General features: G+C 43.1%; 2 protein-coding genes across 4 annotated transcripts; one reads left to right on the top strand and one right to left on the bottom strand.

The window, feature by feature from the left end:
* Nucleotides 1-48734: 48734 nt before the first annotated feature.
* Nucleotides 48735-220234, top strand: RARB (retinoic acid receptor beta). 3 transcript variants are annotated; one of them, XM_030330639.1, is made up of 8 exons: nucleotides 48735-49373; nucleotides 78099-78247; nucleotides 118221-118362; nucleotides 193327-193487; nucleotides 205541-205717; nucleotides 217291-217495; nucleotides 218327-218485; nucleotides 220038-220234. In XM_030330639.1, the coding sequence occupies exons 1-8, from the start codon at nucleotides 49217-49219 to the stop codon at nucleotides 220232-220234; spliced, it is 1347 nt and encodes a 448-aa protein (XP_030186499.1). In that variant the 5' UTR covers nucleotides 48735-49216. The 3 variants fall into 3 exon arrangements, with proteins under 3 accessions (XP_030186499.1, XP_030186500.1, XP_030186501.1); XM_030330640.1 differs by having other exon boundaries at nucleotides 48905-49016; XM_030330641.1 differs by lacking the exon at nucleotides 48735-49373 and adding an exon at nucleotides 58824-58862.
* Nucleotides 220235-221371: 1137 nt separating this feature from the next.
* TOP2B (DNA topoisomerase II beta) lies at nucleotides 221372-286229 on the bottom strand. Its single transcript, XM_030330642.2, is given in 47 exon segments — nucleotides 221372-222054; nucleotides 222933-223027; nucleotides 224506-224628; nucleotides 227192-227302; nucleotides 228731-228810; nucleotides 229743-229944; nucleotides 231635-231796; nucleotides 232267-232299; nucleotides 232302-232410; nucleotides 234593-234787; nucleotides 236603-236686; nucleotides 236836-236991; nucleotides 239774-239865; nucleotides 240011-240061; nucleotides 240064-240205; nucleotides 241192-241392; nucleotides 241964-241983; nucleotides 241986-242097; nucleotides 243709-243940; nucleotides 244476-244624; nucleotides 244823-244880; nucleotides 244882-244942; nucleotides 246966-247080; nucleotides 247171-247263; nucleotides 247613-247722; nucleotides 249220-249325; nucleotides 249405-249451; nucleotides 249454-249514; nucleotides 255234-255322; nucleotides 255325-255358; nucleotides 255605-255762; nucleotides 256107-256200; nucleotides 256202-256246; nucleotides 258109-258230; nucleotides 258233-258247; nucleotides 258327-258432; nucleotides 260292-260377; nucleotides 260380-260464; nucleotides 262405-262502; nucleotides 262505-262616; nucleotides 263748-263845; nucleotides 264716-264772; nucleotides 264775-264860; nucleotides 269760-269823; nucleotides 271134-271224; nucleotides 272142-272312; nucleotides 286146-286229. Coding segments are annotated over 47 exon segments (4842 nt in total). The 5' UTR covers nucleotides 286209-286229; the 3' UTR covers nucleotides 221372-221886.
* Nucleotides 286230-288358: the final 2129 nt, after the last annotated feature.

Below are 288358 nucleotides of genomic sequence, written 5' to 3'. Positions count from 1 at the left end.
CGGGGCCTTCGTGATAGAATGCTGCTAACCTGCCTTTCCCTGGGAGGGAGCTGGGGTGCCTCAATCTCAGTTTCCTTTGACCTGCCTAGTCAATGTCCAGTCAGAAGCCGGAGTAGGTGTTCGCCTCGTGGGGCTCTAGAGGGAAAAATGGAAGACGGCCCCCACAGACTCCCTCTGGGTTGAATGAAGTCAGCCTAACAAGTATGTTCTGCTCTTGAGACCCAACAAGCCGTCTGCCTCCAGGTGTCGAGGGCTTTGGCAGAAGTTTAGCTACGCTGAGAAGTTCTAACCTTGACTTTGTCTGCGAAAGAGCTACAGGACCACATCCAGAAGAACTCCCCGAGGGAGAACGGACTCTACGATTATGTTCTGTTTCTCCTGTTTTCCCGAGTGTCTTTTCTGAAACCCGTAGCTTTTATTTAGTGCAGGAAGCACCGTTTATCTCCCAGGCTGAGAACAGCCTTTCTGAAAACTTAAAGCAGAGAGAAGCGAACCAAGTTGTCAAAAAGCAATGAAAAATCGTTAGTCTAAGGTGCCAGGAGCCAAAAACTGTTACAGCGTATCTGCCAGGGAGAAAATAAAGCCTGGAAAATTATTCTTCATCAGCGTATTCCACCTCAGAAAAACCATTAGCTTCAAACTAGGCGATACATACAAGACCCTAAGCATAGTCGGCGAGCCACTGCCCTCTCAATAATAACGATGTGTTTTGTCGGAGCCGAATGGGCTCTTAATGATGATCTGTTTTATGTGTAGGGAAGTGTAAGTGTCGTAGGCCACATCAGAGCCATCAGTCCTCAACTGTGAGGTTTCCTGTAGGAGGTGTCATGGTTGTTTTAACACCAGTGGTCACCACCTTACAGAGGAGCTCTGCAGTGATGGGGTGATTGTTGACTCAGGCAAGGTGGCTTGGTTTCTTTGGGGTCTTTTGACTCTTGTAACTAATTGTTGGAATTGAAGACGTACCATTTTAAACTTCTGATGGATAAGAGGGCTAAGGGGGGCCGGCACGTATCAGTTAAATAATGAATACATTCCTTTGAAGCAAACCTAGATCCTTGAGGGGCCTATATTTTGTTATCTAGCAGTTAATAGACGGTCCCCACCTACTGGACGAGAGAATCTGTGTAATCCCTTTTACCTCTAAACTGTCTAGGCACGAACGTGGATGTGTGCTGGGACCCCTCTACCACGATCAAAGCTGAGGTTCTGTTTGTGATCAGCTGCAGTCTTTTAGCCATACCACTTTTTTTTTGAATAAGCATGATTAAAAGCATGGACTCCAAAGGCCAACTCCGAGGAGTCAAGTTTCTACCAACCGTTTGCTCGCTCTGTGGCCTTGAGGGACATTACTGAACAGAACTCCCTGTGGTTCAATTTCCTCATCTGTGAAATGGCGATAAGGTTACACCTACCTCTTCAGGATTAATGAGGAAGAAATGAGTTAATCCATGTAAAGCCCTTAAAACCATGCCTGACCCATAGGGAGTACTCCGTAAATGTTAGCTCTTAGAGTACTATTTTATTGCAGGTCTAATATGGTGCACTGTTTATTAAGGAAACCTCAAAGATAAGCTGTTATTGTTTCTGTGTGTAGAATCAGCCACATAAAATGGTATTTTCCTCACTCCACTTTAGCTATCTTTCCATCCCTCTACTTACCACCGCAATATTGCCTTCCTACCTCCCTGTAAGCCCCTATCCACCGCCCAGAAGACTGTCTGATGTGTAATACGTAGTTAAGGACTCCGCTAATGTCTGTGAGATGCAAGCAGTCCAATAAGACATGCTTCCAGTTTGTATCAAACTGTTGTCTCTAGTGTAGAGAACACGGAGAGAAGAAGGAACTTCGGTCCGTGAGTAGTTACCCGTCCCCGTGGTCCCGGATACAATCATGTCTTCATGTCACCTTGTAATCCATGCTTTACTCTAAAACTGAAGTCCTCCCGGGAAAGCCAACGGTCCACATGCTGTTTCTGAGTAGTAGGTGTTTGTTTGTTTTATTTGGAAGCAGGCTTCTGCTGATAGATGTGTAAAAGTACGCCTACCTGTACAATTCTGCATCACCTTGACCGCTGTGAATAGCCAGGAAACTGCACTATTTCTTTTTCTTTGGCATTAATGGACACTGGAATTTTTCTTCCTGGGTCTGCCTGTCTCTGAGGATATCAGGCTGTCCAAGGACTGTTTGGCTCATTGCATCCATTTGGGTTTCTTGGGGGAAGCAATTCCAACATAAATATTAAAGACGTGCCCATCTGAACTTTGTTTCCTTCTGGAGGAAATGAGAGCTATCAAGGTGTCCTTAGGTAGGCATTGGTCCTGTTTCTAAGCCCGCACAGTCCCCAGAGCCTACCCAAGACACTGTGCTTATAAAACGTGGACTTGGTGGGACTTGGGTGGGCTCATTTCACAATAGTGAAAAATGCCTTGTTTTTCTTCTGTGTTATCTTCTCTCACTCCATTATGTTCTCCCCCCCACCCCACCCCGTGTTGTTGGAGAAATACTGAGTAAGTGATTAATAACCGTCTTGGTCTTTTGCTCTCACCGGCTTATAGAGAAATAAGGACCTACAGATGTTTGGACAAATAGTACATTGTGTTAATGCCAGATTCCGCTCAGACATGCCCCACGCAATTGAGCTTTTCAGCACTGAAAGAACAGGTGCTCCTGGACTTTGTCTAATCGTCCCTTCTTTGCTTTTCTTGTTAGACTAAATACCAGCCATCCTGAAAAGAGGACTGGACAAAAAGGTGTTCAGAGCTGTGTGATTGCTTTTGTCCTCCCCGAGGCAGACAGCGGGAGAAATGCGCAGATAAGCATACGAGGAGGTCATATAAACAGTCCTAACAGAATAGAAGCATTCTTATGTGTGAGGCATGGCGCTGTGTAGGTGAGATATTTCTTTATTTAAATTGCTTTTTATTTTTACTTAAAGTACAGTAGTGGGAAATGGGGTTTCTTCAGCAGATAAAAATTACCAGCCAGAGTTAATTAAGTCATCTTTTATACTATGTAGTTTCATTTAAAATAGGTGATTAATGATAACCTAAAATCTCTGGGCTGGTTTCTATAAAAGGTTAGCTGGGATTTTCAAGGAAAAGGAAGGAGACCCTTCCAAATTGAGTCATGTTCCCCGGATGAGAAAATTCAAACACGATTAGAGTTACCCATGAGGAAAAATCGTTAAAATTCAAAATCCAAATTTTAGAGCACCCTTAAGTCACCTAACCCAACATGCCCATTTTACAGATGGGGAGCACGAGGCCCAGTAGGTTCAGTCACATGCCAAGGTCAAATGACTCATCCGCAGCCGAACAATAGTCAGAACCCACTTGTTTATCTGAGAGCCTTATCTTTTCCCCACATTGCTGCCTAGCACCTCTTCCTAGTCAGGGTCTTTTTTTTTTTTTTTAATTCAAAAATATTTGTTAAGCACATACTAGACAGAGGCACCGAAGCGTGGCAGTTTTAGATGGGCGAGTAGAACGTGAGAGTTCATCACGTCAGCCATCAAAGTAATGTTTTTCATCTGCACCGTAGAGACAGCTGCAAAGCATTTGATCTTAACAATGACAATTAAAATGAGCCTTATTTGAAGTTGCAAAATCACCACACTGCATTAGCGCAAGGCACCAGCATGCATGCACGAGGGCACTTTGCAGATGGCATGCAGAGACTTAGTTTATGTAGGCACTTTAGGGAACAGATGGAACCCATGGCATCCCATGGTAAATGGGGATTTATAGCACTACAGTCACAAGCCAGAGTGGCTCTCTTCTACCTGAGGGAGCAGCTGAAGTGATGTGATGCCTCTGGCCTGTGAATCGCTAGCACAGGAGTCCCTGAAGAAAATGTCACCCCCAACGCTAGCACTGTCTTCATCCTGCACCCGTGCAGTGCATCATTAGTGGGGGGTTGATGTCAACGAAAGATCCATTTTGTTTAAACTGTGTAAAGGGAAAATGGACATCACCCAGAAGGCTAGAAGATGAAGAGATAAACGCACGTTAGTCTAAGTGTTCATTATTGTCATAAACGCAACCTAGTTTTTGTTTTCCCTCAACTTCTAAGTTTGGTAGGTATGGTACCTACCCCCTCATTCATCTACCCCTAAATGTTTTAAGCACTTGAGATTAGAGAATTGAAGGAAAAGTACATAAAGAGGCAAGTTTAGAATATTTTTTTAATGTTTATTTATTTTTGAGAGACGCAGAGCGTGAGCGGGGGAGGAGCAGAGAGAGAGGGAGACACAGAATCCGAAATAGGCTCCAGGCTCCAAGCTGTCAGCACAGACCCTGACACGGGGCTCAAACTCACAAACCGCGAGATCACGACCTAAGCTGATGTTGGACGCTTAACTGACTGAGCCACCCAGGCGCCTTTAAAAAAAAGCCAACTTTAAAAAAACGTAGCAAGACAAAACTGAGCTTCATGAAGACTCTGCTAATGGGTAACATCAGGGTCTTTTAGTCTGTAAAATACCGAGAAGAATGTGCATCTCAGTTCCTCGTCAAGTAGAATTTCAGCATCTCATAAAGAAGCTATCAGAGAAGATAGCCGCTTTGGAAAAAAAACAAAACCAAACAAATCCAAAACACACACACACACACACACACACACACACACACACACACGCACACAATATCAAACAAAAGGGATCAATGAGGTGAATGCCAAAACTGTTACCATGAACGTAGAATATCCTCTGTATGATGGCGTCTTCCCTAATTATTTAAGATCACTTGTGAAATTGATTTTATGTAAACACAACAACACTCAGCAACAGCCAGCTCCTTGGAGGCAACGTAAGTTGTTGGGGATTTATTGACCTGTCGTTCACATGTGTTACTTTACTACCACTTAATGGCCTGTTTAGATAGCTTTGGTGTATACAAACTCCCCACCATCAGCTCTGCGCACCATGCATTGACAGGTAGCTGCCGCAGAGATAAAATGAGGGAGCCTCTGCTGCAGCACACGGAAGCACGGGAACTTTCCTTCTTTTCTACTCAGATGCAGCGTTTTTCTCAGTAACTGGAATAAGAGGTGGACAGTGTACCTTTCTACTTTCTGCTGCGTCTCGAACGTGGAAAGCGCAGAAAAAGGCTAAACTCAGACCTAGCTTCAGGTTCTGCTTTTAACTCCTACGAGTGATGCGATTGTGAATATGCCATAGCACAGCTCCGGGCCAATCAATTATATGCTGGGAAAAATTCAGTACGTGCCCGGTGCCTGAATTTCTTAGGGAAATTTAAGGACAAAATGAGTGCAGTGTGCTATGCAAATGCATAATCAAACACAGATTCTCTCTCTCTCCTCTCCCTCTCTCTCTCTCTCTCAATTTAAAGCTGTTAGCAAGATAGCTTTGGAAATACAAAAAGGTATTCTCTGCCTTGGGGGTGACTTAAGAGACGAGAGAGTAAGGCACAGTCACTACTTGCAAAGAGCTTCCAGTCTAATAGAGGAGATTCCACACTTCATGGATCCTAACACAGCTTTTGTTTAACATTTTGTAACTTCTCCCCAGTTGAGATAAATCTGGTAACTGACGATGTCTCATGGTTGAGTAAGCAGGCTTTTTCTTTCTCAGCGACACATGAAATAATGAGGCCTCTTTCTGATACTCAACATTGTCTTAGATTCAATGAAACACAGTAATATGGCCTCACAGATCACTCTCCTCCCAGGACCGAGGGAGCCGGGGGAAGAGGGAGAGGCATCCCCAGAGGACAGCTTCTGAAAGACTTCGCAGGAAAAGTCACCCTGTACGGTACGGAGCTCGATAGGAGTTAGTTCTGAGGGAGAGATAATAAGTGTTGTGAGCATTTCATTTTCAAATTTAAGAGCTTCCTACTACCTCAAAGGAGAAATGTGTAGAAACGAACCAGACGACTGATTTCAGGAGGTAACGTAACAAGTGAATGCTGCCCTCCTCCCCACCTGCCATCCGTTGCCCCATTTAATGGAACAGCCACCTTCTAGAGAGGTTCCGGCGTGATGAGATGCTCCCGTGCAGGACGCGGGCCCTCAGACTGGAGCTGACATCATCCACACTCTTCCCCACCCTGTACCCCTTGTGTGAACCCAGCTCTTAATCTAAAACAGAACGTTCAGAGTCTCGGGCTCAGTGACTGGCCTCTGAAGCGACCCCAACTCGATCCCAGGGCAGAGCAAACAGCCTTATTGCAGGTTTCATTTTCCGCAGGCCTTTCCTCTCAGGAATGCAGCGATGTGGCCATTTCCCTGACCTGGCCCTTGTCATAATGAATCCTTCCTTCCCATTGAGTTATTTCCCCTTCTTTCCTCTCGGAGATTTATCCCACATGCCAACCTTTAGTGAAACTTCTTCTGCTCGAGAAAAAATAAACAAGCAACCAGAACTTGAGTGGCCAGAGTTGGGACAAAATCAAATGGCATTTCCTGTATTTTGAAAGATTGCAAAATATTCTAAAGATGAAGAATAATGTTGATATAGCTTAAATGCCCAATTATAATAACTGGAGTTCAAAATCCAATTAATGGCATCTTTGTTTCCCTCCCCTTCCTAATTTCCCCTCCTTGTTTCCTGTATTCTCTCGTCTTGACCGGTTTCTACTCCTTATATTTCTGTTTTCTCAGGGTGACATCTGCCCAGAGTTTAAGTTTTCTATCATGCATACTTGGTTTTGAGGATTTTTTTTTTCTCCTGTAGAGTCCTTATTTCCCACGTTTTATCTCCCTCGACCTTTCCATCTGGTTATTTTTACCCTTCTTCCTATTGCCTTATTATTTTCTCTTTCCTGTTTACTATTTCTCTTCCTTCACTCAGGTTTCCATTCTTCTATTTGTTGAGTCCTTCTCCACCCTGTGTAAAATAATTACTAAGTCAAAGCTACTCTCGAAATGTCAAGGTGTAGCCGATAAGAAACTGTGCTCTGTTACAGTTATAGGTATTCAAAATAAACTTGACCAAGGCTACTGGCCAACAGTATGGAGGGTGTCAGCATTGCATTCAGGGGAGGCTCCCAGTAGTGCTCTCTTAAAGGAACATTGTCCTCTCTCTGCCCTGGGGTGAGGACAAAGATGGGGAAAATGGGGGTGGGAGGGAGAGGCAGCGTTGTGCAGTGGTTCTAGCCTCTGGCGCCAGGACGCCCGCGTTCAAACCCCAGCCCTACTTTTCGCTTTGGCTGCGTTACCTCAGAAAAGTTACTTCTCTGGCCACATTGGCCAAATAGAGATGACAGTATAATAGTTCTCTTATACACCTTTTGTGAGAATTAAATGAGTTCATGTATTTAAGCACTCGGAACCGTGCCTGTAACACAGTAAACCTACATAAGTATTAACTGTTATCATTGTTCGCCTAAATTACTTGAGTTGCTATCGGGCATAAGAAAACACACACTTTGGGAAATACGCTTTCTCTTGAATGTGTCCACGTGGGATCAAGTTTGAAAAGTCTTAGAAGGAGTGATTCTCAAAGTGTAGTCTTGGGGCCAGCAGCAATGGCATCTAGGAACCTATTAAAAATGCAAATTCTCGGGGCGCCTGGGTGGCTCGGTCGGTTGGGCGTCCGACTTCGGCTCAGGTCATGATCTCGCGGTCCGTGAGTTCGAGCCCCGCGTCGGGCTCTGGGCTGACCGCTCAGAGCCTGGAGCCTGTTTCGGATTCTGTGTCTCCCTCTCTCTCTGCCCCTCCCCTGTTCATGCTCTGTCTCTCTCTGTCTCAAAAATAAATAAACGTTAAAAAAAAATTTTAAAAAAAATGCAAATTCTTGGGGCGCCTGGGGGGGGCGTAGTCAGTTAAGTGTCTGACTTCCGGCTCACATCATGATCTCATGGTTTGTGAGTTTGAGCCCCGCATCAGGCTCTGTGCTGACGACTTGAGCCCAGAGCCTGCTTCAGATTCTGTGTTCACCTCTCTCTCTGCCCCTCCCCCACCCACATTCTGTCTCTCTCAAAAGAAAATAAACATTAAAACAAATTTTTACACAAATTCTCTAGCCCTACCTCTGACCCACCCCAGCCACCTAAATCAGCAACTCTGAGTGGGGCCAGGCAATTCAAGCTTTAAGTGATTCTGATCATGCTAAAGTTTGAGGACCACAGCCCTCAAATGTGGTGAATATCCTCTCTATTCTAAAGGAACATTCAAAACCCAGAGTATAGCTGTATCCGCCCCGCCCCCACCCCCACCACCCCCACCAGCAACATGGCGGACCTTTCAATGGTCCATGATCATGCTTGTTGGAGCAACTCGAAGACAAGCAAGTTAAGTAGGCACAAAGTAACTATATTCGACGAAGGAATATTAGCAGCATCTCTTCCTTTCACACACAGTAGTGAACTGCTTATTTCTTTGGATCCAAAAAGTAGGATCCCAAATCATAAAGTGGATGAAGACAAAGAAGGTCTTTCATTCTCATGGAACAGGTAAGTAAGACTCGATGGTCCATTCCTAGACTTAAAGATTAGGACTTTTCACCTCTAAAAATAATCAGTTTACCTGGCAATAAATATGCAATGACCCCTGATGTTTCTAAGTTGTTCATTTTGAGGTATGTCTGGGACATTTTGAAGTTGGTAATATTTAGGACAACTCACCAGGTTCTCCTTCAGGAGCCTCTTGGTTGAAGTTGCCCTTTCCAGGTACGTGGACTACATAGCCTCATCCATAGGTGTGACATGTGGCAATGCCTGTGTCCTGATGAGCCCTGGGTGATCCACAAGGACCTGTGAAGTTTTCTGTTGAATGCGAGGGAAGGTCACATCCATCTTTCTTAATTGACTCAAGATGACAGATGACATCTGCTGACATCCTCAAAGAGACAGCAGCCCACAGGAGACGTCCCAGAAATCCTCATAGAAGAATCAGAGTGAGAGTATCTAGGCCAGAAGGCCCCGTGTCCACCCTACAGTCTTAGAGCCACAATTCCAGAAGGCATGCTACCAGTGCAGCATTGTGCAAGTATAATTTCTAGTGTTTGGTTAGGGTGTTCTACCTTTATATTTACTTAACCAGCCAGATTCGTTGGGTTATCTCCATTTTATAGATCCAGAAACTGAGGCTCAGAGAGGCTATGAGGACAAGGCACAAAACTGGTCATGGAACCAAAGTGAGAGCCCATGTCCCCGGAATCCCATTCCAGGGCATTTTGCACTTCATCATGTGACATCTCTCTTCCAGCCTACAACATAGGATGGCCTGTAGGTCATCAGCATAAAAAGAGCATGGATCCTCGATGGGCAGGCCTCTTTCTAAATCTTGGAAATGAACAGGTGGCTTCCTTACTAGATTTGGCAAGCCCCTGTGTTGACAGCTTCTGCTATCTGCCAATAATTTTCCCGGACTTTAACTTAACAGAACGAGGGGGCTTGCAGTGCTAAAGAGGATGGCCGCCATTAGTATATCACAGGGCTTTCCAATAGAATGTTTGTGGTATAGACAGCTCTGTATCTATGCTATCCAATATAGTAGCTCCTAGATGAGTAACTAAATATTTAAGTGAATTTAATATAAATTTAAGTAGCCATAATGTAGGTAGTGGCTACCATATTAGACCACACATGCCTATGAGATCATTTTTTTTAATTTTTTTTTAACGTTTATTTATTTTTGAGACAGAGAGAGACAGAGCCTGAACAGGGGAGGGGCAGAGAGAGAGAGGTAGACACAGAATCTGAAACAGGCTCCAGGCTCTGAGCTGTCAGCACGGAGCCCGACATGGGGCTCGAACTCACGGACTGTGAGATCATGACCTGAGCCGAAGTTGGACACTCAACCGACTGAGCCACCCAGGCACCCCTATGAGATCATTTTTTAGTCAGGTGCTGAATGGGTTCTTCCTGAAGGAAATAAGAAATTAAAATATTTTAACCTCTATCCCCTCAACCACTCAAAATCACTTACCCCCAAATATTCACATGTCTATTTAGACATGTGCCCCCAGCAGAGCCCCATTATAGCATGACAGTTACTAAATTGTCTGGTTGTTATCTGCAAAGTCAGTACAGTGGTTTTCTCTCTCTCTCTCTCTCTCTCTCTCTCTCTCTCTCTCTCTCTTTGAGCAAGCTTTGTTTACTGTCATTTCCTATTAACCAACAGAGTGGGGTAAGAGCCAGTGTATAGACTAACAATGAAAGAGCTGTCCTCTGCATTGGACAGAGGCCTTGTGTTAAGAATTATAAACTGGACTCTGAACTCCTGCCTTTCAAAGCGAAAGGAATAGATGTTGATGGTCCTACATAGTTGTTTGATGACAGAGCGTTAGAAATGAGGGTCGGGACCGGTGTCTCAGCTCTCGCTCTTTTCCCTTCGAAGCCTCAGAACCCGGCTGCCTAATCACACCCACACCCACACACAAGCCTGGCTCCCCTTTCTCTGCGGTGAGGCTGGCATTCCTCTTCACCTGAGACTGTTCCTTTCTCTGCGAGACTGTTCTGTTCTCTGTGCGGAGTTGCAGTGGCAGGAGGTGGGCTGATGTGTGATACATTCAGCAGCAGTGAATCGCGGTTTATCTCAGCAGTCTGCGTACTTTCCATTCCCCAGGAAGTCCAGCCTTCTTTCTGCTTGCAAGGGTAGAAGAATGGCTAGCCAGACTCTGCTCATTCGGAAAGCTTACAGGGATTAAGAAATAGTTTGTTTTCCCAATTAAGTGCACTCCTTTCCTGCGTCAACATGCTGCTGGTAAGAAATTGGGGGGGTGCACTGGCTCCAAATCGTTACATGCTACATAGCGTCTACAGTCTGGCCCTAATGCATCATCAACTGTTACCTGTGAGTCGTATGTTGGGTTGTACCCATGGCCCTAACAGGTACTTGCAGACAGAACGACACATACACCCTCCACTCCATGCTTGTCCCCAATTTATCTTGCTAGCCTGTGGCTTGCCATGTGTTCCATAAACGTGACACTCTAGTCACACACATCCATTGGTTATTTCTGAGTTGTGCCTTCTCTGTTCTTCCAGGGGACCCAGACTATTGCCTTTGTCTCAGCTCTTTTTCCTGACTTCTCCACTTGCCAAAGGTTTGAAAAAAGAGAACTGAGCTCCCGACATTCGCTCACTTGTTCAAGTCACGTTTACGGAACACCTGTCCTGTCAGTCACCGAGCAAGACACAGACAATAAGAAGACGACAGACTAGATTTCTGTGTCCAAATCAGGCTTTGTCACCTTCTAGCTAGATAGCTCTAGACATTCGACTTAAAAGAGCCCATGTGGAAAGTCATGAGAATACTCCTCCCTCTCGACGAAGGGGAATAAGATCACGGCCTCCACTTAGTTGAATGGCTGGCATGTAGTAAGTGCTGAGAGTCCCTTCCATCCCTTTAAAGTTCTGCTTAAATCCCACCCGTTCTGAGGCCACTTCCTGAGCTTACCTAGTTGGAAATCATCTCTCCCTCTCCATCATGCCCATAGCATATTGGCTGAACTAAAGGAGCATATATTTCTTTCTGTTTTGTGCCAACGGTTTATCTGAACTTTAACCCCCTCAAGGAGATTTCAGGTCCTTAGAGGAGATGATTGAGGTGCCTGTCCTCTATAACCCATTGATTGCTTACGTTAAATTCAACGTACAATTTCTCACTGCTGTGTGCCAAGCACCGTGTGAGATGGGGCCTACAGAAACAGGTATATAACCACATTTTCTGTGTGCACAAAAGTTATAGCGTAACCAGGGAGAAAGTAATGAGCATTATTGTTTTGTTTGCTTAGCACCTGTTCCTTCTTGTGGAAATTATATCATCCTTCCTTCGAAAAGTCATTCCCCTAGTAATTGGAATCATCGGTCCCTTATCTTCACCCCTTTCTGTATCCATGCCCTTTGCCCTTTGCCCTTTGCCTGCTTTGGTCCCTCCCACTAGTGGTACAGTACTCTTTGACTTTATGCTCAGCGACGTAACTTGCTTTACCCGGTAGAATAGTGTAGATTTCAATGTGCCACTTCTGAGTCTGGTCCTTAAGATGCGTCATGGCCTTCCACTTCCTCTCTTGCACCTCTGCGACTGCCATAAGGAGAGCTTCGCGTTCAGCCTGGTCACTAGAATAAGGCACATTTATAGAATATGCCTGAGTTTAACCCACCAAAGAACTTTTCAGCCAGATCTGCCACTTAAAGCGGAGCTCCCTGGTCTGTATCAGTCAACCTCTGGCCAACCTGCAAATGCATAAAAAATAAATACTTACTATATTTTACCATTGAGATTTTATAGCCGTTGGTTTCCCAGCAGTAGGTGATCCATATACTGGCTCTCACTCTTCTCTTCTGTCCTCTTCCATGTTCTCTCTACCCAAGAGCTTGAAATGCCTCAATGGGATGGCCATCTTCTTATCTTCTCCTGAACAAGAGCCATAGTCCCCACTCTAGGGCAAGCATGTGACCCACGAAGGAGCAATCAGAGTTCTTCCGTGAGACCTTTAATGTTCGAACTGAGGAAAATGTAAGCCTAGGCCTACCTGGTGGACACAATTCCACTTTTCTGGTGAGAGCTAGCACATCATTCACAGACAAAAAGGGAGAGAGCCTGAGATAGATGGAGGCAGGAAGCAGAAACAGACTGACATACCAAGGGCAGGTCCTTAAGGCAGCATCTGGGGATCTGGGAGGGTTCCCAGTTTCGGCTTTCCTCAAACTTGTTGGCCAGCATTTCCCTCAATTTTGTGAGCTAACCTAGTATCCAAGAAGTTTCCTTCTTAGCTTAAGCTGATTTGAGTCAAGTTTCTATTCTTTACAATCTTGAAAAAAAACAGAGACTTGGGGCACCTGGGTGGCTCAGTCAGCGAAGGGTCCTACTTCTGCTCAGCTCATGATCTCACGGTCCATGAGTTCAAGCCCTGCGTCAGGCTCTATGCTGACAGCTGGAGCCTGCGTCGGATTCTGTCTCTCTCTCTCTCTCTCTCTCTCTCTCTCTCTTTTTCTTTTTGCTTGCTCTCTCTCACTCAAAAATAAACATTGAAGGAAGGAAGGAAGGAAGGAAGGAAGGAAGGAAGGAAGGAAGGAAGGAAGGAAGGAAGAAACCAGAGACAAAATAAATAAAGAGGCAGTTCAATCTGAGAACACTGCCCCAGAGGCACAATGGGGGCTGTGGGAGCACAGAGGGAAGGGACCTAACCAGCTGGTAGCATCAGAAAAGCTTTCTGGGGAAAGGAGCAGTTCTGCTAATGTCTGCAGAACAAGTAAGAGAAGGTCTGAAAAGGGAACAGCCTGTGAAAGGCTTGGAGGCCAAGGGTCAAGGTGAGAAGCGAGTTTGGGAAAATAATACGGGCCAGTGTGGGAAGACCTTGTAAGTCAGCCTTCTAATGGCAAGTCGGAGCCCTAGAAATATTTTAAGCAGGGGAGTCGTAGCCTTTTAGAAGCCCCTTTTTTTCTGGCTGAGGGTGGAGACTGAAGTCAGAAAACCAATTGGGAGGCCGTTAAAAGCATCCAGGCAGGAGATGAAGGGCTCCTGAATTCTGGCAGAGGCCTCAGGCTTTCCAAGAGGGCTTTCTCGGAGTCCATGTGCGGTGTTTATCTGTCGAATTGTGAATTGGAAAATTGAAGCCATTTTCTCCTTTGAAGGGACTCGCGCCTCCCACTTAAGATTGTGAGGAGCCGTGCTGGGCCAAAGGGACAATTGTTTGGCCACTTGTTCCCTAGTTCTTCTCCCAGGAGACTCTTCTGAAGGCGGACAACCTGGGTGTCACCGCCCTCGGGCCATCAACTCCTCATTGTTCAAGATGTGCTGTGTTGCACTTACCCAGAATAAAATGATTCTCATTTACTTACCTAGCAGCTGTCAAAGCCTGAAATTTCATTCTGTGGGCGTAAGCAATTTTTCCCCTGCAAATGTGGCTTCATCTCGAGGTTGTTATCTGCCAGCAACAGAGAACGGCGGTGCTACAGTCGCTTTGCCTTTTCTCCTACAAGCAACAATTAGAGGCCAGTTCTGCCCGGGTACAAATGCATCTGTTAGCGATTGTCACTCCTGAGTCACGCGCTCAGGAGCCTCACTAGTTTTGCCGGAAGACCTTCAGATGAAAAAATGGGATGGGGAGATACAGCGAAAACCTGAAAGGAGAAAATAGTGGCTTAGCTCCTTTGGGAACTAGCAAAGGAAGAATCATTTTGTTTCCTGGCCAGACAAAGGGACACTGGCTTCGGGAGGACTCAGGATCCAACTCTTTATTGAGGAAGATGAATTCAAATGGAAGACATTGGGGAAAGTGCTTAGATGAGCAAAATTGAATTTCACCCAGGTTGGCCTCAATCCTGTAACACCTATAGATGCAAAACACATTGGCCGGATTACAATCAGGGAACTGAAGTGGGGAGAAGGGGAAGAAGTAAGAAGAAGAAAACATTTGGTTTCTGGATTCTATCGGCAGGCTTTCCAGTTTTTGTAGAATCGTCTTTGTGGTGTGGTCTGTGCGTTTCCCTACGGGCCCTTTTGTAGGCAGGGACAAGACATGGGCCACGGCACCTCCCAGCCAGTCTTCAGGACACAGGAGGGCCTTGGCTTTGACAGCAGGCCCTGTGAGTGCAGAGTGGCTCGCCATCAGGTCCCGTTCCCCATCTCTTTGGGTTTTTGACCACACACGTAATGAGGTCGCTCTTTAGCGATGCCTTTGTTGGACCCCAAATGATGTTCCCACCCTCCTGACCCAGGAGCTTTTGTGTCTTATGTCAGAATAATCACTTACCCAAAATGATGGCTACGCTCAGAAATATCCTGCTTTAACCTTAGGGAATATAAAAAAAGGAGTGTTAAATATTTAACCTGGATTGATGAGGTTTGCTGAAACTATTGGATAAAATGAAAACTTTCTTTGAGGCATAAATCACTGGGGAGATTTCCCCCCTCTCATTGATTTTTGGGCTCGGTTAATGATTCCAGCACTGAGAACGTAAGACTAGGTGGAAGTTAAAGAAATGGAAAGCCACATTAACCTCTAAATTTTACCTATATGTTGATTTTTGACAGTGAAATACTATAATTAACCCAGACTATTTTCTTAAGATTTAATTTTTTGCTGATGTTCAAAAGTATTGCAGAAAAGCTGATTCCTAATTATTACATACAGCATTGCATAAATTTCTTCCTAATTAAAAAGCCTCTAAATTCTAAATAATCAATTTATGAAGACATATGGTTTTGAAAAATTAGGCATTTAATTTCTAAAGATTTATTGGTAATTTGTACCATAGCTAATTAATTATGGTTATAATACTATTGCAGTCATAGTAGAGATTGATGTGATGATACAATTGCAAATTTATTTTGATATGTCTTCTTTAATATCAGAGCATTACATTATACTTAGTTTTCCAGCTCCTTCTTAATTATGCTTGAAAGCATTAGTTTAATGAAAGATAAGAGGGCTTGATAAGTGTACCATCAGAATTTATTTGAAAAACTATTTTCAACCTGAAACAAACAAATTGTTTTTTGCCCTGGCAGAATGAAATTTGCAGTTGGTCATAAATTAGCCGGCAGAAATGCCTTAAAATTAAATAGTATTTGGTACAGAATTTCCCATTAACCATTGTGACAATTTGCAGAGAGCTTAGCATGAGAAAGTAGTTAAACTGTACAGAGGAAGTCTGCAGACAAAAATGAATAGAGCCCAACATAAACAATGATGGCATTGTAAACTCACAAACACATGGGCTAGGTGGGGAAGGGTTTTTCCTATTTCCTTTGTCATGTGAATTTCTAGGCATTAAAAAAAGAACCTCGCAACCGTTTTGGATATTACCAGGGCTTTTCTTTGAAGTTGTAGGAAGAGAGAGATTTTTTATTTAGGGGTAGAAAATGCTACTCATCTGTTTTATTAAATAGAAACGCATGACCCTTTGGAATCACGGCACCGAACCAAATCGCCGGTTATAAGGGAAACAGAAAGCAAGAGGGCGAAAGTCGCCTCTGAGCTGTGCTCAGAGTGCAACACGCCAAATGCAGGTTCGCTAAAGAACACGTGTCCGCGTGGAGGGCCCTCCGGGGGAGGCAGCAGAAACTCTTCATTTGGACATCTTCCTGATGAAATTCCGGGTATCAGAGTGGACAGCCCTGCCTCCCTTGTTTTACATGAGAACAACTTGGGCTGTTTTCTTCTCCGGTGATATCCTTGCTTTGGATTGCTTTTGTTAAGTCCTGGGGCTCTCACCAGGCAGCGTGCGTTTGTTTCACGTTTCTTCCCCGGTGTTTCCACGGCACAGTCATTCTGCCTAGCGGTGTGACTTTGAGAGGGTCACCAGGTATCTCCTAAGTCCCAGTTTCCTCTTCAGTAAAAGGGCGCTAGCGATAGAATCAGCGGTAGTATTACAGCGAGGGCAAAACGTGGTCATGTGTGCCCACCCGCGCTCTGCAAGCACACGGGAAGCTCGCTCTCATAGTACACGGAGGGGAGGACCAGTAGGGAGAACCGCGTGTCCGGTCTGTGGGAGGGCTTGGCATTGTTCATTCATTCATCTTACAGATACTGCTTGACCATCCACTCTGTTTTCAGCAGAGCTTATTGGCTATGAATACAGAAGTAAATACAATGCAGGGGTATCTGATCTCTTGGAAACCATAATCTAATAGAAAAGAAAATTGTGTGCATAAAAATAATTAAAATAATAGTGGCTATGCCTGGGTTGCACGGGGGCACAGAGGGAAGAGCCTTAGAGAGCTTGAGAAGGCCTAGAAGAGAAGATAATGAATCTTTAAATCTTGAACAAAGGCAAAGTAGGTGGGGGAGAGTACTGAAGCAGTTAGTAAAGCAAGACGGAAGGTTCCATGACAGGTGTTAAGGAGCTTCAAGAAACTTGGTTAGGGCCAAAGAGGTAAAGTGAGGCTGGTGACAGAGGAACTTGAAGGCTTGGCAGGGCTTGGGATGACCTATTGGATACACGCAAAAATGCTAGAGGTACCTGTGTGAATAGTAGTGGGCACATTGATTTTTCCTCTCCAGAAATATAGCACAGGCTTTACTTTTATTTTTTATTTATTTAAAATTTTTTTATATGTATTAATTTTTTTTTAATTTTTTTTTTAACGTTTATTCATTTTTGAGACAGAGAGAGACAGAGCGTGAGCAGGGGAGGGGCAGAGAGAGAGGGAGACACAGAATCCGAAGCAGGCTCCAGGCTCTGAGCTGTCAGCACAGAGCCTGACGCGGGGCTCGAACTCACGGACCGCGAGATCATGACCTGAGCCGAAGTCGGCCGCCCAACCGACTGAGCCACCCAGGCGCCCCTATATGTGTTAATTTTTTAAATTTACCTCCAAGTTAGTTAGCATATAGTGCAATAATGATTTCAGGAGTAGATTCCAGTGATTCATCCCCTACATATAACACCCAGTGCTCATCCCAGCAAGTGTCCCCCTTAAAGCCCCTTGCCCATTTAGCCCATCCCCCCCCCCACCCCAACCCCTCCGGCAACTGTCAGTTTGTTCTCCTTTTAAGAGTCTCTTATGGTTTGTCCCCTTCCCTGTTTTTATATTATTTTTGCTTCCCTTCCCTTATGTTCATCTGTTTTGTATCTTATATTCCACCTATGAGTGAAATCGTATGATATTTGTCTTTCTCTGACTTATTTCGCTTAACATAACGCACTCTAGTTCCATCCATGCTGTAGCAAATGGCAAGATTTCATTCTTTTCGATCACCGAATAATTTTCCATTGTATGTATATACCACATCTTCTTTATCATTTGTCAGTCAATGGACATTTGGAATCTTTCTGTAGTTTGGCTGTTGTCAGTAGCGCTGCTGTAAACACTGGAGTAGCACAGGTTTTAAAATATGTAGTGGGACTTCTCCAAATAGAATAACCAAATGCATATCCATTATATTTATCAAGTTTGGGCTCCGCGATAATACTTGTCATCAAAGGAAAAAGGGGGTATCTTGGTGGCTCAGTTGGTTGAGCTTCCAACTCTTGATCTCAGCTCAGGCCTTGATCTCAGGGTCGTGAGGTCAAGCTGCACATTGGGCATGAACATACAGTGTATACAGTGTGCTCTTGGTTTGGGGGGTAGATTCCCACAATTCATTGCCTACATACAACACCCAATGCTGCGTTTTTAGAATGCAAAGAACAGAGATCAACTGATATAGAATTGTCAAAATTTTTCATGTTTTACTAAAAAGGACTAGAAAAAGTCAAACTCACATAGTCAAGCAGGGTTTAGCAGGATGCTTAGCACATAATAAGAGCTGAATAAATAAATATCTGTTGACTGAAGGAAATGTGTTAAAAGTTTAACATGCCTGTGAGAAAATACCTCAAAAGAGTACTTTTTTAAAAAATTGACACTCTGGGGCGCCTGGGTGGCACAGTCGGTTAAGCGTCCGACTTCAGCCAGGTCACGATCTCGCGGTCCGGGAGTTCGAGCCCCGCGTCGGGCTCTGGGCTGATGGCTCAGAGCCTGGAGCCTGTTTCCGATTCTGTGTCTCCCTCTCTCTCTGCCCCTCCCCCGTTCATGCTCTGTCTCTCTCTGTCCCAAAAATAAATAAATAAACGTTGAAAAAAAAAGAAAGTTTAAAAAAACAATTGACACTAAATTATATTTAAAAAATTAACTAAAAACCCAGTATCGAATTTCTTTAAAAAGTATTTATTGAGTCCTCACTCTGTCCCGAGTATGCATGTATATAGTTGTTTGTTGGTCAAGTTCCACATTATAATATTTTCTGTATTCATGGTCAGGGATTAGTATTAACTGTATGATGGTGGATAATTCATGTAACCTCAGTGGGCATCACTTTCCTTTTCTACAACATTAGTCCATCTCAAAAACAAGTGTGATTTTTGAAAATGGATAATCTTTTGGTGAAAAAAATATATTTCCTTGTATCAATCTCAAAGACTGATATCTGTATATAAAGTTTAATTGAAGATTATATAACTTTTCATGTACTTTTTAACTAAAATTCAGGCTAATGCCAAGGTAAATATTCTGGGTGAAAATGCCCCTGATTTTACATTTTGGAGATCATACAATTTTACATGAAATCTGTTGTCATTCCATCTCACCTAATTTATGTGTTTGTGCACTAGTTTTTGCCCACATAAAAAGGCAGAAAAGCTCCATGTTTGGGGGCTTGCTGAAAAAGCACCTTCTATTCCCCCAGAGCTTAAATAACTGAGGCTTCTGGACTCCAAGCCATGGTTCCAAGGCTGGTCAATCACCATAAACTACAAGAGCCACATAACCACCCCGTATGCTCCAACATAGCTCCCATTATTATCGATAAAAGTTACACTACTATACCGAAGGGAGAGAAAGGCCACAATAAGGCTTTTAAAAAGCTATTTAATATATCAGCTTTCACAAAGATAGACGGCATCACTAAGACAAAACAAGAAAAGATGTGCCCAACTTTACAAGGTATTGGCACTGTTAATCATATTTTGAAATATTGCTGGCATATATCTTGGAAAACACAACAGAGTTGCCATATTTCCAACAGGAGAGATGACATTTTTAATGTTGAGATACACCAATAATTCCAAGCCCTCTTTTTTCCCCCCTATATGGGAAGAACCAGAGAAGATTAGACAGTCAGGTTCCAGAAGCTTAAGTACTAAAATTGAACATCATAAATTCTGCCACATTCCATTACAAAGTTATCATAAAACTTCACTAAGCAAATAACTATATAGGTGTGTGTTTTGTGTGTGTATATGCTATAATATTATACAGTTATTTAGGTTAGTATTTCACTTATACATACAAAATGTTGAAACATACATTTATATGCATATATAATTTTAGATGGACCTGGCTAATTATTGAAATAATTAACTGGTTTCCATTTATACTTCTCCATTTCCAATTTTTAAGTATCTCATGAGAAATAAGGTGCACAGGTCAGTAGATCTCACAGCTTTTCCACATTTATTATTTTGGTCATCCATATTCTGTGAAGTGGGTAGGACACAGGCATTTATGCCCATTTTACTGACAAAGAATGTGATGTTCATATCTTACCCAAGGTCCACAGATTATAATTGGCAAAAGCAGATGTGATCCCTGATCTCCTACCTCTGAATTCTGAGCTCTTCTCACTATACCATTGTAGCTATATAGCATGAGATGATTTACAGATGGGAGATACATAGACCTGATCCAGGGGGGCATGGGGTCCTTGCTCAAGCCCCCTGTAGCATCAAGAAATATGGCCTACTGGGCATGCAGATGTTTGATGAAGTTCTCTCCTATGGTCCTCTGACTTCAGTTAGGACTTTATTCTTTTGTTTAATGTTTTTTTAATGTTTATTTTTGAGAGAGACAGAGACAGAATGCGAGTGGGTTGGGGCAGAGAGAGAGGGAGGCACAGAATCTGAAGCAGGCTTCAGGCTCTGAGCTGTCGGCACACAGCCTGACACGGGGCTCGAACTCACAGACCACGAGATCATGACCTGAGCCGGAGTCGGACGCTCAACCGACTGAGCCACCCAGGCGCCCCCAGTTAGGACTTTGTTAATCATGGCTAATATTTTGGATTGCTGTTGCCCTTTCTTCCTTCTTGAAAAAAAAAAAAATCCTTATTTTCTTCAGTGTAGCAATGTACGCATTTAAAATATCCCATCTCCCATAATCCTTTACAGGTAGAGGTAGCCATGTGACACAGTCCTGGCCAGCTAGATGTGGAGAAAGTCCCTGGATGGGGCTTCTCGGAAAGCTGTCTAAATGGGAACAGAAACATTGGCTTCATTCTATCTTATCCTCTCCTTCCTCCTGCCTGAAATATAAACATAGTGCTGAAGAGGTAGCAGCCAGCTTGCAAGCATGAGCGTAAAAGTTACATATTTAATTAACGAAGTAGAAAGGTGGGAAGAGCCCGGATCCCTCAGAGTGTTATGGAGCCATGTCAGAAACCTAACTGCCTACCTCCAGACTTCTTACTCTGGGTCGGGGGGGGGGGGGGGGGGAATATAGACCCTTAGCTTCTTAAGCCACTGTGGCTGCTGTGACTGAATTTAATTTGCCTATTGGCAAAGTAAAAGGAATTAAAAATGAGAAGAAGAAAAATGTTAGACGGAACCAGAAGCAAACCCAGTCTACCTCTCAGGCAAGGATTGTTATGTATAATTAGCCAGTCTCCCACCAACTAACCACGGCTGGAGGCCATCACCAGGAATGGCTCACGCTAGGACAAGGGTCCACCACAGGCAAGGCCTTGAATTAGAGTCTCAGCTGATATTTGCAGAGAAGTGAGCTGTGGGGTTGAGTTTTTGTTCTGTTGCTATTTTATGCTTCTCTTTATTTATCTCCAAAATAAGGATCATAATAAAACCTCTCAGGACTGTTCTAAAGATTGAATGAGAGAACGAATACATGTAATGAACTTAGAATAATGCCAAGCATACGGGAAGCACTTCGTAAACGCTGTCCTTAGATCCGGGAAAGGAGAGGCCAATCATTATTGCTTCTGCACACACGAGAACTAACTTCCAGAGACAGTCACAGCAATTTTCCCTTTTCTACAGACAGGACTCTGTAAAGAAGGGTCAATTCCTTCTCCCCACTCTTTCCCCTACAAAAGATACTGGAAGTATGGAAGTTTGCCCAGGAAATTATCATAATTGAAAATAAGATACAAAAATATACATAGGGTGATTTGCAGGCTACAGCATAAGTATCAAACCTATTTATTCTCTTTAAAAGAACACAAGTCTGATGTGGGAAAGGGAGTAGGGGGCAGTGTATTAACTCGGGCTTTGTGGTGTGTTTCTTTGCCAGGTGCTGATAATAAATAGCATGAGGTTTCAGAGAAGAAGGTCTCAATATGCCTTAGTCTTTCAGGAAAGGTTTATTGGTGATCTTGAACTTGAGCAAAACAGGGGGATCAGAATCGAATAGAATTAAATATACCTTAGAAGAGGTCTTATAGGATGCGAATGCCCCCAGGGTAAGGATATTATCTTACTCCTTTTAAAACCCGAGTACAAGTACACAGAGAATGAATTTCCCCAGTTGCATTTTTTGATAGTTGTCTGCCTCTGGGATTTTGTTTTTGCAAAAACCACAGTTATTCAACACTACTACATATGGAACTGATGAAGTAGCTTATAGCAGACCCATGGTCCCAGGGAGAATATCTAGAAATACCAGAGAAAATTAAAACAGCAATCTTTGTCAAGCCATCAGAGATCTACTAAGACATCCAAGACTTGAGGGGCCAAGCTCTCTGAGAAAGGAAGGCCCCCAAAGCTTTCCCCCTTGGTTATTTTCTCATTCTTCATTGCATAAGGCAAGGAGTTAAAAAGCCAAGCAAATGAAAACTTCTAAAAAGCAGAGTGAAGTTTTCAGAATCTCATGGTGCCTAAAAGACAAAAACGAGAATTCAGGAGAGACTCTTGTAAATATCCCAGACTTCTCTTAGAATGCCTAGAAGGCAACACCCTAGGAGAAGGTGAACCCACAGTAGACCCCCCACCACCCCCCACCCCCCAAGAAAGGTAAAACTATCTCTCTGGCCAGCTGAGCCCTTAATTAGATTGAGGGAAGCTTCCCCGACTCGAGATATCTAGGTTTACCTATTGCTTTCATACAGGGTAAATACTTTTTGAAGGAATATAATATCAGCGAGAGCCTCTAAAATTTTTCATATACAATGTCTCTCATTCTATCAAAAATTACCAGACGTATTAAGAAACAGGACCGAGACGCAATAGATAATAGAAACAGACCCATGGACGATCCTGATATTCGACTTATCTTTAAAATGAGTGTGATTAGTATATTCAAGAAATCTATGACAGGATGGAGAATTTCACCAGAAAACTTGGCTTTACTAAAAAGGAATGAAACCGGAATTCTGGAACGAAAGATACACGAACTGAAATGAGGATGCAGACCTCAGTAGGAATGTTTAATAGCGACAGAATACCACTGAAGAGTGGATAAGTGACCTGTAAGCCAGGTCAAGAAAAATTACCCAGACTAAAGCACAGAGTACATGGATGGAAAGTACAGAAGAGAGACAAAGGAGACATATTGAAAAATTGTAACGTACGCATTTGGATTCCTAGGAGGAAAGAAGAGGAATAATGGGACAGAAACAATTTCCAGGAGAAAAAGGCCGTGATTTTTTTTCCAAAACTGATGGGAAGACAGTACTACAGGTTAAAAAAAAAACAGAATTTGAACCCCAAGCTACATAAAACCTAATCACTTAAAGCTAGTTTCATTCAACACTATTGATTTGTTCATGATTTAGAAGTAAAATCTTGTGAAGCTTCATTGAGTACATGTGATTTCAGCTGGAGAATAAGATACTAGTGTTAAATTTGACCTTGACTTTGCCTTTAAACCAGAGTAAACCTGTGAAGATTGAGCTAGGGTAAAGTTACTCTGGCTTAACTTTAGAACCAGAACAAAAATACAGATTTCAGCTCTGTGATTTTATTTAATTTTTTACGAAGTAAGAAGAGACTGTGTCCCAAACTCTACTGCCATCCTAATAACTTTCTCAGCTTTTTTTTTTATCGGTTCTAATATTTTCCTGGAAAATCTTGTGTTTTTGACATTTGAGTATTGGCATTTAGCACTTTTATTTCCATATCTTTTTTTCTTTTATAAAATCAGTCATCATCTTTATTTAAAAAAAAAAAGTTGCCAGGTTTTACAAGCTGTGAATTCCTTTTTCAGGACAAAAAAAAAAAATCTAGGTTTATTTTTTCCACTAGTTCCCCCCCCCCCACCGCCTCCCACCAGAAGCTTACAGTTGAAGGGCAAAGCCTCCCTAATAACTTTGTACTGAATAGTTCAAGATTTCCTCTTTTCCTGGACGGAATCCACCTGCAGTCTTCCAGAGACTGTTGATAAGGCAAGGAAGAGCCCCATCTTGGACTCTGAAAACTCTGTTTAGAAATTACTCATGCTTTCACTGCTTGATTCTGATTTGAGGAAAGCAGGGAGGAGTGCTATTTGTCAACATGTCATTGGATTCTCAGATTGTTTTACACTTTCTTCAGTGATCTTTGTTACTTCATCTTTTCCAGTGGACTCTTCTCAGTGATGAGTAGTCCTGGCAAAGCCCTGATGGTTTCCTTCCACATTCACAAGGTATTGGCTGCACTGTGTTTAACATTCCAACAGGGTTAGCTTAGCTGGCCTGGAGTATCGCGTAGCCAACAGCAACGTGCTCCCTGGTAGAAGGCTGACTTGCTAATGCTTATCCCCCTTTAACTCCCTGGAGCCACTGTTTTCTTTCCCAAGAGTTACTGCTTTATAAGACCAAAGGAAGACTAGATGGCTGACTTAGTATTCTCCATTTTTAGAAAGGTTTTGGTTCTAGGGAATGGAGAATTGACCCAATGGACAGAAAGTAAGCTTAAGTATCCTCAACATTCTCTCCTTTTCATTCTCTAGCAGACTTTATTTAATCACTATTATTGGCAAGGTCCTTAGAGTGGGGGGTAAAGATGGAATAAAGAGAAGGGGGCCAAATGAATTGGACATGACTTCTGTATTTCAAGAGTTACCCACAAAGAGAAAGACCCTCTCTGATGGTAGATCAATGTTAGAGGTACAGTTACATAAGAGAAGTGAACTTATTTTATGTTTCTATCCTGGAAGACCACCCCTCACTCCTTCTCTGCTGTTACCCTCCAGTTGTTGATTGCTTCTCAGGGAACATAATTTGCTTACTGCATTTTGTCAAGGATCCTAACAGCTTTCATGCCCTATCAGCATTTATTCTCTGTGTGGTTTTCATTCTGAGGAAAAAGAAAATTGATTCTATCGGATCTAAGAAAAAAATACTAGCAGTATAACCTAAGGGCCCTTCAGGCAAACTGCAGGTCTGCCTAAATGGTATTTGCATTCACTTCTCTGCCTCTGCTCCCTTCGACCTGAGCCCTTAGAGGCCAAGGCCATATTTTAACCATGCCTTAATCTCCAGAGACCGCAGCATCTAGTGGAACTCATAAAAGCCATGAAACATTTGTTCTCTTGAGGCACAAGATGGATAAGTAATCTATAGCAGTGATCAAAGATAAAATGGCAGCCAAAATACGCTCACAAACGAGTTATGAGTATTACTATACGTCGCTACTGAGTTTGTTGTTGTGGGACTACGTAATTAAGAGAGAACCCCTCCCCCCCTTCCCTGGCCTGAGAGAATATGGCGGGAGAGCTGAGACATGTGCAGAAATACCCATTGCCCAAAGCTGTGTGGGACGAGGCCGGGAGCAGCACAGCGAGCACTCTAGCTCTGTGTTGCCAAACATGTCAGCCACTAGCACCGTGCAGCTCTTTAAACTTAAACTAAATCAAAAGTGATAAAATTTAAATTCTCTCCCTCAGTCCTCCTAGCTGAGTTTTGAGTTCTGAGCATCGACCTGTGGCTAATGACGACAGTGTTACAGAGCACAGGTAGGTTTCCCTCATCACGGAAAGTTCTGTCAGGTAGGGCTGCTCTAGAAGTTCAGAGAGACAAGAAAGCAGTTGTCAGGGTGCTCCGGGGAGGTTTCGTGGGAGGTGTGGCATAGGAGGCAGCTTTTGGCGGAGGGGCGGGACACCGATGAGAAAAGGGAAGACCTTCCAGAAGAATGGTGTAAGCCAAGGGAGCTGTTAAAGCATGTTTGATGGTAGAAATAGTGGCAATGATACCATAGTCACTCTCCTGACTGAGCCGAGTGACAGAGGCCACAGGCACCACCCCTGCACCAGATCGTTATGCTCAAATATTTTGCATCGCCTCGACTCGTGGTGATGACAGCGGAGTTGATCATTCCGGCCAAGGCATGGTGATGACTGCTAATCACCCATCACCCCGTTGTCTTGTTGTCTTTAGGTTATCTTCGCCTCCCTCTCTCTGCCTTGATTGTGGAACAGCTTACCAATCCTGTCAGATTTTCTGGAGTAAACACCGTCTGTCTCAACTCTCTTTTTTCCCCTTTTCTACCGCCCACACTTTTTGACAGTTACCTACCTGGCTGCCTCCACCGCCATCTCATCTTTTCAGGACATTTTTGCCAGCCACGTTATGTGCCTCTGTCTTTAACATGCCTTCGGTGGTTCCCTGTTGCCTTTGGGCCGGTATTTGAGATGTTTCTCAATAGAAGCTAGCTTCCTTTTTTTTTTTTTTTTTAATTTTTAAAAATTTTTACATTTATTTTTGAGAAAGACGGAGACAGAGTGGAAGCAGGGGAGGGGCAGAGAGAGAGGGAGACACAGAATCTGAAACAGGCTCCAGGCTCTGAGCTGTCAGCACAGAGCCCAATGTGGGGCTTGAACCCATGAACGGTGAGATCATGACCAGAGTCAAAGTCGGATGGATGTTCAACTGACTGAGCCACCCAGCGCCCCAAAGCTAACTTTCTAATATCTGCTGCAAGCCTCATTACAGATGAATCAGCCGGCTTACCGGGCAGTGTGGTAGTCAAAAGAACACAGTCTTTAGAATGAAAACAGATTTGGGTTCCAATTCAAATTGCTCACTGGCATTTGAGACTTGGTAAGGAAAACTGAGTTCCCCTCATCTGTGATACGAAAATAATAACACTTCCCTTGAATGTTACTGGGAAAGATACTTTATAATGTATAGAAGGTGCCTGCTTGGCTCTAATCATGTTCTCAGTTAAAGGTGCAAAAATTATTATCATTCCTGACTCTACTTTGGTTATCTTCTTTCTGTCCCTTTGCACATACCGCTGCACCTGCTGCTGTGACCTCTCTCCTTTTCATGCCTATCTTAAAAAGCTCCATTCTTCAAGGTCCATCTCTTTTTTTTATGTCTATGCAGACACACACATGCACGCACACACACACGCACACAGTTGCAGAACGCTCTCAGAGTCCTGTTTGTATCCCTTCAGCCTCCCTTCTGCACGCTGGAGGTTGTGTAAGGAATACCTGCTGTTCTGCGCCTGAAGGCTGCTTTCCCGGCCATGAGAGCATTCTCGGCTCTCTTGCAGTGCAAGCCCAAAGTGGCAGAAAATTAAACGGCCCTCAGCAAGAACAGAGCAAGGAGTCGGTGGAACCTTCTTGCTCTTTTGGGGGAAAAGCTCTCAAGCGCATTCTACACTCTTTCCCAGGGTCCGCAGACAGACTGAACTCCACTTACCCACAATGGCACCTTCTCGGTGACACACCCTGTGTCCGGCTGACCCTTCACCGCTTCCCTTACCACTGCTTCCTGGGATCCCCCCAGATCAACTCCATGCACTGAAAACCTTCACTCGGTGTCTGTGTCCGGGAGAACCCAGCCTGAGACCCAAACATAGCACCTGTCCTCTTACGCCACCTGCACGGAAGAGGCTCAGTCCTTCGCTCCTGGACTGCTGGCTAGCTCCTCGCGTCATGGACTGCAAACAACAGGCGCTCACTGCAAACAGCTGCCACAAGCAAGTTGGAATCCACGCATCCCCAGCGTTACCAGAGGGTCTTTTTTCCACTGATGAATTGTGTAGGTCTTTCCTCACAATTCGTTAATGGAAAAAAGACCCACGGAGCAGGCAAAGCAAGCAAGGACCCAGTAAATGCCACCGTGGCATATAAAATACAACCGCGACAAGTAGGATGCTGTTAAATGTTCAAGAGTGACAGTGCCCATGCAGCAGGCTCTTTGTGATTCTGATGACCTGGTGCCCTCTGGCCTGAGCTCACTGCCGCGAGCTCGCTCTTCCTCGTTCTTTGATACCAGAGGGAAAATGTGCCGCTCACAAGCATCTTCTACTGACCCAACAAAAAAGAATTTTTGTACCTTTATTTTCTCGTGGTTTTCCTGAGAGGCCACACAACTGACTTTGCTTTTGTCATTGAGCATCTGCTAACGAAGGTTCTGCGAACCTTCTTCCCCCTCATCAGATCACACACCATATGCCATTATCTGCTGGGGTTGCACGTTTCCCCGGTTGACAGTCGCTGTAAACTTCTGCGTGTCTGGAACACATTCATCATAAACTCAAGGCTGTATTCACAATTGTGTTAACTCTATAGTGCCGTGGGGTGTCAGGCCCTCTTCTGATCAACTCGAATATTTAGGGTTCATAGAGAATGCAGCACCCTGGAATCGTATCTTTTTTTTTAACATTGGCCATTAGAATCTCTCAACTGGGACTGCGCCGGAAGTTTCTGAACCCTCGAAAGCACTAAAAAGGTATGCAGAGTGTAGACTGTATAAAATTTTGCTTTCTTTATTAAAAAGGACTTCGTGGTGGTGTCCTCTCCAATAATATGCAGAATTTAAATTAGCCAGTAGAAGGGCGCCTGGGTGGCTCAGTCCGACTTCAGCTCGGGTCATGATCTCACAGTTCATGGGTTCGAGCCCCGCATCAGGCTCTGTGCTGACAGCTCAGAGCCTGGAGCCTGCTTTGGATTCTGTGCCTCCCTTTCTCTCTGTCCCTTCCTCAATTACACTGTCTCTCTCTCACAAAATTAAATAAACATTAAAAAAAATTTTTTTAATAAAGTAGCCAGTGGAGGGGTGCCTGGGTGGCTTAGTTGGTCAGCATCCAACTCTTGATTCTGGCTCAAGTCATGATCTTGCTGTCGTGCAATCAAGCACCACGCTGGGCTCTGTGCTGAGTATGAAGCCTGCTTAAGTTTCTCTCTCTCCTTCATCCCCTCTCCCCTCATTGCTCACATTCTCTAGGAAGGAAGGAAGGAAGGAAGGAAGGAAGGAAGGAAGGGGAAGGGGAAGGGGAAGGGGAAGGGGAAGGGGAAGGGGAAGGGGAAGGGGAAGGGGAGGAAAAAAGAAAAGAGCCAGTAGAACCTGGGGTCCATATGCAAGCCAGTTGAGCAACTCCCCATGTCTGTTCTGTAAAAATTTCACTTTTCATGTCCCCTTGCATACAGAAAATACTTTAATGCCATTTATACAATGAGGTTTTACTTTCACATCCCAGGAATTCTTCAGTGATCTTTGTCAGGAGTTACAGAAACAATGCGAATATTGCTAATTTTGGTCATAGACAAATTGTAGATCAGACATGCATATGTGTTTACACTGGAAGTTTCCCATTGCTACAGATCTTGATCATTTTTTCACGTTGGAGCACATTTACACCAATTCGGTTCTTGTTTTCACCCATTCTATTAGCCGATCATCCATCCATCATTCTCTCTTGGTGAGATTTTGTACTCTGGCCAGAACTGTGTAGATACTCCAGTCCTGAAATTGACAGGACAACTGAACGTGGGTTATCCCACCGCTCACAATAGGCCGCCCTTCCCTTGATTTAACACCCATTTACAAGCTAAGTCACAACCAAGTCGGCCTAGTCTGCAGCCCATGAATTTCCATTGCCCGGCTAATTAAATGATGCTTTCCCAGGTGCTTCGCTTAAACTGTTTCACCAATGTGTCTCCAGTGTTTTCTTTCAAATCAGCAGCAGAAAAAATGCTAAGAACATCTTGCCATGTCCCCTAGTTCTCGTCTGAACAAGGTACTTCTTTTTATCCTGGAATCTCAACTGATTGCAGCTGATTTCATAAGAATTTTTCAACCCTTGCCTGTCTTTGTTTCTTTTGATTCTTGTAGCAGTGAACTATCTGAGCCTCATGGTATCTGTTGTCACCCATATCAGGTTGTGACTTGTTTGTTTGTTCTACTTATTTATTCTTTGCTTACCTGGCTTCATGGTCTCCTGAGCCCTGTTAGAGAAAACCTAGAAAAAATTAGGATGGCATCTAAGCATAAATTTGGTAACTAATGGGTGATGGGGTCTTCTTACCTGCAAAAGTTCACAGGATCTAATTTTTGGTATCTCTACCCAACTCTATGTCCAGCGATGAAATGTTACATGATTCTTGAAATTGGCTATGATCAGAGTATTTACACCATGGAAATCAGCAAACACTGCAAATCAGGGCTTCTCCTACCTCCCACCCAGAGAGCCAGTTGTTAAATATTTACTAGCAACACCACTGAGCAAAGGTCAGCCTATATTTGGCATCGTCAGGATTTTATAGAAGCGTTTGAAAACGTTTCAGAGGAAACTGCCGCTGTTTCTCTAAATCCGTGGATCCCAACCCTTCAGACCCAGTATCTCCTTTATATACTATTTTATTACACATTCTTTGCCATTCTGAAATGAAATTCATAGATGATGTACTCTATCTGCACAAAACTTTTTTAAAGCAATCAATATAATATCCAATGATAATATAAATAAAAAATAAAAGTTATTTATAATAGATTAATTTGTACTTTAATCAGTAAATGTTTGGGCAGGACTACCCTGAAAGGCAAGATGAGGTTAGCCAAATGCTCATACCCTTATGTAGAACCAGTACGAAAGCATCAGCTACGATGCAGACTGTGGACGGAAGTGAAGTTTTGGTGAATCAAGGTAATTTTCTGAAATGATGAACACTTGGTAAAATTCTCTGCAATACAAAATGTAATCTCCCCTCAGTGCACAAGGTTAGTGCATCTTGGAATTTCCCGTAACTATTAAAACCATACAAAGAAACAGTCTGTGTGTCTGTGTAAGAAAGAATTTGTTTCTAGGTTCAGGTTATTTACTTTTGTAAATTACCTACGTTCTGAAGTTGTGTGCAGTGTAGGTAGCTCTTCGTTGCACAGAACAGCTGACCTTCTAGCAGCAGCCAGCAAATGCCATCCGTACCCCTGGTCATAAAGTCAAAAATATCTCCCAAAGACTCACAAAGCAGCCTAGGAATAGTACTGCCTTGGTTGAGAACCAGTACTCTTAGTCAAGGCCAAAGAATTGCTCTTGAGGGCCCGGTCGGTACCCCTCTGTTTTGATGGGTTGATATCAAAAAGGAGAATTGACCGGCTGAAAGGACGGTGAACGCTAGGCATCCAGAGAGGACGTCCCAAGTTACCCACACTCTCAGCAAGTTGAACAGGTGCAGAGATAACTGGGAGAAATAACGGGGGGCTCTGAAGAGGAGGGACACTACAGAAAAGACTCCTGTCTGGGAGGGGCGGTGCAGCAGGAGCCCAGGAACTAGGAGGCTGGATGAGGAAGAGGGTGGCGGCAGCTGACTTTGGGAAAATGGGAAACTCCAAATGGAAGATCCAGTCCAGCTTTAAAAATTGTGTGTTATCCAGGAATTGTGGTGGCATAAGACATAGTCATTATGGGGCATTACAGAGCTGGGGACTCCTTGGAAATGACTCTGTAAATTATCTGATGGCTCTTGTCTTCTATTAATACCTGTGCTCAAGGTACATCTTAGTGGAGAATGGATAGCAGACAGTTACCTAAAGGAAAATTAGTATTTGCTTTTTCTTTTGTCCTTTATGCCTCATTCCCTTTTTTCTCCTGCATTTAATTTCTTAGATATTCAATTAAAAGATAAAAATTATGTGCTGATATATTGAGGCTTGGTATTTCTTCAGTACGTGTTGCTAATTAACCAAGGGACCTAGTTATATAGATGCTGACGTAAGGTTTCATCAAAATGCTCTTTGCACTCTAGAGTTAAATATCCAAAGCTAGTTCTGTAGTGACTCCTAGCCTTCCCATCTCCTCTTGTCCCAGTGTTTGATCTGCTTATGGTACAAACTCTTTACCTTCTCAAGATTGTTGACTAGAGTAATTGTTCTTAAACTTCTTCAATACAAGGACCAGTTAATTAATTGAATTTACTGAATTAATTGAATTATTTAAAAATTCTGTGAGTCATGTGTCCCATCCACTATTTTTTAAGTAAACCCTTTCATTGCAATATATGTAGACATGCATAAATCATAAGTTCACAGCATGGTAGATTTTTTTTTATGACTGAACATACACATTTTTTAATTTTTTTTTTAATGTTTATTTCTGAGACAGAGACAGAGCATGAGTGGGGGAGGGGCAGAGAGAGAGGAAGACACAGAATAGAATCTGAAGCAGGCTCCAGGCTCTGAGCTGTTAGCACAGAGCCTGACGCGGGGCTCGAACTCACAAACCATGAGATCATGACCTGAGCCGAAGTCGGTCGCTCAACCACCTGAGCCACCCAGGCGCCCTGAACGTACACGTTTAACCAGCACCCAGATCAAGAAACAGAATATGACCAGCACACCAAAAGCCACTTTGTACCTTCCTTTATTCACCAATCCTGACACGAGAGTAACAGGTGTCTTAACTTCTAATAGCATAGATTGGTAAGGCCTATTTTTGATCTTTATATAAATAGAATCACTGAGTTGTACTTTTTCTGTTTGGACTTTTTTCACTAAATATTATGTTGTAGCATTTATCTACACTTAAATATAGTGAAGTTCATTCATTCTCATGGCTGGAGAGACTTCTATTGCCTGAATACCTCATATTTTATTTATTCATTCTACCATTGATGTATACTTCTACTACCATTGGTGTAGTTTTCTGTTTGGGGCTATGATAATTAGTGCTGCTTTGACCATTTTTTTGGTACATGTCTTTTTACGTGAACATACATAATACGTTTCTGCTGGGTATATACACAGGAATGGAATAACCACATCCTAGAGTTCAAAGAATGTCAGATTTCAGTAGATACCAACAAATGGCTTTCCAAAAGGGTTATGCAAATGTCCATTCCCATTGGTGGTGTATGAAAATCCAGATTTCTGCATATCTTTGCATACCCTGGGTATCATTGCTTATTTGTTTTGATTTTAGCCATGATGATGTAGTGCTATTTCATTGTGGTCTTAAATTTTGTTTCCCAGAAGACCAATGAATACCTTTGCAGCCATGGCTGGTTGGTATTCAGCTGTACCTCACTCGGATGGATGGGCCAACATTATCATAATACAGATTAATGTCTGTACTGTGGTGGTTGTTAAATATTTTGTTAAATATTGTTTTCTATGACAGCTTTATTGAGGTATGAATGACATTAAACTGCATATCTTTAAAGTGTAAAATTTGGTAAGTTTTGAGATAGATACATACCTGTGAAACCATCACCATAATCAAAATAATGAACATATACAACAAAGGAACCCATAAACAAAATAAAAAGACAATGTACAATATGGGAGAAAATATTTGCAAATCATGTATCCAATAAGTGGTTAATATTCAAAACAAATAAAGAACTCCTACACCTCAATAGCAAAAAATAAATAAACAATTCAATTTAGAAATGGAGAGAAGAGATGAATAGAGCTTTTTCCAAAGAAGAAATACAGATGCCCAATGGATTCATGAAAAGGTGCTCAACATCAATAATCATCAAGGAAATGAAAATCAAAACCACAATGAGGTATCCCCTCATGCCTGTCAGAATGGCTATTATAATCTTTTTTCTTTTTTAATGTCCATTTATTATTTTGAGAGAGAGCATGAGCAGGGGAGGGGCAGAGACAGGAAAAAAGAGAATCCCAAGCAGGCTTCACGCTCACCACGAAGCCTTATGTAGGGCTCGATCTCATGATCTTGAGATCATGGCTTATGCCCATAAATCAAAAATCGGACCCTTAACCAACTGAGCCACCCAGTCGCCCCATGAATGGCTATTATAAAACAGACAAGAGATAACTGTTGGAAAAAATGTGGATAAAAGGAACCCTTGTGCACCATTGGTGGGAATATAAATTAGTGCAGCCATCATGGAAAAAAATATGAAGTTTCCTCAAAACATTACAAACATAACTACCATACGATCCAGCAATTCTACTTGTGGGTATTTATCCAAAGGGAAATAAAAACACCTACTTGAGAAAAAAAATAACTTGAAAAGATACCTGCACCCCCATGTTCATTGCAGCATTATTTCAGTAGCCAAGACATGGAAGAAATGAAGTGTCCATCCATGGAAGAATGTATAAAGAAGTTGTGGTATGCATACGCAATGGAGTATTGCTCAGTCATTAAAAAATAAAGAAGGATTTCTTGCCATTTGGGACAATATGGGTAGACCTTGAGGGCATTCTGCTAAGTGACAAATGCCATATGGTCACATTTATGCGTGAAGTCTAAAAACAAACACTGAGCTCATAGATACAGAGAACAGATTGGTAGTTGCTAGAGGCAGGGAGGGGGTGGTGGGTAGGAGAAATAGGAGAAGGTCATCAAAAGTAGACACTTCCAGTTGTAAAGTCCTGGATATGTAACCTACATCCTGGTGACTATAGTTAATAATATTTTATTTTATGTTTGAAAGTTGCTTGGAGAATAGATCGTAAAAGTTCTCATCACAAGAAAAAAATTGTAACTATGTGTGATGATGAATCTTAACTAGACTTACTGTAGTGTTCATTTCCCAATGTATACACAAACTGTGTCATTACATCATATACCTGAAACCGATGTCATATGTTAATTATATTTCAGTTTTTAAACATAATGAACATATCACCACCACCCCTAGAAGTTTCCCCATATGCTTTTATAATCTTGTCCTTCTGCCCCTCTCTGTTTTCCCAAACCCTGTCTCTAGGTGACCAATGATCTGCTTTCTGCCACCATATATTAGTTTGGATTTTCTAGAATTTCCTTATATAAATGGAACCATATGCTAACTATATTTTGTTTCTGTCTTTTTTCACTCAGCATAATTATTATGAAATTCATTCTGGGTTGTAGCATGTATCAGTAGTTCATTCGTTTTTATTGCCAAGAGTTTTCCATTATATGGATACACCACAGTTGGTTAATTCACCTGATCGACAGTTGGGTTTCCAGTTTGGGGCAAGAAAAAATGGTTGTATGATTTTACATTTCTAATACTGGATGAGAGTTTTCAGTTTCCCTACATCACAGCAACATTTGATGTGGTGACTTTTTCATTTTAGTGATTACAGTGGATGTGTTGTGGTAGCTCATTGCGATTTTAATTTGAATTTCACTAATAACTAATAATATTGATGTTTTTTCACGTGTTCATTTGCCATCCATATATTTCATGAAATTTATTTTTTTAATTTTATTTAAATTTTAGTTAATATAACATGTAATATTGGTTTCAAGAGTAGAATGCAGTGATTCATCACTTACATACAGCACCCAGTGCTCATAACAAGTGCCCTCCTTAATACCGATCACCCATCTTGTAAATCTCCCACTCACCTCCCTCCGTCAACCCATAGCGTGTTCTCTATCGTTAAGAGTCTCTCGTGGTTAGTTGCCATCTCTTCAGTTCCCCTCCATCTTCCCATATGTTCATCTGTTTTGTTTCTTAAATTCCACATGAGTGAAATCGTATGGTATTTGTCTTTCTCTGATTGACTTATTTCACTTAGCATAATACATTCTAACTCTGTCCACATCATTGCAAATGGCACGATTTCATTCTTTTTGTTGGTTCAGTAATATTCCTGTGTGTGTGTGTGTGTGTGTGTGTGTGTGTGTGTATGTGTGTACATCCTACATCTTCTTTATCCAGTCATCAGTCTATGGACATTTGTGCTCTCTCCATAGTTTGGCTATTGTTGATATTGCTGCTAGAAACATTGGGGTGCATGTACCCCTTCGAGTCCATATTTTTGTATCTTTTGGCTAAGTACCTAAGTGCAGTTGCTGGATGAGAAGGTAGTCCCATTTTTAGTTTTTTGAGGAACCTCCATTCTGTTCTCCAGAGTGGCAGCACCAGTTTGTATTCCCACCAATGGTGCAAGAGGGTGCCCCTTTCTCCACATCTTCAGAGACACCTATTATTTCTTATGTTGTTAATTTTGGCCATTCTGACAGGTGTGATGTGGTATCTTTGATGACATTTCTATTCGACTTGCTCACTCGCTTGGGGTTGAGGGTAAGGGGTTTACTTTTCCGGTTTTGAATTTGAGTTTCTTTATTCTGGATATAAATTCATTATCTCATATATGTATTGCATAGTTTCCTTCTAATTTTTGGCTTATCTTCTCGTAACTCAGAGTCTTTCAAAGAATAGAAGTTTTTGTTTTGGTTTGATTTTTTAAGTAGGCTGCATGCCCAGCATGGGGCTGGGACACATGACCCCAGGATCAAGAGTCACATGTTCCACCGACTGAGCCAGCCAGGTGCTCCTCAAAAAAATAGAAGTTCTTAATTGTGGTGAGATCCACATGGTTAAGCTGGTTTATTATCTCATACTTTGGTTGCCATTTCTAAGAAATCTACGCCCACCCCAAGGTCATAAGACTTTCTCCTATTTTTTTCTTCTCAAAGTTTATACCTTCATGTTTTACATTTAGGCCCATGATCTTTGTTGAGCTAATTTTTGTATATAGTGTGAGCTATGGATCAAACCATACTGTTTTCTTGGTTTTGTGGGGGTTTTTGTTGTTGTTGTTTTTGTGGTTTTTTTGTGGGGTTTTTTTGTGGCTTTTTTTTGCAATGTATATCTAAGGTGCTTGCTCTGTTTTTTGACAAGACTATTTTTTTTTCCCTTCTGATCTTTATATAGGTTGAACTTCTTCATCAGTGAATTAAAGCACAAGGCTTATGCCATGGATTTTATTTTGCTATTGTTCATTTATTTATTTTGGCAAAGAGAGAGAGAGAGAAAGTGAGCAGAGGAGGTGCAGAGAGAGAGAGGGAAAGAGAATCCCAAGCAGGCTCTGCGCTGTGGTCTCCGTCTCATGAACCGTGAGATCGTGACCTGAGCCGAAATCGAGAGTAGGACACTTAACAGACTGAGCCACCCAAGTGCCCCATAGATTGCAGTTTTTAAATGACATCATTTAATAATTAGTCCCAATTTTGTTTTGCATATAGCGGGGCCATTTTAATTGCATTGAAACAATAGATCATAGTTGGCACCAATTTTAAATTTTTACCAAGTTGTACACGACACTTAACAGTGTGTGCCAAGAAGGGCGATGTGTTCAGTCATTCATTTATTCATTCGACAAACATTTGTTGGATTACTATGTGTCAGGAAATGTTCTTCTTGTGAAGAACAGTGAAGTGGATAGAGTTCCTGCCATCAAGGAGATTACTTTCGATTATGGGAGATACACAAAGAATAAGTGTTTGCCAGATAGTTCTAAAGGCTATACATTGTAAAATGTAGGGTCAAGGGACAGAAAGTGATGGGCATGACCTAGGAGTCTTGTTTTTTAGGATCATCAGTGTCTCAATTAAGGCAACATATTCAAAAAGACCTAAAGAAAGGGATGGAATAAGTCATATTTATATCTAAACAAAATATTCCAGGCAGAGCAAAGACAAACTCAAAGACACCGAAGAGGTATATTTGGTATGTTTTCCAAATAGGCACAGAGCGTTCTAAGGTATTTGAATTAAGAATTTTATCTTATTTCATTCTTTTAATTTTTTTTTAACATTTATTTATTTTTGAGACACAGAGACAGAGTGTGAGCAGGAGAGAGGCAGAGAGAGAGGGAGACACAGAATCTGAAGCAGGCTCCAGGCTCCGAGCTGTCAGTCCGGAGCCTGATGCGGGGCTTGAACCAGCGAACTGTGAGATCCTGACCTGAGCCGAAGTCAGTCGCTCAACCGACTGAGCCACCAGGCGCTCCTGAATTAAAATTTTTAGACCTTAGGGAAAGCACCAATACTCTCCAGTTCTAGGATTGCCGGTAGATTTCATCTTCAAAGCCCCTTCAAATGATTGGTAGTAAATGCCGGTAGCTGTACTCAGCCAGTTTTTTCTGTAAAGATCCATACCATAAATATCTTCAGCATTGTGGCACATAATGTTTCACTCGACTCTGTTGTTTTCTAAAAGCAGCCATAGACAATACATAAGCAAATACATGTGAGAGTGTGCTGTGCTCTAATAAAACTTTATTTCACAGCAGGAGGTAGGCTGGGCTGGGCGCTTGGAGACTGCCATCCTCTGGGCTGGCATGGTGTTGAGCGGCCTTGCCGGGATCTTTCCAAGGGAGGCACCTTAGCGAGTCTGTCATGGGCTCAAATGGAGCACCTGAGCCGTGTCCTGGCCGCCGTGAGTTACAACAGGCTCCTCATGTTACTGATTAGACACGACAAGTTCTCCCAAGCTGTTAGTGGAAAGTTAGATCTCTGGGCTGTCTGCTCAGTTTTATTATACTAGCCTGCCCTTACCCCCTTCAGATTCGCCACAAATTACTTTACGTCTAGGACACCAGCAGAGTTCCGAAGGTTACCTCCCTCCCCAAGTGCAGCCCAGATCGCCAGAACCAGCCCAGGCCTGGATGGCAGTGTTTCCTGGGAAGCTGCTGGTAATGTCCAGGGTTAGAGAGGAGGGCTTCTACAGAGCTTTCTCACGTTGTGTCTGTGCCACAGAAATGCAAATGAAAACCTGCCGTTTCTCTCTGGATCTGGAGCATGGAGGCCAGTGGAAACCAGCTATGTACCCCTGCTGCTGGCCAGTCCTCACAGTGGGAAAAGAGAGAGGAGCCTGGTCTAACTCAGGAAGAAAAACAGGTCTTTAACACAAGGCAAGGGGATGGGCAATTGTATAAGGGAATACCAAGATGATCCTTTTTCTTATTTTTTTTTTTAAGTTTATTTATTTTGAGAAAGAGAGTGAGGGAGAAGCAGAGAGAGGGAGAGACAGAATCCCAGGCAGGCTCCACACGCTGAGAGTAGAGCCTGAGGCGGGGCTCGAACACAGGACTGCTGAAATCAAGAGTCGGATGCTTAACTGACTGAGCCACCTAGGGGCCCTCCTTTTTCTTACTGAACATTTTAAACACATCAAAAGGGGTTTGATTAATTAGAATATAAACTAAACTTGATTTTAAAAGTCACCCAAAACCATGATAGCATAAATACGATGGAGGTTTCATTTTCTCTCATGTAATGGTCCCGAGATAAATAAGCTGGTAGGGTGGCTGTGCTCCACATGGACATTCACATCCCAGGTTTCTTCCATCTTATGGCCTTGTCTCCTCCTGGGCGGGTATCCTCGTCTCTTTGGTCTCTACAGGCTCCCATGGCATTCCAGTTGGCAGAGAAGGGGTGAAATTGCAAATGGGAGGTGGGAAATTACTTCTTAAGGAAGTGATGTGAAACTAGGGCAAAGCACTTCTGATCATATTTTGTTGCTGACAGTGTGGTCACGTAGTAGCCATACCTAGCTGCAAAGGACGCTGGGAAATGTGGCCCCAATCTGGGTAGCCCTGTGCTCAGCTAATTAATAACCTTTTGTGGATTTTTAAAGAGGATTATCCATTAGATGAAAGGTTGGAGTTAGCTGTTTTCCACAGAGTTTATAAGGGAGTTGAAAATATTTTTTGGTCTGTTTTCACCTCGTGTGTGAATAGTCATGCCTGATGTCACACAATACTTCAGAGACTGGTAATTATTTTTCTCAGACATTATTTCACTTAATCCTTTAACATTTGCTTCCTTTGAACTACACATTATCATTGGAAGCAGACAGTATCTTCATATACAAGAAGAATAAGGCTCGGGAAAATGATGAGATTACCCAAAGGCATACATCCGTCGAGGACCGAGCCAAGACTTGAGTCCGGGCTCAGAGCTCTGCCATTTGCAGCCCTCGCAATCTTTCTTAACACCTAATCCTCTGAAGGTTTCCTGTTCTTTGGCGTTCGCCAAATGGAACATCCCAGTCTGACACTTTAGTGTGCAGAGTAAGCACCTGAGGCCCTTGATTAGAATACAGATTACTTTCCCAGAACCTGAGAAATTTTCCTGAGGTAGCCCTAGGTATGGAGCCCTAGCACTGAAATGCTTTGGGAATCATTGCAGTGATCTTACATTTTATCATTGCATGTGCTTGAACACACAGAGGAGATACTTCATATTTTCTGTCTGTCTGTCCCCTCGCTTGTCCTCCCGTGCTTATACGCGTTACCTTAAATTTTGGAACTATTGCTTCTGAAAAATCTTTGCTAATCTCTTTTGAAGCACCTCTAACTCAAAACGAAAAGGCAAACAATGACAAAATGTCAAAACCCAATTATGGAAGCCACCATGGTATCCTTTCAAACAGAAGTTTTCCAAGTCCTTGGTTAAGGTAGATGTCCAGAAGGTGGCTTTATGCCCTGCAGTTTGAAAGGACAGACGACATTATTTTTTCATCAAAAATATCGATATTGAGTTCATAGTGAGTGAGTGAGTGAGTGTGTGTGTGTGTGTGTGTGTGTGTATGTAAGGTACATATATACATATCATTGTTTCCCCAACAGAAATTTCACGTAGATTTCTACTTGGCTCCATGTTACCCTCAATTCCCATTAAATCACACTGGGCTTTTTTATTTGCCTTTTTCTCTGTCAGACACCAGGATGAATTTAAACTCCAGTCCCTCTCCAATGGCCTCTCTGATGTATTTGCTACTTTTTACATTCCCTTTCCCTGTAGAATCTGATGGAAATTCCTTTTGAGCCTTTAGCTTTCCCTCAGAGTCAAAAACTTTTGTGTTGCTAATAGAACTCAGCTTCATTAGCATTTCAAATCCTGAGATGCTCTTAGAGATCAGTGTGTTAGATCTGAGGGGCTCCCCAGCCACAACCTGATTTATCAAACTTGTTTAACTAAAATCTCCAGTGGCCTGTGCCTTTGACCTTATTTCTGCCAGCACATCTCATCAGGAAATCCTTTTCAAGGAGTCTAGAGAAAGACACATGCATAGTCTTAGAAGCTTTACTTTTGTCCCTCTCTCTGCTCTATATATTGCCTGTTGAAAAGCCATACTTCATTACTTTTGGTTGTTCGATGGTGAGTAGATAGATAGGTGGACAAGTAGATGGTGGATAACTAGAAAGGCAGATGGATTATTAGATGGGTAAATGGAGGGATGGGTGGGTAGGTGAAGTATATGAATGAATAAGAGGATGGGATGGATGGATGGATGCATGGAAGGAAGGAAGGGAGGGAGGGAGGAAAGAAGGATGGAAGGAGGGAGGGAGGAATGAAGGATGGAAGGAAGGAGGGAGGGAGGAATGAAGGAAGGAAGGAAGGGAGGGAGGAAAGAAGGATGGAAGGAAGGAGGAAGGAAGGGAAAGGATAGAAGGAAGGAGGGAGGGAGGAAGGAAGGGTAGTTAATATTCAAGTCTTCCATCTTGTACAATTCTTGCCATTTAATTAACTATAATTGGCCGTGGTGTTCTTGAGACTGAATACCATTTCTGCAGAAAACAGCAAGTCATATATGTGTCCTGCATCCCACAGGAGAGAGAGGGGTGGGGCTTGTAGAATAATCCATTGCCATTCTGACTCAGTGTCTTATTTGTAAAATAAAAGAAACCATTCTCTTAAACAAATATACAAAAATGCTTCAATGCAGTGCTGTTTAACCAGACATACACAGCAAAATCTCTTGGGGAACTTTCCCTAACTGCATATGCCTGCACCCCAGACCCTGAAATGTGCATCCTGATTGAAAATTAACTGCCCTGGCAGAATAGTCTCTGTGCCTGGTAGCAGTAGCAATTGAGCTATGGGGTCCTGACTTGATTTTCTTCTTGCAGACATTCCACTAACACTTTTTAAGAGCTTACTATATCTCAGGCAATGTTGCAAGTGCTTTTTACTTGTATTACCTCATTTAATCTTTACCACAACCTTTTAATATGTTTACCATTAATATCTCCGTTTCATAGGTGAGGGAATTAAGGCGCGTAGAAGTTAGGTAACTTGCCAAGGGTCACACAGCTAGGAAGAGGCAAAGCTTGGGTTCTAATACAGTCGCTGTCCAGACTCTATGGCCCCACTCACCACGCACCCCTGTGAACACTAAACTGACCTTTCAGTCCAGTAGAATGTTCTGTGATGGTGACAGCGTTCTATAGCTGTGCTGTCCCAGGAACACGGGAGCCACTAGCCACAGGAAGCTTTTGAGCCCTTGAAATGTGGCTAGTGTGACCGAGAAACGAAGTTTTTAGTTGTCCTGTATTTTAATTAATTTAAACAGCACAGTTTAAGAGCCAACTAATAGCCTCTCTTCATATATACAATTTCAAAAAACTGAAGTGCTGAAGTAGGTATTAAGGTAGGCATTTCAGTTATAGACAGTCTCCTTTATTAATAATATTAACGTGAAATAATTACAAAGCAGCCTTAGAAATCTTTGTGCTTCTTTCCGTCATCGAAAAGAGTCTCGCTGCTCTATTAAGCCCTCTGCCAAGTAGGTGGCACATCTCCTCTTAGCTCATTGGAAGATATAATGAGATAAGACAGAAAAAAATAATTCAGGCAGAATAATACAGGGTCATCACGGGCAAGTGGTAGCATGGTGGTGCCATTGGCATTTGTTCTTAGAAGTCATTGTTATATTTTCCATCTCCTCAGTACTGCCCTCATATGTTAGGGGGACGAGGGCTTCATGGAAATAATGGACTTTAAAGCAGGGTTTGGTGGTGGAGGAAAGATACTACAGGGGCATCTGGGCTCATGTGAAGGGGAGACGCCATCCTGCACCCCCTTCTTAAGGAAGTGAAGCGAGTGAAGTGGGAAGTTTTGAGCCAAGAGAGAAGAAGAGGGGATTCTGGATGAAACAATGTAATGAAGCAAAAGGGCCATATCGTTCTTCATGTGATACACAAGTTGAAACTGGGTAAAGCTTTAAAGGAGAGGAGAAATTGAAGTATTAACAAAACAAAAGTATAGAGCTGCGAGGCTTTTTTATGTTTATTCTTTTTTGAGAGAGAGAGAAATGAAGCATGAGTAGGGGAGGGGCACAGAGCGAGAGAGAGAGAGACAGAGACAGAGACAGAGACAAAATCTGAAACAGGCTCTAGGCTCCAGCTGACAGCACAGAGCCCGACGTGGGGCTTGAACCCACTAACTGTGAGCTCATGACCTGAGCCAAAGTCCGATGCTCAACCGACTGAGCCACCCAGGCTCCCAGAGCTGAGTTTTAAACAGATAGAGACAAGGCAATATATAATTTGGTGAAATTGTTAAAAAAACAAAAATAGTTACAACCGAGGTAGACAGACTATAGACCATGAGACAATCCCAGTCCACTACTGGTTTTTGTAAATAAAGTTTTATTGAACACACCCATGCCCATTTACATTTATATATGGCTCCTTCATACTATAAAAGCAGAATTGAGCAGTTGCAACACAAACTATATAGCCTACAAAGCCTAAAATATTTCCTATGACCCTAAACAGAAAAAGTTTTACTGACTCCTATTTTATAACAAAAGGGGAATATGTATTAGCACAACCTTTTGGAGTGCAATTTTGTGTAGTCATCACATTTTAACACGCACATCATCTTTGACTTGGCAATATTACTGCTAGAATTTTCTCCAGCTCGTGTTTTGAGACACACACCCACAAGGCTTCTTAAACACTGAAGAACTGGAAACAAGGTAAATAGCCAGGGCACTGGCTAAATGAATTACAGTGCATTAATGTAAAGAGATCCTATTTAGGTTTTTGGGTTTGGTTTTTTAGTGGGAGTTCTACCTACACTGTTTATTTGAAGGGATCCCGAGAAATATTGCCACGTAGAAAAATGTTACAAATAGTATGTATTATTTGTATAAAAGCAACATACGACCCTCACAAAAGATACACAGTTGGATGCCCAGCAACTTTTCATTTTGTATCTTCTAGACTAGACTGTGAGTTTTTATGATTTTTAAAATTTTTTATTTTAATTCCAGTGTAGTTAACATACAGCATTGTATTAGTTTCATGTGTACAATATAGTGATTCAACTAGTCTATATATTACTCAGTGCTCATCGTGGTAAGTGTACTCTTAATCCCCAGACCCTATTTCAGCCATCCCCCCCCCCCACCTCTCCTCTGATAACCATCTGTTTGTTCTCTATAGTTAAGAGTCTGTTTTTTGGGCTTGTCTCTTGTTGTCTTTATTCCCTTTGTTCATTTGGTTTGTTTCTTAAATTCCACATATGAGTGGAATCATATGGTATTTGTCTTTCTCTGAGTGCCTTACTCCATATAGCATCTCTATCAAATCTATATTCTCTAGATTCGTTCATATTGTTGCAGAGTGTGTATTACTTAAAAAAAAAAAAAATCCGAATTAGGAAAGTGGAAAAGTAGGGGCACCTGGGTGACTCTGTTAAGCGTCTGACTTCTGCTCAGGTCATGATCTCACGGTTCGTGAGTTCAAGCCCCACATCGGGCTCTGTGCTGTAGCTCAGAGCCTGCTTTGGATTCTGTGATTCCCTGTTTCTCTGCCCCTCCCCTGCTCACATACCCTCCCTCTCCTTCTTTCCAAAATAAACGTTAAAAAAAAAAAAAAAAGAGGAAAAATCCTGAAAAAAAAAAGTAGAAGAATGAACAAGAGGGGAAAACCAAAGATAGGTCTTCCCCAAACGGAGGGATTCGATATTGAGGCATTCAGGAAGGCAAGTATTTAAGTTTCAAGTTGGGACCGAGGGAAACTGTTGGACTTGAAGAGATGTCTTTATGAGTCATGCACGGCAAAAGGAGAGACGTGCTAAAGAAACAAATCAAGAGTGGAAAGAGAGAAGCGTGCACCATTGTCCTGGGTAATGGCGTTCGTAAGTACCCAGGTGGAAAGGCTTCATTGAGGAAACTGGAAAAAACAAGAAGCTGCAGAGAAAGGAACCAAATGAAAGAAGGACGCGGTGGCCAACACTCAAGATGGAGAAACATTTTTGAGGAAGAACAGATGTTCCTCGGGGTTCTGAGAAGACCCAGTCTCTACACAGATGCGGAGAGCCGCTCTGCAAGTTCACGTTTGCAAAGTGCCTTAATGTCTTCTGGTAGAAGATCCATGGCCATCGACAGCCCTGGAACATTAGCAGGTGTTCAGATGGGAGGGCCAGAAGCAGTTTCCATGTGTCGATTAGTGTCAGGACTTCTCCCAGCCACCAACACAGCAGGCAGCTCTGCCCGGTGGCGCAGAAGTCCTGGGAACAGCCTGAGCGCTTGCCTTGTGCTGGCGGCACATCCCTGCCTTGGCTTCCCGGCTGAAACACACACATGGCCCGGGACCAGCTATCTATTTTTCCGGCAAAATTGTGGCAAGAGGCGTTGATGGGAGATTAATGGTTTAAAAAAACCCCACAAATATATAAAAATAAAGCAAGCAAACAGAAAAACATGGAAGAGGCAGGCGTGTGTGTCTTCTAAAATGATCCACGTCTACCTCCCCCCACCCCACCCCCGTGCCTGCCTGCACTTTGCATGACTTGTGCCTCGGGTGGAGATGTCTGTGCCTGTGAGAATCTTTTTATTTAGACATCACAAGGCATTTGACCAGTTTTGAACACGGCCGGCTTCAATCCTGGTACACAGACATGCCGGCTCTGTCTTCACGAAACTCTCCCGTCCAAACACGTTTGCAGAGCATGATTCATGGTGTTTCCTTCGGGATTGTCCAGTGGGTAATTGCTATACGAAAACCAGAGAAACAGATGTAGACCCTGAACCTCGGCTATAAATTTTTGTTTTATGATTATGGGTTTCAAATGTGCTGTGTCACACTGACAAATATACAGTTACTCTGAAACAAAATGGATTTTGGTCCCAAAACTTTGGCTTTTTTTGTTTGTGGTTGGACATACTTTTATTAGAGTTTTCTTTTATCGTGGATGAAACACAAAATGGAGGAGATGACGCATATCAGAATGTTACTTTATGCCGTACCAAGAGAATATTTGGGAAAGGTTTCTTCTGTTTGATTAATGTTTAAAATAGGCGTCAATTATTTAAACCTCATTACCAACAAATTAACTAGGCCATTTTTTACCTTCTACCTAGTCATTAGTCTTTATGGTACGTGAATACGTATTTAAAGACGTGTGGCTTATTTGTAAATCTTTCCTAAATTTTACTTAAGATAAAGAATTTAGAGGAAGCCAGGTTTTCAAGAAATGTGAGAATTAGACTCCCTGATGAAGAAATGATAAGAAACATGTAGCTAAATTTGGGGTCTGCTTTATAAATTAATACTTGGATTAAATAATAGCTCTAATAGTTGCTATCAGCATAATTAATTCATGATGAGAAATGATGAATAGACGAGTAAGTGCTGTTGCTCTATAAGAAACCCGTAATATTCTATTCACACAGATTGAAATAAAAGATCAGTATTCAAAAGCCCCAGTTTCTTCCTCTACTAGTGAAGAGAACCCCAAGGTGATGAGAAGTTTAAAATTTTCTGGTGCCATCCCTCCCCACCCCACCCCCACCCCCTGCCCGCTTTGTTATTGTTTCTTGGGCCATGACATAGTATTGAGGGTAGAGATTTGGGAACAGTCATTTCCCTTCCTAGATGAGGCTGAAACTGGAGCTGAAGGAATGAGACTAAGCGGAATTGGGGAGACGCCCTCCCCATCTTCAGCTTGCGATCGGAGCGCCCTACCCTCTGGAACGATGATTGAACAAGGGGGTGCGGTGGCGTCCCCTGGGTAAAAGAAACCTGAATACACGCAGCTGGCAGTGGGGCCACGCTTCTCCTCTCTTAGTCCTTCCTGATGTACTTTAAATGTAGCTGCTTCTTTCTCTCTGCTCATATACCTTTTCACCCACCTCCGTTATCGCCTGGGAGTCCACATAGGAGTTTCCAAGGAACGCCGGAGGGCCGGAAGTAAGCACGGGGAGCTGTAAGTCCATGCACGCAGAGATTGGCACATAATGTGGTACTTTGTGTATCTTTACAACCATCTTAACGACAGCGTGTTAAATGTTTTGTTCATTCCTCTGTATTCCTTGCTTAAGGTGTGTGTTTTCTTTGTAGTTAAAGGGTTTCTTACAAACCTCCGTTATAAAATGACGGTCCTTTGAAAAAGAGAGAATTAACAAACACAGTTCAGCAAAAGCTCGCCCCACTGTCGTCCTGGACTTTTCAATGGCAAGAGCTGAGCTTGCTGGGCTGAAAATTGTTTTAATGTACCTTCATAAAAGGATCTTTGACTTGGTAAGTGTGTGTGACGCATACTTTTCATGTTACACCACGAGTGCCACTTAGCAACTCCTGGAGACAGAGCAGCCTTTCAGCATGGGGCGAGGTGCCCCCTGACAGGCTTCTAAAAGGCCTGGATGCCAATGTACATTCCAGCACTATCCACAGAAAGGAGCCCAGGGCGGCTCTCTTCCCTGCAGGGGGCAGGAAACCTTCCCTCTTGCCTACCCACTTACCTGCCCTGTTCTGTAGGAGAATTACAAGTAAATATCAGAGTGGTAGTGGAGGAGGTAGGGTGTGTTTTCATTACTCCCCGGAGTTTCCTTTCTCAGATGTGCACTGCATCCTTTTAAACAAGTTGTGCAAAGCGTCTACAATGTGGATTGGCTCTCCCTTTGAAAGCTAGCTGCCTGGGTTTATTTGTAAATACTGCATCTGTCCTGCGTTTTTTTTTTTTTTTTTTTTTTTTTTTTTTAGCGTTTATTTATTTTTTTGAGAGGCAGAGAGAGACAGAATGAGCAGGGAAAGGACAGAGAGAGAGGGAGACACAGAATCCGAAGCAGGCTTCAGGCTCTGAGCTGTCAGCACAGAGCCCGATGCGGGGCTCGAACTCAGGAACAGTGAGATCATAACCTGATCCGAAGTCAGGCACTTAACCGACTGAGCCACCCAGGTGCCCCTGTCCTTCTGCGTCTTTTAGGACTGGCTGAAAAGCTTCTCCTCCCTCGCGGTTGGGTCAATATGGCCACTATAAAAAAGAATCTCTTTCTCTTCAAATTATTCTAATAAATAACTAAGATTGAGCAGGGGACTAGTGTTGGGGAAATTTGGCCCATGGAAATATAAAACCTTCACGCTTAACCAGTTTTCAAAATATGTGTTTAATTATGTGGTGGTTGGGTATGCGTGTGTGTGTGTGTGTGTATGTGCATGACATGACAGAGGTCACCAACATGCTATTCGGGGTCCAAGGCTGTGGGAACAGCAAAGTAATTTCCACATTGGACTAGGATTGCAGGGAGTAAGGTTCTAGTCATGGCTCTGAGTTTTGTGGCCTCAGATAGGTCTCAGCCTCCCCTCCTGGGCTTCTGTTTCCCCAGGTGAAAAGTGAAAGGATGAAATCACAGTGAGTACTTGTTTCAGGATACAGTGTCCTACAGTACTTTTTGGGGGGGAGGGTGGGGGGTGGAGCTCACAACAGCCCTATATCCCCAGTTTACAGATGAGAAAACTGAGGCTCAGATCAAATACTTGTCTCAGATCACACAGCTGGTTTAAAGGTCGAACTGGAAGTGGCACCGATTTCAGTTGGAGCCCCACATCCACTCTAGACCACTGTGTCTTCTCAGATCCTGAAATCCTGTATATACATGTGATTCCATGTGTGAGTGTTTGGAGCAGGAGTAACCAATTCTTGACTGCTGCATATAGACTGGAGAGAATTTTTTTTTTTTTTAAGTAAATGAATCCAGAAAGCTAGATTATTACTCCAGAGCAAATGCAATCCCTCCTCCCAGGGCTTTGCAAGAGGGATAAAGAGGGGGTATTTAAAAAAAAAAAAAAAAAAAAAAAAAGAATCAAATGGAAAGTTTCTCAACCCAAGGCTTCCCCGAGGAGTAGCTCTCCTCGCTGCTCTACAGTTGAGGGCTTGCATGTGCTTTTTCGGGAGTGGAAAAACACATAAGTTACGAGGAATGTAACAGCCAGGCGGGCGCACGGAGGAATTTAAAGGGTGGAGGGTGGGCTGGGGGCGCGGGGGTGGGCAGGAGGCGAGCGGGCGAGGGGGACATGCGCTTCCAAGCTAAGCCCGCGGCGGATAAAAAGGCGGAAAGGGAGAGAAGTTGGCGCTCAACGTGAGCCCGGAGCGGTGTCCCGGCTCCTCCCCTGCCCGTTTTAAAAGCACTTCTTGCATTGTTGTTCAGGTGAGAAATGGGAAAGAAAGAGGCGGCTTGCGCGCTCGCCCGCTGCCTCTCTGGCTGTCTGCTTTTGCAGGGCTGCTGGGAGTTTTTAAGCTCTGTGAGAATCCTGGGAGTTGGTGATGTCAGACTCGTTGGGTCATTTGAAGGTTAGCAGCCCGGGAAGGGTTCACCGAAAGTTCACTCGCATATATTAGGCAATTCAATCTTTCATTCTGTGTGACAGAAGTAGTAGGAAGTGAGCTGTTCAGAGGCAGGAGGGTCTATTCTTTGCCAAAGGGGGGACCAGAATTCCCCCATGCGAGCTGTTTGAGGACTGGGATGCCGAGGACGCGAGCGAGCCGGGCAGGGTTTGTCTGGGCACCGTCGGGGTAGGATCCGGACCGCATTCGGAAGGCTTTTTGCAGGCATTTGCTTGGAAGGAGAACTTGGGATCTTTCTGGGAACCCCCGCCCCGGCTGGATTGGCCGAGCAAGCCTGGAAAATGGTAAATGATCATTTGGATCAATTACAGGCTTTTAGCTGGCTTGTCTGTCATAATTCATGATTCGGGGCTGGGAAAAAGACCAACAGCCTACGTGCCAAAAAAGGGGCAGAGTTTGATGGAGTTGGGTGGACTTTTCTATGCCATTTGCCTCCACACCTAGAGGATAAGCACTTTTGCAGACATTCGGTGCAGGGGAGATCATGTTTGACTGTATGGATGTTCTGTCAGTGAGTCCTGGGCAAATCCTGGATTTCTACACTGCGAGTCCGTCTTCCTGCATGCTCCAGGAGAAAGCTCTCAAAGCATGCTTCAGTGGATTGACCCAAACCGAATGGCAGCATCGGCACACTGCTCAATGTAGGTTTATTTTTTCCCTTCTTCTACCAAGAAAAAAAAAAATGAATTGTCTCTCTTGCATGCAATAAAGACATTGGAAACAAACTGCATTGGTAGCAAGACAAAGGATTTAATGATTTAATGCTGAAAGGGTGTGATATGCTGGCGTGCATATTGATTCCCTCTTGCTGAAAATTTCCTGTTAGATGTTTTCTTCCCAAACAGCCCCTCCCGACCCCCCGCTCCTCTCCTTACCAACCTTACAGTCTCTTGAAAACAGTTTTAAAAAGATGCATGGAGTGGGGGGGGTGGGAGGGGGGGAAGTAGAGTGTGACCACAGGACTTTGAAACATTCTTCAAGTAAGGCAATTTGACACATTGTGCAGTTTTTACTAAGATGTATGCAGAGGGGAATTTAACTTTGCTGTTCTTTGGATTAGCTGCTAGTTGTATATATCCCCCCCTTGTGTGTTTCAGCAGTCCAAAGTAATTAAAATATGACATCGTCCTTGCAAGGAATTTAGCCTAATTAGGGTGGCTCCTGCTCTTGCAGTTCATAAACCACCCGTTAAAGCTGCTGCTTCCAATGTTTTCCTTGCTAAGGAAAGGCAATATTTCTTAGCATTGACCCTGCTGCCACCTTTCCGAGTCACTTTGTTGCTCTAAGAAGTTGCTGTTTTGCTAGAAAACTACTGGCAATGAACACCCCTTGGGCTGAGCCATCCATTATTTCCATATCTTGCAATTCAGCCCAGAACCTGGACATCATTTAAAGGGAAGGAAATCTAAGTGGAGTAGCCCAGTTTTTTAAAAAAATATTGACTATTTGGTTATCTGATCCTGACACGATGCCGAGGCACGCATCTGGTCAACAGTAGTGTGGCTGCAGGCTTGAGAAATGACCAGAAGTCCCAGAAAATCCCACGTTCGGGTGGCTGTGGTGGGAGCCTGCAGGATGCATCGCCCCCCTGACAGTGATTTAGATAAATGGCTCAGCTATCTATCAAAATGTTTTTAGTACTTTATTTGACAATTCATTGGCGCATTAGCCTGAAAATGACATTTTAAATCTTTGTTTTCAAAGAGGTCAAAGTTTAACTGGAAGAAATTGAGTTTTCCTAATAACATGGTGGCTTATGTAAAGAGGGAGAAGAAAAGGGAGAGAGCGGGGACAGTGACCAGATTTAAATTGCTCTCTGTGAAACTTTTTCTTAGCAATAAAGACTTGCTTCTTGGGCCAGGAAATCAACAGGTTTGTAGCCGAAAAATCAATAACCATTTGATGCCAACCGATTGGCTGTCTGACTTAATATTTGTTAGAGCCATAACCAGGGCAAAAAGAAAATAATTTTCAGAAGGCGTCTTCATCTCAAATGCCTTCTCTTTCCTGCTGCCTGTGTTCTTTCTGAAGAAGTCAAAGAAACTGAGTTACAAAATAATTGTACAACCCACCAACAGATCTTTGAGACCTGTCCTCTGTAGCAGTTAAAACAATGTGAACAATTTCACTTGGAATCTCAGGGAACCGGAGCTCTTGAGAAAACTTTTTGGTACAAGAAAAAGTTCTGTAAGACATATTTTTTAACGAAGGGGAAAAAAATGTTCAGGACCCTTGGCGGAAAGCTATTAGACTTAATAGAGCCTTTACAAGTAGACAGTCTCCCTTTGTAATTAACCCTCCAAACATGCCTATTAAGTTGTAGGAGTAGGGGGAAAAGCTTTGTTTGTTCTTGAACAAGTTAAACAAGGGATTTGCCTTATCTGAGGAGAGCGAGTGGTGAATGTGTCATTTGCCTAGGGCCAGCCGATAAGCAAGAAGTGTCGATAACAGCAAAGTTCAGCTAATCAAAGAAACTTGCATTAGAAAAAGTAAATAAAGGCATTTGACAAAGGGATTTCAGAAATTCCAGTGTCTTATTTTTGTAAGCAAAGCAATTAGTGTTTATTGTGGTCAATTTCGCAAGGGCTGGAAAAGCACACCCCAGCTATAGGCTAAATGAATAAATTGTAAAAATTGCTTTTGCCCCTGCAGAGAGTTGCTTTATCCTCCATAAACCACTTTATGACCCTGCGTTTAGTTGTTCAGGAGATTAAGTTTTTAAGCATAAATAAAAATTCTAACAAATGTCTGCCACATGGTGTTTGGTTCAGGGTGGCATAGCTACTTAGGACTTGTGAAATAAAAGCATATTAGGGCTTCGTTTGGATAAAAAAGAGCATAAAAACCACAAGCTTTTCCATTGTACTTAATGACTGTTTTGACGAGAAGCAGATCTGTTTACGCTCTTAACACAGAGGAAACAGTGGGCAAGGAGAAAAAAAAATCGTACTAAATCCAACCAAAAGTATTTTCTGCCTTGAGATTCTGTTTTTTCGTGTGTGTGTGTGTGTGTGTGTGTGTGTGTGTGTGTGTAGTAATCAGAGTAAACCCTTTGCATGTAAAACGCACCAGAAGCCGTCTTTGAAAGGTGTTAGAATATTCTTTTTAGTTTCTTTTGTAATTTTAATGACAGAAAATGGCATGCGAACCAGCTACCGGTTTGAGTAGGGCCTGTGAATTGCTTGTTATAAAAATTTGAAGTCAGGATTAGCGGGCTACTAAGGGAATGTGGTATAAATAATACGATTTAAGACTGCCCCTGGAAGGTATCATAGTCACAAAGTTTGTATTCAGATGCCTCGTGGATTATCTTGGTTTTAGGGCCTGCTCCAGATGTTTTCAGCATTAATTGCTCAGTGGGCATAGGATAAATCCTAATATTTGTGGTCTAAATATAGTTGCTTTCGGTGAAATCATGAGTGTGACAACTTCTTGGCCTTCTTCCCTGTCCTCTACATACTCAGCACATCAAAAGAAAAAAGAGAAAAGAAATATTTTCTTTTTGAAATAGTATTTTGCCCATTAATGAGGAGAAATCTGTTTTAAAAACAAACAGTGATGTGTGATTAAGGAAGGAAGAAAAGTTCCCTTCTCAAAGCCCTGGGACCTGAATTTTAAGTATTAAACAGTATCCAAATCCTCTCCTAGTGAGATATAAATTGGGGTCAAAGTGGCAAAATCAAAGATACCCACTGAAAGAGAGACTAAGTAAAGACTGACAGCCACCGTATGAATTGAATGGGGTTTTGAATAAATATTTCGATGAAAAGGCTCAATTGTTTTTCTAAAGTAGGACATAATTTTCTGCTTCTCAGCCACATGACAGTGGTAACTAATACCATCAGAAAGGAGAAAGAAAAGGGACTTTTGCTTACATCTCAGAGTGCAGGATAGGGTCGTCTGAAAATAAGCGGAAATTTCACTAAGTTTTCCTTCCCTGTAGGAAAAAAAAAAAAGAAATACTAAAATTTTGTACACATGCTGATAACTTGGTACTTTGGGTAGGGAGGTATTGATGTGTAAACTAGAAGGAAAAAAAAAAACACATGAGTTTAAATTTTATCGCCAGAAAATTGTAGATTCCAGAAAATAAAACAGGAGAGGTACACGTCTGTCCGCTTAAACTTCGGCTATGGAATTGGTCTGGAAGCGCCAGTTAGAATTTGATTTGCCAGTCCAAATGCAAAGCCGTTGTTTTGAAAGAGGCCTTTTTTTTTTTTTTTTTTTTTGTCCTAATTAGATAAATGACCAGAATGGCCATTTCTGATAGGCTAACCGATCTGAATCAAAAGTTTTCTTCTCATTTCTGGAAGCCTGGCTCTGACCATATATAACCAGTCAGTATTGTCATGAACTTTTCTTTAAAACAAAAAAGTAAAAGAAAGTTCTTCTGGATATCAGATGCTTGTAATTTGCCTTCAACATATTAAGCCCCTGGGATGATTGAAAAGGGAAGAAAATCTTACCGTTTTCCCTTTTGTACATTCCACAAGCATCAGTAAACTATCTCGGAAGAGAAATACACGATGAATGATAAAGATTGTAACTTCTGCTCTCAAGGCATTTATAATCTTTGAAATCAGATTTTTTTTTTTTTTTTTTATAAAAGGCTAGGAATTTTTTAAATCAGAGAGTTACTCTCAAGGAGAAAGATGGAGATGTGAAACCAAGGTGCAAAATATAAAACGCTCTTCAAATCACATAGGGCTTATTAAACAATAAATGCAGTATTCATTTTAGAACATCTTAAAAAGAATCCTATAGAGTTTGAGTTACATGTAAGTGCCAATAAATTTATCTTTAAATGACATTTTTCTACTTTAAATGTTCTACTAGAGATTCAGTTAACTATCAATTAAATACATTCTTTCAGAAATGGGAGCTTTTGAGGAAGGTTAATCAGAAAAATCTTGGCTGAAAACCTTTCCAAAAGATATTAATGTAGGATCTTGCCTTTCAGATTATAGTGTAGTTAGGGCAATCGTACGTCTCTGATTTTCTAGAGTAACCCACTTTCAGATATACTGCCACAATTCCCACATAAATCATTGAAATATGCCAGATATTTCAATATTACGAGATTTCCAAGGCTGCCCCTTGAACCCAGGAGTGGCACAGAATGTCTTTGTTTGGATTCTCTGGTCAATATAGCTAGAGCGCTCACAGCTTAATTTTTCCATTATGACTGAAGATCGCCTTGTGCTTCTGGGTCATCCTTCTGAACATGAATTCCTTTTGTGGCACACTGTAGTTCTGTAAGTAGAAGGCATCCCCTGCAAAACCTGATTTAAGTACAATGACTGTGGTTCTCATTCCAGCGTGTTGTATGTATTGGGAGTGGGGGGAGGGAGAGAATTATTAAATTGAATTACTATGAACAAAGCTGTATCAGTTCTTGGCTAGCTTCTCCTTAAAAAGTTGAAACGGGCGGTGATGGAGAGAGGAGAGTGGAGTGAACTCAGGTTCCAGATTTATCAGTATCCTGTCTGTAAGTGGCTTGGCCTAAGTACCTCTTGTTAAATAGGACATGAGATAACCTTCCCCATCTGTAAGATCTAATGACACAACCTCATCAGTCAATATGTTGCCCCGAATTCTCCTCTTTTCCTTTCTGGCTTCCTTACTTCGTCGTTAAGAACCATAATCCCCGCCTCACCCCACACCCCCGAACCCCTTTAAATGAATCAAAAATAAAGTTGTGCAAGTTCTCCCGACCTAGGAAGCAGTAAGGGTGACTCTGCAGGTATTATATTATTTATCTTGAGCTTTCAGAGCTTCTTAGAGGAGAATTCAAACAGGCAATGGAACTGCTGACTTGCTTTTTTTCTCTGGACTTGCAGGGTGGGGAGCTGAAAGGGGGGCCATTCAGTAAGATAAGACTCTTGGTCCCCTGCACGATAAGGCGAGGATAACAGGAACTGACGTCAGCCAGGCAAGCCAGCCTGGCCAAGCATTTCCTCTAGTCAGGGCACATGGATTCCAGGAGTCTCCAGGCCTCCCCCATTGCTGACACACTGAACCAGCGGTGGGGGGGGGGGGGGGGGTGGAGGCACGAGGAAAGCTAATTTTAACAGGAGTGACAGTGGGTGACCACGTACGTCCCTCACGCCCCAAAGGAAATTTCTCTAAACAGAACAAAGAGTCACTTGGGTGGGAGTGATTTTAATAAAAGCAGATTCTGAGAGTATAATTGCAATTTTATGTTGTCCTAGAATAGATCCTTGTTTCCCAGCTGTCCACAGTTTCCCTCTGATGTGTCTGGAGAAGGTCTCTGCAGCAGTCCCCAAATCCTATCCCCCATGAACCCCGCCAACTGCCTCTGTATAACAAAATGGGAAGGAATTCACATTGTCAGAGTTAATCCCTGGTATTCCTATTTACTTTCCTAAGTACCAAGTTCCCACCCCCATCCGCATCATATGACAGACAGCTTTGCTAAAGCCATTTCATTTGCCACCAGCCCTGACAGCCCCCAGCAGTGTTTGCTCTCCTCTTTCGGTCTTCCTTTTTTCTTAAACTCACATTATTCTTGCCTTTGCAAGTACCTGTGATTTGAGGTCTGGGGGAGAAACTTGAATGAAAGAGCCGGTTTTTATTTTTTCAAGTTTATAGGTTCTCGTGAGTCTACTCTTTTCTTAAAGATAATTGTTGTTGTTGTTGTTTTAAGTATTGAATAAGGGGTTACTCTCCTAATTTGACTCAGATGTAGTGAAATGTTTGGTTTTGTTATTATTGATCAATTACCGTTCACCACAGATCACAGTTTACCAAATCAGAAAAATCCAAATAGCTGAATCCAAAATACTCGGGTAGAAATAATGCAGGCAAGACCAGATAAGACGGGGACATCCGTTAACTGGGAGGAGAAGATTTGGATCACGTTTATCTCAGTTTTTCTCTGATTTCCAGAGCAAATGAAGACCTCGTCTAACCCACGCCTCCTCTCAAAAATTGTAAAGCTTTTGGGGCTACGGTACCTATGTCTTGTTATCAAGGTCCATAATTATAAAAAGGCTGGTGATCTGAAGCCTGTTTCAGCTTCAAAAGATTTTTTAGGGTCTGGTCTATTGAAAAGCTTGGGGGTATAATTAACTAAAATGGAAATGGAGGCAAGTGAAATTTAGTTCCTGATGTTTTAATTTAGCTCAGTACTGCCATGTGTTATTGAAGAGAATTCTTAAAGGCAAACATAATTATTTCATTATGGTCCTCAGAATGCTTTCATTGGCTTTAATGACAAGAAGCTGTATAAAAAGGCATACATTTTAATTAGTCCTTCTTATATTTACATCAGATAAATAACAAATAATTGATGAAAAACAAGTCTTTGGAATGGATGATTTCACATAGTGCGCTGGTTACAGTTTAATGATGAAACGTTTCTCTGTTGCTTTGCATTTTAATTATCCAGACATTAACAGCACTGGTGCCATGGTGCTAAAATAGCGTTGCTGCCACTTTATTACGAAAAAATCACAATTAATGCCTATGAATCAGAAGCCGAAAAAGGTAGCTAGAAGCGCATCTCAGAGGAAGCAAATTGCCAGTCCCATTAATTTCACTATGCTTGTTAGCACTCCTTTTGGTCACTTTTATCTTTTATACTTCATCTCTTTGGATGAGGACTGTCAGGGGTTTCACGTGGGCTTTTATAGCCACCTCTGCTCCTAAATACCTTTCTTTCTCTCCTGCTGCCTGTTTGGAACACTTGCCCGAAAGTACCTTGCCAAATGTGTACCGGAAATTCAGAGAGCCTTTTTCCAGGGTGCATGCAGTCTGCCTTACCTTTGATTTTATATGAAAACCCATTTCACATGATTCATCCGTTTTGGTGTACAGAACACTAATTGTTATTATTGATTTTAAATTCCGTGACCATTACAAGTAACCCAGATGACTGGCAGATAAAGGGTAATAATCCATGGAGTTCTGGAACTGTTTCATGTTTGTCTGGAGTACTTTATGTGATCAATATTAACTGCCCCATTGAAACTAACTGCTGTATCAAATAACAGTCAATCAAATGAATGTGCTTAGAGATTATTTATTGAAAGCTTTAATTGTTCACTGGGGCCCTGCTTATCAGAGGGAACAATAGGAATTAGAGATAGGATGAACAGGTTTGGATTTGCAGAGAAAGTTGGAGGATGTAGATGAACAGGGCATCTCTCTGCTACTTGGGCAAGAGTTTCCAGAAACCCATGCTGGGCTTCTGGTGGCCGCAAGTTGCACGTACTCTTGCAAAGGTTCTCCTATCACCTGTCCATCCAGAGCTCTATACCTATACCACAAGAAGGTATAATGATTTTCTTGCTCTCAGACCAGAGGCTGTGAAGACCTGTCACTCTCTGAAAGTTTTACTGCTTCTGCTCTGCGTGCCCACTCACATCTCGTACCCTCCCATGTACCTCTCCACCTGTATTCCCTGCCACTGCCCGATGGTCTGAGATAATGAAAGTAGCCCGCCTTGACCCAGGATCGATTTCCACAGCTATGAAATGGGAATGATGATGTCTATGGTGCAGGATTTGTAGAAAGATCAGAGCTCATGTAAATGAGGAGTCTATTCTCGCCCAGAAAACAAAACAGAAGCCACGGAGTAGACTCGTGCTCTGACTCCAGCATGACACCTGTGGCTCACGTGTCTCTGCTCATAGCGAACCTGCTTTTTTAGTTGGTACCTCTTTTCCTCGACGAAAAGGTTCCTCTGTCTGTGGCTCATAACCTGGGTCACAGTCCGTCCCGTTTCTGTCACCATTTGGGTAACGCGGGCCCTGATTCGGTGGCATCCATTTACCAAGCCCCCAGATTTACTACAGGGGACCGACTTTTACAGGGGAGCCTTGTCACCTATGAAAGTGTCACAGTGCGACTTCACCCAGAGATGCTGTCAGGGGTACAGTCCGTTTTCATTGCTCACCGGTGGATTCGATCTTGTGGGGTCACTCACCAAACAGCTCTTGGGTGTCTGCCTTGTCCCAGGCTCCCTGATATGTTCTCTGGGTGACACCAACATGATTCCTACCCTGTCCCTGCTCTCTCTGGACTCCTAATGTCTGGAGAAATTGCATACACAAGTCCCTGTGACACAACCCTCTTATATAACACCAACACAAGTATCTCCTCGGGACTTTGAACGTGAGTCTGATCACGGAAAGAACTGAAACACCCCCGAGAACCACCAGCTGCTGCAGGTGAGGGATCGGGCGGGTGGAACATCTTTGCCACAGGAGCAGGCAAGAGGTTTTCCCGAGTGGAGGCCTCACGGGTAATTTCCAAACGTGGTGTAGGGAGCGCTGGAATGAGCGCGTACCTTCCAAAGTTGCTTCTGGAAGACCCTTATGTGGATATTTCCGGAGTGTTTGTTAAATGATGTTCTTTTGGGGTGGGTCTGATTAGACTGGCTTTTAAGAAAACGGTCGCTTATCTCTCGATCATTGTTCCCGTGACTTCCTGCTCCGTGCCAAGCCGCCCCCCGAAACTTAGTGGCCTAACAATTTATTATCTCATTAGTCTGTAGATGGACCGGGCTCAGCTGGGCAGGTCTTCTGCTCCACACGCTGTCAGCTGAGGCCTGCGTCTCTCCAAGTCCCGGCAGGCTCACTCCCCTGGCTGGCGGTCCGCGTCGCTCTCCTTGGCAGGGAGCTCAGCTGGGCCTGTCGACTCGAGCCGCTGCACGTGGCTCGTGCTTGTCCCAGCAGGGCAGCAATGATCGGAGAGGCAGGGAGGAAGCGGAAGCCCCCAGCCCTCTGAAGGGCCAGATCCAGAGCCGGCACGGAGCCACTCGCGCCTCTGTGGGCGAAGCAGGCACCGGGGCCAGCCCGCATCCCCAAACTCTGCCTCTCGACGGGGCAGTGACCGAGGAAGTGCGGCCGTCCTCCGTTCCCCGTAACGATCGTCACACGCGTGCCTTCCGATAAGAAAGAAACGATTGTCTTCTGACGATAGAGACTGCACTGAAGCACCACGGAGGGGTTTTCGTTCGTCGGTTTTTGGCTGGTTACACGGTTTCCACGGTTCTCCTCTGCCGCCTGTCGATGCCTTCTCGCCAGTCGGCCCTCACCGCTGATCCGGCGTGGAAGGTACGATGCTCCTCGTTTTACAGGAGAGGCAGTTGTGTCTCGGAGAAGGTGAGGAGTGGGTCTGAAGGCACACAGTAAGTTGTAGGGCTGAGGCTGAAACCACGGGAAGGGCTTTTCCCCATCGTCTGTGTGGACTGACTCACTCCCAGTTTAGGTCTGTCATCTGCATCAGCTGCGTGAAGAATTCCTGGAACGTGTTCTCTGCCCTAACAAACCCGAGTAGGGGCCCCGGACTGTTTTGGCGTGGGGGAGATGTAGAAAAGAGAGAAGTAAGGAACCGTAGCTCGCATGAGTTCCTCTGACTGCGTTATTTCTCTGATAGCAGCCACGGCCTCTTTTGTCCCCTGTCCCATCCTGTTTGTGGCTGAATTCTGCATTGGCCCCTTCCCTCCCTCCGTCCCTCACAGGAGTCAGGGTCTGCTTGAGTCTTGTGTTTACCAGGGAATCGCAGGACGGTGAGAGATGAGAAATGAGGCTTTGCGTCTTCTCCAAGTTCACCTGTAACCCTCCTCTAGAGACCACTGCTAATGATTCCTGCTGGGGGTGCCTCATAGTTAAGGATCACTATTATATCATCCGTTACTTAAAAAAAAAAAAAAGCGGGGTGCGGGGTGGGGGGAAGCTTCCTAAGAGAGGATGAAGTTAAATTGCCCTTTTGGAATTCGCTGCCTGTTTTAAAGTATCTGTTTTCTTTAGAGGGTCCCAAACCTAAGAAAACTATTACTGCTTGATGAAGTTTACATAAATAATTATGACGGTTGTTAGCCTCTCCCATAATGCTCTTATTTCACTGATTTCAGTGATATCTGAAATGTGATGTATTGCTCTCTGTTTTGGATTTTTATAAGCCATGTTCTACCTGTTTTTGTTTGTTTGAAATCTAATTGTTACTGAATTACGTATTTTGAGGAAATGGAGACAGATGGACGCATTGAAGTGACTTACTAGAAGTCACGCAGTAGGTTCTGAATGGAACCTGTAAGATGCCGTCACGTGTTCGGGGGGCACGGCATGGTCCTATGCAGTGTGTCACATGGTGGAGTTGGGCATTCCCCATGCGCTGCCTCGGCTGTGGAAGCTAGAGCTCCATTCCCCTCAGTTGTTCCATCTATAAAACGGATCCACAATGCTTACCTTGCAAGCTTACCATAGACTTAGATAAGAGTGTATATAAAGTACCTGATAGGTAATATTCAGTAAATAGATACCTTCCCCCTTATTTTCTTATGCAAAACTTTTTTTAACACAGAAAAGCTCAAAGATTTTATGGGAAGCCCTTGGATACTCACTACCATATGTACCATTAAAGTTACCAGTTTGTTTTCTGTGTTTCTACCCATTTCTCCTATGTGTGTGTGTGTGTGTGTGTGTGTGTGTGTGTTTCTGTTTTGTTTTATTGACTGGGCTCCCTTACTAACCTGGGACGTTTTGGGGATGAGATATTGTGTCCTTCTGTTTTCCAGTCTTAGTATCTTACTTAGTACCTGGTCAATTAACTGTGTACTTAGTACCTCAATTAACTGTGGTTAAGTCGGTGGATATGGTCAAGCACACCGCCGTTTGAGTGTACTAGATATCAGCACTGTCCAGAACTTCCTAGAGTGATGGAAACGATCTGTAGTTCTGTGTTGTCCAGTATCGTAGCCACCAGCCTTGTGTGGCACTGGATATGGGCCTCATATATCTGAGGAACTGAATTTTTTATTTTATTTAATTTTAATCTGTTAAGGTTTCAATACCTACACGTGGCTAGTGGCTACTGTATTGAACAACGCAGCTCTGTATACTCCAGCCGTTAATATTTTTTCAATATTTGTTCTCTTTCTTTCCCTTTCGCCATTATTCTTCTTTCCTATTGCTATTAAGGAGCTTTAATTATCTCTTTATGTAGAGGGTAAATAGACTGCAGGAGAACGTAAACAGAATACCAGAGGGTGGGGATTTCAGTCATTGTTTAACGTGTTTTCCTTCTGGGTGGAACTATTTTTCCTGGGGCCTGGCAAATGCATAGCACTTACTTTACTAACATTTTACAGAGCTAAACCAGGATTTTCACAGAATCCCAGTGGGCTGGACTTCAATTATATTTCTTGCAGTCATCACATCACTGTGGCATCACATTCTATTCCTGTGCTCCTGTGTCCTTGTTGACTTTCAAATGGACAGAGTATCTTCCAACATTTCCAAGCTACTTTCAACTCAGTTGAAACGTCTTAAACTTAAGGGAGGCAGAGAGGAACCGGCCACACTCTGTGGAAGGCTCACCATGTGTTCTAGAAAATGCCGTCCTGTCTCTCCCAGGAAGACCTTCTTCTGCTCACGTATGTGTGCTCTGCTTTGCAACCTGGTGCCTGGCACACAGTAGGTGCTCAGGAACTAAGCTGAGAATAGTTTAGTAGTAGCAGACTGACAATTCAGAACATCCCAAATGGTTTCCGCCTTGATACATTTGTATGTTTTAGAGTCACTCAGAACACCTGAAGGTAAACTTCCAGGGAGCTGTCAAAACTTGGTAAATTCAGGTTGGCAGTTATGGCGAGCATTTATGAATGCGTTAGCCAGAAAACTGGCCTGAATGGGCACAGGATGTTTCCTTGGGCTTCTGGCATTCGTTCTGATATCCGAGAAGCAGATTTTCTGATGGTCCCTCCTGTTAACCAGGACATGGTCCCTCCTCCCCCCCTTTTATTGTCGATCCCTAGAAATGATGAAGGTAAATAGACATAAGACCAGATTAACAATCAAGAGAAACTTTTGAACGAGGTTTGTTCCCTGGACCTGGGCACAAAGTTGTGATGGATTTTCATTAGAATGCAAAACCACCATCATCATAATTATTATTGATGAAGCTCTTACTGCCTGCCAAGTACACAGAATGAACGATGTCATCTGGGAAGCCCTGTTATCGCACCATTTTACGGATGAGAGTTCCCAGGCACAGACTAGATCAGGTACCCAACTCCGGTCTCCCAAGTAGAAGCGAGCCAGTTGCAAGTTCCCATCCCGGCTTTGCATTATGTGGGTTGCCTTCCCTCTGCCAACTATGCAAAGTAAACTCCTATGTGCTTTGCAGGAAGGGGCAATAAGAAGGTTGGAAGCCTCAGAACCCACAGAATAATAAAAGGGTTTCCAAGTGAAAGCTGGAAACAATACATTTTTAACAAAATGGGCAGTTACTCTAATTGCTGTGCCCCTACTGTTCAATTCCTTTTTATGTCCTAATTCATTAAATTATGTGCACACACAGGCTTATTATTTACAGATGTATGCACTTTTAACTGGCTCATATGAAACAGATGTTTCGCGAAAGGTAACAGAGAGCAAGTGATCTAAACCCTCCTTTAGTGAGTATCAAGTGAGTATTATAGCCCATTACCTGCAAGTCTTTTGCTATTATTTTGAACGGCAATGTCCAGTGTGGGGAGGAGAATTCAATCTGTCCCCTGGAGGAACAAATAAAAATACAACGACCCTATAAGCAGACATCTGCATCTCAAAATAAAAGAGGGTGTGTGCAGGTGACAGGCAGGTGGTGTTCACATGTGGGCTCAGGTGGATATGAATGAGCTTTATAAGCAGTTTGGGGGGGGGGGGGAGACATTGCATTACAGCCAACTTTTAAAAACAAACTTATTTATTTTTTTAATTTTTTTTAAATGTTTATTTTATTTTTGAGACAGAGAGAGACAGAGCATGAACAGGGGAGGAGCAGAGAGAGAGGGAGACACAGAATCTGAAACAGGCTCCAGGCTCTGAGCTGTCAGCACAGAGCCCGACGCGGGGCTCGAACTCACAGACCGTGAGATCATGACCTGAGCCGAAGTCGGACGCTTAACCGACCGAGCCACCCAGGCGCCCCTAAAAACAATTTTAAAGGGCCTTGTTCTATGATATTTTAATCATTACTGTCTTGGAATATGTAGCTGAGCAATTAGCATACTCCTTTTATGCAGAACTTCTTCATTATTTTTTAGATGGAATTAGTCCATTGCTCTTGTATCTGGCAGGAATGCATTCAAAGTATACAGTCCATGTCAAATTATTGTCTCCCAGATTCTAAAAGAGTTGAAATGAGCCTTTCTGCAGGTTCTTTGTGGCTCCACCAAAATAATCTTTAAAAAAATTTTTTTAATGTTTATTTTTGAGAGAAAGAGAGAGAGAGACAGACCGAGCATGAGCAGGGGAGGGGCAGAGAGAGGGAGACACAGAATGTGAAGCAGGTTCCAGGTTCTGAGCTGTCAGCACAGAGTCCGACGCGGGGCTCGAACTCACGAACCACGAGATCATGACCTGAGCCAGAGTCAGTCACTTAACTAACTGAGCCACCCAGGCGCGCCCCCCCAAAATAATCTTTAATTAATAATTATAGAATTAACGTATTGCTATGTAACAGACCAACTCAATACTGTGTAGCTTAAGACACAATTTATTATTAACTTTCAAGGTTCTGTCTCTCTTGGGGTCCTACATGTGGCTGCAGTCAGAAGCGACTGAGGCTGGGGCACCTAGGTGGTGCAGTCGGTTGAGCGTCCGACTCTTGGTTTCGGCTCAGTCACGATCTCACAGTTCATGAGTTCGAGCCCTACATCGGGCTCCACGCTGATGGCGCGGAGCCTGCATGGGATTCTGTCTCTCCTTCTCTCCCTCTCCTGCTTGAGCTCTCTCTCTCTCTCAAAAATAAATAAATAAACTTAAAAAAAAAATAAGAAGAAGTGACTGAGGTTAGACTTGTCTATGGGTTTGACCCCGGTGGATATTTCAGAAGCCTTCTCCATTCACATGTCCGCTTCCGCAGCTGACATCGCAGCAACGGCTGGAGGCTGCCATGGCATCTCTCTCTCCACATGGCCTCCACTTATGACATGGGCTCCCTTACAGCACGGTGGTCACGGGGCTCCGTACCTGGCTTCCTCTAGAATAAACATTCCAGGAAACCCATATAGAAGCTGTCAGGCTTCTTAGGGTCTAGCCCTATGTGTAACACAGCATCACTCTTGCCACTTTCTGTTGATCAGAATGAAATCAGAGTAACAGCTCAGATTCAAGAGGAAGGGCCTTACGCGTTGGTGTGGATTCCTGGAGGTGTGGCTCATTGACCAGGCCATCTTTGGAGACCACTTACCATACGACGAGCCATAAAAATAAATGTACACCTCCTTGTCAATGCAGTGTAGCATGGCCTAATAAAAATAAACGTGACCAGTTCACATTGCAAGGAACTGGGTGGCCTACGTCAGCGAACCGTCATTTCAGTGCCCCTTCAGAATATTAGGGAGCAGTAATAGTCACCCCTCAGAGTCCATTAAGATTTGTTGTTTGTGATTTTCTAAAGAAACACACAAAATCAGAGCAAAAAGATGGCTGAAAATATGTCATGGTGCATGTTGAAAGCTGGAGACCGTCACAACTGAAATATAAAATGGGGCATGAAATATTAAGTGGCATATCAGGTTTATTGCATATATGACCATGAGAGTGCATTTTATTTTGTCTTATGGAGCTCTAAAAAAAAAAAAAATCCATGTAATGGATTAAAGGTATTAAAACTCCCATATTCTGCCTGGCTCGGGGCCAGGGAACAAGCCACGATAAATAATCCCAGTGGAGAGAATATGTAGGAAGGAATTTTAAAATGTATTTATGATAGACATATTGACCTCCCTAACTAATAAAAATGTGTACATGAGGTTAGTTTTGAAGGAAATGTGCAGACCTTACACATTTATAGTGCATATAAATACTGTATGCTCTATAGCGTTAGCATCCTTAAAATATTTCCCACATCTCTGTGACATATGGCTGTCATACTCTATCTTTACCCTGGAAGCAAAGGAAAGCATGGATTTTATAGTAACATGTACAGTTACCATAAGAAGGGATCGTTTTAATTTCCTTTATCTTAAAGCAGGGGTCAGGAAACTAAGCCAAATCTGGCTCGGAATATGCTTTTCTAAATAATGTTTTATTGGTACATACCACGCCTGTTCATTTACGTCTTGTCTAGTGCTCCCTTCTCCCCACAGTGGCAGAGTTGAATCGCTGTGACGGAGACCATATGGTCCACAAGACCGAAAATATTTACTACCTGGCCCTTTTCAGAAAAAGCTTGCTGACCTTGTCCTAAAACATCAACACATTAATAAAACGGCTTAGAATAGAAACAAGTAGCTTTGTGTCTCGTTTAGAGGAAGCCTGTATGTGGATTCAGGAGGCCCATTCTGGATCAAGCCATGGCCCAGCCGTGTGACCTTGGCTAAGTCATTTAACTTCTCTGTGCTTCAGTTTCCTCCTGTGACTAATGGAGGGGAAAAAACGGATAATGATGAAAATCCCTGCTCTCCTTCACACTCTTGTCACAAGCAAGCACGCGGGGTGGCAGGAGTGCAAACACATCTCAAGTCCCACCGCCAGGTAATACGCGCTTGTTGGCGGATAACCGCCGAACCGGCCACAACAATCATCATTTGTTATCTTGGTGCCGCGTGGAAGAATTTCTGTGCAGAGTTCATTCTTTCACTCGTTTTTTTTCCAACTGATGCTCATTGAGTCCCTCCTGTGTACCGGGCGCTCTTTCAGGCACTGAGGAGCCCTGAGCGGGGCGTGAAGAAGCGGTTTCCGGGGGTCCTCTGCGCGGGGACTGCGGATGGGCTGGGAAACCCACGAAGAGAGGACTGTAGGGGCACTTTGGCTTAATGCCCGAGAGGCTGGGAAGGAAGGGACTGTTCAGAGAGAGCATAAGGCAACAACGCTGACACATACTGCTTCACTTGTCCTGGCTTTCAAGAATCTCTTTTGGAAGGAGGGATGGCCATTTGGGAAAGGAAAGTGGAAGCGAGGGTCGGCGAATCAAGACGTGAGTCCACCGTGTGCAAGAACGATGAGGAGGTGAACAACGCTGAGATTCGCCAGCCCAAGTGTGATCCTTGATGGTGGTACTTCTACTTGTGTAACACTGACGTGTGACTGACCTGGCGCTTGTGCGTGTCATCGCGTCCCTTCACAGTGGTTTATCATCTGACGCCCACAGTGATCCGATGAGGGGCACACTCACATTTTCTACAAGGAGAAATGGAAGCTCAGAGAGGTCAAGCTGCTCACTCACAGTCACACAGTAAGTAGCAGAATCAGGATTTGAACCCAGACAGGCTGGCTTCAGAATTCACACTTCCCATCACATGCCTTGACTTATCTGTAAAGATGGAAAGTTCCCTTGAAGGAAGGAATGTCCAAAAAAGACCTGAGCTTGGGGACCGCTCAGAGTTGGAAGATTGGGGAAAATTTCATTGTTCTTTCAGGTTTTCTTCAGCAATTTCTTTTTTAGGAACCACAAGTCAAACACTCTGCACCTCTCATTCTTCTCAAGAAATTTTGAAAAATCACTTACAAAAGAAAAAACACAACAGTTACAGCATCTCCATAAGCTTAATTCCATGTGGAAACTCCAGAATCTCTTAAAATGCCACCCAAATGCACCCCTTTGACCTGATGATGTGCTATGCTTATCCCCGGCACTAACAATATCTTCCTATTAGTGAACTAGGAGGTGCAGGGAGGGAGTTCACTGTCGTCCTGCTTCTAGAAGTCAGTAGACAATGACTGAGGGGGCTGTAGCACAGCTTTAGAATTTTGGATGTTGGTTTCATTCTTGTGCCAGTTAAGCTTTGGTTAAAGGAGTATATATGGTCCGCTGGCAAGAGAGAAAACCAACTTAGGGGCGGGGCGTCCAGAGCTGTCCCCTCCATCCCCCACCACCAGCCCCAAAATCTGGCAGTTGAGCAGGCCACATTTGGCCTGAGTTACTGCTCCTGACAGTGTGTAGAAACACGCCCTTGGAGCACTGCCAAAGGCCTCTGGAACCTCGGTTTTAGCTGCTGCCATTCTGCCTGCTGGGGGTTGGTTTCTCAGCAGGGAAGATGTGGGAGGGGTGTGTGTGTGTGTGTGTGTGTGTGTGTGTGTGTGTGTGTACCTTCTAATTCCTGTGTTTGCTTCTGGGGGACTTTCCTACTTTATTGCTCTGACTGGAAAGAAAAGAGGGCATTATTTCTGTACCCTTAGCTGCTTTCTCTTTTAGATTTCCAGTTTTACTTTGGGTCCTTATGCTGGGACAACTGTGTGTCCGTCTTAGACGTAGTCTGTATATTCTGAAACTCGCTGGCAGGGATGTGCCAGCCTCTTGCCGAAGGAGTTCTGTGTGGTCATAAGGATGTCCCTGTCTTCCGCCAACCCCTGGGTTGAACACTCCTCCTGAACCCCAGACCATTTGCCTTCTAATCCCTGCTCCTGGGTTCTCATCTGTGTGGTCTTGAACAGTGACATAACCACAGTGCCCCCGGTTTCCTGCCTGTAAAGATGAAATACTCAGTCTGCCTATCTCCTAGGGTCAAATGAGTTAAAATATGGAATATGCCTAGAACCTAATGGGGGCAGTGGCTGGCTCATAGTACATGCTGCACAAAGGTTAGCTATTAATATTGTCGCAATGTTAATATTTGACTAGACTCTAGAGACGTTTCTTGTCATTTTCTCAGGTAACCATATGAGTCACATTCTTTTTTTTTTTTAAGTATTTATTTTGAGAGCATGAGTGAGTGGGTGTGAGTGGGTGAGGGGTCGAGAGAGAGAGGAAGAGAGAGAATCCCAAGCAGCTCCATGCTGTCAGTGCAGAGCCCAACGTGGGCCTCGAACTCACAAACTGTGAGATCATGACTTGAGCCTAAATCGGGAGTCAGACGCTCAACCAGCCGAGCCACCCAGGGGCTCTGTTAGTCGCGTTCTTAAGATCGGACTTAACCCATCTTTTCCCAAATACTCTGAGAAGTAAGTGTTAGCTATTATTTTTGTGTTTGTATTTTGTGTAGAGTTCACAAATTGGAAACCCTGCTGTGTAGTAAGTATGTTTGCTGTGTCCACTTTCCAGATCAGGGAAGCTGAGGTTCCGGAAGCTAAAGGGACTGCTAGTATGTGGCAGAGTTAGGCACTTGGGTTATGCCTTCTGTCCGCTGGGATGCCAGGCCCGATTCTCCGGCGCTGTGGGAGATCATCTTATCTGCTGCTTCGTCCTAAAGCCTCCGCACAGGGAGCATCCTTACCCTAGATCAGGGCTCTTGAAACTCAGCACTATTTATAAATTGGGCCAGAGAATTTATTGGGGGTAGGGGAGCGGAGCAGGGCAGGCTTGTGCATTGTCGCATGTTTAGAAGCATCCCTGGCCTCTACCCACTAAATGCCAGTCGCGGCCCCCAGTTATGACAGCCACACTGTCTGGAGACAAAATGTCTCTTGTGGGGCAAAACCGATGCTGGTTGAGAACCGCTGCCCTCGATTAAGGAAGATGGAAAGAAATGTTGTGTGGGGGGGAGGGTGGTGGAGATGTAGGGGTTGGCTCTTACTTGCTGAGCGCTTACTGGGTGCCAGGCAAGTTGCAAACATTACCTCCCTTTCGCCCACAGGAATTTGAGGATGGTCTGCGTTTTCATGAAAGAGATACGAGGGCTCAGAGAAGTAAGGAAAACTGCATGACCGTTAAATTACTGGCAGAAGAGGGATCCAAATCCAGGGTCATCTGGCAGCAAAGCCCACACGCTTCCCAACACTTCCTACATACGGTTTTCTGCGGGCTTATGGTGTTTTAGTTCTTTTTAGGAATCAAGAAAACCCACACAGTGAGGATTAAATTGGTTTCAAAGTTATTTTCAGGCCACTCAAATGAGCGCACACCTGGAAAAACAAAACCAAACCAAAAAACTTCTTTGCAGCCTAAGTGGGGCATCATTTTGTTGAGAACGGTGGCTTTGGCTAAACGTTGGCGTAATCGCACTTAGCGTTCTCAGACCTGAGAAGATAGCAAGGATCCCCAGGTGACAAAGCATAATTTCATCTCCCTCTTCCTTGAACACAGTATTCCAAAAAGTATCCCCTCATAACTTTTCTGTTAGGCTGGTATTGACGTGGTTTTTAGCATATATTAACAGCACATACGCAAAGAATTTTGTATCTGAGATGGTACGTATTTTAATGCCCCAGTTTTAATCAACTTTATGTGCAGGAAATTTGAACAGATAATAGGATGTCATTTATTAGTGCAATAATTGCTTTTTTAGAAGTTATGGGGATCCTGATTAGAAGTGGAATATTGAACTGAATCATTTGGTGTTGAGATAAACTCTTCAGGGGGACCTTAATATTGCGATGCAATTAGCTTCATCTATACATGACTCCCGAGACCGGTTCCCGCATTTGTTCAGTTAATGCAGATCCATTTCTGATGCCTCTCAGTTCAGATCATTAATAAGTAGTTAGATGTGTCGGCCTGTTAAGTGGTTTTAAGGGAGAATTTATTTGAACCCTGTCATAAGCTATCTTAGTATGTCCTAGAAAATAGTGATAGAAAGCATCATCTGTTAAAAACGTCACCCAAAACAACCTATGAGATAATTTTCGGCTATGTTCTTTGAAGCAAGAAAGCGTATTATAAAAATGAAATGTAGGTGTTGAACGTGTCATGGTCCCTTATGAAAATATGACAGCACTTCCCATGGTAAAAGTCAGTCCCAGGAATAATTTCTGCTGGCCGTGAGCCCAGGCAGGTGTAGCTGTAATGCGGAGTGATTAGTGGATTCTGAGCCTCTCTCTCTCTCTTTTTAAAGCCCAAACTATCTCGTCACATTTAACCATGTCTGGAATCAAATCAGTGTTTGGAAAATTATAACCATGAATTAAAAGAAAGGGAGGTACATAATCCTGCAGTTCTCAAATTTGAGTAAATAGCCCTGAGCAGACCATACCCAGTGATGTTTCTAGCAAAGAAAATAAATGAGGGAGATGGAAAATGAGAAGGTAGAAAGGCTGTGGGTTTTAGTGAAATAATAGTGATGTGTATTAAGCCATTTCAGTCTCTTTCGCAAAGGCTGAGAGCGGTGTTGTGCTTTTAAATTCCTAATTCTAAAGTGCAGAGTTCCTGGTCCCTCCCCTCCCCGTGCTTTTGGGGAGGAGTTAGACGAGTTAAGACACGTTAAACAACTAGCACAGCCCCTGGCACCTAGTAAGTGCTCAGTAAATAGCAGATACTATTAGTTCAGGCTCTTCCTGTGCAACTTTGAACCCGCTGCCAACTAAAAGCCACGGCCAGAATTCCGTGGGAGAGAGCGAAGGCTTCTGGCTTCTGGTGAGCATAAACACACACGCAGCCTGAAGTTCTCAGTGCATTAAGTACTTCACAAGGTGGAGTATTTAGTAAGGACCTGGGCAAAGGGGAAGCTGACAGAGTTCCCATGCCAAATGGACTCAGCAAAATGTTTGGGATTCTCGTGAGGTTAGGGCGGTAACAAGACATTTTTATGCCGTGGTGTCTCGAATGTTACTAACGTGCTTAGGTTAGGAATTATCTGGAGTGGGACGGGGGTGGTTACGATGCCTGTTTCCATGCAGCAGGCGTATCTGGGGTGGCGCTGAGAGTCTACATTTTAACGAATTCCCAGGTGATGGTGATACTGCTGGTCCGGGGATCAAACTTTGAAAAGCATGGCTTTCTTTTAAGGACTCCGAAATCAAAGTCTTCCTCCCAGGCCCCAGCCCCTGTTGTTGTCCCCTGCTTGTGTTCGGCACCTGTTGCATGTGTGGTCAGAATAGCAGGGATTCTCATAACCCAGCTCCAGCCCTCGGCCAGGATCCCGGGTGACCCGGGCAAACACACACTCCTTCAGGGTCACGGGCAGGTTACTGAGTCAAGACTGCCAAAGCCCCGCGTTGATGTTTTCCTTCTCTCCCCACCCCCTCCCTCCTTTGCCTGCCCCAAACCCTGGACTAATCTTGGAGCTGCTTAGTAACAACAAAGCCAGCAGCCGAGTGAGGCGAGACCATTTCAAAGCAAAGTTTTTCTTGTTTGGCAATTACCTAATTTCACAATGTGATTCACAGATTTGCAAATGCCGTGCGTGTGGAAACAAACCGCTTCTCCTGAAAGGTGATTAAAAGAGCTGATCCTCCCAATTCCTCCCCCACCTCCCGCCCCAACGAAGAGGCGACAGGAAAATTAAATGAGCGACAGTTTGTACGGGTTTTTTTTTTTTCCTCTTGCACGCTAACGTTTCGAGCCATGTAAATTTCATTTTAATAAAACGTCTACACCCGCGCTCGCACGCGCATGCGCACACACAGGCAAAAGGAGAATCTGGTTCTAATTACTTGTACTTTAGTTGAACTTTGGCGTTTCCTTTGACTTTCTCCCTAATGTATGTGAGCTGTGGGCCTTGCAGTCCTGCAGTGTGTCCACAGAAAAAGGGGGAAAAAATCCAGACCGGCTCTCTTTGGTGCCAACAAAAATGAAGCCCCACTGAATGTTTTGACCAAATGCAACACTTTGCTATTCTCCCTTAATTAGCTGAAATTATTCCCTCCCACCGGGTCCCGGAGCGCTGGGCTCAAAATTCCCCTGGGGCCATGCAGGAAATGCCTTTTACTTTACAACTCCTTTTTCTTTTAAGGCTCAGCTGCCCAGAGAGTGCATTAAAATACTGTCTTAATCACCGAAGGTTCTAGTAAAAAGGCAGGGCTTTCATAATGTTTGATGCCTGCCTGCCGCTAATCAGGCCCAACATAAAATCCTGAAATCTGTCAACATGGTTTAGGCAGCACTAAATTAGTTCTTACAAAGAAAAAAAAATAGTATACAGTGCTCTCTCTTAAAAATGTTATCTGCTACTTAATCTAACCTTTAGAAAAATGCCAAGCATGTTAGGAATCGTGAAGGGAGCTATTGTTGGAGACTTTGTGTGTGTTTAAATGACACTCAGGTGTGTTGTAACAACAAGGGCATTTATACTGTGTTTTCTCAGGTGAGTTAAGTACGCAAGTGCCAAGGCCTCTTAAACAGGCAACAGCATTAATTCTTTCTTCGGTGTTCTTTTATTTGGGGAACGACTTAACCCCCCAGAGTTGTGCGGCGTTGAAAAAAGCTGTGTCGCTTGGGAGCACTGGCGTTCTGCTTTCACACCATCTCGGTCTGTGGAGATTCCCTCTAGTTTGTTTTTGTTTTGTCTGCAGACCTCTGGATTTGAAGCCCTTCACAGAGTAGGGCTTCTCGAAGCGCTGTCTGCGGACCGGTGCCAGTTCCTAAACTGCCCGCTGCCAGTCCGTGGTGAGACAAGGGCGGGAACTGAGAGCAAGTGCTTAGAAACTCTCACAGCAATTTGACAGAGTTAATTTTATGTCTAGTACATCTTTCTTTTTCCCTTAAGTCGTAGCTTGTGTTTCAGGCATCTCCTTTCCGATGCCTTTTTTTTTTTTTTTTTTTCTGAAAATTAATGTTTTGTTTGTACGTTCTTTTCCTAGGGATTTGTTTTCAGTGAAGTTTATCACGCTGTGAGGGACTGGGGTGGGGAGTTAGAATGGGTCCTCCTCTACCTCAGATAGTCGGAAAGTCACTGATTTCAAGCCAGTGCCTTCTCTTCCCCCCACCCCCCCCTTGCCCTCCCTCTTACCCTCAGGAATTCTGTGGCTGGTTGCTGATCTGGACCACCCTTTGAGGAGCATTAATTTAAAGGCAAACAAGACCTGTAATGAATTTTTCTAGAAGGAAAGGCGATTCTAGCTTCGTTTCCCTAGTGACAGCCATCTCTGTGTTGCAGGGATGGAAAGGTTTCAAACGCGGGCTAGAAGCTTCTGCCAGTGCAGGTTCGGTTGGCCTCACTGTCTCCTTTGGCACGTGTGCAGCCCAGGGCACCCCTGGTGCTGACTCTGCTCTGGGCAGGGACCCGCGGAACCAAGCATCCATCTCGCCCGAGCGGCAGAAGTTCTTCTGTCTTGGCCATTCCCTGACGAAGCAAGGCAGCCCATCTGGTCAGCGGTTCGGATGCCACGTTGGAGGCTGCTGCTTACTGGGGATGCAGTCACCAGACAGAACTGAATAAGTCAATAAGTAAGCAAGGAAATAAATAAAAGCAGGAGGCAAAAAGCAGATCCAAATTATTCCTCAAAGACTGCTTCCCCAAACTGAAATCACATCAGGATGGCTGGAGTGCAGTTGTTTTATTGAATGACACAGGCCTCTTGTCCCCCTGGGAAGTCTAAAAACTGCTTTTTTGGCCTGCCCGAGATCGCTGAATGAGCTAATACAGGACACATTGTCTGCTGAGCCTGCAGAGTTTTCGAGCAAAAATTTTATCATTCCATAGACTGATTGTGCTTGCCTGGAATAAGGAACAAAATGTTTGAGACCTCTCAAGGGCATTTGATGAATCTAACTCTAATTCAAAGGGACTAATAGATTATTGATTTAAGCAGGATGACAGTGAACAGATCAATGGCCAAGCACTGTGTAGCTCTCTTAAATACCAACAATGGCTAGCGAGAGGGGAGCCCCGGGCTGTCCCCCTCCCTTGTCTCCCACTGTCTTTACTGGTGGTGGTCGGAGGGGAGGACAAAAGGGGAGGAGGAGCACTAATAAACTTTGCCAAAGTATATTTTTACTGAAAAGTCTAGAGGTTGCATTGAAGCACAAATCTGCTTTTATATTGATGCCATATCCTGGTTGTAATTCTAGAACTTGTCTTGACGTGTTTGCTTAAGGCTAGCTTTGGCATTCAACCATACCACCGAGATTTGCTTTTCTGTTTTGCTTTGCATTGTTCTCTGTGGTATAGGCCACACAAAGGAAATACAGGACCATAGATTATCAACTTGGAGGGGGTATTTGAATATCTATAGCACCGACATTGAATTCTTTGCCACTGGTGGGACCGTTTTTTTTCTGAAGATGATTATTTCTTGGCATGTATGAGTCTTTCCTATTTATGTTTGTGTGGGATTCATTTTCGGCATTTTTAAATTACAAATTACAAACCACAACAGAAAGAATTAATTCGTGCTTCAAAACACAGCCTGGTCACCTCCTCTGGGAGGCCTTCTTTGATTTCACTGGGCTCAGTAGGGCTGTTAGCTCTCTTTGTCATTGTACTAGAACCGCCACAATTTGGACTCACCTGGGATTTTTTTTTTTTTAAGTTTATTTATTTTGTGAGAGAGAGAGAGAGAGAGAAAACGAGTGGAGGAGGGGCGGGGGGGGGGGGGCAGAAGATCCCAAGTGGGTTCTGCTTAAAATAGCCCAATGGGAGACTTGAACTCGCAAGCCTGGTCAGATCATGACCTGAGCCACGGTCAGAAGCTTAACTGAGCTATCCCTGTGCCCCAGGATTTCTTTGTTAAACACTGGTACCTAGCTCCCGTTCCCAGATGTTCTGGCATATTAGTTTTGGGATGCAATCTGGACATTAGAATGTTTAAAAGCACCCTAGGTAGTTCTGATGTACAGCTAGCTTTGAGAACCGCTGTATTGTATTCTCATTGTTGGTTTACTTTCCATTAGGCCGAACCATCAAGGCTAAGGGACATTACTGGTGAAATCACCATAGCCTTAATAAAAGTGTAGAGCCATCACTATTGATTGCTTACAATGGAACATTTCCTTTCACGGCAACTGTTCAGGAAAAACGTGCTGAATTCATTCATTTATTATAAGTGATTCTGATCTGTAGAAGAAGACTTTTACCAAACTTTGTGAAATGTTTTGGGGTTGGTGAGGTCTCTCCCCTTTTCAAAAGTGTGCTTTGCCCTGAGTTTTTTGGGTATTAAATTGCCCAACTTCTCTTTCCTCTCTTTGGGAGGGTGAAATGCTGGATTCCCTTTAGGACATGTATTTAAAGTGACATATTTATGGAAATTACCACCCACTTTTGAAATTCAGGGCATAACTCTGACAGCTGAATCCAGCCCTAACAGAATTCTATTTACAACTTTCCTAGACAAGCCAGATTAGCTGTTCTACACGAGCGAGTAGAACGTGGAAACACACACAAATACACACACCACACATTGCTTCTGGGGAGAGCACAGTGCAGGCTTGATCACGGTGGTGACGACACAGCTCTGTCAGCGTTGTTGAAGCAGTCGGGTGGAGGTGAAGCCATACAAATAAAATCTGGGAGTTTGGGGAGGCATTTAGGGAAGGACTCGCTCACGTTGATGTATTAGGAGTGACACAGCCTTTCTTGAAGTCAGTTTGTCAACGTGAATTAAAAACTAACAAAATATTGTGAAACAACCATACCTTTTGAGCTGGTAATTCCACTTCTGAGAATTGATCTGCCACAGGCATGTGCTGAGATTAGCTACAAAGAGGTTCATCATAATGGAATGTTTTGCAGGAAAAATATTTATGGACGAGGAAATAAACCCATGACACAGTAAGTTAGAGTCCCAAACAGAATCTACAGTAGAAGTCCACTTTAGTAAACAAGCAAACGAACCAAAATCATTTATATGCATAGAAAAGTGGTCTGGAAGGATATATGCTAAGATGATGACAGCACCTTTCTCTAAGGAGATGGTTTGGGGGAGATGCTCTGCATGTTTGTTTTCTTAGATTGTTAACACAGAGCAGTATATTATTCTGTACTTTGAACAAGTACTGTTTTCTTGTTGATGTCATTATTTCTCATTTGCTTTCAGTGAAGCTGATTAGCTTAGTGTGAGGCCTGCTTTTGCATTTACAGCTTGAGAGCTGATCTGATAAGCTTTAGTGACATCTCAGATGCCAGCCTTTCTGCAGAACACTTGTCACAATAATGCCAAGCTGCCCAGAGTAAGAGCCGTCTTTGTCCCAGATACCTTGCTTCTAACCGGTAGAGACTGTGATATAGATTTATCTACTAGACCTGCGTTACTCTAATGAATTCATTCCAAGAAACTTCTGAATTATGAAAATACTATAATTATAGTTGATTCTACTCCAAAAGGATAATTAATTTTTTTTGAGGAAGCAAATGAGTATATAAAAGCTATTTGATTTGTAATCGGGTTACCTAACAACCTAGAGGGGCTCTTAGTGCTTAGAATAAAGAAAAAAAGAAAAGGGGACAAGTTCATGTATTAATTCAACAAACATTTATCGATTGCCTACCTACTGTGTGCCAGGACCGCTAGGCCTGGAACACAGCTGTAAATGCTGCACGTAGGTAGGTTGGCGTCATGAAACCCATAGTTGGAAGGAAGCAGAGATAGAATATAAAGTTGTACACAAACTTTCTAAATTTGAGTACTAGTTAGAGTTTTACAGAAAATAAAATAATGGGATGTAGCGATCAGGAGTGGGAAGGGGCTTTCTGTAGAAAAGCCATCTCTGAGGAGGTGACATTTGCTCGAAGAGCTCTCCGATTAGGGGAAATGGTTTAAGGGCAGTAGCCTTAAGTTGGTCGGAGAGCTTGGCCTCTTCAAGAGATGGAATAGAAGGCAGGTGTTTAGAAGTCGATAAATGAGAACGATTGAGTTCAGTGATGTTGTTGCTAAGGGGCTGTATCGTGAAGAGCCTTGTGGAACACAGTAATGAGATTGGCTTTGATCTAACTGGTGACTCTTGGAGGGTTCTCGACAAGTAAGGGAAAGGGATTGATTTTAACTTTTTGAACAGTTATCCGACTGCGCATTTGAGGAAGGGATCCTCGGGTAGAAGCGTAGGGGACAGCGAGACCCTTGAGTAGCTAAGGTGAGAGATGATGGTGGTGTGGTAGCAGGATTATAAGATACGAGGGTGGATTCACAGTGTGTGAAGGGGTAGAGTTGCCCCAACTTCCTGAAGGCTTAGCTGTAAGACAATAACGTTGGTAGAATATCTCGTCTGGAAGATTGTGGGTAGTGGAGCAACTGGAAATCTTACTCTCTGGGGAATCTACTGTATATTCTCAAGTAATTTGGAGATTGGAAGATTCTGGAACATTATTCGATGACTTTGGGTGAGTCACTCCCTTCCTCATTCCCACCATACTTCATGAGCACTTTTGCCTGTGATAGGAAATGAGCCAGGTCTTGCTTTGGCTTTGAACATGCATCTGGAGACAAGGGATGGGAGAACCCTCGGATCTTAAATTCGGTGAATTCCTATTAACCATGGAATTTGGGTGGTTAGAAAATGAGATGGGGAATTGTGGTTTTTTGTTTGTTTTTGTTTTTGAGAGAGAGCACAAGTGAATGAGGGGCAGAGAGAGGAAGAGAGAGAGAGAAGTGGGGTTCACCCGGGGCTCGTGTTTGACCCAAAGTGGGGCTTGTGTTCTTACCCAAAGCAGGGCTCACGCTCACCTGAAGCGGGACTCGTGCTCACCCGATACGGGGCTTGAAATCACAGACTGTGAGATCATGACCTGAGCTGAAGTCAGATGCTTAAGGACTGAGCCAGCCAAGCACCCCGTGTATTTTAAAATCTATGACTCTCCTGTCATTAGGATAACCCACTGCTTCTCAAACATAAATTGCATGTTCCGCAATCTGAGGGTTTTGTTAAAATGCGGATTCTGCTTCCATAGGCTTGAGCTGGGGCCTGATGGTATGTTTTCTAATAAGATGCTGATGATCTTAGTAGATGGTGATGCTGACTAGAAGGTGATGCTGATGCTGCTGGTCCAAGGACTAGTCTTGGAGTAACAAAGGTCTTACCAATGGTTTTTTTTTTTTTTTAATCTTTATTTATTTTTAAGAGACAGAGCGTGGGCAGGGGAGGGGCAGAGAGAGAGGGAGACACAAAATCAGAAGCAGGCTCCAGACTCTGAGCTGTCAGCCCAGAGCCCCATGTGGGGCCCGAACTCACAGACGGTGAGATCATGACCTGAGCCCGAGTGGGACCCTCAACCCGACTAAGCCACCGGGGCACCCCACCCATATTGTGATTAATGAAGATTCCTTAAGGCTGCACCCTGCAGGCCCTCCCCATATGCTTGCCCAGTAGCTGCTTCTGGCATTTTCTTCGTTTGTCTTAGGAAATTTACTTTTGATTAATTAAGTGAGCAACAGGGTCAAACAAGTCATTGCAGAGACTCTCCGTAAATCGGAAGCGAGGGGCAGCAGAAGAGCTGAAAGAAAGAGCTTCGGGTCTGCAGTGTGAAAATCTGACTTTGGGTCTTGGCTCTAGCGCCGCGCCGTTGATCCGGGACAAATGACTGCGCCGCTCTGAGTTCCTGGTCCTCTGGAGGGTGGCCTGGTGATAAAATCCTCTCCCGCACAGTGCTGTGCTGCGCTGCAAATGAGAGAGGCCTGTGGGCTCTCCCTGTGAACCGCCCAGCTCCGTGTCCCTGTCCCACTGCTGTGCCCACGGTGACAGGTGTTCTTGTGGGCCTATCCTTGCTCGGGTTGTTGCTGAACTTGGGGCCGCGGCCGGGGAGTTCACTGGTGAGAAAGGAATGAACTGACAGATTATCTTTTTTTCTCCCCACCCCCCACCCTCCCACCCCCTCTGCACCACAGCGATTGAAACGCAAAGCACGAGCTCCGAGGAACTGGTCCCCAGCCCTCCGTCTCCGCTTCCTCCCCCTCGTGTGTACAAACCCTGCTTCGTCTGCCAGGACAAATCATCCGGGTACCACTATGGGGTCAGCGCCTGCGAGGGCTGCAAGGTGAGTACCCACAGGCCTCTGCGCCCAGTGTGCGCTCACTCTCCACGTGCTCGGGGTGGGGGCGTGACCTGCTCGGCTCCAGAAACAGGCTGCTTTGCCCTGGGCAATGTCACCCCCACTGTGGCGCGCTGTGTTTATTTGATGGTTTCATTCCTTCCTTCTGTCTCATGAGTTGAAAATTCAGAAACTCCTGCAAATGACTGACTGGGGCCAAATGTTCTAGGGCCCTTAAAATAACATAACAGGTCTTTTCAGGTAACAAGAGCTTTTTGAAGGAGTCCAGAAAAGCATCACCCCGTTTCTCTTTAGAACATGCCGTCTGCTGTCTTTGTAGTTTTATTTTATTTTTAAATATGACTGACAGTCCACTAAATCAACTTGCTGAGAATCCAAGGTTAGAAATTGGGATTTATCTTCTGGCTGTTTCCTCAGCCCTGTGGCCTTTGAATTACAGTTTGATTTTCAGCCTGTAGGGACTTGCTACTGTGTGTGTGTCATAAATTCAGGAGAGCTGGATTTAAAATTCCAGCCTACCGAGTAGGGGAGGCTGAACATGTGTCAGAGAGGATATGGCTGCTTTGAATCAAGTTAGACAATCGCTATGGAGTCTAACAGTCTTAATTGAATGAAAGAGCTTATTTTTTTTTGAGAGAGAGAGAGAGAAAAGAAACAAAGAATGACTTCATAGGCAAATCCAACTCATCCACAGGCCATTTTTCAAAGGAGCTATGGCTGTCTCGAGCTGGCCCTTCCCCCGATATACAGCTTCTTTATGTTCTCTAGGATGGTTGGTCAGATCCGTTCTTTATATGTCTACGTTGGATGATACGTTGTAATTATAAACACGTTGGAATAATATTACAGGTGCTCCCATCGGGTGCTCGGTGGCATTTTGTATTTGGCTTGTCAGAGTTAGTTATTATTTCTGTTTGTACTGGGTAGGCCCTGTCGTGTAACAAACCATCCTATAGCTGAATGAATGGCTTAAAACAACAAGCTTTTGTTTGGCTTATGGTTCTGTAGGTCAGCCCTGCAGTCCAGGTTCCTCTGGGTGGTTCATCTGCTCCCAGCTACGCTCCACTGTGCGTTCCTGGTCAGCTGCAGGTTCGCCAGTTGGCCGTTCTTCTGGGGGTTGCCGAAGGCTCCTGTTGGCTGGGAACTTTGGTCTTTCCCCCATGTGGTCTCTCATGCCTGTAGGGCTAGTACTGGCTTATTTGCACAGGCAGGATTCTGGAAGGACACTCAAGGTCTCCAGAGGCCTAGGCTCAGATGTGACATGCTGTCACTTGTGACACATTCTGTTGGTCAAAGTAAGTCATAAGGCCAGTGATGCTCAGCTGGTAGGAACATAAACTCAGCTTTCTTTCTTTTTTAGCATTTACTCATTTTTGAGAGACAGAGAGCATGAGCGGGGGAGGGGCAGAGAGAGAGAGAGAGAGAGAGAGAGAGAGAGAGAGAGACAGAATCGAAAGCAGGCTTCAGGCTCCGAGCCGTCAGCACAGAGCCCAACTTGGGGCTCCAACTCGTGGACTGGGAGATCATGACCTGAGCTGAAGTCAGACACTTAACCGACTGAGCCACCCAGGTGCCCAATGTAAACTCAACTTTCTAAGGCAAGGAGCTGGAAAGTCTCATTATTAGAGGCAGGAATACAGGGTAAGGAGAAATGGAGTCAGGTTTGCATGCAGTCTAGCGCCCCGAATGCCTATTGTCTGTGACACAAAGTGGATTGGGGCCCTAGCTTGCCTGCACAGTAGCTCACACACAGTGTGGCATATAGTGGGTGCTTAAAGATCTCGGTTGAACAAACACATAAATGTCACTCAGCCCCTGAAAGAAATTATGTGAGGTTTCCCTTCTTTTCAAGTCCTTTGAAAAAACATGTATCATTTTACTGAGTGAGGCTAGTTGGGGGGAATCCACGGAAAACCTAGGAACATCTCTCTACCTCTGGCATTGTGTTGGTTGCTTTAAAGGCATGTCCTTTCCTCCAGTAGCTTCGGATAAGGTGGTCAGGCAAGTTCACACAGCAGCCAGTTGGCAGCTGGGTGAAAAGCGAAACGTTTGCGCGTCCAGTGGTCACTTTTATTGTTGGTTGCTAGCTGACCCCGCTTCGCCTTGTCCTGAGATTTGGGACATCTGTGGCAGAACACCAGTTCACTCTGTCCGCTGGTTTGGCAATACGTAAATAAACCCTTTCCTAACGACCGTTTGAAAGTTAGAAGGCACTCCTTTATTTAAAAAAAAAAATGTTAAGTCATGTCCTGTCCAGAAATCTGAATGCGGTATGTTGTAACCCAGCTTACCTGCTCCCATTATGTCCTGGGAAAAGAAATGATCCAGCGTCTGTCTTCCCCAGCAGATTTCAGGCCCTACACATTAAACTCTTTCACAATCCGCACGGTACACCCTGTTTTCATCAGCTCTTAGTCAGCTAATTCCCCAACCTCTTGTCGTAATTTTGGATTCTGACTCTTTTTAGGAAAAACCCCAACAAAAACTAAACCCCGGACCAGCGCAGGCAACTTTTGATAAGTTTGGTTCCGCTGTTGAGAGGGCTGTTATGGCACAGCTTTTTCACAGAGTGAAAGCCCAAGAAGGCTGGGCAGCCACTCGTTGAATTTGAGGGGATTTGCCTGGTGGGTTTTGTCGAGCTCTGAAAACGCGGGCTGCCTTTCCCCTAGGTTGTCGAGAAAGACTGTGTTTTGGGGCGCCTGGGTGGCTCAGTCGGTTAAGTGCCTGACTTCGGATCAGCTCATGATCTCACGGTCTGTGAGTTCGAGCCCCGCATCGGGCTCTGTGCTGATGGCTCAGAGCCTGGAGCCTGTTTCAGATTCTGTGTCTCCCTCTCTCTGACCCTCCCCCGTTCATGCTCTGTCTCAAAAGTAAATAAACGTGAAAAAAAAATTAAAAAAAAAAAAAAAAGAAAGAAAGAAAGATTGTGTTTTGGCTCCCTGGGACAACGAATGTCGTGCTAAAATTCACCGAACTGAAAAGCGTAAGTCGAAAGTATAGTGTACAGCCAAAGGAGAAGAAATAACGATTAAGACAAAATTAAAGATAACAGTCATCATTTTTAAAAGCCACTAAACTAAAGTTCATTGTATACAAAAAATGGAAAATTTAAAGCACCATAGGTCTACCCTGGGAGAAAACCTGTGTTAAGTCTATGTTTTTATGAGTATGTGTGTGTTGTTTTGTTTTTTATAAAAATAGAATTTTATGTTGTATGCTGGCTTTAATCTGCTTTTTAAATTTAATAGTCTTTCATGGCCAAAATTTAAACAACTGCCTAGTGTTTACGGTTATAACATTAATGTGGTAATTTATGGCTGTATCGTAATGTCTTTAATGAATTCCCTGTTGTTCAATTAAGGTGTTTGCAGTTTTCTATTATAAATAATAACGTATAGCCTTGAGGTATATCTGTGATCATTTTTTTTTTAGGATAAATTAGTAGGCTTGGAATTTGTAGGTCATTGGCTGCGTACATTTTTAAGGCTTTTGATACAAATTGCCAAAATGCCCTCTAAAAGAGGCCTATCAACTTAATATCTGTGAGTCTGTTAAAAGTTAATCGTATTAGAGACTATCTATTAGGAATCTCTCCCATGTGATGATAAGGTAATGAATCAAGAAACAACTTCTGTCCTGGAATTCTGCCTATGTTTAATTAGGTTGTTTATAAGGGGCCCCATGCATGTTATCATTCGGAGCTAGGAGCAGATACTCCAGGGTCCCTGATCGACCGATAAGGGCTGGCCCATTTTTTGGCTAGAGATCAAAGATCACTGTTCCGGGTTGGGAGCCTCTGCTCTAAAATAGGACTCCCTAACAGAACCGAATTTATGTCTGGAAGAAGTAATGCCCACGGTGGCTTCAGCCTGTCATGACCAGGACGACCTTATTGACTCTTGTTTGGGGAAGAGAACCTTCTTTCTTCTTAGGGAATAGGTGGCAGTCTCAGACTCAGAATTTAATGAATGGGTTGCAGTCGACCTCTGGGAATGGCCAGTGACCACTGTGTTGACACAGCATCACTATGGCAACATAACCGCTAGATGCACCATAGGGATGTCCCGTTCAGGGAATTTCCAGCTGAGCAATGACAGGTTTTTTGCAAGGGACAAAGAGGACATAAAGTGAACGTGTGGTGTGGCCAAAAAGGGTAAGCAATGTAAAGTGATAAAGTTGATTTTCATGTGCCTTTAAGAAACCGTCTGATTGCTCATAGCTAGAATTTATGCATAATTTTGGCCTTCATCATATTTTATATTGATTATGGAGTTGAGAGTGAGAATACCAGCTGGGCTGATATAAATACTATAAATGTAAATACTAACTAGGTATTTGAATCCTAGTTAGTCTACTTGATAGCTTTGTGACCTTGGGCAAGCATCTTTAATTGTCTGCGTCTCTCTCTTCTCATAGGGAAAAATGGAGATAATAATACTGTCTAGTTCATGATATTGTTGGGAGTATAAAATGAGTGACCATAAAGCAAACAGTATCTGGCCCATGGGAAGTGGCCGGTACACTCAATTATGGTTTGTGTTGTCATTAACTTAATAACTTTCACACAGTGATGTAGCATCAGTTATACTCTTAGTATTCTTTCTTGTAATGTTCTTTCAGCCTTTCTCCATTTCTTTATACCAAAAATAAACACCGCCTTTCTCTTTCAAGACTCAGGTTAGGACCCAACCACTCCTTAGAACCTACCCTGATTATTCCAGTAGAGGGGTTGGCAAGTCGTTTCCGTAAGGAGTCAGATAGTAAATATTTTAGGCTTTGAAGGCCGTCTGGTCTCTGTCACAGCCACTCAGCTCTGTCGCGGTAGTATGAAAGGAGCCATAGACAATACGTCAGAGGATGGCCATTGATATGTTTCAATCAAACTTTATTTATAAAAATAAGCAATGGACCACATTTGGCCCTTGGACCTAGTTTCTAGACCTTTGCTAAATACGTGGTGATATGTTCTTTCTTGCAATTTGTAAAAGTCAAAGGCTGGTGGTCCAAAGGACTCATGCCAAAGGTGCCAGGCCAGTTGTTTCTGGTGGACTGTAGGCCCGGGAATGTGGTGCTTCCTTCCCACTTCCTTCAGGAATATTGTTTAACAGAAGTTCATGTCAATTGCCCAGGGCTCCATGATGGGAGCTTCAAGACCTCCGCCTCTCTCTCTCTTTCTCCCTTTCTCTCTCTCTCTGTTTTTACTCTAACCCCTCATTCCCACTCAGCTCCCACTTCTTAGCAGTTTCCTTATAAGTGAGCTGCTTCCAGAAACACCTAGCATCTTACTTTGGAGAGGTTTATGGGATGTATTTTATGAGCTGCTGTATTAGTAAGCTTTTCTTATAACCCACGTGCTTGTTGGCTGAACAGTAGACATGTATTATTTGTCACAATTCTGTGCGGGTTTTCTTGTCTTGGTTCAGGTGGTCTAGGTGGCCTCACATGACAGAATCCTTGGCAGAACGACTGGATCCTCTTCCTGTGTTACCACTCCTCATCCATTAGCCTAGTCTGGATTTGTTCACATGGTGGTGGATGGGTTCCCCATCATAAGAGAGGACAAGCACCAGTGAGCAAACTTCTGGTTGCATCACACTTGCTAACGTCCTATTGGCCAAACAAGTTCCATGGTCAAACCTCAGCCTGAGGGATAGAGAAATAGACTGCACCTTTGAAGAGGAAAAGTGGCCAAGTCACCTTGCAAAAGGGGGGAGTATATTAGAGCTGGAATTTCACTGTATATGGTCTTTTTTTTTTTTTCCCTGAGAGAGCATGACCATGAGCAAGGGAGCGTGCCAGAGAGAGAGAGAGAGAGACAGAGGGAGAGAATCTTATGCAGGCTCCATGCTCAGCATGGAGAGTTCAATCCCACGACCCTGAGATCGTGACCTGAGCCAAAATCAAGAGTTGGACGCTCAACCGATTGAGCCACCCAGGCACCTACCGTCTTCCATTAACTCCTGATTTCATGTGTTAAGTCTCTTCTCACAACTGTATTCACCATTCCATCATCTTTTAGCAGATAATTATTGAACTAAGTTTCAGGGCGTAGGCCAGACCCTGGAGATACAACAGTAAACGCAAGAGAGACGGTCCTCCTGGAACTTCTTGTCTCACACAAATGATGAACAGATGATAAACAATCCAAAGTTGGAAGAAAAGGAACAGAATGGTCTGGTAAACAATAGTGGAGGGATACCTGATTTATTCAGGAGTGAGGGGAGATCTTACGATTGGAAGGAACCAACTGTGTAACAGGGGAAAGCAGTTTAGATCCAAACTGAATCTAGGGCAATTTCTTCTTTCTTTGCTGTATCTGTTACCTTCTCTCGGCCTTAATAAATTTGTGAAATTCTAATTCACAAGTATGAACCCAACCCTACACCAAATATTAAGGTAAAACAGAGTTATTGTACTCATTTCTTATTAGGATGGCTTATGCGGTGTGGGTATTTGTAAGTCGAGGGGTGGGTAGGGGGAGGAGAAAACTGGCGTGTTGAATACCTTCTCTATACCAGGCATTGGGGCGTTTGATACTCTTGGTTCGTTTAATTCTCACAAGAGCACTGTAGGGAGTAGGCTTAAAGATGCCCATTTTACAGATGAGAAAACTGAGGTTCAGAGAGGTAAAGGAACTTGGTTAAGGTCACACAGCTTGTCTTTTTGAAGGCTAGGATTGAAATCTTAGGCCTGTTGGAAAGCACCCCGCTGCTTTAGCTGCAGGGAAACAGCAGGTAGGAAGCGGTGGTAGGTTATGTTCTAGAGTGGGGGTTTCATGGGGTAACAAATTAAAAGCAGGTGGGAGAATACTTAAAAAGAAAAACAACCCTACTGGATCAATCATTTCATAAAAGAAATGGCATTTTTACAACAAAAAGCAAAAAAAGGAAGAGCTTACAAGGCCGGCTTTCCCAAGAAGGGCCGGTCAACAGACAGGACCCACCCTCGGGCACGCTCCCAGATGGTGTTGTGTCCTTGTTCTCTGCTTTGCCCTTGATGAGTGGAAACTTCCCATCCACAAGCTAGCGTTTGGGAGCCACTGTCCAGCCCCCATGGGGAGCCCCTGGGTGCCGCCATGATGGTGAGCCTTCCCCACAAGGGCACAGAGGAAATGCTTGCTTAAGGTCACGCTGGTAGCCTTCTATTTAAAGCAGCCTTTAAGAGTTTAAACTGCACTAGCCCCCTCAGTCCCTCAGGGCTAATTTTGTCCATTTTCTCATCTGCCTTTGTTTTCCTTGCCTCTGAAGAAGGGAGGCCCTCATCTCCACGACAGTGTTCGGCCGCTGGGCTGTTTTTTTCCTGGCAGACAGCAAGTAATATGTTCTGTCACAAAAAGTTTTGCAATCAGGAAGATGGATGTCTGCACTTAATTTTAGAACTTCTATTAAATACTATAAATGTGCTTAGTGATTTTATTTGACTGAGGCCACTTAAAACGACATTGTTTTTTTGTTTTTAATTGGCATGGATAAACACGAGCGGTATGCTCTGTTTGGAGAACATTTCTGGCTTTGCCACACTGATCTTTGCTTCTGTTCAGAGGCCTCCCACAGCATTGGGCCCCAAGAACAACGTAACATGCTAAAGGCAATAGCTAAAACTGAATTATGAAGCTTGCCATCGATTTCATTAAGTTTTCGAACCCTACAAAGTCGGTCCCCTCATAGACCCAAAGAGCCATTCGTATTCAAATCGGCCAATAATGGAGAATTGACTTATTCTGCCATTAATCAGACATCTATTAAACACTTTCTGCGACAAGGCTTAGGTACAGAAAGGAAAGGTTTTATGTATTTTGTTCCCAAAGTTGTATCCCAGTGTGTATAAAGTACGTAGAAAGGTGCTTGTTGAATAATAAGCGCATGGTAAATATTTATGGCCTGAGTGGATAGACAAACAGCGCGTGTACCATGTTCTTTGACCCTTAGGGGGCTTGATGAGCACAGAGGTTGGGCCTCACATCCCTCTGACACATTCAGGGAAGGCTGTAGACAAGAGACGATTTTACAGATGTGTTAGCATTTTCCAGGTGGGGAAGAGGAGAGGAGTGTCTACGGCAAAAGTTGAAGGCAAAGGGACTTGGAATAGCCTGTGAAGAATTAGGTGGAAAAATGGAAACATATTCATTCCGTCGACACTGGTTTTGCTTTGTCCTGTGCAAGCATCTGGGGATCAGCCAGGCATTAAAGACGCTCCAGAAGACTCATTACGTATCATGTCTTCTCCAGAATCCCCCAGTTAGGTCCCCCTCTTTTACATTTGTTATTGTTCTCCTCTGTAGCCGTTACTGGGACTGTAATGAAGTTATTATTTATGGAGCCGTTGGTTTGATACCCTCTTCTTCTTTCAGACTATAAGCTCCAGGAGGGCTGGGACTGGTCTCGGCGCCCAGCACAGTGCTCGTCACATAGTAGGGCTTCGGTGCATGAGTGATTTTTTTTTTTATCACAAATTACTTGTAATTATACAGTAATTGATACAGTAATAAATAACATAATCAAGCAGGTATAATTCTGTGGTAACGCACGTATGATTTTATACGTCCTATCTAATATCATAATTGCATCTCATTATATAGGGTTTGTAACGATGCCTTAATGAAAACGCTTATAAATTTTATAAACAGGAAAAGGCCTTTTATGGCCAAAGTGCAGCTCATTTTCTTAGTAATTTCTGCTTTCCACCTCAGAGTTAACCGTTCTCTTCCATACTGTCTTCAAGCAGACTCTTAAGGGCTAGTACCTGTAATGATATACTCAGGAACACTGTGGGCTCTTAGTGCTTTAATGTAAATAAAAATCTCAACATCTAGAAATCTATTTCCGTGTCTAGAAACATTAAGAGAGCTGAAATGGCAATCTGGCTTTTCCTAGTAACAGATCCTACTGAAGGAGAAAACACATTTTTTTCTTCTGGATAAATGTTATTCTAAATTGAGAAATCATTTTGGGTTGAAAAGGCAGAAAAGTCTTTTTTTTTTTTTTCCTGGTGTATGAATAAACAGGAAGTGGAGGGCGAATTTTGAATTAGCTTGCAGCCCTGTATTTTTTTTTCTCATGTTGGCTTGGTGAAAACAGTCGATTTAATTTGGTGGTTTTAAATGGTTTATGCATTTTCTAATCATTAGAAGTTCAGAAATGCTTGTTGAAATGGTTACTTTGCTTGCTGTTTAAAAATATCTGGAACACTTTCGTTTGCTGTTTTTATTAAACAAACTAATGGTCTGCCATTTTTGGTAGAGGTTTTACCACTGTCATATACTAGAGAAGCAATTCCCAATGTTGATAGTTAGCCTGTTGATTTGAAAATGGCTCACCTCCCAGTGATGTCTCAAGTGCCCGTTTCATGTTTTGGTCAATTAAAAAAAATTAATCAAAAATCAACACTCTTTTTTCTGATTTTAAGCCAATGAGGGATGAGAAGCAAAAGAAGTTGCTTTGACAAAATTTCTAGAGACCGTCTTCTAAAAATGAATGGTGACGATGTATTACCATTACACCAAACAAAAACAAAAGTGTATTTTTGTCAGAGAAATAAAAGAATATTTTCAGGGTTTCCTGAGAGTGATATAAACTATGACTGAAAATCATTTCCATATAAATCAAATTTGTACCATCATCGGTGGTGATTTAGTTACTTTCGGGAGATGAGTGTTACGGCCTTTTTTCTTTCTAAACCTTTTACCAGAGAGGTTAAATAGAGAGCTTTCAATTCTATATTTCCTTCTCCTGGGTGAACTCTTGGAAAAAAGTAATAAGAAGGAAATTGGCAAGGGCATCCTGTTTTCGCAGCCCCTTTATTTCTCTTCATGAGGGCAAGGCTGTGAGCCCCTAGTCTTTCCCCCTCTGTGTGGTTGCCTCTCTTCCCACCTGCAGACCTGTGTGAGAGCACAGAAACGGTGAAAATATGTTACACTGTTACTGCCTCTTAGTTTCTAAAGCCCGCTCACATATGGAATTAAATTAGGCTGAGCTTAGCTGCGGTACAAAACAAAACCAGAAACACTCCAAAATGTGCAAAATCTTGTCCAGAATTTTTTCTTTTGCACATGTCAGTTCAAGGCATGTATTCCTGGTTGGTATCGTCTCTCTTCTGTACAGGGATTAGGAAGTCTGGCTCCTCCCAGCATTATAGCTTGGCATCCATTAGCTCTTTAGTTATCATCTGGAATGAGAGCGAGAGCATGGGGGGAGGTCGCCTGCCTGCTCCTTAAAAGCCAGGGCCTGAAGTGGCATGCATCATTCGGCAAGAACTGCTCCCATGACCAAAACCGATTGCAAGACGTGTAGTCTAGCCCTGTGCCCAGGTGCAGACCTGCCGTCGTGGAAGGAAGTAATGAATTTGGTGGAGCGCTAACAGTTTCTGCTGAGGCTTTTTATTTGACCTTCATACCTTTTGGAGAAGTAGGTGGCATAGGTTTCCCCCCCGCATTTCACAGATGTGAAAACTTCAGAGTTAATGGGACCAAGTTCCGCCGTCCATGCTCTTGACTTATCATCTACTTCTGTTACCGAAGTGGTTATCGTGGGAACCAACTTGGATACGTTTCTGCATTTAATTTTCCTGAATCTTATCAAACTGTGTTTTCAAAGTTTATGATTCTAAACATCTCTATATTCTTGATCTGTCCTCTTTTGGCATTTTGAGAGACTGGCAAGGCTTACCCAGGAGAGCAAGACCTTTCGCAGGGCTTAGATTCCACAAGGCACAAATCACACGTAGCCAGAATGACCCCAGAAAATCCCTGTGGCAAGCAGAGTGTTGGAGACTGACATATGTCTCTCATTAAGACCTACAAAGCCAATTCTTCCTCCAGCTTTGGAAACATGTTGCTGTCCCTTCTGCGGAGCACCAGATGAAGCCGTTGCTTTGTTTTCCTGTTGTACCAAACCTGTGTGTCCTTAAGCCCAAGAATCGCACTCCCGTCATGAAAATCACACATCTTCCTAGATGTTTCTTTGTTACGGAGTTGCTCTTCCCGTGATAGTTTCCTTGGGGTTGGAATCTCTCTTGTGCTGTATACGAACTGGGTCCTTTTGTTTTGTTTTTGTCTGTCTTCGGTATTTTTCCACTTCGGAGCGGCGACTAGATGTGTCGTATGGAGAAACAGTGCCAGAATGGAGAAGATTTTGTTGTGTGGCCCCTAGAGCTCATCCCTGAAAAAACTCTACAGAGGGGGGAATAAAACTCCATGTGCCTCTCCGCCTGTACAATGCTGGCATTGTCTGGGGTGGAGGGAAAAAGCGGGGTTCTGGCAGGCGTGCCCCATTAGAGCCTTGTTCCTTGTTCCATATTGAAAAGATGACATTCCTTTGCTAGCAACGTCCTGCCCGGATTTCTGGCACCAGTTCTGTGGCCAGCCCTGTCGCCTGGGGCATTTTTGTTTGGGTGGATTTTGTTTTATTTCAAGAGCAGCGAAGTGCAGGCTACAGAAGCGTACAAGGTAGAACTGTTTTTATAGAGCTTGTTGGCGAACTTGTGAGTACAGTCAAGGTGGCCCGTCTGCCAGGGCGTCTGCTCCCGAGTCACCGGTGTCAAAATGCAAAAAGTTGCATAGAGTGAACTGAACTGCTTAACTTTTTCTCAAGTGTCCTCGAGGCAGTCTTTGGGTTTTAACATGGGCTCCCTCCTCCCTCTCAGGATATCATGTAATGCTTCATTTATAACAGAGATTGGTGGATTTGCAAAGTAAATATTCCAATCAGGGAAAGCAAAATCTTCAGTGACCCTCTCAGTTCTTCTATGGAGAATTTTTCTGTGTCTGGGAAGAGACATCCTTTATACTGGCTGCAGCTTTGAACCGGAGCATGTAAAATGTACTTCCCAGGTTCCGTGAGCCTTAACATAATGAGCAGTAGAAAACTCTGAGGTAGGCCAGTGAGGGGGAGAATGCTTTGGTTTCATAAAGCATTTTCATGGCTACACAAATTTGGAGAAACTAGAGTGAGCAAGCAAGTCTGTGCCTTTGAATCGGAAATCAGCAGCCTCCTAAATATACAACACCACTATTCATACGGGCCTGGAAAGTCCCCCAAATCGTGAAAATTATCCTTATCAGTCAGACCCAGCAGGGATCATCTGACTGCTCCTCAAGGGAATGAGAATTTGAGTTTGGATCTCACGTCCATATGTCAAACTCAAACAGTAAATGAGCTACGCTCTATCTGGGGACTTTGGGAGCGTGAGCATACTTTTAACCAACAAGTACTTTTGAGAGCGACTGCCCTAATTTATATTACTCCTCATTAACATAAATAATTAGTTTCGGAGTAATAGGGTTTGTGGGGAGGCGTGTTTCTGATATTTGTTTGTTTCCGGAGGCATGCTCTGCTGTGTTAGATGCTCCTTCGAGTGGTTGGTACCCTAAGTTAGCAAATTTACAGACAACATGCTCCATAAGATATTTTTGATGGTCTCCATTCCATGTGAATATATGATATATTATGTTTATTATTGCATCAGAAACATTATGCTCAAATGCTTGAATAGTTCTCAGTGTATTTGTTGTGTTGAATTGGGACAGAAAAAGTATGAAACTTACCAGTCCCGTGCCAGACATTGTGGGAAGAACATATTAGAAATAGAGCCCACGAATTCTGGTTATTTTCCCAAAGTGGAATTAAATGTAAAGTTTCTCATTCAGTTGTGTTTTGGTCTTAAGTGATTATTTCCCGCTTTGAGAGTTAGGTGGGAAATCTGTTTCAGTGCGAACTTGGTGCAAATTCTTAGCTGTTGACCGGCAGTTTCAATGTCATGTACACATCACACATACAGATGTGGTATTTATTTCCGTAAATATTTGTGGCAGGTAGCATCTGCATAAAATTGTGAATTGCATAGCAAGCCTAAATGAGTCCACCACCAAATATACTTGTTTTTAAACATAAACTCCTAATGAGGCCATTTGTTTTGGTATACCCATGTGTGGAATGTTTGCTGTGAGAGGGCGCACAGGATTGCTATCATGGATCTGGTGGTTTAAGAAACATGAAAGACTGGGGCGCCTGGATGGCCCAGTCGCTTAAGCGTCCAACTTCGGCTCAGGTCATGATCTCGGAGTCTGTGAGTTCGAGCCCCACACCGGGCTCTGTGCTGACAGCTCAGAGCCTGGAGCCTGCTTTGGATTCTGTGTCTCTGTCTCTCTCTGCTCCTCCCCCACTTGTGCTCTGTCTCTCTCTGTCTGTCAAAAAGAAATAAAATGTAAAATAAATACATAAAAAAAATAAACCATAAAAGAGTATTTTTGAATTAGTGAGTCTGGATCAGGTCTTCCTTTATTATTTGATTCTGTTTCATCCATCGCATGAGCTCTAGGCCTCAGAAATAGTATATTCCTTTTCTCTACTATCACAGGAGAAATAAGAGTATTGGATGAGAGATAATAGTGACCTCCAAGGAATTAGTCTTTTCTGTATTATGTCAAGACATTGTCAGTTACTCTAGGCATGCCCACAGAACAACAGTGGAAATGGAAGAGAAGTTACGTTTAAGTATTATAGTATTCAGTATTTGAATAACTTATTTATTTATTTTGGTGTTTAGCTTTGAGAAAGTGTGCGGTCAGGGGAGGGGCACAGAGAGAGGGGGACAGAGGATCCGAAGCAGGCTCCGTGCTGACAGCAGAGAGCCCGACGTGGGGCTCGAACTCGCAAACCAGGAGATCATAACACGAACGCAAGTCAGAGGCTCAACCAACTGAGCCACCCAGGTGCCCCTTATTAATAACTTATTTTAAAATAATAAAGCTGGAATTCCTACAAGGACACACAAAACAATTTAAACTGGAGAGAAAAAGTGACTTAGGTATTTGAAACTTGGTATCTTCTGAACACTTGCTTTTTGTTCAAGCCATCTGGGAGCACCAAGTGGTGTGGACTAATGTTTGATTCTGGAGCCCGCTGGGACGCCAGCCTCCTCTCTTCGCCCCATCACGAAGGCCCCTTCTTTGTTGGAGGCTCTGTCACTTCTGTGTATCATGTACCGAGTAAAATAACTTTCATGGCCCTACCTCATACCAATGGAACAGAAAAATGCAATCATCCTGTGTGTCTAAAAGGACGGGCGATATTGGTATATATCACCAGTCTTTACCTCCCACTCTCTGCTTCAAGAATCACCACTGGTTATTTTTTTTTTCCCCTATATCCATGTGACTATCAATGCACTTGTCTCATACATATGGTTACATTCACATGCCCTGGAAGAAGAATTGTCTCCCCATCAGTATCAAACTCTGTCCCGCCCTTAGGAAGGGGTTTATGTAAAACCCCTTGTGTAAAACCACTCTTATTTGTCTGTGTCTCTTGTTTTTTAGACCATTAGTCTCTGCCAAAGAAAAAATTTTTTTCTGCCAAAAAGGTTTACAAGTTCCTTAAGCATTGTTCACAGATTAGAGTTAGGGGAAAAAAAATTACGTCCTACCCCAGGGGCACCTGGGTGACTCATTCGGTTAAGCATCCAAGTTCTGCTCGGGTCATGATCTCACAGTTTGTCAGTCTGAGCCCCGTGTCGGGCTCTGTGCTGACAGCTCGGAGCCTGGAGCCTGTTTCACATTCTGTGTCTCCCTCTCTCTCTGCCTCTCCCCCTCTCATGCTCTGTCTCTGTCTCTCTCTCTCTCTCTCTCAAATAAATAAACATTAAAAAAAATACAAAAATAAAATTATGTCCTACCCCAAGCTGCCTCTCTCTGAGCTGATCTTTATCATAATGTATCTCTCATTTTATTTTGTAATAAATTTTAAGTAAAAAAATGTTTTAATGTTTATTTTGAGAGAGTGCTTGCAAGCAGAGGAGGGGCAAAGAGAGGGAGACAGAGAATCCCAAGCAGGGCTCGATCTCACAAACTGTGAGATCACGACCCGAGCTGAAATCAAAAGTCGGACGCTCAACTGAGCATTTATTTATTTATTTATAAATAAATAAATTTTAAATAAATCTGTGCCCCTCTGGGAAACTCCCCTAGAAGTTAAAGGACAGCTGCGATCTCTATCTTTATGTGACAGACCCAGTCTGGGCCTACAACTTAATCCTTTTCTGTGTAATTAACATTTCTCCATTGTGGCCTGTTGAATCTTCATTGAAATAGAAGGTGCTGGCAGCCGTCCTGATGTGCCAGGATTCCTGCAGTGGAGTGGAACTTCCTTTGTAGCACTTACGACTGTTTGCAATTATTTCCTTGTCAACTGGTTTTCTCTCCCACTAGTATGTAAGTTCCACAAGAAGAGGGACTTTGTGTGTTTTATTCACCTCCTTATTTCCAGTGCCTGTGACAGACTTGGCATGATAGAGGCACTCAAAATATCTGTTGCGGCAATTTATAATACATACAATTGGGAGCAACAGGAAAAAAACCAAATGGGATTAGAACTCTTTCATACCCCGAGATAGTGTGAGGTCCAAGTTATGACCACAGGGCAGAGGCTAAGGGGCGGATGGAAGAGAAGGTGTTGAGGATGACGTTGGCTGAAAATGTCCTCGCGGACAAGAAAGGAAGAATGACGGTTTCAGCCAGCATCCTTATCCACGCCACTTTTATTTTTAGGAGACTTCTCCTCCAAGCACTCCACATTATACAGGGGCGTCCACCCCGTCTGTCCTGCAGGTAGGACAGCCTCTTTCTTGCTTCCCGTTGCCGCACTGCTCTCTGGCAGGGGGTCGATGATGCGGGTACAACGTTTGGGTTCGCTTTGCCACCCGATGGGGTGGCTCGTTAGTGCCTGCCAAGGGTGACTGTTTTCTTATCAATTATTAAAGTCACTTCTTGGCCTCAGGTTGAACCGGTTTTGAATTTCAAATATTGGTCTTTCCCCATTTGTCACATACACCAGCGAAATAACAGATACCTTCTTTTCATGATGAAATGATAAATCCTAGAACGATAAGTACAGGGCATCCCGTAGTTCACTGACGATTTCCAAATACAGTATCTCCTTGCTTCGCACAGTCTTATTGTGTAGGTAAGAGGGCAGGACGAAATCCCTTTTTCTTTAGGGTTTAATTTCTAAATTCAGTGTACGAGGGGAAAATTGCATGGGGCTAAAATGACCCTGAAGCATCCAAACAATTGTGTTCCATGTACCCTCGCGTAACAAGCCATCACAAATCTTAGAGACGTAGAACAACGTTTCCTTTTTGCTCACAGATTGTATGGGTCAGAAATTCAGATGGGGCCCAGCGGGCATGGCTTGTCTGTGCTCCATGGGCTCTGGTGCCTCAGCTGAACAGATTCAGCATGTGGCAAGGTCTCCACGCCTAGGGGGGTGGAATCATTTGGAGGTGTCTTCAGTTATGCACCTGGTAGTTGATGCTGCGTGTTGACAAGGACCTGAGCTGGGGCTGTGGAGCAGAACATCGACGTGTAGCTTTTTGCTATGGCCTGTGCTTCCTCACAGAACGGCGACCTCAGAATTATCGGACTTACTGCATGGTGGCTCAGTGGTCCAAAAGCTAGGGTCGCAGAAGACAGAATGGAAGACATGTGGCTTTGTATTTCCTAGTCTTGGAAGCCCCATAAAGTCTCTTTTGCCAAATTCTGTTGGTTAAAGCAGTCACAGACCCACCCGGCTTCAAGGGGAGGGAGCATAACCCCTCCTCTCATTGGGGACAGCCACGGGGTCACTTGAGAAGAGCTTCTGGGAAGGGAGATCTCACTGTGGCCATTTTTGCAAAACCCAGTCTGTGGCAAACTGGGGTTTTGTTTTGAACCGCAGGCTCTTTCTGTGGTTAGATGCCAGATAAAGTAAGTGGCCTGTTCTTAGGATCCCATTGTAGGGAAAACATGCATCTTTGTAGACTAGCAAGGCTCATGGCTCACCTTGGAAAACAGGTGGGAACCAGGAGAGACCAAGGGAACTGTGGCGTCCCAGCACCAAGCTTCACTGTAGGACACACACTCACTGAGCTAACGGGCAGGTCACCATCTGCAAACCACCCACCTTTAAGCGGCCGTGAGTGGTTCCTTGCTTCACAAGTAACTAGGAAAAATGAACTACAGTCGGGGTGTAGTGTCTGTGACAACAGAGAGGGAAAGAATTTACTAGAAGGCCCAAGTGAGACCCCAGTTCTGCCAGCTCTCTTGAAACAGCGGCCAGCTCATCTCCCCGGGAATGGCCTCCGGTTCAGGCCCCCTGCCTTCCCCTGGCTCGCAGCAGATCATACAATTATTATCGTATTGATTCTAGGCCACTGAATGAATTTTTATTTTTACTAAATGTGGGTTCTATTGTTTGATGCTCCCATCCTTGTGTTTCCCTGTGCTCCCTGCCAGGATAGTTATTTATTCCTTTTTGGGCGAGCTATTCTTGTGCAGGGTCAGGGTGCTGAACTCCCGCTGACTTTGACTGCAGTTCTCTTTGGCCTCAGTTTTGAAGTTGTCTGTGGGCCTTTAATTACACCCTCTGGCAAAGGAGAAAGAGCGCTTGAAACATGCATAAATTCTGTACATATTTCCAAGGCTGGCCTGTTTAAAAAATGCTGTCTGTCTTTCTTCTTCTTCCCCCCCCCCCCCTTTGAACTTGGACATGGATTTTTTTTTTTGTAAAGTACAGTATGTCAAGGGAAGGGCAGTGAGAAAATATGCAGAGGTATTTACTTAAAAATTACTTAGTGAATCCATCACAGTGTGATGGTTTTAGTATGATATACCGTACTCTGAAATGAGAGGTGTTTTACTATGTTTATGTAGTATATTCTATATGTTTATATGCCTTGCTGTGCACAGGATAGTGTTAGGCAACCCATGCTCCTCTCTGACCATTTGATTTTCCTTTTTTACGAATGGCATGACCCCTCCCATTTGATTCATTTGTTCCTGTTTAAAATTTAAACATCAAATTGTGAAATGTGCTGAATTTTATTCAAGTCCTTATCCATAAATACTTGCGATGACCTTGGAAAGTAGCAAATTCCATGGATTTTAAGGAGATCTGTAGAACGATGTAAGTGTTTTTCATTGTTGGTTGCTTGGGCAGAGTTGTGAGATCTTGGAAGCCTGCAGATCTCTTACTTGGCTAAAACATTTCATCTGGTTACCACCTACCAAGCCCTGCTGTCCCTTGTAGAGGAAGTCTGGACTATCACTGATCGCAGAATCCCAAGGTCCTGTGAATCCCTCTATATTTCAGCCCCTCCTCTACTAGATCTTTTGAATAATAGCCGCATGGAAGTGAAGTAGGCTGGTTCAGCTTCCTCTCCGTCTCCTCTCGTGCATTCCCAGCAGTGCGGGGACCAGGAAGCTGGAAAAGAACTTGAATGATCCACAAACTGACCGTTATCCCTGAACGACAGAAGGTGGGTTGCATTCCTTAGGAGAAGAGAAATTTGTATCCTTCGCAACAGACTCGATTTTGGCGAGACGGAATATTGCAGTGATGCGATTCCTGCTTTTACTATTAATGGTTTGCCCCCCCTCGGCCTGAGTCAGTGATTGCCATCGGACTGGGAGTCACGTGGCCTGGGTTCGTATCCTGGCTGCTTCACCTTCTTGGACAAGCCACTGAAGCCCGGTTTCATCTTCTGTGGAATACCGACAATAACATCAGAGCGTCATTTTGAGGAATAAACACTGTAGTGTATACCCAGTATTTCTTTAGTAGAAGAGCGCTCATCTGGCACTTCCAATGTGCTGGCTATATACTTTAACTCTGTTAATCTTCACCACAGGTCTGTGGAGAACGCCCTGTTACCGCTCACGTTTTCCAGCTCATTTCCCTTTCTCCTGTCCTTTGTGGACCTGATTCTCCACCTGTGATGTGAGCCAGGTTAGGTTCAAATGATAATTGAGGCTGCTGGCTTTCGTCTTTGAAGTACTGATTCATTACTCTTGCGGGCTAATTTGGGACAATAGAGAGCGGTGGGGAGTGTGACAAAGAAACAGCGGTCTTCTCATGGACTGCTGCCCTGTGTTAGCGGAGTTCAAGCGTTCGCGTGGATCAGACTCACCGGGATGGCCTGTTAAACCCCATAGATTGCTGGGGCCTACCCACCCCGCCCAGAGTTGCAGGTTCAGGAGGTCTGGGGTAGAGCCTGAGACTTTGCACGTACCAGCTCTTAGATGATGCAGGGTACTGGTCCAGGGGCCACATTTTGCCCTATGAGAATGCGGGACTAGCATTTCTAGGTTTCCCAGTATTTCACGTGAGTCTATTACTTGAGGACTGTGGCTTTTTCCGGGTCTTTTCTGGTTCTCCAGATATTTCACTACCGAAAAACACTCCGACCATACAATGATGAGTCGAGAAAACACTAGGTAGAAGCGTGAAGCCAGTCTCTTCTGTAATTGAAATCTCCTACTTTTTAAACGTTGGCCACGCATTTAAAAGTCTTCCAAAGTCTGTGCCGGCCACCGCTGTCTCAGCCAAACATAAACATGCCTTTTGGCTCCATTCAGCTTGCAGATCAGCAGCTTGCGACTTCTGCTTTAGATGCTAAGAAGACACAATGAATGAGAATAAAAGAACTACATTTCGAAAAAATTTCTGTGATTAAAAATCTTGTGAAAAATTTTTGCAGAATGAAAGAAAAACTAGTCCAGAAACCCACAGCATGTACTATTGCTTCGATAACCTGAGACGGAAATCCACAAACTATTAAAATGCACAACAGATCACTCCCTCGGTCAGGCGGGTGCGGCCTAGCGCCAGGCAGGGCTCGCGCGAAAGATCCTCGAGGGGCAGCGTCGTTTTCATCCTCACCTTGCCCTACCTGCGGTACCTCCTAGACTCTTCTCTGGGCTCCACCTGCACCCAGGTTGCCTGCTTTCCTGATCTCGATTCGGTTTTGCTTTCAGCTTTTCCCTTTGCACCTCTTACCCCTTGCGTTTGCATTGTGAAAGCTTCTGTCTCCCCTTACAGCTAGGCTAGTAAGAGTTAAAACGGCACCAGCTAATATTTGTGAGCAGTGGTACTGTTTTAGGCTCTCCACATGTTTGCTTATTTAATCTTAACTAACAGCCCCATGAGATAAAAAGCATCACCATCCCCATTTTATTTTATTATTTATTTTTTTTTTTAATTTTTTTTTAACGTTTATTTATTTTTGAGACAGAGAGAGACAGAGCATGAACGGGGGAGGGTCAGAGAGAGGGAGACACAGAATCTGAAACAGGCTCCAGGCTCTGAGCCATCAGCACAGAGCCCGATGCGGGGCTCGAACTCACAGGCCTCGAGATCGTGACCTGAGCTGAAGTCGGACGCCCAACCAACTGAGCCACCCAGGCGCCCCACCATCCCCATTTTAAAGATAAGGAAACAGTGGGGCACCAAGGTGGTTCAGTTAAATGTCCCAACTCCTAAGCGTGGAGCCTGCTTGGTATTCTCCCTCTCCCTTTCTCTCTGCCCCTCCCCTCTGACTCTCTCAAAATAAATAATAAACATTTTTTTTTAATCTTGAAAAAAAATAAAGATAAGGAAACAAGACACAGAGAAGTTATGTGACTTGTCAAAGATCACTCAGTTAATAATAGGAAGAGATGGGACTATAATGCAGGCCGACCAGCAGCAGGTCGGAAGCCCGCAGCCACTAGCCCACCCCTGCGATGAGGCTTCCAGCCCCTCTTTTGTCCTGTGGGACCTGGACCAATGGGGAGGCCGAGCTCACCACAGCCCATTACAATCATCCTTCCTTTCTCTGTATCTCCAAGTGAACGTCTGGCTCATCAAACTTTTATCTCAATAAAAATACGATTATGCACCGTGTGAGACCAGGCTTACTGCTCTTTGAAATGTCTGGAGTTGCCTGATGGGACTCATGCAGGATTTATCTGATCAAAGGCTTTACTTGGTTTGGCCTTTTAATAATAATCATTTTGGTCAGTAGCATAGCCAGTACTCCACAAAAATTTTCAGGCATCGTTGCATTTAGGACCCAGTAGACCAGCCCTACCGAATAAAAATAGAATACTAGCCACAAATACAATTGTGATATATAACGAAACATTTCCTAGGGGTTCCTGGGTGGCTCAGTTGGCTAGGCATCCGAATCTTGATCTCAGTTCAGATCTTGATCCTTTGGGTTGTGAGCTCAAGGCCCACACTGGACTCCGCCTTGGGCATGAAGCCTACTTAAAAATAAACAAACAAATAAATAGATAAACATTTTCTAGTAGCCACATTTTTAAAAAAGTGAAAAGAAATGGGATTAGTTTCAATACATTGTTTATATTATCAGTATATTATATTATCTAACAGTCCAAAACCATCGATTTCAGCAATTAATATAAAACTACTGGGAGATTTTACATTATTTTTCATACTTAGTCTTCAAGATTCGAGGTTACTTTTACCTTTACAGCATCTCCCAGTTTGGATCAGCCACTTTCTGTCCTCACTAGCCATATGTGGCTAGTGGCTATCTTATTAGCCAGAACAGCACTGTCCCAAAGAGATGTGGGAGTTACACACAGTGAGAAAGCCCTGAAATGTCAAGTTCAAACGGGAGAGGAGCCACAAAGGAGAGAAGAGTCAAGAAAGCATCTGGATATACTTATCATAAAGGAGTGATTTTAGAGAAAGATAATGAGAAACTTTGGGGAAATGTTGCTAATTGGTGGAAAATCTAGTTGGAAAAAAAAATATATATATATATATTTGCTCTTTGCCGATTTATTTGGTCAAGTTGATTTTTATTTGTAGCTAGGGGAAAAAAATTGCACATACCATAATTGAGGATGTCGGATCCTAATGAGAGAGAACTTCAGAAAGAATTATTTGAGGACCAGAGTTATTCCGTTTGAGTGACTTAAGCTTCTTGACCTCTAGACAGACCCTTTCAGTTTTCTGGATCAGATGCACATAATAAGTGTTTAAATCATAGTTCTTTTTTTTTTTTTTTTTTCCTGCTGGCAAGAGCCTGCACCTTCCACTCTCATGGCACTTTGGGTTCGGATGGGACAAATAAAGCATTGGCTTTCTAGGCCTTGTTTTGGTAGCATGGAAAAAAAATAACGGAGATAAGAACCAGGGAGACTGGAGGACGTGATTATGAGTAAAACTTCTTTGGATACGTAATGTCAGCAGCACAAACTGTTTTCATTCTCCACGTTAGTTAATGGCTAATCTAGAGATTGTACTGCCGTTTGCTGATAGAGCACAGTTTAAAATATTTTATCATTAATGTGACAGGGAGTTGGATAAAGAAAATGAAGCGTGATTATAAAATGCTAATTATCGTTCTCAAGTGCATATTGGGCACTCTCGAATATTTGCAGCGTAATTTGCTTTATTTATTATTTCAGTTTGGTTATAAATGTTAATTCAATTGCAGATGGTATGTTGGCAATTTACAGAGCTATAAAGTTATTTGGAAATCCTAATATTTTCTACCAAAATGTTCTGTTGGTGATGGATGAGCTAAATTAAAAAGCCCCTGCTCTTTAGAGTTAAATACATTAATTGGCAAGTAGGCTGCAGGGATTTCCAGATCCGTGCTGGCTATGTTAACGCCTTAAAGGAGTAGAGGACATGATTTGTATTTTAGAGTGGGAATTTTCTTCATGAGAGAGGTCTCTTTTTGCCTACCACCCTGGTAATGTTTCTTCAAGGCTAAGATTTTCTTCATGTTCTGGTCCACAGATCCAGATACATGCTTGAAGTGCCATTTTTGCTATGCTACATCAGTGGTTTCGGAGACCATGATGTTGATAACAAAACTGTATTTGTGTGTGATTGTGTGTGTGTGTGTGTGAGAGAGAGAGAAAGAGAAACAGATTGTGTTTTCTGAAACCTTACTGATTACTTTAAAAATGTACACATGTGTTAGATCACTGGTTGCCAAACTACTGCCCACAGGCTAAATCTGGTTTGCCACCTGTTTTTGTATGGCCAGAAGCTAAGAATAATTTTTACATTTTAAAACTTGAAAAAAATTTAAAAAGTAGACTGTTTTATGACTCATGAAAATTATGTAAAACTCAAATTCAGTGTCTATGAATATAGTTTTCTCAAAACACAGCCAGGCCCATTCATTTATGTATGGTCTCTGGCTTCTTTCATCCGCCTCCCCTCCCCCCCCCCCCCCCCCCCCCCCCCCCCCCCCCCGCCCCATGGTGGAGTTGAATACATGTGGCAGAAACCATATGGCCCACAGCCTAAAAAGTTTACATCTGGCCCCTCACAGAAGGAGTCTTCCAGCCTCTGGGTCAGACTACTAGAGGTGTAGTTTATAAAATGAATCCTAGGGGCGCCTGGGTGGCTCAGTCGGTTGAGCCTCCGACTTCGGCTCAGGTCATGATCTCACGGTCCGTGAGTTCGAGCCCCGCGTCGGGCTCTGTGCTGACAGCTCAAAGCCTGGAGCCTGTTTCACATTCTGTGTACTCCCTCTCTCTCTCTGATCCTCCCCTGTTCATGCTCTGTCTCTGTCTCAAAAATAAATAAATGTTAAGAAAAAAAAAAAATGAATCCTAAACCTGTGTGTGTGTGTGTGTGTGTGTGTGTGTGTGTGTGAACTCACTACCAAATTTATGGGAACATAAGTAATTTAGGGAGCAAACAGCTTCAAAACACAACCCTTCATTTTTGAAAGGTGAGCAGGAAATTATAAATAGGAACGCTGGTTTCCTTCTTTGGTGGTGATGTTGACAATTCAAAGAAGTAATACCATATTACTAATGTAAATAATTTTGTGCTTCGCATACACGCGGTATGCTCAGAACATTCTCTTTGCCCCCAAAATAAGGATAAAAGTAAAGATTGTTTTCTTTTACTGTCAAATTAAAAACATAAACCAAGCCGTGTTCCCGGATCATTCTGTTTGTATTAACAATTAAGGATCGTACACGGAAGCACAGTAATACCAGAAAATACGGCCACCTTATAGAACTCGTTTGGAAAAATGTCATTCTTTCCTAAGAAATACTGTGCTTAATTAATTCTTGCTCCTAGGAAGTCAACTTGGGGCACTCATTATGGCCTTAATTGGTGGTATAAATTCTGAGACCCCGGAGGGAAACACATTGCATGGTTACTGGTCTCTGGCCCTTTGGGTGAGCATGCGCTGGGTCCAGACCCGTCTCGGAGAGTGACAGCTTCTGGTTTTGATGGCTTCGGGTCTGGCCACACTGATAATAGGTTGAAAGGCCAATGTGCAATAAGAAAAGAAATGCAATGACTTGTCCCGGTGTTTTGCATTAAACAGTGTGAGACAACCTTCTGACTTGGAAAAATGTGTTTCTTTGAACTCCGGTTTTTCGTATTAAATTATATTCATTATACGGCCCATCTGGAATCTCCTGCCAGGCCAGAAATCATCTTACAGACATTAGCAAAAGGAAGTTAAATGTAATTTTTTTTAATTGTATACTTTTCATTTCCATTTATTTTTTTCCCTTTTATTGGAGAAACCAGATGGAAAGGAAGGCAGGAACCTCTCCCTCGCTCTGTTTCCCTTCGGGAACAGAGACAGAACATTCCTGGCCGTGCTCCTCTCACACAGTGACTTGAGGTGACGACGGGGCTGTCTAGATTCCGGGGATAATTGCTGGAAAGGTCAGGAGTTCAAGTCGAAGCACACAGCCGATCGGGGTGGTGGGGTTTGGAGAGTAAGCACGGTGTGGCGGCTAACTTTGGGCTTTCACCGACGTGGGTTGTCACCAATTATATTTGACAGTGAGGAAGCGAAACTCACAAACATCACGTGTGATGCCGTCCATTTTTGGGGACTGGTATTGACTTGGTTGTTTTGCTCGGAGGTGTTTGCTGGATTTTGACTCCGTGTGAAAGGGACCCATATTTGGGAGTCTTCTGGCTCTCGCAAGCCCTTTGCTTCTTACCGAACCAGACACGTCCCACAAAACGGACAGACCCGAGGCTCATACGGGGGGCGTCGGAATGTGTGTTTCCTTGTTCAGATAGGTGGAAATCTCAAGTGTCAGCGCTAGAAGGTAGAGAGATAATTTCAAACATGTGAAATGGAGCCTCAGGGATGGGTCAGTAGTTTGCACCCAACATCCCAGAGCCAGATAAAGGCAGAGCATAAACTGGCCCACAACTCTTTGGACTTGCACTTCTGGCTTTTCTCTTTGGCCGTCCCCCGTGCTGGCAGAGGATCTTTGGCAAATGGAGTCATTTCCCCCATGCAACCCTCCACCCATCTATAGGAGCGAATATTTTCGGAAAGCTGGGTTAAGTACCGGATTTGGTGCTAAGGAGACACAAGCTTAAGAGTTAGGACACGCCTCCAGCTTAATAAGCTACATCAGAACAATTCTAGTCTTTATCTGTGTATTCCCGACCACTCATCTGGAGATTCACCCAAGTCAATTCCGAGTTGCCATCTTTTGAAGGAATATTTTATTTTATTTTATTTTATTTTATTTTATTTTATTTTTTTAATGTCCATTTATTTTTGTGGGGGGGGGGGCACACGAGCAGGGGAGGGACAGAGAGACAGGGAAACACAGAATCTGAAGCAGGCTCCAGGCTCTGAGCTGTCAGCACAGAGCCAGACATGGGGCTCAAACTCACAAACCACGAGATCATGACCTGAGCCGAAGTCAGATGCTTCACTGACTGAGCCACCCAGGCGCCCCTTGGAGGAATATTTTAAATTCAGATAAGGGCGAGGTACTTTTTGGCAACATGCTGACATATCTATAGAACCTGTGGTCATTTCTTGATGATGGTCTTTGGAGGTCCAAAGGGAGGAGAAGGACTCGGGCTCACTTTGAGTTTCTAGTATTGAATCCCTTGTATCCTGTGTATGATTTCATTGTAGTCAGGCTCCCATCACAGATTAGCAGTTTTATTATCTAAATATATTTTCATCGCTCTGGATATTTTCTGTAGGACGACGTCCTCAAGCCTACATAGAGATGACCTCATCTAATTGATGTTGCTTTTTACCACACACTTGAGATGTGGAGGGCAGAGGGGGGGAGGAATGCTGGGTGATCCCCCTTGTCACTCACACACAATGGGTGTCTTTGTGCCTGGATGCTGGTGTGAAATCTGCTGTCACTGATTGTCTCATGTAAGAGCTCCTTTAAGGAAGCTGGCTCTGTCCTACCCTCGTTCACGTTTGACACGGTAACAGACACACGTTACAAACCTGGAGTTTGTAGGTTTTCTCTTCCTTAGCAGTGTGTTAAAAGGTACTTCCACTAAATGGGTTACTTTGGCTTTAAATAATAGACCCCATCGCTTCTCTGTTCCTCAGCGTGTGAGGCTGTCTCACATACCACTCTCCACTTTCAACAAAGCAGATAAGGTATCAACACAATTAAAAGTGAAAAATAATCTGTCTGCTTTGCCGGTAGTGAATGCTTACAGAACACACACTGATACAATAGATTTTAAATAATTTATGTCCGGCACTTTTTTTTTTTTTTCTCTTCAATCTGTAAATGAGGACACCTAATGCGGAATGGCCGGCATGATACTCTATCCTTCCCCCATTAAGATAACAAGATGAGGGGGCAATGATTCAGATCGGCGTATTTGGGGAGCACAGCGCGGATAAAAATTAAAAATTCAAAGAGATGATGCTCTGAAATGCTTTGGGTGAGCAAGCTCATAAAAGCCATTAGGAAACCCAAAATTATAAATTAATCCAGACTCTCCTTCTGAGGGGCTCCTGAAAGCACTTTCCGTTTTCTTGGCAGGATCAAAACATTACTTTTGTGTCGCTGCCTGGTGTTTTTACAAGGTCTGTTCTAATGCCCGCTAAGGTGTAGTGTTCAGTCCTAATGTGTCTCTTGCAGCTGTCGTTGGTCTGAACCAAGCAAACGTCGGGTGATGTTAAAAACAAATAGGAATTAATATATGATACATTAGGTCCCCCTCCCCCATAGATACATGAACTCTCAAATTACCAGGATCATGCGATTCAGGACCGCTTTTCCATCCCCGAAGGGGTGTTTCGTCCAATTCTGAAGGATTTATCCAGCTGCTATCACTCCCGTTGGCAGTAAAGGGAATTGCCCCCACAAATCCCCGAAGTCTAGGGACAGTGCTGTCCCACAGAAACAAAATTGCTAAACTGTTTACAAAAAGTCATTCAGTCCTTTGGTGGTTAAATATAGCTTGATCATGATTTATGGGGGCCCAGCTCTTTTTCCTACACCTGCCTGTGGACATCTCCTAATTATTCATTTGAGAAAACTCTGGATAAAAATATCAATCTTGAAAACACGTGTGTTCCAAGGAAGAAGGCCAACCATGTCCAAGGAAATTCTTAGTCCTGTTTGATCTAAGGAAAACCATTCCCAAATTCCACAGACAGGCCGGTGCTTAAGAGAGGCAAGTTCTTTTAGATGGGTTCAGAATAAGCACACCCTCCCAAGGTATCTTTCACGTCCTTTTGAAGAAAATGAGGAGGGTAAATGAAATTCCAGGGAATGAGCATCTGAAGAGAAGAGAAATAGGGTGAGGCACCCCCAAAACTCCCACATGAGCCTTCCAGGCCTGGGGGGAGCAGATCTGATGGCCCGTCTTCTAGAGTAGGGTGTAGTGTAATGTCAGGGACTCCTGTCCGTTAGCAAACCCATCCTGAAGACAAATGGGAAGTAGCCCCTGAGGAGAGAAATACAATTTTGATACAGGAAATAGAAGAAGAACATAGAGCTTTTTGTTCAAGATGTATGTTTCTTCTGTCTAAAGCCAGCAATTTTGGAAAATGAAGCTAAGAGTTTAAAAATAAGGGCTCTGTTAGGGAAAATAAAACCGGTCCCCCTACATCCATTAGGCTGCCTTTAATTGAAAACTGGAGAACAATCTGACTAATTGGCAGGTACCTCTTTTATTACTGGGCCTATTTTCCCCCTTCTCTCCAGTGTAATCAAAAGACTGCTCCTCTCTTTATCAACCAAAGTCAGGTGTGAAAGGGAAAAGCAGACAAGTAACACTTAAAAATTGATTGTGTGTGTTCTTCCAAATTTTCTCGTATAAAATAGGTACAGAAGTTAAGGTCCTCAAAACAGCAGAAGCTCCAGGAGTGTATTTTTATATAGCAGAATGCTGAGGTAGAAGCTGTAATGTGCTTAATTGCAGGCAAGTTCATGTTGTTTAAAAGAACTTTACCTTTTACATTGGGGACCTATTTCATTTCAAATCCGGGCACTGTGCTGACATTATATAGCAACTTTAATTTTAAAGATCAAGAAAGAGGAGCTGTGGGTGAAATTTGAGCCTGTTTCTTGCTAATTTGGCGTAAGAAAGAAAGGAGGTTGGCATAAATCATGAAGTTAGTATTGCTGTCTGAATTACGATGTTGGAGTTTCGGTATTGCAAGTACAGCTTCCTTTTGCCTTTTCCTTGAATCTGTTTTGGTGGTGGTTGTATTTACTGAAGGTAGCTTTCTCCACTGATCTTTTTTGTCCCCTTCTACGTGGAACTGAACTGCCGTGTGATCTCTAAAAAGCAAAATAACTTGCAACATGTTACTTTTTAATTGTCAAAGTCAGACATGCTCCATCACAAAGGTGATTAAGATGCTACCCTCCCGGTTCTCCTACTTTGAGGGAAGAAAGAGACACAAAGATGGATGGTTACAGTGTTTTAACAGTGAACGTTACAACAGAGGCTACTGATACGGTGGTATGGGATTCACAGGTACCTGGCCCTGTCTTGGAGCAGGAGCAGGCCTAAACTCAAGGACAAGGCAGGGAAAGGACTTTCCAGGCATAAGGAACAGCATGTGTAAAGGCCTGGAGGCAAAGGAGAACACTGTAGTCTAGAGAGCCTGGCTAAGTACGAATGCACAGCAGACCCATGGGACTTTGAGGGACCAGCAGGCTCTAAACCATTCCGCTGATGATCTAAACCATAGTTTAGACACGGCAGGTTTGGGACGATACGCCATATCAGGTCTTATCCTCGAGTCGCCACGACTTTTCCATACAAGGACAGAATCCGTTTTGAGAGCTGGAACTTAAGCAGTATTTTCTCAATAAACTGTTAGTAAGCTTTTTGCACTGTCTGAGCAGGGTCTGTGGTGAGGAGGAGCAGAAGGGTTACATCCGATAAATGCCCACTATTTTACAGTCGTCAGGCTCTTGAAGACTTCAATGTAAATGCCTGACCGGCTTCCCTCTGCTCCCACATCCTCTGCGATTCCGTCCTTTTCACTTTGGATTCGGGACGTCACCACCTATAAAATAAGCAAGAAAGGGGCGCCTGGGTGGCGCAGTCGGTTAAGCGTCCGACTTCAGCCAGGTCACGATCTCACGGTCCGTGAGTTCGAGCCCCGCGTCGGGCTCTGGGCTGATGGCTCAGAGCCTGGAGCCTGTTCCCGATTCTGTGTCTCCCTCTCTCTCTGCCCCTCCCCCGTTCATGCTCTGTCTCTCTCTGTCCCCCCAAAAAAATAAATAAACGTTGAAAAAAAAAAATTTAAAAAAAAATAAATAAATAAAATAAGCAAGAAAGATTCCAGTGAGAAGATCCCAGAATGACCCTGGAAATTAAATTTACTTGGCAGAAGTGCCAACAAATTGTGGACAAGTATTTTTTTCTTTTCTATTTTAGGTCCTCCTTAGCATCATGAAATAATATAAGTGGTTCATGATTATTGGTTTCTGTGAAAGGCTTTTGAATTATGTGATAGAGTTGCCATGGTGATGTCCGGTGTCGTCAACCCACGTGTTAGGACAGAGCTAAGACCCAGCTTTGTTGATGGTAAAATGTTGCATGCCAAACTTTTTTTTTTTTTTTTAATTTTTTTTTTTCAACGTTTATTTATTTTTGGGACAGAGAGAGACAGAACATGAACGGATGAACGGGGGAGGGGCAGAGAGAGAGGGAGACACAGAATCGGAAACAGGCTCCAGGCTCTGAGCCATCAGCCCAGAGCCCGATGCAGGGCTCGAACTCCCAGACCGCGAGATCGTGACCTGGCTGAAGTCGGACGCTTAACCGACTGCGCCACCCAGGCGCCCCTAGCATGCCAGACTTTTAAAAGACATTTAAAATTTTATGCTCCTCTACAAAGAGTTTAAGCGTATTTGAGCATGCTTTGGCTCTGTCTCCTTCTGCTTGCTTCCCCCCACCCTCACCCCTGCCTTTCAGTACGGATGAGGATCTTGAATTTGGGTCCAGATAAGATTTAGTAATTAATGTGCAAAGCACCTGGGGTCTGCTAACTCCTGGGCTATAGCTGAGGAGCTATTTTGGGGCATTTTCTCAGTTAAATATTTGAGAATTAGAAAACTTAAAATGTGTTGGCTTCTTGCCCAGTTATATTTAGAGTAATCCTGATAATAAATCGGTAACTATGGGTTTCACCATGGAAGGGCACAAAATAACTGACCCGAGTAATCTAGAAAACAGATGTCTTTAGTTGGTTTAAAGTGAATTCTCAGGACCAGATTTAAAGAAAGCTATGTGGAGCTCGGTGAAATCATCCATTGCAGACGTTTTTTTTTTTTTTTTCCTGTCTGAGGGTTTTTCTCCCTACCGTATCTCAACTCAAATTCTTGAGAAGAGCGGAAGTGGTCCCCAGGATACAGTCTTGATAAAAGTACCCAAGGAGATCCTGGGAGAAGCGTGACTGTGGTAGACTTGTAGAATTCGGTCTCATCCACAGTCTTGAAACCAACCTTAAGGTCAGCCACAGGAGAAGAGAGATTACCCAAGGCTTCCATGGGTAATCTCGGGTGGTAATCTTCCACGTCCTCATGAAGGAAAAACACGGGGAGCCTTTGATACAGAGGGGATTCAAGAGCCAGGACCGGCTACGTAATTTGCAGGACCCAACACAAAATGAACATGCTGGCCTCTCGTTCAAAAGTTATCGAGAATTTTCAAGACCGTGACAGCAGAGCAGCAAACGGAGCGAGAGGCCCTTCCAAGTACCAGGCTCTGTGTGCGCCCAGGTCACGTGCCTGCGAAGCTGGCCCTGCCACATCAGATCCCTCCACTTTTTGAAAACGGCCAGTTTAACTAGTAGTGCGTACCTGCCTTATGAAGTTCTCTCCCCCCAAATTTTGTTTTGAGATCATTGGTGCCAAAACCTGGTGGATTAGAATGGCGTTAGAATAATCAGACCCGTGGGATAGCTGGTCACTTAAAAAAGTTATTTTATCCAAGGTCATGTTTTAGAGATCTAAAAACACACATTTTCACCTAAATTAAAAGACGTTTTATCCATCTGATTAATCTCTCCTTACTGTTGGTTTCCAGTTTATATTACCTGGTAGCATTTCTTCCCTGGATCATGTTCCTCTAAAATAAAGGACACTGTGAACTGAATGCATTGGCTCGGTGCCCTTCCTGGGACATTGAAAACTTGGGAAATTTAGACCTTGATTGCGATGTCGTGAGTTCAGGTTCTTAGTTAAGAACACGGGCTGCCTATTCATTGGTATTCCTTCCCAGGGAGTTTTAATTAATTGGGGATTAAAAGGATTGAGAGCATTGGCCTGTGGGTCTCACAGGGGTTGAGCTCTCAGGGGCGCACCTGACAGTCCAGGAAAATGCCATCATCACACTCTTCCGGGATGACTGGTTCCCACAGAGATGTTGTTTTTGCTAAATCTGTAGTCCTTGCCTCTTTAGTACCAACCTTCTAGACCTGTCCCAAAATAAAGGCTTGCCTTGCTAACCCAGGGAAGAGTAAATGTGCCAAGGAAGCTTCTGGTCCAAGGGACTTGAAAGGAGACAGGCCTAAGCTATATGGTCACATTCTGAGCACAAGGACAGGAGTCACTGTGCCAGTGAGCTGGCACGAGGCACTCTAATGATGGGCCTTCTAGAAGCCATGGCTGTTAAACATCAGAGCACTCAGCCTTCACTATTGTCATTCATTCATCTTTACTGAATTCCCAACAGTAGAACCTTATCCTGTTGGAAATTTTTTTTTTTTTTTTTAAACAAACAAACAAAAAATAACTAAGCCTCTACCCCTTGGGACAACTCAGCTTTCTTGTTTGGAGTCTGAATCTTAACGTTGTTTTCCTCTTTGCGGTGCCGAGTGCGGCCCCCTCCCTAACTCACTGTGTTCTCTGAGTTACATTCATGCCCACCCTTCCCTGCTCAGGAGGAAACTCTGTTTGTCATCAAAATAGTAGGCTGTTTTTCTACTTTCTCCCTCCCTCTCACCCATTGTCTTTCAGTGGGGTGAAAAGGTCTTCACTTTTCTCTTTCTCCCCCACAAATCTTGCTATTAATAACTCTTCAGACGTTGTCACGCATGGACTTCCACTCGCTCCGGAGGGTGTTTTTTGTTTGTTTAAGGCAACGTGTTTCCTGGTCTGAAAACCGTGTTTCCCAAAGTAGCTGTGATGGGATTATTCCATACTCACCTCCCACTGGCCGAATCTGCTTCTGGCTGGAAATGGGAATCTCAGCTCTGTGCTGGCCCCAGGCTACACCTCCTCGGGTCCCTGCCTTGCTGGCCGGGGAGGATGACAGCCTGGGGCAGCCACCTGGTTGCTTTTTGATTGAAATGGGGTTGAAATATTTTCCCTTCAGTGACCAACCGGAGAGGACTAAGTAACACTCCTCATGGTCTCTCACTTCTTTCTCTCTGGAAGGAGAAATTACCCTGTTGAACTTTGCATGGGATAGAAATTAACTCTGCGAAAGCCCAGTGCAAACAGATGTGCTTCCCATATTACTTTTGGGGTGGATTTCTCCTGATCCACTGCTTCTCATGACTAATGTAGTGCCAAGTTGCCCAGTTTTTTTAAATAAACAAGTTTTTACTCTGCACCCTGCTTCAATCACGACGCGTTCCGCGCACGTTAAACCTGATGTAAATGGCTCTGAGGCTAAAAAGCTACTTCCCTTCACAACACCGCGGTATGAATTCTCACAAGTAGCTTTATGTTAAACGTGGGCCAGATTGCCCTGTTGTTCAGAAGTCAAGGATTCTTTGGGCTACATCCTTGACCGGACCTGAGGGCAGGTTTAGGGTTTTATGTATATGTATTCATGCCCAGAACTCACTATCTACTTTAGTATGGTTAAATTAATAGTGTAGTTAGATTAGTATGGTTAAAATAGCTCGGTTAAATTAAATTAATTCATTGAGTCGCAGCTTCCTGAACAATCTTGGCAGAATAGGGTTCTGACCCTAGCCTCCTCCTGCACAGAAGAACGAGTGCCTCCTCGGTAAATGCCTGGCATGGCTGTCAAGATCCTGCCCAGTCCAAACCAACCTCTTTCAGCTGTGCCTTATACACACACACACACACACACACACACACACACACACACACACCCATCATTTACGTCTCTGCCAGCCTGGCCCACTGGCCCTTCCCTGTATTTCCTCACCTGTGATCGCTCTAGCTGACCCAGAATGTTCCTTGGGGGAAAGCTCACCGTTTGAATCCTAGAGGGAGAATCCAGGGCTGACCCCCTTCTAACTCCTTTGCATTCCTATGGCTTCACCTCAGTAAATATGTTAAGTGTGCCTGCTCTCTGCCAGGCACTGTCCCGGGCACTTTTTCACTTTCTGCTTCTGTTAGACATTCTTATCACGCTGTGTGGTGGCGTGTGCCTTGGAGTGTTCACTTGATTTCATGTTCTTGATGAGTCGAGAAAGGGCAACAGCCCTGCCTTCCATATCCTTGTATGCACCAGGAGAGCCTACCACATCCACTCCAGTTAACTGGCATTGGATGAATGAATCCGCAGAGGAATGAGTATATATAGAGGTGGCCTTTGGAAGCATGAGGATATCCACCCACAATAGCCTGTGTTGTTCAGAGGTTCAGAACCGTGTTCTGTCCTATTTGGGAATCTTTATTTTCAATACCAAATGTATATTGGAAACTGTCCAGAAGAGAGCTTTGGAAAGAAGAGGTCTCATCACTAACAAAAGCTACCATTCACTGGGCACTTGCTATGTGCTGGGCATTGGGTTAACACTTTGTATGTGTTCCCTAATTGGGTATACTCCGTAATGCCATGAAGCATAGGTGTTTTCATTATCCCCACCTTACAAATGAGGAAACAGGCCTTAGCACAACTCACTTAATGTCACAAGGATGGTAAGCAGCAGAGTCAGAGTTAAAATCCACAGGTACTCAAGCTAAAGCCCAATTAATTTTTTTTTAATTTAAAGCAAATTTTTTTTTTAAATTTTAGAATGTGTGTGCGAGCAGGAGAAAGGGCAGAGGAAGCGAGAGAATCTCAAGTGGACTCCAAGCTCAGCATGGAGTCTGACATGGGACTCAATCCCATAAACATGGGATCATGACGGGAGCCAAACTCAAGAGTCAGATGCTCAACCAGCTGAGCCACCCAAACGTCCCTGGAGCCCAATTCGTAATCACTAGGCTAGCATCTAAACCAAGAAAAATCACTCTTTCTGGGAGATGGTTGAGGGATCTCACGGTTTGTGGGTTCGAGCCCCGCGTCGGGTTCTGTGCTGACAGCTCAGAGCCTGGAGCCTGCTTTGGATTCTGTGTCTCCCTCTCTCTGCCCCTCCCCCTCTTGTGCTCTGTCTCTCTCTCAAAAATAAATGTTAAAAAAAAAAAAAAAGGTTTTGAAAGCCAGAAGTTGAAACATGGTCCACGAAAGGAAAAAAAAAATCACAAGAATTAGAGCAATGATTTGAGAGTATTAGAGGAGAGAAGATGGTCCAACTTAATCTCCTATCAAAACATGAAGAAGGGAGTAAAATGAGCCACTTTTATCCATGGCCTTTATAGATTTGGGACCTATGACCAGTTTATCAAGGTAATTAGGAATTTTAGTATTTGGGTGTGGGAGAATGTTCTGGCTTAAAAGAGATGGTTTCCCTTTTGATTTAGGACTGTGTCTGTACTGTAGGTAACAGAGGATTAGGTAGAACACTGGTGCCTCATATCCCCAAGGGGAGACAGAAGTAATCTGAGTGGGCATTCTGTGATTATTCCTAAGACACTCTAATGCAACTGTGGCCTTCTCTACCATAGGAGTGTTTTTTTTTTTCTTTTGGTTGGGTCCCAGTTCCTTGAGAGCAAGAATAGATGAGCGTGAGATAAGAAAGGTTGAAAACACTATGGTTAGAAAACACTTGACTCAGTTCGTGAGGCAGACCTGTCTTCTTGACTGAAGTAGCTAGAGTGTTAGGGATGCGTGGGTGGCTCAGTCACGTGGGCATTGGACTCTTGATTTCTGCTCAGGCCATGATCCACGGTTATGAGATGGAGCCCTGCATCGGGCTCTGTGCTGAGCGTGCAGCCTGCTTAAGATTCTCTCTCCCCCTGCCCCTTTGCCACTCGTGTGGGTGCACACACACTCTCTGTCTCAAAAAAAAAAAAAAAATAGCTGTAGTGTTGTGTTACAAACAGTAGAAGTCATGATTAACCAACAGAAGTCATAATTAAGAGAGATCGAGGTTAACCAGCAGAAGTTAGGATTAACAACAGAAATCATTACTAACCAACACGAATCATGGTTAACCAAGGGAAGCCTTGATGGCCTCACCTGATTACATCTCCAATTGGCGGATCTTCCGCTAACTTCTGAGCGATCTGGCTGTTCAACTACAGACAATATCATCCTCAAGGAATATACTAATATTGAAGAATATTTTATGGAAGTAAGGTATAATACATCCACGACTCTCACTCTATTTTTGCTTATAGCTGAGGACATCGTCATTCATTCGTTTGTTCATTTAACAGCCATTTATTAAGCTATCAATCATGTGCCAGGTCCTGTCCTAGTCCTGGGGACATTTGGCTAATAAGGCACCAATACGGTTTTATTCGGTATCGAAATACTGAAATACTTTCCTACCATTTGTAGAATAGCCATTGCCTTGAGTCTTTCCCTCACCCCACCCAAGTCCCCTGTCTTAGTTCTGGGGAAGAGACATTAAGTACTGACTTGAGGCCACGTTGGGGCCTACCAACCTGCCCACTCTAGTTCCAGGAAGCTGGCCCCCATGTTCCTGCCCTTCCTCTGTCAGGACATCCTAGATCTCAGCAAGGAAGATGTCACACTTGCTGGTGGTACTGGGACACCCAGTTGTAGAAATCTAGTATGCCCATTGGCTCCCTGAGGCTGTGACTGCTGGCCGTAGGCTGGCATTCCCCCGTGGCACCCATGTATCCTCTGAAGTCAACTGTACTATTGTCTGTTATTTTAAATACTGTAATTGAACAGGAATAACATAGAAGGGTAAGCAAGATACCAAGGTTACCTGGAAGAGGAAGCATTCCTATGTGCTTGGATCACTCGGGGAAGGCTTCCTGGATGAGGTGACCTAGCTCTTGAAGACTTGACAGCATTTCTTGGGGTTTACTGGGAAAAGGATGTTTCGGGAAAGTGAGAAAATTGTGATGCCAGTAACTCTAGACTAGTCCCCGCTAGATTACGGTTTTTGCCCACGCAGGTGGATGGCCTCTTCTTCCTTAGTCTTCCTTTTCCTTGGCCATTTTCTTTGCTCGCAGAAATTCCTTCATCTTCACTTTCAAGGCATCCCAATTTGTCACTCTCTGGTGCGATGGCACACTTGGGATCCCAGAAATGTACACCCTGAAAGGATCTGGGAAATAAGCCGCCCAGCCCCTCACTTAGAAGATGAGAGAGCTTCGCCTCCTAGGGCTGTGACTGGGTCAAGGCCACACAGTGATAATGAGGAGGCTGCAGTCCAGCACCTAGACCTCCTGTCCCGTGCCCTTCCTCTACTGCCGCCTACCTATTCCTACCCGCCCCAACCCCGGGCTGCTCCTCCAAATGGAACCAAATCCTTCCTTCCTTTCCTTTTTTTTTTTTTTTTCCCCTTCTAAATTTATCTATTTATTTTGAGAGAGAGCTTGCACGCAGGGTGGGTAGGGGTGGGAAGGGCAGAGACAGAGGGAGAGCGAGAGAATCCCAAGCAGTCTCCACGCTGGCAGCCCAGAGCCCGACGTGGGGCTCTGGGGCTCGATCCCCAGAGACCATGAAATCATGAGCTGAACTGAAAACAGGCATGGGACGCTTAACTGACTGGACCACCCAGGTGCCCCTGAAATCCTTCCTTTTATATGCTCAACTTTTCAGTATTTTCTCCTCTAGGTATGTTTCTGCCCATCTACTGGCTTCAAGGACTATCACACTTTGAATTCAGTACTTCTAAACCCATTTTTACATGTGACAAGATTTGGGTTGCAGTTTTGTTTCTCCAAGTATGAGGCTTCCGATTTTAGGTTGGCACAGATTTGTGGCTTTAAGTCTCGCTGAATCACCGAATGAGAAACATTTTCTCTGAATTCCTCAGTGATAGTTTCAAGTCAGTGCTGATCTGTCTCAGGAAGTGATAAGGCCTGGAGCTTTAAGCCCCTAGCAGATCTCGTATCCAGGGAGAGCGAAATAACATCTGATTATTGTTTTGTTTGACTTTTGTGTTTTATTTGCCTTTTAATATTGACAAGCCAGTGCTGGCTTTCAAAGGAAGCCAGAGATTAAAGGTCTCCGTTTTAAGTAATGTTAGAATTTAGAGTCAGCCTAAGAAAAAACATTAAGCAGCTAAAATTTGGGTGGCACGGGGCACAGTGTCACACACATGCACATGCTAGGTCCTCAAAGCAGTCAACAAAACGAGGTTTAAATAATAATTCCCCACAACTACTGGGAGGAAAATTTGTAGAATGCAGGTATCACTCCGGCCTCAGGGGGGTTTTCTGTTTACCCAGTCCATGTATCAAAATACCTCCCAGCATCTATTTTAGTCAGCAAGTATTCCACCGTGGTGGAAATGATTTACTGAAAACTTAGACCTTCTCCTGATATCTAGCCAAAAATCTGATTTGGAAAACCGAGTCCTGTTTAGTTTCTGCCATCACTGTTACTGAACCACAATGGCTGGGCAAGTAGCGACAACATAAAGTTCTTCAGTTCTCTCTTCTTCTTTCATTTGAGCATCACGAGATTGTTTTGGTCCCCCTCTTGGTCACTCACTAAGCATCTGCTGAACTAAATACTTAGTTTTTAATAAATGGAGGAGGTCACCTTTGGCCATTTGCTTCACACATGCAGGAAAGACCAGATCTTCCATCGGGTCAGTGTTTCTTGGCAGGAGAGCAAGGAAGTTTCTGTAAATTGAGTTTGTACATCTGGCAGCCAAAAGTGTCCTGTAGGTATATTTTTTGCATAAAAAGATATGTTTGAGGTGACCGCTCTGCACAGATGCTATTAAAGGTTCAGAGTATTTGTAACCTGTTATTTTAGATTTGGGGCATATTTGTAGCTCCAGAGGTACAAAAATAAACTGCGTTTTCTTGGAAGATGTGTGTGTCTGGGATGTGACTGGAGTTGCAACCTTAAGCAAGATTTCCAGGCGTTTACAGTTGAACCATGCCAGTAAAAATATGTTTATTGAGACATTAAAATCCTAGGGTACCCACGTAAATATCCTAAACAACATGTGTTACACGAGCTTTCGTTGTTAATGTGCTTCAGCTTTAAATGTTTTTAGTTCTGGTTCCTGGAGTGTGAATGTGTTACAGGGAAAGTTGAACTCAGTGAGTCTTCTGTGCCATTCGGCACATTTGGTGACGTGTCTCTTAGATCCAAGAGAATTGTTTCTGATGTGGGTAAAAGTCACATCACAGTTGTGAAGGCAAACCTCCCTGCTCGCAATACTCTTAGCAACATAGAGGTTTTTGTTGGGCGATCAGGAGAGAGAAAAGACAGCAGGTGTGTGCCCTTCACTCCCCGTTCATTCGTCTGCGTAGCAAGCATCCCTCGACTATCCATCGTCTACAAAACTGTGCGGTAAAAATGGTGAGGACAAAGAGGAAAAGGCGGTCACCATGGGCTCATGAGCCTACCGTCTGCTTTATTTCATCAGTATTTCACAGAAATCAGGATAAATTGCTTCTTTTGCCAAAATAGAATTTTCAGAAAGTTGAAAAGTAATAACTCTGTCAAATATTCAGTAAGCACGCATTTGAAGATTTATCGAACCCAGTCATGAGAGAAATGGTAGGATAACAAAACTGGTTCAAAGGGGGATTTGAGCAAAATGTCTAGGTAGGCAGGTTGATTGCTTGATAGAGTGAAAAGAAAAGAGAATGCTGGAGTAAGACTTCAAAGTTAGGTACAATACTGGTTAATGTCCTCCAAGGCGATAAAACAGTACTCTTTGGTTCTATTTCAGCCAGACAGAAATCTTTACACCTATCCTTAACAAACATATTTGTAATTTATCTGTCTTCTACAGTCGTTGCAGAGTCTGTGACCAATCGATAGTAAATAGTAAGTCAAACAAAGTTACATTTCCCAAGAGTGTTAGATGACTCTTAGGTAAGCTTGTCAAAAAGTCCACGTTGCAGGACAGTGCTGCCCGAGAGAACTTTCTGCCAGGATGAAAATCTTCCATATAAGTGCTGTCCACTAGCTATATGTAGCTATTGAGCATTTGAAATGTGGCTCCTGCAACTGAGGAATCGAATTTTAAATTTTATTTCATTTTTATTAATTTTGATTTAAATAGCTCCCTGTGATTAGAGGCTACCATATTGGACAGCACAGCTCTCCTGTGCCATTAAATGGGCAGTCATTTTTACACCTTGCTTCCAGTCTTGGATCATATTTGTCTAAACACTGTGTAAATTACATCATATTTGAAATATTGTAATGAGCTAAATATGTGGGGAAAAAATTGGAAGAGACTTTTTTTTTGAAAAGACCAAATTCTTCCATGAATCTTATTTCTTTTGCAAATGTGATGCCTCGTATATTGTGTTTCTTGATGGTAGGCTCACCTGAAATCATTCTGGCCAGCAAGGGGGCCGCTTATGAATTAAGCCTGTTTGGAGGGAACCCAGGTCTTGCGTTTTGTTTTTCAAGCGACTCAAGTTGGTACTAATTTCCCTTTAGCAAGACGCTAACCGTCATGTCTAGTTTTGATTAAAAAGGGGCTTTCGGATTGGAAACAAAGGGAGAGCTATTAATATGTCACAAGGATTTGAAGGCTTAAATAAGTTAACTTTTCTGCTGCCCTCCCTTCGTTACTCAGACCAAGCAATCAATGCATGGATAAGGCTGGCTTTGATCTCTCCCGAAACTTACCAGTTCTTTTTCTTACTCATCTTCTCCCTCGCTTGCAGGGGTTTTTCCGCAGAAGTATTCAGAAGAACATGATTTACACTTGTCACCGAGATAAAAACTGTGTTATTAATAAAGTCACCAGGAATCGATGCCAGTACTGCCGACTCCAGAAGTGCTTTGAAGTGGGAATGTCCAAAGAATGTAAGTGGAGTCTCAAAAACTTTTCTTTTTCCTTCTTTGGCTTACCTATATACAGGACTTGCTCAGCTTCCAGAATCAAGTTGTGGAGGGCATGGCATGCGGAATTCCCATATGACACCAAGGATAGATTGCCAAGGCTAGGTGTAAACAGAGGTGAGCTGAAAACAGAATAACCGTGGGGATTTTCAGATCAAGCCTGAGTGGCAGCTGGGGACAGGGCTGGAGCTGTGTGCTGCGGATGGCAGGTGTGTGTTTCAGAGCGGTCCCAACTCACTGTGTGTTGTCGTAGAGCCACCAGTGACTAGCACATCGCATCGCCACTTAGAGACGCCATTTCCCCGTCCTGACCGTGGGAACAGAGTTGTGCCCGTGTCCCTGAGAACAAAAGGAGACAAGAGGCATGAATATTAACAGTAGTAATAATTAGCCCTTTCTCAGAGGGAAGGGAGTGTAAACCTTTTGTTGTGGAAGAAATATTTAGAAACTTGGTGCGTTGGCATGTTTCCAAATTCGATTTAGCTTTTTTTTTGTCCCAGCCACCCTCCTCCGCCAAAGAATTCTGCGGGGTTTTTTTTTTTTTAATGCGAAAGAGAACATTTTAATGAATTAAAAATGAGTGGTCCAAAAACATCTGATAATGGGGACTTGAAATGTACATCACTTAATACAGACAGCGTATATGTACACCTCCAACATTTTCATCCTTACGTTTCTCTCTTTGGTGCTGTCACGTGAAGGGAACAAGGAAGCGACAACGGGCAAATGGCTTGGCTCAGGCAGGCCTAAGGACGGCACAGGGTTGTGTAGAAGGTGAAGCACTGAATGTGATGGCTGTTACTTTATTCATCCTGTTACTCGGGGATTTGGTGAAGGCGAAGTGTGAGTGAAGCACTGGGACAAAAAGCCAGGAACCTCAGCCATGATCTTGCAGCCTGGTTCGAAGGCTTATGTTCTAGGTCCAGGGCTCTCGGACTTTGGAACTGGGAAATGTGGCCATTGGGTGGTGGGGAGACTGAGGACGGAAAGCCCCCAGGGCCAAGCAGCGCTGCTCAGCTGGCCGACTGGCTTTTTGCCTGGAACTGCTTCTAGGGAATGTTGCTTGGCTGCCCAGTAGCCATTCTGTCCCTTCACCTCTCTTAAGTGTGCCTAGGGCTTAGCATGCTTTTCCGTTTCTTGGGTTTCCGTACTTGAGGAAAAACAGCAGGACGGGGAACAATTCCGTTGACTCAAGCCAAGCATCCTATTCTGTGTCCCAGCCACCCGTCATATTCCATGTCACTGGTTCATGGTGGGAATCGGTGATGTAGGCCAGTCCAACGAGAATGAATTCAAAACTCATGCTCAGCCTCCACAAAAAATAAAAAGATAAATTAGACTTTATCAAAATAAAAAAGATGTCAGCTCTCCAACAGATACTATGGAATCAATGGAAAGACAAGTCACGTACTAGAAGAAATTACTTACAAATTGCACACCTGATTGAGGACTTGTATCTAAAATATACAAACCTCTTGGGGTGTCTGGGTAGCTCAGTCAGTTAAGCGGCTGACTTCAGCTCGGGTCATGATCTCGAGGTTCGCATGTTCGAGCCCCACGTCGGGCTCTGTGCTGACAGCTCGGAGCCTGGAGCCTGCTTCGGATTCTGTGTCTCCCCCTCTCTCTGCCCCTCCCCCGCTCACGCTCTTGTCTCTGTCTCAAAAATAACTATTTTTTAAAATATTAAAAAAATAAAACAAAATATACAAACCTCTGAAAACTCAGTAATAAGAAAGCAACACAATTAAACAAAAACAAACTAGTGCCTTCAAAAATGCCAACATTATGAAAGGCAAAGACAGACTGAAAAACTGTTCCAGATTAAAAGAGACATGCCAGCTACATGCAATGCATAATCCAGATCGGATTCTTGGTCAGAGGGAAATAGTTCTAAAGGACGTTATTGGGACAGTGAGTGAAATTTGAATACGGATTATAGATTATAGCGCTGTAATATACTGTTCTATATTATTACTTATGAAGAATTGTGAATCTAGATGAAGGGCGTACAGGAGGTCTTTGTACTATTCTTGCAACTTTGGAGCAAACTTGAAATTTTACCAAAATAAAATTACCCAAATAGGACAAAAGACTCCAGCTTAAAATATTAGGACAGAAGTGCCCTCCTTTCCGACGTATGTGGACAAGAAAGCAGGTAGCCACAAGTGCCCCTCGTAGCTGTCCTCCAACTCGAGGACAAAGAAGGCACTGTAGATAGAAGAGTGGAAAGACAGACAGAAACTGGGCCCTGAAGAGCTGGACTGAATCGCTAAACCAACTGCCTCCAGCAAGTTTTGTTATATTTGCCAAGAGGTGCCGTTAAGGCAGTTGAGGTTGGCGTCTTTGTCATATTTTAGGGTCCTGATGAGCAAGAATGGACTGGGTCATCAGATAGGGTAGTGTCCTCCCATACCTCCTGGGAAGGTCTTTTTCCCCTGGAAACTTCTATCTGTGGTTGATGGGTCAGTTGACCACATTTCAGCCAGTTCTCTTTGCTCCCTCCAAACTTTAGAGCTATTGAATTACTTAAAATCAATGAATATGGAGATATAGAGCTAATACTAACTTAGCTCGGGCCCCAGACCCTACCGCTGAAAAGCACAACGTTGCCCTGTAATAGCCAGATTTTTTTATATGTGTAAGTGAGACTCGCAGAATGATCCCCTGACACTCCATTTTTGGTCTCACATTCTGTAGACATGGATGTCAGTCACGCTGCAGTTCTGTGGGAGAATTTTAGTCTAGGCTGAAATTATAAATGAGTAAGCCAGATGTGGACTCAGGGTAAATCAGTACTTTTGCATTTATTTTGTGTGGGCTGGAGACCCATTTCCTGCTTACATTACTTAAAACCCATATCCTGCTGCTCTGTAAAAACTGGCAGCTCGGTTGCCAATTAAAAAAAAAAATAATGTTTACACCCACAGGAAAACTCTAGTTTCAACCCTCAAGGAACTTATCACCTTAATTAGATTTAAAAATATATAAATGAGAAGAAAATGGGATCATTATGCCCAAGTATACAAAAATAAATATATTTTCCTTCGAAGGAAATTGAAGGGGAAGGAATAAACGCTTGGAATAGAGAGACTTAGGGTCTAATAGAATATTTTTTAAGCTGAAACAGAAAGAAGCAGGAAAATATGAGAATCGGTAACCGGTTATACCAAGATATTCGCAACCGAAATGAACCCAAGAATAATAGAGACTCCTAGAATGTTAGAACTGAAAAGGGATCTTAGAGATTGATTTTCACTCACCTCTCTCATTTGACATACAAGCACACTGGGACCCAGAAAGGTGAAACGGTTTTCCCAGCAATCCCCAACTGGCTCAAGACAGAACGAAGACTACAGTTCAAGCCTTTCCTCTTCTGGCCGTGCTTTCTCTGTGGTACCAAGCTGCCTAAGATTTGCATTCAATTCTTGCCATAGGTCATGACGATTCATTAGTATGTGTCAGAACTCTTCGGGTGCAAGCGACAGAAAACTCAGCTCAAACTTGGCATAAGCTCAAAAAATCGGCACATGCAATTGGACAGTCCGGAGTAACATGACCGCATGCAAGGGCTCGAGGTCGTTTTGGGGGCGTGGCTCCTCGTTGTCTCCCATAGATGGTTTTGTTTGTTTGTTTGTTTTTGTTTTTTTACCCTGTTGGTTTGGTTTTCTGGAAGATTTTACATATGGCTACTCAAGATGGCCACCAACCTGACAGAGAGGTGCGGGTCCCCATCATTTCGTGAGTGCCCAGGAACTGGTTCTCATTGGCCTAACTCGGATCACGTGCCCTTGTATAACTGTCTCACCTTGGGGGTGATGGAGGGGTAGACCGCCGTAATTGGCTAGGTCTCCGTCATGTGCCAATCTCAGGAGCCGGGCCTCGAGGTCTACCCCACCCAAACCACATGGGGCAGGAGTGTGGGAGGAAAGAATCCCTATGTAGCTAATCAGAAAGACCTGAGGCAAAAATTTACAATGTCCCCACCAAGGCCTATCCCGTCCCACGGTGCTGTTCCTGGTATGTTCTTATTCTTTGTGCTGTTGAAGGAAAGAAAGAAACCTGAAAATCCTATTACAGTAATAGCTAACATAGGCAAGGTGTTTTCTGTTCGCCGGGGACTTCTTAACCATTTTTAATACTTTGTCCCATTCAAGCCTAACAATAGCCGTATGAGAAAGATGAGTTACAATCCCATTCTTCCCCTTTTTTTTAGGCAGATGTGGAAACTTAGGTGCAGAGAGGTTAATTAATTTCGAGTAACGCATTTAGTAAGGGCCAGTGCTGGGATTTGGATCCCGATAGTAATATATACTACATTCCATAAAAAGCACCTCTGACTTCTCTTTTTGACTCGACTCTATTCCAAGTGGTTAATTAAACAATAATCACACTCCTTGTTGTGTATTAGAGACGTACCCCCTAGAAAGCCGTGTGCAAATTTAATTTTTATAGCCCAAATTTGGTTTTAAATGTATAAGGGGATTTACTAGTAAAAGAAATCCTTGGGTGTGGGGGATCAGGAAAGCAGGATTATTTCTTCACTCTTCTGTTCTGTAAGTGCTGGTGGGTATACCTTATATTTGCCGAGGGCTTTGTAAAGCTAAGGGAGCCTTTCTGCAGAGAAATAGCTATTTGTCAAAGCATGAGATTCGAAAGCGGTAGCAGCAAGTGAAAAAAATCGATTTTCAGCAGCATTCTGGAAGTGGTACAAAAATTTATGAAGAACTTGGGGAGGAGGCAAAGGAAGCAAAATGTCTCAAAGTTGAGTGATGAGCTTCTGCTGGTGGGGTGGGAGGCTTGAAATGATGTCCACAAAGGAAAGTATGTGGCCCTAAAATAAGAAATAAAAAAGAATGAATGAAGACATAAAATGTGGGACCGTGAAAGAGATGTCCCGACAAGCTTATGATACAGATAAACCACTAATTGTCCATGATGGGGAAGGGGGAGATTTAAGACGATGCCACTGAGAGACCGTAGGAGTAGAGAAAGCCTGGCCATATGCATTTGGCCAGCTACAGGCATCCAGATGCATCGCTGAAATCCTTAAGCCAGCGGTCAGCAAACTCTCTGGCAAGGGTCAAATAGAAAATATTTTTGGCTTTGTGGGCCATGTGATCTCTGTAGGAGCCCCAGAAAGTACATAAACAAAGATTGGTTGTGTTCCAATAAAACTTTATTTACAGGAACAGTAGACAACTGGGTTTGGCCCAAAGGCCATACTTTGCCTACTTCCGCTTTAGGTGGCTCACCCGGTGGTCCCATATGCCACTGTGGCTGCTCCATGAGCTCACGCTCAGCTCATCTCCCAGGGACAGTTTTTCCTCTCCTACCAACAGACACCCACGGCCATGCGGCCGCCATCCTGGGCCATGCGGACCCGCGAGCCTCACGGCTCCATGTTTCTGTAGAGGCCGTGCCCTGGACTGGAGTTTTAGGAGCCAGCAGAAATGTCTTTTCTTCTGAGAAGGCTCCCTGAGCCCTACCCCACATTCTACACAATTCATTCTGCCCCATATTTCTATAGAGCTTTGAACATGCCTCCGTGAACTGCCAACCTATTATAGTGTGATTCTTCGCACAGCATGGGCTCCCTAGCTTGATTATAACCTCCTAAAAGGCAAGGCAAGCATCATGTCTTCCTCACTTAGTAGCCCTGGAAGTTAGCATGATCGTTTGGTCAATGAAGTTAGATTAATGAAGTGATTAAGTGTGGTTTGCTTATCTATCTATCTATGTATTTATTTATTTAGATCGTAAGTAAGCTCTATGCCAAATGTGGGGCTTGAACTCATGACTCTGAGATCATGAGTCACATGCTCCACCAACTGAGCCATCCAGGTGTCCCGAAATGTGGCTATTTTAATTTTTTTAAGTTTATTTATTTATTTTTGAGAGAGCACAAGCAGGGAAGGGACAAAAAGAGAGTGGAGACACAGAACCCAAAGCAGGCCCCATTCTCTGAGCTGTCAGCACAGAGCCCGACTCAGGGCCAGAACCCACGAACCGTGAGATCATGACCTGAGCTGAAATCAGACGTTCGACTGACTGAGCCACCCAGGTGTCCCCTAAATGTGGCTATTTTAAAAGACAACCAAATCTGACATCTCCCTAGCTTCACTTCCTGAAAAGTTGCCAGGCACAAAACAGTTCTGGGCATGCCTCTGTTGAACTCTAAGGCACTCATTTCTCTGCTGCGGGCCCAGAACGAGTTATTCAGCTTCTCTCGGCTTGTGTTTTCTACCTGAGTAAGAGAGCCTTTAGTGTTGACTGACAGCCTGGGCATGATGTGAGAACCGATGCTTTTAATCCTGTTTAGACAACAGTGTTTCTACAATGAGCTTCCTCTTGTCAGTTCTCTCCCTGGAGGACATTAGATCTTCTCGTGGATTTGCTATGGAAAATGGTGGGCATCTTGTGTCACTGTGCATGGCAAAAGTCCAAAAGGGTGCAGAGGCTAACATGGGTAAGTGGTGGGATTTGGGGCTCACCTGGCCAGTCCTTGGCTGTCAGGTTGCTCACTGACAAAAAAGGGGGATCCAAGGATTAGCTAGACATTGGGGTCAGGAGGCCAATAGGAAAATGAAAGATAAAAAGCAGATCAGAAGCAAGACTCATGTGCCATGATAAAGGGGAAGTTGTGGGCTTTGGATGCCTCTGACGTTTGCCCAGGTTTCCCTGGGTCTCTGGCCTTAGAGATGGGATGCCTTTGCCCCATGTGTGTAACAGAAAAACCATGGAGGTTACTGTGGCTGTCACCCCCATTCTGTTTCTTTTCTTTCTGAAAATCACTGGCCATTAATTTATAAAGGAACCTCTTCAAATTGCCTTTGAACTTATGTTTATGTGGGCCGTGCTTTTGAGTGGTGGGCAAAACATGCCTTTGATTTTGTTTGAGAATGTGGTTTAGTGTTAATTTCACGGCATTTTTTTCCTCTGACAGTTGCCTAAGTATATTTGTAGAATAAAGCGATTGAATAATCTCTGAATTTAGGAGTCCCTAAGTGCTCATTGACACCTTCTCATTTGGGGCATATTGAGCTTAAAAACAGCTTTTTATGAAGTCTCTAAATTCTGATTTATACTTTGGACATGAATGTCCCCATGGGTCGATTGGATAGAATGAATATGCTTTGCACGGACACTTTGATACTTCCACGAGAGGTTTTTGTTGTTCTGTGTTTCATTTCCCCTTTACTGTTAAACTTACGTTAAAACAAACCTTTTGGATTAAAGGCACTTAACCTCAGTTAAAATCACTTTTGTTGATGCACAGATTATATCGATGTGCTCATTGGTTCTACGGCTGGATTTTACTGGCTTTATAACGAGGAAATTCGTATTGTAGGTTGCCTTGTGTACTTGGGAAATTACATAAAAATCATCATCAGAGCACTTAGCGTCTTTCTAATTTTAGTTTATTTCTTCATTTGTTCCCATGTTACGTCCTAGCCTGTTACTGCGTTCCCAAGGTTCGGCATGATCTTTTTGTTCTTCTCAACAGAGAGGTGGCATTAACCCCCACCTTTCCTTTCACCCCGCCACACACAAATCCCCAAACAGCTCCCCAAAAGTAAATGAAAGGCTGGAAACTTTATATTTTTGTATCTAAAAATGTCACGGAAGCTGGAAAGTAAAAATGTGCTGTCCCTTTCCACTTGCCAAATGTTAAGGTTTTCCTGCATCTGTTTGGGAGTTTAAAAAAAAAAAAACAAAAACAAATTCCGTTTGGGCACTGGCAGCCCAGTGATGTCAGTGCCACTGTGGGACTTCAAGCCCATTAACACTCTGACTGCAAAGGAAGTATTAAAATTCCTTCAGCTTTACTAACACATTTCTCCCTGCAGCCTGTCTCCTGGTAAAGGGGCGCTCAGCACATTCTCACCTTAGAAAAAGGAGAACTTTCCATGACACCGTAGGACAGAGCAGAGCAAAGGAACAGAGGGCTTTGAAGGTAGCCTGAGCTGGGTTCAAATCTGACCCCACCCTCGAGCTGCCTCATCTTTGGCAAGAGGTATAATTTTGTCCTACGTGCAACTGACTGACTGCTGGCTGACGACAACGTGGGGCAACCTTGCTGGATTGTTTCGTGCATTGGACCTTATGAGGGTGGTGCATTTAGCACCCTGCTTGGCCCACGGCAGACCCTGAATAATGATAGCTGTTCTCTCGGGGTTCTTCTGCTGGCGGCACCCAGGCTCTGCTCTGGGCCCTGGTTGCTGCTGCCACTGTAATAACTTTTTACTGCTTTTTACTGTAATAACTACACAGCCCTGCTCCTCCTTCAGGAGAAAAGTGAAGGGCACAGGCTCTACTCGTTTTGAATTGTTTATGACGCCACAGTGTAGATATACAGCCCCAAATATTATGTCACAGCATTAAAAATCAAGCTTGTAAGCATAGTTTCTAAAATAAATACCCGCCTTCCTCAGCTACTGTAAACTGGGAGGCAGATGGCTCATTTGCCCGGAGATGCTGGGACGTGTGTAATCAGAGAACGGGATGGGATCCTGGTATCGTGGAACCCAACTCCATGGGGAAAACCGAACTGGGGTGTTAGAAAGGGCGCCTGGGCCCCTCCTTGCGTCCATCAGCTCAAGGTGAGGCCATCGGGGTCTCCCGGGCAGTGTCCGGTTCGCCCCAGATCACCAGAGAAGCAAAGTCTCTTTCACTCCCTGCTTCCTCCTTTGTTTGCCCCTGTGGCACCTGCCATCTCTCCCCGACGTTTATTTGGGACCCTGTGGCCCACCCTTCCTGAGTCCATCTCGCTTCACGCAACCAAATCTTACCCGCTGGCCTGTTCCTCAGCACTGCTTTTGCTGTTAGCCATATGGCAGGAGGACTGCAGAGAACATGGGTGATAATATGACAGTTGATGGTCACAAAGCCCTTTACCAACGGCAAAGTCTCCCAGGACTTTGAGTCATCTCCTGTGGCAGGCAGGAAGGGACTAATGCTCGGGTCCTCCGTGTCCTGACGTTCAGAGACACGAAGAAACCTGCCTGCAGTCTCACTGGCGGCTTCAACCCGTGGGTCCTAAACCCAGCTCCTAGTATCTTTTCAACCACGCTTTGCTTCTCTAACGATGCAGTTCTTGTGCGCATTTAACGCTACACCATTTCAGTACCTTCACCCCCTTGTGCTCCCAAATCACATTTTCGGGCATTTACGTATGATTTAATTTAATGCATGTACTGGTTTAATACAGTATTTTCCCTAGAGTAAATGCCGCAGGCAGCGTCCGAAACCTAATTTCGGGAAGTACTAAACTTAGTACGCAGTAATACCAAATCGTACAGTGATAAAGTCATTCCCTTTTCAGTAGTCACCCCATCTATTTATTACTAATGGGAAAACCTCAGTTTGATGCCGGTCCATCCTTAATTAGTACCTCTTGAACGTTTGCTACTCCCTCTTTTTAATGGAGACAAGACAGGCAACCAGCCATCCTAACCTAGTTAGGACGAAGTGCTGTTTATTTCAGAGGAATGCAAGCTTTCTGAATGACCAGACGCTACATATCTTAAGCTCTGCAGACGATTCAGTGATTGTTGCAACTCTTTGACTCTCCCATTGCCGCATGAAAGCCTCATGAACGAGCATGGCTGTGTTCCGATTTATGTCAAACGATACTGCTGTCGTCTTTATAGTCGTAATATAAAAATCTCTAAATTTTATTTAGGCAAAAAAAAAATCAATTTAGAAAGAGTATAGTGGCCTCTAATGTGAGATATCATCAAGGTAGGGCAGGAAGGGCAGAAGTTAGAGAAACTCTGGTTTTATCTGTTAGTTGGTCAGGTGTTCTTGCATCTTGACAGGAATAGAACAGATTCTGGGGGAGCCTCAGCCCCTTCCAGAGCCCCCTGTATTGCTACGGTTGTTGGTGAGTAGACCATTGACCTGCCTTTGTCTTGCTGAGGTCCCCTCTGCCCTTCCCCCATCCTGAGCTGTGCACAACTCAAGGATGGGCCGCTGGGTCTTGCTTTTCTTGGATCCTTAGGGTTTAGTCCTGTCCTGATACAACAAAGGCCCAACGAGCGGGTGGATCTGTGCTGGAGGGATTTCAAGGGTCAGGTGAACTTCGGAGGGGGAATACGAGGAACAGGGGAGACCTCAGACCGCACCGTTTACTCCCCCTTCTGAAGAGCAGCAGGGTATTGTTGTGGCTTAAAACACAGACTTGATGGACAGCCTGGATTCTGATCCCAGCCCACTACGCGCGTAGCTCTGTGATCTTGGGCAGGTTATTTAGCATCTCTGTGCCTCCGGTTCCTTGTCTGTAGCACCGAGATGATAATAGCACCTACCTCACGTGGGTATTGTAAGGAGTAAATGAATTAATATATAGTAGGAACTAAAGGCATTTCTTAGCCAAGTGTTAGCTCTTGTCCCTCTTCGTCCTGCTATGATAACGACCCATTCTGGCCTCCAAACGTTGGATCATCAGTACCGTCTTAGTGACTATGCAGAACAGCTGATGTTCCTTCTGGCCCGGTGGTCCGTTCACTCAAGACAAAAGGTACTCCTAAAGTTGATGTTTGTCCTTGGGGCTCAGGCCTGACACCCACAAACCAAAGTGTCACTTCAGCCAGAGGTGACCCTGGGATTCGTGGCCTTTCATCACTTACAGAATCCATTCCAAGTGTATCTGTGGGCAGGGCCCTGCACAGCTGGCTCAGCCTGCCCCAGCCTGCCCAGGACACTGACCTCCTGTTATGCTTCTCCAAACTCCCCCGGCCCCACAGTAGTCACCACTGACTACTCGGCATGCCTTTCGTGTGATGGAGCCTCAGGGTGTGCCTGCTGCCCTCTCTGCCTGTGATGGCCGTCCCCGGCTTTCTCTGTTGCTCATCTTTCAAGCCACCGTACTCCCAAATACGCGTGCATGTTTCTCTAACAACAGGAAGCAGGTGTGGGTCAGTCTTACCTCTCTACAGTGTGACATGTTAGTGACCCCTCTGTTGGGTGACTTCAAAAGTCAGACTCGTTTTTGAGTCCAGGAAGTAGGTAGGGGTGTGTGCGTGTGCGTGTGCGTGTGTGTGTGTGTGTGTGTGTGTGTGAGAGAGAGAGAGAGAGAGAGAGAGAGAGAGGGAGAGAGAGATTGAGAGAGAACATACACAAGTGTTCTCTGCACTGGCTATAAGCATCTTGAGGGCAGGCACAGAGTGTCTTTCCTATCTGAGTCTGCAACCAAGAGCCCAGTGCCTTGTACTTAGTAGATACTTCTGGATTGAACTGGAGGTAAAGAGAAATTGAAGAGTAGAGATTCTGACTCAGGAACTTTCATCTGATCTTTCTAAGAATTACGGATTTGAATTCAGCCCCACTGACATAATGAGCCCATTTTTACATTTTCCCTTTTGTGTCCTTCCTAACTTGCACCATATAAATTCTAGCATATTATCCCTTGCATAAAAGGAAGCCTCACCCTTGTCTAGTTCCGTGGTGGACGTAGCCAGATGGAGGTTGTCACTACGTCCTAACAGGGAGGATCTGCTGTCTCTCAAAGCTGTACACACACACCATATTTCAACAAATCTATAATTTGTTAAAGCGCACTGTTATTTTATGTGCCACTAAAAACAAAACAGCAGGAATTAAACGAGGACATGCCAAAGATTGTGAGACAGGTGGCAGTTGCAGAGAGGGAGCGAGGGAGAAACCAGATACCAGCGCGGTAAGAAAAGGAAGCATCTCACATTCTAGGCTGGAAATATTCTATGTTTCCATCTTGAGCTGTGTTTCATTCTGCTTTAAATAGACATTGATAAAACCTCAGTGCCCAAAGACAATCCCCAGCACAGAGTTGACTGAATAAATATGCAAGTGCTTCTAAAATAGCTGGCAGAGAGCCCTTTGTTTGGAAACAAATGTCTCCGTTGAAAATAGCAACCCGAAATTTCCCCGCAGTCCCTGTGTTCCGGGGCGATGAACATGGCCCTTTAAGTACCTTCTCCCAGTGACAGCAATTCTCTGGAGGGTGGCTACCTAAATTGCTCAATAAATCCGTGCATAGAGTACAGTCTGAATTTGCTCTTCCTCGAGTGGGATTGAGCACTTAAACCGGTTTCTTCTCCCTCTGCCATCGAAAAATATTAACTCTCACCGTTAGGTTATTTCTCTCATCCGTCTCCCTTTAAAGCTGGAAAACAAAGAGTTGAGCAATTATCCGATGAACTAGATTAATGGAGACAGGCATCTTTTTAGTACTGGGACCAAGGAGAGTCAACACCCTATTTCGTCATGAGAAAGAATGTTTGTGTCCCGAATTCACACTTGACTGTTCCAGGACTTCATTTCACCAACATAAAAATACCTACGTGGCCTTTAAAAATTTCTGTTTGATTTGCAAAATACTTTTAGGACAGAAATGTTCTGTTTTGATGCTGGAGAATACAAGTTCTCCATTTTTCTTTGCTTGTTTTGGGGGTTGGGGTGTTTTATGACATTACTTGGTCAGGCTTATGAAACAGTGTTTTGGTTCAGCAGCGTTGTTTAAATCTGTTTTAAAATAGCACTAAGGATTTCCACTGGCCTTTCAAAATGGACCCACTTAGGAGCCAGTCATATGATACAGCTCTTCCAAAGGGAAAGATAAAAGTTGCTTCTAGTAAACTCCGTCGACTCAGGGGATTTAATGAGGACAGGAAGAGAATCCAGTGCAAAATGTAATGAGTGAAGGAATCCCAGTTTGTGTCCTGCAAGTGACAGAACAAAGCGCTTGAGCAGTTTTAAACCGAATGGAAACTTGGCTGAGGCGCCCTTGGACTTTGAGCTCTCAGAAATCCGAAAATATGCAGGCCCAGAATGTACTCCCCGCCGCCACCCCCCACCCCCCACCCCCTCCCACCCCCCGCAGTGGATGTGGCCCAGTGAGTTGTTTCTGGAAGAGGGACATCAGGACTTCCTCCTGCCTCCTGGGGCTGAGCAAACTCTTGGACATGGCTTTCCCCACATTCCCCAGGATGATGACGGGATCCAGGTCTAACAGAATGCAGACCCATTTTGTTTTTGCAAATAGTGCCTTTTTCACGGCTCTGTGTTCCCGAAACGGTAGAGGTACATCCAGGAAATCGAAAAGTGGTGCTTTACTCCACCAGAAGGTCTGACATGAAAAGGACTGACAGGGGCGCCTGGGTGGCGCAGTCGGTTAAGCGTCCGACTTCAGCCAGGTCACGATCTCGCGGTCCGTGAGTTCGAGCCCCGCGTCAGGCTCTGGGCTGACGGCTCGGAGCCTGGAGCCTGTTTCCGATTCTGTGTCTCCCTCTCTCTCTGCCCCTCCCCCGTTCATGCTCTGTCTCTCTCTGTCCCAAAAATAAATAAACGTTGAAAAAAAAATTAAAAAAAAAAAAAAAAAAAAAAAGAAAAGGACTGACAACACCAAGTGTTGGCGAGATGTGAAGCAAGTGGAACTCTCAGATGTGGCTGGTGAAAGTATAAATCCAGCCAGAGTTTGGCAGTGTCTCCTAAAGCGAAACATATCTGGGTGACTCAGTGATGCTAGTCCTGGGAACATCTTCAAAAGAAATGAGCGCACAGACCCACCGAAAGATCTATACGAGAATGTTCACAGCAGCTTACCCATAATAGCCCAAAGCTGGAAACAACCCATATATCCATCAGCAGTAGAATGTGGAAATAAATTGCGACATATTCAAATAATGCATATGCCTAGCTGTTAATAAAAAAAGGAACTACTGGTAAATGTGGACAGCGTAGATGAATCTCATAAACATAATGTTGACTTAAAAAGACTCAGAATAAAAGAGAACATTCTTTACAATTTCGTTTGTATAAATATTAAAAAGGGGGCACCTTGGTGGTTCAGTCGGTTAAGCCTCGGCTCAGGTAATGATCTCACGGGTTCGTGAGTTCAAGCCCCACACGGGGTTCTGTGCTGTCAGCTCAGAGCCAGCTTCGGATCCTCGGTGCCCGTATTTCCGCACCTCCCCCCCCCACTCTGAAAATACACAAACGTTAAAAAAATTCTTTTTAAAAAGGTTAAAAATGAGCAAAACTAGTGTCCGTGATAGAGGTGAGTGCAGTGGTTACTCTTGGGTCTTGAAAGGCATACCAGGGAGGCTTGTGGAGTGCTGGACACTCTAATCCTTAACTGGTATATACTTCACTACACGTGTAACGTTTTACCTCAGTCAAAAAGAAAAAAAAGATGGAAACGCGGAAGGAATGTTGGAGAGGGCCACGCCATCCTGTGCATAAAGAAATTGTGTTATCCCCGATGAGAAGCATAACATCCTCTCATTAAAAGAATCCTCCTCCCTTTCAACACATTAAAATATCTTCTGAAAGTGTGTTGACCTTTCTGCCTCCGCCTTTTCATTTCATTTGGGACCTTTTTCACTTGCAGCTTTGAATGTGTAAGGAGCGCCAGAGATGGGATATTATCCCTGATTTACTCTGAGTTCTCCAAGGATGGTTATGTAATACCTGTAATCCCATCGACTCACCTAAAGAGCTTTTTCCCTTTGGTGCCCTGAACTGCATGCACAGTAATAGCCCAGGGATCCTTTTACAGCTTGTTGTGTTTGGGAAAGCTATTTCAGCCATCGACTAATAAAGGGCTTTTAAAAAAGATGAGTATTGTTATTTTTAAATGTTAAATTATCAGAAGTGTCAGTAAATCCCACTCAGGTATGTAGGATAAGCAAAGTTGATTTATGAGCCTGGGCAGCGACTAGTTCAATAATTAGCTGACTGTCCTTTTTTCCCATAATTTGAAAAAATCAAAATAAGGTGTCTTTTCATGTGGATTCATTTTAAAGGCAAATGGGAACTTGAGTAGGTGATCAAATTGAGACTCCTTTAGAAAAGTTAACACGAAGGTTTGACTGATAGCATAGGCAACATGCTTTTTTTTTTTGTTTAACAGCCATCAGAGTAATTTCTCTGTGAGATCGTTCACGTGCAAAGAAACAGGTTTAGATTTACAGAAAGCCTATCTTAATTTCCTTGTCCTTTTATTACTTTTTAAAAAGTGTTTAATATATACCGACAGCAGAAAAGAAAGCTGTAAAAACGGCACATCCTTTCCTAATACCCATTGGCAGTTGAACAATTAATTCCGCTTCTGAAGTGTAGACATAAAGACATAGGTTTGGTGGGGTGGTGTGTTAGAGCTAAGTTAGGATAAAGAATATGACTTTAAACCTATCAAAACGAATGGAAGTGGCTTTTCTGTAAGTAGATAAGTATAAACAAACTCCACCCCTTTTTATGGAGATTTCTCTCTCAGTGCCATCTCTGAAGAATGCAGGGGAGTGTTAAAAAAGATTACGACTGAGGCACCTGGGTGGCTCAGTCGGTGAAGCGTCCTAAGCATCCGACTCGGTTTCTGCTCAGGTCATGATCTCACACTTGCTGAGATCCAGCTCCCCATTGGGCTCTGCACTGACAGCACTGAGCTTCCTTGGGATCCTCTCTCTCTCTCCCTCTCTCTGCCCTTCCCCCACTCACGTTTGCTCTCTCTAAATAAATAAACTGGAAAAAAAAAAAAAAAGATCACAACTCTACAATAAGACGACCCAATTAAAAAGTGGACAATGGATTTGAAAAGACATTTTACCAAAAAAGATACAGACATGGTCAGTAAGCACGTGAAATGACGCTCAGCATCTTTAGTCGTGGGGAAAATACAAATCACAACCACGATGGCCTATCACTTCACACCCACATCAGAAGGACGATAACAGATGTTGGCACAGATAAACAGAAATTTGAACCCTTCCATGCTGCTGGTGGGAGTATAAAATGATGGCAAAATGGTGACGCTACTTGGGAAAAGAGTTTGGCACTTCCTCAAGAAATTAAGCATAGAGCTTACTATATATAGCCCATCAGTTCTACTCATATGTGTACCCAGGAGAAAGGAAAACATGTGTCCACACAAAAACTTGACAGGAATGCTCATAGCAGCGTTATTCATAACAGCCAAAAAGGAGAAACAATCAAAATGTCCATTCATTAATGAAGAGACCAATGGAGGGTAGTATAACCCATGCAGTGGAATACTCAACCATAAGATGGAATGAGGTACTGATACATGGTACAATATAGATGACCCTGGAAGATGTCATGCTGAGTGAGAGAAGCCAGGCACATGAGGCTACATACTGTATGAATTCACCTATATCCAATGTTCAGAATAGGCAAATTTACAGACACGAGAAGTATATTAATAGTTGCCAGAGGCTGGAGATCGTGGGGAATGGGAGGTGACTGCTAATGAGTTTCTTTTGAGGGAGATAGTCTTTCAACTTCAAGAATATATTAAAAACCACTGAATTTCACACTTTTAAAAGTGTGAGCTCTATGGCATGTGAATTATATCTTAATTAAAAAAACAACAACCATAGCACTAAAAACAAAATGGTTAGGCTAATTGACTTAAGGGAAAAGAGGAGAATGACCTTTGGAGTCAGATGAGGTTAGACGAGGGTCGCATATGGTTCTGGTGTTCTTGGTGGAGCAAAACAGGGATGAAGTCCTTGGCAGGATTCTCGGTGTCTACAAGATGAGAATGTCCTCATTATTCAGAAGAATCACATATTTTCCAGACACTGATGTTGGAGATGAATGTCTCCTGTGAGTCCTTATAAAGAGAGTACTGGGAGATGTCATTTAGGATGTCCTTGACATTTTTCGTTGCTCTTCCTTGGGACATCCTTCCATGTAGTGAAGTCTCATCTGTTTTGCAAATTGGAATAAAAAGAGTTTAGAAAAGCAAGACAATCTTTATGACCATAGACTCCAAAAGAGATAATTATGGACGTGAAATTGAAGAGTCAGTAAAGATTGCCACCTCAAAACAAGGGTTGGCTCTCCTCTTTGTTCCATTTCAAATTTTATCATTTAAAAGCTCTCTCCTTGGGGTGCCTGGGTAGCTCAGTTGGTTGAGCCTCTGACTTTGGCTCAGGTCATGATCTCATGGCTCGTGGGTTTGAGCCCCACGTTGGGCTCTGTGCTGACAGCTCAGAGCCTGGAGCCTGCTTCAGATTCTCTCTCTCCCTCTCCCTCTCCCCCCCTCCCACATGTGCGTGCACACTCGCTCACTCTCTCAAAAATAAATTTAAAAAATTTATAAAAGCTCTCTCCATCAGATATTGCCATTCTGGGTATCTTCCCAGTTTTCTGTTTGATCTTCCCTTTTAAGGCAAAAAAATAACATTTTAGAATATTTTTCTCTTTATTAAGGTATAATCTACACATCTTAATGGTATGGACTTTAAACAAACTGTTTAATAAGTTTTGATAAAGGTATATACATCCTTCTAACCACCTTTCAAGTCAAGATACTAGAAAGAGACTAAAGATTGGGTTGGGGGATAGCTCAGGGTTAGAGCATTTGACTGCAGAAAGAGACTAAGGGAATTTTCTGGGTTTGGAACATTCCGTATCTTGATTTTGGTGGTGGTTACGCTTTAAGGTAAACTGTTCTGATGTCTTTCACCAGAGATTAGTTTTACCTGTTGAACTTTATATGCATTGAATCATACAGTTTGCACTCTCGTGTCCCATGTCTTTCCTTCAACATGTGTTTGTAGGCATTTTTGATACTGGTGCTAGTTTCAGTTGTTTGCTCCTTATTTTGTGTAGTAGTATTCCTTTCGATAGATGTGAGTTCTCAGTCCGTCTCAAACAATAGAAGTTTGGGTTGTTTCCATTTTGGACCTATTGTAATTGAAACTGTCCTGAAGATCCTTGTATATGCTTTGTGGGGGACACAGACCCTTACCTCTCGTAAGTACGTACAGAGGAATCGAGTTACTGGGTCATTGGGGCACGTGTGCTTAATTTTATAAAAAATGGCCAGTTTTCCAAAGTGGTTCTACCCACCATTTATACTCCATCAGCAGTGTTTGTGAATTCCTGGTGTTCCGTGTCCTTGCCAAACCTTGGTATTTCAGTCTTTTCAATTCTGATACCATACTGGATATGAAACAATATCTCATTGTGGTTCTAGTTTGAATTTTCCTAATGACTGATGATATTGCATTGCTTTTTAATTTAGCAAAAGCTCAATCTCTTGTTAAATTAGAAAATATAAAACAAAACTATGCATGTTTTGATGCATGTTTGATCTCATTTGTAGAAACAAAGCTTGGAAGATATAGCTCAGTGTGTTACAAAGCTATTGTTATTATTATTTTTTTTTTTTGCTTATCTGTGTTTTTATTATTTAACCTCTGTGCACATTTGTTGGTTGTGTGATAAAGTAGAAAAGCTATTTTTTTTTTTAAAGAGGTGAACCTTTAGAGCGGTCGAGGTGGAACTTCTGTTTTCCTAACTGTCTAGCACTTTAGGCTAAGTAACATTGGGTATTAACAATGCTTTAGATAGAAAATGGTTGAGAAAATAGATGCCAATACTGTTTTGCATTTGTCTGTCTTTTGCCCGGGGAGGAACAAATCCATTCCTATACATTTAGACGGCTTGATTTCTGAGGATAACATCCATTTTTACCTCAACTTAATAGACATAAATCAGGGGTCAGCAAACTTAAGCCTGTAAGCCAAGTCTGGCCCGCCGCCTGTTTTTATCAATAAAATTTTATTGGAATACAGCTACGTACATTCATTTACATATTATCTACAGCTGTTTCCCTGTTATAACGGCAGAATTGAGTAGTTGGGATAGAGATCATACAGACTGCAAAGTCTAAGATATTTACTGTCTGGCCCTTGTCAGAAGGAGCTTGCCAACCCCTGCCATGATCCATTCACCGTCTTTAAATTTTCTATTTTTTAAAAATTTTTTATCCATTTATTTATTTTTGATAGAGAGAGACAGAGATCAAGTGGGGGAGGGGCAGAGAGAGAAGGAGACCCAGAATCCAAGACAGGCTCTAGGCTCTGAGCTGTCAGCACAGAGCCCGACGCGGGGCTTGAACTCACAAACCGTGAGATCATGACCTGAGCCGAAGTTGATGCTTAACCAACTGAGCCACCCAGGCGCTCCAAAATTTTCTATTTTAATTCAAGCACTGGTTATGAGGGTTCATGGCAAACATATGTGCAGGTTATAACTGCACCTTCATTTCTGTCCAGTTGATATAAGCTACAAGTGGTTATGTGCCTTACAACCTTATCTCGATAATTCAGTAGAGACCGCATCTCATTTCAACTTTGGGCCGAAAATTCATAAATAAATCCTTTCCCAGCACCACCCCCAAATCCTTTCATGTTAGATGCAGGAAAATTAAAAGGATTTGGTTCCCTGTAGGAATGCGTCTAACTATATAAAGCCATCTTTCTTTCTTAAACACACACGAGAGCTTAAACATCTAACCGATAACTCTTTTTAAGGTCAAGTAAGTAGTGACTGAATAAATGAGCTTGGCTTTCGTGCCTAGAAATTGTCTCTGAAAGCAGATCTAGAAGGAGAGAGAGAAATGTGAGCGGTGGCATCAGAGTGGAGACAGGTAACATCCCAGGATGACTTCTCTTTGTCTAAATGGTTACATGTTACATTAAACCTCATACATTATATATAGCGAAATGCTTTAACGTTTACATCCACTCATGACAAACCTATTACTCTCCGCCAGCACCTTTTATAAACTACCAAAGAGGAACTTAAATACACTCAATAAACTAGCATTATGTCCTGGTCCATTGTAAAGATGGACCCCAGGCAGAAGGACAGCCAGCTGCCTTTGTTTTATAACTTGTAATCTATAGCTATGCATTCCTATCCTTTCCACTAGATATCTAAGGACTTTGTGAGAATGAAATATCAAGAGTATGGAAAAGCTCTGAAAGTACTTTGAGTCAAAATGCTTGAGAAACAGCAGACATAATTGTGGCTAATTTTATTGGCCCACGGCTACAGAGGAATTCCCTCGTCAGAGGGCAGAACCGTACTTCTCTCTTGAAATCCCATCACCCAGGACTTCCCATGTGCTCAGTGCAGAGCCCATCCCCCGTGGGAAAATGGACTCTGTGCAGATTTTTGTCCCAGTAGAACTCCCTCCACCTACTTAGCATTCCAGCTTGGCTCATCTAAAACAGACAACCATCTTTCCTAGAGTTTCTTCCTAGAATCTAATTATATGAAACGGGGGGTGTGCTGAACATGGCCTCACATCTGAAATCATCACAGAGGTTTCTACTTCAAGGGTGAATCAACACGTGCACTCTGCTGCTGCAGGGAGCTGACAGCTTCTAAGTTATTCCTGGTGCCTCTAACAGTTTCTAGCACGTTAAAACAAGCAAGCGAGCAAGCAAGCAAACAAACGAAAAAAGGGTTTTAGTTCTGCTGGGCTAACTTGTTAATAAATGGAGAAGAGATCTGCACACTGGGCATAAACCTACCCTCCGCAACCTGCTTCAATCATGGTCTGTTAAAAAGCAGTACACTTAGAAATCCAAAGGTGAGACCTGGGGCGTAGGCATGCCCCTAACTAGCTGGGTGGCCGCATGCAAGTTACTCACCTATCTGAGCATCCTTACATCTGTAACTGATGTCTCTGTACATCTGTACCTCTGTAGCTGAACATCTGTAACTTGGGTAGTGGTTGGTAGGATCCTTTCCAGACATCGCCCCATCTGAGACAAAAGACTGTAACATCCCTTTCATTAGAATCGGTAAGACCTCTTCACTGAAAACCATATTTACTTCCAGGACACAATTACAGTGAAACCTAATTCATGCTGTGCCTTGCTCCCAATAAAATAGACAATTGTCAAGTGGTTTTGGAACATACAACGTACCAAGATTGACTTGGCTTGCTGCCTTTTCTTCATGTGTCACCTCTTTCTGTGGGGATTTCTATGTATGTATGTATGTATGTATGTATTTAAGTTTATTTATTTTGAGAGAGAAGGCGAGCAGGGGAGGGGCAGAGAGAGACAGGGAGGGAGAATCCCAAGCAGGCTCCTCACTGTCAGCACGGAGCCCGATGCGGGGCTCGAACCCACGAACCGTGAGATCAGGTTCTGAGCCGAAATCTGGAGTCGGACTCTTAACCGACTGAGTGACTCAGGCGCCCCTGTGAGGGTTTCTGTCGTGAAACATTCCTGTCGTGAGCTGCTATGCAAGAGTAACACCATGTTAGAGATGAAATACCTGAGACCAGAAAGGTTAATTGCCTTGCGCAAGATAACATATAATACAAAATAAGTAGAAGTGGTCAAGAGGCAGAGTTACAGGCTTGACATGGGAGCCCAGAGAAGTGAAGTCGTAATTCTGCACTCTGCAGTTTCTAGGGATTGAGCATGAATACGTAGATTTAAAAATCCCTGAGAAGATTTGTGTTTGCTCTGTCCTGAGACTCTCTAGACAGTTGGGAAGGCACAAACTAAGAGAATGGGTGTAGACAACCTCTGAGGAGGCATGGGGGTCCAGACATATCTGTGGGTGGGAGGCAGTGTGCCCCCACCCCCAGTCCCAGGCAAAGCCCACTGCGTCGCTGGCTTCCCATCCTTGATTTTGAAGGGTTCTACACTTAGCGGTGAGATTTTCTTTGTAATTCCACAAAAGTAAGGTTTCTCAGGGAAAGGTGGCAGATTCAGTCACTATTTTTTTTTAAATGTTTTATTTATTTTTGAGACAGAGACAGAGCATGAATGGGGGAGGGTCAGAGAGAGAGAGGGAGACGCAGAATCCGAAGCAGGCTCCAGGCTCTGAGCTGTCAGCACAGAGCCCGACACGGGGCTCGAACTCATGGACCGTGAGATCATGACCTGAACCAACTGAGCCACCCAGGCGCCCCTCAATCACTTTTTTACTATTTTAGAGGAAGTAAGTGCTGACTCCTGTTTTGTGAGCACATTTGGAAGAGGGAGTAAAGAAGAAAGAAGGTTTGGGGCACCTTGGACGAGGAGCAAAGATGGAAAACACTGGGGAGGTCTGGCCCAGGATCAACCATGGCAGGAAATTTGGTGTGGAAGCCCGGCTCTGGGGAAGTGAGAGGTCTCCAGAGCCTCACAGAGCCCCCCAGCATCCCCATTCCTGAGGTGCCTCTGTCCTGCCCTCCACGCCCATGTCTGTAGTAAACCTAGGGCGGTTTGGGTATTATGAGTTATGGCGCCACATTCTTGGCTCATGGTTCTGTCCGTTGAGCAGGAGACCCAGGTTGGCTGGTCTCCAAGAGTCCATCCAGTCATGGCCTCCATGGGCACTGGATAAGGAACCGACATATATGTGATCAGAATCCAGTTTAAATGGTCCACATCTTGGGGTGCCTGGGTGGCTCACTTGGTTAAGTGTCCGACTCTTGGTTTTGGCTCAGGTCACGATCTTGTGGTTTCATGGGTTTGAGCACCTCATCAGGCTCTGCACTGGCAAAACAGACCCTGCTTAGTTAGGATTCTCTCTGTCTCCCCTCTTTCTGCCACTTGCACTGTCTCTGTCTCTCTCAAATAAACTTAAAAAAAAAAAATCAACATCTTTATGGCACTATCTAGAAAGTTCTGTTGGTCACCATACCGCAGCTTTAACACATGGAAGTAGTTCATTGAGTGACAACTTTGCTCAAAAACCCAGCGCCCAGCATATTGTGGTGTCGCAATGAACATGTGCCTGAACGTTTTGAAAATATCTCTGGTTTCCAATAAGTTCTGCTGACTCAATCAGAAGCATTTTCTCTTTCCATGTGAATAGTTGAGGGATGTCTGCCCAGGAGAATGGTTTCCCACCCTTGTTTCTACTTGACTTCTAACCTTTGATTTCCTGTTGGAGGACAAATCAAATCCTTCTAAAGAGGAAGACTTTTTTTCAGACACACGGTTGAGGTAGGACAGTCACTGTTTAAGGGAGGAGTGGGGTGAGGTTTTACAAAGTGAATGGTCCTTAACATGATCAATCCCCACCTTCAAGTAGTGGGATCTTGGCAGGTATCGTGTGAAGCAAGCAAGGGAACTATTGAAAAATCCTGTAAGACTCAGGAAAAAGCTTACCTGTCACTTTCTTTGAATAAAAAAATCCGTCCTTGCTCACACTTTCTGAATTAAAAGGGGAAAAAGAATAACCATAAAACTTCCCGCCATGATTTTTACACTCTCCTTCTTTCACAGGACCCATCGGTAACGTTGCATATTTTTAAAAAGGGGCCATTTTTAGCAAGAGAAATAGGAGGAAAAAAAAAGTCTCTCGTTCCCATTCCCGTGTAAAGTACAATTTGAAAACTGTCTCTTTAAAAGTTGTAGCCTCGCATCCTATGGGCAATGCCTAAGGCTGATGCACATTTAATTTTCTGCGGGGTTTCACTGCTGTGCCCTCAATACAGAATAGGTTGCTCATTGCAGCTGGAAGGGAATTTGTTTAAAAAGTAAAGGGAATTCTTGAGATCTCTAAGAAGCATTTTGAAGTCAGAGCTAAATGGAACGCTGCCTTTCCCCTGTACAATGTGTGGCTGACGCAAACACTTGCTTTCTGAGGAGTTTGAGCTTGGATAGTCACCTGACAGCTCTAATGGAGTCAGAAAGACACGCAACCAAATCATGGTGACCTACTTTTGTTACCACGGCACCCAGCATAAACGTTCATTTTAAACGAACTCCTTGAAAATTCAGATTGAACAAACGGTAAAATGCATTAGTAGTTTTCAGGCCCCTTTCGTCAAGGTGCTGGCCAGAAAAGGAAGATCAAAGGATAATTTAACCAGAGCCTTTTCCCAGGAAGAATCAGGGTCAGATCTGAAAAGTGCCAGTAGCCCCATTGTTCCTGCCATTTTCTGCATCTTGGCTGGAATAAAGATGAGCCTCCTGAGTAATTTAGTACAGATCTTTTTCATCTCCTACCAGCGAGCATCAAAACCGTAGTCTAACAAACACCTTCAAAAGAAGTTCTCTCTCTCATTCTCCCCCTCCCTCTCTCTCCATTTTGAAAGGTTTGCTTTTATAGCTCGGGCATACAACAAGGAATGAGGCTTCATGTGGAAGTTTTTCAACTTTCAATTTATTTCACAACCTCATAAAGCGTTCTGACAAAGCTCTTCAAAAATCCCCAAACTTGGGTGCTAAATGGATCCCCCACAACAAAACACTCACAGATCTTTCGTGAAAATATAATTCTCAGGATGCTGGTTTCTCCTGTCCATCTTGGAGCGAAACACCCAACAGTCGCTTGATGGCAAAAACAAGATAAACAGAATTAAAGCCTGGCGTCATTTTGTCATTTTGAAGGGAGAGGCAGGGGACAGAAGGGGCAGAGAGCTGGTGTGGAAGGATGTAGGTAGGAGGGCGAAGGGTAAATATTTATGTGACACCAGGTTGCCCCTGTCTCCTGTCCTCGATAGTAAGGTTCTCGAGGTCAGGAATTTTAGCTTCATTGTCTTCATAGACCTTCCCCCATGCCTCTTGCAAATACAGTTTCTAGCTCATGACTCCATGAATTCACTCATTTATTCACATATTTCCTGTGTATTTACCATTTGGTCTTTCAACAAAAAATGTTTATCGCGTGCCCACTCAATGTCAGATGTCCTAGGTGGTGAGAATCAACAATGAAGAAAGTCCCTGATGTCATGGAGCTTTCGTTTGGGGGTGGGGGAGCGGGTAGACGGACGTTACTCGCAAGCAATGTTACATAACACATCAGATGGTTCTCCCTGCTTAGAATTGGGCTGTACAACATGGTCGCCAATACATATGGCGCCTGAGCACTTCAAATATAAAGAAAAACGTAAAGCAGGGTGTTTGGAGTTGATGGGGGCTATTTTATAAAGGATGGACAGGGACAGTCTGTCTGGCAAAATACTGTTCAGGCAGGAAATGAGGGAGTGAGCCAGGTAGACATTCAGGAGCGTGTTCCAGGCAGAGGAACAGCGGGTACAAAGCTCCGTGCTGTATGCTGAAGGTTGGGTGGTAAACGAAACAGACCCAGTCATGGTCTGTGCTCTTTCACTCTGCAGGTCAAGTAGACATTAAAAGGCGAAGAAACATATACAATTGATCCTTGAACAACGCGGAGATTAGGGCCACTGACCCCCCCCCCCCCGCACGGTCAAAAATCCATGTATAAATTTTGTCTCCCCCAAAACTGACCTAGTAATAGCCTACTGGTGACCAACAGCCTTACCGGTAACATAAGCCATCAATTAACGTATTTTCTATGCTGTATGTATTATATACTCTAATCTCACAGTAAAGTAAGCTAGAGAAAATAAAATGTTAAGAAAATACTGTACCGTGTTTACCGAAAAAAAAAAAAATCTGTGTGTAAGTAGACCCACACAGTTCAAACCCATATTGTTCCAAGTCATCCATCTAGTTAAAAGTCAAACTGTAGAGGGAGGGGAGGGTGGGTGATGGGTATTGAGGAGGGCACCTGTTGGGATGAGCCCTGGGTGTTTTATGGACACCAATTTGACAATAAATTTCGTAGTAAAAAAAAAAAGTCAAACTGTAGTAGAAAATAAGTGGGAGAAGGGATTTAGAATTGGCTGATGAGAGAAGACCTCAATGAGGCAAGTGCGAAAGGGAGCTGACCATGTATTTGGAGGGGAGATGCTATTATAGGCAGTGGGAAGCCCTGGAGAGAAGGTCTGAGGCTGGAATAAATCTGAGGTCCTCTGGGAGCCCACAAGAAAGATCACTGGGGCTGGATTAATGAGCAGGGGGAGGTGTGGTCTAGCTTGCCATTGGAAGGGAAGACAGAGGCCGGATTAGCGGGCTTTTGTAGCCCACCTGAAGGAATTTGATTTTGTCCTTACTGTCACGTGGCATCACTGATAAGTGATAAACATTGAGGGGCATCACATTTGTGGTTTTAAAATATTAACTGCTTAGCCTACTGTGTGGGGGAATGAGTTGGGGAAAGCACTGGGAGTGAAAGTGAGAGATCACCACCAGTTAAGAAGTCCAGGCAAGGCTTGGTGATGGCTTGGACTGAGACGGTGGCAGTGAAGATAAAGGAAAATGAAAAATTAAATTTGAAAATGAAGAGGAGTCAGTGGATTTGGGTAAATAAGAGGTAGAACCAACATGATAATAACACGTAAAAGGGACACAGAGAATGCTGGGTAGATGGATGGATGGGTGGATAGATGGGTGGGTGAACGGATAGATGGGTGGGTGGCTACTAGTTCTTCAGTATAAATCTGACGGGCCAATCTCAACCTTTGCGAGAGGACAGAGTAATATTTAAGCTAGTTTCTAGAAGTGTTCCCCTTCCTCATGTGGGTCCCTAGTATCCCATGATTCCTCACTCATGATTTTAGTGATGGAGTTCTGCTGGTGAAGGTATTACATTACTTAACAGCGATCTTGCCAGAAAACCTTACGTGTGGTTAGGCATGCAACTGGGTGAAGGGTCAGGTGTGTGTAACAGCCTGGGAGCAAAGTGTATAAAGAGCCAGCTTTTTTGCACGCTTGCATTGGGCGAGGTGGTGTCCTGGCTGTTTTTTGTGGGCTTACTTCAGTTAATCCTCAGGACTGTCCTATGAGGTTGACACCAGCCCCTTGTACAAATAAGGAACCTAAAGCTTAAAGAAGGCAGGTCACTTGCTTGAGGTCACAGGGGGTCCGTGGCAGGAATGATTCGCTCCCTAACTCAGCTATGTAGTTAAGAACCTCCTATGTCTATTCTAACTTGCTAGCCCTCCAAATTCTGATTTTCCATAGTAATTTAATGACCGAAGCTTTGAACCATAGCCCTGAACATTCACTGTTCTAGCTCATTCTTCAGTGAGACAAAGGCTCTAGAGATCCTCGTGAGCCGCTGCCGATGTAAGTCAGTGATGGGCACTTTGACTCAGTTTCTTCCCTGGGGAGACTTAGCTGGGAATCCCTCAGTTGAGAAGCACTAACGATGGTAGTGAAAGAGCGTTGTATGTTTCCAGTGAACCAGTTCCCTAAAGGGTAGAGGTCAAGAAAGCTGGGCTTTGAAGGCGGTCAGCTCTAAGTTCAATTCCAGCTCCAAGCTGTCTGTGAACTGGAGTTTCCTTAAGTACAAAATGGGGCTCAGTCAACCTCACTAGTGTGTAACAGGATTAGCTTCTACATGAAGCATTTAGTCCAGATCCTTCCAAGCACGGGGTAAGTAGAACAAAGGACAACTATTACTACCCTTATGTCTTAAGGTAAGGAGGGTTGTTTTTTTCTTTTTGGGGTAACTAGATGTTGTTGGCATTCCTCTAACAAATCTAAATGCGATTATTTGTCCTTGAGTGAGTAAAAATTAACTGTAGGTAATTACCTTTGCCTCCACAGAATTTAAGAGAAAAAAACAGATCACTATAAACCTCAGAAAAAAAGGCCTTTTTCGCCAGATTTCTTGCTGTTTGTTTCTTTACCTCAGTCTCTCCTATTCAGAGCATAATGAGCAACAAGAAGCCAGGCGGGAGGCCTGTGGACGAGGTGCTCCACAGGCCGAGCCAAAAGCCTGAGGAAAATGCTTGCCAAACGCTGATGTTTGACTAATTGGTAATGTCTGGGGAATTGGCACCAGGAGAAAAGAAAGTAACTAGGCCGGTGGATGTTGAGGAAGGAAGACAGACAGACGAGAAGCCAAGCATCGAGATTCTGGAGAAAGAGCTTGGCCAACATGGAGTTCAAGGAAGTTTGTCAAACAGTTTTGAAATGGTCAATTAAACTGCTGATGGGCAGCTGGCCTAAGTTTCCAGCATTAGCTCTAGTGGAGTTGGACCACAGGAGGGGTGAGGCAGGAGAAGAAGTGGAGTTTCAGGTGCTCCCTCTTGAGGCCAGACAACTCCGTGCAACATCGGCCTGAGACCCCCGTTACAACGTTTTAGTGGCACCGAACTAGCGTGGTGCGTCAGGAGCCTAGGACCAGCCCTCTTCCGGGTTGAGCTGCTGAGGTGACTCAGACATCACATTCCCTATGCTAGTGAAGCTGGCAATGAGCAGCCTTACAGAGGAGAAAGGTTACCAGTGTGCTGTTTGCTCATCTCCAGCAGGCCACTCTAGCATCCGCTAACAGGTCCATTTCCAGAAGTGGGCCAGCAACTTTTAACAGGTTGCACTCTTCTTAAGACAGAAGCGTAAAGACCCGCTTCGCTCGGAGCCCTTCTATGAATCTGATCTACTCAAGTCAGAATAGTCTGTCCTTCACATTCTTCAGGCATGTTCACTCTCTCATATTTTCTCTTGGTCATCGTGGTCTTTCTGAGGCAAAAAAAAAAAAAAGACCAACTATGGCTCTCTCCTGCTCCAAATTGTGCAAAAGGCAGTGGGATGAGGAGTAACGAATATTATTCACAGCTATTTGGAGGGTGAACGCGACAGCTTTGAAAAAATAGTTTAGCATTATTTGGTGAAGCGGAGGGTATGTTTATGTAGTGACCTAACCATATTCTCTCTTGCTCTCTCTTAGATGTAAATGTCCTAGGTATATGTGTGTGTTTTTCTTCTAGAAAAATGTATACAGGAATGTTCTTAGCCAGTAGTATTCAAAGGAGCCAACTGCTGGAAATGATTCCATTTTCCACAGCAGTAGAATACATAAATAAAGTCAAAGCATGAAATACTATACAGCAGTGAAATTGTACAGAACTTGAGTGAATCCTAGATTGCATCCTAACAGGATTAGGTCACAGAAAAATATGTAAGTTTCCATACACACACACACACACACACACACACACACACACACTTCAAACCATGTAAAACAAAAACTGCCTTTTCTTTATGGGTGGAAATGTGGTAAAACTAAAAAACCACAGAAATGATAAACATAAAATTTAGAACAGAGTTACTTCTGAAGAATGAGAAAATAGGAAGAGAATGGGGAGTGGGACGCCCAGGTGACTTCCAAGGAAGACCAGGTGTGCTTTGTCTTAAAAGTACCCAATGGAATTTGTGCGGGGGCAGGGGGTGATGGAACTCTTCTATATCTTGATCTTGGTGGTGTTTACATGACTGTATGTATTTGTTAAAACTCAGAGAACTATACACCGAAAAGGGTGAATTTTTTTAGTATGTAAATAATAGTTCCGTTGAAACAACACTTGTTTTTTTTGTGTGTGTTTATTTATTTATCTTGAGAGAGGTGGGGGACAGAGAGAGAGGGAGAGAGAGAATCCCAAGCAGGCTCTGCCCTGTCAGCATGGAGCCTGACACAGGACTCGATCCACGAACCGTGAGATCAAGACCTGAGCCAAGGTCAAGAGTTGAACACTTAACTGACTGAACCCCCCACGTACCCCAAAAACACCACTTGTTAAGAAAAGTGTATGGTAGGCACATGGTGTGTTTATTATATTGTGATTTTTTTTATACTTCATATGGAATTTCTATTGTTTTATAATCTACCCAAAAGTAATTTTTAAATGTTTATTTATTTTTTAGAGAGAATGTGAGCAGGGGAGGGGCAGAGGGGGGGAGAGAGAGAGAAGCAAGCAGGCTCTGCACCATCGGCACACAGCCGGATGCGGGGCTCAAACCCACAAACTGTGAGATCATGACCTGAGCCTAGATCAAGAGTCTGATGCTCAATCGACTGAGCCAACCAGGCGCCGCCCCCCGCAAAGCAATTTTTGAAACTCCTCAGGCGTTTACCATTTTCCTCAGGTTAGCCTCACGCTGTTACAGTGGGTGATCAGTAGTCCCTTCGTGTCTCCCCCCACCCTGCTTGCCTGTGCTGCCCTCGTTCCCTCCGCGCTGGGCAAACCCATGTGCCCACACAGTCCTCCTTGTCCTCGCACAGTGCTGACCTTGCTGGCTTGTAATCATCTGTGGATTGCTCTGTCTCTCACTAAACTAGGAGCTGCCTCTGTAATATCTACCCCATCAACCCCCCAGTTCTAGCACATGGTCTCATCCGTAACAGGAATTCAAAGATTTGTGCAGTTTTGTCAAGATACAGGCCTCCCCTTCGATTCTGTACAGGGCAATGGGAAGAAATGTGTGGGGGATGAAAACGATACGTGGCGATATTTCCTTCAGAGTTGCCAGCTCTATAGGGCATGTGGTATTTTGGTTTCCTCTGGCCCTCACATGACCACAAGTGTAGTCACTTAAAACAGACGTATTATCTTTTATTTCTGGAAGTCTGACGTCTGAAACGAGTTTCAGCTCAAATCAAGGCGTCAGCAGGGTTGAGTTCCTCTCTGGAGGCTCCAGGGGACAATCCATTTCCTTGTCTTTCCTGCTCTTAGAGGCCGCCTGCCTTTCTTGACTTGCGGTCCTTTTCCATCTTTAAAGCCAGCAAAGGCTGGTGGTGCCTCTCTCACGCTGTGTCCATCACTCTGGGGCTAAACTCTTCTGGCCCCTCCTCCATATTTAAAGACTCTTGTGATTGGTCCACCTGGATTATCCAGGCTAATCTCCTTATTGGAAGGTCAGCTGATTAGCGTCCTTAATCCCATCTGCAACCTTAATTCCTGCCCTCCCCCCCCTTCATGTAATTTAGTACATTCACACATTCTGCAGATTAGGACGTAGACATTCTAGGGAGCTTAGTGGGGAGCAGTATTGTCCCCAGCACGTGTAGTAAAGAACTGGTGAAATTGTCCGCTGAAATTTAAGAGAGCGACAGCATCTAGCAAAGCATCTGCTTCCTGGTTTCAGGGTGTCACCGGACTTACGTTTTAGTTTGTGCACCCTAGAATCACACCCAGAGGATGTGAGTGCGTAAGGTTGGTTTTTTGGTTTTGTTTTTCGATAATCCCCGGAGACACTGATGGGAAGTGAAGGGAGCTAGGGAGGAGAAGACAGCAGTAAAGAGTGTGTTATCAAGGTACTTGCCATGCGTGCAGTGGGATGTAATCTGGGAACTGGGAGGCAGTGGGGAGCGTGAGCTTCAGAGTTACCCCTCAAAAAGCATTCGTTTTTGGCACGAGGCTGCTCTTGCGGGAATTTAACTCCCAGGACCTACGGACCATGTACACTCCAGGCCAAAGACAGCCCTCAGGCAAAGTGCTGGCAGTTGGAAGTTGGGTGCGGATACACTGAAAAAGTCAAGGCCAAGGGAATATTCATATGTGTGTGTGTGTATATATATATGTGTATGTATATATGTATATATGTATATATATGTGTATATATATATACACACACACATATACATAATATATATATAATATCATATATACAATATCATATACATATATATGAATGTCTTATATATATATATGAATATCATATATATATTAGGGGGTACTGGCAATGTCTGTTACAACTTGCATTGGCATTTGGAAATCTGAATGTAGTAAAATCAAGATGCTGAGTAACTAAATGGGTTCCTTGAGTGATAGTTCATCAACTTTCCAACTTGTTTTCTGAAAGATGATACAGAGAATCCCCAAGGCTCCTTGCTGGAAAGTCCCCAGCCTACCCCTGCTTCAACCAGAGGCGCTCCTGTTTTCTGTTTTCTATGTTGATAGATTTTGTTTGAGAGAAAGAAAAGATACAGACACTTAGAGAGAGAGAGAGAAAGAGAGAAAGAGGAACAAAGAACCAAAAACAAAGAAAGAAAAAAGAAAAGAGAAAAGAAAAGGAGAGAAAACCACATTCTTGACCTATAAATTATAAAAATTGTGTGTCAGGAATCTTTTCTGCCAGGTAGGAATTTGGGGAGCAAAGAAGAGCTCGATTTAATTTCCCTCAGGGTCTTTGCTGAAGGGACAAGAACAGAAATCTGGATTCAGTTTTGTTGGTAAAAATAATCTTTCCACCAAAAAAAAAAAAAATGTGAAAAGCGACATTGTTCACCATCTTTGGACTTAATTCATTTTAACAGAGGCTGGGAGGTAGGAGTGAGGAGGGGAGATTTTGAGCTGTTTAATTTTAATGAAATGTTTAAGGCTGAAATAATGGTTCTGTATAGCTTTTGACATAATTTATTCTATTTTGTGTCAATTTGCCTGAAGAGTGTAATGTTGCAGGGTGGGGGGTGGGGAGCAGCAAAGGGGCTCTCGCCGAGCCGTGGATTATAATTTACATCTAGAAAGTCTACATATTCCATAATTATGGTGTGCTATGAATTAGTAGAGTAATATTGAATATCTCCAAACCCCTTATTATGGCTTCTCACTTGAAATATGTTTTCAATATACATTTATTCAGCAGTGCTTAAACATGGCAAGTCGTAAACACACGCTTTTTAAATCATGTGGCTACATTTTCTTCCTGCTTAAATGTAAGATCAGATGTTATTAACAGCAGAGGGGGGGCAGAACCAGGAGAGAGGAGCTGTTAAAAAACAAATAGCATTTTTTATTTTAAAAGAAATGTCTCCTGTTTATGATACTCTTTCCCCACGGCGAAAGAGGAAAGAGTGCTTAGAGGCTTTTGGTAGTTTCTCTGGTGATGATTTATTTTATTTTTGTGGCACTTTACCTTCTAAGAGCAATATATGTTTGAAATCTGCCATATATTTTACACGAATATGCTTGACCAACCGATTTGGTTAGTAGTGCTCTCTGGCTAAGGTCCAGGAAGAAGCACTAATGATCCAGCTCTCAGATGATTAAGAACATGGTCCAAATGGCTGAAGCCCTGAAGAGGCTTCCTATAACTGTCTCTGAAGTGAGAATTTAGCTTCATTCTTGTGGCAAGTGGCCCAGGCACTGAGCCACAAGATGAGGGAATTCCACCCAGGGAACACAATTAAGTATTTTTGGAAAGAGCCATTGCTCTCCAGGACATTTAAAATTCGCTTTAGAGGCTAACCTCTCCATGTTTGGCCCTCCTGAATGTGCTTGAGTCCTATGCTTGCAATTTCAGCATGCTGACACCAGGGGGCAGGCAGTCCTGAGGTCATGCCACATTTCCTATCCAACACAGCTAGGCTCCCTTGAGTGTAGCTATGAGTTGAAAGGTATTGAGGAATCAAAAGAGAGTTCTTTATGAAAAAATTAACACTGGGGCACCTGGGTGGCTCAGTCGGTTAAGCGTCCGACCGGCTCAGGTCATGATCTCGCGGTCCGTGAGTTTGAGCCCCGTGTCGGGCTCTGTGCTGACAGCTCAGAGCCTGGAGCCTGTTTCAGATTCTGTGTCTCCCTCTCTCTGACCCTCCCCTGTTCATGCTCTGTCTCTCCCTGTCTCAAAAATAAATAAAACGTTAAAAAAAAAATTAACACTTGCTAAAAACACTACAGAGGTCACCCCACTTTTAAATCTAACACATTCATTGTAAAGGCCATGTGAATGTGCACTAATGAAAAGCTTTCCCTATTTTTAGAAATATACTGAACTTAATTATAACGTGGTCTTACAGGGGAAATATTACTGTGTTTATGTAAACACAATATTTTCTCTACCACAGTTCAACAAGCTGTATCAAGTTTTGGATAGATGGTTATATTTTAATAACCTTGAATAAGAGATTTCGTAGATAAAATAAATATATTGGTGTCAGGAAATAATAGAATATAGAAAGATTATAATAGTACTAAAGGAAATCTAAAACATTATAAAAATAAATGGCCAAACTTAACGTCTAATGAATTGCCTGGCTTGTTATTTCACAAGAGGATCAAAATATTATTTTACATTTTGTGCTTTTGGTTTTCCATGGGTGGTACAAGCATATAGAATGTGGGTTAATGTTTGAATATATTTTATCAATGAGGAGGAGAGGAGAGATTGCATTCATATGCCAGCAAATAAAATAAGTACTTGCTGGGGTGCCTGGGTGGCTCAGTTGTTTGAACATCTGACTCTTGATTTCAGCTCAGGTCATGATCTCACGGTTTCGAGTTTGATCTCTGCATCGTGCTCTGCACTGACAGCATGGAGCCTGTTTGGGATTACCTCTCTCCTTCTCTCTCTCTCCTTCTCTCCCACTCAGTGTGCTCTCTCTCTCTCTCTCTGTCTCTCTATCAAAAGAGGTAAATAAACTTAAAAATGAATAGGTGCACCCAGGTTGCTCAGTTGGTAGAGCGTCCAACTTCAGCTCAGGTCATGATCTCACTGTTTGTAAGTTTGGGCCCCGCGTCGGGCTCTGTGCTGACAGCTCAGAACCTGGAGCCTCCTTCGGATTCTGTGTCTCCCTCTCTCTTTGCCCCTCCCTGGCTTGCACACTCTCTCTCTCTCTCTCTCTCTCTCTCTCTCTCTCTCTCTCTCCCAAGAATAAATAAAAGCATTAAAAAAAACTTAGATAAATAAAATAAGTACTTACTTTACAAATGCTATATCCAGGTTTCTACTTGGTCAGTTCGATATTGCTCAGTCATTGGCAGAAATCATAAAATGATCTGGTAGAAGGAGCAAAAAATAACCCATAGGACTTGATGAGTACTAAATGAATAAAGAAAACCAATGACCAAGTTTAGGTTAAAAGGAGGGACTGTCTTCTTTAACAGTTATTAAGTTATATAATCAAGTGCATGATTTAAAGAAATATAAGCTCATGGGCAAAAGTTAATATGATCCTTCCTAACACTTTAACTCTTCGGAAGTAATCTTAAATTGAACATTGGTTTTGTCTCTCTTTATTTTTACTTTTTAAATGTCTGCTTATTTATTTTGAGAGCGAGCAAGTAGGGGAGGGGCAGAGAGAGCGGGAGGGAGAGAATCCCTGAGCCGAAGTCAAGGGTTGGATTCTTAACTGACTGAGTCACCCAGGCACCCAGCTTTTCTCTCTTGTGGTAGGGACGCTGATTCCCGCTAAGCCTCCCAGTGCCCTTCGAGGGCTTCTCACAGATCCACTGTGGAAGTCCTTCCTCACGTCTTCCATGTATCTTAATTTAAGAAATACTTTTTGGGCGCCTGGGTGGCTCAGTCGGTTAAGCGTCTGACTTCAGCTCAGGTCATGATCTCACAGTTCACGGGTTCAAGCCCCACATCAACTCTGTGCTGACAGCTTGGAGTCTGGAGTTTGCTTTGGATTCTGTATCTCCCTCTCTCTCTGTGCCCTACCCCGCTTGCACGCTGTGTCTTTCTGTCTCTCAAAAAGGAATATGTCCAAAAATTTAAAAAACAAACAAACAGGGGCGCCTGGGTGGCGCAGTCGGTTAAGCGTCCGACTTCAGCCAGGTCACGATCTCGCGGTCTGTGAGTTCGAGCCCCGCGTCAGGCTCTGGGCTGATGGCTCGGAGCCTGGAGCCTGTTTCCGATTCTGTGTCTCCCTCTCTCTCTGCCCCTCCCCCGTTCATGCTCTGTCTCTCTCTGTCCCAAAAATAAATAAAAAACGTTGAAAAAACAAACAAACAAACAAACAAACAAAAAGAAATCATCTTACCATGTGCTACTTGAAGGCCCCAGATGATGTTTAACGCAGCTCTAGCTTCTTGTAGTGTTAAGCGTTCAGTTTATCCTTTTATAACCAATGGTCAGAAAGGAAGAACATTGTAGGTGTGGACTTCGAAATGAGTCAGAAACCAAGCGTTACCACGAGCCGGCCATAAAACTTGGAGCAAATAACCAAAGCATTTGTAACATTAGAGTAATAATAGTACCTACTCCCAGGGTGGAGAAGGTTGGGTGGGAACCTGTGAAGAGTGGGTAGGTTCTCTGTATTTGATTTAGAGTAAGTACTCAACTCAATAAGTGTTACTTATTGTTACTGTTACTATTATTATTTGTAATAATGGGTCTTTACTTCAGTTTCCGAATCTGAGTATTCTGGGTTCTTAAACCTGTTTTTATACTGTAAGTAAACGCAGAGAACAGTCCCTGCTTCACAGATCCTGTGGCAATAGAACATGGGCTTTCCCGCATCTCCCCCCTTTCCGTTAAGTGTCTGAGTATAAGCACACATGCAGTGTCCTTAGCAGTGATTTTCCTGGGTCCCTCTGGCATCATCTTCACTAAACACAGCCGTCTGGATACCGACTTTTTCTTGTCAGAGAATATGCTGCTTTTCAGAGAAAATGTTACAAATAAACGCATCTAGCCATGTTTCAAGTTTGCATTTTGTTTTAGGTAATGAGTGGATCATTTGTTTTTTAATTGGAGTATAATTGACATTCAATGTGATGTTAGTTTCAGGTAAACAACACAGTGATTTGACAATTCTGTACATTACTCACTGCTCACCATGATAAATATAGTCACCGTACGTTATTGCAATATTATTAACTATATTCCCTATGCTGTACTTTTCATCTCTCTGACTTCTTTATTTTATAACTAGAGGTTTGTACCTCTTAATTTCCATGATCTATTTTGCCCCTGCCCCCCCCCCCCATCCATTTCCCCTCTGGCAACGACCAATCTGTTCTTTGTATTTAACAGTCTATTTTTTGTTTGTTCATTTGTTTTCTAGATTCCACATATAAGTGAAATCATACGGTATTTGTCTTTCCCTGTCTGACTTATTTCACTTAGCATAATACCTTTTAGGTCCATCTATGCTATTACAAATGATAAGATTTCAATCTTTTTTATGGCCGAATAATATTCCATTGTATATATACCACATCTTCTTTATCCATTCATCTGTGGCTGGACACTTGGCTTGCTTCCATATGTTGGCTGTTGTAAATAACGTTGCAGTAAACGTAGGGGTGCATTTATCTTTTTGGAGTCGTGTTTTAATTTTCTTTGGGTAAATACTCAGCATTGGAATTACTGGAACATATGGCATTTCTATTTTTAATTTTTTGAGGAACCTCCATACTGTTTTCCACAATGGCTGTACCAGTTTTCATCCCCACCCACAGTGCTCAAGGGTGTTTTTCTCTCCACTTCCTTGCCAACACTTGTTATCTCTTGTCTTTTTGATAATAGCCATTCTGACAGGTGTAAAGTGGTGCGCTATTGTGGTTATGATTCACGCTTCCCTGATTGTTAATGACGATAAGCATCTTTTTTATGTATTCGTTACCCGTCTGCATGCCTTCTTTGGAAAAATGTCTATTCAGCTCCTCCACCCATTTTTTTAATTGGACTTTTTTTGCTGTTGATTCATAGGAGTTCTTTTTTTTTTTAATTTGTTTTTAATGTTTATTTATTTTTGAGAGAGAGAGAGACAGAATGGGAGTCGGTTAGGGGCAGAGAGAGAGGGAGACACAGAATCCAAAGCAGGCTCCAGGCTCTGAGCTGTCAGCACAGAGCCCGACGTGGGGTTCAAACTCACAAACTGAGATCATGACCTGAGCTGAAGTCGGACGCTCAATCGACTGAGCCACCCAGCCGCCCCATAGGAGTTCTTTATGTATTTTGGATGTTAATCCCTTTCCGATAATATCATTTGCAAATATCCTCTCCTACTCAGTAGGTTGCCTTTCTGTTTTGTTGATTGTTTCCTTTGCTGTGCAGAAGCTTTTTATTTTGATGCAGTCCCAGTAGTTTATTTTTGCTTTTGTTTTCATTGTCTGAAGACACATATCCATAAATACGTTGCTAAGGCTAATATCCAAGAGACTACCGCCAGTGTCTTATTTTAGGAGTTTTATGATTTCGTGTCCCACATTTAGGCCTTTCATCCATTTTGAGTTTATTTTTGTATATGGTGTAATAAAATGCTCTAGTTTCAGGGCACCTGGATGGCTCAGTCAGTTGACTGTCCGACTTCAGCTCAGCTCATGATCTCACTGCTAGTGGGTTCAAGCCCCGCATCAGGCTCTGTGCTTACAACTCAGAGCTTGGGGCCTGCTTCAGATTCTGTGTCTCCCTGTCTCTCTGCCCTCTCCTGCTCATACTCTGTCTGTCTCTCTCTCAAAAAAAAAAAAAAAAAAAAAAGAATAAACATTAAAAAAATAAAAAAAAAACAAAGTTCTAGTTTCTAGTTTTTTCAGCACCATTTATTGAAGATTGTCTTTTTCCCCAGTGTATATTCTTGCCTCTTTGTTGTAGATTAATTGACCAAATAGTTGTGTGTGTATTTCTTGGTTCTCTATTCAGTTCTCTTGATCTATGTGTCTGTTTTTGTGCCAGTACCATACTGTTTTGATTACTGTAGCTTTGTAGTATATCTTGAAATCTGGGTTTGTGATGCCTCCAGCTTTGTTCTACTTTCTCAAGATTGCTTTTGCTGAGTGGATCATCTTTAACTAAAAGGACTGGCGGGTATAGGACCGCCAGTGCACTGAAGACTTGAAGAAGTTCCTTCTCCTGCTGAGGTGGGGTGAGTGGGGACCTGCTTAGCCCCTCCAAAGACTCCTCCATGAGGGCCCAGCTGTATTACTCTGAAGCATAAACCATCCTCTCTATGCTTGCCAATAATGTGAATGAAATGATCAAAATATAGATGTGATGGTGGGAGAAAGAAAATCCGAGCAGGTTAGATTTATTGTATTAACCATACGGAGTAGGGGGAGGAGAAAATAATCAGATTTCTTTCCCAATGGAAGAGAAAAAGTAAGGATGCAGGCTGGATTTTAATTTAGCTACTAGTTGGGCCAGCTGAATGTTCTGTTGGTTACTAAATTTCTCAGGGCTTTGGGTCAGTAACTTTAGCTCTCGGTCCTCCTTTTTGTTTCTCTGTCAATAAGTATTGATGGGTTCTGAATTAGAGATCTCTTGGTTGAGGTCCATGGTCACTTGCTTGGGGTGATGTCAGAGAGGAGAGTATTATTTGGTGATTAACTAGCTTTAGCTCCTGTCTCTACCACCTACCGGCCATGTGATCTTGGGCAAAAAACCTCTCCAGGCCTCAGTGTCCTTATCTCTATAACAGGAGGGGATAGGGATTCCTATGGCATTAGGTCGCTCTACAAATTATAGGAATTTCTATGTAGGGTGCCGGGCCCTGAGGAAGCCTCTGTAAATGTTCAGCTGAAGTGAAGAGACAGTCAGAGATCATGATGGTGATGCCAGGGGTCCCCAATCCACCCTTACTCCCACTACACAAATTTTTTTTTTCCGATCTGCTATTTCACTCATGTTAAGGCCGATGGGATCACAAAAGAGCATATGCTCTCATTTGAAGGGCATGAGGCTAGAAAGAGTGGTCAAGTGTCTTTTCTAAAGTCACACAGCTGGTTAGGAACACAGCCAGGCCTAAAACCGTGGTCTACAAAATACCACTCTTGTGCGAATCACATCTGCCATGCCAGATTCCCACCGGAAGAAGGCATTTTAAAGTGTAAATGCCCAAGAAGACTTAACAGGTCCAGTTTCTTCAAGACCGACGCGGAAATTAGATTATACCCATTCATAGCCACCGCATTGATGGCTTATAGAAAAGCCCATGGGGGGAGAGAGAGAAAGACGGAATGGAATTGAGACGTTTCGAGGAGTAACGATGTTCCAAGCCAAACCATTCCTCACAAAGTGGAGTGCAAAACTAGGTAACATGTGCGGTTTCAAGAAAAACACTGAGTTTTTTTTTTTTTTTTTTTTTAATCTTTAGGCCCTGGCGAATATGGGGAATTTAGTTTGGTACAGCTAAAAAAAGGTGAAGTGCAGTGAAAAATAAAATGCAGATGTCCTGCTGTTCTGAGCCAACGCGGCTGGGTATTTCTGGAAGAAACAGTATCTCAGAAATTTATTGGTGGCTGGAGGCAGGAGGGGTGAGGTTGCTGAGATAAATGGGGGCGGGGGGGGTGCAGAGGGACCTGTCCGCGGGCTGCTGGGGGGGGGGTGCATCACCATGAGGCAAGAACTTTTGTAACCCTAGAAAAAGAAAGTTGGGGAGTTTTCCGGTGACATTTTGGATTGAGAAAGAAAAGAAACCCACATTTTGCTGAGCAAGATGGCCAGTCCAGTTCAGAGAATTGAGTAAGAGATGAAATTCCCAGAATCACAGGAAAAACTAGTCTAGGACTTCCCTGGGGAGCACCCAGATCAAACACTGACCGGAGGGATCTCCTGCAGTTCGCTGACGGGGGCGCCTACTGCAGTTGGAGGCTTGGGACTGAGTCCAGAAAAGACCCCAAACCCGCAGGGACCCAGGGAGTTGAAAGTGTGGTTTGGCCCTAGTGGAAAAGAAAGGAGGTTGGTCAAGAGAGGTCTGCTAATAGAAAGGCGGCTGAAAACAAGAAGCATCTGGAAAGGGCCATCGAATGCTTTAAACTCATGCCAAGCTAATTGAGTAATGTGAGTGCATGTTCTTGTAAATTATTTCAACTGTATATAGTTCTTCCCCTGAGATTGCCTTACCCTGCAGTTCGAGATTGGTTGTGTGTTTGAATAGACTCTGCACGGGCTGTTGCTGCCTATGTGCACACATGGTTTATAGATTACAGTCTGCGTTCCCAGTACTGTGCACTGATGGGCAGGGTTCTCACAACGCATTGTTTAAGGTGACAGATAGTATAATTCCCATATTGCAGATGTCAAAACTGAGGCTCTCGCAGGGCTGTTTGGCTGTGGTGCTCTTAGTTCCTTACCCCATGCTGCCATGTGTCCTGAAAATGCTGTGGGGGGAGGGGAACCCACAGACAAGGGTGCATTTCTGAACTCTTTCGATAGGAGGCTCTCCTCCTTTGGCCAGCCTTGGATGACAGTGTCTTTTCACTTAGGAATCCCTGGATTCCTTCTTCGGGAAAGCCTGGTAGAGACCCCTTCCGTTCTTAAACCTGGGGATGAGAGTTCTAACTATAATCACCATGAAGAATCTTACTGTTCTTTACACAGGACCTTCTCCCATCCCTGCTGCCTGGTGTCCTACCCCTTCTGCTCTCCTCACGGACAGCTCCCCAGATGTCCGCCAGCCTACTGTGCTTCCGCATGGAAGTCAGAGAATCTAGGTCAGTTTATCCAAGTAGAAAGTGTTATTTTATTGAGTTAACTCTGTGCAAACTGCTGCCTCAGTGCTTTATAGAAACAAAGTCCCTTGTGTCCAGGGCATTTTCTCTGGAAGTTTTCAGAGGCCTCCAAGTAATCACTTAGACTTAAAATCAAACAATGAAAACCCTTCTTTTTTTAGAAACGGTGTTTCCCAGTAACACATGTCTCTCTCTCTAACTGTTTTGTCAGACACTAAATCAGTTCAGCCTTTTGGGTGGTGGCAAGGCTGTAAGTGAAATTGCTAGGAGTACTGCATCAATGTCCAGAAAGATCGGAATGCACCTTACAGAATGGGAGACTGAGACCCATTTCTCGATGACGCAATGTCCTTATTATTCCCGTAACTTGACCCGGTAGATATCATTAAGCCCAAACCGGTCATCAAATGAGAAAGGGAGCCTTTTGGTTGCTAAACATTGTTTTGAATTCTATCTTCTCATCGGGAATGGATGTCTTTATAATTATGGGTTTTTAATATCTTTTTAAGAGTTTATTCATTTATTTATTTTGAAAGAGAGAAAGAGAGAGCCGGGGAAAGGCAGAAAGAGAGGGGGAGAGAGGGAATCCCAAGAAGCCTCCACACTGTCAGCACAGAGCCCGACACGGGGCTTGATCTCACAAACCTTGAGATCATGACCTGAGCCGACATCAAGAGTCGGGCACTTAACGGACTGAGCCACCCAGACACCCCCTGGTTTTTTTAATGTCTTAACACTGTAGTCATGCTCTTTTATAATAATACTTTCCAACATTTTAGAGTAGTGTCACTCAAAGTGTGGCCTGTAGACCAGAGCCAGTCCACAAATACTGTTACCAGACCCGGTAAGACAGGCACAGAAATTCAGAACAGGCATGTAGAAACTTTTAGCAGCACGCTCACACCGTATCATCCAAGCAGCATTTCGTTTTTCTAGCAATTTCTCTGTTGTTTTATTTTATTAAAGTATTTATCGTAGATTAGAAATGGGCCCCCTCCCCCCACCCACCCACACACACAGAATTCTGGTCCTTCCCCCAAAGATAGTTTGAGAAGAACCATTGTTAAGACATCCAGCATCTCATTTGAATGCTGCCTACAGTTTTATGAGGGAGATCAGCGTTGCACGTTAAGGTCCATCTTACGGATAAATAAAGCCAGGCTCAGAGAGGTCAAAACACGTGGCCTCGCGCATGTGTGGTATTGTGATCCGGTTCTTCGTACCCGGAGCCAGCAGTTGACGAAGGTATCACTCTGCTGATCACAGACAAGTTAGAGCAGGGTCATCTGCGAACACTTGCCTAAGCCCTTTTTTTCGAGGAGGTATCTCTGTGTACCACTGACCTTGAATGATCTGTGAACAGATAACCTTTGATAACATTGGAGTTCGCCTAATTCAGAAAACAGTTATGCACCTACAGGCTGGCTAATTTCCTGTGCTTTGCAAAGTGGTCAGAAGATAGTAACCGCTAAGAAGCTCGAGGTTTGGAGGAGCACCTAGGGGACCCTGCAGCCCCTTGGCATTGACCTCTTGACGGCACCTGGGACAGCCCTGCGCCGCGGGAGGAATGTGCCAGGCTAGAAAGCATGCGGTTGGGAGAATCAGGGACAGCTACAAAGTCCTTCCTCATGTCCTGGCCACCCCTTCTCTGTTTTGCCTGTTGGCCCGAGATCTACCTCCTCAAGATACTAAGAATGAGGCCCAATATTTACTTGTAGGCGTGGTGCCACTCCTGAACCATCTTCTTCCACCCAAGGCAAAACTCCCTAGTTTATTGAAGGATTCCTTGGTTGGCAGGACTTCAAAAATACCCCACCCCAGCCTCCTCATCCTAGCCACGCCCTGCATTCTCTTTAGTCAATGTCCATCCTTAAGTGGGGAGTCCCCCCACCCCAAAGCTGAACCTGGCATGCCAAAGGGGGTCTGTTGAGATTATGGGAAAGGATCATTTTCTTTGATCCACACACGATTTCATAGAACGTAGTCTGCATGACCTGTTTTGCAGTCACATCCTACTGCTGTGTTGTAACAAGATAAAGATCCTATGTCTTTTTGACGTGAACACCCGCATTTGGCTAGTAGTTATTCTCTTTGTGGGATTTACTAATTTATTGATGAATGTATTAATCGATGGATTCCTTTCTTCACCCATCATCCAGGCCAGCCAACCAGTGGAATTCTATAATACTTGCTTTCGGATTTTAATCCTATCATTTATTTTGGGACAACCTACTGCTCAGTGGGAGGAGAGCAGTTTTAGGTCTTCTAATCCTCCTGGTTATTTTGGTCCGGAATCCCAGTGTCTGGGTAGGCATCAGCCTCTGGTCCACACCTCAGGGTATGGTTAGCCAAGTAACAAAATTCCAGCTAGCTGCTGAGCTGTCTGAGTTTATCAGTGAGCTCCCCAGGTGGACTCTCCATTGGTTTTAGCTGCCTCCCTCATCCTCCTTCCCTTTTAGAATCACTGATCAGGGAGGTCTCTTTGCTGTGACCTTTGTGACATCTGTTTCTGTAACATCCAGGTGTTGCCTCTGATCGTACCCAGCGTCCCAGCCTCTGATGGCCTGGTCACTGCATCTGAGGACCACGCCAGAAACTATGTGGTTTGCCTCAGGGGGTCCAGAGATGGAAGAGGAGTAGGAGGGAGATTATTTCACATGTTATAATAAGCTTATATGACTTCTGAAATTAAGAAGAGTAATAGAAAAGATGAAAGAAAAAAGAAATCAGCCCTCCTTGCTTGTTGGCTAGAGTTCAGTCCATAGTAGAACCCTCCTCTCTCAGTGGCCACCTGACTTGCTCATGACCCCCTCTTCTCCTGACTCCTCACATTCTGGCCTATACCCTCTACAGAGGCAATAAATTGCTTCTTCCAAGTTTACTCAGCAAACTTCGGCCCATGGGCCAAAGTGGGTGGATCACCTGTTTTTGTAAATAAAGTTTTATTGGAACACAGCCATGCGCATTTGTTGATACTGATTGCCTATGGCTGCCATCCCAGTACAACCACAGAACTGAGGAGTGGTGACAGAGACAGTTCACAAAGCCTGAAATATTACTCTCTGGTCCTTTCCAAACTCAGTGTGCTGACCCCTGTTCTATGTTAATAAATGCATCCATCTAGGGGCGCCTGGGTGGCTGAGTCGGATAAGCGTTAGAGTTTGGCTCAGGTCATGATCTCACAGTTCATGAATTTGAGTCCCGCGTCAGACTCTGTGCTAACAGCTCAGAGCCTGGAGCCTGCCTGCTTTGGATTCTGTGTCTCCCTCTCCCTCTGCCCCTCCCCCATGCGCGCTCGCTCATGCGCTCGCGCTCTCTCTCTCTCTCTCTCTCTCTCTCTCTCTCTCTCAAAAATAAATAAACACTAAAAATAAACAAATAAATGCATCGATCTAGCTACTCTGATGGTCCTGATTCCCTGCCCACTCTCCTCAGACTTTCCACTACCTTGGCTCTCAGGACCCACGTTTCTGATGTTTCTTCCCCCAGCCCCTGTGACAATGAATCCTCATTATCCTTTGCTGCTCACTCTGGCCACTTTTTGTATCTTCCACACTGATCTTTACACTTCAACCATAAGCATACACGAGGGCATGGTTTTTTTGTCTTCTTGTTCACTTCTGTCTCCCTGGTGCCTAGAACAGTGCCTGGTACATGTGTAGTGACCAGATGAGTGACTCTAACTCTTTCTGGAGGAAGGTTGATCGTCACAGCACCTTGCAGAACACTCTTGTTTGGACTTCACAGGTAAACAGGTGTATCCCAGTAAGAGTCTGAAGAGAAGAGTTTAGCTTGGAGTCATGAACATTTCCGCTTACAGAGCCAAGACCTGGGGCCTTAGGGCACTGCTTTCCATTTAATTGGTGCCAACATTCAAGCCCTTATTCTGACATAGCATGAGTATGATGCGTGAAGGTAGTGGTGAATTTGTAAATCTTCCTCAATTCACGTCCACATTTGGTCCAGTCTGGAGATGACACAAAGGAGAGTAGCTTAGAACCAGTAAAGTTCACAAGGAGAGAAAGTAAGACGCATGAAGTTGCCGTCAAATGGTTCTCTGGCCCCTTTCTTCACAGACTCCTGGGTCCCTTTGTAGCCACCACCCTAATGACAGCTGAGGACCCTGTTCCTCCTTTTGTGGCAGGTGGTTTATTTTTCCCTTCTCTCTTTGTATAGTTGATCTAGATTATGTTTTCAAACAAATTACCATCTGAAAAAGGAAGGAAGAAAGAGAAGGTGGGAAGAAGAAAGGGAAGCTAACTTAAGTCTTTCATTATTAAGGTCAAGGTTGGCAAAGAGGTTTCATTTTCTGTGTTAATGCTGATCAGTTAGTAGTGCTTGCTGGGATCTACTTGGGTCCCTGCTGAGAAGGATTCTGGGGCTATCTTCAGGTTCAGTGACAAAAAGCTATAATCAATTAGTATCGAGTGCATGGATGTCTGCATGGGTGTGAAAGAAAGGAAGTTGTGGCTTCCAGAAAAATTAAAGAGGCAAAGGAGAAAGTGAGCATAGTGCAGGCACTGGAGGGGGAGTATTATTAGTTGAGAGAAGGTAGCCCAGGTAGGCCTCCCTGGGAAGGTGATAGTTGAGAACAGATCTGCAGGTGAGGAATTGAGCCCAGTGGGTGTCTAAGGGAAGAGCTTTCCAGGCATGAGGAAGTACAAGTCCAAAGGTGCTGGTGCAGTCAGGGAACAGCCAGGAGGCCATTGTAGCTGGAACAGAGCAAGTCAGAGGGGGGCTGAAATCGTTATACTTCTGTTACTGATCTTAGGAGAATATATATACACATATATATACATGTATACATGTATACATGTATATATATGTATATACATATATATGTATATATATACATACATATATATGTATGTATATGTGTATATATGCATATGTATACATATATATATATATGTATATACATATATATACATATATATATATGTATTCTGAGTGGCCCAGTTGGTTAAGCCTCAATTGGTTAACTCTAGATTTTGGTCAGGTCATGATCTCGCAGTTCATGAGTTTGAGCTCTGCATCAGGCTCTGTGCTGATGGTACAGAGCCTGCTTGGGATTCTCTCTCTCTCTCTCTCTCTCTCTCTCTCTCTCTCTCTCTCTACCCCTCCTCCACTCAAGCTGTCTCTGTCTTAAAAAAAAAAACATTTAAAAAAATTTTTAAAAAGAAAAATGTGTATATAATCTTGGAAATTGTGACCATCTGCCCTCTTGTTGAAAACTTAATCTTTAGCGACACAACAGACATTACTGATTGAGGGAACAGTGATGGCTCTGTTCTAGATGGGCCAAATGTCTGTCTCCACAGATGTGGAGTTTAAGACTGATGATAGTAGCAAAAGCAAGAGTTTTCTTCCTAGTACTATTCCTCTCCCATATTATTTTGCATTTAAATCAGCTAACAGTGGATTCTCCTGTTTCTGCAGGAAGTGTTTCTGTATCTCTATCACCTCGACCATTTCTCTAAGTTTTCTTTTTTTCCCCTTAGAATTCTCCGTGAGTGTTCATTCGGGGTTGTTTGGTCATAAGCATCAGAAACCAACTTGGCCAACTTAATTAAGCAAGGAGGAATTCATTGGAAAGCAACTAGGGGCTCCCAGAATAGCCTAGAGGCTAGAGAACCAGATTTGGAAAAGAGCTGGAACCAAGTGGCTCTGGAGGCTGGGAAGGTAGCCTCCTGTAGACAGTTTGGCCAGAATGCCACCATTAAAAACACTGAACCCGAGGGGCGCCTGGGTGGCGCAGTCGGTTAAGCGTCCGACATCAGCCAGGTCACGATCTCGCGGTCCGTGAGTTCGAGCCCCGCGTCGGGCTCTGGGCTGATGGCTCGGAGCCTGGAGCCTGTTTCCGATTCTGTGTCTCCCTCTCTCTCTGCCCCTCCCCCGTTCATGCTCTGTCTCTCTCTGTCCCAAAAATAAATAAAAAACGTTGAAAAAAAATTAAAAAAAAAAAAAAAAAACACTGAACCCGGGTCACCTGTTTCATCTTCCAGATTCTCAGCGCCGGGAAAGACAGCCCCAATGGCAAACTGGGACCACTCCCCTCTGACCCTACAGAGGAAAGGGGGGATGACTGGGTCTTCCTGTCCTCTATAATAAACAAATGGAGCAGGTACTATCAGAATCGTAGAGGTAATTGGGGTAGAGGTAATTTTCCCAAGGGGAATTAAGGTAATGATAAGGAGGAGAAATTGATACTAAGAACTGCCCCCATCCCTCCAGCTCTCTAATGTCTACTTCAGGGTGCAATCAAGAGTCTCCTATTTCTATTGCAGGATTAGAAAAAAAAAACTGTTCTGTTCAGTTAGGTCTTGATTCATCTAAGAATGGCTCAAGACAGGTGAAATTTGGTCAAATTACAGAATTTGATGTAATGAAGCTTTGCAGCCATCATCTGTCATCATTTCCCAGTGTCTGCAAATAAGCCCTCGATATTAGTACCTGCCGTCTCTGCAGTGCTTTTCAAGGACCTTGCAAGTACTTTCCAACCATGTTCTTGCATCATCCTTATGGCTCTGTGACATGTGTATTATTGTCCCTGTTTGCAGATGAGGATCAGAGGCAAGGAAGGCTAAGTGCTGGCTCACATAGTGCTGGTGACAGGTCTGCTTCCTAAGCGTGTGCTCTAATCACTCAGTAATTCAAGATGATGACATTTATGTATACCGGTGGGTCTCAACCCAGGCCATTTTTGCCCTTCAGGAACATTGGCAATATCTGGAAACCTTTTTGGCTGTTACATACAGCTGGGGGAGGTGCTGCTGTCTTCTGGTGGGAAGAGGCCAGGGGTGCTGCTAAAATGTCATACCATGCACAATACAGGCCCCACAACAAAGAACCGTCTAGTCCCAGATGTCAGTAATGCTGAGGCTGAGAAAACCTGCAATATACACACATGGACACATGGTCTGTGATTGCACAAAGCGCCTATGGTGCTGTGGGGTCTGAACATGCCCATGAATTGGCTCTTAAAAGATAAAACCTACTGTGAGTAGGAATCAGCTGCTAATACTGTCTTAATTAACTATGCATTGCCATAACTAAATCTCACCCGAAGACCCCCAGCTTCTACTCTCCCTTGACACACATCCTCCGAAGAAGGCAAGGGTCGGTGGGCCTGCCCAGACGGTGAAACTGAAGAAGCCCCGTGCTTCAGGATGGGCCGGGCCCTCTGTGAGTGTCTCAGTAACTCTGCATGGCCGGGCAGCCTGGCAAATCTACTCCCTCTGGGCAGTGGCTGTTTGCAAAGCAAGGCTGAGGTTGGCCAAAGAGGTCACAGTTGTCCTGTAATCAGATTATGTTGCTATATCCGACCATTGGCCATCTGTGGCCCAATAGGGAACTATTAAACCAACAGCACTGACCTAAGTGAGATGGACGATAGCAATGTTCCTTGGAGCGATGGAATGACCAGAGACTCTGTGTAATAGCCCTGCTAACGGGGGTTAGCAGATGGGCCTTTTTGACAGGAATAGAGCTTATCTGCTCCCACAAAGGTGAATGAGATTGGAAATGCAGAATTAACCTCGTTCTATAGAATGTATCCCATGATCTGCAAAGAAGGGCAAGAACCAAGCCTATGGCAGATTGACCCAAGGTTAGTACTAGAAACTGCCTGTGATTTGGCCATGTATTTCAAAAGCCTTTATAGTCCCCTTCTGGAAAGCTGTTGTTTTTTTTTTTTAATATAATTTATTGTCAAGTTGGCTAACATACAGTGTATATATACAGTGTGCTCTTGGTTTTGGGGGTAGATTCATCACTTAACATACAACACCCAGTGCTAATAAATAATTTAAAAATATGTGCGATGACGACGTACAGAGATGTTCATTGCAGCATTATATATATAAAAGAGGTGGGAACATAAAGGACTAACAAGAAAAGAATGGCAATATAAATTAATTCACACCCATAGAAAGGAACATTATGCTGCCATTGAAAAAGCAATTTTTTCATGATCTGGGGAAATATCCACAATGCTGAGTTGAAATGAGAAGCAAGATTTAAAAATTTGGATATTCTGTGACCTATAATTCAAAAAATATATATATGAATGCATAAAACTGCAGAATAAAATAAATCAAAATATCAACAGGGGCTTCTTTCTAGAACACAGATTAATTATAATTTGTATTTTCTTTTTTGCAAATTTCATTATTTTCCAAAGAATCTACAGTGAGCCTCTGTTGCATTTTATTTCATTTTATTTTATTATTTTTGTTGTTGTTGTTGCTATTTTTAAAAAGGTGCTCCCTTTTCCTTTCAAAGGAAAGAATCAGGTCCTCATATTGTGTGGAGACTCTAGGAAACTAGTTGCCCAAAATCTACTTTAACAGCTGTCTTCCCCAAAAAGCAGTTTCTACCTAAAAAATTAAGTTTGTCTTGCGCCTTCTGCCCGTTGTGCTCACACTAGTATTTATTTGGATGCCCTCCTCCTCCTGCTGGTGAATTGCATCCCTGCCTGTCCAGGACTTGGAAAACAGATGAAGGTTGCCGTTGGACTTGTGGGATCATCCCGGAAGTGCTTCGCCAGCACGTGTACGTTGTGGGCAGCATTTTCAGGGAGCTGCCACCTTCCTGAGCATATCCAGCTGCCGTTCTTCTTGGCCTCTCTCTGCAATATTTAGATCTTTTTTCTAAATAGAAGGCAGTTTTGTAAGCAGCAGCCTACGGCCCATCTGTGGTCATCAGAGTTGCATTAAGTTCACCTGAGTTGTTGGTTTCAGGAAAGAAGGTGGAAGAGTTTCAAGAATTTTGTTCCATTCTCTCCGCATTTCCACCTGGCATAGCTTTGCCCTCTCCTCTTAGGAAAGGTGGCAACGGTGGGCTCTCTTAAACCACAAGGATGCTTTCTTTCGTCTGTTCCATACGCGTAGCCTAGTAAAGGTGCCCGGGGTGGCCCGGCATCTGTCTGCAGAGGTTCACTCTTGTGTCCCTGTCTCCCAAGGCAGAAGCCGCATGAGAACTTGGGTTGGGATTATTCAGCACTGTCTGACTTGCACAGGCCGTTCTCCACAGGCCCAGCCCGCGATCAGATGTTCACATGCTCTTTGCCCTCATTGCCACTAAACACAGCTGGCACCGTTCTGAGGCGCTGGTGAAGACGGAAAGCAGGGCCGCCTCAGGACCTGGGCTCTCAAGAGAGACAGAAGGTCTCCCTGCCGCCCGCACCTTTGCCGCAGCTCCTACGTGCAGGACTGAGCCATGCCTCCCCTCCTTGCCTGGTGCTAGGCTCCCGTTCCAGAGCCTTGGCAACAACCAAGATGGGTCAAGGGCTCCGAGGCACTGGGCACTGTTGTGGACGTGTTGTGGTGATGTGAACAATTCCTAAAATTCCCGCCCTCCTGGAGCTTCCGTTCTAGTGGAGGAGAAAGATAAGAAAGAAGACAAGTGCAGTAAGGAGATAAATAAAACCAGGAAGGGTGATAGGATTGTTGGAGGTAGGGGTCGTGATTTTTGATGGAGTAGCCTGATGGCACCTGACTATGGGTACACTATTCCCTAGTTTTTGAGAAAAATGTTCTCATGTCTGTCTATTTTTGAGCGAGATGGAGCACGAGTAGGGGAGGGGCAGAGAGAGAGAGGGAGACACAGAATCAGAAACAAGCTCCAGGCTCTGAGCTGTCAGCACAAAGCCCCACGTGGGGCTTGAACTCAGGAAGGGTGAGATCGTGACCTGAGCTGAAGTTCAGATGCTCAACAGACTGAGCCGCCCAGATGCCCCTCCCTGTTTTCCTTTTTTTTTTTTTAATTTGTATTTATCTTTTTAATTTACATCCAAGTTAGTTAGCATATAGTACAACAACGATTTCAGGAGTAGATTTCTTAATGCCCCTTACCCAAGTTTATGTCTTTTTTTAAATTTTTTAAACGTGTATATATTTATTTTTCTTTTTTTTAATATAATTTATTGTGAAATTGGCTAACATACAGTGTATACAGTGTGCTCTTGGTTTTCCCTCCTTAGTTTTTTAATACGGCCTCTGAGGAAGGCCTCTTGAGAAGATGACCTCTGAGTAAAGACTCGAAGGAGGCGAGGGAGAGAGGTGTGGGGATATGTGGGGGGAGGGGAAGTGCTCCAGGCCGAGGAAACAGCCAGTGCAAAGACCCTGAGGTGGGAGCCTTCCCCTGTATGTTTGAGGACCAACATGGCAGCCCATGTGTCAAGAGGAGAATAAACAAATGGGCATAACACAGGAGGGGGAATCCGAGAGGCCCCAGGGGGCTTTGCATAGACCAGCTCCCACCCCAAGTTTGATGGGAGGCTGTTGGGGCAGAAGGGTGACATACTTTGGTTTTAGTAGGCTTGAGATGGCCATGAGGCTGAAACTCGACCACGGGGAAGGTAAGGGCAGAAGCAGAGAGAGTGGTTGGCAGGCTCTGACCAGGTGGGCAGTGAGGTGGGGGCAGAGTTTCCAGGAATCACATGCTCTCTTTTCTCTTTCTCTCATGGATTCATTCCTAGTTGAGAAGCTGCATAAATCAGAAGGAGATCAAAATATCTGCAGCTTGTTTCTAAGAGTCTCCTTAGAGTCTGAGAACCTTACCAGTGATGGAGAAAAGCTACTTTCTTTTAAAAGGAAAAAAAAAAATCTACATTTTAAAAAATAATTGAAATAGCATAGGCTTGCTATAGACAATTTGGAAAGTGCTGAAATTTATAAAGAAGAAAATCGAAATCACAATCTCCTATCCCAGATATAGGCCCTATTAATATCTTGATTTATTTTATTCTCCCCTTTTTTCTATTCACATATGTGTATATATTTATTATTGTAGTTAAACTTAACAAGTGGCTATTTCCCCATGTTATTAAACAGCAACATAATGTTCCTTCCTTTGATTTTCTTTTTCTTTTTTTCTTTTTTTTTTAAATTTACATGTAACTTAGTTAGCATATAGTGCAACAACGATTTCAGGAGTAGATTCCTTAGTGCCCCTTACCCATTTAGCCCATCCCTCCTCCCACAACCCCTCTAGTAACTCTCAGTTTGTTCTCCATATTTATAAGTCTCTTATGTTTTGTCCCCCTCCCTGTTTTTATATTATTTTTGTCTCCCTTCCCTTATGTTCATCTGTTTTGTCTCTTAAAGTCCTCATATGAGTGAAGTCATGTGATTTTTGTCTTTCTCTGACTAATTTCGCTTAACATAGAACACTCTAGTTCTATCCACGTAGTTGCAAATGGCAATATTTCATTCTTTTTGACTGCTGAGTAATACTCCATTGTATATGTATATACCACACCTTCTTTGTCCATTCATCCATCGATGGGCATTTGGGCTCTTTCCATACTTTGGCTATTGTTGAAAGTGCCGCTGCAAACATGGGGGTGCATGTGTCCCTTTGAAACAGCACCCCTGTATCCCTTGGATAAATGCCTAGTAGTGTAATTGCTGGGTCGTAGGGTAGTTCTATTTTTAGTTTTTTGAGGAATCCTTCCTATGATTTTAAATTAATTAAAAAAAAAATTTTTTTTTCAACATTTATTTATTTTTGGGACAGAGAGAGCGTGAACGGGGGAGGGGCAGAGAGAGAGGGAGACACAGAATCGGAAACAGGCTCCAGGCTCCGAGCCATCAGCCCAGAGCCGAACGCGGGGCTCGAACTCCCGGACCACCGCGAGATCGTGACCTGGCTGAAGTCGGACGCTTAACCGACTGCGCCACCCAGGCGCCCCTAAATTAATTTATATAGTCACTTGCTTATTGGAGGCTGTGGCTTCCCTGTGTGGCCCCAATAGACTTGCTAAACTACACCCTCAAGTCAGATAAACATAAGCACACTGTCATGGGCAGGGTTGACACCTGAAGGCCTCCTCACAGGGCAGGGCCTGCCCATGGGAACTTCCACATCATGGAACCCAGGCCTGCCTGCCCTTTCCAACAGGCAGGTGGATGTTGAGAAGGCCCAGAGGGGCTTGAGCCCAAAACACTAAGTGCCTTCCTTCAGACTCACGAGACAAATCCCTGCTCCTCCCTGCAGAAAGCAGAAGGAGAGACAGGGAGAAAAGTCAAGAATGTCACCCTCCTGAAAGACCCGCATATGGAACCCCAAGGCCAGAGAAGCAGAAGTACCCTCCTACCACTGAGGATTTAATACGTAATGAATGTCAAGTTCTCAGTCTTGGCAACTGTTTGATAAGTGTCATCTTCTCCCTTCCCCTATAATTGTCAGGAAAATACCAAAATTCCATAAAGTAAATATTCATATGTGCCGGTGTAAACACACAAGCTGAATGAGTGGATAGTCATTCCTAATTGTGCCAGTCTGGTGACCCCTCTACAGACTAGGATCAGTTCAGTAATTCTCCCCTGGATGTAATTTCATTAGCTGTCCTTCTCACCTTGGCCATATTTGAATATACTCAAGACAAAAAAAGAACCCCAAGTTGGCCAGTCTCTCAGTGACCTCAGATGGGGTTGAATAATTGTTTATTGGTGAATGAATGGATGAGGAGGTGTGAAGGGTGGATGGATGGATGGATGGATGGAAGGAAGGGAGGGAGGGAGGGAGGGAGGGAGGGAGAGAGGGTGGATGATTGAAGGAAGAGTAAATCAACACAGTCATTTATAATATTCTTTTCTTTGTCTGAAAAAATGAAAGTGGAATAATATTTTTACACAAGCCAGTGTCTTTTCCATTTCACAGGTGAAATAAAAACCCAATATGAAAATCCCTCATTTCTGATGGAAAAAAGTAAAGAGCCACATTATGATCTAAGTAGCATATTTTATCTGTTTGAGCTGGGGGGAAGAAGATTGGGGTTGATTTTGTAGCTTGAGTGACATAAATCTGTGCCCCCCCCCATCAAATATATTGTTATTGCTGTGATTCATCTGGCTTTTTTTTGAAGTGGACTATGGTTTGTGTGCAGTGGATGAAGTAATTGGAGTGAGTGCTTCTCCCTAGAGACAGAATCAATCACCGTTGCAGAAGATGATGACATTTTAGAAAGAAACTCTGAGGAAAATGTCATGCTTAAAAAATTAGATTTAAACACACTGGCTCCAGATTGATTTTTATTACACTCAAATGGATACCCTGATTGATTATCAGTCTTACAAATGTTTAGCACATTTCTCACTTCTCTAATAATCAGAATAATCTAATTTTCAATGTCATTTAATGTACTGTATTCAAGGTTATAATAGATCATATTTCTAATAAAACACAGCAATTATGTAATGAATAATACAGGAGGACCAGCATTCAAACTCATTGGGTTTTGAGGCAGTGCCAATGGAAGGTCTCAGATAAGCCCATTCCTTTAAATGTGATGTACATCTGTGTCTTTGACTGCATCATAAAGGTGTTGGTTTTTTTTTCCTGCTGGTGCTCTGAATGGGACCTTGCCAGATTTGCCCCCCCCCCCCCCCCAAAAAAAAAAACCGGGAGGAAACCACAAGGTTTGAATCTTTTTAATATATGTGATTGGTGCACCTGGAGAAAAGTGACAGGTTGCCAAGTTATTTATTGAATTTCTCTGGTAATTGCTGCTTCCCCCCTCCCCCATTCTTTATATACATCCCCTGGAGAAATACCATATTTTAGTTCTAAATATTTTTCCAATATCCATTATAGCAGGCAGCTGACATTACAGATGTTTCACAGTAAGTCGCAGGATATCTAAATTTAAGGGGGTTTGACTCTTTATTTGGAGCCTAATATTTACCTGATGATGTTTACTTGGTGGTGGTGTTTTCCTTTTCAAGAGGCCTGACTCACTTTAGGAAGTAAGTTGTGGCTTCTCATCAATTCCAGCCATGTCCGAATCTGGGTCAGCAATTACCAATTTCTCTGTTACGTCTTGTGGCTCAGTTTGATGATCCAGCATGTATGAAATGGCATCGAAACCTGAGAGGCTAACAAGAAATAGCACTTCAGGACGTTCCCCTTTTGTGCTGTGCTCTTTGGCGAGGGCATCCAGGGGCCGCGGGAGGAGCAAAGGAGGCCAAGAAGCTGTCAGGACTCAAGACATTTGGAAACTAAAGGACGGGCTTCAGGCTGAGGGCTCACTCCTAAAACAGGCCCAGGTATGAACCTGGTAGAGTGAGAACCTCAAAAGATCCAAAGGTTCCAGAAGATCTTGACAGAAGCAGCTGATGAGCCAGTACAAACAGGAAACCATTTAACAGAGATGAGTATTTAATCCTGATTCAGATTCCACCAGGTTAGCGGTGGCGGGACAGGCTGGGGAAGCCAGCAGTGAGGACGAGATGGCCAGGGCTTGCTGTGATCTAACTCAGGTAGTAACGTGTCTTTCTTCTTAAGAGACTTGGCTAATCAGATCATGAAAGACCACCAAAACCCTCTGTATTTGTGGCTGGTCTGAGCACATCTTGGGACATTACCATTTTTTGTTCTGAGCACCTTATTTTAAGAGTTAATTTATCTCATGGAGCACCCGGGTGGCTCAGTCGGTTAAGCGTCCAACTTTGGCTCAGGTCATGATCTCACGGTTCGTGAGTTTGAGCCCCACATTGGACTCTGCTGACAACTCGGAGCCTGGAGCCTGCTTCTGATTCTGCGTCTCCCTCTCTCTTTGCCCCTCCCCCATGTGCACATGTACACATGCTCGCTCGCTCTCTCTCAAGGATACATAAATATTAAAAAAATCAAAAAAAGCTACTTTATCTCGAACTGAATATTCTCCAAACCAGGATGTAGTAGTATGGCATGAGATCATCAAGCTGTCTGCTGTGAGATGTAATTGGAAAGTCAGAGGGTGGAGAAAAACCAGATGTTGGGAGAAGATAATTACTCTAACCTGTTGGAGAGGTCATGAGCAAAAAAGAAAAATCTGCTACCATTTCTTGGGTGCTAGATCTTTTCAACACCTCTCTCAGATTATGGCCATTTTTTAATGGTCATGGCAACTAACCTGCCCAAATGTACACAACTACTGTGCTAGAGAGTTGAGATTAAAACCCAGCTCTCATGATCGCCATGACTGAGCGATCACAGTTGTGGTCACTTGTGATATGCCGTAACTGGGACTCTTCGTAGACTGATTCTGGAGGATTGCTAAGGTCCCTTCCAACTGTAAATTTGGTAGGTCTCCATTCAGAATACATGTTCGAAATCATTTCCTGATATTTGGAAACATTTCAGGCGTAAGGAGGAAGTACTCTCTCATAGTACCCAAAATACGGTGAGGTTCATCTGGGAGTACTTGCTGCTTAAATAAATGTAGGTTGAGAGAGTGAAGACACCTTTTCAATTAAGCTGTCTACACTGGCAGTAAAATTCTCTACACTGTTGAAAATGGCAGTTCCTGAGGCTGGTTTACCACTGTGAAATTTCCTGGAGCCTCAAGGGTGTGTGTGTGTGTGTGTGTGTGTGTGTGTGTGTGTGTGTGTCGGTCTGTCTGTATGAAGGGGTTGAGAAGGAGATGGCTTATAAAATTAATGAGAAAAAACATTTTTTTTTAATTTTTTTTAATGTTTATTTATTTTTGAGACAGAGAGAGACAGAGCATGAACGGGGGAGGGTCAGAGAGAGGGAGACACAGAATCTGAAACAGGCTCCAGGCTCTGAGCTGTCAGCACAGAACCCGACGCGGGACTCGAACTCACGGACCTCGAGATCACGACCTGAGCCGAAGTCGGACGCTTAACCGACTGAGCCACCCAGGCGCCCCAAGAAAAAACATTTTTAAAAGGCTTTAGTGACAGAGTCTGAGCAGGGTGCTTATAATGGGAAGGAGAGGCTTTAAATGATGTCCTTGTGGTAAGGACCAAAGGTTACCTGAGTTCACAGGACGTTAGTGGGGCTCAGCAAGAGAGAGTAAGGATGCTCATCTGTAGACACAGCCTGTTTTAGCTCTAACAGTAAGATTTTACTTTTACTTCTTATCGCGTTGTATTTTCCTACCGCGTACAGATGAGCTGATGTCTGCAAAGCATCTGGACCTGGGCAATAGCAAGTAGACTAAGTGGCCCTTGGCAGACACGTAGGATGAAGAAGAGAGAAGGATGGGTCTGCCCTCTCTCCCTGAGATTGGGCCCCTGGATGGGCTGTGGTTTCCAGTCACGGAGATGGTGGCATCAGTGGAGGAGGAGTCATGTAGCGCAGCTCAAGAGTCCCTTTTAGGAGACAGTCAATGTGAGGGGCAGGAGACGTCTAGGGGAAGACAGATACACATGTCTGATGCTTAGGAGAAGGCTGGGGCTGGAGCTGGGGATCCGAGCCTTCTGGATGTATGTGCCTGATAGAGGAGGGCCTGGGCGTGGACTTGTAGGGTCCTGGACATGAAGAGTGAGAAAGGACTAGGCATCCCCGAGGTAGGAGTCCTTTCAGCGGGCTGCCAGATAGGCCTTGCAGGGCTCCCCAGATGAAAGTGTCTCCGTGGGGTGTTTCTTAGCTTTCTTGATCAAGCCCTCAGTCTCCCTTTTGTCCACCTGGGAGGCCATCGCAGTTCTCAGGAGACACGGTCCATATCCACCAGCATTCTTCTTTTTGAAGTTAGTTAGCTCAAAGTACTTTTAATAACCATGTTTCATAATTCTTGCTATTTTGTAAAGTCCGGACACGTTCCTAAGAAAGTCCAGAGCCCACCGACCTTTCCCTGTTTTGAAATAAACGTGGGCATCAGCGAGAGCCCTGGGACGAGAAGGTGAGGCTGATAGTCAGAGCTGACAACGGGCCCCTCTACCGTTAAGGTACATGGTAGCAAAAACATTATCCGTGATTGAAAATGGCAGTTCTGGAGCTGACCAACCGTTGTGCAATTTCCTGAATTCAGTCAAAAGATTACGAGGTGAGTGGGGAACAGGCTGGGCAGGGGATTCAGTGGCATTAATGAGAAAAATATTATTGTAGGAGCGCAGCATTCCTTTCCAGCTTAAGGTCTGGCCAGCCTTAAACGCGGGCAAAGTTATGCCATATGTTTCTCAAGATAATGAAAATGGGAAGGGGAAGGGGGCTGGCTGGGGGCAGGGGCGGCCAGGTCTTGCTGAAAGCAGCTTGGTTGTTAAGTGGACGGGACTTGGTAAAGAGGAGGAGGACATCCTCATGTCAGTGCTGGTTAGGACAGCTTGTGCACTCTGCTTATGTTCTGGATGTTTCCAGGACGGCTGCCTCTGCGCTGAGTACATCAAGGTCAGGTGGGCACCTCGACCTTGGTTTCCCCTCGCGTGTTTTTAGCCAATCATTTCTCACCTTTGACCTCTCTCCCTACTAAAATCTACTTGAAGGAGATAACATCACCCCCTCCCCCACAAAGTGAAGCAAGGGCATGGTAAAAAGTGATGAAAGAAAGGAGTTTGGAATATTTACAGATGAAAACGTCAAGGGTTTGCTTCAAAATAATCTGGAGGAAGGGATGGAAGTGGAGAGGAAAGACCATGGGCCACAAACTGATGGTTGACACTGGGCATTGAGTGGATGAGGGCTCATTTCATGTACGATTTTCTCTACTTTTGGTATGTTTGAAATTTTCCGTAAAAATTGTGTTTAAATATAAACACATATGTCATCGTCAGAATAGGAAAAGTTAATGATGGACCTTTTTTAAGGTATAGTTCTGTGTTTGAAGCTTTGACATATAAAAACGGAAACCTTACGAAGGAGGCTGTGCAAAGTGTGTTTCACTTGATGAATTTTATGAAACACATGAAAGGCAACAGTGCTTAAATATTTAAAAATTTTACTCGTAGGGAGATAATACTTTTCTGCCATCTTTCGTGGTTTTTTCTAGGACAGAGTTAGATAAATAAAACAGAACTCTGTTGGTTGCAATCTATAGACTTTGCTGGCTGTCCGAACTCTTACTGACGTTGCGTTGGGTGGGAGCGTTCAGGGCCGAGGGTGGCCTTTGCCTCCGGTGCCCAAGTGCACCCTTCAACATCCCAGGGGGATGACAGGCATGGTGGCAGATAGCTTTCCTTTAGAGAATTCCCAGAATCTTTACATCTTCCCCCCAGGTCTGCGTGCATTCGATTTAGCTCTTTGTGAGGTTCCTTTTTTTTGACTCAGCTGCCTTCTAGAACAGCAGCATGTAATACAAGGACTTTGGAAAATCTTGAGTACTTATTGAAGAAGAATTAGAATTTGGGAAGGAGAATATCACTGGATGTGACTGTAACCTGGCAGGTTTGGAGGCCAAACTTTTTATGAGGCTTGGCGAGAATTGAAACGTTCTCGTGTCTCCAGAACACCTCGCACTACCACAGCCTCAGGTCCTTGGGTCTCTGTATGTTCCCAAGATCTTGCTCCTGCTTTCCCTCAGCCTGGAATGTTCTTCATCTGCCCCTCAGCTCAGATCTTCCTTCTCATGGGAGGATTTTTCTCTGGCTACCCTCCCCTCTCCATCCCCCGTTGGGTGGAAGCCAGTGTTACTCATCTCGGTTTCACTATTGCCCTTACTGCTCTCGAGCATAATAACCCATCATTCTGTGTGTGGTTGAGTCAGGAGCATCTGAATGTCCCCAGAACCAGGGGTCTGGAAACACTTCAGGCCATTATCAGGGCAAAGGAGAGGGGCGTTTCTAGAAGAAAATGTCTATGGGGCACGGGTATGTTGCTGGGCAGAAAGAATAATGGACACTTGCTATGTTGCCTGATAACTGAAATCAAATAAGAAAGCAAACATGGGAGAAAGTGGGTATTAAAATGTTTTTTTTTAAGCATACTTTCCTCCCTAATTGGGATTTATTGCACAAACAACTTCTTAACAATCAAGGACATTTTCTAAAGTATGGGACTGCAAAGTATATTCAGCGTTCTATATCCAAATCTGGCCTCCAGCTGGTTTTGGGAATAGAAAGTTCCTTTGGAACACAGCCATGCTCCTCACTGACATACAGCCCCGCCTCCTCGTGCCCTACAGTGGCACAGTGGTTGCAGCAGAGGCTCTAAGGCCTGCGGAACCTCCTACCCATTGACTACCTGGCATCTTAGAGAAAAAGCTTGCCATCCCTGGTCTAGACTGGGACTTCATCAGGGAACCACATGGCCTCCTTCGCCATCAACATCTCCAGCAGCTGTCACGGTGCCAGGCATAGGGTGGCATAGGTTCCCTGTATAGATCTGAGTGAAATTATTGAATGAATGAACAAGCAGATTGACCAATATCTATTCTAGCTCGCGTCCCGAGTGTGTGCGAGAAGCTCTCGGCCCCAGAACGTGCGATCCTTTCTGCTCCTAGCCACCCACATTACTGCATTACTACATCTTTCTCCCTGCTCATCAAAGTGGCCTCTCCTGCCCACGCTTCCTTACACAACTTCCCCTGTCCCTTCTCCCCCACCCCCCTTCATGATTTTCCTTCCCGATACTTGTCATTATCGGACATTATATCGTATATTCCATTGACGGCCTTCTCCAAGAAGCCAAGAACATTGCTTTGTCCACTGTTCCATCCCCGGCACCTGGAACAGTGCCTGGAACATAATGGGCACCCGGTAAATATTTTTAAATTAACGACCACATTTAGAATTGACGGCAGGTACCCCAGGGCTCCCTAGTGTTGCTCCCCTGGCTTCTTGGATGGGATCCTGATAGATCCCCAACGCTGCCTTGTACTGATGGCCACACCCCAACATATGGATTAGTAACAAATAGGTGGCCACGGGTGGGAGGTGGGAATCTTCCACCACTTCCTCGCTTTCTGTTTTAGGCACTGCTTTCCTCTCCCTGCTGAGCCCTGAAGGCCGTGTCTACCTTAGAAGGCATGGGCAGATGTCTTTTTGATTAAAAGGAGAGAAAAGCATGTTCTGGGTGTGGGTGTTAAGGGAAGGGCAGAGGGAAGTGAATTGTGCAGGTCTGGCGGGAATGTCGTGTGTTATTTCTTGGACTTCTTGCATTTTTTTTTTTTTTTTTTTTGACCCCTCGGCTGAAGCGTTCCCAGGACGAAGACTTGGTTCTCTGTTCATGTCAGGCATCCAAGTACGCAGAAGATGGGAAGATGGCTTTATTTCTTTTCCAGACGACTCTCTGGAGAAATAAATACCTGCGAATTAACGTGGTGTAGGCCAGAAAGAGGATTTTGTGAACTAAATAGCATTTTAGCGATCCTTCACAGATGAGGACAATTTGGGATGATTTATTTATATGAGAAACTGATAAGTTCACTCAAGGGAAAGCTAAGTTGGCTCCAATCTGGCCGACGCTTCACGTGCTGAGATGGACTTGGGGGGGGGGGGCGTGGCGTATTTCTGCTGTTTCATTTTTAACGTTTTCCTTGAGAGTGGCCTGAGAGTGACCTCTCACTAGGGTTCATGGCAGCCAAGGCCAAGTAGGAAAATTCCTTAATTATAGTCCTCGTTACATTCTTGGTAACACGAATCTTTTAGAAAGCCAACCAGTTCAGGAATTATTCTGTGAGCAGTGTATGGTTTGGGGTTGGAATGGTGTTGAATTCTAGCCCTGTCGGTGACTGGCCATGTGACAGTTAAGGCACACAGGCACCGAGAATTCCACACATCACGTTCCTCTTTCTTTGTCCCCTCGTCATTCTCCAAACCGGAAACCAGCTGGCCACCCCTTTCCCCTTCCCACCGCTTGTCACCCCCACATCCCTTACCCTGACCCTTCCCCGTAGTCCCTCCCTGGCTCAGACAGCCCTCTTCTTGCGCTTGGAACATCTAGCAGCCACCTCAGAGCTCTCTCCATCCCCGGTCATTTCTCCACCGAGAACAGAGCGACCTTCCTAAAAAGGCAAGTCCGATCATATCACTGCCATTGTCACCCCAAACGAACCTAAAACCCAAGTCTCCTTGGCAACGTCACGGGATCACGTGAGCTATGGCCCGGCCTGAGCCTGAACTTGAGCCCCGGCCCTGTGTGCGGAGCTTCAGAGCCTCCCCGATGCTTCTGTCCAGCTCTGAAGACTTGCCCTGTCCTCCGCCTGCAGAGCCCTCCCGTCTTCCAGCCTTGGCTTACCTAAAGCTTCCTCTTCCTTCCGTTCTCTGCGTAGACAGACCTGAGGGAATGCATCTTCCAAGATCTTCCTGCTCCGTGCTGCCCTTCCAGTGGGCCTCTACAAATGAACAATTTCACATTCCCCCGGAAATTCGTACAGCTTTTCATGTTGTAAACGTGGATGCTTCTACTGACCTCCCTTACAGGTTCGATTATAGAAAAACAAGTTTTCAAGTGCCTGGACTCAAGGTATTTCCCAGGTTGAGTTTTGAAGGGCTTTCTCTGGCCTCCTCCTAACCCCCCCCCCCCCCGCCCCCAGTCTGCCTTCCGCCCTCGTGGCCCTGCTATAAATGTTCTCTGAAAGTCGTCGCTTTCTCCATTGCCAAAACCAGTGAACTTTGCTTCCTCTTCTTTCTTTCTGACTGTCAGCCACAGTGGACACTTGGCCAGGCTGCTGCCGCTTTGGATCCTTTTCTCCGTGGAAATCCATTTCCATGATTTTTTAGCATCCAGTTTCCTGCCCGCTGTTCATCTGCCTCCACCGTTGTGTCCTGTTCCCTTCCCACCAACCGCTGGCCCTTCCCAAGGCCCAGTTCCTGAGCCTCATTTTTTTCCTTCCTCTCTCTCCCGTTGCTTATCTCCCTCATGACCTCGATTGGTCCTCCTAAGATTTCGGCTCCTAAATGATCTAACTTCACACCTGTCCTCTGGCCTGATCCATAGAGCCATCGCTTCCCGGATTTGCCATCTCACTTTCTGGTTCCCTCCCGGTAAGCCAGACTCATTGCCTTCCTGCCCCACACTGGATTCCTTATTCCCCGTCGGCTTCCCCAGTTTCCTTTTATTTGGGATACCATCCATATTCCCAGTTCCAGCGTTAAGAGGCTTTTTCTCACCCCCCACATTGAACCCATTACCTAGCCCAACGTATGTTTCATTGCGGGGTTTCCTAAATATCCCTTTCCCCCGCCTCTCCTCATTGTCCCTATATAGATTAGATATATATCTAATTTTCCTCTCCCCACCGATCCTCATTCTGCACTTCCTCTACGCACACCAGCCGCCCTGCTCTCCTCCAAACCTGATGCGGACATTCCAGGACGCATTTCCTCATATCCCCCACGTCCAGAATGTTCTTCCCACCTCTTTCTGCTCCCCACTGAGACCCATCCTTTGAAGGCCATCAGAAATCAACTTCTGTCATATAACTGTGTTCTGTCCCATGCTCAGGGCCTTTCCCAGAGTGTTCTCTTCATCAAGAGTGGCTCCTGCCCCTTCAAGCCTTATTCCTTCATTGAATATTTGTTGAGTGTCCTTGGAAAAGAACCCGCACTAGGGACACGAGAATGAATAAGACCTAGGATACTCCTATAGGGCACTCAGCTCAGTATCCCTCTACCCTGTGAGATTTTTCGTGACTCCCACAGACTGAACTGTCAGCTCCCTCATCTGTAGATCTGAGTACCGTCTTACAACGTACACCGTAGGTTTCGTATTCCTGTTGCTTCAGTCAGTGAATTAATATTCTGGCATGTAACTCACTGCATGATAGTTATTTGTTTAGGTGACTATCTTTTACTAGAATGTGAATCTCTTAAAAATAGTAGCTATTTGAACAGATGAAAAGCTAAATAAACAGATGAACACATGGGTGGCTGGGTGGATAAATAGATGAAAGGTTAGACCAATGGATGAATAAATGGATAGACCAATGGAGGAAAAAATGGGGAGGGAGGGCTAAATGAATGAACACATAGATGAATAGCTGAATGGATGACAGATGCATAGATGATGAAAAGATGAACTGGATAAATGGATGGATGGATGGATGGACGGATGGATGTGTGAAAACAACCTATAGTTAAGAGAGACTTCAGTGGTAACCCTCTCATCCATTGTAAGAATACCTTTAAAATAACTTTGAGAGCTAAGGTAACCTCCAAGAACATTAACAGTAAATTTAAATAAATTCAAAAGTTTTCATGTAATGATCTTTTTATTTTAAACTGAATTGACGAGCTATATTTTTTCTTCTTTTTCACTTTAAAAAAAAATTATTTAAATCCAAGTTAGTTAACATCTAGTGTAATAATGGTTTTAGGAGTAGAATTTAGTGATTCTCACTTACATATAACACCCAGTGTCATAGGAAAGGAAGTTCTGGTTAATTGACTAATCGTATCCAACAGTAGGCTAGCATGTATCTCATATGTGGATGGCCAATTCTCTAAAAATTAAAATTCATAGAATGCCTTTAGAACAACAGCTGTACTGAACAATACTCATTTGGTGATTCTGAAAACGCTTAGAATCCTTAGAATTTCAAGGATACCAGTGAGAATCACTTAGGGATATATAAGCTGGCATAAGTCATTTAAATGCCTTAAGGTGAGAGTTTTTCATTTAACTAGGTATGTAACATCCACCCATTCATATGTAGACCCTTGCTCTGGTGATTTGGGTTTCCGAAATTGATTTGACAACATGGAGGCCCTTCTCTGCAGCAATATCCTAAATAGGGTATTGGGCACACATCAGCAAACATGCAGACATTTGTCTCTCTCTCGGATACCTCATTGACTCACGGATGGTGCAGGCAGAGATTCATCAGGTGTACCAGGCAGTATCTGGAAAAGTTGGAGCCCAAGGAGATGAACGTGGCCGCATCGGTTTACTAAGTCAAGTTCACATGGAAGTTCCTGCCATGGAGATGAACCTGCTGAAAGTTTAAAAATTGCTCAGCTTACCTATCCTCCACCCTCCCCTTAGTCTCCAGTTACGTGGGCCCCAGGCTGAAGCACTGGTCTTACCTTGGATGAAAATTCTTTCCTCCCTCCCTCCTTTATTTCTTCCTTCCTAATTTTCATTATCGCTTTCTCTTTCCTTTCTCTACTGCTGTCTTACATTTCACATTTGAAAGTAGTCCACGTATATTAAACCCTCATCGTCTGTATTATGTGTCTTCTACATTTCATTTGAGAAATAAAGCATACTTTATTTGACTTTGAATTTTCAGTAGCTCCAGGACTCAATAAACGTTTGGTGAATAAGAAATCAGTGTAGGGCTCCCACTACTTTAGTACATATTACAGTGTGTTGCAATTATTTGCATATCTAAATATATATAAGAATTCTGTGTGTGATGGAAAAGAAAGAATGTCCCCATTTTTCAGATGAGGAAACTGAGGCTTCGGAACACTGAGGGACGACCCTGAGTTTGCACGGGCAATAAATGTTGGACTAAAATGCAAAACTTTGGAATTTGACCCTCGTCCTTCCCACCTGGCAGTTGTACCTTTCCTGTTTATTTAAAACCCATAGAGAACAATTTCATAATTTCTGTATGTTGTAACAGATATGGGCAGGATCTTGAACCTTGTGTTGGAGGAATAACAAATTGTCTTCTTCCTCGCCTTAACCACTGAATAAAAGCAACCGTTGATTCAGACATACCAGGGGGCAAAAGCATACGTGGGTATGTGCTACAGTTGCCATAAACACACTCTTTACCGACGCTGTATCAGTTAGCTATTGCTGTATAACATACTACCCCAAAGCTCAGTGGCTTGAAACAATAAGCGTTTATTATCGCTTATAAAACTATTGATCGGCTGGGTGGTCCTTCTGGGTCCACCGGGCTCTCTGGTGAGACTCTGGTCGGCTTCAGATAGGGTAGGCAATTCTGCTCATCTTCTCTGAATGCTCTCCCAGATTTATGGGCAGGTTGGCTCTAGACTGATCTCAGATGGTCTCAGCTGGACTAATTGGGCTCTCCTCCGCACGGTCTCTCATTTTCCAGCAGGTTAGCCCAGGCTTGTTCATACGCAGTGATGACGTTCTGAGAGGGGCAGGCAGAAGTGTGCGAGATCTCTTGGAAATGGTATAATATTACTTCCACTGCATCCTGTTGGTTAAAGTGATTCACAAGCCACCCCAGAGAGGTGGGCTGTGGAGTTGTGTCCACCTCTTGATGGGAAAGGCTGCAAAGTCCATGCAAACGGGGTGAAATAGGAAGACACAGAGGATTAGGGCCACGTTTGCAGTCAAACCACCGTGCAAACGTGGCTCCCCTTTCCAGGCACCCCCCATCTGATGCTCCCGTTCTGCAGGGCATGTCAAAGGGTCATGCTCCCCAAGAGAAATTCCTGAGCCTCCTCAGAGGTTTCTCCAGGCTAAATGCCTCATTTCTGTTTTTAAAAAAATGTTTTGGGGCACCCGGGTGGCTCAGTCGGTTGAGCGTCCGACTTCGGCTCAGGTCATGATCTCACAGTCTGTGAGTTTGGGTTCGCGCGTCGGGCTCTGTGCTGACAGCTCGGACCTGGAACCTGCTTCAGATTCTGTGTCTCCCTGTCTCTCTGCCCCTCCCCCGCTCATGCTCTTGCTCTCCTCTCTCTCTATCAAAAATAAATAAACATTAAAAAAAAAATTAAAAAAAATGTTTTAAGAGGGAAAATATAACAGTTTCAAGGAGGGGTGCCTGAGTGTCTCAGTCGGTTAAGCATCCAACTTCGTCTCAGGTCATGATGTCACAGTTCATGGGTTCAAGCCCCACCTCGGGCTCTTTGCTGACAGCTCAGAGCCTGGCACCTGCTTTGGATTCTGTGTATCCCTCTTCTCTTCCCTTCCCCCACTCATGCTCATTCTCTCTCTCACAAAAATGAATAAATGTTAAAAAAATGAAAAAAAAGAATGTCAAGGAGACTACAATTCGTTTTCTGAAAATTGGGTTTAGACAACAGTAGGAATAAAAATTTTGACCATTAGAATTTATCATGATGGACATTGTTGTTTAATATTTGGAAGCACGTAATTTGCCATGATACAGGTTTATCTGGAAAGCCTTCTGCTGAGAAATTTCTTTTGTCATCCCCCTCCTTCCAGTCACATACTGCTTTGAAAGGCAGTCCATGGGCCTGGATCTCTGTTCATCATTTACCCTAGATGTATGGATCCTTACTCTAAGACAGTTGATTCCTGAATCTGACACTGCCCATTTTTACAAAGAAGTTACAGTTAAAAAAAAAAATGCACCAGTCTTTCAGATACAAGAGGGCAGGTTGAACTCAACAGAGTGAACTTCAGCTTGATATAACAAAGAACTTCCTGCCCACGAGTATGGCTTATGGGAACAGATACTGAACTCTCCTTTTTGTAAACTGGAGATAATTTAAAAAGAACATGAGTTGATCATGCCATAGGTGTGAGGGTTTACTTACTCCTGAGTAAGACACAGAGGGCGACAACCTCAGTGTCTTAATTTCCATTTAAAAAAATTTTTTTTAATGTTTATTTTTGAAGAGAGAGAGACCGAGTGTGAGTGGGGAGGGGAAGAGAGAGAGGGAGACACAGAATCGGAAGCAGGCTCCAGACTCTGAGCCATCACCACAGAGCCCGATGTGGGGCTCAAACCCACGAACTGTGAGATCATGACCTGAGCCGAAGTTGGACGCTTAACCGACTGAGCCACCCAGGCGCCCCTTAAATTTCCATTAAAAAAAATTTTTTTTAGTGTTTATTTATTTTTGAGAGCGAGAGAGAGCACTCTCTCTGAGAGAGAGAGACAGGGGAGGGGCAGAGAGAGAGAGAGGGAGACACAGAGTCCAAAGCAGGCCCTAGGCTCTGAGCTGTCAGCACAGAGCCCAACGCTGGGCTGGAACTCACAAACCCCCAGATCATGACCTGAGCCGAAGTCAGACCCTTAACCGACTAAGCCATGCAGGCGCCCCTTAAATTTCCATTTCTTAATGTTCAGTTTTATGCCATCAGTTAAGACCTTCCTCTCAGCCCTCGTCGTGTGGGATGGCTCTGTCACAAGCCCAAAGCCAAGGGCACATCTGCCTCCCGCGGACAGGATTTGGTCACTGAGAGTAGCCCATTGCCGTCCAGGGAAACGTGCAGAGAAGCTCCACTAATTATGAAGGAAGTGTCTCAGAGGCACTTCGCACCTTCTCACCTGCTCATTGTCAAAGCTCCCGCTTTTATACCTCATGCAGGAATTTTTATTGTCCCTGGAGTTGAACTTAGGATGTTTCCTATGGTTCGTACAAGACTCTTGTCCAAAGGAAAGGATCTGTCACTTGTAACAGAGCTTTAAACTCTTGCCTTGCAAGGATGCCCACCACATGGGGCCTGCCTGGAAAGGAATATGGCCAGGGCAGGGCTGGGCAGGGCTGGCCACGCAGGCCAGACGGAGGAGGAAGAAAGGATTTGGAAATGAAAGACAAAGGGGAGGCTCTCCACTCGAGAGGAGGTAAAATCTCCATATCTACAAGCGACCAGGGAGAGGAAACGGTGTTTCAAATGGTTTTAAAAATTTTATTATAATATTCCACTTTAACCGGAAAGAGGTATTTGGCATTTGGTACATTATGATATTTCAGAGATTTTCTGTAAGTGCTTTGAATAACTTTAAGAAGCTGAGCTAGGCTGGTAGATCCTTGTTAAACTCCGAGAATGCTATGTCCAGACTGCTTCTCTTATGACTTGCATAGTTAATATTCTGTAAAAATTCTAAGTATGCTCCCCTGCTCCGTCACTGGCACTGTGAACAGCCAGGCCATCCCTTAACACGTTGCACTTGTGGGGGGCCGGGGGGGGGCACATCGCCTTTCCAAGTCCCCACCCACGTGCTGCTGCCTCCCAGGTTGGAGCCCTGCAATCACAGTATTCACTTAACAGATACTCTGGTGCCCCGCCCTCAGTCTGGTCCCAAAGGCCTGTGTCCCTGGGTGTGGGGGGGGGGGGGGACTTCCTTGTAGCCTCATTCACTAACCTCCTTCCTCTGTATTTGCGCAAGCTTCGACTAGTGCTTACGTGGTTAAGTGCTGTGTTAGGTGCAGGACACGGTCTCCACCTTTAAGGAGATTCTGATCTTGAGGAATATTCACTCGCCCAACTCCGCCCACCTTTACCTTGGGACCTACTGCGCCTCCACGTTTGAGCACCAACCCCCACACCCCGAAATAATGGGAAAAGTCTGTCTTTGTTAGTCCTACATCCATCTGCCTTCAGATCCATTGGTTTACGGTTTCGTCTACATAATTAATTCAGAAAAATTATTTTTAAACTCAACTCTATTTTTGTGGTTTTCTTTTAAGTGTGTGGGTGTGTTAGTTACAGGCTCTCCCCCACGCACAGCCACCAGATAGCTCACATCACCAACTGTGACCCATTGTTTCTGTAGTTAGCAAGGTGAAGACTCCCAGATGAACGAATCCCAGACTTTAATATTCGAACAAGAATAAACAGACCGCTATGCTTCCTTTGCTACACTGAACATAGAGAACGGTATGGGCAAAAACGCCGTCGACTGTCTTTTCCTTTTTCTCTTTCTTTCTTTTTTTTGACGTCATGGAATCTTTAGCGAAGCGTTGTTTTCATCTCTTCCTGAATCCAAGTGAATCCACAGCTTTTGCATGTTTCCCACATTACATTTTTATTGTGTGCGTGGAAATCAATATTCTAGATACATGCACAAGTGCACACATTAAAATGAACATGACTTCATTTATTTCCATGATTAGACATTCAAATAAAAGTGCTTGGGTGTCTGTTTTCATATTCATAGGTCGAGATCCGTACATCAGAGGTATTTGTATAAGTGACACTTTTATTACGTTCATTTCATTTGCAATATGATAGTGGATCATAAATATGTTACTTTTACGCCACCAAGTCTGATTTGTGGCGCTTGGCCCTCACAAGGAAATACTTGATATTTTATGGAGCACCTTGCGTTCCAAGAAGCGCTTTGCAGACATCAGGCCCGGCTCGCCCAGGTGTGTAAATCATACTCGTGACCCTTCGGGCGCCCCACCTGCTTTGTCAGCCTGCTGGCTCTGGCCGCGGTGGCTCGAGTGGTTCTTGAACGCCCCGCGGGCCCCGACATGGAGATGAGACCTCTGATTTCTGGAAGGAAGAGGCTCGGGTGAGCTCTTTGCACACAGAGCAGACTCCACATTTAGTCACATGCTCACCTTGTCCCTCACAGAACAGTTTCTGAGCCCCCACTGTGGGCCAGACACTGTTTTCGGCCCTCGGGAGACAGAGACAAAATGTGACCTTGGCCATCCAGATATTCAGACCGGGAGGGGATGGCCCTGTGAGACGGTAATCGGCCCCCACCTTGAGATTGGGGCTCCGACACAGAGGGTGACAGTATGTGCCCCCACCATCCCTCTGCCCGTTGCCTGTGGGATGCACTGTGCCTGAAAGCCGTCGGTCAACCCTCGGATCCATCACAGGTAATTGGTGCCCGTGGCAGCCAGCAGCCTTCCGTGGGAGTGGAGGGAGAGGCCGGCCACCAAACGTCACAGGCGGCCTTTGGGGCTGAGCATCAGTTGTACAGCCCGGGACTCCCTAGGCTCCCACCTCCCTTCCCATCCCTCCCCTCAAATCGCTCTCACCCCTTTCCCCAGCATCAGCCTCCCCATCCTGGATCAGAGCCCCTTGTCCCTACACACACACACACACACACACACACAACATGCCAGTGATACACATGCACCATCCTTCATGGCACCATGTGGCAGAACTGTGAATGTGTATGACATGACCAAATACAGTGGTTAAGAATGAGGACTCTGGGGGCGCCTGGGGGGCTCAGTCAGTGGAGCGTCCGACTTCAGCTCAGGTCGTGATCTCGCGGTCTGTGAGTTCAAGCCCCGCGTCGGGCTCTACGCTGACAGCTCAGAGCCTGGAGCCTGTTTCGGATTCTGTGTCTTCCTCTCTCTCTCTGCCCCTCTCCCGCTCATGCTCTGTCTCTCTCTCTGTCAAAAATAAATAACATTAAAAAAAAAAAAAAAGAATGAGGACTCTGATGCCAGGTTGTCTGAGTTCAGATCCCCACTACATCATTTCTAAAACGCATGGCCTTGGGCAGGCTGCTTAGCTTTCTGTGCCTCAGTTGTCTCATCTGCAAAAAAGGCATGATAATGATAGTGATCGGGTTGTTTGTATGGCCTAATTATGAGTAGAAGGCTTGGGGAGTGCCCCATAGCTGCTAGGGTAGCTGTAATTAACACTTTCAAACATTGTAAGAATTCTCCAGGATGAATCACGGTAGGTATCCTAATGGCGATGCCCTGTTCTCGTTATTATTGTTACTGTTGCTGTCGGATGATGAATGTCTGGCTCTCACCGTAAGTGAAGCTCCATGGTAGCAGGAACCATCTGTGTGGCTCCACTGTTATTTCCTCCCTGCAGCAGATGTCCCTACTAGAGGCTCAGACAACATTTGAATGAATGAATGGCCAGAAAACGAAGAAATGAGCCCATCTGTTCATTTGGGGCCGCTCCCATGTGGCTTCTGGAGAAGCATCACTGCCACTTGCAGCCGTGGACCTTGTGATAAAGCCCACAGATCCTCAGTGTTCGGGCCCACCATTTCCACGTGGAAGGGCCTTAAGTTCTTCTTCCTGTATGGCCAGGCCGTGTGAGCCTTGATGGTAGACTGGCCGTCCCACCTAGCAGACGTCCGTGCACCTCTGGGAGGGCGCCGCTGCCTTCAGGAAGCTCTGAGAGGGGCTGAATCCCCCGGACGATGATGAAGCCAGTGTCCGTACCGGGTCCCTGGCCCCCTGCAGCACCTGTATCACCCCCCTGCCCCATACTGCCCCAGATGCTGCTGACCACGAGTGCCCCGAAACTGGACAAAGCCACCGTCCCCAAGCCCCATGGCGTCCCATTTACTGCATCGCCTCCTTGATTCTGGTGGCTCTTGGGCAGGCCATCCCCATGCGTGGCCCAGATCCCACATCTGCAATCCACCGCAGTTTAAACCATTGAGCAAAGTCAGTTGTTGAGAGCCATGGGTTTACGAGACACCTCCATCAACTTATGAACCTTTCCGTGATCAGAGCATCGTTACCAGGTGGTCATTGCGTCTTTGCGGTTGGGAGAGGAGTACCCGGAGTCCCAGTAGCCCTTCGGTCATGGAGATTGGGGCGTCATTACCAGGGGGTCATTGCGTCTTGCTGTTGGAGAGGAGTACCCAATAGTCCCAGTTAGCCCTTCGTCATGGAGACAGTAGAAGGGCACTCCGCCTTGGGAGGCAGGAGCCTATGTGTTACACACTGGTCCCCTGGCAGTCAGTCAGCTGGTGAGAGTGCTCTGAGTTCGGGCCTCAAAGCGCAGAAAATGGAGCTCTGGGCTTTACAGCTTGTTATTTTGCAAATGGCGGGTGCTGTCTGCACAACCCAACTGAGTACCCCCCGCTCGGTGCACTGCTACAGCTCACCGGGGTCCCCTTCCCACCTGACCTCACCTCTCACTTTCGGGCTTGGTACAGATGATCCGTGGGGGCAGCTCACGGAGTGCCCCCCCCACCACCTCCCGGGTGACCTCCAGGGCTGTCTTTCCTCGCATGCGTTTTCCAGGTGATGGTCCAGGGGGCTGTGGGTGGATGGGGGACGGTGAAGCAGAATGCTGAGAAGCGCAGATCCTTCTCAAGGTCCTACAGACTCGCCTGGGGATGCGATCATGGGTATTATGTGTGTGTGGTTCCTCTGCTTTTGTGTATATTCCACTGAAGATCTTGGCTTGACTACTTTCAAAGAGGGTGATCTTGGGCCTCAAGCTTCTGAGAGTGTAGAAATGGAATTTAATGCCTACCTCACCCGGCTCACTGTGGAATTCAGTGAACTAGAATTCTTGAATTGCTTAAGGCGGTGGCTCGCCCTTGCTAAGCAATCAAAAAGTGCATTACCGTCACTGCCGTGTTAGGTGGTCACAGGTCGCCATCTTGGCTTCTTGATTCCAGTCACAGCAGTTCGTAGTGTTCAGTGACTTGTGGCCTCCCTCAGGGGCTGGGGTTTTTTTTTTTTCCTTATTTTAAGGTATAATTCACAGAGCGTAGCATTCATCATTTTGAAGTATGCGGTTCAGTGGTTGTAGTATATTCACAAGGTTGTACGCCATTCCCACTACCTAATTCCAGAACGTCACGTATCCCTAAAAAGAAAATCCCGTTAGCAGTCAGTGCTGATCTTCCGTGAGCCCCAGCCCTCGGCAACCACTGATCTGCCTCCTGCCTACCGGTTTGCTTTCTCTGTACGTCTCGTATAAATAGAACCACACAACACGCGGCCTTCTGTGACTGGCTTCTTTCGTGGAGCATAAACGTTGTCAGGGTTCATCCACGTTGTAACGTGGGTCTGTACTTCACTCCTTCGTGGCCAAAGATATTCCACCGTGTGGATGCGCCACGGCCGTTTATATCCGTTCGTCAGGTGATGGACATGTGGGTTGTTTCCACCGTGGGGCTGTTTACGGGAAGGGCTGCTGTGAACATTGGTGTACAGGTTTTGCATGAACGCTTATTTTCTGTTCCCTTGGGTGGACCCAGGAATGGGATTGCTGTAGCGTGTGGCAACTCTTTAAGCTTCTCGAGGGACTGCCAGACTGCTTCCTTAGAGCTCTGTTTGTGGAAGGACCCTCACTGCTCACGTAGGGCTCTTGTGTTAGCAGATGACGGGGTCACGGGCAGGGGTCAGGAAAGCCTGCTCACCTGCATGGGAGAGCCCGTGGTGCTCCACACACAAGGCGTCAGGCCCCAGCCTCCCCTCGCAGACCCAGACTCCGTCCTTGAGGGAGCGTCGTGGGGGCGTCTCGGCTGCCGTGCGCTACCCCCTTCCTCACGTCCCATCCTTTGCTGACCGTATCCTTTGCTTTCTAACTGCTTTAAAACCATATGCTGTCCTCCTCCCCCCGGCATCCCACACCTGCTAGGAAGGGTCTGGGCACTTGGCCAGTCTACACGGAAAAGTAATACATTTGAGGCTGAGTTACTTCACACTGTCGTTACCACTCACCTTAATCTGGAAATGTTCTGAGCCAAAGAACAGTGTCATTTCAGAGTCCTGGGGGAGGAAAATCCTCTGGAGAGGTATTGTTTTCTTCTCAAACGTGTCCGCTCCCTTAAGAGCGAGTGAGTCCAAGCGAAGAGAGAACTTGTCCAACTGTGTAAACATTCTTCAGTCTCTCTGACACTCAGTTTCTTCATCTGTAAGATGAGTTTTAAAATCACCTCCCTGATCAGGGGATTAAGTGAGATGCTGCGGACACGGTTCCCAGTACAATGCTTAAGATGCTCGAGAATGTGAATATTCGCCCCGGCTGCCCTCCCTCCAGGTCAGGAGTAAGTGACTTATACAGACACTGGGATCCTTCAGTACCGTTCACAGCGCTCCCGTCCCCATCCCCGTCTGTTTCCTCTCCGCCTTGCTGCGCTCCCCAGCTCCCCAGGCCTTCATTTCAGTCTGCCCCATATGGGGCCTCGGGATCCTCACCGTGTAGACCCAGGGAGCTGCCAGTTCTCAGATCACCCCGGGTGCTCTCAGGGAGGCAACACAAGCCAAATCCTCTTAGGGGCAGATCGGATTATGACCTGGGTCATTTTGCAGCACAGATTCGCAGGTCATGGGCGGTGGCATACACGCCAGGTGGCGTCCAGGCTGGCCACCCCCCAGGTCCCCCGGGGAATGGGGACGCCCCGGAGGGCTTGCGCGGTCTGGTTTCACCTGTTGGCCTCCCTGGGTTGCGGTTCCCTTCCCCGGGAGATCCTAGCCCGAGGCCAGAGCTTTGCGTGACACTCGGGTTTGAAGTCATCCGAGAGCTCTGTGCTGCGAGGGGAAGCGTGGGTTTCCACAGCCCCGGGTCCTGGGACTCGACTCATCCTGGCGTCACGCTCAGCTGCGAAAGTGCTGAGGCAAAGACCACACCTGCCGAGGGGTCAGTGGGCCAGACAAGATGTAGAGTGGAGCGGCTATAGATGAATAAGCAAATGAGTGGACCGATCGTTTTTCAGGCCAGGGCCCACAACGCATAGATTATTGTTTTAAAATAACTTTTTTTAACAATAAGTGATTATAAACATTTTATTTAAATATTATATACGATGTATACAATATGTAATACATTTATACGGTATTTGCAAATAATAATAAAAGATTATGTGATGAATACCAAAGTCTAGGAAGCAGAAAAGCACAAAGGGACAAAAATCACCATCCCATCACCTTTGAGATGAATCTCTTCAAAAGGGTCCGTTCATTCAGGAAACTAAAAGACAATGACAACAACAAAAAACAAACCAGAAGGCTTAGCTAGGAATCACGAATCATGATGCAACAAGGCTTTTTGTTCAGCAACGTGTCTCCCGGGCCTGAGTGGTTCCCTCGGAGCCTCTGGAACTGGGTGGGAGGGAATGGGGAGGCATTTGGGAAAATCCATCTTTTGAGGACTGGTCCACATAGAAAGTTCTGTCCAAACAAACTGAGGCTCTCAGCCTTTTGGGCGACCCTTAAAGTAACTCTTTAAGAATTACTTGGCAGGTGCACACGCAGACAAACCTTCCTCTCCGCCTGGCCCTTCTGGCCGCCAGGCCTCTCTTCTTGGGAGATGTGTTCATGGCACCTTTTCCCACTGTTCCTGTTCCAAGTGTCAAGTGAGTCCAGGCGGCGTCGGGAGATGGAAGCTTGCAGCACAGGCCCGGCCGTTAATGACCCCTGGTTTGCCTTCTCTCTCATTCCCAGCTGTCAGGAATGATAGGAACAAGAAAAAGAAGGAGCCTTCGAAGCAGGAATGCACGGAAAGCTATGAGATGACGGCTGAGCTGGACGATCTCACAGAGAAGATCCGAAAAGCTCACCAGGAAACCTTCCCGTCGCTCTGCCAGCTGGGTAAATACACCACGGTAAGAGACGCTTCGCCCGAGGCTGCCGGGAGGGTAGGTGCAGGCCCTTGCATGCATGTTGGCTCCCTCCTTCCCTCTCCCCTTGCCCTGGAGGGCACGTCCACCCAGATTCAGCCCAGACCATGTAGGTGGACGGCGTGGGGCTACGCAGTGGCCGCCTCCCTTCGTGTGGTGGCCTCGGCACGGTCACTGAGAAGGCTGGGTGTTTCCTCCCATCCAGTCCCACCAGCATGCGTGTGCCCAGGAAACACAGACTGAGCACTTACCGTGTGCAGGCCGTGTGCAAGGCACTGGCGACATGAGTGACCAAGATAAGGTCGCTCCTCGAGGGGACACACAGCCTGGTGAAGGAGACAAGGGAAACCGGTGAGGTGTTGCAGCCATCATGACAGACGCCTGTACAGAGCCCGGGGGGGGGGGGCCCGTAGAGGGGGCCCGGGGCCGTCTTTTAAAAACCTACCTCCAGCTGTGAAGTCCAACCAACGTTACGGGGGCCCTCCCCTGGGCCGCGGTCTGGCTTGAGAGAGGGTGTCAGCCCCCTAAGCCAGGGCTGGGGAAAGCACAGGCGTGACTCCTCCCCGGGGAGGAGCTGCGCTCCCAGAGCTGTGCCAGAAATGGCTCTCACTGCGCGTAGACATGAAGACAAGGCAGGAGGGGCAGGATGTGGGATCAAGGGTGGGTGACGTATATTGACGGGTCTGGGATATGTCACTGAAGACCCATGAGCTACTTCCATTTTTTTAAGCTGGTTTTTGCATGTATTATGTTCACTGAGACCAATTCCCAGTGCATGGCACATAATAGGCACTCAATAAGTTATTTGTTGAGTGAATGAGCGAACGAATGAATGAATATAACTAGAATGCTGTTCTGGCCTCCTTAAGTAGCTTACATTGCTTGCCTAAGATGCTGGTAAATGTATTTTTTAGAAATCCAATTATCTGCGGCGCCTGGGTGGCCCAGTCGGGGAAGAGGCCGACTTTGGATTCCGGTTCAGGTCATGATCTCACGGTTGTGAGTTCGAGCCCCACATCGGGCTCGGTGCTGACAGTGTGGAGTCTGCTTGGGATTCTCTCTTCTCCTCTCTCTCTGCCCCTCCGCCCACCTGAAAAATCAAGAAACATTCAAAGAAATTTTTTTAAACCCAGTTATAGCCTTTGCTGGTTGGGTGACTGGCGCGCCGGGAAGAGAAGAGCGTGAAAGGTCCCGACGTAAAGAGGAAACGGTGATGCAGAAAGACCAGGAACAGTGAGCGCAGGGGCTGCGAAGCCGCTCTGGGGAGCTTGCGGGCCGTGCCTTTGAGGGTGCCGTCACCCGCTTTTTCTGTAAAACGGAATGGTAACCGGAAGCAGGCGCAGAGGGTTGCCATGAGATCAGTCCGAGAACGCGTCGGGCGGCTTCTCGGGCGCGGCTGCCCGTCGGGTGGCCGCAGTTAGGCCGGGCCACACCGAAGTCTCTGGCTCAGGGGGCGCCGGATGGACCCAGAGCGGTGCTCCCCAGTGAGGCACCTGGCTGTCTTGCTGACGGGCAGGTTCCGATCCAACACGTTCAGCGTCGCGATGGGGGCCGTGGGGGCGTTTCAGGCGCGGCTGCAGACCACACTCTGGCTGGCAGAGGCCGTGAGCCAGACTCTGAGTAGCAAGACCCAGGAGGACTCGGGGGCCCACCCAGGCCCTTGGTGTCAAGGAGGAGAGACGTTTGGCGTGCTTCACCCACCGATGCGTAAAGCCGTTGACCTACCCTCCCGGGCCCAGGGAAGGGCCTGATTCAGCCGACAGGCCCCCACCGAGCTTGGGGAATGGCATCCTAGCCCAGAGCAGACCCAGCGCAGGACAAGGCTGGACGCCGTAAAGGAGCTTCTCTTTTAAACCGAGAGGCAAAGTAGGCCCGTGGACCAAGAGGTGGCACAGGGTGAGTCATCAAGAGCAAGGACGCTCGAACCAGATGAACGTGGCTTCACTCCTGCTCAGCCACCGATCGGCCACATGACTACGTGCAAGTTATTAACTTCTCTCGGCCTCATTTTTCCCATCTGTGGAATGGGGATGATATAAAAGGGTTAGAAAAATTCAGTACTTCCTAAAAAGCTTCAGCAATGGGACCCGTAAAAAAACAGTGATGTGGCAGAAGCCACAGCCACCACGTATCCATTCGCTGTGTGTGAACTGATGCTCCGGGCACCTGGTCCCATGCCAGGTGTTTCTGGCACTACGGAGAAGCAAGGTGATTCATTACCGGTGCCAAGGAGAGTATCACCTATTCCTTTTAGAAATAATTCCCGGCACTGTCTGGGGCTTAGTATCAAGGTGCACCTGACCTCAGCAGCCAGGAAATCAACTGAGGATGGGCCCAGGGAAAGGACAGAAGGAGGTGAGGGGAGGGGCAAGACTAAATTGGGAGTGACCGGGAAGTGAGAAAGAAATAGCCTTGCAGAACCTCGAACGCTCAGGAATTTGTATTTTAGTTGTAAATAATGGAAAAGAATAGACAGTTTGTCATCAGGAGCCTTTATTGTTATCACCATTATTACTATGGCTAATATTTATTGAGCATTTACTATGTACCAGGGACCGTGCTAAATAAATATTAAATCTTTGACTCCTTATGGGGACATTGTGAAGTGGGTATGGTTGCTTCCATATTGCAGATGAGTAAACTGAGATGAGGAAGCTAAATTACTTTCCCTGGGTCTCATAGCCAATAAGTGGGACTTGACTGTGAACAGCCTGAGTCCAGGGACAGCCCTTTTAACCATGCCATACACAGGATATATGAAGAGGGCGGATGGCAAGGTAGAATGGAAGGAGGAACCACTGGGCATCTAGGTGAGAGGGGGTACCTGTTCTCAACGAATAAATACACCGTGAGCTCCGGAAAAGACAGAGTAAAAGAGAACAGTCAAAGTAGGGAGGGCTTTCTGGAAGTGGAGACTTTGGAGCCAGGTCATGAGGTGAGAGACATTTTCTGACAATATCCGGGATCATTTGCTACAATATTAGGGGTCTCTCCCTTCTGGCCCAGGCGGGATCCCTTAGTGTGGTCTAGGCCGTCCCCCAGGCCCTGACTCACCTGGTAACCCGATGAAATGGCGTCCACTCTACTCTGGGGGAAGGCTGGGCAAACACAAGGTGTAGTATTGCCTCTGCCTAGAACACATGCCCTGGTGTGGCCTGGCTTCCTAAAGGGCCTGGGACCAAAATGCTCCTTCGGGACAGACCTCCCTCTGATAGTCGGCATAGCTCCTTCCCACCCCAAAAGCCAGCGCAGGATTCTGGTCGGCCTCGGCCTCTATGACCTTCCCTTCCCCCGGGCCTCCCTCCAAACCCGGTAGCCTCTCCTCTTGGATTCTCTTTACACCACAGGTCTGGTTCTCCCTGTGTCCAGGCTAGTGAGGCTGCCTGCCCAGCCTTCCCAGAGAGCGCAGCAGGGCCTGACAGGGCCCCAGCCCTGTCCCAGGGCTCACACTGCAAGCGGGACCCTCCCTGAAGGTTTGCTCTGGCTGCCGGAGCTGCTTGGCTCACGTGGGGCACTAACGCCCCACCCAAGAACAAGTAGAAGCTGGTGGGTGAAGCCGTAGCTTCCTTGCCCCTGGGGAGGAGACCCCTTAGGTATTCTCTAAACCATTTCCCAGGGGTTCCCAGCAAGAGGAGCCCACGTGCCCACAGGGATGGTCTTCCTGGACCTCTTTCCCTTCCCCCCTCCTCCAGTGCTTCCTGAGACCTTTTCCCAGTAAGCTGCTTGCGCTCAGATCCTAGTCTCAGGGTCCGCTTTTGAAAGGCCCAAGGCAGGGAGCTTCCCTGACGGCCTCCAGGACCCCTCCCCATCCGTCTGTCTTTGGTGAGACACCGTCCGTTCCCATCATCCTAAGCACTTTGTGGGGACTTTCTACACCTCTTTTGGATCCAACAGGGAAAGTGGAAATACACCTGTTTTCCCTCTCCGAGGGAACTTAACCACACGTAGGGCAGCCGACCTCCTTCCAGAAGCACGCTGCCCATTTGTGGAATCAAGTCTGCTCGGATACAGCCTCTCATCTGGCTTTTCTCTTTATTTCTACTCTGTACACAGATCTAGCTCAGTTTTTATTGTAAGCAGCTTCAGATCCTTTCTGGAAGTAGGTGGGGATATAAATAAATAACAGCAGCCATAACACATTCTCGGCAAGCTCTTAGTTCCGAGTTGAGCTTTTTTTTTTTTTTTTTTATAAAGAGCTTTTTTAGCCAGGCAGTTGCTTCCACTGCGAGGAAACTTCCTGCCATCTTCACTAGCCTGGCATCCCTGTCAGATGCCTTTGGAATAAGTGGGCAGAGAGGAATTAAAAAGGCAGCTAGCCACCCACCGACAGACCTTTGAAAGAGTAGTTCCTTTTTCTTCTCGAATTAGGGTAGATTTGGGACAAATGGTCAGGCCCGAGGAGGCAGCAGAAATGGGTGGGGAGGCAGAAACATATGTCCCCCCACCCCCGCCCTCCACACCCGGCCCGGGCAGGGCTCTGACCTCCAAGCTTCAGAACTAGTCTCCTTGGGAAGATTCCTAAACCAGTGACCACCCCTCCAAAAACCAGGAGGAGCGGGAGGGGGATCCCAAGGGAAAGGTGGAAAACAGGGCAGGGGCTATTTATAGAGGAGTCTCCAAAACAGAATGAAGAAGCAAACCAGAGGAAGCATCCTGGCTCTGAGGAGATTCCCTCTGTTTCCATAGGTCCAACTCCAGCAACTGTGTCATTTGGGTTTTCGGGCTTCGTAGACCCACGGTCTTGCCCGTGCATGATCCGCCAGAGGAGCCTCGGCCCCCTCCTCTGCAGAATCGGATTTGCACGGTGCCCGCCTCACGGGATTGCTGGGAAGGCTAGTGAAACAGCTGCTCCAGAGCACCCAGTGCAGGTTCTGGCAGAGAGAGGTGCGAAATGGGCATGTCTCCTCTGGATCGGGTGATGAACGCCGTGTGGAAATAAGCTGCCCTCCGCGGGGCTCGTGAGGTTGAGCTGTGGAGATCTAAGGAGCCCTTAATCGACTCAGAAAAGTGGCCACTAACCGAAACATTAAACAAAGCTCCAAAAGACTCCCCAGGAAACGAGTGCTTTAGAAAAGGAAGGGTATTGTAAGCGGTTCCGGCCATTTGCAGACTTGGCCTTCGTTCTAGAAAACTAACCCTGGGATCAGCCCAAGAAGCAGGACCTGACGCTCAGGAGATCAGCCCCCCCCCCCCCCACCAGGAGAGACGCGTGGTGGGGGCAGTGGGGGCAGATGGGGGCATCTCGAGGCCCGAGTTCTAATCCCCACTCTGCCACCTCCCAGTTGTCTGACCTTGAACGAGCTCTTATCTTTTGTGAGCCTGTTTTCTGCCAGTAAACATACCTGCCCTGTCTGTATCACGTACACCGTGCTTTCATTTTCTGACACACATTGACTGTATCCCTCCTGTATTCGTCTCCTAGGGCCTCCATAACAAAGTACCACAAACTGGGTGGCTTAAGCCAACAGAAATTTATTGTCTCACAGCTCTGGAAGCTGGAAGTCCAATATTAAGATGTCAGAAGGGCCATGCTCTCTCTGGCGGCTCTAGGGAAGAATCCTTCCTTGCCTCTTACAGCTTCTGCTGTTGAGGGCAATCCTTGGCACTCCTCGGCTTGTAGAAGCATTACTCCAATCCTCTGTCTTCACGTCCGTGCACATCTATCTCTGTCCGCATTTCCCATTATCACTGGTCAGACTAGATTGAGTCTGACCCAGTGACCTCATTTTTAAGTTGATAACCTGCGTGGAGACCCCATTTCCAAATAAGGTCACATTCTGAAGTTACTGGTGTTAGGACCTCGACATATCTTTGCGGGGAGGGGGACACAATTCAACCCAAAACACCTGCTGAGTGCGGAATTGGAGCGCCTGGACATTCACCCTTCCGTGCGTTCTGCTCTTCTGTGAAGTCTGGCTGAAAATCAAATGTTGTCACATGTTTTGTGAGCTTTTAGAAACCTCTGGCAGTACACGTCACGAGTCTTTGGCTTTTAATGAAAAATGCCCTCTAGGCACTGTGCTACATTTCCCTGGATCTTACCGCGCGGTGGGGAAAGGAAAAGACATTTCCGGTCAAGGGAATAGCATGAGCAGGGCCAGTCGTTTGGCAAAGAGAGGACTGGATGCAGAGCCGAAGGAGATCGGTCAGGGCTAGCTGGCGGGGCCTTTGTGAGCTGCAATAAGGTATGTGAGCATTGGCAACAGAGAGCCCAGTGGGGTTTCTAGACAGGAGAAGCAAGCCAAGAGGGTGAGCCCTGGCTGTTCTGTGCCTGGCCGGAACGCTTTGGCAGGTAAGCAGGGCAGAGCTTTGGTTCATTCTCAGATGTGTGCCCGGAGTTCCAGAAGCCATGAGTGGCCTTTCAGAGTAGCTGACGCCACCCCAAAATCTAGCATCTCCTGGACGTCCTCTGGAACACTGATTCATACTCTGGTATATTCCAAAGGCTATATACCCCGACACTCCGCCACGGTCCCCCCCGAATCTCTAAGATCACCAGCCGTGAAGGGGCTGCAGCCGTCCAGGGGCACCTCATGTGTTGGTCCCAGAATCTTAGGCAGGGAGGGTGCAGGAACACCCCTAAAACATTACCTTCGGGGATATCATGCTTGCTTCTAGGCAGACTTCCAAGAAACTCTTGGGGAGGTCCTGGGTTCGAGACCCTTGTTACTGCCCACGGCCCGTTACTCAGAGCCCTGGCTACCCAGGGGCTGGTCCCTGCCCTGGTTGTTGGATGGCTGCCAAGCTGCCTCTCCCCACCTGTTGGAAGCGTCCGGGTCTAGAGAATGCGAAATGTGTGCTGAGGGCCTCTGTGCCTCCCTCCTCCCACTGACGGACACCCCCCAGCTGGTACGTTCCTAAGGCCGTGTCGTCCTAGCGCCTAGATGCGTGTTTGCTGACCACAGAGAGATGCTGGCCTGGCACAGAATGCTGTCCTAATAACGATGCCACGGATCTTTCGGCCACCCGCTGGGAGCATCCGGCACGTCTGGCCAGGAGGGAGATAGCAAGTGCAGTAGCAGCCTCTAGAAGACAGCAGGGTCAGGCCAGGAGCAGGATACGAGGTGACCCCGGAGCGAGGGGGTGGGCGAAGTGGCGTGACGGCAGGGACTGCCAATACTGCCCCGTGAGGCCCCTGTGCCCTCCGCCTGATGGCTGGGCGCCTTGCACAAGTGACTTGACTTCTCTGGGCCTCCACCCCGGCCACATGGGACAAGAACAGCTCCCACCGGATGAGGGTGCGGGGAGGAGGAGAGGGAGCTGGTTGTGAAGCTCTGGGAACCGCACCTGCCTCTGGGGGCTGTTGGGTGCGACACTGGGCCATGTGCCTTGGAGTGCGGAAGACAGGAGCGTCCTGCAAATACAGCTTGGGCATCAGCCTGTCCCGTGGTCGACGGGCAGATTCAGGCCTAGGGAAAGGGGGGGGGGGGGGCACCCTAGCAGACGTGCCCAGCGTTCCCTGGGAGACTTACCTGTCTATTATTTGGAAGAGTTTGCATCTCCTCCTTGGCTAAAAAAGGAGCAACACGAGCCTGTCTGAGCCGCCTCAGTATCCGGGAGCTGCCACAAACAGGACTTTAAGTCACTGGTGATTCCGTCCCCGTTCATGGGTCTCGTTCTGCAAGCAGCCGCAGTCGGGACAGGGATCCCTCTGCGTGACAAAAAAGGCCGTATAATTGGATGTCATGGCGGGGTTGGGCTTTGCTGCTGCTAAAGATGGCCCTAGGATGGCCCCTCCGTAGGGTCCCCGCTGCACAGCCTTCTGGGAAGGCAGGCTGGGGCTCCCACCTGGAGACGGGCTTCGCCCCACTGAGGAGGAGTGGGGGAGGGAGAGGGGGGACATGGGGGTCCGGGGACGAGAGTTGGAGGAAGGCCTGCCTTCCCCCCTTGGTCTTGGCCGAGCTTCTCCTTAGCTGTTAGCAAGGGCCTCCCCCACCACCCCAGCTTCTCACTCTCTCCTTCTCCTCCCCCCGCCCCCCCCCCATTTCGGAAGTGCCGCGGAAAACCCACACTTCCCTCCGTGCTCCCCGTAACCGCCTTCCTTCCCGACTCAAACAAGCAGGGCTCTCCATTTGCTGCAGCTGGCAGATAATATATAAGCCATTTTAAACCTCATGCCTATGAATCGAGCAACCAGTATAATAAAACACCAGGTTATTTTGTGTTTTATTAACTGCCTCTTCCCTTCAGTTTGCATAATAGTGAGTTAGATTTACATGCCATTAAGACGGCGGTGCATTATTTTTAATAGAAGGTACGACAGGCTTCTCTCCCTCAGCCCAGAGTGTGGTGAAGTAAGCTCATATGATGCTGATGAAGGCTGCGTTCACACTCGCTGGGTCGGGGCAATGGCTTTTTTTCCAGATGGATACTCTGTTGTCAAATGATCGCCCGCTGCAAGCTCGCCTCTCTGTCCCTCTCTTCCGTGTCATCTTCCTACAAACGGGATAAACTGCCTATTAAATTTAATTACAGCCCGAATGGCCTCATGTCTTGCTCTTGTGTTCCCCTGAGTGTACTGTGCTCCACCAAGGTCCTTGAGGAAGGAATGAAATCAATCTGGAGGATGCGCGCCCACTTTCTGCCGGGGGGTGTTGCGGAAGGTAACGTTGGCGGCCACCTTTTGGAGGCCTTCTGAGGCGTCCCCACCCCCACCCCCAGCATTAAAAACGAAAGCTCGCTTTGTTGACGCTCTGGGCTGATTTTCACAGAGGTGAGGAACCCAAGATTGGGGTGCACGGCACCCTTCTCTGAACTGTTGACATTTGTCCGAGGCCTGAACGCCAGGCCCAGGGGGCCTCCCCGTCCATCAGGGTGGTTCAGTTCTGCGTCCGGAGGCAGCGGCGGCCTCGTGACCAGGCCTAGACCCCCGCCCGGAGAGCCCCATCCTCAGAATTCTGGTCTTCCCGAGACCTGAAACTAGCAAGGATTTGGGGGAACTTCATTCCTCGCTGGTTCATTTAACGCATACTTACTGAGCCTCTGTCTGCCGTGCACCGGGCAGTGCTGTAGACACTGAGGACAAAGCAGCGTGAAATGGGACAGGGAGACCCCACGTACGTAAGTGAAGGCCAGTGTGTCAGGAGACAAGCACAGTAAACTTCGAGCAGGGTGGGGGGCACGGAGTGCCAGGTGGGGGGGTCCTGTAGTTTTCAGTAGAGGAGGCCAGAGTGGGGCTCAAGAGAGAGTGACATATTTGATCAAATACTTGGAGGAAGGAGGGAGTGCATCATGTGGGTAGCTGAGGGAACAGCAGTCCAGGGGGATGGAACACCCAGTGCAAAGACCCAGAGGCAGGCATATGCCCACCTGTTCAGGGTAAGCAAGAGACCCGTGAGGCTGGGTGGAGTGAGCTGAAGAATAGTGGGAGGACGGGAGGTCGGAGAGCAGGGCCCGGATCTGGGGAGGCCTTGCAGGCCAGTGACATGACTTTGGCTCTTGGGATGAAACGATAAAGCAGTGGAGGTTCGGAGTAGTACATTGACTTGCTTTGACTTTTGTTTTCAAGGGATCCCTTGCATTCCTTTGATCAGAATAGACTATAAGGCAGCCAGAGTGGAATGAGGGAAGCCAGGGAGGAGGCTGTTGCAGTGATCCAGGCAGGAGATTCTGCTCTGGAGATTAGAGAAGGAAAAGTAGAAGAAAACCAACCAACCGCTTTCTTGGGTGTGTGTTAGCGCGGTCCTAAGCAGAAGCTGAGACCTTCAGTAATTTCCGGCAAATCCTTAGTGGCGTTCTGTTTCCTGTGTGTCCTCCGAGCATCCTCCTTACTGGCTAAACGAGGAAAGCCAGGTTGAGGCTCGTAACGGGCCATGGAGTGGGAACCAGTATGGGGACTTGGCTGGCCATGCTACCTCTGCTCCAGAGGACAGAGGAGAAGACGGTCATTGCCGTTGTCTGAACCCTCCGGCAGTGCCGTTGGCAGTTGGCACTGCTGAGGAAAGGGGTCCAACGCTGACCAAACCCCCCGGGACACACCAGGCACCGCCTGCACCTCCGGGACCCTGCGCATCTCCCTGCAGCCTTGGAGGGTGGCTGTCCCTCCTCACCCCCGGGAAGACTGAGGCGTCGCTTCCGGAGGGCTCGCCTGTCAGGGATCAGGTAGACCTGGGAGCCACTTCCGGCCCCTCGTGGACAAGTTAGCTCTCCTCTCTGAAAGGGCTTTCCCTGTCTCAGGATGACGCGGAGAACAGCCAGCCCCTCCTTGGACGGTGACCGTGGGGTTGGGCGAGGTTCGGAGCCCGGGGCCTGCCTGGATGGCTCCTGCCGTGTGGCACGTCCCCAGAGCGCCAGGTGCTTTCCCTGCCCCGCTGTCAGCTCACCAGGGCAGGGTGCACGTCGGGTGTGCTCAGCAGTTACACCCCGGCCCCTGGCGGCCTGAAGGTGGATCAAGAAGCATTGGTGGAACAGAGGGTGGGAGCAAGAGAGGAAGTCGAATGCGTGAGTGAAGGAAGGAGTATTCGAATAGATGGAGGAATCCGGCCAGCAGGTGCCGGAGTCGGACTGAAATCTAATCTTCCCGTAGGGGGATGAGAGGAGGGCTTCCCCCTGATTTCTTCTGCGGCTCCCCCAGGAACCTGGGCCTCGGGGTCCAGAATGAAAGCTGCTGGGGGGGGTGAGAAGGCCGGTCCCTCCCAGAAGGAGCAGCTGTGCCCTCCTGGGGCTCCCCTCAGGGAGCTGTGTCCTAGCACCGAGCGAGCGTGTCCCGAGAGCCCAGCCTGGCGGTGGGACCCGGGGCGCCCGGGGAAGCGTGCATGTGACCGTCACAGCACTGACGTCCGCTAGAGAGTCTGTGCTCTGCTGTTGTCAGTGTAGCATTTTGTTTTAATTCACACCGTCCCTTTCTTACCTCTTTATTACGAAAACCTGCGGACGCAATGCGGAAGTTGGAGAGACTCGAGTAACGAACGCTGTGATCACTCCCCAGCCTGTCTTACTTCAACTCCCAGCCCTCATCACGCTGTCTCCCCGTTCTATGTTATCCAGAAGTCAGTTACGAATATGTTCTTTGGCCTGTGAATATGTTAATGTTCTCGGGGGGGGGGGGGGGGGAGAACTGCCACCAACAAAAGCGTAGCAGCCATGTTTTCATTACATGAAAGTAGCATCTCACACATCGCAAGTAGCATCTCATAGTGAGATCTCACATTCCCATTCTTGCGATGGGTGTCCGTGTTTTTAGCTTATTTGAATCAGAATTCAGCTAAGGTCTATACATTACAATTGATAAGCCTCCTTGTTTGTTTTTTGTCTTTTGGTTTTTTTTTTAGTCTGTTCTCAGAATGTCCTGCAAGTGCACTCCTTCTGCATGCAGGTTTTTGTATCTGCCTTCTTCACCTGGCCTGTTGCTTCTGAGGCTCATCTGTGCTTGCGGGCCTTGTGGGTGCTCCCTTTGTTGTTCCCGCAGGCTAGAGCGGGTGTGCCGTGATTTGCCCATTTGCCGGTCCATCGGCGCCTCAGTCGCGTTGCTTCTAGTCTGCAGCTTTCTCTTTCCGTTTCTTTTGATCCCCTTGCAATGTATTTGTTGAAGAAACCAATTCGTTGCTTTGACAGAGTCTCTAGCATTCTGGGTGGTGACGGTCGCATCCCACATAGCGGAACTTTGCACATTCCTCTGCCTCCTGGGTTTCCTGCAGTTCCGTGGAGAGGTCCACTCGGGTGCTGGCGTGACTGTTTCATAGATGGCGGGTGTGTGATTCCATGACGGATTGCCTCTTTGGTCAATGCCTCAAGCCCGTAATTCATCAGGGTTCTGAAACGGTGAATCTTTATTCCATCATTCCTTCACTTCTTAGCTCATTTCTAATTCACTTCACTTATTTTTTTGATTTCTGTATCTGTCATTTGATGAGCCATTGGGGCAGGGATACGGTATTGAGCATTTGAAAAAGAATCCTAGCCAAACGCAGCCACCCCAACAGGAAGCTCCCTGGTCAAGACTGAAACATCAGTGCACTAATCGGAAATATGCCGCGTTCCTTGCCTTCTGTTGAGCTTTCCAGAAACTCCCCTGACAGTGTTTTTTCCTTCCCTCTTAGAACTCCAGTGCTGACCATCGAGTCCGACTGGACCTGGGCCTCTGGGACAAATTCAGTGAATTGGCCACCAAGTGCATTATTAAGATTGTGGAGTTTGCTAAACGTCTGCCCGGCTTCACCGGCTTGACCATTGCAGACCAAATCACCCTGCTGAAGGCCGCCTGCCTGGACATTCTGGTATGTGCCCTTCTGAACTCTTAGTGGGGGTTGGGTGGGGGGAGGAGGGGACAGCGATGCTTTGAAGACCTGCAGAGGCTTTGGTTCTCCAGCCTCTCCTCCTGCCACTCCCATTGCACACTGAGCCCCGTCCTTCCTACCTGAATCTCAGTTCCACTCCTGAAAGCTCAGAGACCCCCTCCCCTCCCCAGAGTTGGGCAGAACCTCCTACCTTCTCGACCCTGGTGTGGGAACCCCCACTGCACGATCTTGGGGAAGGACCCAGCCTGGCTCGGTCACAGGCTTGCTTGCTCCCCCAAAGCCCCTTCCGTGGGCCAGTCCTATAGATCTTTCAAAGGCCGTCACACTTCTCGAAGCCAGAGCGACAGGAGGTGGCACATAGCACCCTAGTTCTACCTTCTGATCTTAAACCACCTGTCAGTGGCCTTGGGAAAATCCCTTCCTTCCATAGGCCTCAGTGTCCCCATCTGTGCAAAGGGAATGGATTCCTGGTGCCTCTCTCCCTCTGCCATTCTCACACCATAGCTTCTAGGGCCCTAGAGAGGGTAATGACGACTGTCATACCTTTTCCCTTGTGGGTCTCCTGGCTGGATACCTACCCTCTCTCTTCCTGATAGGGGCATCAAGGATGATATGATTCATTCTGGCTGGGTTGGTTTTCTTGGGCAGGGAAGCAGCTCTCATTGGAGGGGACGGGGGTCTGTCCCGCCTGCGGGGGGTAGTATAGGCTGATGGGCCTCTGGAGGAAGTGGGAGGGGAAGCTGGCCTGCGGGGATGCTTCAGAAAATAGAGAAAGTAAAATTAGCTTTCGAAGTGCTTTAAAAGCATAGATTTTTCTTTTTATTACATCTTTCATAGCTTTGGGTATAAACAGTTCTGCAAAGCAAATATAGTTACTCACTGTAATTAAACACAGTCTTGCTCAGGAGGAGAGAAGACCTCCGTGTGAGGCAGTCGTGCAGGAAGCACGAATGTTTATGTGTCTTTCCACTTACTGGTTGGATCTTAGGAGGAGTGGTAATGGTTACTCGATAAGCTACAAGTTCCAGGGATCCTGAGAGTATATGTGGTATCTTTTCATCTTATAGCGTCAGAGGGTCTGGGACGAACGTAGGGACGTTCAGGAAAAAATGAAACATCAGAGCAGCGTTCACCTGTCACCTACCCACACCCCACAGAGTCTGCAAACCTCAGCTCCTTGGAGCCTCACACACCTCAGTGAGCCTGGCTGGGGATGGCAATTCATCCCATTTTACAGATAAGGAGCTGGAGACTAGGTGAGTCACCAGGGTCAGGTGATTGCTGGAACCACACCCAAGACCCACATCTTTGGACTCCAAAGCCATGAGAGGATTAGAAGCATAGACAGGGAGTGGTGTTAGGCGGGCCCTGGGCAGAGAACCAGCCAGACCACCAGGGAATAGCAGAAGCCACTTGAGCAAATCAGTAACGAGGTTAGTAAGGAGCTACTGGAATAGTTAACAACAAAGCCTGGGCTTTCTTATCCTTTCCTCACGAGTGCTTAAAGTGTAGCTCTCAGGAGAATGTCACCTAAGCCTCAGGACACCCCCGTGATATTAGTAGAGACTGGAGTCACCAGCGCATGGGGAGAGGTGCCCCAGGGGCCTCGAGTCGCCGAGGGACCTGTGAGGTGGCATGCAGCAGGTCGGTGTCTGCACCAGGGCATGTGGTGCAATTCTGACTCCCTGCATCACACGGGCACCCAGCAGGGCCCGGAGCCTTCCTGATGCTTGGGCTCTGACTTTGGTTCTTTGCTTGTTTCTCAGTCCTCCTCTTGTCTGGCTGCCAGGTGGTGACGGTCTGTGGTTCCTTCAACTCTAGCCCTTTGGGAAAGAAGGAATGAGAAGGATACTTTGAGATCCTCCAGTGGAGCATTTGTTTCTACAACACCCTATGCCTAATGGTTCACGGTGCTTAGATCCCTCGTTAAAATCCCTATCCAACCTCCCGTGGCCATCTTCCCACATCCCACCTTTACAATGAAAACTAAGCACTCCTCTGGTTTGCCTGTAGATCCAAGAATCAGCCCTTAGCCCCTTGGTGGAAACAGGTAGAACAGGAACCAGTTCCTTTTTTTTTTTTTAAGTTTATTTATTTTGAGAGATAGAGAGAGCAAGCACGAGCGTGAGTGGGGGAGGGGCAGAGGGGGGAGAGAGAGAGAGAGAGAGAGAGAGAGAGAGAGAGAATCCCAAGCAGGCTCCACACTGTCAACAGAGCCTGATGTGGGGCTCGAACCCATGAACTATGAGATCATGACCTGAGCCGAAATCAAGAGTTGGATGTTCAACCAACTGAGCCACCCAGGCTCCCCCAGGAACTAATTTCGATGACCTTCGTCAAGTTATTTAACCTCTCCCAGCCTCCATTTACCTAGCAGTACAAATCAATAAGGTGTTAACTAAAATAAAAGTAATTCTTTACATGGGCTTAAGTACAGGCATGAATAGAAACGTGGAACATGTAGTAGATCCTCGGTTGGTGGCGTTGAAATCAGGGACAAAGCTGTCATAAGCACATGGGGGCAATTTCAGCCCCTGTGGCCACGAGTCCAGGAAACTGTCAACCACTCCTTCCTGGCTCCACAGGCTTGAGGGGGGTTGGGGTTGGCACAGAGCAGCCACGGGAAGAGAAAACTCTACCCGGGGAAGGGGCAGAGACCTCCAGTCATATGAGGTGAAGCAGAAGGGGTACTTATTTGGCCCCGGACAAGAGCTCATTTCCAAGAATTTGTAGCAAAGGCAATTAATCACGAGAGCCTGAAAAATGCACAACTTCAAAGAGCATCTTTCGGATGAGAATCTTCTCAACTAGCAGAGCCATTTAGAAGAATCTTCTTATCTAAGCCATTGATGTCTGGAGAGAGTGAGACAGAAAGACCAGGAGGACACACAGACAGAGACAGGCTGAAGCTGTTGTCAGCCCCTAGAAAGGAAAGTCACGGTTGTCCCGACGCTGTCACGGCCACCAGCGCATCGTGTTGTGTTTGGTCCGAGACGGGCCTCTGTGTCTGAGCGCGGGGCCGCCTGCCGGGGCCGGCGCTGTGCTGGGAAATCACAGGCCGCGCGGGACGTGGTTTGCTTTACAGTCACGAGGTGGGAGCCCCTCAGGAAGGAGGTCCAAGGACAAAGAGTGCCCGAAGCCTGTCCGGCCTGCGCCCCCTGCCACACTGCCCTCTAGAGGGATTTCCTGTCCCAGCGTCTGCCTGCTGGGGGGACCCTTTGCTGTGGGGACCACAGCCAGGCTTCCCTCAGGGCTGGAGCCCTGCTCTGAGCCTCCTGATTTCCCACAGGGGTCAAGAAGCCGAAAGGTCTCTCCTAAGATGGGCCAAACTTCGAAACCCTTGTGGATAGAAGTTTACCTTCCTTTTCTCGCCCCAGAGTTGTGGCATTCTAAGTTTGTGTTCAGGACAAGAAAGGGAGGCCCCAGAGGAGTCCCCTCGCCTGAGTTCTTGCTCACGTTTTCCTTCTTGCTCACTCTCCTTTATCTTTCCTGTCCTGTTTCTTCTCCTCCTCCCTCTAAACTGCAGGTAATTGGGGTCAAGTCTCTGTCAACCTAAAAATCATAAGAAACAACCTTTGAGGCCATCTGGCCTTCAGGTTGCTCGCCCCTGCTCCTCCCGGCTGACCTCCTTCCCTCTCTCCCTTTTACAGATACTCACTGAGGCCCTGCTGTGTGCCAGGCAGTGTTCTAGGCTCGATGCCACAGCAGTGAACAGGACAGACAAAAATCCCTCCCCTCATGGAGCTGACCTTCTGTTGGGAGTAGACGGACAGTAAATGAATAGGCAGGGTCTTACGGGGCCACAGAGAAAAACAGAAGCAGGATCGAGGCCAGGAACGTGTCTGCGGTGGACCGGGCTTGATTTCTGTGGTGTGGTTAGGGAAGAAGATGACCCTTAACGAAGGGATAGAAAGAGCCGGAACAGTAAAAGACACCAGTCAGAGACATGTGCAAGTGAGGGGTCCTGGGGAGTGTAGTTGAAAGGCCCTGGGGCGGGGAGGCCCTGGCAAGCTGAGGAGCGGTGAGGAGGTGAATGTGCCGGGAGGTGAGCGACAGGGCCGGGCCTGAGAGGAAGCGAGCACAAGATGGCCGGTACGTTTTCATCCTCGCTGTTAGGAGTCACCACCAGCTTTGGCTGAGGTGTGCCACCGTCCAGCTCTTGTTTCCACCCTTCACTGGTCTCTTCGTGCAGCGCGAGGGAAGAAGTCACACACACAGTTGTCGGGCACTTCCTGTGTGATGGACCTACCTGGGGGATTTGATGGCGGGGAGGAGAGGCGAGCCCTTGCCCTTCCAGAGTTCGTGGTCTGGCCCTGCCACCCTCCCTGGGGAGCTCCCGCCTTTACTACAGACTCGTCTCCCAGGCGCCAACATGGCCCCACAGCCACCCAGCTCCCCCTCGGCCTGCCCCAGCTGCTGACGGTAGTAGTTACAAGTGTGGGCTCTGAAGCCAGTCTGCCCGGGTTCCGAATCTGGGGCTGCTGCTTATCTGCTGTGTGACCTTGGGAAAACCACTCCCCGTCTCTGAGCCTCGGGCGATAGAATAGAAGCTGCCTTTTAGGGACTGGAGAGAATGAAATAAGGGACTTGGACAGTGTCTGGAACACCGTAGGCTTCAGTCGCCTCACACTGTATTGAGCCTCACTACACCCTCCGGGGGATTTTTGGTCTCATCTCCAGTTTGCAGATGAGGCAGCCATAGCTCAAGTGGAAGCCGGAGGCCCGTAGGGCCCCGGCAGGCGTTCCTTCTCTCTAGATACTGTCCCGCCACTTTCTTCTTGGCCAGCCCCTCCGCTCAGCCCAGATGCCCCCTCCTCAGAAAAGGTTTTCCTGACCAGCCGCCCAGTTCCTACCCGCTCCCCACAGGTCTCTCTCGTAATTAGAGGCGTGTTCCGCAGCGTCTTGTACGCCTGCTTGTCGGCTCGGGGAGGGCGGGGACCGCGTTGGGGTTGGTCCCTGGAGCAGGCTTCCAGGCACACTGGACGCATTCGTTGAGGACTCGGGAATGAACGGGTGTGCAGATGAATTAGAGATCACAGTGGGAATCCCGGAATCCGTGGGTCAGCTCCAGTGTGCGGTCTTCCCCTGACAGTCACGCGGGGCCTTCCTGGCTCCTGCCGCCCACGGCTCTCTCCGCCCTGAGGGAACACTCCCACGCCAGCGGCAGGAGCGCCTTGCTCTGGTGCTCAAAACATGATCTGTGGCTCCTGGGGTCCTGGGGACCATGTGGCTACACAGCCACGGGGGGCCATTCCCACGTGAAACTGTCCTTCTCCCTTCCAGGGGCTCAGTAGAGACAGGACCCAGCCCGAAGAGCGGCAGGCTCTGGCCTCGGAGCCCACAGCCTGGGTTCAGGCTTCAGCACTGCCTCGGGCCACCGGTGCCATCGGGTGCCATCGGGACGAGGCCCCGCGTCTCTCTGACACCCAGCTTTGTCACCCGTGGGTCCAGAGCCCTGGCCCCGACCGTCACCAGAAGTCCCCGCGAGGCAGTCAGCGTGGTGGTTAAGGGGGCCGGCTATGGAGCCAGTCCCCCTGGGTTCAAATCCCAGCTCTGCCCTATAGAAGCTTCGTGAAGTGGAGCAGTCATGTGACCTCTCTAAGCCTCCGTTATCTGCTCGGTGAAAGGGGTAGAATGGCGGCTCCTCCCTCGTAAAGCTGTTCAGATAATTAATTAGGTTAATGCATGTGAAACACTTAGTATCTGGCACACAGTAAGGGCTCCTTTAAATTAGCATCCTTTAAATTAGATGGTAGCGAACTTGTATTGTGAGCTGTTGACACATCAGGACATATGTGTATACACACACACCCAACCAAGCTCGAGCTGTGCCGCCTGGTTCGGCAGCCACAAGCCACCTGTGGCTGCTGAGTGCCTGAAATGTGGCTGAAGAGCTGTCATTACGAAATAGACACTCAATTTCAAGCACTCAGTATTTAAAAATGTAAACCACCTCCTTAATGATGTTTTATATTGACTACACGTTCATACAAATATTTTGAATATATCCGGCGACACAGAATATCGTATCAAATTTAATCCCTCGTGTCTCTCTTGACGCGTTAACGCAACGGCTCCTCGCGTGCTGGTCTCAGAAAGGCAGGCTGGTGGCAGGTCTCGCCGGGGAAAACATTTTGTCCCGATGAGCTCATCATAATAGGTGCTATGTAGTGCCAGGGAAGACGGCCTCACAAAGCTGTGTGTGTGTTACTGTTGTTGTTATTGTCACTACTTCAACACTCCCACAAGCGCTGGAGGAGAGTCAGATCCGATCAGGATCTGCCCACCAGTTGCCAAATACAATTAGTGCACAGACCGAGATGTGTGAGCAATTTGAGCTTTTCTCCTTTGCCTGGAAACTCAGAAGTCGCTGGCTGCCCCCCTCGGGGGGTTACAAGGTGGGAGAGATTCCGAGGAGGGAGTCCACTTTGTTAATAATTGAACAGATATTCATTAGCCACCTGCTGTGTGGACAACACTGCCCTAGATGCTAAAGATACAGCAGGGAGCAGGTCAGATAAAGAGCCAGCCTCCTTCTAGGAGCTCATCTTCTACAGGGCCAGTGGTCAGCAAGCTCAGAGAGTGACGGTGCTGCGGGGAAAAGAAAGCAGGGCGATGGGGCAGACTGGAATACTACCCGGCAAGGAAAAAGAACCGGGGCTTTATGCGCTACGGCGGGGAACGTCAGAGATGCTATGGACTAATAAGTAAAGGCCAACACAAGAGAGACTATAGTGTAGGATCCCCTTTATGTAAAGTTCAAGAACAGGCAAACGTGATCTGCGGGAATCGGGGTCCAAATAATGGTTACTTGGGGGAGGGGATTGGATCGGGAGGGGCCAAGGGAGCCTGTAGGAGCTGGAACTCTTTGTGTCTTGATCTGGGTGGGTGCACCCTTAGGGGAAAATACATGCAGCTCTACCTGTGAGCTGTGTGCACACTCAAGGCCAGCACGTTATGCTCATTATCTACGGCTGTACGTCAAGTTGCCACAAAACTTAGCAGCAATAAACAATGAGCGTTATTATCTCACGGGGTCCCTGTGAGTTAGGAACAGACTCAGCTGGGTGCCTCTGGATCAGGGTCTTTCATAAAGTTGCAGAAGGGCTGCCGGGGGGGGGGGGGGGCGGCTCCTCACAGCTACCTGGCAAGATAGTGCTGGTTATTGCCAGGAGAGCTCGGTTCCCTCCCGCATGGACCTTTCCATGGGGCTGCCATAGTGTCTTCATGACGTGTCAACCAGCTTTCCCCAAAATGAGATTGAAGAGAGCAGTCAGGGAGGAGTCCACGGTGCCTCGCCTCCTAGGACTTACTCTCCAGAGTCCTACCCGTTGCTTCTAGTGGATTCTATGTTAGCACCAAGTCACTGGGTCCTGCCCACACTCAAGGGGCAGAGGAATGAAGCTTTACTCCTTAAAAGGAGTAGTAGCAAAGAATTTGTGGGCATATATTAAAACCACTGCACATGCTATACCCCAGTTTTAAAACAATTTTATATTTCAAATAAAAGGGGTGATATGATAGAAAGTAATAGGTTTTAGGAAGTGTGTTCCCTGTGCATCCTGAGGAGGTGACGGTTGAACTGAGCTCTGAGTAGGGAGAATCATGAAGACCAAGGGAAAGGCATCAAAGGCAGAGGGAACAGCAAACGCATATGCTTTGCTGCGACACTGAGTTGCTAGAGATTCAGAAAGACCAATATGGCCAATATGGCGAGGGGAAAAATGGGCGGGGGCGGGATAGACAGAGGTCACGGACGCTGCTGCGGGAAGAAGTGTGAACGTCCTGGGTCTAAAACGGCTCAAAGCCATTGGAGGGAACTCAGCAAGGGCGAGGCCCCTCTAGTGAACGTTTTGGACCCTGTGCTGTGGCTGTAGGAATGGGAGTGGAGGCCATCCCCGGAGGAGAGGCGATGGCAGTTTGGATTAGAGCAGTCACAGGGACGAGGGGAGAAGGGTGTCGACTGGTGCCTCCTCTGTCCCTGGGATCCCACGTGCTCAGATCTTGCCACAGCTCCAATCTCTGGCAGTCTGCTCCCCGGGGGCACCCAAAAGGCAGTGGAGCGATACTCCGTTGTCCTTGCTGAAAGCAGGAAGGCTGCAGTCTCAGGTTTGGCCCTCAGCAGAGCTCTGTGCTGCCCGACAGGGCTCTCCTTAGGGGAGTCAGCCTCGCCCGGGCTAATTTTACCCACCTCGTGGGACTTGCGTGCTCCTCTTTCAGATGAAATACCCTCATTTCAAACAAAGGGCGTTTTTTAATACCGGTGAAGCACTTGGTAGTTGCCACTGGCATTTGACTTGAACAAAGTGAAAGTCCTTGGTTTGTGCCCAGAGGCGGGCCTGGCCGGAAGCCGTGAGGAAGATGCCCGCTGCCCACTGGGCCCAGCCGGGGCAGGGTGGGCGTGGCGTTCCTCCTGATAAAAGAAGACGTTGACCGTTCTCCCATCTCAGGCCATGTGCCTTCGTCTCCGGACAGCCCGTTGATACTTGCTTCTGGTTTTGAACTTTTCTAGAGAGAGAAAGGCAACAGAACATAAACGCTTCATGAGAATCCAAACACTTTCCAACTCCTGAGGAGGGACCCCCTTCAGAATAGGAGAGTCTGTGCACTGCAGTTTGGATTTGGATTTCCAAGTGAGCTGTTGACAGCTTGCAAACGCCTAAATCTTGGTCTTCTGTTCCTTTCCAGCAAACCCTGGTTTCTTTCATTATTGCAGGGACAGATCTAGAGCATTCACTTCTTGGCAGCGTGCTACGGCTGCAAAGACTTCTTTAGTACCTCCTTGATTCCAAACTGGAAAAGCGCCTGGAGATTTTGAGCCCATACGTACTGAGCCTACTCGACTCTGCCCATCGCACGATACCTCCCTACGCAGGCACATTTCCTCGTGATCCTCCAGGTGGTTGAAGGGAACATGGGCTGGGGGCTAGGAGTCCTGTGGTCTGCCCTGGCACCGTTGCTTGCGTGACCTTGGGCACTGTACTTCCCCCCCCCCACCCTGCCCCCCGCCAAAGGCTTTCAGGGGAACTCAGGTGGACAAGTAACTCTTGGTTCCTTTGCTGCTCTGACTCTGGCAATGGCTTCATAGCCCATCAGCTACCAAGATGAAGTGCAACAGGTCAGCCGATCAGGGACCCAGAGGAAATGGCTCAGAGAGGCCCCTGGGCAAATACCTGAGAGGCAGAAACAGCCACCCATCCAGAGAAGAGGAATCTTTGTAATGGTTTAGTGACCACTCACATTCAGATGCTTTCCAGTTCACGGTGCCGCTTGGTCACAGAATAGGAATATTAAGTTTGAGGTTGTGCCCCTCTCGCCTCAAGTTTGTAAAATTTTCCGTTTCCAGACCACAGGCCGTGCGCTCCCGTATGCCGGTAGGTCACCATGGATAACTGTTCAGGTTGTACACGGTGCAAAGGCACCCAGCTAAGAAGGCAAATGAGGCTCATATCCAGATTAACTCCAGGCCAGAGGTCATCTCACCTTAGGCGGCTGGAGCGGATAGCGGCCTGCGGAGGAACGAGGCAGCTGTGAAGCAGAGGCTAAGAGCATAGCGGAGTGCTTAAGTGCTGGAGACAGGTCGCCTGAAGCGAGTCATGCCATCTTGTAGTTAGGCACCCAAGGACAAGCTGTTAATTCGCATTGGTTTCCCCGTCTGTAAAATGGGATAACAATAGTCCTAACTCCTGGGTTGATACAAGAATTAAACAATACGTTAAAAGTTAGCATGGTACCTGGCACGTAGTTGCTGATCAATAAAAACATTAGCTACTGTAAGTTGGAGGCGGGAGTGCTAATCATTCACCGTTCTCCTCTCAGGAGATGTCCTGACCAAGAGTCGGACGTGTTTTTAATCCACGAGCGTCCCATGCCCTCACTTTACGGGGCAGGACATCCTCATGCTCCTGCCCAAGTCCGAGTCCTGCATGTAAGAGGAGGGCTGGCTCCTGGCCCAGTCTTCTTGGAGGTTCAGGGAACACCAGAGCAAGGACCCAAGAACATGCGACCTTTCCAGTGTGACCGCCCTGCCCCCTGGCTAACTGTGCTCCAGTGGCTATGAGGCCTTTGCGGTCACTTAGCCAGTCAGGATGGTCCTCTGCACGGGAGCTGTCCTTACCCCCCAACCCCCCAGCACTTGCCTTCAAGATAAAAGATTTGACCTAGTTCCTGCTTTAGGAGTCTTGGTGAGAATATGGAGAGTGGGGAGGGCTGTACGTCTGGGACTTCCCTGCCAGCTGGGAGTCCTGTGGCTTCGTCCGAGAGCCACCCCCTCTGCACGTGGCCGCATCACAGGAAGATGGCAGACCCTTCTGGTCACATCTGTCCTCTCGGTTGACACTGAAGTTCATGGTGACCACACCCAAACTGAGCACCAACATCTGGGAAAAAACACTCAGCTCCATCCACCTACTGGGTTCTTCACTCCTGTCCAGGTGGAATAAATTTGTCTCTGTGCTTCGTGAAGCTCTGAGACTTTTTTAGATGAAAAAGTCAAATGTGGAAACCTGGTTTGCAGAAAGGTCCCTCACAGTTGTTGGTGCAGAAATATGCTTCTGGGTGGCTGAGTGTTCCAGAATGCACGGAGCGTCTTGCCCACAATGAGGACTGACAGGGCAGCAGGAACACCAGAAAGGTGTTTTGGAGTTCACCATGCTGAGCGAGGCCCGAAGGCCCTGAGCCCGGAGCAGGCAACTTCCCAGTAGCAGGTCTGCTGGGGTGGCGGCAGAGTTTCCTATCAAGGCCGTGCGAGGTGGCATTGCGAGACTGTGGCATCGTGACCAAGGTTGCTTACCTAGGATCCCAGCCATATTTCTGAGCTTAGTTGAAATGTTGCCTCTTCTGGGTGTGTGCGCCCTGGACTCGCTCCCACCGGTGTCAGAGGACGTCCGAACGCCCAACTGCCTTCCCGGTTCCACCCCTGCTCGTACTCTCCTTGTCTGTGGAGCTGCGTGACCAGAGGCATCACGGAAGAGGGGGCCTCACCTGGGTTTGAATCCAGTGCAGCCACATGTTAATTGTGTGACACTGGCCATACGGCTTCACCTTTCTGAGCTTTAGCCCCTTATCTGTAAAATAGGAATAATACTCACTCTAGGGCGTTGTTTGAAAGATTGAACGTAGGGCATGAGAACATTTGACATGTACTAGGCATTTAATGGTACATATTGCCTTTTTTTTTTTTTTTTTTTTGTAGACTGTAAGCTCTTTAAAAAAAAATCTTGTTCTTCTTATCCCCAGCACCTGGCACAGTGCCTGGGACATAAGTAGGTACTCAGTAAATGTTTATTCAAGTCAAATGAATTACTTTTAGCACAAGTGGTTCTCAAAATTTCTTTTGTCCTTTTATTGTTCCCTAAATAACGTTAACCCATGTTTTGACTTCTGTTCTTTTAATGAAAGAGCTGCAGAAGACATCACACATCCCAAAGCGGGACCGTGTGCGTGTGATGCAAGAGGTCTTTGGAAATCTACATGCCTAGATCTGGTTGATGCTGTAAGAACAAGCTGGCTTTGATGACCCATCAAATATGCTTTTTTTTTTTTCCTTCCAGATTCTTAGAATTTGCACCAGGTATACCCCAGAACAAGACACCATGACTTTTTCAGATGGCCTTACCCTAAATCGAACTCAGATGCACAATGCTGGATTTGGTCCTCTGACTGACCTTGTGTTCACCTTTGCCAACCAGCTCCTGCCTTTGGAAATGGATGACACAGAAACAGGCCTTCTTAGTGCCATCTGCTTAATCTGTGGAGGTACCAACTACCTAGAAAACCCTCATGAGATTCCATGAAGAACAACTTGCACTTGTCATTTATGGGAAATTCCCATCTCCATTCCAGAGTTATTTTGCATGGAAAAAGACACGTGAATAAATAGCCAGGCATGCATGCTTGGGGTCCGTTGCATTTTTCCATATGGTTATAAATTAAATAAAGGTACTTGGGATCCTGTTGCTCTGAAATACCACAGTGCTATTTCTCCAGTTGCCACAGGTTATTATTTCAAAGGTAGGATCAGACTGTTGTAAAATAAATTGCCCAGGGACATTTTAATGATAATGCTAGGGACTTGATTGTGCTGTTTGCTACTTTAGTGGCTGGGACTACAATTCATTGGTTTGTCTCCCCCAACCCACCCCCACCCCAACGCCCAAACCTTGAAGGACCAGGATAAAATATGGCTTTCTGCTCTGTACTGACCCCTACTGGCTCACAGGAGGTTGAATCATAAGTGGTTAAAAAGTAATGGCTTTGATTACGGGGCCTGTTTACCTTGCTGTTAGAACCATCCTGCTCAAGGCTTGTTTGAATTCAGTTCAGTAGTGACACCTCCTGGTCACAAGGAGTAATTCTCTTCCTGGAACAAAAGCAACCAGGCATCAGAATGTGCTTTTGACCAGCAAGAGGGACACGTTCAAGTATCACTGCCTAAAGCAGTTCCCTGTATCTTCAAAGTTGTGTATGTGATGGAATCATCACATTAATAAAATGATAACGTGCTGGGAGGAACAAGGACGCACACTCACCTGGCAGGTGCGTGACTCTTGTTGCCCTAATTGTTTATCCTTTATTCCTGCTGTCTAGACCGCCAGGACCTTGAGGAACCAACAAAAGTAGATAAGCTACAAGAACCACTGCTGGAAGCACTAAAAATTTATATCCGAAAGAGACGACCCAGCAAGCCTCACATGTTTCCAAAGATCTTAATGAAAATCACAGATCTCCGCAGCATCAGTGCGAAAGGTAGGTCTCGAAGTCTATGTTGTATTCACCAAGTGGTCCTGACTTGTTTTTAAACTGATGTTTTCATTCAGGATGTTTGATAATAGTTGTCTTTTTGTTGTTGTTGTTCCGGAATTCATTTCTCACGGAAATCAGAAGGAATATAGTATTCACCCTTTAAAAAAAAACAAAACACCTTAAATCTTACCCTGCTCAATGATCTTAATAGATTGAGTTTATAATTCAGATTACTAAGTAAATAGAAAAACTGTTTTCAGGAGAATGTACTCTATGACAGCCTTTTTCATCTCATGCCTTGGCACACATGTTCTGGTTGCTATAAACTTGACTCCAGTTTTTCCTGACCATCCAAACCTGGGGAAAATGAATAGTACTTAGGGCAGTTGTTACTGGGTGAAGTGTCTCTCTCCATCGGTGTTGCCGTTGCTATCTCGCGTGTTGGCAGATTTACTTCTGCACACTTCTCAGCAAAGGAACTCTTGCTCTCCTGAGAGGTATAAATATTCTTGGCCTAGTGATTTTCAGTTTGTGTGGCAACGCGAGCAATTACAGAAGTGCCTAGAGCTATATCACAGTTGAGTGTTAGCGTCGGGCTTTGCTGTGTGGAGAGAAAACTCAGCAGCTATCCCTGGTACCCAGCCTGCTGCGGTCCTTCTCCTTCCCCATTAGCGTGCTCTGGCCCTGAAGACCTGGTCGAGCCAAGGAACCAACTCTGCATTTCACAAAGTGCTTAAAAAACACGGTGAATTTGTTGGACGAGGAGTCTCGATTCTTGAGCTACTTTGAAGAGGTTTCCTCGATGAGCCGTTCCTGAGTTCATCCTTAGCATGGGGTTCAGAGTCTCTGCAAACAGCAGATACCAGTGCTTGGCCATTAGAATTACGAGGTCTTTGATTTTAAAAACAGTGAGGCTGTTTAACTTAATACTGTCATTGTCTAGATCTAGCTAGACCGGTGCTAATAGAATTTGCTGTGATTATGGACATACTCTCTAATCTGCCTTGTCCAATACAAGGAGCCACTAGCTACACGTGGCTCTCGAGCACTAAAAAAGTGTCTAATTCAATAGAGGCACTGTTTGTCCTGATTGTAATGTAGCAAATTTAAATCGTCGCACGTGGCTAGTGCCTGTTGCCCTGGACAGGGAAGTGCTGCGTCCAAGTTGACAAGCCGCCCATTTGTTAGTTGTTACCTGTCGCTTCCTTCCTTTGCGGGTAACTGGTATCCTTGAAAACTGTCTTGTTGGAAGACACGCTCTTTCTGGTCTTTTATCAAGAACGTCTCTTTGTAAATTAAGTGAATATATGTTGACACTGTTTCCTACAACTGACTCGGGCATGGGAGCAGCACATTTAAGGAAGTCACCGCGTCTGTGCTGCTTTTCTATAGATGGAGTAGAAATATTTAAATGTCGTAAAATTAGGGTAGCCTCTGGAAGGCACTGGCAGCACGGTTTTCACCAAAACCCTCGTTCAAGTCAGTGAAGGTGGAGACTTAGTTCTTCAGCTTGACTCCTTATCTCTACCAGATTTCTATTATCTCTCTTTAAAAGGTGCAGAACGTGTAATTACCTTGAAAATGGAAATTCCTGGATCAATGCCACCTCTCATTCAGGAAATGCTGGAGAATTCTGAAGGACATGAACCCTTGACCCCCAGTTCGAGCGGGAACCCAGCGGAGCACAGTCCCAGCATCTCACCCAGCTCGGTGGAAAACAGCGGGGTCAGTCAGTCACCACTGGTGCAATAAGACACTTTCCAGCCACTTCAAACATTCCCCAGTACCTTCAGTTCCAGGATTTAAACCGCAAGAAAGAAACATTTTTACTGCTGCTTAGTTTTCGGACTGAAAATATATTAAAACTCAAGAAGGACCAAGAAGTTTTCATATGTATCAATATTTACTCCTCACTGTCTAACTTACCTAGAAATACAAACTTTTTAAATTCTAAAACTCAGCCATTTCGTGCAACCAGAAACTAGTTAAAAGCTTCTATTTTCCTCTTTGAACACTCAAGATTGCATGGCAAAGACCCAGTCGAAATGATTTACCCCGGTTAAGTTTCTGAAGACTTTGTACATACAGAAGTATGGCTCTGTTCTTTCTATACTGTATGTTTGGTGCTTTCCTTTTGCCTTGCATACTCAACCAAGACACCGAGGTTGCGGAACAGACTACTGCACGCGTCCAGCTAAGAGAGGCTCAAAAAAATAACTTGCTTTCACAGAGTAATCAGGACACCAAGGTAAGGAAAGGGGACTGTTGTACAGTATGACAAAGCTAGAGAGAAGTCTAATTTAGTTAGTACGGAAGCTTGTCCTTGCTCTTTCTGACGCTCTCAAACTGCGTCTTCTATTTCATGTTGCCCAGTAAAAAGATACAAATTCACTGCACTAGCAGAAGAGAATTCTGTATCGGTGTAACTGCCAGTTCAGTTAATCAGATGTCATTTGTTCAACTGTTAATGTCACTTTAAGAGTGGTTTATCTTAATGACATCACTACACAATTTTTTTTTTAAAGATACATTTTTACAGTAATGGTAGCCTCCAAGGCAGAAACACTTTTCAGTGTTAATAAGTTTTTGTTTACCTGTTCACAAGCCATTAGGGAAATTTCATGGGATAATTACAGACTGGTCTACCACCTACACCGTGTAACTCCAGTGTCCTTCCTCATTCATGCCTGGTATTGAGGGTTTTTTTTCTTTCCTAGCCTCCTTGATGCCCGGGGGCTAGTATGAACCCCTAAAGGCATGGACAGAGAATCTGCATCCTTTGACCTTGTTCAATCACTATGAAGCAGAGTGAAAGCTGTGGTAGAGTGGTTAACAGATACAAGTGTCAGTTTCTTAGTTCTCATTTAAGCACTAGTGGATTTTTTTTGTTATATTAGCAAGTCTGTGATGTACTTTCACTGGCTCTGTTTGTACATTGAGATTGTTTAACAATGCTTTCTATGTTCATATACTGTTTACCTTTTTCCATGGAGTCTCCTGGCAAAGAATAAAATATATTTATTTTAAGAGTGTATGGGAGCTTTTACTACACTTCCATCTTTAGTAAAGACACAGAGTACACAGTTCCATTTTTAATGTTTAAATTTCATTTCAAAAAGCAGGTCTGTAGTCTGCAACCATGACAATTAAAATCTGTGCTAATGCACGGCAGTCTATAACAATTCTACAAGCCAATCAGACAGTACATGACATTTCAATGAGTAAAAAAGAGCATAAAACCGTATGTGTAAGAACAAAATGTTAAAAGGCCTACCACAATAATAAAAAACCATCAATTACATCATCACATTAAAATAAGCCAGATGTACAAAAGTCTGAGACAGAAAAGACAAAAGGACAACACAATTTATCTGTTGAAAAATGTTTCTGTGCTCTTTGGGCACTTAATTAAACATTGCAAAATCAACATCTTCTTCATCATCGGACTCTGCAAAATATTTTACTTCTTTCCTAGCCCGACCGCTCCGTGGCAGAGAAGGTGCTTCAGAAGTGAAATCTGATGGGAAGATGTCCACATCTGAATCCTGATCAAAAGAGGTTTTCTTCATTTTCTAGACATGGTTTAAAGAAAAAAAAGAAAAAAGGAAAAGACTAATGTTAAAAAGAATTATTCCTTATACTTCACTTACATTTGAGAAATAATACAAATAACGAGGCTTCTAAAATCATAATTGTAATGCTAACTTAAGTTACCTTTATAAAAATGATGAAGTATAATAATCTGCCACCGTGGTGATATTTTTTTCTGAATTTCTCTATTACCAAGCAACTATGCACAGTACCCAGATTAGTACAAATTATTTACTTGTAAGTACCTCTCAATTCATGAAAGGAAAACAAAACTTATGCACAATATTTATTATGAAAATGCAGAGAGGAGTCACCAAGATGGACCAGACACATGGAAGACTGGATGGAAAAGGCCAAGGTGGAGAATGGCGTGAAGCTAAAATCATGTTTGTATTTTTACATTTTAATAGGGAGAGAAGAAAAAGGACACTGGATGTTTTTCTTTTACCTATAAAAAAGATTGTGTGCTCCTGGAGAAAGGTCAGACTGTGAAAATTAGCCACAAATGAATTCAAGTTAAAAGAAAAAAATCAGAGCCTGGGCAAATAAATCCAAGCTAAAAAGAAACAGCCTTTATTTGGTCTGAAAAGTATTTCAGACACATAGCCAATAACTTCAATCGTTCATTGGATGAAATAGAATACTCTTAATTAAGTAGGCTCATTTATGCCAGACTTTTACCCAAGAAATAGTCCTGATTGTATGCATCTTATACTTGGATAATTCTTTTAACTATACATAAGTGCCGTATGCATAAGAGAGGCTAGGTTTAAAGTGTTAGAAGACCTTATAGTAATAAGCCAACTAAGCCAGTTATAGATCATCGTAAAACAATGCATAAAAAGATGTTCCTGATTACCTTGCTTGGTGTTTTGGATGTTTTCCTGCCAGGGTTATAATCACCTTCATTTTCAGAGCCAGATGCTTTCCTTTTCTTTGCTCCTCGGCCTTTACCTTAAAATGATACAAAGGGGTTTTTTCCTCCCAAGGTTAAAGTACAGTATAAAAAGATAAATGTCACAACATTATATAGTTCACTTCTTTGGCATGCCCCAATCAGTACTGCAATCCTGGTCTCTAAATATAAATGATGTAGAAACTATTTGGTGGCATCATTTCAGTTTTGGGATCGATGGGACGAAAGAGTATTTCACAAATACATTTAAAACTAGTTGGAAGGTCCTGGTGACAAATTTTAATGACCAAACTCCTGATACACAAGAGAAAACATTTACATTTTGAACATGTGGTCTTTGTGCCTAAAAAGAAAATGTCTTGTTGCTTTTTAACTTGTATGTGATGAACACAAGTTTTAGTTTCTAATTTGTCATAGACTAGTACCTTTAAAAACACAATATGAATTACTAGAAAATACATATTTTCTTATTAGCACAAATTATGTTTAAATGTGTAGTCCAAATTTTACTTATGCACTAGTAACAACCAACTGCAGATCCCATTTTAGGTAGCACAGTCTTAGAATAAACCCCGAGTATTAATCATAGTCTGTCAAATCCATGTTCCTTCTCAGACTTAAAAGCACCACATGCAGCTATTTTTTTTTTCTACCTAACTAACCTCTTATTCTCACTGGAGGAGAAAGGGGGGAAAAGTAATATGCAAATGGTGACAAAATATTCTACATCCTACAATGATGCCAGTGAAAGAGAAAATGGAACTAAACTGCCATTCTAAATTTTAAAAATTCTTTAAGAGCTATGACGAACCAGATTGTACTAGTATGGATAGCCTAAACAATCTTGGGATGTCCTATTTTATCAAATGAATCAATGAAATGGCACTTCTGAATCTTTAACAGTTTCAAGCCAGGCATAACAGAAGTACTGATCTCCTCAATCACTGTTTCTTTTTTGCCCCTATTCTCCCTTGTTTCTATGTAGCTATCTCCTTATCCCAATCACCACTCTAAATACACTGATGGTAAATCTGTCAGTTGGGAGAAAAGGCTGAGCGGCTACCCTCAGAAAAAACTATCTTACACATATTTTTTAAAAAGCACCTTTGAGGACTTTTCTAGATTCTGGAAGGAAATGAGGGTTCCAGGATGAAGAACTGGTTCCTAGATGAGCAAACAACAGCTCCAGAGTACAAGTCCCAGCTCCTGGGAATGGTCACTCTCCACTTGGCAAGGAGCCCTCATCTGCCTTCTCAATAACTGCTCCCAGTGAGTCTGTGCAGGGGGTCTCTGAACCATTCTTAGGTATGTAAGTTGTTTATTTAACTTCCGAGTCGTAATTCCTTGATTCCTAAAACAAAGCACTAGACTTCCTCTGGACTCTAATTCAGCACTAATTCTTAAACATATTCCTTGTTGAGGAGTAAAGCAATTTAAAACAAAACAGTACAGTCTTTCTAAATTCAATGAGAAGAGACGAAATGACATCCATTAGAGGGTTAAACATAATCCTCACCTTTTGGGGGTGTACTCTTCTTTGGAATGCCGAATTCTGAATCTGAGTCAGAGTTTATAGTCTCTACTTTCTTCTGTTTAGGGGTTCTCTTGGGCTTAGCAGTTGTATCTGAAGATGGTTTTCCTATTAAGCAAATTTCCATTTCATAAATCAATGTAATACACTTACCAGCAAACCATGCTCAAGCGAATCCTGTAACAATGGAATTTCTTACTGCTGATAGGAAATTGAGCAGCCTTACATAACAAAATGGTTTCTCTTCCCTTGGTGCCAGTATAAAGCCAAACAATTTCTCACAGATGACACCATGCTTTTTATTTAATTATGAATATGCCTTTTGCTATTTCGTGGGAGATTATTTTAAACAAAGGCCATTAATGTGAATTAAGCAGGAACTTTTAAAAAGCAGTAGTAAAAATATAGTCATGATAGAAAAGTAACATATTTGACATTAATTACAACTCAAGTATAACCACATGTTACGTTCTAACTTCTAAAATGTTTTAGAGGAAGGAAAAAACATTTTTACAGGACCCCTAAATACCATGAATAGAAGCTGATTCACTTCAATTCAAAGTTGAAAAGTTGAAATCCAAACATGGCACTTTTATGTAGAAAGAAATGTGAAAATTCCAGGTAAGACAATAGGCCCAAAAGCCTTTGTTTTATGAATTTTGCTTTTAAAATAGAATGTTTTTCTGCTTCATTTACATTCTATGTGAAAACTGATAAATCAGACTTCACTTGTGTGATTAGTAAAAATTAAAAAACAAAAACCAGAACAGGCTAATTACATGGAAAATGTATTCCTGGGCCCAATCTGAGATGCTAGGGTAAAGGCCCCTCATTAGGACGGCAAGAGAGTCCACACTCATGGCCGCGGCAACCACAGGTTTTGTGGCTTTTCCCTGAATCCTTATGACTAAGTCCACCACAAGAGCCACGTGGCAGGCAGCTCCTAGCACCAGTACAGGCTTGACACAGCACTGTGTTCTAGGAACCAGCTTTCTCCTTCGTTAGAGTTTCCAGGCTTGAGTGTGAGGTGGCAGTTAAAGTTCCACCAAGCAAATGTAAGTCGATACCGGAGTACCATGAGCTGCTTCTGCTGTCAACGACTGGAGTTACAGAGGTTAACTTGTATAATAATACATATAATTTGGAGCTAACAGAGATAATCTCACAGAGGATGGAGGAGGGGATGCATCCTCTCCTTGAAATGGGATTTTGTGGGAACTGTATTTTTGGAAGGCGGCTAGAGGAAGACTGAGGGCTTCAACTGTTTCACGCAAGCATCACCCATTCAACTGACACAGGCTAGTTCAACTGGTGAAGCAACCAGACGGGACAGGGGTTGTGGTATGCTAGCCTGTTAGTTAACACTCAACACTAACTCATTAGCTTAAATAGGAGTGAACAGCTCGATGAAGGAAACAGGTCGATACGTTCCAAGAAGTGACAGGGCTCCCAAGTTCTCGGGGTGGTTATAAAGTGCTCACATGAAGACAATTTTAAAAAAGATGCAGAAAGAAAAACTATAGGGCCTGTCTCAGTTTGAACTCCCCAGAAGCAGACCCCACCTGGCCCCAAAACAAAGACTCCAGTACAAGTACTTATTTGGGAGGTGAAAAAAAACGGAGAACAGAACTGAGGCAGCGAAGCAACAGCAGCCAGTAATGGGTACGGTACCAAGCCTGTCATCACCCTGAGGGCTCACCACGAGCAATCTCTGAGCCATGGGAAGTCACACATCTCAGAGCCGGCTAACCAGAGAGGCAAGAGCACTAACGTATTTGCAAACCAGCTCTCTTCAATTACTGAGAAAGAGCGGCTGGAGTGGGGAAATACTAATATTCCAACATAGTAACAAGTCCTGAGGCAAAGCAATACAGGCACTGGCTGATGTGTACGGAAGAGGTGTGGGTGAAGGGATGCAGACAGGGCACCTGGTGTGTTGGCCAGAGAAGCTGCGGCAGTCAACCAACTTCTTACCGTGGTGCTAGCGCACTCAAAATAAGTAGGGACTTCTGTTGTTGTTCCCCTTCATCTAATATGTGCGTGTCTACAATGGAATCTGTTTTACATTTTTGAGGTACTGAAAAGATGGTCCATACTGTATGTTTATTTACTTGCTGTGTAAGGAGCACTTATCTTTTAAACACAAAGCACTAATACTGGCCTTCTTCAAAAACACCAAGAGTATGTCCCTTGGGACTAATAACAGATTCCTATGTCAAATCAACTTAGATTTATGGAGAATCTAAGGCTATGGAAAAGAAAGAAGCTACATGACTCAGAAAGAAAAAAAGAAGACCCCAGCAGAACTGAGCCATCATTCCAAATGGGGTGTGAAGACATGACCTACCTAGATAACACAATCAGGCTACTAGCCAGACAAAATTTTCATCTATTTTACAAGCTAACACCTATAGGAGAGCTTACCTAAAAAGCTATCTTTAAATATAAATAGACAGGATTATTTTATAATTACAATAGTTTTACAATAAGGTCTTACATTTTAATTATTACTTCATACGGTTAGAAAACAAGAGGGATTCTCTTTATACACATTTATACTATTTTCTACTGAAATCCACGTGCAAATAGTTTCAAATTATATTAAATTTCCTTTAATATCAACTACATATAGTCTGTAAGATGCTTAACAACATCAAATCTAAGTACATACCCTTTTTAGCAGCTACTGTTTTACTTGGAACTTTATCTGTTTGTTTCAGACCAAACGATGGTGAAAAAACAGAGGCAGAATCTTCTTCATTACTGTCAAATTTAGCTGAATCTAAAAATTATAAAGCTTTCTTTCAGTAAAGAGACTCTATAAGGACCACTTAACAGTTAAACTTTGATTCTTTTTACTGATGACTTCTCTTTAGCTAATTGATCTTATAAATTTCTATTTTGTGATCATATAATCCACAACATACAAACAGCTGAAAACAAAAAATATAACAATGTTATATTTCAAAAATGTTAACTATTGTTAACAATTGTAAAACAATATAGAAATGTATAGAGTAATAAAATTCTTAATAGCCCCAAACGCTAATCATTTAAAACATAACTGATCAGCTCAAAAATACTGATTTATTTTAAACTGCAAGATCTCACTGTGATTATTTTACTATCTACACATCTAATGCTGTTAACCATTTCAGGAATATCAGTAATAATGTTCAATCTAAGAAAGCGGTAACTTCATCTTTTACAAGCCAAGTTTAAGTCACTGAAGATCAATTTAAAAGGCAGTAGGCATGCTCTGGTTTCTCTTCAGATCACATAAATCTTTCGCCTTTTAAAAGGCAGTAGGCTTCAGTTTACTCTTATACTCCATTTTGATTCAACAATTCTGCTCTCCATCCCTTCCCCCTTCCCTTTGTCAAACCAAAACAGGGATTCGATAGGTCTACTTAGATGTGGCAGTTTTACATAACAGTTTTGACATGCTCTCAAATATGCATATCTATCTATACACTTAGAACATGTATCAGATCTATGTCTGTCTGCCTGTATGTGTGTGTGTTTTAAAAATGCAAGACAGTTAAGTGTAACTAGAATGTTTTGACCTTAAAAATTCCCCACATAAAAATATAGGAAATAGGGGCGCCTGGGTGGCTCAGTCAGTTGAGTGTCTGACTTCAGCTCAGGTCATGATCCCGCAGTTTGTGAGTTTGAGCCCCGTGTCGGGCTCTGTGCTGACAGCTCAGAGCCTGGAGCCTGCTTCACATTCTGTGTCTCCCTCTCTCTCTTTGCCCCTCCCCAACTCACACTCTGTCTCTCTCTCTCTCTCTCAAAAATAAACATTAAAAAAAATTTGTTTTAACAGGAAATAATATACACCCTGATTAAGTTTGCTTCTTTCAGCTACTACAGTTTAGTACAAATCCGAATATCAGTCCCCTTGTAGCTTAAAACAAAAAACTGTCACATATACATTCACATTGCCATGAAAATCAAAGTTCATCTTCCAAGATTTCTTTATCTTTTTCTCTCATTAGAACACTACACGCACATCTATACACACATCTATCAACCTAACGAGTTCCATAATGCCTATTTTGACCAATTAGTTGGCACTCATCTTAGAAAAAGTAAATAAACCTTATTACATTGAGGGAAATGTAAAAAGAAGGTAAGTTTTCCGCTCATAAAAAAAAAATCCATAGCAATAATACAGTAATTAATCAATGAAAAGATTAAAGGAGCATACCATCTTCTGACTTCTGAGAGTATGAAGGAAATGAGAAGAGATTCCCAAAATCTTGACCTTTTTTGTCATGTGAAGATTTTCTATTAGAAAGAAAAATTAATCACAACTTAAGTATAGTTTCAACCTTGGTAAATTATATAATGTGCTGCAGGATTATAATTACAGTTCTCTCATTGGTTTCTCTTTGTCAAAGACAGGGGAACCAAACTTTTTTATTCTGTCTCACATGCACAGGTGTGCATAGAAATACATTCAGAGACACCAGAAAAACCAATGATTTAACATAAAAGAATGGAAACTGAGCAAAGGTTAAAGTTATCCAAATTATCACTACATTAAATTTTATGATTAACAGAACTGTTCCAGAATTCAACATCAGTAAATTATGGCCAGAAACCTAAGGAGAAAGTCAGAATCTCTGTCAGAGTCCTCAATAATCCTATTTTTAACCCTAGACTGCCTATGATAAAACACTTCCTTTAAAAATCTAAAACAGCTTACAAACTTCACATCTTACACATTAAGGTTCAATACTCTCCAGAGGAAAAAAAAAAAAAAAAAAATCAAAGCCAAAGCTAGGGAAGAAAATTAAATCCTCCCAGTTCTAAAGAATTAGTAACTTCTCTGAACCATGTTGTCAATGTCCCATAGGCCTGCAGCCTATTTTTCTAAAGTTTTACTGGAACACGGCTACACTTAGTCATTTACATACTGTTTATGGCTGCTTTCTTGCTACAATGGCAACAACTGAGTAGTTGCAAAAGAGACCATATGGCTTGCAAAGCCTAAAATATTTGCTATAGAGCCCTTTATGGGGGGGGGGGGGGGGCTGCCAATCCATGCTCTATAGACAACAGTTCTGTAAACAGCTGCAACATTACCCAGATTTTTTCCTTTGTGAGGAGGACCTTACCTCGAATAATAAATTCTTAGACACAGTTTACTAGGAAATCTTTGATAGATGCCTAAATAATGAATTGTACCATATAACGAATAGTACTTTATTACTTACTCTGGAGTAGCTTTTGATTTGCCAGGTGAAAATGTATATTCATCTTTATCTAGGCCATCTGAAGGAACAAATTCATCTTCCCCATCATTTGTTATGGGAGATGCTTTCACTTTCAATTCCTCTAAATCATTATTGTCCTCATCATCATCAGCATCATCATCCTCCTCTTCTGAGAAGTCAAACGTGTACTTAGGCCTTTCAGCTAAGAGGAGAAAAAAAACCAGGAATGTTAAATCCAGCTTTATCTACATGAAATATTACAAATAATGCATTTGAAGATATTCCAGCTATCTCTAAAAAGAACAAAAGGGGGGAAAAAAAAGACAAGCATTCACAGCAAAAACCAACAGCTTTGGCCTCAGTTATTTTGGTAGCGTCAAGGGTTAATCTTGTACTTCCCAGGAGGCTAATGCTGCATATGGTACAGGGGAGCACAAACTGATTAATAAGATTGTTAGGGTGCAATTTGTCATACTTAAATATTACTCAAAAATAGGAATATAAGCCATTGTAAAAGGGACTACTAAGATTTCCCATTTCTGCAATTACAAAAGACAAATTTTACTCGTCTTAGAAAGTGCCGAACGTTCTCTCAACCTCTTACATAAAAACTTCTATCTTCTATTCACAATAGTTTTACTACAAAATAACAGACCATAATTCTTCAGATGAATGAGAAATACAGAGATAATACCTCAACATATTACTAAACAATAATAAAAAAAGCATAAAAAGGTACCAAGTATGGGGAAAGGCACATTGGTATAATGCAAGTCTTATAATTTCTAGCATATACTATGGAATAAAATTTTTAAATAATTTGGATGCTGTGTCATTTTATACTTCATTTTAGGTGTACGAAAAAGACTAAATACAATTTTGAAGTATCTAATTTAATAGATTAATTTTCACATAAGTTAAGTTACTCTATTAAAAATTCACCTACATTGTACTACCTGTGTGTGTTAGGAAAAGAAATTCAATCACTGGCGATTAGAGCACCAAAGAATTTAGGTCTGACATATATATTTTTTTTTAATTTTTTTTTTCAACGTTTATTTATTTTTGGGACAGAGAGAGACAGAGCATGAACGGGGGAGGGGCAGAGAGAGAGGGAGACACGGAATCGGAAACAGGCTCCAGGCTCTGAGCCATCAGCCCAGAGCCCGACGCGGGGCTCGAACTCACGGACCGCGAGATCGTGACCTGGCTGAAGTCGGACACCCAACCGACTGCGCCACCTGGTCTGACATATATTTTAAAAAGTATCTCGCAGAAATAAAACAACCATAATAAGGTATCACTCATTTTAACTAAATTAGGACTTAATAAAATTTGAGAATCTTACAATAGGACACTCAAGTTTTAAATATTTGAAGACTTCAAATTAATGAATATTCAGAAAGGATAAATTGCATGCTTAACAGCCATACAAAATAACAAGATGATATCTTCATCCTAACTCTAGCACTGCAATTATATAAATTATGCTATGTGCATGGAATCAGACTTCTAATCATGAAACTTTTCGTGATATATGGGGTAGAAAACAAAACAAAAACTACAAAGCACTTCTACTTATCACTGTTGATATTCTACCAAGAAACAGTTTTTACCAAACATCTTCAAACTATGGATGGATTAAAACCCAAACTTTCTAACAAAAACCAACAGACCACATGATTCACTTTAGAGCAATCTGTGTCCAACTTTGCTAAAAACAACATTCTCTAAAGCAACATTTTTGTCTTCATGAACTGTAACTTCTGAAATACTAACAATTTAGTACTTTAATGACATTGACAGTACTAAATATACCAACTTATAGGAGTAATACTAACTTGGGCAAACTAGAATATACAAGAAAATAAAAACAAAATATATCAAAGTACCAGCTGCTCTCCTAAGCAAAGAATCTCTGGGAATAACCACAGGCTCTGTTTCTTCCAAGTCACTTTCTGACTTGGATTCATCATCTGACCAAGGATTCCGTTTCTTCACTTTCTTTGCAGTGGATTTACCAGATGATGTAGGTGTTTTTCTCACCCTGGTACCTAAAAATGAAAGAATAAGATATATATCAATATTTATACAAATGTCATTACTAAAAATAAAACTCATAATGAAAGGTTAATTATAAAATAACAAATGTTCATGAAAATTTAAGACATTAACATCAACTACTAGAGGAAAAAAAAAAAAAGCACAATAAAAAAAAAATCTAGCTATACCCTGTACATATATATTTTTTCCCCCCTCACAAAAATACTTTGTAGGTAGGGGCACCTGAGTGGCTCAATCAGTTTAAGCGGCAGACTCTTGATTTCAGCCCAGGTCATGATCTTGCAGTTCATGAGATTGAGCCCCACGTCAGGCTCTGCACTGACAGTTCACGGAGCCTGCTTCTGATTCTCTCTGTCCCTCTCTCTCTGCCCCTCCCCACTCACACTTGCTCTCTCTCAAAATAAACAAAAAAATTTTTTCTTAAGAAAAAAAAAAAAAAATCTTTGTAACAGTTCCTCACCAGGCTCCTTTTTCTCCCTTTTGGGTTTGGGACCTTATTTACAGGAGCTGACGGGATCAATGCCTCTTCTCCTGTACCCTCTACTGGTGTTCCACTGAATTCTTCATCAAATTCTACTTTTACTGCTGTGGTATCGAGATCACCCTATACATTAAACAACAAACAAATAACTAGGAGTAAAAATAAAAATTAAGACCATACATTTCCAGTCAATAGATCACTTCTTCATATCAGATAAGTAATGCAGAGGACTTTGATCAGACCATCTTCTACTTTATTTACCTGCAGCAAATGATATTGGTTACACTCTACTATTCTGATACACTCTCTGAGACAATAGCTACTTAAAAGTAACCATAAAAAAAATAAGATGGCAGCTTTTGATTATCAAAGGGGCTTTCAGACCAATAGCAAAATACACCAAAGAGTACCTGCAAAATAAGTTCCTATATTTCAGGTCTCTCATACTAGAAAAAAATCACAGATTATTGAAGGAAGATAAGCAACACATGTCATGCACTGCTAGGTATTAGTCAAAGTCTCCCTACCCTAAGATTATTAAAAGAGAGAGAAGGACACCAGGACAAGTCATTAGAATACAAATAACAAATATGGAGGGAGGTATAAAAGTAACCCAGGGGGAGAAGTGAGCAACTCTGCCCAAGGCAGGGTCAGAGATGACTTCATGGAGAAGGAGCCTTTCTGACTGGGTTTTGAAAGAATCATGTATGTTTGCCAAGTGAAGAGAAGGAAAGAGGGAAGAGCATCCCAGGCAAAAGACACAGAGGCACGATACCATATTATGTTTAGCAAATTTCAAACAGTCGGGTAGGATTCAAGGAAAGGGAAAAGGAAAGAGTAGGCACATGGAAACACAGGGAGGTATGCAGTTGCTATATGACTGGATACTAGAATCTGTGTGCAGTCAGTGGGGAGTCATTGAAAACTTCTGAGCATCTGTGCAACAGTCACACTTATTTTTGGAAATATCACATAGGTAATAAGAGACAAAACAGAGAAGAATGAAGTACAAAAATGTAGAAGTCATGATAACTAGAGACAGGAAGACTAATTAAGAGGAACACTTTACGTCAAAGAAAACTTCTGAAATTCTAAGACAGTATCAATGGAGACCAAGAAAAGCGGGGTAGTGGGGGGAGGATTGTGGAACTGCTACATAGGCAGTCAGTAGGATTCAGTTACTGATTAGATGAGAAAGTCCCAGGTTTTTGGCTTGTTTGTGATGGGTGATAAGGCACAGAGGTGGAAGAGGTTTTGAAATCAGGATAATGGGCTCAGCTTCAGTTATGTGGAGTCTGAGGGGGCTTGGGGCAGTCAGGTAGCTGTATTAACCTGGCACTCCTGAAAACATTGTAAGTTAGGGACAAAGATTCAAGAGTCATCAGTGTGAGTGAAAAAAAAGGTCTGGGCATAGATGAGGTTACTTGAGACTATGTAAGGTGAAGGGAAGAGTGCTAAGAACAAAACACCAACGAAAAAGGAGAGAGGCCATTTCCTAAAGAGGAACCTGCGTGTGCTAGGAAGCTAGGTAAGAGGCAAATAGTACACACATCAGTTTATCAGAACAGTAGAAGAGAGTGATCTCTCTGGTATCACAAAGTTCCTATGCTTTCAAATATTAGCTCGGTACACTCCAGCTCTGAGGCTCATTTCTCAAGCTCTAACTAGACTAATGGACGTATCTATATATTCCCTAGGCTCTAAAATCAACCTGCCCAGAAAAATCTGCTTCTTTCAGACCATCATGCCTCCTGTTTCCTCAACTCTGAACAGCCTTCTCAGTTTGACTAACTCCTGCCCAACAACCTTCTGGAGGGTAGCTTAAGTCCATACTTTTAATCCTCAATAGAACCAATCAATGCCAATGACATGGGAGGTGCTTGGTAATTTTTTAACTAAGGGTAATAACAAATAAATAGTAAAAGCTTACTTTGAAAACCAAATATTTTTCTGCTTAAGAGACTTCCTTAATTGGTCATGATGTAGAACTAAAGTTCATATTTTAAAGCTGATATGTTTTTGGTTGTTGTTCCAGGATTTTAATGTAGAATGCTGCTAAATAGACTATTTCTAGCTCTCATTTTAAAACTCCATCAACCAAGTAGTTCTTTACATATATGGGATCCTTGACTAATGTTTTCATTTTGTGGACCAACTGCTCTCATAGAACAAATGATTTCCTATCACAGTGAAATATATTAGAAACAAAGCATGATTTAATAAGCGCACAGTAAAACTGAATATATATATGTATCATTAGGAAGATGGAGTCTACCAATGAGTTAAAACAAAAGAAATATCATACCTTTTTCCTCTTCAGCAACTTTTTGCTGGCATCTGCCTTCATAGCAGTAATTTCAGGAACTATTCTTCTCCCATAAGGGGAAGGCATTGTCTCTTCCAACTGAAGTTTCTTCACCTTAGGTTTGCCAACTTTACCTTTTATTGCTTTCCCAGCCATTCCAGCCAGAATATCTTCTCGTTCTTGCGCCTCCACTTTCTGAAGTATAATTATAAAAAGGGTGGGTGCGAAACAACTCATTAGAAAAGACAATCAGTACTGCATAAGAAATTAAAACTACAGTAAAACCTTGGTTTGCAAGCATAATTCATTCTGAAACGTGTTTGTAATCCAAAGCACTTGTGTATCAAAGCAAACTTCAAGAATCATGGGCTCAGTTGGGATCATGTGGTGTTCGGGGTCACGCGCTACTCGTATCACTTGTCTTGCAGATAAACAGGAAATCTTTGTAGCATAATAGCTTAATGGAAATAACATAAGCTTTGAAATCAGACAGACCTGGATTTCAATCTTAACACTTCCATTTACTAGTTTAAACTAATACAAGAAATAAGTTATAATTTATAGAGCACCTATTAAGTTCCAGGCATTAAAACTCATGTAATCCCCATTTTATGAATGACGAAGATTGGGACTCTACAAACATAACTGCTCTTAACCATAATGATATAATGCCTCCCTAAACAAGTTATTTAACCTCTCTAAACTTCAGGATCTTCATCTAAATAACTGTTAATAAGCTCTTTCATTGGGGTTGTGACAGGAGTCAATCTGAGGATTACACAGAACACAGTGCCAATACACAAGATATTCAATTCATGACGTAAGATTTTAAATGATACAGAGAGACATGAAATTTAAGTCTAAATCTTTTAGATGTAAAAAGTTACCATATCCAGAAAAAAATAAGTTGTCTGGACCTATTTTGCTAATTATCAAGTAATAAAATAAGGTGATGAATTAAAAGAGTAATAAAAAAAGCGGGGGGGGAGAGGAGGGAAGAGTAGTGTTATTCACTGGGACTATTCTGAGTGATGATATTTCAAAAATCAGGAAATTTATAGGCATAGCCACAAAAAGCTTTCTATGTCTCAAGAATCAGTGATCAAACTTAAGCAGTATTAGACTATCATTAATATTAATCAGAACAATGTCTTTTTAACATATGCCTGTTTCATGTATCAACAGAAAAAGGGTCTAATTTAAAAAATCTAATTCATTAATCTAAGTCATATTATGACACGTGAAAGATGATTAAGGAAACCCAGAACAACAGCACTAAAAATTCCAGAAATTCTAGAAGGCTACCACCCTCATTTGTAAGAGTCCTAATTCTGATTTAGGTCATGAAAATAAAACTAAAACATGTGGACAAAAATCAATGAAACAACTAAGAGTAAGAAATGTACTATCATACAAGTAATGACAATAATAATGACCTTGTGCTACTCAAAATCAGATGATCATATTGCTAACCTTAATTTAACTCTAATATTTTAAGTGAGTTAGTTGCTTCACAACAATTGGGCAATTTTAGAAAAAGTTTACATTTTCTATCTTTCTCTACATTTTTTTTAAAAATTAGAATTCTACCTGGAGAAAACTAAGTTATAAAAACTATGTTAAAATTTCTCTGTTATAAACCTAAGTCACTATCATTCTACTTTGTAAAAGTTAACATACTTATATTCAATCGTATATATTTTGTTCTTACCTCTTTGGGGAAAAACAAACTGAATCAATAAGCTATTTTGAAGTTAAGAAAATTTAACAGAAAATATTAGTATTCAATTTATTCTAAATTTAACTTCATGTAGGTTTTTACACTCATCTATACCAAATATGACTTTTCTTTATAACTTCATAGAGCTGGAAGCTTAATCCTAATGCACCTTATAAACACATTAACCTTTACAGACTTAAAAGAAACTGAAATAATTTAATTAAAGAACTTTCATCCTTATTTCATAAACATTACTTTTCCAAATATAGTTTAATGGAGACTTAACCTACATCCAGTTCCTCAACAAATGCTGCTAAATCTTCTTTCCAAAGATCTGAAGGAGATTTTCTTTTAAGATCATTGACCTCTCGCCCCTATAATAAAAAAATAGTAAAATTTAAACATTCAGTAATTTAATAAGGTATAAAGGGTAAATCAAAATACTTCTTTTTGTAAAAAGAAAAACAAATAAATGGATAATACTGAAATAGTTTCAAATTATTTAACCCACAAAAGTTCATACTTTTGCATCTCTCTGTTTAATCAGTTCTTCAACTTTTTCTTTAGTAAGAGACCACAGAGACATATTTAAAATATAATTAAAATCGGGGCCTGAAGGAGTTCCTGAATCAGAGGAACTATCATCATGCTGGTTTTGTGTTTCTTCCTCTTCTGCTGCCTGTAAAAAATAATAAACTTTATATTAAAGTCCTGTATAGTATTCAAATCAACGCTGAATTTTATTGAATATGGAGTTAAAAATTCCACAAATGCTATACTCTTAATGCTATATTCTCAGGGTGGTTGGGGTTATTTTAGATTTCTATCTTCAGGATTACAATATAAAATATGTATTTGCTATAAAAAGTTTTCTAAAAATACACAATAATAATCTCAAAAGGAATGTATAGTCAATCCTATTTATCTAGGAATCTGATGAAAAATTAACTGCTTTGCCCAGGCACTAAGTCATAAAATGAGAAGATACCACATCTTGAAATTAATAGAGTGGAACTAATGTTTTATCACTGCATCTTGTCAGATTTTATATTGGTGAGTGAATTAACAATTGAACCCGAAATAAGTATCACTTATAAAGAATGTTTTACAGTTGTAATATAAATATGCTAAGGTGCAGTCACTCACTAAGTATGATTTCTTAATAAAAATTCCTCTAAAGCAACAATACTCATGTCAGAATGAACAGAAAGTTCAATTAAGAATTTAATAGCTGGTGAGTTAGAGTAAGAATTGTGAGGGCTATTCTAAATTTTTTATTTGCAAGGTCTTTTTCATAGAAACGGTTGCAATAAAAATCCTCTTATGCTAATATTAAATTTCAAAATCCAATGAATTTAATAGAAGTTATTACAGGTGACATCACCTTTAAGATTTTTAACATAACAACAGCCATTAAATAAAATTGCATTTAAATTTTTTAAGGCACTCAGATAATTAAAAATGACTGAGTTAACCATGACATCCCAAGAAACAAAACGTTTGCTTTTGGTAACCAAAAAAAGAAAAAAAATCGCTTTCAATTTAGTTTAAAATTTTCAGTAAAATGATGTATATATACACAAGTAAAGTTAGTGTACTTTAGAAGGGATAAAAATTAAAATTGCAAAGCAACATGCTTCATTACATAAACAAACTATGAATTCAATTAAGCAACATTAGCCAATAAGAAATGCTGTTGCTGAGCCAATAAATGATCAAAAAGTACCCAGACAAATAGTACTTACGACAAATTCGTAAATTCTACTGTTTTCAAAAATTCTTCATGAAACAGTGTGTTTCTATGGAATATTTAGGTTGTTACACTACTATTAAAATATTATCAGGCTGTCATGAATCCTGTTTAGATCCACACTCTAGAAGTCTATTGCTCTAGGTTTTGATGACACCCAGAATATTGGTAACATTCTATGGATATATGTGTATCTACCACTGTTAGCATGAAGATAACTAAGGATACTTTCAGAAATCAAGAATAAAAACTTTCATCTCATAATTATCTGCTTTGTAATTTCCTCTTCTCCAACTCTACACAATAGGACACTCTTGTAAGAGCAGCTCCTTTTGTTACCTTCACCCCCCAAAGTGAGCACATGGCCAAGATGCTGAAAAAACTTTGATGGTGACAATGAAATTATTGAAACCAACCACTAGGTTTTACCATGAAGTCTACTTCCACTGGAAGGGCACTCTCAAACCCTAAACATCTTTATCTTTTTAAAACTAAGCATTAAATTTACTAGCTTACTAGTTAATTTTTTTTAAGATATAGTTTAAACCAACAATGATACAGAAGGGCAAGCAGTGTATAAACCATAATTTGGGGTTAAAAATGCAGTAAAACACACTGAAAGAGCAAAGTGCTTGGATCATCTTAATTCTGAACACTCCCCATCTTGTCCTCCCCCATCTTCCTCCGAACGATAAATAAGCCTATTATCTTAATATATAATTGCTAAGCATATAATTTATTCTAAATTTACTCGCTCTAATATCTGGCATTCTATAGACTGTTCAAACTTTTAAAAAGCTTAAATAATAAAACAAAAGCAACACTTCAATGTAGTTGATAAAAAATCTGAAAACATTGTGGGTTGAGAATTCATAATGTAGGGAAGTGTCAAGTTTCACTTTAAGTTATGTCATATAATCATAACTGTTATCACGTATACACAACATTCTAATTAAGAAATCAGTCATTTCCATAACGTTCTTCCTTCCGTACATTTGTGTTCTCAATCACAATGTTGTATTGCCTTTTAAAATTTTTCTTTTAATTATATACAACAGAAAGAGACTAATTCTTGAGAAGAATCTCAAAGTTTCAATGTTCCATTCACTGAATACTAGTACTTTATGATCTGAAATGGACAATTTAATAAAAGATCAGATTTCATCTGAAGTTCCAGGGTTTAAACTTCTAGTCAAAGATCTAAGCGTAGGACAGAGCACATACTTGGTGCTCAATAAACCCTCTACTACTGAAGATTTTGTCTCTAGTCTTCCCAGCATAAACCAAAACCATACCAGTGAATGGTGACTGGATACCATACTATGGCAATCGTCAGACCAGTGTGAAATCATTTATGTGCTACCAGTACTTCCAGGGTTGTACACATGCACCCTCACAAAGACCACCACCACGAGTAACACCCTTTAATGGCAGGCTCAGAAAAAGGCCAAGGAGACTGAGATACTTCTCACACCTGGAGTCATTTCTCCAGGCCCTGGTTGGGTCACACTGGCAAAGGGCTCTGTGGTGGGTGTGCACTGCAAAGTCCTGCACTGTATCTGTTCTGCGGATGAACAGAAGACTTCAGTCTCCAAACAGAGAACTCGGCACCTTTACAGCAGCATTAAATTTAAAATTTAGGGGTTGGGTTGTTTGTTTTGGAATTTGCTTTTAAAAGCTTCTCTGAATGTCTTGTTCTGCAAATGATTACCTTTTCTTGTGCTTCTTTACAGGCTTTCACTGGGTCAGATTCATAACCTCTCTGGACTAACATTTGAATCAAATCTTTCTTTGACCTATTCTCTATGTGAGGGAAAAAATAAAGTTAGGATCAAGAAAAGAGATTCAATTTGTATTTGTTTATATTCTACTGATAAAAATGTCTTCTATTAATAAAGTTTTTTTTCCATTTTAACTAATGTTTAAATTTTTAAAGGTTGCATCTTACCTATGGTAATTTTTCCCTGTATCTTCTCTAAAATGAAACGGGCTTGATTGTAAGCTTTGTAGATTCTGCTCCCAACATTCCTACAAGCCACTCCTTACGTAAACCGTAATAACTTAATCGTAAATCAAAGAATTCTTTCAAAATGTCTTGCACAGTTTCATATTTCTTGAGACATCCCATATGATCAAAGAGTACCTAAGGAAAACACAGTTTTGAAGATGACATAAATCCGTACTGGTATTTTTAACTTGTAGGACATCTACGGTATTTAAAATAACTACAACATACTTAAATGAACAGACACCACCGCTAAATGCTTGTTAAATAGAACCAAAATTATTAAGTAAATATTCCTCTGGTGACTCCAAGAAACATTCAATTCTCAAAACTATGACAATATTTAAAATAATTCTGAAAGATAAATAGGTCCTTTAAAAAAAGGTTCCTACTCAAATGGCTATAAAACCATCTAAGAAATTTTTTTCAAACTAAAAATAATGTTAAAAGTTTGTTTACAAATGTTGAGTTCACAAATGTTCAAGTTCTCTCTCCCCCATATACCTAATAGAGGTATATTTGTCTCTTTTTTGTTTTTTATAATCATGCTATAATCCATTCAAACTTCCTCAATCTGGAGGAAAATTTACTTCTTCTCTATCCTTATTCTCCTTTTTCCATATGCCTTTCTTAGCAGATTATGGCAGTTTGTCTCAGCCACTGTGCTATTGGACTTTTACTCTATTTTATGTCTAAAAGCTAATTTGGAATGGAATGAGGGTTACTCATACATGCTCACTTTCTACCTTTCTCTCCAATTACATATAAACACAAATATACAAGTTTAGTAAAGCAGATTAGAGCTGTGGGGAGAGAAGTACTCCACAATTAAATGCTAACAGAGACAGGAATAAGGAACATGAAAATCCTGCACCAATCATTCTCATAACTTCTGGTCAGTGTACATATCCTCTGTGTTCAAGCCCAGATGCACAAATGCAGAGTTGGGATTAAGAGTAGTGGGCAATAGGAGAGGAAAAGGAATGTACCTCTAGATTCTTCAGCAAATACATAGGGGGAAAACCATTCAGACTATTATAGCCACAACCATCATGAAGCCAATCGCAAAATCCAACTCATGGCATGGAAGAAACATTAAATTAACAGTAAATCTAATCAATTACCATGGAATTACAAGTAAGAGTAGTTTGAAGTTTAAAAACTTTATGTAATCCAGCAGCTTCTGCTTGTGCTAGCTTCTCTTCAGTCATTTTCACCACAAATTTCACAGTTGTATCAGTATGATATTCTTTATAATCAGAAATTAATGCTGGTGTTTTATCTGTTCCATTTAGCATAGGTTCCAAAACCTGTTCTTTGTATACCTACAAAAGATATAAAAGTAAGTAATTCTTTTCCTGACACACACTTGCATTCTCATACTGTAAGTCACGCAATTCTTAAAATATCCCAATTCTGGTGGGAAAAAAAAGAAAAATGCTGTCTCTATCATCTCCTGCCCAGCATCTATAAAGGACAATATATGGGGGTCTCAGTGGTGAAAGAAGATACACAGTAACGGTTCTGATCTGCTCATACACCAAAGCGCAAGGAAAGGGCTAAGAGTATGAAGAGGATGACATCAACCACAGCTGACAAGAGATGACAACGCATATACTTTTAGATCTTAACAGCTGATACTGACACGGATTTATTGACCATATTTGTAAGGGTTCAAAGCTAGCTTAAGTCATTTTACCTTTTAAGGAAATTAAACTTTTAAATTACTACTTCAAATTCAAAGCACAAATTCAATTTGGAGGGGTCAAAAATGTATACAGGAAATTTTAAACACTGTACAAACTGAGGACAAACAACGACGGAATCATATTCTTACCAGAAAGCATTACATAACACACTGCCCCCCTGACAGGCAGCTCACACACGTATACTGACCTGTGTCCAAGTTCTAACTGAAGCTCTGTAATCTCTACTGTGTTTCTATCCACCACAAATATTTCACCACTGACTGCATATTGGTTTTGACCAAGCTCTTGGATCGTTCCTTTAAAGTTTTTGTAGTTTGGAAGCTGCAGAGAAAAATAAAATAACTCAAGGCACTGACTTGACTTCTCTCTTAAATGCCTATACCACACTTGAATGCCCCTTAGTCTACGGTCTACTGCTACTGACAGATTAACATGACTTAAACTAAATTCCTCACCCTCAATAGTCTGTCTCCAAATAATCACTCAATCCTGAATTCACAACTTCTGTTAATATAACCTCAACATCTCCAAATCTCAAAACCTTAGCTTCATCTTTCCTAGTCTTCTTAGGAAATTTTTTTTTCAGCCTATTGCCTCTATCCCTCCTTCTCCCCTAGATTAATAATCCTTTCAAATCAAACTCTTTGGATGTTATATTGAAAGCCTTCCACAACCCGCACCCAATCGGACTTTCTACCTTTTCTCCAATGATGTGCCTTCCAGGCCACTACTCTTCTTCCACACTCTGTTTAAACATTTTGAATACTCTTACAATATATACATATATCTATATACACGTATAGAGAGAGAGAACGCGCATGCGCGCACATGAAAAGCAAATATTGACCAATAGACTGACTTAATATTCTAAAATGCATCTGAAAAAATTAAGACACCATAATCATACATAACATTTTTTGCTTCTATTAGAAATATTTTAGAGTACTTTAAAGTATTTAAGGGGAAAAAGATTTTAAATCATACTTTTTAGCCTATGTTTCGTTTGATTTTAAAGAATGAAATAAAACTTGGAGGAGAAATACATAAAAATATTTTTGTTTCCATTGCGGTTTTATGAAGTGTTTTTTTCCTCTGCTTATTTACATTTTCTATAATGACCACTATAATTTTTAATTTTATATTAGAAATACATTTTAGGGTCCTGGGTGTCTCAGTCAGTTTAAGCATCTGACTTTGACTCAGGTCATGATCTCACAGTTAGTGAGTTCGAGCCTTGCGTTGGGCTCTGTGCGGACAGCTCAAAACCTGGAGCCTGCTTTGGATTCTGTGTCTCCCTCTCTCTCTGCTCCTTATGGGTTCATGCTCTCTTTCTCTCTCCTTCAAAAATAAACAAACATTAAATAAATGTAAAAAAAAAAATACACTTTTATTTAAGTGTATCTTTATAAAGGGAAACTTCCAAATGATTTTAAATCAAGTCAAAAAAGGGAAGACACCTTTTTAAGAAGTTTTTCTTGGAGAGAGTTTGGGGCAAAATAAGCACAGTGGATATAATCTCAACATTAAGGACAAAAATAAAAATTATGAGGATACATTAAATATATACAATGTGTTAAATGTCCTTACAACTCTGATAGGATTATTAGTTTGAGAACAAAAACAAAGTTGCATATAATTTTGTCATGAAACTATTATTCTCTACATAATTTAGATATTTAAAAGCCTGAAATGAGTTATTTTTAATTTTCAATAAAGTTTCTCCCCATAATCCTTATTCTCCAGGCTTTTTCCAAAGCTTATACTTTTTACCATAAGCACATATCAAGTTACACACTAATAAGGTCTTTATTGTCTACAATATGTTCCAAAATGAAAATGGTCCCAATACTTTTCTAAAATGACTGGACTTTGTAGTTTACACATTATCATTTGTCAAATAAACAATATAAGCAGGAAGTTCTAAACAATTACCATAGGATGAGGATCCAAGCCATCTAGCATTCGTCTGACGTTGTTCACAATTTCCCTAGCATCATAGTTGGGTAGTTTACAAGCCCATCCAGTGCCAATGCCCTCAGCACCATTTATTAAAACCATGGGAATTATAGGAATATACCACTCAGGCTCTACACGTTGATTATCATCATAAAGGAATTTAAGCAGGTTGTCATCCACAGCAGGAAAAAGCAGTCTTGATAAAGAGCTAACGAAAGGGGGAAAATATGGAAAAATGGCTTGGTTTAGGAAATAAAACTTTATACATAATTAAAGACTATATTTCAAAAAGAGAATGCATTTTTTAAAATATTTGATTACATGTACCTAACCAATTTACTAAACTTATTACCAAACAGATTTTTTCAGGCAGAAAGCCAGAATAAATAGCCCTATTTTACTTATGTGCTTACTTACTAGCCTACTTAATTTCTTAGTATTAGTAAATAATGTTTTATGGATTTCCTCTTACTCTGACTAAACCCCAAAACCCCTCCTCAGCCTATAAAGTAAAGTTGGATCAGAAAACATCCTTACATTAATTAGGACTGGTTTCACCAATAACTCCCAAACACTGAGATCAAAAAAACTTCATTCTGTTTGCAATCAAATAATTTGGAACATTCGCCCCCACTACAGTACCCAATCATTTCCATATTACAATTCTGTTAAACATTTAGTTACTTCCAATAGAAACTTCAAATAGAACTTACACCACCGTATCAGCAAAAGCAAACTGTTACCTTAACATTGTGAAAATATAACGAGGGCTTGCAGCATCTTTGCCACCATGAAGCCGAGTTCCAAACTGACCAATTGGCTGAAGCAAGTTAATGTTGTTACTTCCCACAAAGTTCTGAGCCAAATTCACAATAGTCATCATCAATGCTTGCTACAACACAGAAACAGAATATGATGTTAATATCCTAAACTTTGCATACATATTCCCTAATGTTATTAAAGTCCAAATTCTTGATTCTCTTACACATTTCCAAAGAATTTATAAAAGAAAAAATACTTTATTATGCTTAATTATCATTCTTCATGCCAGTAAGTATAGTTCTCAGTTGATTCCAATCTTAATGCTTACCTCTCCATGATGATAAGCAGACATCTCAGCAACAGATCCAGCCAACTGGGCAACTTTACTTCACGTTATCGTTCCTCTTGAAACAGGTAAATAAAACTTTACGTTGGCCTGGTTTAAAGCCTATTTTTAAAAAGAACAATGCCTCTTTTAAAAATATTACTTGAGATATAGTTGCAATGTTTCTTTTAATGACAACAATGCTCCACATATTCTAGAGAAAAAAGCAAAGATAACAGTCTCCTTTTGAAAAATAACTAAAATTGTTACCTGAGATTTCCTAACAAAATAAGTACATAGTAACATGATTTTACACCGTCTCAGTCTATTCCAAAGTGAAGTACCATGTAAAAGCCCACCTGCTGGTGGTCTTAAAGAACTGCTCAGTGGTACCAATTCCTTTCACAGGAGTTGCCAAACATCCATACACCCAAATGTCAGTTGTAACTAAAGTAGCAACAAACCATCAATGATCTTGAAAAGTGTATTATTAGAGTATCCCAAATCAGAAACCCTTATAAAGAAGAGATGTGTTATGGCAGTTAAGAATGCAGGCTTTAGAATCCCACTAATCTGTATACTCTTCTCAACTTGTCCGTTTACCATTTGACTTTTTGCAAATTACTAAACCAGTAAGCCTCAGTGTTCTCATCAGTGTAACAAAAGTAATTACCTTCCTAACAGAGTGATCATAAGGATTACATGAGATAATGCAAGCAAAGTATTCTGCTTCCTTATCATTCTTCTTGCTCTAGATCAGTGAGCATAGTAATAAGCTTTTCAGTATAGGCTAGCTATCATCATCATTGTGGACCCAGAGCAGGTAGAAACAAGAGGATGACAAAATATGGCCACTTTCCTTGAGAATTTTATAATCTAACTGAGGAGGCAAAATTGACACAAGTAAAATAACAGGCACACAATAATGGAATAAAAGTTTAGGCATCTGAAACCAATTTGGACTGCAGTTGTTTAGAGAAGACTTCACAGAAGGGATGTAACTTAAAAACTGAATTACATGGATGGGTAAACCATCTGCTATTAGCTGAAAACCCAAGGAACACAAAGATCAACTTGCTAAAAGTTATAAAATGAAAATAAATGTTTCTAGATAGAAGACAAAAATCTGCTCTAACTACTGGGTGCCAGTTTCTAAAGATTTTTTGGCATAAGTTTTTGGGTACTGAGGTATAAAGGTGTTTTTAAAATTTAGTCTCAGGGGGTGCCTGGGTGGCTCAGTAGGTTAAGTGTCTAACTCTTGACTTTAGCTCAGGTCATGATCTCATGGTCGTGACATTGAGCCCCGCATCAGGCTCTACGCTGACAGCACAGAGCCTGCTTGGGATTCTCCCCTCCTCTCTCTCAAAATAAATAAAGAAGCATTTTTTTTTAACGTTTATTCATTTTTGAGACAGAGCATGAATGGGGGAGGGTCAGAGAGAAGGAGACACAGAATCTGAAACAGGCTCCAGGCTCTGAGCTGTCAGCATGGAGCCTGATGCAGGGCTCGAACTAACGGACTGAGAGATCATGACCTGAGCCGAAGTCGGACCCCCAACCGACAGAGCCACCCAGGCGCCCAAGAAGCGTTTTTTAAATTAGTCTAGTTAAATATTTTAGAATTTATCAAAATCTGATTTTACTTTTTATTTTTAAAAGTCTGCAATCTGGGGCGCCTGGGTGGCTCAGTCGGTTAGGGCGTCCGATTTCGGCTGAGGTCATGATCTCACAGTCCGTGAGTTTGAGCCCCGAGTCAGGCTCCGTGCTGACAGCTCAGAGCCTGGAGCCTGTTTTCAGATTCTGTGTCTCCCTCTATCTCTGACCCTCCCCCGTTCATGCTGTCTCTCCCTGTCTCAAAAATAAATAAACATTTAAAAATTTAAAAAAAAGAAAAAAAAGTCTGCAATCAACTGGAGTTAAAACTTTCAAAACTTTGCCCTAATTTTCCTAAAAACTTTTTAAAAAGAGTTTAAAAGATTCTAAAGAATCAAGGACTATAAAAAATTTCAGTCCTACCAAAAGATCTCAAAAACAAATTCAGAATTTTAAAATTCATTATAAGAATGGCTTAGAATACATGATATTAAGAATATACTCGATAACTACATACAAAAGTGAGAAAGATTTTCAAACAAAAGCTACTTACCATCAACAAGAGATGGTATAGATCTTTCATTGTCTGAGTTTGAGAAGAGAATCAATTCTTTGTTGATGAAATCATTGTAAGTCAAATGCTTTGTTGCTGTACCATACAAAAATTGCTAAGAAAAAAGTTACACAGCAACACAGTCATTAGTCCTGCATGACTTCTAGTTCTTTCTTCCCCCAGACCACCACTCTTTATGACTAACCTCTGGTAAGCCATGTAACCTACGCTGTCTCCGATCTTCCATAAAATTTGTTAACCATTCTTTTCTGTCATCAATCTTCTTCTTACTGAATGCCTGAAAGATTCCAGGTAACAATTTAAAATATTAAAGATTAAATGAATTTCATTATACCATTAAAATTTATAATGGCAAATAACTAATTATTAATTGCTCAGAAATTAAGGGTTTTTTTTTTTAAATATGCTTCTGTCCAAGATATACTTGAACAGAAGTCTTTCAATTAAAGAACTCTGAAAGCACAGCTTAATTTGTGTGTGAGACTGGGCTAAAGAAACACTAAGATTAACTAGTTTGGGCATTCGAGTTCAAAAGAGACTTATCACAGAAAACCAAGACTAGAAAGAAAGGTATGGCAGGTAGAGACATGGATATTAGGAAAAAAATTTTTAATTAACTTGATTACCAAAGTAATGGCAGCATCATCTTCAGGGCCAGCATATCTAAACAAGATGCGGTGCCTTTCCATATCAGCAAAATATTCCTTTGCTTCTTTAGCTGTGCTGGTACCCAAACCTGCACAATTTAAAAAATAAAGTTGAAAATAATCCAGACAGAGAACAACAAATACTATATGATCTCATTCATATGTAGAATCTAAAAAAGTTGAACTCACAGAAAGAGAACAAAATGGTATTTGCCAGGGGCTGGGGAGAGGGGCATATGGGGTAAGTTCAATCAAAGAATACAAACTTTTTGTTATAAGGTGAATAAATTCTGGGATTTAATGTATAGCATGGTGCCTATACTTAATAATACTATATTGTATACTTGAAAATTACTGAGAGAATAGATCTTAAATGTTCCCTCTATAAACAGAAAAAATTAACTATGTGAGGTAATAGATACATTGACTGTGGTAATCATTTTCCAATATATATATCAAGTCATCATGTTGTACATTTTAAATATGTATAATTTTATTGTCAATTATTCTTCAATAAAGCTAAAAAAATTTACATGAATTGTGAACATTAACAGTTGTTTAAACCTATTAGGTTAAAAGCTGATAGATCAAGCTGGCAACACCTGTAGCAATGGGTCAATCTTAAAGAAAACTCAGATATTACAGGCCTCTTGACATAAATACGCAAAGTCACCTATTAAATGTTTTTGCACATAAATCTAATCCAAATCTATATAAAGCCTCTGATTTAACTACCATTTTTTAAACAGAAAATAAGGGACAAAGGAACATACTATATATTTAATGAAATTACAGTGACAATCATCAAAATTCCAGAATGCAGAAAATTATACAGGACAATCTGACCTTTTGAACAAATGAACTGCAAGGAAAAAAAAATGAAAGAGAAGCAATAAATTAAGAGTTAACAGATTTATCAAACCAAATGCAACCTGTGGACCTTGACTGGATCCTAACTCAAAAATAATTCTTTAATAATTAGGAGAATTTTAACACCAACTGAATATGTAAGGTTATTAAAGAAAGGTATGATAATGAAATTAGGGACATTTTTAAAACATTCTTTTAGAGACACATACTAAAGTATTATGGAGGGGCGCCTGGGTGGCTCAGTCGGTTAAGCGTCTGACTCTTGGTCTCGGCTCAGGTCATGATCTCACGGTTCGTGAGTTCAAGCCCACATCGGGATCCGCTCTGACAGCATGGAGCATGCCTGGGATTTTCTCTCTCTCCCTCCCTCACTCTCTCTGCCCCTCCTCTGCTCTCTCTCTCAAAATAAACTTAAAAAAATTTTTTAAATAAATAAAGTATTATGGAAATAATAGAACGTCTGGAGTTATTCAAATTAATGGGAAGGTGAGAAGAGTTTTGATAAACAGGATTGGCAATGGGATGGTGACTGTTAAAGTGCATGGGAAGCCCATCATACCACCCTCTCTACTTCTACAAAATTTCCAAAATAATTCTTTTAAAATCAGCAACAGTTATTTTTGTAGTCTAAAACAAATTTTCAAATTATTTTATAATGATCTCAAACATATTTATGTCAGTAGTAACATCACAAATAAGTATTTTAAAATACAAACCTTTGTAGTACTTTATTTTCCAGGCTTTCTGGTTTTCTATATGTTTTTTCCACTCGTCAAATTCAGGAATACTATAGAAGGAAAGTTCCTGCTTATTTTTGCTAGCCTTAAATTAATAAAATAAAAAATTAGTTTTCTGCTATTCTTTAAGACAACAGTATAAAATATATTAATGTAAATAGTACCTTTACAATAGGAGTAATGAACTCTTCAAGAAAACCATGCTTCAAAGTGATGGCCAATTGTGATGGATGAAATTAATAAGCAGGCCTTTTATGTGAGAACCATCTTGATCCTAAATAAATGTTAGTACAGAGTGCTATAATAATTTTATGAAATGAAATTACTTATATAATCAAATTTTCAAAGGTATGAATGCAACACAGGTAAAATTCCATTCAAATTTTGGAACTGCATTTTACAAAACAGTAAAAATTACCCTTTAGATCATCACAGTAAATATTTTCTTAAAATTCAAATAATGAATATGGCTAGTTATACACTAAATCTTCTTGTCATTACAAAATATACTACCGTTACATGTTTTATATAGATTGGGGGGGGTAATTATTCTTAAGTGTTTTATTTTTTTTCAATGCCCATCACCCACTTTCCCCTCCCTCCCACCCCCCCATCAACCCTCAGTTTATTCTCAGTTTTTTAAGAGTCTCTTATGGTTGCCTCCTTCACTCTCTGTAACTTTTTTTTTCCCCTTGCCCTCCCCATGGTCTTCTGTGAAGTTTCTCAAGATCCACATAAGAGTGAAAATATATGGTATCTGTCTTTCTCTGTACGATTTATTTCACTTAGCATAACACTCTCCAGTTCCATCCATGTTGCTACAAAGGCCATATTCATTCTTTCTCATTGCCAAATAGTATTCCATTGTATATATAAACCACAACTTCTTTATCCATTCATCAATTGATGGACATTTAGGCTCTTCCCATAATTTGGCCATTGTTGAAAGTGCCGCTATAAACACTGGGGTACAAGTGCCTCTATGCATCAGCACTCCTGTATCTTATATAGATTTCACTAAAATAATGATTTAAGGATGGAAATACATAAAGTGTAGTAATCCACGGAGTACAGGTATTCATAAGTATTCTCTTGATATAAAAACAGCCAAATTTTTGCCTTAAAACTATACAGCAGCTTTTTTCAGTGGAAGATTTTCTCTACAAATGTTTTTAATTACAGTACCTGAGACATGCAGTTGGATGCATATGAAATTCTTCCTTTTCAATTTTCTGGTTCATTCCTATATTATTGCCATTTTACTATTCGAGTCCTACTTTTTGCACATCCCAAATTATATCATCATATACAAATACTGACCAATATCCTAAGTGGTTAAGATGGCAGAGTAGTAGGGGGATCCTATGCTTATCTCTCCCTCGAACACAGATAAATATCAAATCATTCTAAACACCCAAGAAATCAATCTGAGGACTGAGAAAACAAACTGCACAACTAAAGGGAGAAAAGAGTCCACATCATGGAAGGTAGGAGGTGCAGAGACATGATTTGGGGGAGAAAAGAATCGCGGGTGCTGCAGAGGGGAGGAAGCCCTGATCATGGAGAAAGGAGCGGGGTAGGGTGAGAGAAAGAGAAAGAGCATGCATGCACAGGAGAGAGAGAGCTCAAGCGAGCGAGAGCTCGTGAGCACACAGCACATGGGGCTGCACAAGAAAAAGCACTTCCCCAAAACCACTGACTGAGAAAATGAGAGAGGCTGATAATCACAAGTTTTTACAAGCAACAGAGCCCAAAGTCTGAATTTCTAGAAATCTGTGCTTTCTCCAGGGTGGAGCCTGGCAGACACAGCAGTACTGCTGTGGAGAAGTCTGGGAGCGAACAGCGAAGTCTGTGGATCCTCTGGATTGCACTGGGAGAGACAGTTCCTCTTCTTGGAGTGCATTTGGCAGAGGAGGCACTGCCTCTCAGAGGACAAGAGTCGGCAGGTGCCACTGAGCTGCCCCTGTTCATTAGCACAGGAGCAGAGTAACCTGCTGAGGGCAGCTAACCTGGATGCTGGTGCTAACAGAGAGGTCCTTTTGTCCCCACCCATCAGCACTGATGAAATTCAGTGAGCAGCACAGTGCCCACAATGGAGGCTTGAGATGTCTACACCAAGCTCCGCCCCTCTGTGCTCTGCAGGTACTTTTTCACTAGGGCAGTGTGCCTGAGAGTCAGAGAAGGAGCACAGTGGGCCCCTCCCCTGGGAGACCAGCACACCACCACCACCACCACCCCCCACACTGCACACACCAAGTCTACTGACCATAGAGTGCTGCAAAGCTTCAGCTCTAAGGGAAATAGGATCTAGCTTGTTTTAACAAATAGACCAAACACACTTAGTTAAAATTCGCCACACACGGGACAAGGTCCAAACAGTTCCCACTGCAGGCAAGGAGAAACTCTGCAGCCGATTGACCTAAGGGAAAGAACAGCCAAAACACAACAGCCAAGTGCATACAACATACATCAGAAACACTTCCTGAAGCACCAGGCCCTGGACAATATATGAGTTCTTCTTAAAACAGCCATTACTCTCAGGGCCAGGAATCATAACAGGTTTTCCTAACACACAGAAGACAGAGACCTAAACAAAATGCCAAGACAAAGGAATTCATCCCGAAAGAAGAAGGGATCGGGGCCAGGGAATAATCAAAACAAATATAAGTAAGATGCCTGAAGCAGAATTTAAAACAATTGTAAGGATACCAGCTGGGCTTGAGAAAAGCATAGAAGACACCAAGGAGTCCCTTATCACAAAGATAAAGACCTAAAAACTAGTTGATCTGAAATTAAAAATGCTATAGCCAAGATGCAAAACTGACTGGATATAATCACAAGGATGGAAGTAGCACAGAAATGAATAGGTGATATAAAAAATAAAATCATGGAAAATAATGAATCTGAAAAAGAAGAGGGAAAGAAAAATACTGGATTATGAATGTAAACTTAGGGAACTCAGCAACTCCATAAAGAGTAATAACATTCACATCACAGCAGTTCCAGAAGAAGAGAAGGGAAATGGAGCAGAAGGTTTATTTGAGCAAATTATAGGTGAAAAGTTCCCTAATCTGGGGAAAGAAACAGACATCCAAATCCAGGAGGCACAGAGAACTCCCATGAAATCAAAAAAGCAGGGCCAACACCAAAACATATGATGGTAAAATTTGCAAAATACAGAAGAGATAAGAAAGAATCCTGAAATCAGCAAGGGAAAAGAAATCCGTAACCTACAAGGGAAGACAAATAAGGTTAGCAGCAGATGTCTCCACCAGAAACTTGGCAGGCCAGAAGGGAGTGGCATGAGATATTCAACGTGCTGAATGGGAAAAATACTCAGCCAAGAATACTTTATCCAGCAAGGCTGTCATTCAGCATAGAAGGAGAGATAAAGAGTCTCCTAAGCAAAAATTAGAGTTTGCGACCACTAAACCAACCCTGCAAGAAATATTAAAGGGGACTCTGAGTGGGAAAGAAAGACCAAAAGAAACAAAAAACTACAAAGGAACAGGGAAAATCTCCAGAAACAACAACTTTATAGGTAATACAATAGCACTAACTTCATACTGATCAATAACCACCCTGAATGTAAATAGACTAAATGCTCCAATCAAAAGAAACAGGGTGTCAGAATGGATAAAAAACAAGACCCCATCTACATGCTGCCTATAAGAGACCCATTTTGGAACCAAGACACTTCCAGACTCAAAGCATGAGGATGGAGAACCATCTATCATGCTAATGGACGTCAAAAGAAAACTGGAGTAGCCATACTTATATCAGACAAACTAGATTTTAATCTAAAGACTAACAAGAGATGAAAAAGAGCACTATATAATAATAAAGGGATCTATCCAACAGGAAGATCTAACAACTGTAACTATTTATACCCCCAACTTGGAGCACCCCAATATATAAATCAATTAACAACATACATAAAGAAACTCATTGATAACAATACAATAATACTAGAGGATGCTAAACCCCTACTTACAGCAAAGGACAAAGAAAATCAACAAGGCAACAACAGCTTTGAATGACACACTAGACTGGATGGACATAACAGATACATTCAGAACATGTCATCCTAAAGCAGAATACACGTTCTTTTCCAGTGCACACGTAACATTCTCCAGAAGAGATCACACACTAGGTAACAAATCAGGTCTCGACCAGTACAAAAAGACTGAGATCATACCATGATTATTTTCAGACCACAACTCTATGAAACTTGAAGTCAACCACAAGAAAAAATTGGAAAGACCACAAATACATGGGCGTTAAAGAACATCCTATTCAAATATGAATGGATTAACCAGGACTTTAAAGAAGAAATAAAAGAACACATGGAAACAAAAGAAGATGAAAACACGACAGTGTTTAGAATGCAGCAAAACCGGTCCTAAGAAGGAAGTATATAGCAATGTAGAATATGTAGCAATATAGGCCTAACTCGAGAAGCAAAAAAAGTCTCAAATACACAAACTAACCTCATACCTAAAAGAGCTAGAAAAGGAAAAGCAAGTGAAGCCTAAAGCCAGCAGAAGGGAAATAATAAAGCTTTGAACAGAAATAAATGACATAGAAACAGACACATGAAAAGAGGCTCAACATCACTGTTCATCAGGGAAACACAAATCAAAACCACAATGAGATACGACCTCACACCTGTGATAACAGCTAAAATTAACAGCACGGTAAACAACAGATGTTGGTGAGGATGCAGAGAAAGGGGAACCCTCTTACACTGTTGGTGGGAATGCACACTGGTACAGCCACTCTGGAAAACAGTATGGAGGTTCGTTAAAAATAGAACTAGCCGGGGCGCCTGGGTGGTGCAGTCGGTTAAGCGTCCAACTTCAGCCAGGTCACGATCTCGCAGTCCGTGAGTTTGAGCCCCGCGTCAGGCTCTGGGCTGATGGCTCAGAGCCTGGAGCCTGTTTCCGATTCTGTGTCTCCCTCTCTCTCTGCCCCTCCCCCGTTCATGCTCTGTCTCTCTCTGTCCCAAAAATAAATAAAAACGTTGGAAAAAAAAAAAATTTAAAAATAGAACTAGCCAATGACCCAGCAATTGCACTACTAGGTATTTATCCAAAGGATATAAAAATAGTGATATGAAGGGGAATATGCATCCTGAAGTTTAAAACAGCATTATCAACAATAGCCAAGTTATGGAAAGAGGCCAAATGTCCATCCACTGATGAATGGATAAAGAAGATGTGGTGTGTGTGTGTGTATACACACACACACACACACACACACACACACACACACACCGGAATATTACTCAGCCATCCAAAAGAATGAAATCTTGCCATTTGCAACAACGTGGATGGAGCTAGAGTGTATTATCCTAAGCAAAATAAGTCAGTCAGAGAAAGACAAATACCATATGATTTCACTCATATGCGGATGGAAGGGAAATAAAAAATAGAGGGAGGCAAACCATAAGAAACTCTCAAACTGTAGAGAACAGACTGAGGCTTGCTGGAGGAAAGTTGGACGGGGGATGGGCTAAATGGGCGATGGGCATTAAGGAGGGCACCCGCTAGGATGAGCATGCATATCATATGTGAGTGATGAATCACTAAATTCTACTCCTGAAACCAACACTACAATATATGTTAACTAGAATTTAAATAAAATCTTGAAAAAATTACTGTATTGATTAATCTTTCTTGCTTATAAATCTCACCATTTCCACTCAACTTTTAGGTAGGCTTCAACCCCATAATACTACTACAATGTGTTCTACTCTTCTCATACTTAGTGCATTTAAAAACATTTTTAAAATAACCAAAAACACCACTTTCCAAATAAATCAGAAATGTTAAAATGTGTTTCACACAAGCAGTACCATTAAATGTTTTCTCCCCCCCTTTGACGTACAATCGTTTTCACTTTTACTTTCTTGAAGTAAGTCTCATGAAACAAATATCAAAAGGGCACTCAAAAGATGTACGTTTTAAATATGTGGCAACCTTTAAACCAACCTGATCAGTCATAATCATAATCTTCCCATAGCGTAAAGTTTTCAGAGATTCTGCATCATCGTAACTTTTCTTGTATTGTAGACCAACTATTTGATAATATTGTTTATTTCTGCATTTTCCATGATCTGTGCAAAAAGAAAAAGAATTCAGAGTATGTTAAAAGTGTTGAAGGCCGCCTAACTGGCCCAGTCACTAGAGCATGTGACTGTTGATCTTAGGGTTCTAAGTTTGTAGAGATTACAAAATCTTTTTTTTAAAAGTGTTGAAATACATAAAAGTGAGTCTGAATTTACATTTAAAATTCAGCAATTTTAATAAAGTATTAAGATATCATATATATGTGGAGATATATGCAAGAAAGAGAGAGATACCTGTTTATGGGAAGCTTCTCGGACGTTAAGAATTTTTCCCCTAAGTGGAAAGACTCCGTATCTGTCTCGCCCGATCACACCTAATCCAGACACAGCCAGCGACTTGGCAGAGTCTCCCTCTGTTAGTATCAATGTACACTCCAGGGAATGTTTGCCACCTGAGAGGTATTAAAACGACATAGACTCCAAATTCCTCAATTTTACCAGTGAGAAAAATGAAGCCAGAAAAATTCATAGTCACAGTGATGACAGTAAGACTGTAAGAGTAACATGATACAATAGTAGACTTTAAATACTAATAGTATAGTTAAATATTAAGAATATTTTATTATTGAATTCCTATCTTGAGGAAATGATGTGATGCATGTGACAATTTTAATGAAGTAAAATTATATTCTGAACATAAAATCATATAGTCTAACTACATGTGGAAAATGAATACTTTCTATAATTGGATAAATAAAAATCTAAATCAAAATCTTGAAACAAAATATGACCTTACCAGCATCATTAGCATCATCCAGCTTGGGAATACCTTTGATTTTACTATACTTTACTGATGAACACTTCTTGTTCAGCTGAGTCTGAGCCTTAAAATTTCACCCAGTTCAGAATACTTTCTACAATGCCACAGTTAGAGGCCTAAAAACAAAGAACAAGCCAGAAGTTCATACACTTAGCTAAAATTAATGTAATACTTGGAATCTGTGCAGTTATATGGCCTAATGATAATAATGATACATACTAGCAAATTTTACTCTCAGTAAAGCTAACTCAGGCAGCTATATACAATAGCCTATTGTACAGAAACAAAAACATGAATAAAGAACTTTCCTAAATATGAAAAAAACTCTATTATCATCAACTCCATGAGAAACACACACAGCTTTTGATACAAGTTAATTTTGTTAAATTAACAAGTAAAACCTGATCCACCATAAATTTAGTAGCTGGGAAATTCTATACACTGACATTTCTCATATCCTTCAAAAATACAAATCTTGAATTCACTATGACAAAAACTATTAATACATAGGAAACATTAGATGAATTCAAGAACTCATGAATAGTCCTTATGCTTTAAACAAGTTTGGCAACAGGACTCCAACGTTATATATTGTGTGTCACCACGCAGGGAGTCAACGTGTGACGAGATGTTAACACAAAAAGAAAAAAGTAAAGAATCTCCAAGTTGGAGGTATTTATTTTTCATTATCCTAAAAAGTTTGTTCAGGTGTATGAAATAGATTTCTGGAATGTCTGAGATATGGACTATGTTGCAAATCTAAACTTAATCCTCTCAAAATGAAAAAATCTAAAATCTAAAATCAAATCACTTCATCATGAATGTCATAAGGGCAGAAATTTGCAGAAGCATTAATGCAGGGTCCTTTGTATTCAGAATTCATTATTAGATCCAAAATACTATTTCTATAGGACTTTACGCTAGAACCTGAAAAACAATTTTTGTTTTTGTTTGTGAGAGCCTACCTTTGAATTTCCCATACCAGAATGTGATACGTTATTCTATGGCAATTACACAGCACTCCCCCACCAAACTATAAACTTCAAAAGAGGAGGGGCTGTGATTTATTCATCTTTATATTCCTAGTGCAAATATATTTAAAGGTACTCACACATGCTTCTTTAATATATATTTACTGATGGTACTGCCAAACAAGGAAGTGAAATAAATCTTACCGATATACAACAGATTTTGAGAAATTATTAACAGCTACAAGGATCAGTTAAAAATCTAACATTATTTATTGTACTCTCACCTAGTTCAGAAAGTTAAGCAGTCTAATATGTACAAAGTAAATCAAATTATAAATATGTAGAATGTGGTAAATTTTATATATGCATAGGTTACCACAATTTTTTTTAAAAAAACTATATAAAGGTAAAAATCAGCAGATGAAATTGAAAGGAGTAGAAAAGATGAAAGCAGAAGTCCTATAAGGACCTATCAACATTTGTCAGAGGAAAATCGGGCTGGATAATGACCAATAAAAGCTAAAACACGGGGCGCCTGGGTGGCGCAGTCGGTTAAGCGTCCGACTTCAGCCAGGTCACGATCTCGCGGTCTGGGAGTTCGAGGCCCCACGTCAGGCTCTGGGCTGATGGCTCGGAGCCTGGAGCCTGTTTCCATTCTGTGTCTCCCTCTCTCTCTGCCCCTCTCCCGTTCATGCTCTGTCTCTCTCTGTCCCAAAAATAAATAAACGTTGAAAAAATTTAAAAAAAAAAAAAAAAAAAAAAAAAAAAAAAAAGCTAAAACACAATTAGTTACCGGATTCCCTTATTTTATTCTTGGCAAACAATCCAATGTTTTATAAAACAAAGTCTATCCTTAGTAGTTTCAGAATAATCCATTAGTTTTGCAGTATAAGTGCCTATGCCCACAGTTAGTGTAAGAGAGAAACTAATCACAAGTAGAATAAATAAATCAAGAAAACGAAATCAACTTTCAATAAAAACACACTGAAAAAATAATACAATTTTACTCACTGCTTAAAAAATTTTTCTGACAGTTGGCATTTGGACCCAAAACTTTTGGGCTGCAGAGTCATGTTTTCTTTCGTCTGAGAATCAAAAGTTGGATTTTCGATAAGGCAATTAATAAAACCCATATATGGTTTTTACCTGTTGGAAACATACCCAAAAAAGGTCAACATCAGAACTGGTATTATTTAACAATGCAACAGACTATACAAAGCATTACTTACTTGAAATGGGTTTACTGATACCCCAGCTTTGTTCTTTTTCTTAACTACTTCAATCAGTTTACCAACAACTTGATCTACTACGTAATCCACATGACGTCCACCCTAAAAAGGAACAAAAAAACAGAATCCAAAATCATCTATAGTTAGGGTAACAAAATACTTACATATTCATTATGTTCTCAAATCAGCACTTAATCTTTACAACTTTGTGGAATTAGTATTAGAAACCCAATTATGCAGAGGCATAGGATAAATCTCAGAATTACAGAGTGGGGATTTAAAAAATAAGGTATTTTGGTTATAGGGCCAATTAATCAACTGCATAAAACTATACACAAAGTAAAATCAATCGAATTAAAAACATGGAAGTGAGATGAATACTGGCATGACAGTGGTAACAGCACTCACAAGATTAAAATTTAAGGACTGTGACAGCCATTGCCAGTTGTCTATCCAATGCCTATTCTCCCCTTATTGAAAGACCTAATTTGCTTTTACCTGGCAACAGGTCCAATTGAAAATATTAACCAATCTAGGGGCACCTGGGTGGCTCAGTCGGTTAAGTGTCCAATTTCAGCTCAAGTTATGATCTCACAGCTCATGGGTTGAGCCCCGCGTCGGGCCTCTGTGCTGACAGCCTCAGAGCCTGGCGCCTGCTTCGGATTCTGTTTCCCTCTTTCTCTACCCCTCCCCCCCGCTCACACTTTGTCCTCTCTCTCTCTCTCTCCTCTCTCTCTCTCTCAAAAATGAATAACATAAAAAAAATTTTTTTTAATATTAACCAATCTAGACTCCCTTGCAGCTAGTGGCAGCCACTTGACCCAGTTCTAGCCAGAGATGTTCGTGAGGTCTACCAGATGGGATTTCCAGGAAAACTACTGTATTCCTCATAAAAAGGGAGAGATTTAGTTGGTATATGCATTTGCCCAGCCCCTTTCTCTCTCCCTAGAACTTGGAACTGAGGCATCTTAAAGGCATGAGAAGGAAAGCCACATGCTAAGGGTGGCAGAAAAAGAAAGTCAGGAAGAGCCTGGTCCCTGATGATACTGTGGAGTCACAGTACAAAACTAAGAATGAGGAAAAATAAAACTTCTACATCTTATGCCACTGTATATTAGGTATCTATTACGTAGGACAAAATGTCACCATAACTGATGCAAACGTGTTGACTTGAGAAAGTGATGCTAGATTATAAACACTGAATATTAACCAAAAAAAGTTAAAACTTGAACAAGAGTGACAAATAATCAAATCATTGCTTTAGATTATTCTAGGATACATGTTTGTATTGCCTAAGACATTATTATGATCGATGGACAAATGCTGTTAGATGAGAACAATTCATTTGCTTTTGAAATCCAAAAGCCTACGTAAGACAGTTCAAACTCCTTAGAATGGCATATAACACGTTCCACAATCTGATCCCAAAACAGATTCCTCTATTATTCTTTTACATTCTAAACTAGGAACACAGAATAAGGAATGTGTTAACATTCTAAATTCATGAAATATATTCAACCATAAATACTCACATATAAACTTAATGTTCAGTGGGTGTTTAAATTATAAGACAGCTATTTTCGTAGAAAATAAGCTTTCGGGGGCGCCTGGGTGGCGCAGTCGGTTGGGGCGTCCGACTTCAGCCAGGTCACGATCTCGCGGTCTGTGAGTTCGAGCCCCGCGTCAGGCTCTGGGCTGATGGCTCAGAGCCTGGAGCCTGTTTCCGATTCTGTGTCTCCTTCTCTCTCTGCCCCTCCCCCGTTCATGCTCTGTCTCTCTCTGTCCCAAAAATGAATAAACGTTGAAAAAAAAAAAAAAAAATAAGCTTTCGTTTTCATAAGCCAATTCTAATTTCACAAAAGCAGATTTGTGGTTTTTTGTTGTTATTGTTGTTTATTTTGTTGTTTTTAATGAAGCACTGTTCTACCACTGACGTGGCAACACAGCACTAGCATACTTACTTTTGTTGTCGCAATACTATTTACAAAGCTGATTTGCTGGAATCCCTTTTCACTCAGCGTGAGACAAACATCCCATCTTTCATTGCAAGTTCATGAATGACTTTCAGGGCCACTCCAGTTTCGTCCAATTTGTCTTTCACATAAAGATCTACATAACTGCGAAACCCATTTACCTATTCATTTGAGAACAAAAATAAACAATTTTAAAATTGGCAGTTCAACTAGGTGAATGCCATCAGGTATTCTTATACTTTTATTTCCCCTCAATCACAACAGCTCTTACTCTTCAGATCCAACCTTCATGACTTCCCCCACTCTATTCCTTGATCCCTACCCTTTTTAAAAGGAATCCATTTCCATAGTACTTGATAAGGAGAGGTTATAAGGAACAGCTGGACAGGTGAATTATTATAAAATCTTTCAAAGTTTAAGTTTTAAAATGACAAAGTAGACTTCCAGTGAGTTCAGACACAGAGAAGGCTTAAAAAAATAAATAAATAAATAAAGAGGAGTGCCTGAGGGCTCAGTCGGTTAAGCATCTGACTCTTGATCTCGGGTCAGGTCAGGAGCTCACATCCCATCTCAAGGTTTCTGAGATGGAGCCCCGCATCAGGCTCTGCACTGACAGCACCAAGCCTGCCTGGGATTCTCTCTCTCCCTGCCCCGCCCCTGCTTGCTCACACTTTCTCTCGCTCTCAAAACAAAAATAAACTGAAAAAAAATTCTTTAAAAAACAAGAAATGTCTGCCCTTACAAGAAAATCAGACAACACACTGATTTTTCAAGAACTGTCAAAAAATTGAATTCATAGGACAGCTGGCCATCCTGAGTCTGAAGAGAAACAGGTATCTATAGAGAGACACAGAATACTAACCAATTTGCTTAAGTGAGGCAGAAGCTACCTAATGTCATAGAAGTGAAAAGGAACCATAAACAAATTGACGAATTTGACCAACTGTTGTAAGACAAATGTGGACAGTATGGGTGTGTGATGCACTTGAAGGATGTCATCATAAGGGGTTCCTACACTTACAGGCTTTTCCTCCAGAAACCCCAGCAGGTTCTCACAGGGAAGGTGAGAGAAAATCTAGAGAAAGTTCCCCACCATGGTGCTGCTGGTTGGGGGAAGAGAATAGCAACCACTGGGAATTTCACCCAGAACTGTCTCCTTTACCCCCATCCTATCCACAGAAAAGAAAAGTGGAGGGGGGGGGGAACCACCTTAATTTGCAGGGGGGGGAAGGATACTGCTGGAGAGTATTAAAATATTACTATAGCAGGAATAAAATAATTCTACCCAGCCCTTCCTCAGCCCACCCCTATCTCATTTAAGGATAAAAAAAGAAGTTTATTTATGTTGGAGGGAGCCTGGAGAATACTAAATGAGAATGCTGGTGGACACTTGCTGCAGTAGAGCACAACGTGCAGGAGATTAGAACAATACCAAACTGTATAATATATGTGTAACTGGAATACCAGAATAGCAAAGAAATATTTGAAGAAATAGCCAAAATCTTTTCAAAATTAGTGACAGACACCCAACAACAGATCCAAGACGTTCAGAAAACAGAATGAAAAAAGTTATCAAAAAAACAAAATGAAACCCCCATATAAACACCTAAGCATATTGAGAGAGAGAGAGAGAGAGAGAGAGAGAAATCTTCAAGTCAGCCAGAGGGAAAAATAAACACCTTGCCAACAGAGGAAGAAGGATAAGAACTACAGCCGACTTATCAGAAACCATGCAAAACAAGAAGACAACAGAATGACATTGAAAGAAAAATATCATAAACCCCTATTTCTATATCCAGTGAAATTCCGTACCGTTTGAAAGTGAAGAAAAATACTCTTTCAAACAGAGTAAGAGAAATATATTGCCAGACCTACCTACAAGAAATTAGAGATCTTCAGGCAGAAGGAATATGATTAAGATCTGAAACTAAAATCTACACCAAGCAATTAGGAGCACTAGAAATGGAATAAATAAAGGTAAAATAGAATCCTTTGCTGTATTTTAATTGTTCTACAAGATAACTAAGGGCGTAAAGCAGTTAGATTTAACTATAAGCTGCCCACAAATAACAAAGCATTTACTATTTTAGAAGACACTTACAGGCAATTTCTTTCCATTAAACATGACCTTGACCCCTTTGCATGAACCAGCCAAATCATAAGCTCTTCTGGTCATGAGGGCCACAATATCCTTGTCAAGTTTTCCATCTTAAATTTAGACAGATCTGGTTGGAATGTTATGCATGTGTAATCTTCACCATCAAAATGTTTAATTTTGGCTTCAGAAGTTTTCATCATGTTATTCATCCATGTCTTTAAAAGGAAAAATATTTAATTATTTAATACTTCTATATTTTATAATACATAAAGACTCAGCTCATGAAAACAATCATTTACCATAACTACATCCATTTTCCAGCTTCACAATAAACAAATCCTGGAAACTGATAATATCAGAGATGAAAAAAAATTTAAACACTACTACAGTATTCCCCTTTCTCTATGTTCCAAGACCTGCACCATGGATAGTATCAAATCCTACATATACTGTGTTTTTTTCTATATGTACATATCTAAGATAAAGTTTGATTTATAAATTAGGCACAGTAAGAAATTAACAATAAAATGGAATAATTACAATATACTGTAATAAAAGTTATGTGAAAGTGGTCTTTTTCTCTCTCAAAATACCTTACTGTACTGTAGTCAACTTCCTTGTGATGAAAAATGCCTACATGAAGAGATGAAGTGAGGTGAATGATGTAGGCACTGTGACCTAGTATTAGGCTACTAACTAACCTTCCAAATATGTCAGAAGGAGGATCATCTGCTTCTGGACCACGGTTTATTGCGGATTAACTAAAACCATGGAAAGTCAAACCACTAGATAAGGGGGGGTAGGGGAAACGCTACTATATTATAATAACCTCATGTTGAAAATAAGCAAAATGAACTGCACAACTTTATACGCTGTTAATAACTTTCAAATTCTTCAACATGACTATTTAGAATTTTACAAAAATAAGTATGATGCTTTTCCTGACAAATTATTTTAGCTATGTAAAATTTCAAACTTTTTCAAAAGCCTACCAGAATAAAAATAAGACAGAATTCTGAAATAGGAATTTGATGAACTGATGAAGAATTTTTCAAATATGCTAAGTGGATGCATTTCAATTAATCTGTAAAGTTAAGGACATTTTCAGTAATGCTCAATTAGATTAAAGGAAAAGTCTATTAATAAAGCACTTTGCTTTCAATGAACAGGAAAAAGGTTTATCTAAAAATCTAGGCATTCTTAAGTCTTTTCAGTCTATTGATGTGCTTAATGCTTAAAAAAAAGTTGTACAGGCATCATCAATGCAATTTACCTAAGGTTCTATTATCTTATTAGCAAAGCAACAAAATACAATTTTAAAAAAATTAGACACATTTCTATCATACCTGCTTAAAACTATGCTTGTATTCTTTGCAAGCAGTCTCTACTGTAAACTTTGTACTGAAAATATTACAAAGTTTTGCACCATAACCATTGCGACCACCTGTAAGAACAATTAAATGTGAGAGGTTTAACGAAAGGGATTTTAGGGAACTTGGTTAACTTATCTACCATAGAGCAGATCTGTTGCAAAATAGTTCCACTTACTGCATTACCTTAATAATCATGAATTGAATATTTCAGAGTATATTTGGATTTTTTCATTTAAAGAAAAATACAATTAAGATTTAGCACATATGATAATATAAATAATATGCACTTTGCAGATTCATTACCTTCATCACAAAAAAATTAAACTTACTATCTCCTATAATCAAGTAAGTGTATATGAGTACAAAATCTGAGCTTTCTATCAAAGTTACTTCTCTATTACAAAAATTTAATCTACGTCACTTCCTAAAGCCTTGGTTTTGAAAATAAATAAATAAAAACCATCAACCCACTTGAGCAATGGAAATAAGTAGGGAAACATTTGGTTTTGATCAAAGCACTTTCAACTCTATTTACAAAGCCTAGATTTCCAATCTCGACCGTCCTACAACAGTTAGAAGTAATTTAACTGATATCAAACAAAAGACATGGTGCTTATGTAACAAGAAATTCACATACACAGGAATTATACATCTGACCTTCATTAGTACTCTAATTCAAAACTCAAACTGTCAGCCAGGTTAGAGTTCCAGGAATTCTAGCATGAGCCAATGTACTATCAATTAAGCTTTTAAAATCTCTCTGTCAGACATAATACTTACACATGATAGGTTTTTTATAGACATTAATTCTGAAAATAATTTTCTCACAATAAAACTACATAGGTTTCCTTTTCTGTAATATTTAATATAGGAATAGTTAAATTTTATGTTGAAAGCATAAAAAATTCAATAAAAATTCTGATCAGCCATTTAGACTTTACCTGTTACTTTTTTCTCATCATCATCATAGTTACTGGATGTTAAAAGCTGTCCAAAATTAATGCAGGAACATAAACTTTCTCTACTTTGTGTTCTACTACTGGAATGCCTTTCCCATTATTCCAACTGCTTATAATGTTAGATTCACTGTAAATAAACAAGCAGAGTTTAGAGCTTAAAATGGTTTAAAGATATGTTAATTTCCATAAAAAATAAAGTAATCCAGAACAAACCTGAGTAACTGTAAGCTAAACTAAAGCCATTACTAATTAGAAGACACTCATCTTTCAAGAAAATACCTGCTGAGGATACACATTTCTATCCTAGTCATAACTCAAATTAGGGCCACTAAGATCTGCAGGTAATATTGAAAATTTTCTCAGGAAAAGAAACTTCTTAACCTCCCAGAAAACAGTTAAAGCAGTGAAGCTTTTACAAGAAATCAGCTAGCTACAGGGGCGCCCGGGTAGCTCAGTCAGGCGTCTGACTCTGGATTTCTGCTCAGGTCATGATCTCGCAGTTCAGGAGTTCAAGCCCTGTGTCAGGCTGCTTGGGATTCTTTCTCTCTCCCTCTCTCTGCCCCTCCCCCACCCCTCCCCCCATACACTTAAAAGAAAAAGTCAGCCACAGATCCGTTTCTTTTCAAATACATTAGCCATGATCTCTTCCTGCTTCATTCTACCAGGATACCACCTGTGAATCACAAGCTCTGCAGAACCAGCTGCCATTGCCATTTTCATTTCCTGCCTGTTGCTGCAGTACATATGGAAGAGGACAAACAGCCTGAAATGTATTCCATTCTCAGACTAAATATTACAGGGTTGTTTTGCATTGTAGCAATCATTGTTAAACTAATTTTAATGGTTTTAAAAATGTAGATGTTACCTATTTTAGGTTTTTTGGGTTTTCCTATCACAAAACCATCCATTTAAGCCCCGAATGGTATACAATAGAAGCTCCTATAGCTAACATCGACTTGATGTAGGCAATAGTCCTGATGGAAAATTTTGCCTACTCTATCATTTTGAGTAGTACATACTATGATGCTTAACCCATTTAAGAGCCAAATTTGCAAGGAAACACAGCATCATAACCAACACTGAGAACTGGCTCTAAAAGTTACCATTTGCCAATCTAATTCATAATTATTCTTAGATATACTAAGAATTTAATGTGAATTTCACTCACATATACATACCTTAATCTCTGAAGAATTTTTAGAAGTAGTTATTAAGACTAAAAAATTGCTATAAAAGCCAAAATTAAAATCATATATCCAGAGGGAAATCAGTTAATTAAATCAAGAAAGAAACAAACTAAAAAATAACTTTTAGCAGCACATCGTCTTCTTTCCCTAAATCAGCAACCAACTTTTCTTTCCCTCGTTCTCCAACACAGGTTCTATTCTCCAAATGTCCTAGGCTCAAATTTTGATAGCATTTTTTATTCAGATCTCCTGATCATTCTCTAGAGTCCTTAGTCATCAAGACTTATTAGTATGTCCTTAGATTCATTTCATATGAGTATTCAGTCCTTTCTTCATTCCAAATACTAATACACGAAGCTAGCCTAGTTATCACCTTAAATACTGTATACAAAGCTGAAAAGTCCTCTACTACATGTTTACAGCCATATCCTTAATTATAGTCAAATTTAATTGCCACTGTTCTGCAACACATATCCTATTTTTCCTTCAGGTCAGTTTTAATACTTGACCATGTTCATTCTCAATTCTTCCATTTCTTTGTTTACTGGTCTTTCCTTTGCCTTTTTAGTCTCTTTGGCCAAAATTTACCCTAACTTTGAGAAGTCAGTTTATGACTTCAGTTCTCCATGAAGCCTTTTACCCAGCCAAAATTATATACCAAAATTTGCTTATATACCAAAATTAGAAAAAAAAAATCTAAATTATTTATTGGGGACCTCAGGAGATTAGATTATCTCACTTGTAGGTAAACACCCTCTACAGAATACACAGCTGAACGTTTAAGTATGTAGCAGTTTCAAATTGCCTATTGTACCTCCACTTGTGCCTCCTACCTCCAGAGGTAATAGTGGGCCCTAGAAACACAGGCCAGAAACTACACTACTTTTCTGACTTCCAAATACTTCTTAGCTTAAGCTTAAAACCTGTAATTATTAAGTACCTATTTTCTATAAGAAACTTCATGGAGCTTAAAGTTAATAGAGAAGAATCCTAAAGGAAATAAAGAAAGGCAATGAAAGTTACAGACCTTAAATATCTCAGAATGACACAAAAGCCAATACAGTCATGAGTAAACCTTTAAAATGTTTTTCATCCAATTTAGTATATCATATATGGTACTATAATTAAGATAAGCATTTTGTAAATTCATTATCACAGTTAAAAAGTAAATAAATAAGGCTTCACATCTACATTCAGTAAGCCTAAGTATGAAATTTGAACTTTCTATCGGTCACCCCTCGCTACTGAAAAATCCCAATCTACATCACTTCCCAGATCTGACATTTATTTCTGTAAGCTCTAAACAATGCTTCAGAGTTCTATAATATAATCTTTGTTCCATTAATAATCTTCACGGAAATATTAGGAAAAAGAATACTATGTTTGAATGAGCTACAAATAAAGTTTCAAAATAATTAAAACCAGAAAGAAACCTGGAAGACAATCTAAATATCTAATATTCATCAACTGGAAAAAGGTTAAATTATGATATATCAACATGATAATTAGTAACAGTTACAAGATTTAAGTAGATCTATATAAGTTAATAGCAAAGGCTGTCCACAATATGTCAAATAAAATGGAAAAAGCATACAATCCCAATTTTTAAAAAATAAAAATATATCTGTTGATGTATTTCAATAGGAGTGTGTACTATTTTATAAAGCTATGGATTAAGAGATTTAACCCTACATAACAAGGACACTTAAACTAGAGGGAGAGTTAGAATTCTGGTTAATATGCTTTCCACATTGTTTTTAATCAGATAGCTGCCAACAAATAAGTTGTTTCAATACTAACCATCATATTCTATTACTTAATGAGTTTTAAGTTCTTCTGTAAACAGTTGCTCCAAATTCTAGCAAAGCTGCCCAAATTCTGCATGGCACCCCCTGCTAATATATTCTTATGCCTTTTACAACCATGGCTGTTATTTAAACTTTACCTCCACATTAGAGTACTATTGAAAAAGAGTAAGAGCTAAGCTATCCACACTTAACCCATTAACTATCAAAATTTAACCTCTCCTTTACAAAGAGTTCATGTACACATGTGCACAAAGAAAATTTTAAATCTGCTATACAAAAATGTTAAAAAGAATGAAACTCAGAGGATATCAAAAATGAACAGCAGAGAACACTGGGTCAATGAAATAAATAGCAGAATAGCAGTTTCCCATTTCAATTCTGCTTTTAATAACTTCTTTAAGGGCGCCTGGGTATCACAGGCAGTTGAGCATCCGACTTCAGCTCAGGTCATGATCTCCTGGCTCATGAGTTCAAGCCCTGTGTCAGGCTCTGTGCCTACAGCCCAGAGCCTGAAGCCTGCTTCAGATTATGTGTTTCCCTCTCTCTCTGCTCCTCCCCCTCCCCAGCTCGCACTCTGTCTCTCTTTCAAATATTAAAAAAAAAAAAAATTTTTTCAAAAATTTTTTTCAAAAGTTAAAAAAAAAAACGAAAAGGGAAAAAGATCACTAAAGGCACTAGTTACATAGAATTACTTTGTCCAGAATCTATAATAAATTTAAAGTAAAGCACTCCACCAAGAGCCACTATTCAGTCTACAGTGTTGTTTTATAGCTCACTTCTTCATCACTTTGTTATGACGGGATTCTATGTAAGCTGTTTTAAGTCCATGTTGTTGGATTAATGTGGCCAAAATAATTAAGATAAAAGAACCAAACAGCTGTAATCATGTTCATCAAGAATGTATTTAAGAAAGAGCCCCTTCTTCCTTAGTTTTCAGTCAAAATCTTTCTACTCTGAACTTTAAAAAGTTTAATGTTATCTAATATTCAACATCTATTACTCCTCACTAGCTAGCTCTCCTAAAGCACATTAAATGATACTGTTTTTAACTGATAATTTCCTAAATATAGAAAAAAAGTAATCTTGAAGCTAAAATTTCATTGAAACTATTTTAAACTCTGCATAAATCACAATTTATAAGGGTCCTATGCACTTTACCACGTAAATCCTCAAGAATGTATTTGTTACAGAAAGGATCCAAAGGGGGGGAAAATGGAAAGAAAAAGAAAAATCTAGAACTTTAACAGCACAGTTATGCAGTAACATTTTCATATAAGATACTGTTTTATATACATATATACATGAATCGTAACCATACCATCTAAAATTAGATGAGTGACAGTAAGACTACACCTGAATTATTAAATGTTCACATTAGAGAAAAACCGTAACATCATTCGAAATTACTAATAAGATTATAAATGATATAAGTAATGCAATATTTTACAAAAGCATGCTGGCAAAAACAGGATAAATGTAACAGTAATATTTCTATCTTAAAACTGTATTATTTTCACTCCCTTTCAATTCTCCAAAACAAATCACCATAGCGAGATCTAATTAGCTGAACACCTGGTATATATTCTATAATACCAGCAGTTGTAAACAAATGATGTTATAAATAATGGAAAAGTCCAAATACTGGTCATAAAAAAATAAATTTTACCCATAATATAATTGGAAGAGTACTAGCAATAGCCCTTAGCCTTGACTCCTAAAGCAAAGACAAAAAAGGAAACATCAAGCGACCACTGTATCACCTGAAACAATAGCCGCAGCACCAAAGAGAGAGAAAAATGGTTTCCAAGTGTTCCCATAAGGAAGTGCTTTGGAATAAAACATCATGAATGAGAGAGAAAACTATAAAAGTATACTATATTATGGCTAAAAGAGGCAAAAATAACAATGTCTCATGCAACAGGGAAACTTTAGGAGTACTAATTGTATACAGTATTTGAAGAGTATTCAAAAGCTGGGGGCTATCAGAATAAAACAACTTAGCATAAAAAATTAAACTTGAAATATACTTACGGATCGATAGAAACTTTAATACAGGTCATATTCTTATCCCTCTGTTTATTGTCAGCTGCATTAACTACAAATTAAATATTGTGATGAGTAATAAAATAAATACATGACACAACTTCATGTGCATCCCAACTTAATATAAATATTTACAGATAGTAATAGTTAATGAAAATTATTACTAATTTCTAATATAAAACTTTATTTTCCAAATAATATTCTTAAATTTTATATCACACTAAATTACTATTGTGTTATCTACTAAAAACAAGGGGTAGGGGAAGGGTAGATTTTGTGATATATAAAAATAATTAAAAACAAACATCTGCAGGCTATAACCCCCTAATCCAGGTGAGGCCCAAAAGAAAAAAAATTTGAATTTATACTGTATCTTTCTCTTGATATCCTTCAATAAACTAGTGGTTTTATAGACAAGTTGAGATGAAATAAATTATTTTTAAATTAAAAAGGCAACGTCTTCAGCATCCTTAGAAATCAAAACTAAATCTTATGTACTATAATAATATATTTTCATATATTAACCACTGCTGTGGTTAGACACATGACTACACAAATTTGAACGCAAGCTAGCTGTCAAATTCAACTTCAGTCACAGAACGACTATGTTCCTGGTAAACACTATGTAACATAAAAGTAAAAGTGAGTGGATAGCTGGGAAGCAAGAGTGAAAGGTATAAAATGCAAGTAATCAGGTTTACTCCCCTATTCTTTCCCCAAAGGAGGAAAGCTGGAGGAAGCTCAGAGAGACCCACATAACCCAGCTGTCGAGGAAATCTCAAGTGGTTGATGAGGTAGCAGAGCCCAGAGGCTCTAGAAAGTCCTTGACTAAAAATATTTCCAATGTGCAAGCATTCCCTAGCAATCAAATGAGCATCCACATTTCATTGATTTAATTAATCCTATGATTTGGGAAAAAAACAGAGATCATTCAGAACAATGATTGCTTCTGCCCAACAGAAATGACTGATCTGTTGGTAAAAACCACAATTTTACATGTCTCACTGCAAACTCACTAAATCTTCAAGGATCAGGTCCTGTAATCTCTATATTTTTAACATGCCGCCCTAGGTAAAGGGGATGCACACACAACCTGCAATGACTACACATACAAGATACAAACCAACTTTGGATTACTGATCAAATACAACAAATTCATTTTATAAATAAATTCAAAGATATGTGCACAAATATGAAAATATTATAGCAAGTGACAAATTTTCTGAAAAACATTATATTCAGCACATAAGCCCAAGATATGCCTTTAAAATTTATACTGTAAGTCTAGCTTTATTTACATATTGATGTATATATATATACATCAATGGACACAAAAGCATTAAATCTTAAGCAAGTACTCACCCAAAATTTCATCAAAGATCTTGTATAAACCTGGCACAAAGGTAACCTCTCTGCAATTCATTCCTACATCTTCATCATATACCCACATTAGCTGCATTACGAGAAAAATTCAAAAGGAATTATTGGGTAAAAAAGCATTTAACATCAATTTTACATAGTATAAACCCACATCTGTCATTTCCTCTGTTAATACTTAGACTTTCAAAGTAAAACACATACACTACTTCAGTTCTAATCATCTTCACTACATTCATATCCAATTTCAAAAGTTTCAAAATGGATAAATTATTCATTTTGTATTGAGTCTGTATTGTTACACATAAAGTCAGTTTATTAATATAAGGCACCAAGAATTGTTAGAAACAATATTTAAGTAAAATAGGAAAAAAAACCAAAAATATATACATATTTTACTTCATGTTTTAGATTTTTCTATAAAGAGCACAGATTAAAATAATATGAATACAGCATGACTTTAGAGTCAGAGACTTAGCTTTGAATCCCAGCTCTTATTGGCTGAGAGATCTGAGCAAGTTATTTACATTTATTTAAACTTCAGTTTCCTTGTCTATAAAAAGGGGGTAACAGTACCTACATCCCAAAATTGTTAGAATCAGGTAATATGTGCAAAAGCCAAGTTCATAGTAAGCATCAAAGGGTCATTAGTGTATATATATATATATATACATATATATATATATATATATATATATATATATATATATATAAACTCTACAATTTGAAGCAAACCACAGCATAAACTTAAGAATTTTTAAAAGGTTCACACGCTACCGTTTTACTCTATACTCCTGACCTCTAATAGTTTTTATCTCCTAGTTTTTTATCTTCAGCAGGAAATGAAGACATTTCTACCTACCTTAAATCTCTCTCCCTACTTTACATATGACCACAAAGACATGAAATTATGTACTAAGCATATAATCACAAAAATTTTATTAAGCAGAACAGATACACATCTCCTAATCTCAAAATTTAACAAATAATTACCTGTGTCAACGGCTCCACTGACCCAATATACGTATCAGGACGAAGGAGAATATGTTCAAGTTGTGTCTTTTTCTGATACACTCTCTCAACAGACAACTTCTTTGAAGAATCATTTTTGTTTGCAGTTTCTGACTCTTCTTTTTTTGCAGCATTGTTCTGATCAAAAAGAGTCTAAAATTAACCAAAAAATCAAATTTAAATAACCTACCAAGGGGTAAACTAAAATGTATATGGACACAAGACATAGGCTTTCTTTTTAATTATCATATTATCTCTCAGGCTCACTGATTTTTAAGTCTTTAAGAGAACACAGGTCTATTTACTGACAGTCCAGTTCTTTTAGTACAGTGAAAAACTGCAGTTTTGACTCAGCCCAAAAGGTAGGTAAAGTCATATGCCTACACCTATATAATCCACAAATATAAATATTTCCCAATTCTGTTAAGTTTTCAAGATAATTCTTACAGTCCTCAAAAACTTTCGAAGGAATAGGAGTTCTGGTCAGGTTATAGGTTCACAATGACTAAATCTGGCTAGCTGCAGGAGTCCCCAAGTCTTCCACATACCAACGCCTTGCCCTTAAGCTACTGAAAATTATAGTAAAGAGGAGGCAAAAGTAACCTACACAAAATAGTAACCTATATAGTTAATTAATATGCACTGATATTGCTGAAAATACTAAGCATGGTTTATGAAATCTCAAATTTCACACTTTTTAGAGGTCATGCCAATAATTCCTTATATATCAGTGCTAGGTACCTCATTACTGAGGCATCCCATGATTCTAGTTTCTATGCCAATTCCAAAGAGACAGAGGTTGGTGATCTTAATCCTAACCATTCCTACAGTAGATAAGGATCCCTAATCCAATTCCCGAGGTCTAGAGATTTCCCTGTCTTCTTAATAGCAGCAGAGAACACACGCTTCTTCTGGAATTCCCTAATGTTGACAAATAAGACATCTCACTAAAAGAAAGGTGTTATACTGACATATTTTTTTACAACCAAAAAATAATTCACATATAAGACACAATGAAAATTGAGATATCTTCACAGGTCTTTGAATTTAGTAGAAATGAAGTGGTCAGAAGACAAACAACAAAAGAGGTTTTGTTTTGTTTTTATGCATTTGAACAAGTCACTTCAATTCAGGTCCTACATATAGGACCTGAATACATACCATCCATACATACCATTATCTTTAAAGTTAATATCTGAAAAAAGGCCATTACATAGTCTTGAAATTTATGTTTAAAAATCAAATGCAGAACCTCTGAGCAGTCTAAACCAGGACAAGAATTGTAATATACAAACTCCATGGAAATTCAAACATTAATTAAAATCTTCCAGTGCCATAAATTTAACATAAAATTAAAGATACTTAATAATATTTCAAAATAAAGTATTACAAATAACTCATTTTCTATATTTTAAACTATATTCTTATACATTCTTTCATTTATACATTACACTGCTCAATTAAAAACAGCTTTGGATAAAAGAAAATAATTGTTTCATAAAGTCTTCACATTCTATTTCTATCAAGAGTTAGATGATGAACTGGCCAGAAGTATGAATTATATTTTAAAAATACCAGACGGTCTCCAAATTTCTAATCCTGGCTTCTCATGAGATAGCTCATTAATTTATAGAAACAAATCTAAAGGTAAAAACATAATTGATTTTTTATAATGGGTCCTCAGAATAGTAAGGACTAAGATCACACTCTTTTAGAAAGTGTTTAAAGGCAATAAATGCTATGGAATAAAAGTGAGCATTAACTTAGAACTATTTGCAATCATTGGCATAAAGGTTAGGAGCTTATAATAACCATGCAAGTAAAGGCTTTCTGATCCCAGGCTACTACTCCAAATCCCACAACAAAGAAAACATCTTTGATTTGACTAAACCAAAGACAGGTCTACCTAATTTGGGCTTCCACATTTAGCCCTGAGCAGTTACACTGAACTAAAAGGGCGCGCACACACAAGTATGTAAAACAAGGGTAAAGCCCTTCAGCACTCCTTTAAGAATTAACAACTTTTCCCATATCCCTTCTTCCTCCCAAATGGATTACGAGAGAATAAGGAATGTTTGCTTGCACCTAACAGATCCCTATCAAGTTCAAAAGTTGTCATTCTTGATAGGATAATGTCTCAAAAATGAGAGAACAAGTGAAACATAGTTGGCTTTGTTAAAATTACTACCTGTAATTTTCTCTAAGAATAATATATAAATGTTAGAAAATAAGTTGACAAGTGCCTGTGTGGCTCAGTCAGCTAAGTGTCCAACTCCTGATTTTGGCTCAGGTCACGATCTCACAGTTTGTGGGTTCAAGCCCCACATCAGGCTCTGCGCTGACAGTGTGAAGCCTGCTTGCTTGGGATTCTTTCTTTCTCCCTCCCTCCCTCTCTCTCTCTCTCTGCCCCACTCCCACTCCCACGCTCATACACACACACACACACACACACACACACACACACACACACACAGACACCCTCTCTCTCTCTGCCCCACCCCCACTCACATGCTCATACATACACACACACACACCCTCCCTCTCTCTCTCTGCCCCACTCCCATTCACACGCTCATACACACACACAGACACCCTCCCTCTCTCTGCCCCACCCCCACTCACATGCTCATACACACACACACACACACACACACACACCCTCCCTCTCACGCTCTGTCTGCCTCTCTCTCAAAAATAAACATTAAAAAAAAATGTTAAGTATTGAAAGGCCTTAAAGAACACATTATTTATAGAATATAATAAAACAAATGTTTTGAGATCTGTCGACAATTCAATATTAACTCTCAATTTCTAAAACTTGCATTTAAAACTTTAAACCTAAGTATTTCATTGAGTCAATATTTTTAGTTAACTTTACAAAAATTATTTGTTTTGACTATATAAACTCTATTGCTTTAACTTTTTTTTTTTTCAACGTTTATTTATTTTTGGGACAGAGAGAGACAGAGCATGAACGGGCGAGGGGCAGAGAGAGAGGGAGACACAGAATCGGAAACAGGCTCCAGGCTCTGAGCCATCAGCCCAGAGCCCGACGCGGGGCTCGAACTCACGGACCGCGAGATCGTGACCTGGCTGAAGTCGGACGCTTAACCGACTGCGCCACCCAGGCGCCCCAGTTGCTTTAACTTTTATGTGAAAATGTTAGTAATCAAGTATTTTTAAATGGGTAGCTTATTAAAACTACACTGTTTAGTGAACAAAATTACAAGAGTATATAAAAAATATGAGCCCATTATCATCAGAAAAAAAAAATTACTCATTATACACACATAGGAAAAAATATAAAATACACTCAACAGAATATCATTCAAAATCATCTGTGAAAAGTAGAAATAAGTTATTTTCTTTTTTTAATGTTTTATGTTTATTTATTTCTGACAGCAAGAGAGACAGAGCATGAGTGGGGAGGGGCAGAAAGAGAGGGAAACACAGCATCCGAAGCAGGCTCCAGGCTCTGAGCTGTCAGCACAGAGCCCAATGTGGGCCTTGAACTCACTGACCAAGAGATCATGACCTGAGCCGAAGTCAGATGCTCAACCGACTTGAGCCACCCAGGTGCCCCTTTCATTTTTTTTTCTGATACACATTTTCTAGTTTTCTACAATGAATATGGATAGAAGTATTTTTAAAGTTTATTAACCCATGTATGTGAAAATGTAAATAAGCTAGAATAAAACTGAAGGTTTCTCTTTTCCAGCGACACTGTTAATACTTACTTATTACTTCCACACTCCCAACTTTCTCACTAGAATCTAAGCAAAAAGTAAAACCAAAATAAATAAGATTGGCAGGCTTGGCATAGAAAATAGAAATTAACACTGTGGTCAGATTTGTCTTTTACTTTCCCATTCTCAACAAATGGCTGGCTCACTAACAGCAAACAGAAAGAGAAGGTTCTCTCCTGAGAGGTCTATAAGTTTTTCTGACAGAAACCTGGAATAATGTCCTGTTTATTAGCAGAAAGTTGTCCCCTAAATAATGTCCAGGTCACTAAAAATCAAAATCTGGGGGTGACGGGACAGACAGCAACTGCTCGCTCCCCCCCACCACCACAATGGGATGATCCCATCCCTAGAACAGGTATAAGTACAAACATCTTGGGCCTGAGAACTAAGTAAAATGAGAAAAATCTATTGATCATCTTCCCTCCAGCTGTTATTACCACTATCTCTAGCTAAGAGAGAAAGAAAAGAAAAGGAAAGAAAGAAATCACCAAGTAGTTCTTCAGTTTTAACACTATTACTGATAATATTCAGAAAAGAGATCACAAAACTAGCTTAAACAGAAACAGACCAGCAAACCCATATCAACACATTTATAAAAACACTCAATCCCACAAATGATAAAGAAGACTGATATATATTTGACACTTGTAGGCTAAAAAGAATTATGCTCGTTTCATTTGGGGAGGAGAGGTGTTACACTTCCCATATTAATGTCAGTATGTTTGGGTTTTCATTCACAACTTATGTGGTTTACCTGTAAATCTACAAGTTTTCCCAGTGAATCTCTTGTGCGATTAGCACTATTTGAGAAGCTGAAAAATCCTTATTGAATTGCAATAATCCCCTCATCCTCCTGTTTAACTGAGACAGGTAAATGTTAGCAAAGAGGTTTGATTTTTAAATTTTTGTTGTGGTTGCTGTTGTATTCATCTTTTGCTTTTCAAGTCCTTGTTTCGCTATCTTCTTAATTTGCTTTAAGTTTTTGAATTATGCTCATTTGAAACACTGAAAAGAAGGGGGTCTTTTGATTCAAAAATGATGATTTAAACTTTTCTTATTCTTATATGTTCATAGTAGTAAAATACCTTGTACTATCGTGATTGCACTAAGTACTCCACATTAAATAAAAATTCACAATATGCCTGTAAAAATAATCAATTACCAAAAACATTCTAAATAAATTTTAAGGTTTGATAAAAGTGAAAACTTACAATTTAAGTTTATTTGTAATTTATTTTACTGTCTAAATTTGTTTATGTGGACAAAATACCGAGCTATTTATAGTAATAAATCCAGCATCTAGTTACAATGGAATATAAGGAATCAGAGCAACATTTTGATTTCCACATAAAACTAAAGTCAATGAAAATGTAAAATAACCCCATCTGAAAATATCCTTCACATATCTAAAAACGTTTTAATTCTCTGTGGTTTACACATGATGCCATAAATGACTTTTTCTGAAGTTCAAAAGCTGGCTGCCAAATTAATGCATTGTTGGGGATTTTTAAATTATAACAAAAATATCAAAATAATTCATGTAATTGATATTAAAATATTATTGTATAGCACTTTTGCAATATTGCTAACTCCTAGTGAAAGAATATAGATATAATAACACTTATCCAAGATTCAACCTTTATCAAGAATACTTCTCAACCACCAGAAGAGAAAGAAAAACATTCCAATAAAACAAATTTTTTATTTCAGAATGAGTATGTACCAAGATCATTCTGTTTAAGAAAAAAAAAAAAAGACTGTTCCATGCACAGTTCCAGAGCTGTCACGTGAGATATAGCAATTTGGGGCAATCACCCACAGTTCCTGTTTTTCTGTGAGAGAATGAATTGCTGCCAAGGAGGGGAGAGGAGATGGTTTGCCAGTTGGTGCTAAAAAGGAACTGAGCCAGTCATTCACATAATCGGCACAAAAAATCTCACCATCACCAAGCCAACAAGAGTGGTGCTAGCAAAACCTTGGCAACAAGCCTTTTCTCCTGTTGTCTATAAATGACCCCCTTAGACTTCACATTACCCTTTTGTTACATCTCCTCCCCTTCCTTTCTCCCTCAAGACTGCCACGCTTTGATGTTCCTTTCACTCATATTTCACCTATGTAATAGAGAGGGCCATGCTACAACAAAAACCAACACTTTGTCTTCCATCTATGCTCCTCAAGAGATGCCCTCCCAAACCAGGGACAGGGAAAGAGATGGAAGGTGAGGGATACTTAAGATCATAAGGAATGTTTAAATGTCCACTGTGAAAATAAAAAATACACTTTCTCTAAAAGGCATCCAAATTGGAAAGGAAGAAGTAAAACTGTCACTATCTGCAGACGATATATTAGATACAGAAAAATCTAAGGACTCCACCAAAAAACTATTAAAATTAACAAATTCAGGAAAGATGAAGGATACAAAATCAATATATATAACTCTCTTGTGTTTCTGTACAATGACAAACTATCAGAAAGAGGAATTAACAATCCCATTTACAACTGAATCAAAAAGAATACTTCGGAATAAATTTAACCAGAAAGGTGAAAGACCCATTCGCTGAAAACTAAGACATTGATAGAGAAACTGAAGACACAAAAAAATGGAAAGATATTTTATGCTCATAGAATTAATATTCTTAAAAAGTCCATACTACACAAAGCAGTCTACAGATTCAATGCAATCCCTATCAAAATTCCAACAGCATTTTTCAGAGAAACAGAACAAACAATCCTAAAATGTGTATGGAACCACATAAGGCTCTGGATAGCCAAAGCAATCTTGAGTAAGAAGAAAAGACCTAGAGGCATCCCACTCACCACAGTTTCAAACTATATTAAAAGCCATAATAATCAAAACAGTATGGTATTGGCATAAAAACAGACACAAAGATCAATGAACAGAACAGAGAGCCCAGAAATACACCCACACATACATGGTCAATTAATTTACAATAAAAGAGCGAATAATATACAAGGAAGAAAGGATGGTCTCTTCAATAAATAAATGGTGCTGGGAAAACTGGACAGCCACATGCATGAATGAATGGGTGCCCTATCTTATACCATACACAAAAATGAACTCAAAATGAATTAAAGACTTCAATGTAAGCTCCTTGATGTGGGTCTTGACAATGATTTTTTTAATGGACACCAAAAGCAGAAGCAACAAAACAAAAAATAAGCGAGACTATATCACACTGAAAAGCTTCTGCACAGGGGCACCTGAGTGGCTCATTCCGTTAAGTGTCCAACTTTTGGTTTCAGCTCAGGTCATGATCTCACAGTTTGTGAGTTCAAGAGAGCATGCAGCCTGCTTCAGATTCACACTCTCTCTCTCTTTCTGCCCCTCCCCCATTCACACTCACACACACTCTCTCTCAAAATACAGAAATAAACTTAAAAAAAAAGCTTCTGCACAGCAAAGGAAACCATAAAAAATAAAAAGGCAACCTACCAAACATGAAAAAATACTCGCAAATGATAAATCTGATAAGGGGTTAATATCCAAAATATATAAAGAACTCATACAACTCAATAGCAAGAAAAAATCCAACAACAAAAAAAAAATGGGCAGATTTCCTGAATAAACATTTTTCCAAAAAAGACATAGATGGCCAATACACACATGAAAAAACATGCAACATCACTAATTATCAGGGAAATGCAAATCAAAACCACAATAAATAAATAAATAAATACCACAATAAGATACCACCTCACACCTATCAGGAGGGCTATTATCAAAAAAGACAAGAAATAAGGAGTGTTAGCAAGGATGTGGAGAAAAGGGAACTTTAGTGCACTGTTGGCAGGAATGTAAATCGGTGCAGCCACCATGGAAAACAGCATGAGGTTTCCCAAAAAAAATTACAAATAGGGGGCACCTGGGTGGCTCAGCTGGTTGACTTCAGCTCAGGTCATGATCTCATAGTTCGTGAGTTCGAGCCCCCTGTCAGGCTTTGCACTAGCAGTGGGGAGCCTGCTTTGGATCTGTCTCCCTCTCTCTGTGCCCCTCCCCCACTTATGCTCTCTCCCAAAAATAGATAAACATGAAAAATAATAATTATTTTTAAATAATATTTAATAAAATATTAAATAAAAATATTATTTAAAAATATTATTTTTAAAAATTAGAAATAAAATTACCATTGAATCCAGCAATTCCACTTCTGGGCATTTATCTGAAGAAAACAAAAATACTAACTTGGAAAGATATATGCACCCCCATTTTCACTGCAGCATTATTTACAATAGCCAAGACACACGAGCCACCTAAGCGTCCATTAATAAATGGATAAAGAAAATGTGGTACATACGCACATACATACATACGCACACACACACACACACACACACAGAGGAATATCATCCATCCATAAAAAAAGAAGGAACTTTTGCCATTTGTGGCATGAATGAACCTTGAAGGCATTACGCTAAATGAAATAAATCAAAGAAAGAAAGACAAATGCTGTATGATCTTACTTATATTTGGAATCTAAAAACAAAGCAAAACAAAAACCTTGCATATGGAGGGTGAAGGGAACAACATGGCAGAAGGTGACCTATAGGTACAAACTTCCAGTTATAAAATAAGGAAGTCCTGGGAATGTAATGTAAAACAATGTGACTACAGTTAATCACACTGCACTGTATATTTAAAAGTTGCTAAGAGATTTGATCTTAAAAATCCCAATCAAAAAAAAAAAAATTGTAACTGTGTGGTGATGAATGCTGACTTATTGTTATTTCACAATATTAAAAAAAATACTTTCTCTGAGACAAAAGACATGAAAATTCTTTTCAATAGACTTGAAGAAAAAAAAAGACGCACGCATGTGTACACATCTGAGAGATTATGTGGCAGCATTATGTGAATATATGGATAATCTCAATCAGTCCTCAAAGAGCTCCACAAAGTAGACACCCTTATCATAATTCTCTTTCTATAGATGAGGAAATGGAGAAGTGTTTTCCCAAAGCTAATAAACTAGTACTTGAAGAAGCTGAATTATGAAACTATGTGATCTGATTTCCCAGCCCATTCTCTTAAAAAGCATTGTTACACAAGATACATATACCCTAAAAAGGAAACATATTCCCTAGCTTTCTGTGTGAAAGCAAACGAAAGGTTAGTAGAAAGAGATACAAGTATACCCCAGAAGACTTTTTAATCCTGTTACATCAGGATATAAAAGATGAGGCTTTTTGGTTTTTAATGTTTTTAAAGTGGGAGGTTGTATTAAATCATGGTTACAAAGATAAACCTGGTTTCAATCCCACTTCTGCCTTAGTCAGGTGATTAATAGTTTGTTACCTAATTCTCTAACCAGCCCCACCCCCATTTCTTTCTCTGCAAGTGAAAATAATGAACTCATCATACCTTTTCTCTAACGGGGGCCCTATTTTTAAAAACTATAAAAGAGGCTTAGTTTTTAAAAGCTGTACTTAGTAAAATACAACTACTGGCACTGAAATAATTAACAGATCTAAAACTACAGGTAAACACTCACTTCCATTCAGAAAAGTTAGCACCAATTATAACATTTTCTAAGTGCTGCTTTATGTTACTCGACAATGTATCTAACATCGCTACCTGAACACTTGTCTTACTAATGATAGACTTTTGAGGAAGTTATATGTCAGTTACCCAATTTGTTAAGAATAACTGAGGTTAGGGGCACCTGGGTGGCTCAGTCTGTTGAGAGTCCCACTTCAGCTCAGGTCATGATCTCGCAGTTTGTGAGTTTGAGCCCCTCATCGGGCTCTGTGCTGACAGCTCAGAGCCTGAAGCCTGCTTCGCATTGTGTCTCCTCCTCTCTCTGCCCCTTCCCTGCTCATGCTGTGTCTCTCTGTCTCTCAATAATAAATGTTAAAAAAAAATTTTTTAATAAAAAAAAATAACTGAGGTTGGATTATGAATTCAGCTTTTTGCTAAACACTATAAAGGATACAAATAAGTACAACACATGGTCTCTGATTTTAGGGAGTTTATAATTTAATTGTTAAAGGCAAAATTATGCGTGAAAGTTATATAAAAATACTTTTTTTTTTTTTTTTACCCATAAGAGTAACAGGAAAGGATGAGTGTAAACTGGAGGATAAGAGTTTCGTAAGACTCTGAGCTAGCCTTGAAGAGTAATTAAGATTTAGACTGGTCAAGAGCCTTCTTTTGGGAGGGGGATGAGTAATGCCATGTGTTGCTGGTATTAACTTCTATTGGGATGCTTGCCAGCATGTAGTATTAACATTGTCATTGCATGAAAGTTTACATTTTTTATAGGTATCTCTCATGACATATATTTTTAAATGTTTGTTTATTATTTTGAGAGACAGAGAGAGTGAGAGCAGAGAGAGACAGAGACAGAGACAGAGACAGAGACAGAGACAGAGAGAGAGAGAGAGAGAGAGAGAGAGAGAATCCCAAGCAAGCTTCACACTGTCAGTGCAGAGCCCAACATGGGGCCTGAACTCATGAACTTTGAAATCAGGACCTGAGCCGAAATCAAGAGATGGACACTCAACCGACTGAGCCACCAGGTGCCCCTACAGCAAGGTTCTTAATACAAATCTTTAAATAATATTTGAATATACAATCATGTTTTCTGAATTAGAAATATTCACAGTAAACAAAAAAAGTATTCCTTGTCTCTCACTGAATTTTACTTTTCTAAAAATTTTAAATACTTACTTATTTTTGAAAGATAAGAGCACGAGAGGGGGCGGGCAAAAAGAGAGGGAGACAGAATCCAAAACAGGCTCCAGGCTCTGAACTGGCAGCAGAGCCGGACGTGGGGCTCCACTCACCCCACTCACAATCTGTGAGATCGTGACCTGAGCCGAAGTCGGATGCAATGCTTAACTGACTGAGCCACCCAGGCACCCCTCATTGAATTTTACTTTTTAAAACACTATGTTAGCTGTGCTTTTATATATTTTTTAAAGAAACTTACGTTTTAGAGACAAATACTGAAATATTTACAGATGAAGTGACATAATTCCAGGATTTGCTCTACTTCAAAATAATGAAAAGGGGCAAACTGGGTAACCTTGAGTTGGTAATCGTTGAAACTTGGTAAATAGAAGAAGGCTTCTTATATTATTCTGGGCACCACTTTTTTATATGCTAATATTTTTAATCATAATATCTTTTAATCTACCAAATTAGAGTACTGCTAGGAAAAAAAAAGATCAATATTCATATGGTAATTACCTATATTCTAATGTTTCCACAAAAGTTTTTACAACCACTTACAAATGATAAATAACAAAATGAAATTGACTAGAGGGTCTACTAATCAAAGCTTTACAAACTAAAGGTTAATTCAAGAAACTTTGCTTAGTTCAGGAAGCCTTCAGAGCTGTTGTCAGTGTTAACTCAAAATAGTTCTATATTTTTCACTTTTTTTAATTTCAAAAAATTAGCTTAAAATGCTATAAATCAAGCACAAACCAAATACAGTATCATAAGGAGAAGTTAATGTCAGTCTTAAACCACCCTGCTTTGTGGTTTCAGGTACTGAAATGTAAACTTTCAGGGCGCGCCTGGGTGGGCCAGTGGGTTGAGCTTCTGACTCCTGATTTTGGCTCAGGTCATGAACTCATGGTTTGTGAAATCGAGCCCCAAATCGGGCTCCGTGCTGACAGTGCAGAACAGAACCTGCTTGGGATTCTCCCCCCGCTCCCCCCCACCTCCCACCCCTCTCTGCCCCTTCCCTGCTCTCACTCTTTCTGTCTCTCAAAATAATAAACAAACATTTAAAAATATATGTCATGAGAGATACCTATAAAAAATGTAAACTTTCATGCAATGACAATGTTAATACTACATGCTGGCAAGCATCCCAATAGAAGTTAATACCAGCAACGCATGGCATTACCCATCCCCCTCCCAAAAGAACGCTATCAGGGACTCATTCCATTTTTATTTCTTCCTGTTACCCACAAGCAGGTGGCAACATAACACCAGTTTCAATAGAGCAGGCAAAGTTACCCCTCTTCAGAAATAGATGACCACTGAACAAATCCCTGAATTCCTTCAAAGGAATAATTTCCTTTCACCCGGGTTCAAAAGCATTTCATGTAAAAGCAACTTCATTATTCTGAGTGTACATTTCTTGAACTTCACCACCAACAACAAAAACCATTTATTAAACCCAGAACTGGCTACCTATGTTTACCTCATTTAATTCTCAATGCAACCTTATTTTATAGATGAGAAAACAGACATAGAAAGGATAGGTCCCTTTTGGAGTATGTGTTGGAGAAAGGATCTGAATCTACATCAACTTGACATCAAAATCCATCCTCATAACCACCTCACTATACTGCCTCCCATAAAATTAGTCTATGATCAATGATGTTGATTATGGACATAAAGATGGTCATACAACCTGACAAATTTAAAGCAAGCATCAAATCTTAAAGTGGACTTCCGGAGTGATTAGCGTTTCAATAAACTTCTAATCCAACAAGAGGATACAATCTATAAGTAAAAGATTAAGTGACTTTTACTGTATTAGTTTTGTATGAAAAAAAAAAACCTTTAATAAATCAAAATTATCAAATGAATTTTCTGATACTGAATGAGACCCTCTAAGTTTCACGAAATTTTTTATGTAAGTTTCCTATTGAGCTTGACAGAAAAAGCAGTCATCTAGTTATCTACAAAGTTAAATACCAGTAAATTAAATATCGCTATCAAATGTCAAATGCCAACCAATTCCATCTTGGAGCAAAATGTTTACCATTACAGAATCAGAAGTCCTCAGGAACACAAATCAGGCCTGGACACTTCCAAATAGTGAATGAGAACCATCTGGCTAACTCAATTTTCAGAAGTTGTTTGCTTTTAGTAACAGGGGTAAGGGCCATCCATTTGTAAAAATCAGTGTTTTGCATTTATGCATTCTCCCCTCCGAAAATGGACCGCATGGACCAATAATTTATAACCTCACATGTTATCTATTCTGGCTCTGATCTGTTCACCATGCTACATTATTGGAGCAGCATACAAAATTCGGAAAACTCAACAATAAAAGCCTGGCAAGTCACTTTGCAAAGCACCCTGGCACCCAAACATAAGTGGTTAAGATGTTTTTCTGCTACCAGTAACATACTTTTTTTTTTTTTTTTTTACAAGGAATACTTTTCAACACAGCAGAACTGCTTACTCAACTCCCCTCAACCTGGCCCAAGTGAAGAGAAAATGAAGCAGTGGTAATAAAAATGCCAATATGAAAGTTTCCTTGGGTGTTCTGAAAAAGGGAAAATCCATCGAAAGTCCCTGTAAAATGTAACGCTTTTTAAATGTTTCTCCTGGAAACCAAGTCAGTTGGCTGAGCTGCGCTTTTTTTGTGTAGGAAATGACCCTGCTCTGAACTCTATGCTGAGCAAGTGAAATGCTGGTGAATTATCGATCTGCCGTGGGAATCGGATCTCTCTGGGTCTTCCCTCCTCTACTACTTCCCAGCAGGAACGGGGCGCCGAAATCCTTTAATTCCGGGGCTAAGCACTTCGGTCACCTCTCCAGCACCCTCCATTCGGCCCCCACCCCGCTTCACCTGCGATGCTGACGCAGGTGAACGCTTCTTTTAATAATCCCACCCGGACAGATGGACGACCTACAGCATATTAGCTGCTGCGGAAACAGCCATTCCGAATGCGCTTTCAATCGAACGAGACTCTGAACTCAAGTGTAAATTGCCTTAGACGAATCCCCCACCAAACCCATTCTTCTCTGAGAGGTCAGAGAATCAGAAATGGTTGCATTTGCATTTCCAGGACGGACGGACGGACACACACACACACACACACACACACACACACATCCCTTTCTCCGGGATTTTCTCAAACCACATTTAATAAAAGTGCTGACCCACAGAGACACACAGGCATTACTGCCATACCCATCATCTCATGCCTGACTGACCTGGAAGAGTCTTGAGAAAGAGGAAAAAAGATGAAGCGAGGGCTTCCTATCGGATTCATGGTCTGTCCCCCTAAGTTTAAGCGCACGTAAGCCCCAGCAGCGGAGCCTCCACAGAGGTAAAGAAAGAAAAGGGGCGGGGAGCGGGGGGTTCTGCTGGCAGAAGCCCCGACGGGGCGCCCGTCCCGGGCGCCGGATTTCCCTCTCTTTTCCCTTCCTCCCCACCCCCGGTCCGCCCGGCGGAATTCCTCCCCCGCCGCGGGCCGGGAACAATGCCGCGGCCAGGACCCCCGCCCTCCGTCGCCCGCCACTCACCACCCAGGTCAGTGCCCCGTTGCCGCCGGCTCCCGCGCCGCCGCCGCCGCCCGCCTTGGCCATGGCGGGTGCCTCCGCTCACAGGCCCCGAGGCCGCGGCCGCCGCTCCCGCTTCCCTGCGGGCCGCCGGCCCCCGCTGCTCCGCACCGACCGCTCCGCTCGTCGTGTTCCTAGCGGCGCCGCCCCCCGCGCCCCATCGTCGAGACCCGGGGCGGACGCCCGGCCGAGCCCGCCGAGGAGGCCGCGCCGCCCGGCGCCCTCAAACTCGAGGCGCGGCGGCCGCGTCGCCCGGGCCTAGGGCCGCCGCTGAGGAAGAGGTGGAGGAGGAGGAAGCAGGAGGCCGGCGGCGACAGAGCCGCGGCGCTTCCTCCTCGCCCGCCCGCCCGCGGGCGCCGCAGCAAGCCGGGCCGAGGCCGGGAGGTGCGCGCGGCGAGCGCAGCCGGGGAGCCCGGGGCGTCCAGACGTGGCGGGGACGCAAAGGCGCCTTGTCCTTCCTCACACTCCGCGAAGGCCGGCCGCTGGGGTTGCGGGAGTCGCCGCCGCTGGTGCCGCTGCCTCAAAGGCCGCCTTCGTCGGCCGCGCTGCACCCCGACTTCCTCACATCCACACACCGAGAGGGACAATAAACAGAGCCACCACCGTCGCGGTCGCCTCCCTCTTGTCCGGCATAACACCGCACACACACATTCGCACACCAGGGAGGGCGGGAGGGAGCGGCGGCCGCCCCGCTGTCAGTCAGAGCCTCGGCGCCCAATCGGGGCCTTTTAGCCGCAACCCCTCGGCCAATCCCAAAATTCCAAGCCCCCGGAGGGGCGGGACCCGAGGGGGGAAACGTCATTGCGGGTAGCAACCGAAGGGAAGACTTCGGGTTTTTGTTTGTGTGTGTGTCTGTGGGTTTTCCATTTGAGGGGTGAGCGGGGGCTGCTGTCAAGGGTCGTTTGAGGGCGGCAAAGGGAAAGGGTCGAATTGGCCTCGGGTCGATTGTACTCCTCCGAGTGCGCTGTTTACTCTAAGATCGGCGGGCGAAGCCGAGGCATTTCTTTGCCTGGGGCCGCTGTGGGGGGAGGAGGGAGAGAAGCGGGGGGGGGGGGGGGGAGGCGGGTGGCAGGAAGAAGCCGAGGGCAGTCCCAAAGGGAAAGTATTTTTAAAGAGCGGTTGTAAACCGCAGGCAAGACGTTGTAGATCACTGGTGCAAGGAGGGCCCCGTGACCCCGGCCTCCCCAAGGCCCCGAGTGGACGCTGCTGTCGGAAGAATCCTCTGTTCAGACCTTCCCCTCCTCCACCTCTTTCCCTCCCGCTCCTGTCCTCCCCTCACCCTCAAAAGGGATCCCGTCAGTTTCAAGGAAACTGCATTTAAAGAACTTGAATGATAAGACGCACAGAGAACGTTCCAGGGGAGGAATGCAGCGTGGGTTGAGGGTTCTGTTTCTACTCTTTGTTGACCTTTCTCTCTCCGCTGAACAATGCGGATTTGCCACTGTCACTTTTCATTCTTATCTGTCCAACTACCTCTAAGAGGGCATGTTTAATTTTTTAAACTGCTTTCAGTGGAATTCTCAAACGCACACTAAGGAATAATTTCATTCCCATTAAAGCTTTCTAAGAAAGAAAATTACCCGTATAGCCGCACCAAAGTCTGGCAGAAGGAAGAAGGCACTACCTCACCCTGCTTTTCAATGTAATTCCATTCAACAAGTATTGATTGGATGCACACCCTACCAACCCGTGCCAGGCTCTGCGATGGGTTCGAAATAAAAAACAGGACCCCTGATTTCAAATCATGTATAATCTGGCTTGTGAGATAGACTAAACGGGGGTTAACTATTACTAAAATGAGTTCTTGGGGGCATAAAGTGCCACCAAATAGCTGTGAAAAGAGAGCTTTTTGAAAGATAAAAAGCCGTATTGCTGCTTTGTGGAAAAGGCATTTTTTGTGAACTTCTCTTCCAACTGTGCATTTCCTCTCAAGGGAAAACAAAAATGTCTCAGGTCACATATTTTAACTGCCTGCTGAGTCCAGAGAGGTGGGGAACTCTGGAACATGGAAATAATTTAAACAGTTTTTCTTAATTAGCTCTCTAGTGGCCATGTAATTCTGGCATATTTGGGACTTTGGTTTAGAACAGTGAAGCCTTTCTTTACCTTGAACTTGAGGTGCAAGCTTGTAAATCAGACCGACCAGGGCTAATCTGGGCTCTGAACCTGACCAGCTA

The sequence above is a fragment of the Lynx canadensis genome, chromosome C2 (genome assembly GCF_007474595.2).
Source record: "Lynx canadensis isolate LIC74 chromosome C2, mLynCan4.pri.v2, whole genome shotgun sequence".
In the NCBI taxonomy this organism is placed as follows: domain Eukaryota; kingdom Metazoa; phylum Chordata; class Mammalia; order Carnivora; family Felidae; genus Lynx; species Lynx canadensis.
Note: the sequence above shows the minus strand (reverse complement) of the source record. Positions and strands in the feature narration are given on the sequence as shown.

What these genes read in the sequence shown, in the direction of transcription:
- RARB (XM_030330639.1), top strand. Translation starts at nt 49,217, where the DNA reads ATGTTTGACTGTATGGATGTTCTGTCAGTGAGTCCTGGGCAAATCCTG. An exon ending in AGTGGGAATGTCCAAAGAAT is followed by an intron (nt 118,363 to 193,326) that starts GTAAGTGGAGTC and finishes TCTCATTCCCAG; the next exon opens with CTGTCAGGAATGATAGGAAC. An exon ending in CCGCCTGCCTGGACATTCTG is followed by an intron (nt 205,718 to 217,290) that starts GTATGTGCCCTT and finishes TTTTCCTTCCAG; the next exon opens with ATTCTTAGAATTTGCACCAG.